Raw genomic sequence first — 212364 nt, 5'->3', positions numbered from 1 at the left:
GATTTTACCAGAGGGGGAAAAAATGAAATCTGTCCTGCAGGAAGGCTCTTTACATTATGTTAACACACTTATTCAAGGTGACACAAACCCCGCAGGGTGGGGTTTGTGTCATTTAGAAAGCAGTAGAAAGGCTGCATAAAGGGAAGACAGCTGCAGATTTTCGGCCTCTAGGTCATATCAATAAATGTGATCTGTGAGGCGGCAGTGAAGGCCAAAGCCACTGATCCGTTGGGAGGAGATTCCTCTGGTCGGTGGAAGCACGCACACACCACCCTGAGCCTTCAGCAGTGTCAGTAAATCACTACTTTCAGCTTCTTCCTGCTTTTTCCTTCTCTCCAAATTTTCATCCTTTTTCTTTTTTTTTTTTGTACAGCACAGTCAGGAATGCTCGCTCTACAGGGTGGCTGCTGCCGCTGTTCACTGGAGCGACTCGCCTCCCATGTCTCACACTCATCCCATGTGTCTCCCATTAGCTACACTCACTCGTGAGAGGGAAGGAGAGGCTGGTGCAGAGGGGGAGGAGTGGGAGGAATTTGATATGCTTTGTGCATAGTGACTTGTATAAAACAAAAGACGGGGCAAAAAGCCCGAATGTATGTGAAACACACACATCAACACTCGGGGAAACTAGCAAAAAAGAGATTATAATTTATTCCCAGACTTTTTTGTTTTTTTTGCCTTCATTTGCATCTTGTTTCACAAGGTAAATTGAAAATAAAAAATTAAAACCGACCGCCATACCATGAAAATGTAAAAAAATAATACAAATAATATGTGTCGTATATATAATTATATCATTATCAACAAACGGACAACATTAATCATAATAACAATACTATCATCATAAACAGAAACACTAAATTGCGGGTCTCATGCATATCGAACGCCCCTCAGATACAAAAGAGGGGAGGATTTACTAAAAAGAGAACCAAGAAGCGCCTAGCTACATGCAACGACATAAAAGAAACTCATGTACACATTCCTTCTGGCATCAAGTATTTTACAACATACTGTACTTCACAATCCTCACCCCTCCCATCTAATATACTGTACAGTGCACAATACAAAACAAGATTAATACAGGGAAACGTTGGGAGTCTGGTGCAGTATGTGCAACATTTTCACACCTTCTCTTTTAATCCTTCAAAATGTTCCCATTTGCGCCACTGGATTCCCTGTCTTTTAGTCCAGCTTTAGTTTAATAAGTTCCATCTTTGTTTTCAGTGCTTTTCTTTTTTTCTTTCTTCAGTCTGTTCTTGCACAGATTCACGTGTTTGTGTTCTTTTTCTTGCCCAAGCCGCTCTTCATCGTGTCCCCTCCCTCACAGGGTCTTATCACTCTCTTTCTTCAGGTGACTGCAAGATAAAATAAGAAAAAATGATCTTAATTTTACATTAACGTAGAGATCAGCATCATATTTGTTGCTGATCATCTTGGGGTTACAGAGTCTCCATTAGAACCATGTATGTATCAACAAGACAGACGCTTGTTTAGGAGGCATATGAGGAAAAATGGTTTCTGTCCCACAATCACAAATGTAAATGTGCAGAAAGTGTATAATTTGCTACATGCTACTGGAACTCTAACAGTACATGTGTGTTTGGGTCAGATGAAACTTAGATTGAACTTTTCTGCAACAAATACATCAGGTTTGGCATGAAACAAAGAACGAATATGTGAAATGCCCACTGTTAAGTATGGTGGAGGATCTGTGATGCTGTGGGCCTGTTTTGCGCTCAAACGTTCTGGGTACTTTGTTAGAGTCCATGGCATCGTGAACTTTTTGACCTATCAGGACATTTCAAACAGAAATCAAATGGCCACTCCCAGCAAACTAAAAAACAGGTCGCTGTTGGGTCATCAGAAGACCAAGGACAATTTTCTGTTTTCCAGTGTGATATTATGTTACAAGATGACACATGACTACAAGGGACTCTGATAATATTGCAGGTGCTGCATATTTACTGGTAATATTTGGATTCAGCCCGACAATCAAATTTTATCTCTGTAGACCGACTAATAAAAAACCATGTTGTGCTCACAAACGATAAGCAATTTAGCAAAGAGACTATTTTAAGAGTGGGTTTTTAGACACAGCAACACCAGCACCTATCTACAATGATCATTTATTCCCACTGCTTGAACTGAATCTGTGAGAAATACCAAAGATGACACAGTTTGGGGGGCAGATAATATGATTTTAGACCCAATAAGGTGTATCCAAAGAACTATTAGTAGAAAACTTGGCTAGAGTACATGCTGATGAAGGATGTTTCTCTTGAGTCAGAGACGTGAACTTCAGAAGTGGATGTAGAGACTCTTGGTCTTTAGTCCTTTACATGACCACTTTATTTATCAGAGATAAAACTACACAACAAGCTGTGATGGTCAGGAACAAGCACTGAATAGAAAATAAGTTAAAAAAAAAAACAGTCAAAGCAAGAAGAAAAACTTTTCAAAAGGACCTAAAAATCTGCTGATTGGGGATTAAAATTTAGGATCTCAGTTTAAGATCTGTGTAGAACTTCACACACCTAAATGTGAAATAAATAATTATACAATTCTGGTTGCTAAAATTGTTTCTTGCATGTGAGATTCTTCTGCAGGTCTTGGTCATTTTTAAAAAAGCCACTGAGTGTACAGACCCACAAGCAAACAGACTACTAATTAATTTAAAAACACTCTGCTTCAGTTGTATTTCTGTAAAGCAAAATCAATAGTGTTGTATGGCAATATGCCCAACAGTGTCTTATGGCAATTATGTTGAAGGGAACCTGTTTTATTAGATTCAAATGGCAAGAATAAGAGTTAAATCATCATTATCAACCACTGTTTAAAATGTTCTTTGTGGATAACAATTTCATTGCATGTTGATATTTTTAAAAGTTGCAGCTGTGCAGACTTGCAAAAATATTCATATCGTTTGGACTTTTTAATGTTTTGTGATGTTCCAGCCGCTAACTTTAATGCATTTTATTGGGATTCTATGCGATAGACCAACACAAAGTAGAGCGTGATTTTGAAGTGGGAGGAAATTAAAACAGAAAAGTGTGGCGTGAATTTATATTCAGCCTTCTATACTCAAACACTCCTAAATACAACTCTGTTTTTTCTCTTTCTAGAAGCTGCATCTAGCCTGGCTCTGTGTTTAGCTGTGGCACCTTTCTGGAGGGGGACATCGACTGAGCTGCTGCTGCCAACAACTTAATGCTCACCTTATACCGATGATACACTTTGACCTGTCTTTCAGTGTTAAAACCTGGCTCTCCTAGACATAGCTACTGGCTGAGCTCCTACTGTGACTAACTGTATGTGCTCTCTTTCATCCTCTAGACTTGAAAACTGGCTTCAAAAACTGAAACTCAGAAACTGAGTTCATCTGCTTAGCTGTCTTTCTCTCCCAGATGAAGCCTCTAAAGGAGCTATAACCATTAATGTTTTACTTTTCTCTACCATAGAAAGGACTCCTGGATCAGTGCTTCTTTGTTCTTTTTGTGTCTTTGCTCTGTTCTCTCAAACCCCCAGTCGGTCGTGGTAGATGGCCGCTCACACTGAGCCTGGTTCTGCTGGAGGTTTCTTCCTGTTAAAAGGGAGTTTTTCCTCTCCACTGTCGCTACATGCATGCTCAGTATGAGGGATTGCTGCAAAGTCAACGCCAGTGACTGTCCACTGTCTCTACATGCTCATCCAGGAGGAGGGAATGCTGCAAGTCACTGATTCGATGCAATCTGCTGGGTTTCCTTAAATAGAAAAACTCTTAATCAATTTGAATAATAAACTGAATCCGACTGCACTGTTTGATAGTTAGGATTAATTGGAATGTATGTACCAGACTTGAAATCTGTATGATTTGATTGAATTGACTTTGTGAAGTGCCTTGAGACGGCATGTGTTGTTAATTGACGCTACATGAATTAAACTAAATTGAATTGAATACAATTCATTGAAATAAACTGAGCTTCAGATGTCACTTTAACCCCAGGATAAATCAAGTTGTTCTCAGAGGTTCGTTAGAGAACATTAGTGAAAAAAACCCCCAGCAAGGGTTAGAAGACAATATCTCAAGCTTTGGACATCTCACAGAACACTGTTTAATCTGTCATCTGAAATCAGATACAAGGCCGTCTACTTAAAATGACAGCCAAACCAAACAGAGCATTAATAGGAGTACCAACCATGTAACCCTGGAGGAGCTGCAGGGATCCACAGCTCAGTTTGAAGAAGCTGTCAACAGAATAACTTTTAATTGTGCACCATACAAATCTGCTCTTTAGTGAAGAGTGGCAAGAAGAATGTAGTCGCTGAAAGAAACTCATAAGAAGTCTTATTTGCAGTTTGCCACAAGCCATGTGGAAGCAAACATGTGGAAGAAGGTGCTCTGGTCAGATAAGACCTAAACTGAACCTTTTGGCCTACATGCAAACCGCTATGCTGTACATCATGCCCTTGTTTAAACATGGTGGTGACAACATCATGCTGTGGGGATGGGTTTCAGCAGGGACAGGGGAGATGGTAGGTGTTGATGGCAGGATGGATAAAGCTAAATAAACAGCAAACTAACTTGGCAGACAAGATGTTAGAAGCTGCAACAGATATAGGACTGGGACAGATGTTCACCTTCCAGCTGGACAACAATCCTAAATATACAGCCAGAGCTACAATGGAATGGTTGAGATTAAAATAAATTAATGTGGTAGAATGGCCTAGGTGTAAATCTAAGTGAGAAACTGTGGCAAGACTTCAAAATTATGTTCACAGATGCTCTCCATCCGATGTGACTGAGCTTGAGCTATTTTGCAAAGACGAATGAGCAGAAATTTAAATCTGTAGATGTCAAAGCTAATAGAGACATACCCTAAAACAACTGCAGCTGTGATGCCTTTGAAACCTGGTTCCAGAAAATATTGACTCGGATTTGTATGGGTAGAAGTTGTAGTGATAATTCTGTTCGAAGCCAAAAACATTTATTACTTGTTGCATTATAACAGAATAGTCACAAAGCCTCTGCACCTGTAATACTCGTCCTGTGTGAGGGAGTGGTGGTGGTGGTGGTGGATCCACTGCTGTTCCAGGGCCAGTCTCTGGATCTGCAGCTCCGCGCTCTGGGCCTGTTGCATGGCCTGGAGCTGGTGGGCTGCAGACATGGGACCCGTGAGGGAGGTCGGCTGTGGCAGGTCACGGAAAGGAGCACCTGTCACCAAAACAAAGAGAAGAAAATGAGGGTCAGTCTTCGCAATCAAGAGAAAAACAGCATCTTCATAAGCTTTTCAGCACTGTGTTGTTTTTAAAGAAGAAAACTGAAGGAGTACATGGACGAGGAGCCTTCTCCTCACCGAACAGCTGCTGGCGGAGAACCTCGCTGTCAGTGAGGGGGTGAGCCAGGATGGGGGTGCCTAGTGTGGCTCCTGGGTAAGGAAGGCGAGTCAAAGGAGACCCCGACGCCAACGGGTCCATCAGGGGGTGAACCCCGCCCGCCGCTGGATGCCAGTGATGTAATAGAAAATACAGGAAATATTTGAAGTGAGTCAAAGCGGGATCTTCAACATGCTTTCAGGACACATTATACAGATATGAGGATATTTGGTTAAAGCTTTAACACAGAAATATTTAGGTCATATTGTTGAAAATGATTCATAACATTTTATCTTACGAGACAACTTTTATATGGTTTAAATATAGCAAACAATTAAACCAACAAGAAAAAAACTGATTCAGGTCATTTCAGAACAACACTAACAGCGTCAAATTAAGAAAATATTGATTAGAAAGCGTCCAGTAATCTTGCTAAATAAAAATGTATGCCACTGTGCAAAAGACTGAAACCACCCCTATTTTTTATGTATATTAAGGCATCATCCTTTGGTTAATCATCTACAGTAAGATTTTACCTAATAACCCTTTGTAAATCACATTTTTGGGGCAAAAATATTATTTTAGACGTGTCAAACTGTCATATAGTGGTATTTGTCATACATTTACTTAAAATAATAACAGGAAATCATGTATTTGTGACAGGCTGTTGGTACCAATGTGCTCAAAATTTCAAATTTAAACTTAAACACCTAAGGGAAACCTAAAAAATTACTGATTGAGTTCAAAGATTACAAGAAAGTCTGTCTTTTTGGAAGGAAAATGTCAGGCAAAGAGAGAATGACTCTGAAGTTTTCTTTCACAAAGTATTCACAGGTTTATGTGCAAAATAATTTACTGAAATATTGAAGGTTAACTAGTGTGCAGTTTACATGAAATTATAATGGCCCTGAAAGCCATTAATTGGGCCTTTAAAGAGAAGTGTGAACCTTTCTTTCCTCGGGGTGAAATGATGATACAACAAACATTTTCAATGACTTTAAAAAACAAGAATTTATTTAAATTTATTGTGGATTTTCCTCAGTTAACACATGATCAAAATGCACTCAAATACCAACATAGACCTACACTAATGTCTGGTTAAATTAGAATGTTGCACCTCAACTACCTGCTGCTTGTAGCTCTTCAAAGGTTTCTGGTGTAATTATAGCTGACTGATTTTCTGACAGATTAAGCCTTTAAACACAGAGAAAATATTTTCAAACGGGTCGAGGGCAGGGCTTTGTGAAGGTTTTTTCAAAAGCTTAATGTTAGCCAGTTTTATACAGTGTTTGGGATCACTGTCCAGTGAAACACCTAATATATCTTTCTCTTTGTAATCAGATTTTGTAAACTCCCAGTTGGAATTACATCAAATCTTAATGCATAAAATTAACTCCACCACTCAGATAAAAAAAAAAACTTGGTTCGGATGTGCACAAGCAACCTAGCAACCAGTGGAAAGTGGATAACAATGGAAAGTGCACTAACACTAATGTCAACAGTTTTACATCAGCATGCAATAAGAGGGTGCCGGCCAAGAACTCTTAAACTAACACATTTATGTTTGCATGAGTCAAGATGAGGCTTTTAAACCTCAAAACACGGTGTCCACAGTGAGGGGTTATTTTGTTGCCAGTAGCACTGACGGATGGAAAAATGAATAAGAACAAAATCTAGATTTTTCTCAAATCCGCTTTTAACTTCAAATCTGGATACAGTTGGTCCAAAAGGACTATGATCTCAACTAACTCATGGCCTTCCTAAACCCTGACATCTATGCTAAAAAGCCTCATCTGTGCCAGGGAACCAACAAGTTAAATTGAACTATATCAATTCTGCAAGCAGATCAGTTAACTGTCCTGCCAGAATGATGCTAGGAGCTTGTTGTTTGCTACAAAAAGCATGTATTCATGGTGCAGCGTGCTAATTGACATTCAATTAAATATTAGCGGGGATGTATGTATATACTCAACCCTATTTAAACTTGTGCACCTGATTCTTGGCTAAAAATAATCACAGACGAAATTAACAGAGCCGTACCTGAAATACCTTCTCATGGTGTCAGGTGAATTATTTCAAACCACATAAATTTAAAAAAGGTGCAAAAAGCTACATTTATGCTAATCATTGTAAAAACACTAAATTGCCCAGCTTTGTTTGTTTCGTAAGGGTTGTTTATGTGCACTTAACCAAAGCTGGTTTTCCTAACCAAAAGATCAGAAAGCTACAAGAACTAACCAGAAATTATATATATATTTTCCAAGAGACTCTGAATAATCATTTACAATCATTCATTGCAAGTAAGAACATAGTTTGATTCTTGGAAGAATTTTTGTTACATTTTTTGATCAAACATCAGCGTCATCTGTTAAGTAATGGGTAAGCAGATCTTTTAAAATAAATTTCTGACTCTAACTCTGTTCATATTGACAGATCTGTGGTTTTTGAAGACTGACTCTGACAATGACAGCATTGGTAATAGCAGTTGGTACCTGTGTCTTGCTGGTGCAAGTGAAGATGTGAGTGGATGTGTGAATGCTGGTGATGATGAGGCGTCACATTCAACATCTGAAGACGCCCCAGATTCTCTCCTCCACTTCCACCCCCTGCTCCACCTCCATTACCCCCTCCTGCTCCTCCGCCTCCCCCACTTCCTCCCCTTTCTCGCTCCCTCTCTCTATCTCGCTCTCTGTCCCCAAAGGCCGGCAAAGCTGCTCTGTCCCGCTCCCTCTCCCGTTCCCTCTCTCCGCTCCTGTCACGCTCATACGAGGCAGGGGAGCACGTGGGAGTTGGATAAGTCTCGGGCGGAGCAGCTGGGGCAGGAGGCGGTGGCACATGAGAGGACAGGGAGTTAGGGAAAGAAGAGTGGGTCACTGGGTGATGAAGTGAGGAAGAGTTGGTAGTTGGTGGAGTAGGCTGTGGAGGAGCCGGTGGAGGTGCGGAAGGGGGAGCTGGGGCTGAGGGGGCAGCTAGTGGAGCAGATGAAGGGTGAGAGGGGAGAGAAGGTGGGAGCAGAGATGAAGGAGGGGGATTAGACAGTGACTGTGGAGCAGAAGGTTGAGGAGGTCGGGTTACTTGTGCCAGGGTTGGGTTTTGAAGGTGCGGAGGTCCAGGTGGACCTGGTGGAGGAGGAGTGCCATAGAGTGATACCTCATTAGCTGCTACTCCTCCTGCAAGGAGCAGGGAGTGAGCATGTGCATGGGCATTGGTGTGGGCATGCGAATGTGAATGAGCAAGAGCAATAGCGGCAGGGTCGGGTATGGACCCCGGTGGATAAACCCGCTCATCACTCTTAAATTCAAATCCCGGCTTTATCCGATCTCGATGAGCTGCCATGGCATGAGGGAAACCCATGCCTCCTAAACCTGCACCTCCAATTCCTCCTGGTACAGGACCTCCTGCCACTCCAGGGTGCCCAGGCACACCGGGACCACCTTCAAAGCTACCACCATACAAAAAGCCCAAGATAGCTGCTGCTGTTGCTGCATCAGTGGGTAGGTGGTGTGGGTGGCTCAAAGCATGGTTTTGCAACTGAGGAAGGAAGAATGAGGGGTGGACATGGGGGTGACCATGGTGAACTTGAGGGTGATGTGCCTGAGCACGACTTGCTGCCCCGAGAGGAGACATGGCATGTGGGCGAGCATATTCGCTCAGAGTTCTCAGCGCTGGTGTGTCAGGTCCTAAATAAGGACCTCCTAAGCCTATCCCTAGGGCTCCCTGAGGGCCACCAACCACTGCGGTAGCCCCACCCATGGTGGGTAAGAGGAGAGAGTGGGGAATAGCGTGGGACAGAGAGGGGTGGAGATGATGTGTAGGTGGAAGGTGGGCATGAGGATGTGAGGGATGATGCTGGTGGTGAGAGGGAGGGTGGGCGACTACATTGCCGGGGGTAGAAGCAGAAGAAGATGAAGGGTCAAGAATGATAGAGGATGAGGGGGGGAAGAAGAGCGAGGAACCCTGGCGTCCCCCTCCGCCAGCACTGACATCCTTCTGGTGCTGAAAGAGAAAACAGAGGGACAGTAAATCACGTGTCTGTGACCTACTTTCCTCCCCTCCCATTAAAAAGATCAATTTAATCTGCTTCGAATCCATTAAATCTGACACTGTACATAATTATCACGCTGAAACGTGCACACCTGTAGATGCCGATCCAGTTCTCTCTCACGCTCTCTTTCTCTTTCCCTTTCCCTTTCTTTCTCTCTCAGGTCTCTGGCCCTCTGCTCAACTTCCCTGCGAGCTCTTTCAATCATCTCGTTCCTCTTTTTCCACAGTTTGGAGCCGTCTAACGGGACAAAGAGGACATCACTGCGGGCACAGGAGCTCCCGCTGCCTCGGTCAAGGACCTTGTGAAACCTAGAATCATTGGACACAGCGTTTACAACCATCAGGAGTCAATTTGACAATCTGAACTAAAAGCACTAAAAAAACCATAGCATGATGATAAAGAGTACCCTGCAAATTATTAACTCCCCTTGAATGTTTTCTCATATTGTCACGTAACATCCACAAACTTCAATGTACTTTATTGGGATTTAAGTTCGGAAACAGTATCTTAAGCTTTGAACATCTTCCCTCTTTCCACATTAACTCTGGATGGACTGCAGAGGCCCAAAGCTCAGGTGGCAGAAGCTGTTGCCAAGAAAACTATTAGTTGTACACAGATTAAAAAAAAATTCAAAGGAGCAGTTTGCCACAAGTAATGCAGGAGAAACGCCAAGCATGTGGTAGAAAGTGCTCTGGTCATGTGAGACTAAAACTGAACTGCTTAACCTATGGCTATAACATGTATAAAAATATAGGTGTTCTGTGAAGGCCTTCAATATTTTATTATATAATAAACACTGTGGTGGCAGCATCATGCCGTGGGATGGTTTTCATCAGCAGGGATAGGGAAGCCGGTAGGCATTGACAGAAAGAAACGACCTGAGACTCGGGCGAATGTTCGCCTTCCAGCTGGAAATAGACTCTACACGTGCAGCCACAATGTCTTACAATGGCTGAGTCCAAAATCTTCAGGGGCAAAATATAAATACATACACCAAAGGACATGCAGGTGTAAGTGCAGAGAAAGGTATTGACTAGGGGGGGCTGAATTTGTATGCATAACCCCATCCCCCACCTCATTTCAATTTTTATTTGTAGAAATAATCACTTTCCTTCCGTTGTGAAATTATGAAGTTCTTTGTGTTGGTCTATCTCATAGTCCCAATAAAATACAATGAAGATTATGGCTGTAATGTGATTTTCAGAGGTATTAATACTTTTGCTAGGTACTGCATCCCAAATTGACTTTACCGTGCTGATTGGCTGGCATGGATAGGAATATCCACATGTTTTGGTTCCGGTGAGGGACTTCTTAATGCCGGAGGAGGGCTTTCGCTTTCTTCCCGATCCTCTGATGGTTCTTCCTTGATGACAGGCGTTGGAGGTAGACCTGAATCTAGATTACCCTCTCCACTAGGAAGTGATGAGCTCAAGGCAGGTATTGAGACATTGCTGTTGTTGTTGGTGGAGTTACTAAGAGTTGACGGCGCCTTTGAGACATTCTGAGGTGAGAGTGCCTGTGAGTTTGTGTTGCTGCTACTACTGACTGCACTACTGTTGCTACTGCTGTTTGCCATGGTGCTGCCGTTGGAGTGATATGCACCACTAAACTGAGGAGGATTGTTCAAAGTGCCATGAAAAGATGAAGGGCGGCATCCAGGTGAACAGTTGGATGGTCCACCTGGTACAGGAAGTTGTGAAGTGGGTGCAGAGGAAGAACCAGGAGGAAAGGATGAGAAGGCTCCCATCTGATTGGTGGACGGGCTCGGTAGAGGAGATAGAGGTGTTGGAGGAGTTTGGACAGAGGACTGATAGTGTGAGGTACGTGAACTGGGTCCTATACTTGATTGGGGTGGCTGGGAATGGGACGATTGAGGAGGGTGTACAGGTGGCTTAGGAGGTGGATGTGGGTATTGTCCATGAAGACTGGAAGAGGAGGAAGGAGAGAGTGCAGGAGGCTGATTAGGGCCTCCACGGCTTTGGTACAGAGCAGATTCTCGCAGGTTTGAATCCCTCTCTCTGTCTTTGGGCCCAGGCTGGTAGTGAGGGTGAGATGGGTGCGGGTGTTGGGTTCCTCCTGTCCCTGGGTAATCGCGTCCCAGGTTTGGAGTCACTCCAGGGGAGCTTAGATACTCTCGATTTGTGCCAGCAGAAGGAGTTGCCCCAGTTGGAAAGTCTTTTCCTCCAGTTGGAGGATACTCTCTGTGAAAGTGGTCTCCTCCAGTTGAAGGCATTTGTGTCTGGTCCATGGGAGGGGGGAAATCCCTGTTTGATGAACCGGGGGGATGAGAATGGGGGTGTGGCGGGAGAGAGGAATGAGAAGGGTGACTAAGGTTGTTTTGGGGTGATGCAGGTGGGTCACGGTTCAGCGTTGGGGTTACTGATAGACCGCTGGTTGAGCTTGGGGGGTTTCCCTGTGGCATGGAGTTGTTGTTAGGGTTGCTGTTGCTCACCTCTCTTGTCTGGCTCCCAAACTCAACCCATCTGCTGCCATCTTTGTCTCTTGGATGCCCCCCTGCGGCTCCAGTTGCACCAAAGTCTCTATTCTGATTTTGATTTGGCAGATTAAAATCTCTTCCTCCTTCCCGTTCCCTTTCACGCTCCCTGTCCCTAAATGTCGGACCAAAGTCTCTTCGATCTGGACCTAAGTTGGGTCCATCTCTCCCAGAACCTTGGTAGTCCCTGTTCTGCCCTACTGACAGCCCCCCAAATTCCATAGCTGGAATACTGTTGGGCCCACTCATCGTGCCACAGCCATTATTACTATTTCCCCCTCCATTGCTGTTGTTACTGTTACCAACGGGAGCAGAAAACTCTCTGTTGATCTCTCTCCCACCACACTCCCCCCTTATTCCCCTCTCTCTTTCTCCTGTGGGACCCCTCTCTCTGTCCCCTCCCCCTCCAGCATACCTGGGAAGGTACTCCCTGTGGGGGTGAGGGTGAGGATGGGGGAGATAAGAGGGGTGAGAAGAGGAGTGGCGGGAAGATGGTGGGTTGTAGACAGAGGGAAGTTGCTGCTGCTGCACGGGGGGCTGGTGCTGTGGGTGGTGGCTGCCAGGATAACGGGAGTAGCCCCAGCTCCCCTGGCAACCAGTTGCTGCCCCGCCCTGCCAACTGGTAGAGCTGTAGTGGTGAGGATGGCTGGAGGGCTGAGTCTGAGGCTGAGACTGGGACATAGGCTGTGGGCCACACTGTGGCAGCAGAGAAGGAGGCGTGGACTGAGCCTTGTCCATGAGTTTCTCTGTTTTTTCAGTTTTGTCTCTTTCTGTCTTAACCTCTGCCGACAGGTTTTGTCCCCCAAGCTCCAATGGCTTCAGAGCAGGTGGAGGAGGAAGAGGAAGGGGTAACGAGTGAGGAATGTTGGGGCTGTTCTGTGAAAAATCTCCTCCAGAGATAGTTGTCTTGTTCACGCACTGTGTGCTGGCTTTGGAAGTCATTCTGCTGCCTTCAACACCTGCTGTTGTGCCATACTCAACTTTACACATCAATTTGGAGTCCAGGGAGAAATATGATTTCCTCCCACTATTGCTGTCATTTGATAAATCTCCTCCTCCACGGAGAGAAGGAGTCAGACCAGAGGAAGAGCAGGGAGTGGTAGGGGGCTTCAGAGATGGGGACTCTTCAATTGTCTCCATGTCTTGTTTTTCACCATCACCACTGGTTTCTTCTCCTCTTCCATCTCTTAACGTTCTCCTATCCTCCCCTGTTGCTTTCCCTGCTCCGCCCTCTTTACCTTTCTCCCGTTCTCCTTGCTTTGGTGAATCAGGCCCATCAGAATCAGAGTCTAGGCTACCCAATGGGGAAGCAGAAAGACTTGGAGATGAGGATCGATTGTCCTGGTCTATATCCCGCCCGCTGCTCAGGCTGCTGCTGCTATTGGCCAGGCTCCCAACGGCTGAACTCCTACTGCCCTGGGACTGGCCATCTTCATTGTCACTCTCCCGTGATTGGCTTGCAGCTGAGGTTGGAGGTGGAACAGTGGAAGGAGTTGAGCTTTCGGTCAAGTGTGTTGATGTTGGAGGGTTTGGGTTAGGCGCCGAATCCTAACAAAAAAAGGGGTAATTTTAGAATGAGGTAATAATGGCTAGAATCAAAAATGTTTGTCTGAGATAGCAAGGTGCAAATTGCTTAATTATGGATCTTTATATAAGAAGCTGACGACATGTAACACAAACCTGAACTTTCTGTCTCTTTGGAGGTGATACAAGTTCCTCCCCCTCACTCTCTGATGAATCATGCCCTTGTGATCTGCGACTGAAGCGATTTCCAGCCAGTTCCTCACCACCACCTCTTTGCTAAAACAACACAAAACTTTGAATTCTGTTGTACTGAATCCATAATAGGCTCATAGCTGTTTTTAGAACAAAGCCTGCAACAGCATGTGCTTAAACACAGAAAAATAGCCTTAAACACAAAGCATCAAACGTTTCAATGTGCTGACAAGAAACAATTCTTAACACTGCAAGGGTATGTCTTCAGCAACCATGCAGATGACCCACACACGTCAAATTCAAAACTTGGAGGCTGTCTTTTTATGTTTCATGACTTTTATCATTTGCATGCATGCATTTTCTTATGGTCAAGACATTGAGAGGAAACAACAAGCCCAAGGAGATGAACTCTAACCGTCTGTCGGTCGGTGCGTTCAGGGCGAGTTGGACTGGTGTGTGGGCGCCTTCCCCTTCTCTCTTCACTCACCCCCCTCCTTCGCCCACTACGCATGGGCATCTGCAAAGTCCACCGTGTTCAATGTTTATGTGTTAGAGAGAAGAAAGAGGGAGAACAAGAGATAATTGAAAGAAAAACAGGAAATACATAGAATGTTGAGGTAACAGAGTTATTTCAAACAAAAAGGGAGGGGGTCAGTTTTGGGCGGCAGTAATAAAGACAAAAATGAGGAAAAGAGGAAAAAAGGGCAGGATCAACAACAAAGAGAGAAATTGATTAACCTGCATCTTTACCAAAACAGATATTTTGAAAAGTAATTCAGTTTTAACTAATTGTTGATTAGAAAGACAAACATTGGGAAATTAGGCAGGTATGCATCATCTAACAATTCTACAAAAAAAGAAATGAAAGCCTTGTGCATACCGATTCTTTGTGCGTTCTTGTTTTCATTATCTTTCCTTTATAACATCCATTTCACAACAGAAGTCATGGCAGGAACAGAACTGGTTCCAGTTGTTTACCAACTCCAAGAGCTACCAAAACCTACAAGAAGCAGAAGTAAAGAAGACATGATTCAGTCTGAATGGAAATTCTGCTCAAATACTCAATGTTTTTGTAAAAAAATACACGACGAAAGGATGAGGTGGTCATTGACGTCATTTACTATCTGCACTCACAGGGGAGTTCAAGAATTGGAGACATGTTTAAAGACATCGGAGCATGTAACTGTAAAGGCAGAATAACAACATTTAAATTCCCTACATGCTTCACACTGTTTTGGCTATTCACTGCACACAAAACAGTCTTCTCTCTGCCCTTAGGTTTCAGCACAGCAAATGAAAAACTACACTCATACAAGGTCCCTCCTCTCCGACTGTCAGAATGCACCACTTGGTAGAGCTTCAACACTGGGATACTGGCATTTTGGAATGTTGTCTGCAGGAAACATACTGGGAACCATCCCACAACAACCCACAGCGACTTGTGGTTAACCCACATGACCTGGTTATGGTCAGAAGAATCACGTGCTTATTTATTCAGCAAGCCATTAGGGGAACGAACAATGTCAAGATTCTTTTTTCCATGTGGTCCTGCTGAACAGTGAACAGTAGGCGCTCATTGGGTTGGTTTAATCCATTCATTCATGTGCCACTATGATGAAAAAAATGGCTCATGAATATTAAATGAGGTTAAAAATAGTGTGCAGGGTTGTAAGAGAAAAGAAAGAACAGCTAGAGTAGAGCCAGAGTGTATGAACATTGTAGGTGAGTCATGTAGCAGCTTTACTACACATGCATTAATCAAATGAAAGGATGCTGCAGTAAGTGTTAAATCAGTAAAGTCCCAAACACTGGAAAAAATTATGTATACTATGAATATGCACTCACTGGCATTTAGGTATTGTTAGGTACATATGTTCAATTGCTTCTTTACATGGCAGCAAATCAATGCATTTAGGCATCTAGACATGATGAAACCATTTTCCGAAGTTTAAACCGAGAACCAGCATAGAGAAAAAAGAAGATTTAAGAGACTCTCTGAACGTGGCATAGTTGTTGGTGTCAGGCGGGCTGGTCTGAGTTTTTAAGGAACTGTTAATCTACTTAAATTGTCAAATACAACCATTTTTCTGGTTTATGCCTGAAAAAGAGAAAATACCAAGTGAGTGGCAGTTGTGTGGACAGAAATGCTGTGCTGAATTCAGACTGGTTTGTGGGGAAAGAAAGGCAATGGCAGCTCAAATAACCAATAAGTCCACACCGGTTGCCATTCCTGTCAGCTAAAAACCTAAAACTAATGCAGGATGACCAGAACTGGACAGTAACACGTCAGAAACAAATTGTCTGGTCTGATGAGTCTCAAATTTAACTGTCACATTCAGTTGGCAGGGTCATAGACAACATGAAAGCGTGAATCTCTCCTGCTTTGTATCAACAATTCAGGCTGGTGAGGGTGGTGAAACCATTCTTCCATCCCTTCTCTTTGCTTAGCGCTGGTGCTGTGAGGGTTCAGGGAAACACCCAGACATCCAGAAAATTACCAAATGAAGGGATCCTGATCAGATGCCCAAACTATCATCTGATAGCTACTTCTAACAAGATAATGCACCATGTCACAAAGCTAAAATCATGTCAAACTGGTTTCTTGAACATGACAATGACTTCAGTGTACTTCAAGGGCCTCCCCAGTCATCTGATCCCAATCAGATATAGCACATTTGGGATGTGGTGGAAACTGGGGTTTGCATCACAGATGTGAATTATGCAAATGTGGACCAAAATCTTGGGGAAATGTTTCACTTGTTGAATCCATGCCACGAAGCATTTCTGAAGTCCAACCTGGTACCACAGAGCACCCCATCCTATCTCTGAGGCTGAATCCAACCACCCAACATAACAGTGTAATAGTGTTGGTTAGATTTTCTTGGTACCCTTTAAGCCCTCTCATGCTTACCTGAGTATTGTTGCTGACCATGTTCATCCCACAGTGTACCACTTTTCATATGAGTAATGCATGCAGGATAATGCTATATATCACACAGCTCAAAACATGTCAAGCTGGTTTCTTGCCACTGTACTCCAGTGGCCTCCACAATCACAAAAGTCCAACCCAATGGATCACCCTTGGGATGTGGATTTGCATCACGGGTATGGAACCAACAAATCTGGAAAACGACATTAAGCTAGTTTGTCAATATGGATGAAAATCTCATCCTAAACCTTGAAAAATCTATGCCACAAAGAATTAAGGCAACTCTGAAGGCAAAAGTGGGTCCAGCCTTGTACTACCCAGATGGTGAACCATCTCATCCTATCTCTGAGTCTGGCCAACCTTAGGTGTGGAGGGTTATTTTATGGCACACTTTGGGCCCCTTGAAACCACTTAAGAATGGTCTAAATGTCCAAGCCTACCTGGGTATTGTTGAACATGGCAATGAAGTCCCTGTACAGTCACCAGATCTCAAAAAAATAGAGCACATTTATGATGAGGCGGAATGGGAGATTTGAATCATCATTGTTCTGCAGACAAATCTGCAGCAACTGAATGAAACTATCCTGTCATGATGGAGCAAAATATCTAAGCAATGTCTATGCAATGACTGATTAAGGCAGGTTAGAAGGCAACGAGGGGGGGCGGCGGTCCAATCAAGCATTAGCGAGGTGTAAGGCACAGTCCCCTAATTTACCCCCATATAAATTTATTAATAAAGCAGAAGAAGCAGCAGCATCCAGTGGGGGGTCTGAACAATGCATATCAGTTACAGGTGGCATCTTTGCTGGCCTGCCAGTGGTCCACCAGTCATCAAACACCAGCAGTGTCACCACCACTCGCAGCACATGCATCATCAACAAACTGGCCTCTTCTCTCTGCATGTGTGTGATGCAAAGCAGCAGCATGCAGTGGCTCTGCTTACATCACCAACAATCGTGCACCACAACGATTCTTTTCTTCCTGCAAAATGTTACTGATACACATGCAGAGGGGACCGAGCATAGCTGCAGACTATATGCTACCCTAGCGGAGCCCCAGCCAGCTCCTCCACGGAGACGTGTTCAGCAGCACATACATGATTTCCCCCAATCAGCACGGATGCATGTGCCGAGACTGCTTTCAAAGCGATGCACATGTTAGAAACGAGAAGAAAGGTGAATCGGAATGGCGATTTGCTTTAGCGCCCCTCAGACCCCATTTTTCTCGCAGGAATGTGGATGCGCCGCGTCGTGCAGCATTTATTCACCGGGACGTAATTTTAGATATATAGCAACGCAGATTGATGATGATGGTGATGATGATTAGCGCACAAAGAGTAGGTAAAAATGGCATGGTGAGAGCAAACGTGACTCACCAGCAGAAGAGTGTAAGAATCCATTTTCTGCTTCTTACCTATAATAATCCAGCGATGCGTTCTCCCACTTTGCTTTTCCCCCCTTGTTTTTTATTTTTTTATGTTTTGCTTTATGTTGCACGCCGACATGCACACCTCAGGGCCCAGGCGTCTGTCAGCAGAGCCTGGCGCTGGCTCATGTTGCAGCGGGATCCGATCATAACAATAACGCAGAAGAAATCTCCTGCTACTCCTTGCAGGGGAAAAAAACAGGGGTGCCAACTGCAGACTGTACAAATTGATGCCTCTTCCCCACCCCCTTTCGGTCCCCCCGTTTTTTCCTATTTTGCGCCCCCCTCTCCTCCCCCCTCTTTCTTTAAGACGACTTGCACTTTTTTGTACCCCCTCTCCAGTCTTACAGTCAAAATATTTAGCGAGAGAAAGAGAGAGAGAGGGAGAGGGACGTACGTCGGGTGAGAGAAAGGGAGAGTGGTGAGGGCGTGATTTGCATAAGGAGAGAAGGGGGGAGACAGGAGGAGGAGGGAGAAAGAGAGGCGCAGAGTGAGGGCCAAAACTCTGAGGAGGGAGGGGATCAAGAGGGAGGGTCTCCTTAGTCCCTACAGAGTCACCTTTACTACATGGAGCGCTTGAATAACTAGGCGCAGTAAACCACAAGGGGGAAAATAAGAAAAAACATGAAATATCTGTTTTTAATAGGCAACTGTGTGCATTAAAAAGATTTCCCCAATGTGTGACTTAACAAAGGAGGCTGGAGCTCGTTTGAAAACAGTTAAATCTGTCTGTCTGGGAAAAGGTTGCAGCGGTGTGTCCAGTCAAGCGGCTCTGCAGACCTCCTCCTCCCTGCTCCTGACGTTCACTCCCTCTCCTCTCCCCTTCTCACAGCCCCCTGTCCCGTCTCCTATTGTGTGGTAACCATGGCAACTCGCCCGGAGACTGTTCGTCGTGCGCCTGCGTGGCTCCAACCTCCCTTCATCATCATCATCATCATCATCGCCACCAGCAGCAAGCAGCCCGAGGAGGAGGAGCAGCGGCTTCGACCAGAGCGGGGCCTCTCTGCTGGCGCGCCCTCTGCTGGTGGGTCGGTGAACTGACAGCGAATGCAAGCCTGGGTCACTGAATGTGACAAATTCTGTTTGGAAATAAGTAGCGATACGCTGGGCAGGCATAATACTGTGACCACCAATTTAATACGCCATTTACTGCAAGGATGCTCTTCCATATATGCACATGCCACAGATGCTCAACTGGATCTGAGATCTTGGGAATTTGGAGGCCAAGTTAACATCTCAAACTCGTTGTGTGCCTTTAACCATTACTGGACCATTTTTGTTTGTTGCAGTATGCGTTATCCTGTCGAAAATGGGCACCCTGACCGATCTGCAGCTATGCAGGCTAATAAACAACAATGTAACTGTTTATTATGACACTACTCTGTGGGAACCAGCATTAAGTTTTTGCAGAAATCGTAACTTTAGTAGCTCATCTATTGGATCAGACTACAGGAGCCAGTCCTGCTCCCCATATGCTTCAATGAGCCTTGCTCATGACGCTGTCACAGTTCACCTCTGCTCTTTCCTTGGTCCAAGTGTGATAGATACAGAGAACTGTGGATGGGGAACTAACAACAGGAGCTGCAGTTTTGGAGCTGCTCTGACCTGGATGTCAAGCCATCATGATTTCACCCTTGTCAACCTCAGCTAAATCCTTAACACTTACCTATTTTTCCTGTTCCAATACACCAACTTTGAGGACAAAATGTTCCCACATTGTCTAATATATCACACCCACTAACAAGTACTACGATGAAGAGACAATCCGTGTTAGTTACTTCAACTGTCAGTGATCATAATAACATGTCTGATCTGTGTATTTAGAATCTCAAGAATCTTTCACATCCCAGTTTGTTCACAGGTGGTATTTTTGAGAAAGAACATACTAGAGAAATTGTTCTGAAACTTTTATTGTATAAGTAATCCCTCAGTAAAAGGTTTTTCAAGCGCCACCATAACTGATATTTGTTAGAGACACATCTCTTAAATGCTTAAAGCTTGTTGTAACCATAAAAAAAAAAGAAATGTACTCTTTCTAAAACTATTTGTTTACTGCATGTTTAAGCGAAGAATTGGGCTTAATTATACATCCTATTTGTGTTCAAAAAGTTGACTTTCCAAGTCAAAACTTGGAAAAATAAGTATGAAGTAATTCTGATTTTGGTTTCTCACCAACCCAGTCCTCAGAACAAGATTGTTGCCACATGTAAATTTGTGCCCATAGAGCTGCAGGAATAAACTGCACATTTGTACTTCTAACAGTCTGTTTTTCATTAAATCACTTGCCATTTCTAGTGCTGTATAAATTGTTGCATTTTATTGGTAGTGATATTTTTCCCACCTGAAAACAACTATCTACAAAGATGTCATTTCCAGATCCAAGTTACACCATAGGAGACAAATGGGATGCCGCAGAAGCAGCACTTGTTCCCAGTTTACTGTCATCCACTCCAGTTTTTACTGGGGCTTCTTAAAACATTCTGCATCTCTTTTGAACAGTTTGTGAAATAGAGTAAAGAACAGTGAGCTTAACCATGAGTCTTGAGGGTTTTTAATGTCACAGCATCTCTGTCTGATTTAAAACTAGACTTTGACTATACCAATACAAAATGTTAATTTTGTGTTTTCGAGCCACGAGGGGAATTTGCGGGTGTGTTTTAAATCATTATCCTGCTGCATGACCCAAAAGAGCTTGAGCTTAAGATTTCCCCAAAGTCTTGGGGATCATCAAGATGTTTTTTTTCTTTTTTTGCAAATGTGAGATGGTTATCTTTAGTTCAGCAGTGATATTGGCCTTGTACTCTCTCATGAATGTAATTATTGAATCAACAAAAGTTGAACTTAACTTAGGCAAATAAGGCCTGCAGTGCTGTAAATGTTGTTCTGGGTTCTCTCGTGACCTCCTGGATGAGTCATTGATGCTTTCTTTGAGTAATTTTGGTAGACCAGTCAATCCTGGGAGGGTTCACCACTGTTCCTATGTTCATTTGTGGGTAATGACTCTCTATGTGGTTGACCAGAGTCTTTAATCCTTAGAGATGGCTTTCTTACTCTTTGCAAAGTGATAAATTTTCCCATAACACTGGGTTGGTTTGGATAGCTTTTCCCAGTCATCAGTGGAGCTTATATTTTTTCTGATTTTAAAATCTGTTTGATGATCTGAAACACTTGAGTGTGACAAAAAACAGGAAATCTGTAAGGAGGCATATACAGGGGTTGGACAATGAAACTGAAACACCTGGTTTTAGACCACAATAATTTATTAGTATGGTGTAGGGCCTCCTTTTGCGGCCAATACAGCATCAATTCGTCTTAGGAATGACATATACAAGTCCTGCACAGTGGTCAGAGGGATTTTAAGCCATTCTTCTTGCAGGATAGTGGCCAGGTCACTACGTGATACTGGTGGAGGAAAACGTTTCCTGACTCGCTCCTCCAAAACACCCCAAAGTGTGTCAATAATATTTAGATCTGGTGACTGTGCAGGCCATGGGAGATGTTCAACTTCACTTTCATGTGGCTGCAGTCTACTGTCGCTCCAGGAACTGTACACCTCCAGGACCCTGAAGCGGGCAGGGAAGATTCTGGCTGATCCCTCCCACCCTGGTCACAGACTCTTTGAGACTCTCCCCTCCTGACCAAAACCTCATGCCACAAGAACAGTTTTTTCCCATCTGCCACCAGCCTGGTTAACAAAGCCCAGAAACCACCCTGACACTCTCCCTTTCCCCCACATCCCTCCTTTTTTGCTGACAGGACACCTGTAAAGTTTTGCAACTCTATGCGTTACATTAATGCTCAGCTTGGACTCCTGCTTTACTTGCACACTGATCATCTGCACTGCTGTACTGCTCTCGCACCCAATACTGCTCTATATTTACTCTCACTCACTTAAAACTGTGCACATATAATTATATTATATTGTAGATATGTTTATACTGTTTAATTTGTACTTTATTGCACCGACTACGCCAAAACAAATTCCTTGTATGTCCAAAAACGTACTTGGCAATAAAGCATTTCTGATTCTGATGTTCATCAAACCAATCTTTCACCAGTCTTGCTGTGTGTATTGGTGCATTGTCATCCTGATACACGGCACCGCCTTCAGGATACAATGTTTGAACCATTGGATGCACATGGTCCTCAAGAATGGTTCGGTAGTCCTTGGCAGTGACGCGCCCATCTAGCACAAGTATTGGGCCAAGGGAATGCCATGATGTGGCAGCCCAAACCATCACTGATCCACCCCCATGCTTCACTCTGGGCATGCAACAGTCTGGGTGGTACGCTTCTTTGGGGCTTCTCCACACCGTAACTCTCCCGGATGTGGGGAAAACAGTAAAGGTGGACTCATCAGAGAACAATACATGTTTCACATTGTCCACAGCCCAAGATTTGCGCTCCTTGCACCATTGAAACCGACGTTTGGCATTGGCATGAGTGACCAAAGGTTTGGCTATAGCAGCCCGGCCGTGTATATTGACCCTGTGGAGCTCCCGACGGACAGTTCTGGTGGAAACAGGAGAGTTGAGGTGCACATTTAATTCTGCCGTGATTTGGGCAGCTGTGGTTTTATGTTTTTTGGATACAATCTGGGTTAGCACCCGAACATCCCTTTCAGAAAGCTTCCTCTTGCGTCCACAGTTAATCCTGTTGGATGTGGTTCGTCCTTCTTGGTGGTATGCTGACATTACCCTGGATACCGTGGCTCTTGATACATCACAAAGACTTGCTGTCTTGGTCACAGATGCGCCAGCAACACAAAGCACCAACAATTTATCCTCTTTTGAACTCTGGTATGTCACCCATAATGTTGTGTGCATTTCAATATTTTGAGCAAAACTGTGCTCTTACCCTGCTAATTGAACCTTCACACTCTGCTCTTACTGGTGCAATGTGCAATCAATGAAGACTGGCTACCAGGCTGGTCCAATTTAGCCATGAAACCTCCCACACTAAAATGACAGGTGCTTCAGTTTCTATGTCCAACCCCTGTACCTTTGCACAGCACCTTAACTCAGAGTCATTTCGTATTTAGTGCATTGTTCCTAAAGACAATTTTATGTCTGGTATGGTTAAGTGGCCCAACAAACAAAAAAAAATAAAAAAAATCATTGCTCTGTAATTGATCAGAGGCTGGACTGAAAATGAGTAAAAATCAGCCAAAGTTCAAAGACAAAACTTTCAAAGACCTTCAGAAAACCTGGAGAAATATTGATCTAAACCACTCAGAAGAAAGTTTGAGTCTTTCGAAGGAAAGTATAGAGAGAATCGATGGATAACCCCAAACTTTTGCACAGAACAACAGCAGAATGATAGGTCAAGAAACCAAGATATCATATACTGATCACTTTATTGTGGGTTTTGACAAAGTACCAGTAAACTGTTGCACTGAAACAGGGATTAGATGAAACAACAGGGCACAAAAGATCAAAACATTTCAGGAGTGGGTGAAAAGCACACAGTATGAAGGAAAAGAACAGGACCACCAGAAGAAGTGTGACTTCACTTGCTGAGGCATTAGATTAACATTGTCACAATGTGTTTTCTAATTATTATAAGACTTATTTATGAGTGATTACGTGTGTTAGGAGCTCCACCGAAACGAGTATTTAATATCATTTGGTTCTTGTGCACTGCTGCTGATAGTTCAAAGGACACTGGGGTTGCGGAAGTTGTGACCAGCAAAATGGGCCTGGTCACCTAGTTCTTCCTCAATCCTGAGAGGAAGACAAAAAACAGAGTAGACAGCAGAGGAGAAGAGTGGATGAGAAAGAGAAGAAAGATAAAACGTAGAGCTCATGATCTTGGAGAACTATTATGTGGACTGGTACACACCTCATGAGCTGGTTGTATTTGGCCAGACGCTCTGATCGACATGGAGCACCAGTCTTGATCTGACAAGGCACAAAAAATATCAATGGTTGACGGCATGTTTGTTTTATTAGCAACAGAAAACAGTTTGATAATTTCTTATTGTCAGATACTGTGGTTAGGTTGCCATTAGTAAATATTTGTTTACTTTTCCTAAGGCTATCAAGTAGCATTTCAATTCTGTGAATACATTTAATGAATAGGTCCAGATTAACCTTATACTCATGATTTCACCTTACGCTTCTTCTCTTTTAATCTAATATTGCTGTTCAAGATTTGTACTAAAATGGATGGATGGATAGACAGGTCTTTTAGACCACAGGTGTCTAACTACAGTCCTCATGGGCCAGTGTCCTGCAATGTTTGTCTCTGCTTCAGCACACCTGAATCACATAATTAGGTCATTATCAGGACTCTGTAGACTGAGGAGGTAACTACAGGTCCTTCTCAAAATATTAGCATATTGTGATAAAGTTCATTATTTTCCATAATGTCATGATGAAAATTTAACATTCATATATTTTAGATTCATTGCACACTAACTGAAATATTTCAGGTCTTTTATTGTCTTAATACGGATGATTTTGGCATACAGCTCATGAAAACCCAAAATTCCTATCTCACAAAATTAGCATATTTCATCCGACCAATAAAAGAAAAGTGTTTTTAATACAAAAAACGTCAACCTTCAAATAATCATGTACAGTTATGCACTCAATACTTGGTCGGGAATCCTTTGGCAGAAATGACTGCTTCAATGCGGCGTGGCATGGAGGCAATCAGCCTGTGGCACTGCTGAGGTCTTATGGAGGCCCAGGATGCTTCGATAGCGGCCTTTAGCTCATCCAGAGTGTTGGGTCTTGAGTCTCTCAACGTTCTCTTCACAATATCCCACAGATTCTCTATGGGGTTCAGGTCAGGAGAGTTGGCAGGCCAATTGAGCACAGTGATACCATAGTCAGTAAATCATTTACCAGTGGTTTTGGCACTGTGAGCAGGTGCCAGGTCGTGCTGAAAAATGAAATCTTCATCTCCATAAAGCTTTTCAGCAGATGGAAGCATGAAGTGCTCCAAAATCTCCTGATAGCTAGCTGCATTGACCCTGCCCTTGATAAAACACAGTGGACCAACACCAGCAGCTGACACGGCACCCCAGACCATCACTGACTGTGGGTACTTGACACTGGACTTCTGGCATTTTGGCATTTCCTTCTCCCCAGTCTTCCTCCAGACTCTGGCACCTTGATTTCCGAATGACATGCAGAATTTGCTTTCATCCGAAAAAAGTACTTTGGACCACTGAGCAACAGTCCAGTGCTGCTTCTCTGTAGCCCAGGTCAGGCGCTTCTGCCGCTGTTTCTGGTTCAAAAGTGGCTTGACCTGGGGAATGCGGCACCTGTAGCCCATTTCCTGCACACGCCTGTGCACGATGGCTCTGGATGTTTCTACTCCAGACTCAGTCTAATGCTTCCGCAGGTCCCCCAAGGTCTGGAATCGGCCCTTCTCCACAATCTTCCTCAGGGTCCGGTCACCTCTTCTCGTTGTGCAGCGTTTTCTGCCACACTTTTTCCTTCCCACAGACTTTCCACTGAGGTGCCTTGATACAGCACTCTGGGAACAGCCTATTCGTTCAGAAATTTCTTTCTGTGTCTTACCCTCTTGCTTGAGGGTGTCAATAGTGGCCTTCTGGACAGCAGTCAGGTCGGCAGTCTTACCCATGATTGGGGTTTTGAGTGATGAACCAGGCTGGGAGTTTTAAAGGCCTCAGGAATCTTTTGCAGGTGTTTAGAGTTAACTCGTTGATTCAGATGATTAGGTTCATAGCTCGTTTAGAGACCCTTTTAATGATATGCTAATTTTGTGAGATATGAATTTTGGGTTTTCATGAGCTGTATGCCAAAATCATCCCTATTAAGACAATAAAAGACCTGAAATATTTCAGTTAGTGTGCAATGAATCTAAAATATATGAATGTTAACTTTTCATCATGACATTATGGAAAATAATTAACTTTATCACAATATGCTAATATTTTGAGAAGGACCTGTAAGTCCTTTTATTCAGGTGTGTTGGACTTGGTACACATCAAGAAGTACCAGGACACCAGCCCCCGAGAACTGAAGTTTGACAGCCCTAGACCATGGGAAAGGAAATAAAATAAAATTTAAATGTTTTTCCTTTTTTGATATACTCTCAGGTACACACAAACACCTGTGAAAACTTACATGCGAAGTACAATGATCAGTGTGGAATTTCACCTTCCACTGGGTTGTGTGTATTACCTGTCCAGTGCAAAGACCAACCACCAGGTCAGCTATGAACGTGTCCTCTGTCTCACCGGAGCGGTGGCTCACCATCACACCCCAGCCATTCTCCTGGGCCAGTTTACACCTGAGAAGCAGCCATGCAGCAAGAGTGTCATTTCCATGCACCTGTGCACATTGCAGGAACATGTATATGAGTTTTTGCATGAGATAAAAATAAACAGAACAGTGGCATACGCTTTGATGGCCTCGGTCACAGATCCAATCTGGTTGACTTTGAGGAGCAGACAGTTGCAGGCTTTTTCCACCACAGCGCGTTGTATCCTGCGGGGGTTTGTCACAGTCAGATCATCTCCAACAACCTGCAGAGAAAAGTCCCAGAAAATATGGAGAAAATTGAGTTTTTCAGTGAATAGACAACTACTTTCTAATCTTGCAACAATACAAAACAGTTATCTCTTTTATATAGCCTCTTGGAACAGCTGTTTATATGCAGGTTTGCACAGGTTTTATTTGGTTAGCTTGCTTAAGTAGCCTAAATGAGTAATATTGATATTATATAAAGGTGCAGTATGTTAGTTTTATTAGTTAGAGAGCATGTTAGCCTCTAATTGCTTGACTATTCCTTGATTAACAATTTTCAGCCTTTGACGTGTTGACTGTTACTACTTAAACCCTATATTTTATATTATTTTTGGAATAATGGCTTCTTCCTTCATAAGTAGCCTTTCTGCTATTGTTGGTACAGGACTTGTTGCTCTGTGGATAATCTTCACGTGGTGTTTTGCTTTTGTTCTAGGTTTGATTTGCACATTTTACATGAAAACACAAACATTTAGGAAGGGGAAAGCACCACTTGTGTCCTTCCTCGATGGTATGATAGCTAGACATTCCCATTCTGTTTATACTTGCATATATTTGTTTGAACAAATGGAGGTGGCACCTTTAAGCATCTACAAAATTTTACCCAAGGATAAACACGACTTGCGAAGGTCTACTATTCTCGTTCTGATATCTTGACTGATTTCATTTGATTTTCCCCTTCTGTCACACAAGGAAGTAGTGTGTTTTAGGTTTTGCCCTAAAATACATTAATAGGTGGGATTTTCCCCCCTGACTTAATGTACTCAAGTTAAAGGTTGGAATTTTATAAAGTTTTTCAATGTAAAATTATGATACAGCAACAAAATATTTATGGATTTTAAGGCTTTTTACACATCTATACCAATATTTCTGGAGGGTATTGTTTTAAAGAAAAATGTACAATAATTGATTTTTGATATTTATATTTTATCAGATGATGAGTTTTGCAAAATCTCTGCAGCTTTATTGAGGTCTGGAGCTGGATTATTTTTAACATATTGGATGAACACCCCAGGGTCAACTGACAACTGATAACAGTCACTTCTTACCTGGATGCCAACTGAAGCTGTAAACTGTGACCAAGCAGGCCAATCATCCTGGTCAAAAGGATCTTCAATTGACACGACTTGAGGGAGGAAATGGACATATAAGTCAAAAATCACATCCTGTTATGATGGAAGCTGCTGTGGGATGTTCCGGTTTAAAGATCCTAATGATGCCATACACCCTTCACGAAGACTCTCCTGTGCAACTAGCTGTATGCATACCAGTGACAGGACAACAAGCCTTCCTGCTCACCAGATTTGCTGTCGCACATAATCAAAACATCCTCCACACACCTATGTGACATGAGGAGACAGCAGACTCTCCAGAGATTTGTTTTTCTCTCTGTCTGCTAGTCCTCTAGCAAGTAAAGGCAGGATTGTGCCACTGGTATCCAAAATAAATGCATTTACTAAGAGCAGTGAAGCAGTAATACCAACACTGTGTGTTTACAGGAGGCTGAGGCTTAGACATCTGCAGAAACCAGAAACTGCGCCATTCGATACACACCCGGGTAGTTGTTAATAAAGCCCTGGTAGATGCTGGCCAGCTCCTCGGCACTGATGTTGCGCGCCGCATTGGGTGGAGACTTGAAGTCCAGGTCATATTTGCCCTCGCTGAAAAACTCAGAGGCGGCCACATCCATCCCTATGACCACTTTGTCTGTGAACCCTGCCTTCTCTATGGCTGTCTTTATCAGCTCCAGGGCTGGCAGCAAACAACAAATGTTTGTCAGTTAATATGGTATATGATCTAATGAAGGATGGCATTTTCAAGTAGGTGCACCTCTCACCTTCACTGTTCTCTTGAATATTAGGGGCGAACCCTCCCTCATCTCCCACATTTGTAGCATCTTGGCCATACTTCTCCTTGATGACGCTTCTCAGAGTCTGGTAAAGCTCCGCTCCCATCCTCAGGGCATCACGGAAAGAGTTTGCACCTACAGGGAGAACCATGAACTCTTGCATGGCCAGTCTGTTACCAGCATGCGAGCCCCCGTTGATAACATTAAAAGCCTGCAAGAGAGGCACACCAGGAAGAAGCATTAACATTTCAATACATCAAAATGGTTTGATCTAAACCATTTCACTGTGGATCTGTTCTTCTGAAAGGTGAACTCCACTCAAGCCTCAACGCTTTTGCAGCCTCTAACAAGTTTTCTTCCAGGACAGCACTGATAGCTTCATTCATTTTCCCATCTACTTTCGCCATCTCCCCTGTCCTTGAGGAATACCCACACCATGATGCTGCCACCACCATATGTAACACACAGTATATTGCATTTTATTTTGGACTTCTCTGACAGGAACACCATCTTTCACATCCTTGCTGTGTCTTCCACATGGATTTTGGCAAACTTGAAATGCAACTTCTTAATGTTTTCTTTACAGGTTAAAGTTTCTTATTTCCACTGGAGTCAATAACTTATTGTTATCCCATTACGACTCATAATTATATCAACAACAGTTTCTCCCACCTGAATTGTGGGGGAAAACTGCAGCTAACTGCAGTTACCATGGACAATTTGGCATCTTCTCCGAGTACTGATCTCCTTGCCTGACCTGTCAAGTTTAGGTGGAGAGCCATCTCTTGCAAGGTTTGCAGTTTTGACATACTCTCTGCTTTCACATGATGGATTGAACAGTGTTTGAGAGATCGTTTTCTTCTCAGCTTTCGCTCTGACCTGTCTGCTTTGTTCCTTGGTCTTCATCTTGCTGTTCGTTCACTAATGTTCTCTAACCTATGAAGGCCTTTACAGAACAGCTGGATTTATACTCAAAATTAAACATAGTTATATTTACAAATTATAATGGCAATTGGTTGCATGGGTTTTTATTGTTGTGTATGAGAGTAAAGAGGGCTGAATACAATGCATACCACACTATTCACTATAATTTTTAAAAAGCCATGTATCATTTTCTTTTCATGTGTTGGTCTATCACATAAAAGCCTTAAAAAAACACTTCAGAATTTGTGGTTGTAACGTAGCAAAATATGGAAAAGTTCAAGGGTGTATCATTTATTTTCCAAGGCACTGAATGTAGACATTACAGTTTTGTACGGCTACAAAAAAACTCACTGGAACTGGAAGAACAAGGTCTCCGTTTCCTGCCAGATCAGCAATGTGACGGTACAAGGGGACACCTTTCTCCGCAGCACCAGCTTTGCATATAGCCAGCGATACTCCAAGAATAGAATTGGCCCCAAACTTGGCTGTGAGGAAACAGAAGAATCCTCATCACACATGGATGCAGCTGATGCAGGCTGGTGCAGCTGCATGTCATTGCAAATATCTCAGTACAAGAAACACGGGCTTACATTTGTTGTCAGTGCCATCCATTTCAATCATCATGTTGTCCAGCTTCTCCTGCTCCAGGACACAGATTCCCTGTTGGGAAAACAGGCTGTCACAAACAGAGAAAACAGATTTTTCATGCTTCTCCTCCTGCTTTTTCAGCAGCTGATACTCACAGACTGCAGGAGAGCAGGCCCGAGGGTGTCATTAATGTGAGCAACAGCCTTGGTAACACCTTAAAGGACAAAAACAAATATCAAGATTTTTCAGGAAGAACCAGAGAGGAGGGACGCATGCGGTCAGTGGTCACCTTTGCCCTTGTAGCGAGTCTTGTCTCCATCTCGGAGCTCCAGAGCCTCATAGATGCCAGTTGATGCTCCACTGGGCACAGCCGCCCTAAACAGACCTAGATTAGGTAAACAGTGGGAGGAAAGAAAGGGTTAAAGGTGTGGAAGACTGTGGGAAGAAAGGAGGACATGATAGGTGCAGAGGCAGTATATTTTTGTCATCTTTTCTGCAACCTTTGGCTGTATGCAGATCCACTTCCACAGTGGGGTTTCCTCTGGAGTCGAGGATCTCCCTGGCGACAATATTCACAATAGACATCCTGCAAAATATATAAGACATTTGCCTCGTCACAATTTTTAGAGAAGATTATAGATAAATAAAAAGATTTGACAGATGGAAATGAGCATGAGAGGTAGTGGTGGTGAAAAATGGAAGTGCACGGAATTGGTTTTCAATAAAAATAATAAGATAAAATGATTAAAATGCATTTCAATACACCCCACAGTCATAAGGAAGAGCCTTTACACTCGCTCCCTCTCATGGACTCACGCTGTGATTTCAGTGATGCAGCCTGATAGATGGACAGCTGTGGAAACTAGGCTCCCTGTGAAGAGGCTCTCACACGCAGTAAGAGCTGGAAACATAAATCAAAAGCCAATAATGCATACCTATTAAAAACCTCCTGCCAACCCGTTTCTGCCCTCGAGCCTGCCCAGTATCTCTATCGCAGGGACTGATCTTATGGACTAATGGAGGGGTGGGACAGAAGAGAACATGCAGGAGGGGATGAGGAAGAGGATGGTAGAAGGAAATAGATCAATCTTTTTTTTTTTACATTACCTGCTGTGTGTTTGATCCTGCTGGAAAGAGTCAGTTGGCGAATGACAGGGGGAGGCAGAGGGATGAGGAGCTGGGAGGAAGAGTGCTGAGAACGTATGACGTGAAAGGGTGAAGGGGGGGGAGTGAGTCATGGGAAGCAGGAGCGAAACGAGAGAAATGAAAGATGGAGTGGCATGGCTGGAGTTGCATGGATTTTTGTCTTAATTAGGATAAAGATAATGCCTTCTTTAAACAAAGTCTCGTTATTTCATCCCAGCCAATCTCTTCACATAAAAAAATATTTCTTGTTGAAGTCAAGTCTAGAAATGACAGCATCCTGCTATAGGTGCAAATTCATAAAGAAAAGGAAACAAACATATCTGCTGTCTCAATGACAGGCAGCAGACATCACAACAAAGTAAATCCTGTAAGACAGATCTTGGTACAAAGTGGGTCATGTTGTCAGAGAACATTGGAGATGTAACCACAGGGATGAAAGGAGACAAGAAGACAGGTAAGACAGGTGACAGGAGCTGCAGCTGCTGGAAGGAGCATTTATAAATAGCCACATAGGTAATTAATGATACAGAGCGCACAGCAGGAGGCAGGCAGTGAGCACACTATGGGTGATTTGTCTGAAAATGACAGCGTTTCTCTTTGGCTGCTCAGTTTGCATACATGTTTCGGATGTCAGATGACGTGCAGACTTGTGCATCGAAGGACGGTTGCACGTCTTTTCGCATCACAACAAATGTTTGTGATCAACCAACACAAAGTAGTGCACAATTGTGCATTTGTACTCATTTACTCTGATCCCACAAAAAAAAAAAAAAAGAAATACAGTGCAGCCAGCTGTCTTCAGAAGCCACACAGATTAAATAAAGTCCACTTATGTATAATTGTTGTATAAAAATGGGTGTTCTGTGAAGGCATCAGACGTTTGATTAGGGGCCGTGGTGAAGAAACATTGCGGCATCATCCTGTCGAACGTTTTCTTAAGTAGTGACAAGGAAGATAGTAAGAGTTAGCAGGAAGATTAATAGAGATACACAGAGCGAAATCTTGGAAGATTCTTAAAAAGACTTGAGACTGGGGTGGAGCTTCACCTGTCAGCACGGCAACGACACTAAACATTCAGTCAGAGCTTCAATTAAATTGTTTTAATCCATCTACTGTATATTGACATGTTAGAATGGCCCAGTCAAAGTCCAAAATAGAATCCAATTACAAATCTGTGGCAGGACTTGAAAACTAATGTTCACATATGAGCTCTATTCAATCTGATTTTTAGGTATTTTAAAAAGAACTATGGGCATAAACGTCAGATTACAAATGTGAAAAGCTGGTAGAGTCGTACCCCAAAAGACTTGCTTCCATGATTTCAGTGAAGAGGGGGGTTCTACAAAGGATCGACTCCGTAGAGCACAATAAAGTTGGGATGTCACATTTTATAGAGTTGTAGTTTTTACATTGGATCACTTTCTTCCGAGTTATACTTGCACTAACTGCTGTTGATCAATCACATTTGGGGCATGACAAAATGAGGACAAGTTCCAGAGTTCTGAATCCTTTTGTTAGGAAACACAAATGAAACATAACATTTAAAAAAAAACACCAACAACTCTCTCCAGATTTACACAATTAAATTCACAAACCCAAAACCTCACGAGAGACACATGTTAATTATCTAACAATGTTTAATGAACTTTTATTTAGTTAGATTAATTAGGTAACAGTATACAATTCAGTTCACAGACACACTAGTGCCCTCACAAACATAAAATGGACTGTACAGCAGAATTACTGAATACTGCAGCAGCGAAGTGCAGTGGGTAAAGACATGTCAAGTTTTGAGAATGAGTACATATTTATATATAAAGTGAGTGTACTTTCACCCATGTTTACACAGGGGTGTCTGTATAGCGCTATGTAACAGTACAGAAGTTGATCTGTAAATGTAGCCATCGAGTGTGTTATATTTTCTTGATCTTGTGTGTGTGTGTAATATGTTGCACATGTTTAGACAGTCCAGTCATATCAAACATTAATGTCGGGCAGCTCCGTCTTCAGTGTGTTTCACAGCATCGGGGGAAGCGCTCCCTCAGTTCCTTCCTTCTGCTTCCTTGCAAAGTGGGACACCTGCAGAGACAGAAAGCCAAGGACACATTACACCAGATCAGGGCTCCTTCCAACACATTTCTAGTTTCAAAATCCCATACTATTCCCGACTTATGCTTCATATACTAGACTTTTTATAAGATACTGGACATTTGAACTCAATAATTGAACTTTAATGCTTGAATAGAAACCGAGTCTAATGTTTGAGCTGCTAGCTTCCAATAACCATGAATCAACACGATGCTGAAACTGGTGTATGATTTTCAGTGTGACGAAGCCTTTCACGGCTTCACTGTAATGTAGACTAAAAAAGATCAGAATGGGCTTGTCATATAAGGGCTAGAGTTTACACTAAATGCTTATTAATTAAAGCACAGTTTTGAACACTTATATATATAAAAGTTAAAAAAAGAATAGCAGTATAAGTTCTTTGTTCAGCATTTTAACCAACCCCAGTCTAAGAACCTGATCCGTTGTCTAGAGCACAGAGTCAAACTAAACAAATACTGATTGGGTAAAATATTAAAATCAAGGTGTGATGTGGCAAATCAAAGATAAGGTAAGATATGACCTTTAGAAAATAGAAGGAAAAAAATCTGGAAATGTAAATATTTTTCATTCTTAATTTTCATTTTTCAAGATCAAAAAGGGCAAATTTCAGACTTTTCCAGACCTTTCAAGAGTTCTCTTGATAAGAACAGTTTTAAAACATTTCTCCAACAAGAGCTGGAAACATCCTGAATTATATTCATTAATCCATTCTGTAAGCAATAAAAAAAGGAATATTTATCAAATATTTTTTGACAAAACACTCCTGTCGTGTGGATGGCAATTCTCTCAAGATATACCGTTTATTGTTACAACGTTTAGCAATACAACAATCAAGTTAAAGATTTAAGACCACTTGGTGCACTTTAGGTAAAGTTCCCAGTAAAAATGCCACAAAGGAAGTAAAAGCAAACCAAAGGTTTCCATAATCCCAGAATCCTCGAGTTGAATTTGCTCCTAACTTCTACCTCGTCTTTCCAGATCTGATATCCGCATTAACTAGCACTATTTGCAAAGAATGGCTCTGTCAAGTTTGCCAATTCTAGCCTCTACAGGTCCTTCTCAAAACATTAGCATATTGTGATAAAGTTCATTATTTTCCATAATGTCATGATGAAAATTTAACATTCATATATTTTAGATTCATTGCACACTAACTGAAATATTTCAGGTCTTTTATTGTCTTAATACGGATGATTTTGGCATACAGCTCATGAAAACCCAAAATTCCTATCTCACAAAATTAGCATATCATTAAAAGGGTCTCTAAACGAGCTATGAACCTAATCATCTGAATCAACGAGTTAACTCTAAACACCTGCAAAAGATTCCTGAGGCCTTTAAAACTCCCAGCCTGGTTCATCACTCAAAACCCCAATCATGGGTAAGACTGCCGACCTGACTGCTGTCCAGAAGGCCACTATTGACACCCTCAAGCAAGAGGGTAAGACACAGAAAGAAATCTCTGAACGAATAGGCTGTTCCCAGAGTGCTGTATCAAGGCACCTCAGTGGGAAGTCTGTGGGAAGGAAAAAGTGTGGCAGAAAACGCTGCACAACGAGAAGAGGTGACCGGACCCTGAGGAAGATTGTGAAGAAGGGCCGATTCCAGACCTTGGGGGACCTGCGGAAGCAGTGGACTGAGTCTGGAGTAGAAACATCCAGAGCCACCGTGCACAGGCGTGTGCAGGAAATGGGCTACAGGTGCCGCATTCCCCAAACCTGGGCTACAGAGAAGCAGCACTGGACTGTTGCTCAGTGGTCCAAAGTACTTTTTTCAGATGAAAGCAAATTCTGCATGTCATTCAGAAATCAAGGTGCCAGAGTCTGGAGGAAGACTGGGGAGAAGGAAATGCCAAAATACCAGAAGTCCAGTGTCAAGTACCCACAGTCAGTGATGGTCTGGGGTGCCGTGTCAGCTGCTGGTGTTGGTCCACTGTGTTTTATCAAGGGCAGGGTCAATGCAGCTAGCTATCAGGAGATTTTGGAGCACTTCATGCTTCCATCTGCTGAAAAGCTTTATGGAGATGAAGATTTCATTTTTCAGCACGACCTGGCACCTGCTCACAGTGCCAAAACCACTGGTAAATGGTTTACTGACCATGGTATCACTGTGCTCAATTGGCCTGCCAACTCTCCTGACCTGAACCCCATAGAGAATCTGTGGGATATTGTGAAGAGAACGTTGAGAGACTCAAGACCCAACACTCTGGATGAGCTAAAGGCCGCTATCGAAGCATCCTGGGCCTCCATAAGAGCTCAGCAGTGCCACAGGCTGATTGCCTCCATGCCACGCCGCATTGAAGCAGTCATTTCTGTCAAAGGATTCCCGACCAAGTATTGAGTGCATAACTGTACATGATTATTTGAAGGTTGACATTTTTTGTATTAAAAACACTTTTCTTTTATTGGTCGGATGAAATATGCTAATTTTGTGAGATAGGAATTTTGGGTTTTCATGAACTGTATGCCACAATCATTTGTATTAAGACAATAAAAGACCTGAAATATTTCAGTTAGTGTGCAATGAATCTAAAATATATGAATGTTAAATTTTCATCATTACATTATAGAAAATAATGAACTTTATCACAATATGCAAATTTTTTGAGAAGGACCTGTATGTTGCCACAGCCTCCCAGCTTTGTTACATTCAAACCAAAGTACTTAATTACCTCACATCAGTTTATTTCTCTTAGTAGCTGATAGAGCTGGATAACACATCGAATCACTGCCGTCATCATTATTTCAATGGGTGCAATATCGCGATTGAAAAGGTCTACTTGGATGTAATATTTGGGAGGGCCTAGATTTTCAGAAGCTCTGCAATCCCATAATATATTTACATATAAGTCACTTCTGCTTTTACTGCTCACAACTAATACAGCTCTTAGTGACCAAGATCATAAAGCTCAGAGAGCGTCTGGGACACTGATGATAAAAAAGTAGAGAACAAAAGAGTACAGAAGAAAATGTGGGTTAGTTGTAATTTAAATCGCCGGTACGAGATTAGATAATTTCTCAATGTCATGTTTGTATAAAGCTTTTCATCTCTTCTTGTTCAAAGTATTTTGATAAATTATGAAGGTACATTTTTATAAAACATTGCTGAAATCTCACATTTAATTTAACGGTATAATATTTTTTATATTTTGAAAACATGAATATTTGAAATATGACACATTCTGATCCCTGTTCAAATCATAATAACTCAGCGACCTCCTGCTTGCAGGCGATATTTGTCGAAATCACGTAACCATGACAAAAAGGATGACAGGACAATGACCTGAAGGACAAAGTCCACATTACAAAGCAGAAGCTTCAGGAGTCTGGACCAATTGATCATCTCTGAAAAAAGAAAAGTCTAGGGCAGGACGCGTAGTGGTAGAGCGCCGCATACAGAGGGCTCAGTCCTCGACGCAGCTGGCCCAGGTTCGGGTCCTGACCCCAGAGACCTATGCTGCGTGTCTTCTCCCTCCCTCCACCCCACTTCCTGAAAAAAAAAATACAGGCCACTGGTGCTGCAAAATAAAACCACATAGGAGTCTACTGAGACTGTGCTTTCAACCTGAGTGAGCTTTAGAGAATCTACAGGGAAGAATACAAAAAAAAAAAACCCAAAGCCAAATCAGGTAGACTAGCAGAGACATACCCAGCAAGAATTAAGGCGGTGATGCTGCCAGAGGCACTTCAACAAAAATTGCTCTGAATACTGATGAAACCCTGAGTTAACCATTTGGCAATAAAAATAAATCTTTCCAATTTTTTCCCTATGGGGTAATAGGTTTCTGTGAGAAAAAAAATATACTGCTTAAAAAATATCAAAAGGTACACTTTTTAATTATAGTTTAATATCAAGTCAGTTAAGTAGTAGAGGGGGTTGTTAATCAGTGTCTGCTGGGGCACTAAAAAGGCAACAATGAGACGACTAAAAAAAAATAGGAACGGTTTTCCAGGTGGAGGCCACAGTTTTCATATCCTCATTTTTTTGACTGCTTTTTAGCAGTTTTGCATTTGACCAGGGTCAGTGTCTCTATTGGTGTCATGAGGTGATGCCTCAACCCTACAGAGGTTGCAGTCTAGCTCCACCAGGAAGCACATCAGTACATGCTATTGCCTGAAGGTGTGCTTTGTCTCCCAACAGTCTCAAGAGCATGATTGAGATTCCAGGAGAGAGGCATATACTCTATGCCTGTCTATGCCTGGAGGCGACTGTGGCTCAGTGAAGGCGAATGTGGCTCAGTAGGAAGAGTAGTCGTCTTGCAATCAGAAGGTTGTGGGTTTGATTCCAGCTTCCTCCTGCCATAGGTCGATGTGCCTACCGATCTGCGTATCGGTGTATGAATGTGTGAGCGTTAGTGAGTGCAATTGGCTCTAGTGTAAAGCGCTTTGAGCGGTCTGTATGACTGGAAAAGCGCTATATAAGTTCAGTCCATTTACCATTTAGTAGAACTGGACAGGGCCGTCAGAGGTCCTTAACCCATCAGGAGGACGGGTATCTGCTCCTTTGTGCAAGGAAGAACAGGAAAAGTTATGCTAGAGCCCTCCAGCAGGCCGCAGGCGTGAATGTCTCTGACTAGACCATTAGAGACTTCCTGAGGGTGGTTCGAGGGCCTTACATCCTCAAGTAGGCCCTGTACTCACTGCCCCGCACCGTGGAGCTTGACTGGTATTTGCCAAACAATACCAGAATTGGCGAATATGGCACTGGCACCCTGTTCTTTTCACAGATAAGAGCAGGTTCACTCTAAGCGCATGTGACAGATGTAAAGGCGTCTGGAGAAGATGCAGTAAATGTTATGCTGCCTGCAACATTGTTCAGCATGATTGGTTTAGTGGTGGGTCAGTGTTGGGTTGGGGAGGAATGTCCATGGAGGGACGCACAGACCTGTACAGGATAAACGATGGTACCCTGACTGCCATTAGGTATCAGGATAAAATCCTTAAGACCCATTGTTAGACCCTTCGCTGGTGCAGTGGGTCCTGGGTTCCTTCTGGTGCATGATAATTCCTAGCCATGTGGCAAGAGTATGCAGGCAGTTTCTGGAGGATGAAGAAATTGATACCACTGACTGTCCTCAATGCTCCCCTCACCTAAATCCAACAGAACATCTCTAGGACATCACATTTTGGTCCATCCAACACCACCAGGTTGTAGCTCAGACTGGCCAGGAGCTCAGTGATGACCTGGTCAGGATCTGGGAGGAGAAATCCCAGTACAACATCCGTCATTTTTATAAGGAGCATGCCCCGATATTGTCAGGCATGCATTTAAGCATGTGGGCAACATACACATTACTGAGTACCATTTTCAGTTGCTGCAGTGACATTTCAGTAGATTGGACCAGCTTGCTTGAGTTTTTCTGCTTACATTTCTCACTGACTTCAGATTAAGCCCTCTGTGGGTTGATCATCTTCATCAAATGATGTGGCATCCTTTTGTTCCTAACACATACCCATTCTATATCAGTATGGAAATGCAGCATGATTTTTTTTTTCAATTGAGATCTGATGCATTAAAAAGTCTTTCTTAGATTTTAAGAATAAGTCTATAGCATAACAGAGTGTGAAAACTCTCTGGTGGCACAGTAAAAATTCAACAAAGGTTAAAACAGACCTGCATATGACATATAAGACAATTTTTCCCTTAGGATCCTAACAGCATAGATATCGTTTTCAACTGCTTGAAAAACAAAAACTAAAATCAATTCTCCCCTACTGTGTATATTTAAACATGAAATAAGATACAGCTACTTTATCACCCTGTTAATAAATATTATCAATAACAGATAAAAGCACAAATCTAAGCAGTAAGCTCCTGAATCAGGGACCATAAATAACTATCATAAGCTGAAAAAAATCGAGAACTATTTGAATAAATTCCTAGTCTGGTTAGGTTGACCTTACCTTCACCAGTCGTAACGTGGACGTGTGTGATGCTGACGATGTCGGGGAGACTCATGTCGATGGGGGGGTGTTGAACTGGAAGGGGCAGGAAGGGCCAGCTGCTGTCCTCCTCCACGTGGATCTTGACCATATTCCAGCCCCCGGGCATGTGGGGGAGCATATCTCCCTGCCTCCCTCCTCCACTCCTCATCAAATGCTGCAGCATCGCCTAACAACAACAAAGGGTTTAACATTTGGTTGGACTACATATGCTTTTATTTACAGTGCATTAGTGCATTGAGTGATTAAAACTGTTACTGTTTGAGCACACTGTTAACAGTCAACATAATTGTCAATACTCACTCTCATCAAGGTTAATGAAGTCTTGCCGTTCTTCTCGATCTCCAGTGCGCCTGTTTCGTGAGCGCTCCATTATGTGTGCTCGTTCTCCAATGTGGTGGCCGATAGCAAGACGCTCCAGGCCGCTCTCGCTGTCCCTCATCGACTGCCGTGTCTCACGGATCTGAGAGAAAAAGTCCCAAGAAAAACAGCTTACAGGGCGACCTGAACTCCGAATGAACCAAGACTCAAATGTTTGTCTGATAACTGAGATTTATACTGCTCAAGATGTCTGTACAGTGAGGGTTTTTTCATGAGTCAGTGAGGCCAGAAGACTATGCTCACGCTTAAATAAACACACCATTACAGCCCTGTGTTCAGCCAGGTGTAAATCAGGCCTTCTTGCATGTTAATATGACACCAGTCTTGAAAAAGATCTCAAAAATGTTAATATATTCCTACCCCGCCAGGGCCTGTTGTTGTTTGACTTGTCTGCTGATAAACTTTAGGAGCTCCTGTGTCTAAGGATGAATATGAGATCACTGTTGAAGATGAAAATGTTTGACAGTTTGGCGATCCGGACATTCTTTCCTATGAAAAAGAAAGGAAAAACACAAAGTAAAGCTTGTACAGTTTTGCCATTATAATAGTGATTGACACCATTCTTTGGAAATGATTGACAGAAATGCATACCATGTTTCCCATCATTTCTCCCATCATGCCAAACATATCCATGAACCCTCCTCCCTGCAAACATCAAAAAAGCTTTGAAATTTGGATTTCCTAACATACAGGGTTTCTGCAGGTTACAGTAAGAAATTCATGATCCTTTTGGGATTATTTCAATTTAAGACCAACTTGAATTGCACAAAATTACTATGTTACATTTACCACCTAACATTCTGACATAACTTCAATTTAACTTACCTAATACCTTATGCAAGTTAGGTTTATTGCTGATTTGTTTCAGCTTGCTTATGAACTCTGCAGTTTCAAGTCAGACCTTGTTAAAAATACACTATTGACCACAGCGAAGGAACTATTCGTAAAAACTTTAATCAACTTTTAAATACAAAGAGATTTGTTTAGTCTGTGACAGTATCACAAAATATTTGAATAATTTCAATGTAATACTAAATTTACCTCCTAAAGTTCTGTAAAGGTTTTTATAGTAAGAGGCACAAAATACAGAACAATTTTTAATCAATGCTTTATAGAGTATATCACAAAATCAGCTACTCACCATTCCCATCATGCCAAAGGGAACAATGGGACCCGCCTAGAAAATAAATCTCACATTAAAATCCCCGAAAATAATTAATACTACACAAAACACTAATTTGGAGATTGAGCAGAAAATAAATTGACACAGCAGCCTCTTACCTGTCTGCGTGCAGCACGGTGTGGCTGAATCTGAGGAGCGAGCGCAAATGGATCCATGGCGAATGGTCCAAACATAGTCCTCATCTGCTGTCTGTGGGCAGCAAATGGATCCCTGAAAGAAAGGAGTTAAATAATTCACTGGGTTTAGCTGCATAAACTGGACTTAAACAGGTAAAATCAACACAAGAAAGAAAGCTGTCAATATCATTAAGTAGTGGATATCTTGTTATGAATTTGAAGGTGTTGCCAAGTAATAATGAGACAACTATCCCAGTTTCAGGTACCTAAGGGCCACACATGGCCCACTGACCCAGGCGTTTCCATTTTCCCTTTGCTGAATAAACCAGCCAAAAGGCTGTTCAGGGATTCTCGTACCTCTGCCAAGGTACACAGACATTTGTGCCTCCGTTAAGTTAAGAGAGGTGTGTCTTACTGGTAAGGTAGAGAGTTTTGTGCCTTTGGAAAGGTAAAGAGAGGTGCCCAATGGCATATTACCAGTAGCTGATATCCTTTCCATTTTGAGGTTTTTCTTTTAAACGCTTTGAAATACCAGCGTACCAGACAACACCAATAGACAGTCTGCACTGGTCAGTATCCTTTCCATATGGGAATTTTGTCATTTTTCCAGACTTCATGCCTCTGGTAAGATGTGAACTTGAGACAACCTTCACCAATGTGACCACTCACCCAGGCTGAGGGTGCCAGCGTAACTGCCCTCTCTACCCACTCATCCGGGTCGGTGTTCAATAAATTTAGCCACACCTGCCTGGACTGTTTAAATCAGAAGAGGGGATTACCATTCCTCAAGGGCTTGTGTCCTTCATGTTTTAGATGTCCCTGCTCCAACACAGACGATTAAATGACCGCCTTAGCAAATCATGGAGTTCTGCAGGAGCCTGATGATGAGCCATTCACTTAAATTGGTATGTTGGGATACATCTAAAAACACACCAAGCACTGGCTACATAGAACTGGGATTGCCCACCCCAGGCTTAAACACCAACTACAAACCTAGTAAAACAAACCCAGCCTACATATGTTAGTGCATGTATTTATTTCAGAGACTCAAATTGAGGACTCTAAATAACAGTAAATAAATTGCAAATCTGCAAATTGCACAACCTGTTTGGGAATTAGATTTAAAGTTTGGCTTTAGGCTCTTTAATTCGTATGCTTTGTGTTCTTTCGATTATATAGCTAATAAAAATACTGGTTCTACTACTTCTCTAAAACAGCTTCAAAATTCTGATCAGATCCAAGGTTTTAAATCTAATGATTCAGCAAATGAAGGTGTTTTTAGCCAGATTAAAGTAAGAAAATGTTCATCTGTGTGACGTGCTGATGTAAATATGCTGGGCCAAGAAATTACTAGAAAAGACTAGAAATGGGCTGCAGTTAGCTCACAAATAGCTTTGGTGATTACAGAGGAAACAACAGGAAATGTAGTATTGATCGGCCCTTGCTACAGCGAGTATTTTAATGCATTACTTTCGGGAACTGGTAGTTCTTGTGTATTTATTTAATTATTTGTTTCGCTTTATTGTCTATCCAATATGGTGGACCGCTACAGGCCCCCACCACAGCTGGCTACAATAACGAAAGGTACGCTACCTTCTACAAGGCGCTGGGAAAATGTCCTTAATGTAGCTTCCCTGCGCTGATATTGCTCAAAAACAACAGACATAACGCCGTCCAAACCAAATGCGTTAAAAGTCAATACTTACAACATAAAAGGATCGTCTTCGGCGTCATTCAAGAAGCGAAACATGCTAAGCGGTTTAACTCAGCTGGCTAATGCTAGCCAGCTAACCTTAGTTAAAGAGACGTTGAAAAAGAGTGACAGTCCAACTTTCAGGTCGGGCTGAAATGTTGGACTTCTGGTCCGGCCGCTTCGCGAAAAAAAACGACACAACAACTATATGTCTTTATCAACGAGGTTTCTAGCTATAACTGTCACCAGACAGTAAATTCCAGAAACCCGAAGCAAACATTGAAAACGGAAGTCCGACCTGTAACAAAGGAAAACACCGCTGCTAACAAGCTAGCATTGAAGCTAACGAGTGTTTCCTTTCCTTTTCAAAATAAGTGATTTCCTAAGGAAATTTCATAATAAACAAAATTATTCATTATTTAAACAATTTTGTATAATTGTAAAAAAATATTGGATCTGCTCTACGAATAAATAAATAAAAAATACTGTGCAAATGCCTTATACAGAGCAAGCTCATCTCAGTTGAATTGTTAGTTACCAGTCCGAAACAATGTAGTAATTTCAGTGCACCTTACTGAAAATGCTAATAATTAAATGCATTTATTGGCATTCCATTCAGTCTCGCTTACCCCCAATACAATATAACCGTATAATTCAAACCTAAACTTACATAAATTCAATCCACATGTACAGCTGAAACTACATACAGGTCCTTCTCAAAATATTAGCATATTGTGATAAAGTTCATTATTTTCCATAATGTAATGATGAAAATTTAACATTCATATATTTTAGATTCATTGCACACTAACTGAAATATTTCAGGTCTTTTATTGTCTTAATATGGATGATTGTGGCATACAGCTCATGAAAACCCAAAATTACTATCTCACAAAATTAGCATATTTCATCCGACCAATAACAGAAAAGTGTTTTTAATACAAAAAACGTCAACCTTCAAATAATCATGAACAGTTATGCACTCAATACTTGGTCGGGAATCCTTTTGCAGAAATGACTGCTTCAATGCGGCGTGGCATGGAGGCAATCAGCCTGTGGCACTGAGGTCTTATGGAGGCCCAGGATGCTTCGATAGCGGCCTTTAGCTCATCCAGAGTGTTGGGTCTTGAGTCTCTCAACGTTCTCTTCACAATATCCCACAGATTCTCTATGGGGTTCAGGTCAGGAGAGTTGGCAGGCCAATTGAGCACAGTGATACCATGGTCAGTAAACCATTTACCAGTGGTTTTGGCACTGTGAGCAGGTGCCAGGTCGTGCTGAAAAATGAAATCTTCATCTCCATAAAGCTTTTCAGCAGATGGAAGCAAGAAGTGCTCCAAAATCTCCTGATAGCTAGCTGCATTGACCCTGCCCTTGATAAAACACAGTGGACCAACACCAGCAGCTGACACGGCACCCCAGACCATCACTGACTGTGGGTACTTGACACTGGACTTCTGGTATTTTGGCATTTCCTTCTCCCCAGTCTTCCTCCAGACTCTGGCATCTTGATTTCCGAATGACATGCAGAATTTGCTTTCATCCGAAAAAAGTACTTTGGACCACTGAGCAACAGTCCAGTGCTGCTTCTCTGTAGCCCAGGTCAGGCGCTTCTGCCGCTGTTTCTGGTTCAAAAGTGGCTTGACCCGGGGAATGCGGCACCTGTAGCCCATTTCCTGCACACGCCTGTGCACGGTGGCTCTGGATGTTTCTACTCCAGACTCAGTCCACTGCTTCCGCAGGTCCCCCAAGGTCTGGAATCGGCCCTTCTCCACAATCTTCCTCAGGGTCCGGTCACCTCTTCTCGTTGTGCAGCGTTTTCTGCCACACTTTTTCCTTCCCACAGACTTCCCACTGAGGTGCCTTGATACAGCACTCTGGGAACAGCCTATTCGTTCAGAAATTTCTTTCTGTGTCTTACCCTCTTGCTTGAGGGTGTCAATAGTGGCCTTCTGGACAGCAGTCAGGTCGGCAGTCTTACCCATGATTGGGGTTTTGAGTGATGAACCAGGCTGGGAGTTTTAAAGGCCTCAGGAATCTTTTGCAGGTGTTTAGAGTTAACTCGTTGATTCAGATGATTAGGTTCATAGCTCGTTTAGAGACCCTTTTAATGATATGCTAATTTTGTGAGATAGGAATTTTGGGTTTTCATGAGCTGTATGCCAAAATCATCCGTATTAAGACAATAAAAGACCTGAAATATTTCAGTTAGTGTGCAATGAATCTAAAATATATGAATGTTAAATTTTCATCATGACATTATGGAAAATAATTAACTTTATCACAATATGCTAATATTTTGAGAAGGACCTGTATTTACAAAAAAACTATAAAAAGACATAACATTCCCTTACTGTCTGACACTAAATCCAACTAAACATTTCCTGTTTTAGATTGGTTACCAATATTTTTTTTTCTATTTGCAAAATAACAGAATAACAAGAGACAAAGTTTTATTACAGGCATACATGGTGATGTATTTTAAGGTACACCTTAAATCAAAAGAAATCAGCAAAGATATCAAGAAGATAATTTTGGCCAATTTTTGGGTACAATTTCCAGATGCCTGAAAGAAACATTTATTAGCGACCCCACTGTTAATAAAACTTTCAAGCAGAACTGAACTTTTAACACTTTTATTCTAAATAAGGCAGAGGAATGGTTACAGAGATCAGCGCTGAGGCTCCTGGATGAAGCAGCCTCGAACGAAGGTCACATGTAGTTTTATATCTGGTATTCCCATGCATGGGACGTACACTCACTGAGTGTTTATCAGTAGACTATGTCTCACCATTCAGGTGTGTATCTGATAGGTTATAGCAGGTGTCGAATCCTTAATCTAATTGTTGCTGGAGCATTCTAATTAACCTTGTTACAGACAGTTCCACAATCTAACCCAATGTACGTCATTTGTCCTTGTAATGTACGTCAATGCGGATTCTAATCCATCTCCTAACAAAAGTAAAAACATTAGAATTTATACTTTATCATTGTGGTGTGTCGGTGAAAGCTTGTCTATAAGTAATAATAAGAAAGGTTATTCCTAACATATGCAAGAATAATCACAGTAGTTACTTCCACGCATCATTGTACAGGAAGGAGACTTGTTCTGTGTTCCAGAGATTTGGTGTGAAATGTGTGTATTATCCCCAGAACAAAAGGAAAAGACCTGGGGAAATGCAGACTGAAGCTAGTAAGAGAATGTCATTACTCACAGTGAAACGAGTTTGGTATCAACAGGAATTAAAAGGCCAACCAGTGAGGAAGTAACATAAAAAGCCAGATTCCACTTTGTAAATAAATGTACTCTGGGACAAAGACGTTAGTTTTTGAGACATTTCCTGTGGTTTGATGAAGCAACAGTTTAAAAGAGTTGGCCAAATTGACAATTGTAAGGAAAAAGGGAGAAGTTTGCAGGTCTGAGAACACCATCCTAGCTGTGAGGTACTAGGCTGGAAGCCACGTGTGCAATTGTTTTGTTGCAAGAGAGACTGCTGCACTTCTCAAAATATGTGGGATCAGAATTAGAATCAGCTTTGTTGGCAGAGATTGTTTTCGCAAAGAAGGAATTTGACTTAGGTTTCACATTAAGTATAAATATATAAACTTTACACAAAAGAAAATAAAGGGTAAAAGGAACAGTATGTACATGTACAGCCATTTCTTTCTTTTTAAATAAAGAAAAGGAAGACAGGTTGTGGTAGTGTAAATATGCTTATTTTATTTCACAGCAGATTAGCTAACTAGTCAGGCTATAATGTGTTCATTGTGTTCATCAGAGAGACAGCTTCGGGGAAGAAACTGTCTCTGTGGCAGCTGGCTTTTCACCGCTCTGTAGCACGGACCTGAAGGTAAAAGTCTGAGCTGTATCCAGCATCTGTGGGTTCTACAGAGCCCAGAAAGGTTACCGACCCTTTTCCTGATCCTAGATCTGTCCTGGATGGAGGAAAGGTCAGCCCTGATAATTCTCATTGCAGATCTAATTGTTTGTTGCAGTTTGGTCTGCAGAGAGGACAATTAGGAAATAACATTATGGGAAAAAATACTTAGACAACATCTTAGGATATCTGTCAGGAAGTTAAAGCTTGGGCCAAAACGGGTGTTCCAATTGGACAATGACCCTAAGGACCAATTGCTTAGGGCCATAATAAAGCCCTGGATTTAACAAGGAACTTGTTACGTCTAACAACCTTCACCGCACAGTTTTTGATGCTGAGTTGCATGTTGACAGAATGTGTTTTTCAAAAATTCAAAAATTATTTGACTCATATGAAATAAATGAATTACTACTAGGATTTTTGTCCTCTGAAATAAGTTGTCTGGATGTAGACCACAACTGTTTCCAGGTATCTCCATATACAGTCATATGAAAAAATTAGCACTCCCTATGACAACCTGTGTGCTTTCCAAACATATTTGGGCATATAGATATTTTTTTAAACAATTTTAACAATAGAGGAAGATTCAGCTAAAATATCTGAACAATTAAAACCAAAGAAACGACTTCAAAACTTTTTCTCAATGTAATAAAAAAAACATTACTGGTGAAGAACAAATTAGAACACCACTACATTTGTTCCCACCTAAAATAGCAAAAGTCCCACACAGGTGCATCACATCTGGCACACATGTTTAGAGCATCATTACTCTGCCATTTGAAGAATGCTTGTCATATTTGAGCCTCAGACATTTAGCTGTGTTTGCTACTGACTGTTGAAGTGAGAGTGAACACGATGGAAAGATCCAAAGAGCTGCCTGGGACCTTCAGAAAGAAGGCAGCAGGAGCTTTAGAGTCTGATAATGTAATTAAAGAATGATTTGATAGCAGCCATTAGACTGAAAATAGTATACAACATGGAACATTCAAAACACTCCCAGGTTTGGCCATCAAAGCAATGCACTTCGAGAGCAGACCTTAAGATGCTAAAAGAAGTCTCTAGAACCCCTAAAAAGTTGCCATGACAATGCCTGCTTTTACAGTCAGAAAGAGTCTGCGCAAGTTTATCTTTCATGGTAGGTCTGCAACAAGGAAACCTTTGATATCTAGGAAAATCATTTAAGAAACCAAATACAGCACTCCAGCTAAAACAGTGAAGCATGGAGGTGAAAAGGTCATGGTTTAGGAATGCTTTGCTGCAGTAGGACCTGGCCAGGTTAGCATCATAGAATCCAGCATCAATTCTATCATTTATCATACCAGTTCACCTTTTAGTAATTACACTTCCAAATGCCAGTCCGTCTTTTCCAGCACACCTGTAATGACTTCTACTTATTATTATTTTTTATGTACTGTTTATGTACTATTTGTTTATATATTATTCTAATTGTAGAAAAAATTATTTGTATTAGTGACACTCAGCATTAAGATGTAAAAAATTCCCTTCCCCTACTGGGGACAAGTGGGAAGTGTTTCTGTTGCTTTTCTTGAGCTATTTCCTGAGTTGTGTGCGGCTGCGCAACAGATAACACAAGTAATAAATCTTTTATGTAAAGTCCATGAGGTGCCCCAAAGTTCAGTCCATAAAGCCAGACATAGCCTGTCTAACCGGTTGAAAGCCAAACAGTAAGTAGAGCTAAAATAATTAAAGAAAAATTATTTAAATGTAATAATGTTGAGTCACCTATAAGGTTGGTAACTGTCTAAGATTAAACACCTTTTTGAATAAAAAAATACTACCAACGTCCTGTAAACATCAACAATGTGATGGTGAGAATGCAGAGAGACGCTACTTAAAGCATTCACTAAGGTCTATAGTGGCAATATAAAACATAATATAATCAAATGTTATGTGATGTGCTCAGAATTAATCAAGAATGAATGAAAAAGGGGTAAAGTTGCAAAAAGTTGAAACTGTATAATAACTTTCAGGGTGAAGAGAGGGTTAGGTCTAAGAATGCACTAGCCCTACGGCACTCACAGAAAGACTGGTGTTTTATGAGAGCAAGAAGATATTATTGTTTCTGAGTGCATCCAGAGATATAAATTTTTTTGTAAAACTTTCCACAACCTTTGATCTAACTTACACACAGTACAAATATTTGTTTGGGGTGGGGGGTATTTTTATGTAATAGACCAAACACATAGTGGAAGGAAAATAATACATGGTTCTTGAATTACTAATGAAAATCTGGAAAAATGTGGTGAGGTACATACACACACATACATTTTGTTGCATTTACCACTGCAAGTCTTTCAGTGTTAATCTCTACCTGCTTTTTATATCAACTGAAAACTTTTGTTGCCCTGCGATGGACTGGCGACCTGTCCAGGGTGTACCCCGCCTCTTGCCCATAGACTGCTGGAGATAGGCACCAGCTCCCCCGCGACCCACTATGGAATAAGCAGTTGAATATGACTGACTGACTGACTGACTGACTGAAAACTTTTATAATTCTTAGCCAAATATCTCTAGATAAGTCAGATTGGATGGAACAGGACTCTGATCATCAGTTTTAAAGTTTTGCTGCAGATTCTGAGTCAGATTTAAGTTTGGACTTTTACTGGGCCTACACATGTAAACACTTTGATCTAAACCATCTAAACCTTGGCTATATGTTTATGGGTTTCTTCAAGCTAGACAGTGACCCTGGACTCAATTCTTTCGCAGCCTATAAAATGTGTTCTTCAAGTTTTGCTCTGAATTCAGCTCTGTTTCTGTTTAAATTTATTCTAACAAGCTCCCCTGTACCTACTGAAAAGACAATTCCCACAGCATGATGGTGCCACTACAAAGTGTAATAATGGAGATGGTGTGGTCAGATTGATGAGCAGTATTGATTTTCTTCCACGTTTAGTGTTTCGCTTGTTAGCCAAAACGTTTTTTTTAGTCTCATCTGACCAAACCAAACTCCCCAGTCCTCAAAGGCTAGTGTCCTGCAATGTGTCTCTGCTTCAGCACACCTGGATCACATAATTAGGTCATTATCAGGGCTTTCTAGAACTTGAATGCATACTGAGGAGGTAATTTATCCATTTGATTCAGGTGTTTTGGAACAAAAACACATCTAAAACTTGCAGGACACCAGCCCTCAGGGACCGGAGTTGCCCTCCCCTGGTTTAGTGGACGGTATAGACGGTCCAGAATCTCTCTCTCTCTGTCTTCACTCCACTGGCTGCCTGTGCGCCAAAGAATTATTATAAAATTCTGCTCTTAGCTTTTAAATGTCTAAATAGCCTTGTCCTCCATACCTCTTTGATTTACTTCAGCATTTCGTTTCACCAAGGCCTCTTAGATCATCTGAACAGCTTCTATTGACTGTACCAAAAACAAGGCAGAAACTCAGAGATCGGGCCTTTTCAGTTATGGTATCAAAATTATTATTATTACTTGCCGTTAAATATCATAGGCCTCTTCTCTTACTGTTTTTAAGTCTCTCTTTAAAACACATCTATTTTCAGTGGCTTTTGACACAGTGTGACTTGGTTTGTTTTTCTTTTATTGCTACAGTTTGTTGTGTTATTTTCCTTTGTTTTTATTTTTGCTTATATTTCATTATTTTTATTAGTTGTATCTGGATTTTACCTTTTAATACTGTACAGCGCTTTGGTTAAAAAAGTTAGTTATAAAATGGATTGGATTGGCTATAGAAAGTATATAGAAGCAGCGACTTGCAGCAGACTGGGTCAATGGATCTAACCTCACAGTGTGGAGAGAAAACAGACCAAAAAAAAAAAACCCAGTTGTTTCCTCTGTAAAAGTGGGTGTTTGTAATTACAGATGCAGACAATAAAATGCGTGGTGGTTGGAGACAGTGCAGCTGAAAAAACCACTTTGCTGCTCACCTACACAGGAACCAATATCCAAGAATATTTGCCAACAGTAAGGAAATTGAATAATGTCTGTCTTAGAATCACTGTTTCCTAAAAATTTTGCTTCACTGTTGAAATAATCTGCTCCCAGACATTGTAATTTCACGTACTTCTTGCTTTTGGATGTTTTCAAAGGTTTTTGACAATTATGCAGTTAACGTGGAGATCGGGGGACAACCCTTTATTCTTACCCCCTTTTAAACAGCGGGTTTTTGTTTTCAAAGGTTTTTGACAATTATGCCGTCACAGTGATGATCGGGGGAGAGCCCTACATGCTGGGCCTCTTTGACACTGCAAGTAAATTATCGCTGGAAAGTTCTGTGTTTTTATACATTTCTGTGACTCAAACCTGAAGAAGACTTCCATGTTGTGTTTGATGCTTTCAGGTCAGGAGGATTACGACAGGCTGCGTCCTGTCAGCTACCCACAGACAGATGTTTTCCTCGTATGCTTCTCTGTTGTCTCCCCATCATCTTTTGAAAACGTCAAAGAGAAGGTCAGTTTTTAAGTATAATCCTACCCTCTTTCTGTCAATTAAACCCGTTATCCAATGGAAGAAATAAAAAAACAGTAGGATATATTAGATGTGAAAAACAAGAAAAAGCTTTGTCCTTTAAGAAGGTTTTATCACCTCTTGTTTTAACTGTAAGTGGGCAGGAACTGAGCAGAAACGTGTCATCTGCAGGGTTTTAGCTGCTGCACCGTTTCAGGAGGTAATTTTAGGGTTATTTTTTTCTCATAGCCAACCAGATGTTGCTACTGTTAAATAGACAAGTTTCTTGTGGGTTTCTCTGTCGTCCACCTAGCATCTGTTGAAAACGTAAAAACAAAGGTCAGTTTTCTAATATAATTTTCCTTAACCATTGAACATTATTAAAATTTGTTGTTGCTGCTGGGGAATAAATGTCATCAGAAACTGTATCACATTAAGGAGACAAGAGAGTAAAACCAAATTTGAAATATTGACTGACATTCAGATAAGACTCTTTGAGAAAGGCTATTCAGGATCGTAAGAACATTCATATCTTGAATATTACTGGCAAAAATATAACAATAAAATTTATCAGGCTGCAGTAGAAAAACATTGTAAAAGACGCAGTAAAAATATCAGAAGTTTTCTTCAAAAGGAAATTCTAACATTACAGAATTCATATTTTTTTATTGTAAAAGCGTTCAAAATATGTGGTTTTAATGAAAGTCAGCTAACAACTAAGGTGTTAATGAGAGTACGTGGCAGTGCATAAAAACACAAATGCAATCAAATACATTTTGCTGGTAATCTTTGACTTCTCCAAAACTAATAACCATGTCAGTTCCATCCTCCTACATATACATTATATGGAAAATAATGTCTATAAAAATTGTTATTGCATAAAAACCTCAACCTTTTTGTGGGGCAAATTTTTTATTAAACATCAAAGGGTAAAAATACTGAAAGAGATTTTAAATGCTTGTTCATTTTGCTGACTTGGAAAACATACCAAAAAATTAAGGTTATCAGAGCGAAAAAATTTATAATTATTTTAGTTCATATGTTTGCCACAAATATTTTTATTGTTTGCAAGAGATGTCACTAGTATATTAACACGTGGGAGAATAAAAGACACTGGATTTAAAACAAATTGCCCCTAGAAAAAGGAGTTCCTTCAAATATACAATGCTGCAGATCTAGAATGATAACCCAACCAAATAGAAAAGCTAAAGAAAAAGTATAAAAATTCCCAAGGGGCGCCTAAGGTGGATAAAATATGTATGTTCATGCACTTTGTTGAAAGTCAAACTGCAAGCAGTGAAAGGATGACTGATCCATTTATATCTGCATGCAAACAAATTGCCGCAGTCCAAAAGAATAAAATAAACACCCGAACAACTTTTTAAAAATCCCCAGGGGGAGAGATAATGCTTTATCTTGGCTCAAAGTTTTAACTGAAAATAAAATTGTTTCCCACAAATAACACCACCAGAGAGTATTCATGTTTCATTGATTTCCCAGGTCATGAGCGACAAAATATTTGTTTTCTTGTTTCCAGTGGGTTCCCGAGATTTCTCACCACTGTCCTCGCACACCTTTCTTGTTAGTGGGCACACAAACAGACCAGCGGGAAAACAGCAGCACTGTTCAGGAGCTGACAAAGAACAAACATCGCCCCATCCGCCATGAGGAAGGTCGGAAACTGGCACGTGAGCTGTAAAATACAGGTCCTTCTCAAAATATTAGCATATTGTGATAAAGTTCATTATTTTCCATAATGTAATGATGAAAATTTAACATTCATATATTTTAGATTCATTGCACACTAACTGAAATATTTCAGGTCTTTCATTGTCTTAATACGGATGATTTTGGCATACAGCTCATGAAAACCCAAAATTCCTATCTCACAAAATTAGCATATCATTAAAAGGGTCTCTAAACGAGCTATGAACCTAATCATCTGAATCAACGAGTTAACTCTAAACACCTGCAAAAGATTCCTGAGGCCTTTAAAACTCCCAGCCTGGTTCATCACTCAAAACCCCAATCATGGGTAAGACTGCCGACCTGACTGCTGTCCAGAAGGCCACTATTGACACCCTCAAGCAAGAGGGTAAGACAGAGAAAGACATTTCTGAACGAATAGGCTGTTCCCAGAGTGCTGTATCAAGGCACCTCAGTGGGAAGTCTGTGGGAAGGAAAAAGTGTGGCAGAAAACCCTGCACAACGAGAAGAGGTGACCGGACCCTGAGGAAGATTGTGGAGAAGGGCCGATTCCAGACCTTGGGGGACCTGCGGAAGCAGTGGACTGAGTCTGGAGTAGAAACATCCAGAGCCACCGTGCACAGGCGTGTGCAGGAAATGGGCTACAGGTGCCGCATTCCCCAGGTCAAGCCACTTTTGAACCAGAAACAGCGGCAGAAGCGCCTGACCTGGGCTACAGAGAAGCAGCACTGGACTGTTGCTCAGTGGTCCAAAGTACTTTTTTCGGATGAAAGCAAATTCTGCATGTCATTCGGAAATCAAGGGGCCAGAGTCTGGAGGAAGACTGGGGAGAAGGAAATGCCAAAATGCCAGAAGTCCAGTGTCAAGTACCCACAGTCAGTGATGGTCTGGGGTGCCGTGTCAGCTGCTGGTGTTGGTCCACTGTGTTTTATCAAGGGCAGGGTCAATGCAGCTAGCTATCAGGAGATTTTGGAGCACTTCATGCTTCCATCTGCTGAAAAGCTTTATGGAGATTAACATTTCATTTTTCAGCACGACCTGGCACCTGCTCACAGTGCCAAAACCACTGGTAAATGGTTTACTGACCATGGTATCACTGTGCTCAATTGGCCTGCCAACTCTCCTGACCTGAACCCCATAGAGAATCTGTGGGATATTGTGAAGAGAACGTTGAGAGACTCAAGACCCAACACTCTGGATGAGCTAAAGGCCGCTATCGAAGCATCCTGGGCCTCCATAAGACCTCAGCAGTGCCACAGGCTGATTGCCTCCATGCCACGCCACATTGAAGCAGTCATTTCTGCAAAAGGATTCCCGACCAAGTATTGAGTGCATAACTGTACATGATTATTTGAAGGTTGACGTTTTTTGTATTAAAAACACTTTTCTTTTATTGGTCGGATGAAATATGCTAATTTTGTGAGATAGGAATTTTGGGTTTTCATGAGCTGTATGCCAAAATCATCCGTATTAAGACAATAAAAGACCTGAAATATTTCAGTTAGTGTGCAATGAATCTAAAATATATGAATGATAAATTTTCATCATGACATTATGGAAAATAATTAACTTTATCACAATATGCTAATATTTTGAGAAGGACCTGTATGTGGAGTGCTCTGTGGTCACGCAGGTATGGAGCACATTTTCCACCACACATTTATTTTGACAAAAGCAGGAAATGTTATTTTTTAACCAGTGATTAGTCATGTTTTCTTCTTCTCTTTGTTCCTTTTCTTTCTCCTTAAAAGGAAGGAGTCAAGACGGTTTTTGATGAGGCTATACTGGCAGTCCTGGGACCTCCTGAGGTCAAATCTAAGAAGCTGTGTGTTCTTCTTTGAAGCCCAACATCATGAGATGTAACGGTATAAGAATTTGGTGGTATTGCTGATTACAGAGTTTATTAAATCCACTTATTAAATATGTAATTATACTACTGTGGCCTGTTAAAATGAATAGGTCATCTTGTGTAGTTGTTTATGGACCCACATGTAGGAAGAACAAAGCAGCCTAATAATGATTAAGGATGATTAACTAAAACACAAATTGACCTACCAAACAAGAGGGGAATGGGTCTAACACTAAATAAGAGAATATACCAAAATGCACCAACAACAGAAAACATGAAATCAGTAAGAAACTAATCACATTCACACTGGTGATTAAGGTATATTACTGGAGAAACTGGAGACCTGGGTACAACACCTGACTGGTCTGAGTCTTACTTGAAGGACAGGGACTTTTTTGTGTTAATAGATAACTTTACATCAAGGACCACAAAAACCATATGTGGGGTTCCCCAAGGTTCCAATCAATGCGTGGATGTGCCATCATTTTCTTCAGTTGAATAAAAACTAAAATGAAGTAATAATTGTGGACCAAAAGAGGAGGGATCAAGACTCAGCACACAGCTTCAGTTTCTACAGCTAGAAACACCTGATCAGACCTGAAATCTGGGCATGGTGATGGACTCAAACCTGGACTTCCAGGGGACATATAGACAATTACAAAGTCGACCTTCTATCACCTAAAGAACATTTCCAGGATTAAAGGACTAATGTCCCAGCAGGATCTTGAAAAACTCATCCATGTGTTTATCTTTAGTTGATTTTTTTTTACTGCAACAGTGTCTTCACAGGTGTGTCTAAAAAGTCAATCAGACAGCTGCAGCTGATCCAGACTACTGCTGCCCAGGTGTACTCTCTTTGTCACTAAAACAAAGAGCGTATAGCACATCACCCCAGTTTTAAAGTCCTTATTGGCTCCCTGCATCTCAGAGAATAGACTTTAAAATACTTCTGTTAGTTTATAAATCGCTGAATGGCTTAGCACCAAAATACATTAAAGACCTGTTGTTGTATCAACCTTCAAGACCACTCGGGTCTTCTAGCTTCAAGTCGGCTCTGCATCCCCAGAACCAGAACCAAACATGGAGAAGCAGCATTCTGTTCCTATGCTCCACTAATCTGGAACAACCTTCCAGAAAACTGCAAAAATGCTGAAACCCTGAGTTCTTTTAAATCAGTGTTAAAAACTCATTTGTTTAGAGTTGACTTTGACAATTTTATTTGATGTAGCCTAATTTGTTTTACTTTCCTTTATTATCCCACTGCAATGTACATTTTATATTTTCTTTTCACATGTTTTTACTGAAATGTGCTATACAAATATACTTGCCTTGACTTACAAATGAATTAATTGATAAAGCAAGACCTCAATATACATAATAAACAACACAGAAATAAACTGTTGATCTTAAATATTTTTGAAAATATGTTTCTATCTATCTGTCTACAGTCATATTCTATAAATCAGAACATGCTCACCGAAGAGGTTCCTTTATCATATTAAAAGGTACCTCTTCAAAATCTGCTATTAAACATACTTTTTAATAAGCCAAAATTTCTACATTAAAAATGTTTTTTATTGGTCTGATGTAATATTCTAATCTTAAATGTTGTTTTTTCATTTACTGTAAGCGAAAAATCATCATGATTAGAAATAAAGGCTCGAAAACATGTCTGTGTGTAATTACTCTATATGTGTTCCACTTAGTGAACTTAATTAATGAAATTAGCTAACTTTTCAATAATATCCTAATTTATTAAATGGGTCTGTATATTGAAACGGCAACAGGCTATATGCAGGTTTTGCATCTGTAGAGAACGTTTATTTAGTTAAGGAGAGAAAGTGGGTCTTTTGGATTTTAATGTTTGCCAAAAAAATGCAAACAAACTCAAGCAGAGACAGCTTTTCACACAATTAAACTGAAAAACATGCATTAAATAGACACATTTTATGTGAATGGTCCTGATAGCCCCCAGTGTTAGGGCCATGTCAACGAGATCTCGCTGAAACTGTTTCACAGTGGCACAGAGGAGGAGGGTTCTATAGGGGTGTTGATCTGCAGTTGGCTGTGTGAAGATGTTGCGTTGAGAACCCAGACAGCTGCAATTGAATCTTCCTGTCTAACAAAGGATAACTTCTCTGTTTTGGATCATCCTGACATTTTCAGTGAGGTCTAAATCTCACTGAAAATGTTTTGGGATGATTAGCAAAAGGGGGTTTACAACAGTGCTTGATTAAACTTTTGATCAACTGATGAACAGTCTGAGTTTTATTGTACCTACTCCATTTGTTTTCTCTCTTGTTGACTGTCATTCTTTTTTAATTTTTCCTTTTGCATTTTGTAGTTATTGCAATGCTTGTAATAAATAAAAGTGTTTCTTCTTTTAAAGATTTCTTCTGCTTTTGCTGTAGTATCTCACTCAGCCATGGGTAATAAGCTACAAATCCACCCTAGCTCTATGTGCAAAAGAAATGGCTCTCTTTGTTAAATCATGAATTTAATTACATTAAGCCCATGTTTGGCCGCTGAGTTCAGTTTTTACTAGGTGAACTCAAACCCATAGTAAACTATGGAGGTGGTGGTGTGATGGTCTGGGTCTGCATTGATGCTTCAGGACTTTCATAAGTTGTTGTAATTATTTGGACCATGAATTCTGCTATGTGCCCAAAACAGAAGAAATCAATAGAAGGGAAAAAACATCTAAACAGTGTATGTATAACTTTGCAACTACCAAACAAAATCCGTGTGACATAATGGTATTATTGGAAAGAAAAAACACATACCCCTGCTGGACATAAGAGCAGAAGTTTTAGTTTCTTCTGTGATGTGCAGCAGCACCACAGATAAAATAAGAAATATTTTTTGAAGTCCATAAACTGAGCACAAAGTTCAAACTTTAAATGGGATTGTAGCCTGTGTCTAACTTGTTGGGGGAAAAAACGGTGAGTAGAGCTGAAAAAACTGTTAGAGACAAAATCATGCAGCATTATATTAAGTTTTTCAGTGAGAAAAGACACTTTTTAAATAAGCTTTTCACTTATTAGTAACCTGTAAATATAATAGCAGTAAGATTACACATTAAGATTCAGATTTATTGTTTCTTAACAGAAATATTCATGTCTTCTCCTTGATGATTCTTTCTCTTTTATGGCTCATATTCAGAAGCTGATTCCTGTTTCCAGTGGGTTCCTGAGATTTCTCACCACTGTCCCGGCATGCCTTTCCAGTTAGTGGGCACACAAACAGACCTTTGAGAAGACAGAACAATTGTTGAAAATCACCCCATCCACCCTGAGGATGGTAAGGAGCCGGCTTGAGAGCTTGGAGCTGTCAAATATGTGGAGTGCTCCATGGTCACACAGGTTAGGTGAAAGTTTTCCTCTGCATATTAAATAATTTAACAGCAAGAAATCCCACTGAATTGAAAGAAGTCATGAAATCTATTCTTCACAACTTTTCCCACTGGGGCCTGTTAAATGTATGCATTAACAGTTTCTGTTTCCATGTGATGAATTTTGAGACATCCAGTCTAAATGTGCCTGATTAAAACTTGCTGTTATAAACTTGTTCAGGTCAATGTTTTCATGAATTTCTATTAGGACAACTTTACAGAAGACCTCTTGAATTTAAAGAAGACCACAAAACTAACTGTTGTGTCATAAAAAGGCCTCTTTTATACATTTTTAATACGTCATTAACTTTTGAATTAATTATTTCTAATTAGTTTATTTTTTTATGTATTTATTGATGAAATCAGAATTTGGAGTCATAATGTTATGACTAGGATACAGTGGCTCTAAATTTTAAATTCCAGGTTTTGACGTTTAAAAAATAGAAACCAATATTAAATGATCACATTTAATTTGACATATGACCTACAGCTTAACTAAAGATCAAGCTATAAATAAACCACAGATCTTGGTAACTTTGTGCACATCAGTGCACACCCTTAAACTAGTTTTGAACTTTGTTGAAGCAGCTTTTTTTAGTGTCAGCATTTACATAATTTTATATGACGGTATCCTACATCTTGACTTGAAGTTTTCTGTTGAAGAAAAAGCTTCTATATTTCAACATTACTCATTTGTCCATACATATGGAGAAACAGGAGAATAATGTAGAAAACTAATTTCTGCAGCTCCTTCAGAGCTGCTGTAGTCCCCTTTGTTCTGAATCCTAAAACTAAAATAAGAAAATAGTTGAAGTTTTGTTGTTGTTGTTGTTGTTTTTTACAATACAACTAAAATATACATACTGCAACATAAAAATGTTGGTTTTAAATACCTCCCCCTGCTGGACACAATGGGAGGTGTTTCTGTGTCTTGTGTCATATGCGCCATAGATAACAAGCAATAAATGTTTATTTTCAGTCTGGACTGCGCACTCAGTTCGAGTCATAAACCCGGGTGTAACCTGTCGGAAACAAAAAGGTGGAAAAACAGTCACAGAAAAAAATATTTTAAAGGTCTAAAATTTAGTACCGCAGCGATATAAAGGTTTTACTGAAATAAAACATGTTTGGATCAAACTAAATCACTTAATAATCGAAGAAAGCTTTTTGATTTCGTAAATATTTGCTATGCAAGCCTAAAAATGTTTTGTTTGCATGCATGGAGTTAAAAATGTAAATATGACGTTAACGTCACCAATGAAAGGCCTAATGTTGGCTTTCATTTTTAAAATATCCTATTTAATTGATCTTATGAAATATTCTTGTTTTCTAAGACACCGAATTTTGGGTTTAATCATCAACATTACAAGAAATAAAGACTTGACATACTTCATTATATGTGTAATGAATCTATGTGATACATGAGTTTCACTTTCTGAAATGTGTGACCAAACAATTGTACTGCAGTTCTCTAATTTTTTTAGCTGTCGTTCTACTGGGCTGTACTTTAAATAAAGTTAAATAAATTAGTAAAGTTTTCAGGCAAACGTTTGTCAGTTTGTCATTATGTGGGTTTGTGTGTAGACTTTAGAGAGAAATAACTTGGAAACAAGGCAAACTCTAAATGCTTATAGGATATACTATATTTATTCTAGTTTAAATTGCTCTCAAATTGTGTATCCCAATGCTTTATTTAACTTTTTATGTGTTGCAAGGTTTTTGAGTTACATTGTGAGCCCAACTATCATGATGTCTGGCTGTGTGCAGGTTGCTGTGAGCATGCAGTGCTATGTTCTCTCTGACTCTCTCCATACAGGGTGCGACTGGCAGGTGCAGCTCCACAGGTGTCTTCCATGAGGACTAATTAGGAGAGTTTTTAAGGACCTGGATCCTAGAGGGAGGCATCAGACCATTAGCTCACCCAAAGTGGTAATCTGGCCTGTGTTTGCTACCTGTTGACTGATCTTTTGTTCCTGAGTCTCTGTTCCTCCTCTTGGAGGATTTTCCTCTGACATTGGCTTCTCCCATGCCCCGGTGCTCTGTGTCTGCTCTATTGGATCTTACTGAAAGCACCTTGGATTGTCAGTTTCCCTTACGCCTCTAGAACCTAAGAATCATTCTCCTTTCCGTTCGCTCACCTGCCAGTCCACCCTCCAATTCATGCTGGAAACACCTTCCGAAAAGGATCCAGGTGACAGAAAGATGCAGTGCTTTTTCCACAGACTCACACTACCTGCCAAACTCGGCCTCAGCGGACAGATTTGCCCTCCCTAGAACTTTCAACTCCAACTCAAGATTATAACTTACGACCAGCCAAACTGTTTTACAAAGCTTTTCAATAAAGACTATTAAACCTGTCATCCTGCTCCATATCTGTGCTCACTGTCAGTCTAACTGCTGAACATTATGACACCGACACTCTTGGACTGTTTGACACAGTAGGTAACAGTCTTTAAAAGTTTCTTTTTCTGTCCTATGTCAGTGTCAAACTCATCTACAACAAAATTATTTCTGTTTTGGTTGATTCTCTCAGGTCAGGAGGATTAGGATAGGCTGCTTCCTCTTAGCTGCCCATATCCAGAACTGTTTTTTTCACTGCTGTCCGCCCAGTATTGTTTGAAAATGCCAAAATAATGGTTGTTCCGCAAATAACATTTTACCGTGTGCATTTAATGTGCAACAGCTGTTTTGATGCATTATTTCCTAGTTCCTAGTCAAATATCACCTTTTTTCCATGTTCTTATTCTGTAGTGGGTTCCTGACATTTCTCATCACTGTCCAGGCACCTCTTTCCTATTAGTGGGCACACAAATAGACCTGCAGGAAGACGGGGCCACCGTCCAGAACCTGACAAAGGCCAAACAGCGGCTGATCTTTGCTGAGAGGGGAGAGAAGTTGGCAGGAATATGTGGAGTGTTCTGCCCTTACACAGGTATGGAGCAAATTTCTACCATTCTTCTTGTATAAAATTAACACCAAACTTTTACTTTTTCATCAGTGATTTCCTTCTGAATCATGATGTTGTTCTTTCTCCCGCCCTGAACAGCAAGGATTTAAGAATGTGTTTGATGAGGCCTTACTGGCAGCCCTGGATGCCCCTAAGCCCAAAAGGAAATATTTGCTTCTTTGTAGAAAAATTAAGAATATTTTGATTGTGTTAAAAAGGAATTGTATAGCTAGAACAATAAATTACTATTGGGTAACGGTGAAATGAAAAACCCTGCTTGCTTATGTTAATTGACCGTGGTTTTCAACCCTGGTCCTCAAAGCACACTACCCTGCATGTTTTAAATGCCGTTCTGCTTTAACACACCTGATTCATGGGACTGCGAACAAGCAAAAGCCTTGATAAAATTAAGATTTCTTTAAACCTTAATATGCCAGGGGAAATAATAACTTTGGGCTTAACTGTATGTATTCAGACCCCTTCACTCTGATACTTGTAAAAAAAATCTGGTGCAATCAATTGCCTTTAGAAGTTACTTAATTGGTAAATAGAGTCCACTTGTGTGTAATTACACTCTGTGTGGCAGAAAACTAACGGCACATTCCCCTGAACACACCATCCCAATGGTTACCTGGTTTACAGCCATCATCACATTGCATCAACATGGCCTCTAATGAAAGAAACTGCTGCTAAAAATATTGGACCTTTAAAGAAAAGTTGACTGAATCCTCAAGAACATCATAATGAGAGGTTTAGGTGCAGATTGGGCCTTGCTTTGTCCAAGATTTTATAGCAAACTCTAAGAAAATCTTTTCCCGAAGTGGCACAACATTGCCACTAGTGCAGAGCTTAATCATGCTTGTTGGTGTGCAGGCATCGGTACACATAAGTTTTGGACAACTTTGGGACAAGGACGGCAAAGCAGCCAATTCTGTTTAAGCATTTAAACATTTAGAAAATACCTAAATCCTGCGGGAAATACAAGGATTACAGAAGACTGGTATTGAAACTGTCCAGGGAGGAAAAGAGGAGCACGACCTAGCAGTAGCCAACAACAAATAGTAGCAACTGAGGTACAATTGGATGATCATCTGAGCATTTGGGGAAAAAAGCTACCCAAACTAACCTGACTCTATTGAGAGAAGTAATTACCCCCCAATGTCTTTGGTGGTTGTCCCACCCTTCGGGGCAAGAACTGTCATCAAACATTTGCCATGTCTGAGAACTGTTTCACAAGGCAACAGGATTACAGTGTGGTTTAAAAATCTCAACAGATCTCAACCACAGTAATAAACTTACTTATCAGATCTCCAAAAAGCAACTGGTTGGACAGAAATAAGCAAGCACAAGAAATATGTAGACAAAACTTCCTGACTTTCGGTCAGGATTTACCCCAGACCTTGATATCCACTGTCACAGTGAACTGCAGAGATTATACGAAAAATACAAAGTTTGCATAAATTTGAATCATTTTCTGAATAATGAAGTATCTTGAAGCATCACAATTCAATAGATAAATAAGTTTGTAAAGAAATATTAAATCTCAATATGTCATACAATAAATAAAGGTCAGTCAGTCAGTCATTTTCTACCGCTTATTCCATAGTGGGTCGCGGGGAAGCTGGTGCCTATCTCCAGCAGTCTATGGGCGAGAGGCGGGGTACACCCTGGACAGGTCGCCAGTCCATCGCAATAAATAAATAAAATGATGTTATAAATGCACAATTGAACAACTAAATATATAAATCAATTGAAACTTAAATTATTTTTAGTTAATAGTCCAAATAATTATTTCTGTGTCAATTTCATTGTTTCATGCATGAATTTCGTTTTATGTCAGCCTCGTCCATCAAAGTCACTTAGCAGGACCAACACTGTTATAGAGAAGGTGGCTGGTTTGCAGTTAAACTGGTGTGCAAGTTCACCAATCAGATGTTAGGATCTATTTGAAGAGCCATACAGAGATTGTTATATTATGGACTGTAGCTGTTGCACAGGAAATATGAAATAATTAGATAAACACTGAACTAATAACAAATGATTTTAAGGCATAATTAACTAAACGCTTAAATAATGTATACATGTAAAAAAACATTTTATGTATAAATTGTTTAAACTTTTTTTTCTATATTTATATAGAAAGATATTTTCCAGATATGTCCAGCAGGAGGCAGTATAGCCGTTTCTCGTGTGGTTTGCGGCTGCGCACAAAGTAATTCCACCTCAAACCCGGATGAAACCAACGCCTAACTTGTCGGTAGGAAAACGGTAAGCTGAAGAATAAAAAAATCCTTAAAATCGGATGTTTATTGGTTGTTACAGTCTGGGATGTTTAAATAAACATCTCCCAGGAATATAAAGCATTTAGAGGGACAGAGTTTGTGTATATTAGCGTTGAAGTTACTGTGTTTGTAAAAGTTTCCTGTAGTTAAGCCTTACTCTGTGGTGCTCATTGTAATGTTAATACTCCTCTCACTTTGGATAAGTTATGACCGCTGTTTTTGTAAACTATATTTTTCACATTAGTTTCTGCTCTGTGGTTGTGTTAAATAGGAGATAGTTACTAAAACGGATCTTTTATATCTAACTATTGTATTTTTCAATGGCTGTGAAGCCGAACTCAGTTTTATTTGCTCCAGCTGTTCAATTTTCATGTGTTTTCTATGATTTGATTTCTAAATGTCGCTTGTTTAGGCTTCAGGTTTTAGCTAGTTTCAGATCTCCGTTCACCGAGCTAGGCTCATTTAGCGGAAGTGTTTGCAGGATCCGTTTCTAAATGACACTGAGCTAATAAGCAGTCTTTTTTTTTTTTTTTTTTTACTGTCTCCCTTTTTTTAACATCTTTGGTATGTAACATATGCGGAAGCCGCTCTCTGACATTAGTAGTATTTGTTCCCGCATGCATTAACAGGCCTAGTCAGGCTGATTAGGCTTATTTTCTCACTGTCACTGATGGAGGAAGTATATCCTTTACTTAAGACAGGACAAAATGAAGGACACAGCTGATAAAACACTTGGAAAACTATCACAAGAGCAAGTATTAGAAGTACGGTAGAAATGAGTACACTGATTATGAAAACCTATGTACTTTTTAGGGTTTTATGTTTTTCTTACGATCAATAGACTAAATTTGGGATAACACTGTACTGGTTTTGTGCTGTGTTTTTTTTCCCCAATATGTTATTTTATACCCAATTTAACTTTAGGGACATGGAGAATATTGAGATATTAAAATCCAGCTCCTCATGTGTTCTGGTGAGAAGCCATACAATGTCCTCTTTATAAGATACACCTGGTCAATTTCTTGTTAACACACATGTTGAATAAGGCAATCACATGACAGGAACTCAATCCATTTAGTCATCTAGACATGTTGAAGGTGACTTGCAAAAATTGAGTGTTGTTGGTGCCAGACGGGCTGGTCTAAGTGAATCAGAAACTGCTGATCTCATGGGATTTTCACACAAAACCATCTCCTGGGTTTACAGAAAATAGTCAAAAAAACTGAAAACATGCAAGGAAAAGGCAGTGTTCATGTCAAAGGAGAATGGTCAGACTGGTTCAAGATGACAGTAGGTCAAATAGCCACTTATTTACAACCAAGTATGTATGTAGTATGTAGGGTACCATCACTGAAAGCATAACATGTCAAACCTTGAAGCAGATGGGCTGCAACACCTGAAGACCACATCAGGTACCACTTCTGTCAGCTGAAAAAAGTGTCACAGATTCACACAAAATTGGACAAGACTGGCTTGGAAAAACATTGGTTGGTCCACTGAGTCTCCATTTCAGCTGCAAAATTCATATAGGAGCATAATTTGATTGCGTGGATCCTGCGTTGTATCAACGGTTCAAGTCGGTGGTAATAGTGTACTGGAGTGGGGAATAGTTTCTTAGTACACCATGGTCCCCTTAGTATCATCTGAGCATCACTTAAACTCCACAGAATACCTTACTATTGTTGCGGACCATGTCCATCCCCTTATGACCACAATATACCCATCTTCTTTTAACCACCTAGCCTGATAATGCTCTAGTTTCTAGCCACAGTTCTCCAATGACCTCCACAGTCACCAGATCTCAGTCCAATAGAGCACCTTTGGGATGTTGTGGAATCGGAGATTCACTTCATAGATCTGCAGCCAACAAATCTGCTGTATCTGCATGATGCTGTCATGTCAATATTGAACAAAACCTTGTTGAATCTACGACACACCGAATTAAGACTGCTCTGAAGGCAAAAGGGGTTCCAACTGATACTTGGAAAGTGTACCTCCCCTACTTGTAATTTTCAGCAGGAGTGTAAAAATGTATTATTTTCATGAAATTATTTGACCCTTTTATAAAATTAGTAAAGAACACGGTATGAGAAAAAAAAAAAGATTTTTAATATCTTCATGTTGTTTTGACGATATTGATTGCAATTAACCCACGTGTCCCTTACTATTCGCCATGTTTTCCTTAATCAGAATGAGCTCGCCATTCTTCTTTATAAGCTTTAACAACTTAGTCAGAATTTGAATGCATGGCACCTTAAATATTATATCCAACCAAATACTGCATCCAGCCTGAATTGAATCCTTTGTAATCATGATGTTGCACACATTGACATTGCAATTATGCAGATATAATGTGCAGCTGAAAAATCAGTATTGCAAAGAGTGTTCAAATTGTGTGATTAGTTGTATCTTTATTTAATATGTAACCATATTTCTTTTTAAACTGGTAAATAGTTATATTATTTTAATCAATAGAACAGTATGTGCATTTTTAATCTACATGGGGTCTAAAATCAGTAAAGCACACGTGTAGAGGAGTAAATAAAATATGAGGATTACATAACTAAGGAGATGGCTGTAATTTGTTTTTCTTATTTTGCACTGGCACTCCAAGACACGATCATCACAAACAATTCTGATAAAGTTTAGAAAAGGCTTAATCATTTTTCAAGTCTGGATTAGCACGGTAAAAAAGAAAGAGGAGTATGAAAAAATGTTTGTGTTTCCAGACTTTATTCCCTTATCATTAAAAAGAAAATCAGGCACTTTTCATTGATTTGTGCTCAGATGACGTCTAGGGCTTCACAATATCAGGAAAAATTTGTAATTGCTATACTCTGACTGAAAATTTACCTTAGCAGGAGACTTGAATTGTAATATCCTACAAAATGTTGCATCCAAGCATTATTTTGCAGTTGTGATTCAGTATATTGTGCAGCTCTGATTATGTTGTTTATCCTTAAATTGCATAATAACAACACACTTGTTACACTTGTTGTTACTTGTTGAGTTACTGACTGACTGAGAACCAATAGATAAATGCACATACATTTAAAATCCAAAATGTGGCATTTTTGCTGCGTTTTTAGCTTCTCGTTTAGAGCCCCTTTAAGTCATACATTTAAACCGGTTCTCTTTACTTGGTTTGGTTTACATGCTAAAATGGCTGCACATTAGGAAATCATGCAGTGTGTGATTAATAATTAGCAAACATATGGGCTGCCTATCCAGCTATTTCCATCTTGGTTACAAAGTTTTATTGACCAAGTTGCTTCAGTCTGATTTACTTTCTGAATCACAATATTGAGACATCCATTCACATTGAGTTATTATATTGGAGCTAGTCACTAATAGATTCAAAAACTAGCCTGTTAGTAATAACACTAATTATCTTTTGATTGCTGAAGTAGCGAGACAAATTCAAAATTTAACAAGTAAACTTTAAACTAAAAGAGAAATGTCGAAGGAAAAATGTGTTAAAAGTACTATTTGGGCTGATAAGTGTCTAAGTTGATCACGGTTGTATCAAATGCTCACTGGGAAATTACATCCAACAGTTTTACCTGACGATAATGTGAGGGAAGATTTTGGAAGAGGAGAAAAAGAGGAAGCCCCTTTGGTCTGTCAGTTTCCACACAGAACCGCCACAAACGGGAGAAGAGAGTGAATACTTGTGGGTCAGACGGCTGTTTATGTTTTGGGTTTCTGCTCCGGTTTCCTATAGATTCGTCCCTCTCTCGGCTGAAGGGATTTTCAGCCTCGGCTCCCACAACTGCTCTATCTGTCCCGGCAGGTCACTCTAAAGCTAGAAGGAACCAGATCTGCTGGAATGATTTTGTTGGGCAGAACCTTTTGGTATTCTGGTTCTGTTGTCTCTGTCTTACCCTCTGACTGCCAGAAGCTGCAACTCACTAAAGTTACCGATTGTGGCATTACCAGGCTCCCATCCCCAAGAGACCTCTGCTTGGGACACATTATCCAGCGACAGACTGAACTTCAACACAAACTTCAGAAACAAAGTCTAAGACGTATATTTAAAAAACAAAAAAAAGAGTATACTCACTGAAATTTAGCGATTTAACTACTAATGAATGGGTTCTGGATCTTCTCTAAAGCTTTTTAACTTGCAGAATAAGAATATTCCCTCCATCTAAATAAATAGTTTCTTGATTCTAACACTTCAGGGTCATGAACAGAGCACGCTTTAACAAATTCAGGAGCATCCTGAAAAAAGATTGCTTCAGCTCCCAATGGAGTCCTTTACAAATGTGAGTGAAACGTGTGCAAATAGTTTGATTCCTGAGGGTTCACATCTCTACAAACCCAGCTTGATAAATGTTTTGTACTTGGAGGTCCAGATACTTAAAACTGCTGAAAAAATCTAGAACTGTGTGTCTGGTAAAGGTAAAAATTGTTAAAGGGAGAACCGTAAGCAATTCAAATATAGCTGTAAGTATTCACACCCAAGGATGGTGGCATCACAGGTGTACTGTTTTACAATTAGTTGATTAGTTAGTTATACTCTTACTGTATTTTAATAGTTCTAATTTTTAAATCTTTTTTGAAGAAAATCTCCATTAACAGTTTTATTTCTCAGAGTTTTGTTACAGAAAGATGTCAGAACTGAACGAGACTCGGTAATTTGTACCTATGGTTCTCAAACTGTCATAAGTTGACTTAGGGAAGTGGTACTTGTTCTTAAAAAATATTAACAACCCCGGATTTAAACAGATTGTTGAATGATCCCCAAAATAATCCACTTATTAAGAAGTACTGTCACTTTTCGTGGTTGAGTGTGAATGTAAATGTGTCCACTTGTACTAGCTGTATATGAGGGCATGCATGCCATGATTAGGCTTATAAAGACAGAACTAAGCGCACTTTCTTTGTGTCTGCCTTTCCATTTGTCGTGAAGTTTTTTGCTGATGCTTTCCCCTAATTTTCTTTGTTTCATTGCAGATGCAGACTATAAAATGTGTAGTTGTAGGAGACGGTGCAGTTGGAAAAACCTGCTTACTGATCTCCTACACAACCAACAAGTTCCCCTCAGAATATGTGCCCACAGTAAGACATTTTAACAATGAGTCATCCTGTAAACTTGGATTTAGAACATATTTCCATAACTTAAACTCGTTAACTCCAGGAATGTGATTTCTCAACCCTTTTTTATGTTTTCAAAGGTTTTTGACAATTATGCCGTCACAGTGATGATCGGGGGAGAGCCCTACACGCTGGGCCTCTTTGACACTGCAGGTAAATTATCACTGGAAAGTTCTGTGTTTTTGTACATTTCTGTGACTCAAACCTGAAGAAGACTTCCATGTTGTGTTTGATGCTCTCAGGTCAAGAGGATTACGACAGGCTGCGTCCTCTCAGCTACCCACAGACAGATGTTTTCCTCGTATGCTTCTCTGTTGTCTCCCCATCATCTTTTGAAAACGTCAAAGAGAAGGTCAGTTTTTAAGTATAATCCTACCCTCTTTCTGTCAATTAAACCCGTTATCCAACAGAAGAAATTTAAAGACAATATATTTTTGATGTGAAAAACAAGAAAAAGCTTCGTCCCTTGAGAAATATTTGCTCATTTTGGATTGAAGTGGAACAGTGGCTTGTTTGCACCCATGTTTTATCACCTTTTGCTTTTACTGTAAGTGGGTAGGAACTGAAATGTGGCAGAAATGTGTCATCTGCAGGGTTTTAGCTGCTGTACCATTTCAGGCGGTCATTTTAAGGGGTATTTTTTTTCTCATAGCAAACTAAATGTTACTAATAGATTATCAGCCTGACTCCCAACAGTGAAACCAGTTGCTGTTGTAAACTGGAAACCATCAGTTGGAAAATCTGCTTTAAATTCATAAAGATGTTTTATATTTATGTTCTAAAATGGGCTCATTGCAACTGAAAGAGGTGGAAAGTTGAGGGATTTTGACATGAAGAATGTGTAGGAACTCGGCATTTACCATGTTCTGGCCTTCCAATGTGCTTTTAAAGTATATGTTACAGTCCCACATTGAAAAAACATCTCACTGTCCCATGTACACTTGTGTGGGCGGTGGAATTAAACTCATAATCATAATAATTGCAAAAAAAACACTCTTGCCCACTGATCCACAAGATTAAATCTACTGTAGCCTGTGTTGATGTTGTGTTTTCATAATTAATCTGGTTCATCTGCAGAGTGAAACAGAAACGTTACAGTTTCACTTTGTTTTCTAACTTAGTGCACCGGCTAACAGGCAGCAGGAAGGACAGCTGTGGACAGAGAGCATCTCTTTTATTACAGTTGATATTAAAAGTCTGCACACCCCTGTTAGCTTGCTGGGCTTTTGTTAACAGAGGAAAATAAGATCAAGATAAATAATTTTAGAACATTTTCGACCTTAAGTGTGGACTATAACCATTATAAAAACAACACTAATCTTTTCTGCAGCAAAATAAACAAATTAAAGTGGTTGCATGACTATGCACAACTTCAAACTAATACATTTGTGTAGCACCTGTTGACTTGAATTCTTATGTATCAATGTTATATGCAAAGATTAATCAGCTGAAATAGATGGAAGTTAGCCTTGCCTTACAATCTGGTGTATTTTTTCATTAGTATGCATTATTTTCAATGAATACATCTGACTTAAATGAAAACACTCAGTCTTTTTGGGTACATGTCTACCAGCAGAGCACGTATTGACTTTGCAATATTTGCCCACTTTTCTTTGTGAATTCGCTTAGAATCTGTTTGATTGTGAGGAGATCTCCTGTGCACAACCCTGTTCAGATCATCATTCAGGTTTTGGCACTGCCTGGGCCATTTCAAAAACTGGAATGTGAAAAATGTTTTGAAGATCTAAAATTATCTTATTTTCTTAGACTCTGCATCTATTTTTTGGTAACTCAATAATTTTCTTGTGCTTTAGAGTATATTTTTGTTAGAGCTGCACAATATATCGAATCACAATCGTCATCATAATATCAGTGAGTGCAACTGCTTGAATGCAACATTTGGTATGTCCAAAGCTACCGCACCCTGTTGGCGGTCAGACGCCTTGGAGCTGCACCGGTCCTTGGACCCCGGAAACAGTCACCACTCTAGCTAAAGACTCTTAAAGGAACGACTCTCAAACAGTTTCTAACTTTTAGCTCTTTTAATCTAAATTAAGGCAGAGGAATGATTACAGAGATCAGTGCTGAGGCTCCCGTCTCGGACCGTCGCCGTCTGTTAGAGGATGACGAAGAGCCCTGAAAGAAGGTCACATGTAGTTTTATATCTGGCAATCCAATGCAATGGATGTTCTCTCCCTCAGACACCATAATGGTGACACATAGTCTACTGATGATCATTATCTGTTAGGTTGTGTAGTAGCGGGTGTCCATCCTTAATCTAAGTGTGCTGTAGCTTTCTAATCAACCCAGTTATACCAACTGCTCCACTATCAACCCCAGTGCCCCAGCTTCACGTCATTTATGACAATCCTTGGGCCATTTATCCTTGTACTGTATGTCTATGAGCTTCTTATCCTATTGTAACAAAAGGGAAACATTAGAACTTGTACTTTACTTCACTATAGTATAAATGGGAAAAACAGCTATGAGCATATTAATAAAGGTTATTCCTAACATCCCCCCTGATGAGGTGTCATTTATGATTAGAAAAGGCCTCAGAATCATACATCCATAACAATCCCCCTGTTGAGGTGGGAAGAACCCACCTCACATCAATCAATGTGTCTAGTGCAAATGGACCTAAGCTAGAATATGGGAGGCAGTTCCTTCCGTCCGTCGCATAACTCCGTCCCCCAAACGGAGTGCCATCTCTCCGGTAACTGCCTGCAGCCCTCAGTGTGTGGACCCACTCTGTTTCCTATAGAACAGTCCTATGCTTATGTGTGTCTGAAATTTAAATGATTAAAACATCGCAAATAGAAAATAATGCCCTGTTGAAAAATTTAAAACAACAAAAATAATAAAAAGCTAGAAGCACATATCATAATTTCTCCAACACTTTGGTTTGGTTCCATGGGATCCACATCATCACTTGTCCTTAAATATTCAGCGGACAACATCAGTGTGTGCTCTGGCACCACATCCATTTGATATTCTGGTGATTTCAAACCTCTGGTATCACTGTAACTAATCGCACGATCAATACACCTGAGGATGAGAGCTCGAATAAACGTTTCACAACAGGATACACAACCTGCGATCACCACAACAGTCAATGACGTGAATATACTCACCAGTAGGTTTCCCCATGTTCCAAACCACGTCTCAAACATTTTTGTGAATTGTTCATCGATTCCTGAGTGCGATTTTAATTCAATGGACAGTGATTGCAAGTCATTTAGGGCCTTCGTTAGAGATCCATCAGGTGGTGTAATTTTTGGGAATAAAAGAACAACAAGCCTCTCTAAAAACATCACACAACCCTCATTTTTTCTTTTGTGCTAGGATCCATAGCTATTGTAATTTGACAAGAAATAATTTCAACATCCCGTTTACACAGCCTTCAGCTGTCTCTCCTGTTTTGCCTTGGTGTCATTTATAAGATTAGAATCGGTTCTAACCGGAAGCAGTTTGTATTCTAGCAGACATATCAAATTCAAAAACACATTTTCTGAAAGGTTCCCCCTGACGAAGTAGGCCAATCGGTCAATCGGTGTCAGGGCATCCTGAATGGAGAGGGTAACCAGGGCACAGCTTTCCTTTCCAGTCAATAGCAATCATTATTAATTATTAAAGCAATTATTCCCCATAAATCATTTCTGTTCAGCAGAAGTAAAAGTTCAAGGCCTTGTATCAAGTTAATTTACAATCTAAGTTACAAACATCATCATCTATAAATAAATAACCCAGAAGCACAAGGGAAGTTATCATTTCTATTCATGAAGTTATTCGAATTGATTAAATAGGTGAACAGTCCTTTAACCCTTCATGCAGTTTATTCCACAATTTTCCACATTCACAGAAAAAAGTTTTTTTTTTTACTTTTTTTTTCATTATTCACAGTTTTACTTTAGAAATCCTTCTCCCCTCCGTGATTTTTGTGACCTTATTTCAAATATACCAGGACATACTCCTTCAAGCTTTAACCCAACAAATATAATTTTTATTGTTTAATCTTTACCACGTTCCCTCTGTTGAAGTAACACAGCCCACTCAAAAATTTATGAAACAGGTTCCACATAATTGTATTTTGTTAGTTGAAAGCAAAAAGATGAGTTAATCTTACCTTTTGACGTTATGGTTTCTGGAATAAATTAATTTAGTTTCACAAGCACATTTTTCATGTGTTAGCTGGAAATTAAATGTTAAGTCAAAAGATATCCAATCGAACCTATTTGTAGGTTCTTCCTCAGGTGCTTTCTGATTTCTCTGAGGTTTCCTTCGGAGGACGGCTCTCCCTTCCTGCTATATGATCTGCTTACCTTAGTTTTGCCCTCATCCAGAGTTTGTTTCTCCCGTTAGTTCTTTGGTTAGAGCCTCCTGTGTGTTATGAGACAAAAACTTCACAGCAGATTAGAATCGCTAAAACATGTCAGTTGCTCTCTCTGTGAATCCAGACTAGGTGCACAACCCGACTGAAGAGAAGAGGTGAAAGGTCAGGGTATGGTTCTTCCTGCCAGCAGCTCATGGGGAGTTAAACCCATGAGCTCAGTGGGTGATGATCTGATGTAAAACATCACCAAGGGCAGCGCATCCAGCCACTTCATTTTTGTATCAGCACAAACTTTAGCCAATCGTTTTTTGATTGTGTGATTATCTCTCTCAGCCGACCTGGTGAAAGTGTCAAGCATATCTCTACATCCTTTCACTCTGTTGTCAGAACCCTTAAAATCAATAACAGTTTCCTTTAGGGCTTGTTGGGAACAGGAAATGTTCCAGTACCTGGTTTCAAGAAAATCTTATATGTAGATAATGTAACAGTCATCTTCTCACCTTTAACCAAAAATCATATTTATATTGTAACCCAGTTAGTTGCTTCTTTATTGTCCGTTAACTAGTAGCCATGATATGTACAAACCGTTACTTTCCATAAAAGTTTTTTTGAAATCATCCCCAGAACAAAGTATTTACATCATTTACTATGAAGGTGTCCAGTGTTTTGGACAACCTACTTTTCAAGCACGTTGATAATTTAATTATATCTACCTAAATTAGGCCTTTACGGTCCTTCCCTGTAACCTCTACCCCCAATACTAGAAAAAAGTTATTTGCATATTCTGTACAACCTTAATCATACCATTATTTAGTTATTCATTCCTGTTAAACATGTGATCACAATAACCAGTCATTTTTTCCCAATATATCCATTTCCATTTTCCATCCTATGATGATTATTATTATTATTTCTTTTAGTTTTCTCTGAAGTCTAAAGGTTAGTCAGACAAACATTTGAGACAAACATTGAAACAGAAATTTAGACAAACACTTAAGACACACAACACATGCCGGCTTCAGCCTCCCCTCTTAAGGAAGACTGGGTGGCCAAATCGTTTACCATCAAATTATTCAACCAGAACCTTATGGCAGAATGACAGGTTCTATTTGGTTCTGTTCCCATCCCAAAGAGAATTTAGATCCAATTTCACCTCAAGAAAATTCATAAGAAATTTGAGTTTTCACCCTCTGAACTAAAACCCAGAAAAGTGTTCCAACCTGCGAGCATCTGAACACATATAGGGAACACCAACATTAGAGAAAAAACAAATAAAAAACAAAACTTGGTGCATTCCAAAACGTCCATTAGTTGTCTGAACACAACTATGAATCAAAACCCAAAACAAAAATGAGCTCACAGAAACTAAAACGTACCATTCGATTCATGAACCTTTCACTCATGTGGCCCACATCATTCATCATTCATACCTTGGGCCTTCATTCACTTCCGTCACACTCTTCTCATCCACACGTTTTCAACCCTCAAACACAATCTTTGGATTCCTATTGTTCCTGAACCCCAGAGATCTTATGTCCTAAATAATAATGTGTCAATGGACCCATTTGTCAAGCTGGTCCCAGCCACCTTTTCAGGCCTTCTTCACCTAGGAGAAAAATACATGTTTAGGGTTATCGCTCACATCATCAGGCAATATAGTGGGACGACTCTTCATCAACCTTTCAAGAGAAATCATGAGTATTGTGACGGACAATACCTGAAAATAAACAGTTTGATCATACAGTCATCCCAGTACAACAAATTAACACAAACAAGAAGTCACAAACTTGGGTAGTGAAATCAGCATTTTTCTTTCTTTTGCCATCTTCATTTCACAACACATAAACATATTTGTAAATTGTTATTTCCATTATTATTATTGTATACAAAGAAGACACAAATAAACGACATTGCAGTCTTGCTGTGTACCAGCTTATTAAGGAGTAAAAGAAGGTAAAAAGCAAATCGATTAGTTATAAACAGAATCATTTTGTTCAAAAAAAGGAAAGTATAGCCTACCTTTGTAGCACCTGGTGGTGTGACACAAAAACTATGGATACTTGGCCTCTTGTTACCCTTTTTGCAGCATCAAGTAGTGAAAGTTGAAAAATTAATCTACTTCTGCCTACCTCAATAAACCTATTCATGCATAAATAATGACTCTGACATCTAAACATTATTAGTTAAGTTTTCAGTCCAACTTTCCTTTCATTTTCTTATCCATCCTTCTATTCTTACCTCTGTTATTTGATTTAGCATCACTGCAATGCCCCTCGTTATGCACAGCCCCCTGAGTGCCTTGTTGCTGAAAAGCTCTATATAAATAAATTTGACTTGACATAAATCGGTATGTACAATTCGCCTGGCATTTTATTGCTTTTAATTCCATCAATTAAATCAACTCTATCATTTAATGCAACTACCACTTTTGGTGAAAACCAAGTTTTAATATATGACATTAATTTTAATCTTGTCAGAAGGCAGTGGTAGATTTATTCTGTTCAAGTTATATAAAGTTAACAGCCTTTTTCTTCCTGCTGAGAGTCTTAAATGAGTGAAAGTTTTTCCAAGTTTAATCACTGCAATTAATTGTTGTAAAGTTTTCAACAAATCATCCTTTGGAGTCAGATAAAATCTGAGTCTAAATGGTTGAATTTAAAATCCTAAATTTAAAATTGTTTGAAAGCCTGTTTGTTGCCTTAAAATTGTCACATTATCGTTCTGAGAAGGTTTTCCCTTCCAGCTCGTAAAAGAGTTTTCCACAACTGGTGCTGCCAATCTAGAACACGCTGATGTTATTTATGGCCATGCCACAGAAACTAATCTTCATCCCCTCAAACTTTGAAATACTGCGTATTTAGAAATACTTAATCCAATTTAATTCACAATATGGCCTGAGAAATACTGATCAGTTATTTTTATGTTTTACACCAAGAATTAGGAAAATGAGACGTTTTACATTTCAGTTTAAAGCTTCATCAGCTTGAATACTTTGCCTCACTTACTTAGCTATATCACTGCTATTCATATTTACTTTATTGTAAAACATCTTTTTCTTGCTTTCAGTAAGAATAAAGGTTCACTTATTCTGGACTTAATCCTCACAGAGATGTGCACAGGAATTCTGTATGTGTATGTTGTCTTATTTTGTGTCTTGTGATGTGTGTCATGCAGTTGCTATGCTGGTGGTTGTGATTTTGGTTGTGTGTGACTATGTGGTTGTGAGAGTCAACGCCAGTGACTGTCCACTGTCGCTACATGCTCATCCAGGAGGAGTGAATGCTGCAAGTCACTGACTGGATGCAATCTGCTGGGTTTCCTTAGATAGAAAAACTTTTTATCCAATATGAATAAATAACTAACTCAAACTGCACTGTTCAATTGTTAGGATTAATTGGAATGTATGAACCTGACTGTTGTGAAGTGCCTTGAGACAACATGTGTTGTGAATTGGCGCTATACAGGTCCTTCTCAAAATATTAGCATATTGTGATAAAGTTCATTATTTTCCATAATGTAATGATGAAAATTTAACATTCATATATTTTAGATTTATTGCACACTAACTGAAATATTTCAGGTCTTTTATTGTCTTAATACGGATGATTTTGGCATACAGCTCATGAAAACCCAAAATTCCTATCTCACAAAATTAGCATATCATTAAAAGGGTCTCTAAACGAGCTATGAACCTAATCATCTGAATCAACGAGTTAACTCTAAACACCTGCAAAAGATTCCTGAGGCCTTTAAAACTCCCAGCCTGGTTCATCACTCAAAACTTCAATTATGGGTAAGACTGCCGACCTGACTGCTGTCCAGAAGGCCACTATTGACACCCTCAAGCAAGAGGGTAAGACACAGAAAGAAATTTCTGAACGAATAGGCTGTTCCCAGAGTGCTGTATCAAGGCACCTCAGTGGGAAGTCTGTGGGAAGGAAAAAGTGTGGCAGAAAACGCTGCACAACGAGAAGAGGTGACCGGACCCTGAGGAAGATTGTGGAGAAGGGCCGATTCCAGACCTTGGGGGACCTGCGGAAGCAGTGGACTGAGTCTGGAGTAGAAACATCCAGAGCCACCGTGCACAGGCGTGTGCAGGAAATGGGCTACAGATGCTGCATTCCCCAGGTCAAGCCACTTTTGAACCAGAAACAGCGGCAGAAGCGCCTGACCTGGGCTACAGAGAAGCAGCACTGGACTGTTGCTCAGTGGTCCAAAGTACTTTTTTCGGATGAAAGCAAATTCTGCATGTCATTCAGAAATCAAGGTGCCAGAGTCTGGAGGAAGACTGGGGAGAAGGAAATGCCAAAATGCCAGAAGTCCAGTGTCAAGTACCCACAGTCAGTGATGGTCTGGGGTGCCGTGTCAGCTGCTGGTGTTGGTCCACTGTGTTTTATCAAGGGCAGGGTCAATGCAGCTAGCTATCAGGAGATTTTGGAGCACTTCATGTTTCTATCTGCTGAAAAGCTTTATGGAGATGAAGATTTCATTTTTCAGCACGACCTGGCACCTGCTCACAGTGCCAAAACCACTGGTAAATGGTTTACTGACCATGGTATCACTGTGCTCAATTGGCCTGCCAACTCTCCTGACCTGAACCCCATAGAGAATCTGTGGGATATTGTGAAGAGAACGTTGAGAGACTCAAGACCCAACACTCTGGATGAGCTAAAGGCCGCTATCGAAGCATCCTGGGCCTCCATAAGACCTCAGCAGTGCCACAGGCTGATTGCCTCCATGCCACGCCGCATTGAAGCAGTCATTTCTGCAAAAGGATTCCCGACCAAGTATTGAGTGCATAACTGTACATGATTATTTGAAGGTTGACGTTTTTTGTATTAAAAACACTTTTCTTTTATTGGTCGGATGAAATATGCTAATTTTGTGAGATAGGAATTTTGGGTTTTCATGAGCTGTATGCCAAAATCATCCGTATTAAGACAATAAAAGACCTGAAATATTTCAGTTAGTGTGCAATGAATCTAAAATATATGAATGTTAAATTTTTATCATGACATTATGGAAAATAATGAACTTTATCACAATATGCTAATATTTTGAGAAGGACCTGTAAAAATAAACTGAATTGAATTGAAAGAGTGTGTGTTTGTGTGCGTGTGTATTCTTGAGAATGTTGTGGGTATTCCTGTGTGATTTTCTTTCTCATATTTGTTTAATTCGTTTTCCAGAACATCTTCTGTTCTGCAAGGACCCTGTCAAAAATTAGATGGTACATTTCAAGGGGTGACCCTTGAAATAATCAGTTGTCAGTGCTGCCAATTATACTTTTTATTTCTTTCCATACATAATATATGCCATGATAGGATAAAATAAAGTCAAAATCAGGTCAAAGGACATTGGGTCTGCTCTACAAATGTTTCTGTTTGGCCCTGATAAAGCTGCTCCCTCGTAATCATCTGGTTCCATAACAATGTTTGTGGTATTCATCAGCAAGATTATAACGGCTCTGAATGTTCTATTCTAATCTAGCTTCATTTAGATCTATCTTTATATTTTTTAATGCAGTAAGTCCTTATTATATTTAAGAATGGTGTCACTAGTTTGTATTAGTTCCTATTCTTCTAATTTGTGCTAATTTCATTAGTTCTAGTGCTTATTTTAATCTCTTTCCATACCTTGATTGGTCTCTTCTTATGTGTAGTGTAGGCATCAAAAAGGATCAGACTATTGTGTTCATTTAATTGTGAATGTAAGTATTAAATCTGAACCATTGATACCATTTTTTAAAAATCTGGTTCAATTACATTTAACTGTAACTGAGTCCTGTGGAAAAAACTCACTCATCCATTTAGAAGGCTTAATGAATTTGATGAACACAAAAATGAAGGACATGTTATGTCTTATAATCTTAGTTTGTTTTACCCAGTTTTATAAACACACTGTACAGTTTCCTTTTCAATCACACTTTGTATTTGTTTCAAGTAACTAAAGTTTGTTTTATTTAGGTAAAGTTTTCTCCATTTAGTCCAGTCCAGTACTTCTGTTAAGGTGCATTTCATCTTGTGTTAAATTTTAGTCTAATTTGATCATTCTGACTGGAAAAAGTCAAACCATCTATTAAAATCATGTTTTGAGGGAAGAGATTTCACCCTTTCTGGTGTTATCATAAAGAACTTACCTAATATTATGCTACTGTTGGATCAGACCTGCTCTTGTAGCCTCTAATTATTATTGTGATACCTTATTTAATAAATAACACTGAGTGTCAGATAGTTTAAATGTTTTTACCTTTCAAGCAGGCGGTCCATGTTTGACTGTTTCTCCAGACCTAAAAACTCAAAATTCCAATTAGTTTCATATCAGAAAACAATTTAAATTAAATGTATCCTGCCACATATACCCTAATTTTTACATAACATGAAACAGACATTCATTTCACAAAAACAGACAGACAAAATGGACGAACATTGGCCACATAAAGATTGATTACCCTGTAAATACAGCATTTTTAAAATGGAACCACTTTGTGTTACTTAATGGTTAAAATTATTTCTTACCCTTTTCTGGTGAGTCGACAATTATTTCCGGGACCCAAACAAGGTTCATCAAACTGTTGTTTTAACTTGTTAAAGCATCTTTGTGGTTGAAACTTGCTAATATATTTCTCCTCCCTGTCTCCAAGCATTGCTCCTACAGAACAAGCACGGAGCTCATTTTCTAGTGACGTCTCAGTCAATCTCTCCCTCACACACACTTTCACACACTCTGGCCAACCAGGCAGCACAGCACCGTTTCCTGGTCCAAATGAGAGCTTATTTTGTTATCTCTCAGACACCAAAGTTTATTCACAATAGAGTTTATTCAGTGAGCTAGGGTCTGTTAGCTTGGCATGTAGCAGTCAAGGTCGTCAGTCTAATGTGTCCCCCGTCACTTCCGTCTGCTCACTGTTATGACTCACACACATCCACATTGGCCAATTGATGTTACACTTTTATCTTCATACAGCTGTTTATTCACAAAGGAGTCAGCGGCTTTTAAATTTTTCTTATGGAAAGATTAGAGAGCTATCGAAACTCAAGACTCCCTCTCGGTGGTGGCTTTCGTGCTCTTTATGAGAGCAAACGGGAACCATAGAAACCTAAACTGAGGATGCGCATTTATCTGTGCGTGTTTTACTCACAAGGAAGTAAGCGGCTTTTAGGACTTTTAAGAAGTCCAAGGAGCTATCGAAACCTAATACTTCCCCCTTGGCGGCGCTTTCGAATTCTGTTAAGCGGAACTCAGGACCCGTTCAAACCTTAGCCAAGTATTGCGTGCCTCATTCAGGAAGCTTTTATGTTGTGTGCGAGGGAAACCGATCTTCCCCTGCATACAACAAAGGAACTCAAAACCTACTTCCTTAGATTTTAGCTGTCTTTTAGAAGAGTGTACAGTTCTTCCCGGGCTGTCACCGTTAAAATTGCATTGCCTATTAACACGTCTTATCACTTATTAATGCGTACGCAACAATTATTCTGAACCATTTCTCTGCCTCCAAGAATTACAAAAACAGCTCACTCAGGACTAACAACACAGCCAGAGTGTTTTCACAGGAAAAACACTGGAGATTTTTAATAGGAAATCTCCCTACCTTTTGGGTTTGCGGCCGCTTCTGTAATGTGTTGTCCTTCCGTGGCAACCCTATGCTATCCAAAAGTGGTTTCCGCTTCCGGGGCGCGGGCGGGAACACCAATTTGTCCAAAGCTACCGCACCCTGTTGGCGGTCAGACCCCTTGGAGCTCCACCGGTCCATGGACCCCGGAAACAGTCACCACTCTATCTAAAGACTCTTAAAGGAACGACTCTCAACCAGTTTCTAACGTTTAACTCTTTTTAATCTAAATTAAGGCAGAGGAATGATTACAGAGATCAGTGCTGAGGCTCCCGTCTCGGACCGTCGCCGTCTGTTAGAGGATGACGAAGAGCCCTGAAAGAAGGTCACATGTAGTTTTATATCTGGCAATCCAATACAATGGATGTGCTCTCCCTCAATGATTATCAGTAGACTATGTGTCACCATTGTGGTGTCTATCTGTTAGATTGTGTAGTAGCGGGTGTCCATCCTTAATCTAAGTGTGCTGTAGCTTTCTAATCAACCCAGTTATACCAACTGCTCCACTATCAACCCCAGTGCCCCAGCTTCAGGTCATTTATGACAATCCTTGGGCCATTTATCCTTGTACTATATGTCTATGAGCTTCTTATCCTATTGTAACAAAAGGGAAACATTAGAACTTATACTTTACTTCACTATAGTATAGATGGGAAAAACAGATATGAGCATATTAATAAAGGTTATTCCTAACAGGTAGAATATTGTATTTCAAGTGTCAGCAATTCACATACACAAATTGATGATACATTATATTTGGCTATTTGGATTGACTATGAGTGCCCTAAATGTCCACATGTGCTGCATGTCTATCATTGCTATGATCTTAGAGGCTAATAACCATGGCAAAACCCCCTATCTGTCTTTGAACTATACGATTGCTTTTAAAACACTTACAAATGGCATCATTATCAAATAATTACCTTAAACAACCATTTGTTTGTAGCACTATTTGCTAATGGTATAATGATTGCTTTCACTTTCACCTATTCTTTTGGATTAGGTTCACAAGTCTATAATTCTCACAAAACAGTACAAATTTGATAAGATCCTATTGTTTTCAATTAAATATGGTATATAATATTTAAGTTTTAGTTAATAAATTGGGAATTATCACCATAGTTGGTAGAACATTTTCCCTAATTCTGCAATGAATTCATGATTATTAGTATTTCCTGACAATTTTTGATAATTGTTTATTTCACTGTTCAAGTAGTGATAATAATAATAATAAAAAAAATCCAATCTAATTGTCTTTGTTTCTGTTTGTTCCCAGTGGGTTCCCGAGATTTCTCACCACTGTCCAAGCACACCTTTCCTGTTAGTGGGAACGCAAGTAGACCTCCGGGAAGACAGCAACACAGTTGATAAGCTGACTAAGAACAAACAGCGCCCCCTGTTCCCTGAGAGCGGGGAGAAGCTGGCACGAGAGCTCAGAGCTGTCAAATATGTCGAGTGCTCTGCACTCACACAGGTACGGAGTCCAGTCTTCCTCCACGTAATTCAACAAGTACCAACATATATCAATCATATCTTGTTTCACTTTATTTTTTGTGCTCTCTCTTGTAAAATAGCGAGGACTGAAGAACGTGTTTGATGAAGCCATACTGGCAGCTCTGGAACCACCTGAGATCAAAACTAAGAGGAAATGTGTTCTCCTATAAAGAAATGCCAACAATGAGAGGTGTTGGAGGTGTAAGAAATCACAGGCAAATTTCAACGGAAACGTCCATGGTTATTTGGGAGGAAGAAAATAAGGACAAACCAAAGAGTGTGGGAAGAACAGTGCCATAGAGATTTTTTCTGACACGTGTTCACTGATTGTACCTTCTGAACCAACTTTTTAAGAGGCCTCCAACATGCCATATTTGTCCTTTTACTGAAAGCTTTTAGAAACTACTGTATTCAGGTGCCCTTGCTCCCCTTTTCCCTTACTGCTAACTGTAATGGTTCAATGCTGTATTTTATTTGTTAATGGAAATATTCATTTATAAAGTCCCCATTGTTCTCATTGTGCTTTACGAAAGCAGGATAGAGACTGAAGCAACATGTTAAGACTTAAATGTTAAGTGGTACTCTTGGAAGTTTTCTTTTCTGCCCTCACTGGATTAGCTAATGCAAATCCAAAGGTTTTATCGTCAATCCAAACAAATCTATCATGTTTCTTTCCCTCACGGCTAAGTGCATTCTCAAATTTTTGTTTTCTTTATCTTGTTTTCTCTGTATGAGTTGTTCGGGGAAATCTTTTAGCCTTTTTGATTTTAAATTTATTTAGTTTCCTGATTATATTTTTAATGGTTAGATGACCAACAGCAAATGATTTGAATAAAAAAAAATAAATAAAATGTGATATTTTTGATAAAACTTGATATAAGATGATAAATCTTTTTAGAAATTTTCAGGGTGTAAGCGATCAGAGAATATTTTTAATAAAATTGTTTATTATCTAAAGTAAATGTTCTGTTTTATGTGTTAAGAAATAATTAATACAAATACAGAGCCTTGTTAAAGTAGCCTATTGAATTTTTCACCTTTTGTCCCATTATGGCCTCAAACATCAATGTATTTTATTTAGGATTTTATGCGGTAGACCAACACAAAATAGTGCATTATTGTGAAGGGGAAGAAAAAAGATGCGTGATTTCCAAAACAATTTAAATAATTAGAGACCTGTGGCATGCGACTATCCAACCTCACCTGAGTGGACACTTTGTAGGGATGCCTTTTGGTGCAATCATAGCTGCAAGTCTTTTGAGGTGTCTCCCCACCAGTTTTGCTCACCTACACATATTTTTGCTCATTTTTTGCAAAATACCTCAGGCTCAGCCAGTTTTTTAAAGTCTTACCAGATATTGTCAATTGGATTTTATGCCTGGACTTTTGACAGTGCCATTCTAACATACGAATATGCTCTTTACAACACGGTTGTAGCTCTGGCTAAATGTTAATGGTTGGTGCCTTAAAGTGTTTTGCAGCCTCTGTTGGGTTTTCTTTCAGCATCTTGCTGAAGAAAAACATCCCCACAGCATGATGCTGCCACCACCATGTGTCACTTGTGTCTGGAGTCGACGTGTCCGGCTTGAACTTCAGTCATATTCACCTCATCCAGATACCTGCCATGGTCAAACACAATTAAACAGATGTATCTAAAGTAGCCGGTAAGTGGATATCAAGATGTGCTGTACAAGATTGACTGCAATAACATTGAAAGTTAATTTGTAGGACATCATCAAGGTAAAAAGACATTAAGAAAAGAGTGTATAACTATAGCTATAAAAAAAAACATTCTCCAACATGCTTCCTTCTTTCAGTGGTGCTGTTTTTAGCAAACATGTTAGTTCAGCATTTGTTAGATCTGCTCTTCAGTTGTAATGGAGAACTGTAGTTTTCTGTCGACGCAGGTTGAATGGCACTGGCATCGCTGGAGGTTTAAGACAGAAAAGTCTCACTGTTGCACAAAACAAGGTTCAGTCTAATTCAACCGGTCTAATGAAACCCTAAACAAATCCTAAAGATCTAAAATGAAACCCATAAAGGGAGATTTACTAATCTAAGCAAAATCACTGCTTACCAATCAATGAGCTCCAACCCTATGTTGCCGGTTTTCATAACAGTCGACAGAGTGATTTTAAACAAGGGAAGGATAAAATTTTGCAGAGTCAATCTTTAAGCCGTCGACTTTGTTTTTAACTTTGCGTGAGGAAAAAGGAATATGAGGCAGTTCAAAACAGAGCAGTGTTTGCATTTAAACCTAGAAATGCTTGAACATTGAGCTCTGTGAATGACTGAACTAATACAGGTCCTTCTCAAAATATTAGCATATTGTGATAAAGTTCATTATTTTCCATAATGTAATGATGAAAATTTAACATTCATATATATTATGCTATTCCATCCGGTTCGCGTTTAGTTGGACCATCATTTATTTTTCAACAAGACAATGACCCCAAACACACCTCCAGGCTGTGTAAGGGCTATTTGACCAAGAAGGAGAGTGATGGGGTGCTGCGCCAGATGACCTGGCCTCCACAGTCACCGGACCTGAACCCAATCGAGATGGTTTGGGGTGAGCTGGACCCCAGAGTGAAGGCAAAAGGGCCAACAAGTGCTAAGCATCTCTGGGAACTCCTTCAAGACTGTTGGAAAACCATTTCAGGTGACTACCTCTTGAAGCTCATCAACAGAATGCCAAGAGTTTGTGGAGCAGTAATCAAAGCAAAAGGTGGCTACTTTGAAGAACCTAGAATATAAGACATATTTTCAGTTGTTTCACACTTTTTTGTTCAGTATATAATTCCACATGTGTTAATTCATAGTTTTGATGCCTTCAATATGAAGCTACAATATTCATAGTCATGAAAATAAAGAAAACTATGAATGAGAAGGTGTGTCCAAACTTTTGGTCTGTACTGTATATATATATATGCACGGTGGCGCAGTTGGTAGCACTGTTGCCTTGCAGCAAGAAGGTCCTGGGTTTGATTCCCGGCCTGGGGTCTTTCTGCATGGAGTTTGCATGTTCTCCCCGTGCATGCATGGGTTCTCACCAGGTACTCCGGCTTCCTCCCACAGTCCAAAGACATGTCTGTTAGGTTAATTGGTAACTCTAAATTGCCCTTAGGTGTATGAATGAGTGTGTGCATGGTTGTTTGTGTGTTGCCCTGCGATGGACTGGCGACCTGTCCAGGGTGTACCCTGCCTCTCGCCCATAGACTGCTGGAGATAGGCACCAGCTCCCCCGCGACCCACTATGGAATAAGCGGTAGAAAATGACTGACTGACTATATATATATATATATATACAGATACAGGGATTGGACAATGAAATTGAAACACCTGGTTTTAGACCACAATAATTTATTAGTATGGTGTAGGGCCTCCTTATGCGGCAAATACAGCGTCAATTCGTCTTCGGAATGACATAAACAGGTCCTTCTCAAAATATTAGCATATTGTGACAAAGTTCATTATTTTCCATAATGTCATGATGAAAGTTTAACATTCATATATTTTAGATTCATTGCACACTAACTGAAATATTTCAGGTCTTTTATTGTCTTAATACGGATGATTTTGGCATACAGCTCATGAAAACCCAAACTTCCTATCTCACAAAATTAGCATATTTCATCCGACCAATAAAAGAAAAGTGTTTTTAATACAAAAAACGTCAACCTTCAAATAATCATGTACAGTTATACACTCAATACTTGGTCGGGAATCCTTTTGCAGAAATGACTGCTTCAATGCGGCGTGGCATGGAGGCAATCAGCCTGTGGCACTGCTGAGGTCTTATGGAGGCCCAGGATGCTTCGATAGCGGCCTTTAGCTCATCCAGAGTGTTGGGTCTTGAGTCTCTCAACGTTCTCTTCACAATATCCCACAGATTCTCTATGGGGTTCAGGTCAGGAGAGTTGGCAGGCCAATTGAGCACAGTGATACCATGGTCAGTAAACCATTTACCAGTGGTTTTGGCACTGTGAGCAGGTGCCAGGTCGTGCTGAAAAATGAAATCTTCATCTCCATAAAGCTTTTCAGCAGATGGAAGCATGAAGTGCTCCAGAATCTCCTGATAGCTAGCTGCATTGACCCTGCCCTTGATAAAACACAGTGGACCAACACCAGCAGCTGACACGGCACCCCAGACCATCACTGACTGTGGGTACTTGACACTGGACTTCTGGCATTTTGGCATTTCCTTCTCCCCAGTCTTCCTCCAGACTCTGGCACCTTGATTTCTGAATGACATGCAGAATTTGCTTTCATCCGAAAAAAGTACTTTGGACCACTGAGCAACAGTCCAGTGCTGCTTCTCTGTAGCCCAGGTCAGGCGCTTCTGCCGCTGTTTCTGGTTCAAAAGTGGCTTGACCTGGGGAATGCGGCACCTGTAGCCCATTTCCTGCACGGTGGCTCTGGATGTTTCTACTCCAGACTCAGTCCACTGCTTCCGCAGGTCCCCCAAGGTCTGGAATCGGCCCTTCTCCACAATCTTCCTCAGGGTCCGGTCACCTCTTCTCGTTGTGCAGCGTTTTCTGCCACATTTTTTCCTTCCCACAGACTTCCCACTGAGGTGCCTTGATACAGCACTCTGGGAACAGCCTATTCGTTCAGAAATGTCTTTCTGTGTCTTACCCTCTTGCTTGAGGGTGTCAATAGTGGCCTTCTGGACAGCAGTCAGGTCGGCAGTCTTACCCATGATTGGGGTTTTGAGTGATGAACCAGGCTGGGAGTTTTAAAGGCCTCAGGAATTTTTTGCAGGTGTTTAGAGTTAACTCGTTGATTCAGATGATTAGGTTCATAGCTCGTTTAGAGACCCTTTTAATGATATGCTAATTTTGTGAGATAGGAATTTTGGGTTTTCATGAGCTGGATGCCAAAATCATCCGTATTAAGACAATAAAATACCTGAAATATTTCAGTTAGTTTGCAATGAATCTAAAATATATGAATGTTAAATTTTCTTCATGACATTATGGAAAATAATGAACTTTATCACAATATGCTAATATTTTGAGAAGGACCTGTACTTAGTTGTAGAAACTGCTGGTTCTGAGAACTGCTTCAAGTCTGTGTTGCATGGACCCTACTAACTTCTGGCACCTATGAATAGGTATTCCAGCCCAGGATGACTGAACTAGATACATCTGTTCCTCTTCATGACTTGGTTTAGAAACATCATGTCTGATGTTGCCCCACAATTTTCCATTGTTCTGTGTAAATGTCCTGGGCTCTCCTCAGGCTGGCCAATACATCACTCCTACAGGTCTAGAATCAAGATGCTGTCCGTTTACTGTGTGTTTGGGGTCGTTGAAACACCCATCTCAAGAACGTTTCCTCTTCAAGTATCTTAATGTATTCAAACATATCCATAGTATGCAATAAATATTATGAGAAACATCCCCATAGCATGATGCCTCAACCACCGTGCTTCACAGTGTACTGTGATTTTAATTCAGTTTTTAGGGTTTGTTCACTCTGCAGACTTTAGACATTAGAAACTTGCCTTCATTGGTCTGTTCCTTGGCAAACTCCAACCTCAACGGCCCATGTCATTTTTTTTAACAGTAGGATTTTCTTAGGGGCTTCTTGACAATACGTTGGCTTTACACAGGCGTCTTCTGTTACAGCACTCGCAGGTAAGAACTTATTTGATCCCCCTCGAGCTGATTATTGGCTGAGTTTTACTATTTTGTGATCTGTTCAATGTATTTCTTTCACGTCTTTCTGGTTTTGATTTGCTTTTTAAAGCATTTGAGATCATTTTAACTGAACAGCCTATCACTTTCTGCACTTATTTAGGTGTTTTCTGCTGTCCAATCAACTTTCTAGTCAACACATGTCTTTCTTCTGACTGCAATGACCCATTTTATTAAGATTTTCAAACAGGAAAGCTCAGTAACCATGCTTTTATTTTGAACATGCCCCTTTTAATTAATGATTCAGTTACACAGAATCAGTAGCCTATATGTCATGACTGTTGGTTCTGTTGGTTTTCTGTTACTCTACTACACCTAGTAAATTATTTGGCACGTAGAAATATAATTCTGACCAAAAACATTGTTTGATCTGCTTAGTGATCTTAAACTGCTATTACCTTGAACACAACTGTAAAAAATAAATAAACCAGGAACAAAAAAAGGAAACATAAATACAGAACACATTCAAAGACCGGCTAGTCTAAGACATAAAATATAAGCATTAAAAACATTTCTGCAGTGTTTCTGTTAGTTTTAGTTAATTTCAGCTTTAAAAGCTTTGTCAGGTGAAGGTTTAAGTAGCTGCTGTGTGTACATGCGCGTCTGTGAATCTGTCCACCTTTGCAGTTTTATTTGGACAATCGTTTTTGAAAGAGAGACCGTGATTACTCCATAATGCTCATCTTCTTTAACATTAGATTGCTGCAGCTTTTAAATCTGAGGAGCCTAGCCAGAAGGTGGATAATTATCTGGAATCAGAAGGTTTTTGGGAAGCATGTAACGTCATTTTGGTGTCAAAGCTGTTGTATTTATTCTGCTCTGTTTTCTGTGGTGCCTTTCTGCTGGCTCAGCTGGGTTTTTAATTGCATTCAATCCGGTCTTGTCTGAGCCATTTCAAACTCTGCAGGTGTGAATGGTGACGGTATTCTTGCACTGCTGACAACGGACTGAGCAGCACCAAGAAAACTTGCAGGAGCAGCGCTGCACCACCTCGGCCCGGCCTGCTCTGTACCCAGGACCACAGCACACCAGCTCACAGCCATCTGGTGCCAGCCGGGACGTCCCTGAGGAGGGTTTTACATAATGGCCACGTTAGTTTGTAATGGTATGATCAAAAGTTTTACTGTTTGAACCGTTGTTTACGTGGATTTACCATTACACCTTCTTCCAGCAGTCCCAGGGATGCCGTTATCTGGGTCATGGTGGCAGAAATCTGGGGAGGGTGCGAGATACACAAGGTCTCTGGCAGCAGGGGGTTTGACATAGGGGTCACGAGGAAGCAAAGCTGGCTTAGACCCAATACGAGTCAATCGGACCTAGAAGGACAAAGTTTCAGTGTAATTTTCTTGGTAGAGAGCTACAACCAATAAGCAGAAAGCGTGCTTCAATACCTCTGTCGCTCCATCAAAGCGTTCCTTGAGCACAGCACCGACCCGTCTGAATGGGGGCATGACTTTCCAGCAGGTTTTTAACTCACAGGAGCCGGAGACGCCGTGGCACTTACACTCTACCTGCATGTTGTGAAGGATGGCCTATGGATAAGGGGGACACAAAGACAAATGTTACTTTGAGCCCCGTGAATTACAAAAATGGGACTTAAAACGGATGTTAGAAATACGAGCCTTTCGACCAGCCTCGTTGTTGTGGAGGTTCATGAGTGGGCGCCCCGCTGACAGCCCCTTGGCCCGCTCAGGTTCGTCCACAAAGGTTTGAGAGAAAGCCACACCATAGGACAGGTTGTCACTGCACCCTGACCACTGGAAGCCTGGGAAGCAACGGACCATGAATTAGGACTTTACAGCCTTAAAGCCTTTCATTTTATGTATCAAAAACAATCCAGAGTAAAACCAAACTTGATAGTGTAGGAAAGAAAGCTAACCCTATTACAGGTTGGATATATTGTGCATAGCAAAAGTACTCATGTCCCTTGAAGTTTTTCACATCAATGTATTTGATTTGGATTTTATGTGTTAGACCAACACATAGTAGTGTATAATTGTGAAGTGGAAAGAAAATGATTCATGGTTTTAAATATTTTTCACTAAAAGTCTAAAGAGTTTACTCTTCTGTTGTAACTCTGGCTATATGTCCAAGGTCATTTTCCTGCTGGAAGGTGGACCTCCTCTGAAGACACAAGTCCTTTGCAGCCTCTAACAGGATTTCTTCCAAGATTACCCTGTATTTGGCTCCACGTATCTTATCGTTAACTCTTACTAGCTTACCTGTCCCTACTGAAGAATATCATCCCCACAGCATGATTCTGCCATTACCTTGTCTTAGAGGGTGGTGTGTTCAGGGGGATGTGCAGTGTTAGTTTTCTACCACACACAGGGATTTGCATGTAGGTCACAAAGTAAAAATTTGGTCTCGTCTGACCAGAGCACCTTCTTCCACATGTTCCCCTACATGGCTCTTGGCAAACTGCAAACAGGACTTCTTATGGGTTTCCTTCAACAATGTAATTCTTATTTCCACTGAGGACAGATTTGTGGTGTGCTCAACTAGTACTTTGCCTGTTAATAGATTCTTCCACCTGAGTTGTGGATCCCTGCAGCTCCCTCAGTGTAAATGTGGGCTTCTCAGCTGCCTCTTTGATTATTACTCTCCTTCTCTGGCCTACTGGTTCAGGTGGGTAGACTTGTGTTGGTTGTGGACATCTTTTTCAGATGATGGATTAAATGGCGCTCTGGAAGATATTCAAAGTTTAGGATATTGCTTCATAACCTAACCCTTCTCCATAATTTCCTTCCTGACCTGTCTGCCCGGCTCCTTAGTCTTCATGATGTTGTTTTATTATTGATGTTCTCTAACAAACCTGAGACCTTCACAGAAAAGCTGTGGTTATACTAAGTTCAATTACACACAGTTGGACTCTATTTACTAATTATGTGACTTCAGTAGGGAAATGTTTGTGCTGGATTGTATTTAGGGGTTTCAGAATAAAGGGGGCTTCATACATATGCACGTCATACCTTTCAGATTTTTCTTTGTAAGGAAAAAACTTGCATCCTGTATTACCGTCCATCCAGTTCACAATTATGGAGTACTTTGAATTGGTCTGTCACAAAACATCCCAATAAAATGCATTAAAGTTTGTGGTTGTTACATCACAAACTGCAGAAAAATTTGAAGGTTATAAATACGTTTGCAATGTGCTGCTACTTATGTCAGTTGATAGCTGCTAACATTAATGATACAAACAGCTGAGGAGCTGCTGTGTGATGCTCTGTCTGACTGAGATCAAACTGGAGATTTGGCTTCAGAGGTCAAGCTCACCTTCAGGGCTGATGCCTCTGACCTTCCTGTCGCAACCACACCTCTCCAGCTCGCCTCGGGTGCAAGCTCGGGTCACAGCCACTGCCACAGCCGCTGAAGATAGAGCGTGCACAAAAGCCGCCTCACGAGTGCCTGGCACCACAACAGCAGCACAATAAGAAATGCAAGTTTTAAAACTTAGTAAGCCTGTGTTTCTCTACGACATCATCTCGGTGAGCGGTGCACCTTGGTTCATGACTCTTCCAAATACATTGATCCCACGTGGCGTGGTGGAGCAGTTCCAGCGGCGATTCCTGAACTGATGCTGGCACTGAGTTAAACAGTGACAAAGTGAGTTTTCTGTCAGGTTCATAAGCTTTGAGACTCACTGATATAGATGCCTGATTTCCATAAACTCTCTTGTACTACCTCTTCTATGACCATTTCTGCTGCTTTGCGTACGGACTCCATAACCTCCCCTCGTGCCCTGCACACCCCCACCTGCCCTGGGGTCAGCCCCCTCAGCCGTGCACATGGAGCAGCACCAGACACGGCCCTGGAGCGAGGCAGCCTCGCCAGGGAGCTGCAACACAGAGCAGATGAAAGTTGCTGTGATTCCTCACGGGTTTGAGTTGCAAAAACAGGGAAGATGCATACTCAAAAAGAGGATTGGGGTTCGAATAAGTGTGGTACAAAAAAAGGTGAGGAGGAAGGCAGAGTGGACAGAGATGACGGCAGAGAAAGAGAAAAGAGAAAAGGTCACCAACACGGAGAGACAAAGAAAGAGAGCAGAGCTCCTGAAAGAGATTTAGAGACATGTCACCATCTTTTCAAAGTTATAGCATGACAAACAAACTCTTTTCCTTTCTTTCTCTTCCTCCCAGTTCACGCTAGACTTACAGCCAGTTGGTTGCCATGGTGGTGTAGGTGGTGCATAGCAGCAGCAGCAACAGGAGGAGGAATGGTGCCGTAAGATTGACAGGTGAGACAGTTGGCATCAGACTGTCTGTCCGTCTGTCCGTCACCGTGCGTCAGGCTGGGTCGTTGGACAGAACACTGTCCGGCTCCACCGTGGAAGTTCTCTGTCCTGTCTGTGCAACTTGGTTTGTTGAAGTGAGGGTTTATGGTTCTGGTCTCGAGTCAGGAAATGATCCTTGCATATCTATTAAAGGGTGATAAATTAGTGTCTTTTTTATTGTAAAATGTGACCAAATTACAGGGTATAGTAATCAATATTTATTTCTCGTTTATATGTAATTTTTGTGTTGCTTTGCTTTCGCTTAGCTTCTTTTACAACAAACTTCTAAACATTTTCAAATATGCTACTACTTCTTTTAGTTGTTACAATCACATCCGTTGGAAATGAAGCCCAGTACTTTTCAAACTATGCTGTTGTTGGAAAACAAGGTGAACATATATGTTTAGGCTGCAGAAAGAAAATTGTATGATTACAAGCTATTTATTTTATTGTTTAAAAGCAATTGTTGTAGTTTGATTTAAACAGGTTTTTTTTTCTGGTTGAAAACTAAATAGAAGTTCTCAATTAATGTTTATGTTTACCCCAAAAAAAGAGAAGAGAAGAATTAGAACCATGATGAAAATGACTGGTATTTTCTTTGAAAAAAAAAAAAGAAATCCAGTTTTACTCACTGGAAACTTTATTTCGACAGGGACATGCATTCAAAAAGCAAAAGTTAATCTGCATCTGTGGATTGCAAAACACAACTTAAAATTCATTCCATTTTTGGATAAATAGTTCACCCTACGGATATAATTGTAAGAAGACCTAAAAAATTATCTTTGCAGGACTTTGAATTTCAGTCAACTAAACTTGTAATCCAACTAAAATCTAATAAGGTTTAGTCAATTCAAAGTCAGCTACACCTAAAACCATTATGGATGGCTAAATTGTGACTGAAGAGAAATTAGATTTTAGTCAAAAGATTATGAATAACTAAACTAAAATTTAAATGTGCTATCACTTTTTAACTTTGTGTTTCAGTATTGGTCATAATTAAAAATACAAATACTGACCCTACAATTCTGTCCAGAGTTTGTTTTTCAATGTCGGCAAACAAGCCCACTTACAGGATTGCTCCAGAAACTGCAAACTCATCCTTTGAAAATACAAAATACGTCCACATGTCCCAGTTTAAATTTCACTTTGGGAAAATGCACCACATATAAGAAACAAAAAATAAATCCACAAGGTTTTGAAGAATAAAGATGGGTTTTCTTGTTGAAAATGAAGATTTAACCCCAAAAAAGGCAATTTTTCAAATGGTTTGTCTGTCTTGTCCCATGAAAACAAATGTGTCCATGCTAAGTTGAGACAGCAGTGATGTGTGAGAGCAAAGGAGATGGGAGTGATTGGTTTTAAAGGACGAAGACAGTAAGGGTGGGAGAAGGAGGGCTGGCGTGATCCATGGTGTGAAGTGATGCCCACGGAGAGAGGAGGAGGCGATTTATGAAAAGAGTAATAATTGTAAGTATTAAAGCTGTAATGTATGCTACTTGCATGTCATGAGACTTGAAATCTGAGCCTATATTTATGGTAAATGAACTGAATCCCACTACAACAGGATTACACATGAATTTCTGTACATGTCTGCAGTCAGAGTTTCTTACAGCATCCTTGCATGTCACTAAATGACCTGTTTGATTTTTTTTACGTTTTCTCACAAAGTCCCATGATCAAAAAATACACCCGGTATTTCTGGTTTTCATACAGTAAATATATACATGTGAGAAAGTGTCTTACCTAATGTTTAATTTTCCCAAACTTTGTTGCTCATTTTACGAGTTTCCCCCTCCTCTTCCTCTGTGTCCCCCACATCTGCCCCCTGGTTCTCCTTCTCTCCCACTCCCCATATTGTCTTAGAAGAAGGGGTGACATTTAGACAAGGTTAGAAAACACAGTGCCGACAAATATTGGAACGGAGGCAAATAAATCACAAGGTAGTGGGGAGCAAGGGCATAAGGAGAGCGCAGATAGACATACCAGGAGTGAAGAAAATGATTAAAAAATAAAATGAGTTTGTCATAAATACATTTGAGAATAAAACATCTTGGTGGAATCAAACATTTCATTTCTGTCTTATCCTATAACACAATGTATTGGTAACTTTTTTTATTCTTTTCAAATATTTGAATTGCAGCAGTTGGTGTAGCTGCACTTCCTTAAAATTTATGCAGTAGTTTCCCCTCTGTCTGTCTGGGCCTGTTTGTACAGACAGGGATGTTCATAAATAAGAAGGTAATAAAACAGACGCTTATGATGACAGAATAATTCTCCCAGAATGTTGTAGATATTGCTGGGAGTTCGAGGTTTTATCTGTAGAAGTTTCTTTGCTCCTGTTAACCAAAAATCCCCAGTTTTATGACACATTTTATGACAATATAAGGCTTTTACTACCTTAATTTCATTATAGTTTAAATGCTTATGGTCTGTTTATTCTGCTGTTGTATTTTCTGTTATACAGTTACACTGCGAACAATCAAATTTCACTAAAATTATTATTTTCTTTTGCTTCTTTGTCACATTAAAATATTTTAGATAATATCAGACAAACATAACCTGAGTAAACACAAAATGTTTCCAAGTTATTATTTCATTTATTAAGGAAAAATAGCTTCCAAACCAACTTGGCCCAATAAGGAGAAGTAATCGTCCCTCATGTTAAACCATGGATTAACTTTGTCTAAAGCGTTGCAGGTCTCACTTACCTCAATTAAAGTCAGTGTTCGTGATTCAATAATGAAAATGACTTGGGGAAAAAATTGCATCAAAGGGAGACTTACAGGACAAAAACCGCTGCTGACTAACAAGAACACACTTTCCCAAAACACGTCTTTATTATCCCCCAGAAAGTATTCGGTAAACTGATGAGACAAAAGTAGGAGGTTTGTGAAAGTGTTTTGTCCTGTTACATCTAAAACAATATTTATGAAGAGGAACTTGTTGACTGGCAGCCAAACATGGTGGTAGTGTAATGGTCTGAGGCTGCGTTGCCTCTGGAGGACCTGCGTGTCTTGCTGTTAATAATGGAACCACGAATATTGCTCTCCAGCAGAAGGAGAATGTCCAGCCAGTAGTTTCTGTCCTCAACCTTAAGCGTATTTATACAGTGGTCCAAAGTATAGCAGCGAGCGTAGTTTCAGAGTGACCTAGTCAAAGTCTGGATTTAAACCTGACTGAGATGCTGTCCCTTAAACACTCTATAGTGTGGCTGAATAAAAACGATTCTGCAAAGAATGGGCCAATGTTCCTCCACAGCGATGTAAGACTCATTGCCAGTCATCACAAGTGCCTTCTCTCATAATAAATGAAATCATTATTTGAAACTGGAAAATATGTTATATATATTTTTTCTTTTACAAAACGAGGCGAAAATTCATATTTAGCCATTGCTGCTCCCTAATAATAAGAAAGAAACAGTGATAAAAATCTACAAAATTTAGACAAAAATGTGCCCTAATAATCAGCAAACATGTTCAAATTTACATGTTAGTAGTTGGAGTAGTTGTCCATCGATGCATTGTGTTTTTTTATAAACTCTAGAAAGGTGAAAAAGCTTTCACCGTTATGCCTGAACTAAGAGGAACATTATTTTCTTTATTTTTAGCTGAATACATTTTATTTGAAATTAACTTTTTATGTGAAATTGCAAAACACTAAACTTGGTTTGTCACACAACACTGTAAATTCATGGTTCCTTTATGTGTTGCTTTGGGTTCCCCAAATTGTTCTGTACACTTTCCCCTGTCTATATCCAATAAGACAGGTCACTTCCAACTCCCTATGCCTTTTTTTTTTTCTGTACTCCTCACGTCGTATTCCTCTTTTGTGTCCCCCATTTCTCCAAGTGACGTCCTCTGTTGTCTCCCACAGCAACACCATGGTGATGAGCTTGGCCACCGTCACTTCCAGTGCCTCTGTTATGCTCATCCCTTCACCCCTGTCTCGTAAATAACTTGCCCTTTTATTTGTCTTTATCTTTACCCCATTTTGTAGACGTTTTATCATTCTGACTTGGTCTGGTAGTGATTGACTGTAGCCAGGATGCAGAGATGCTTGTTAAAGCTTCAGCCATGACATATATGTGGAGGTGACTTGCATTTCCTCCAAATTAAAAGAGAAGCAGAAGACTTTAAGAGTTTCTGCTGTATTGATGGGTCACACATGAACTGATCCCCCTTTCCTGGACTAATGCTTGCATGGAAGGGATGATTGCCCTCATTCAGGTTGCCTCAGGGTGTCTCTGGATTTCATGGGCATATTTCCTCTTGAATATTATTATGAGACAGAAATGTGACCTATCACCTTTAGCTCCTGATTCCCTGCATTACTTCCCTGCACTTGAGGCCCACCTGCCTCAGCAGTTTGAGTGCAGATACAATAATTATATCAGGCGTAGACATGATTGCTGTGCATGAGCACACTCGCATTGCTCAGGCATCCCTGCCAACAAAGGGCTGAATACACTGCTGTGTGTGAATGTGCGTGGTGTGTGTATGAATATTATGGGATGGCGGGCGGTGGTGTTGTCAGGCAAGGAAGTGGGGGTGGCAGAGAGGGAGGCGATCTGTGTGCAAATGGGCCCGGGGGGGGGGGGGGGGGGGGGGGGGGGGGAGAGGGAATGGATGACCCAAGAATGTTATGGAGATATGGTGCTGGGATGGGGGGGGGCTGGGCTTGTGTGAGACAGAAAGATAGCAGTGCACACAGGATAGAGCGAGCAGATAGTGGTATGAGGTGCTAGTGACGGTGTCACACGTGAGCCATGTGCACGCGCACACATGCATGTCTAAGGGGCATTCAAGCAACAGTAACAGACAATAGCCAGACATAAGGCTTTGTTGCTATGCGATCTGCATGCATGGTACCACTGAGAATACTAGTGGTCACTGGAGTGAAGAGAAAGGCCTTCTTTCGCTCAGATCGTCACTGTTACTGCCTGAAAATATGCCTTATTACTTATAAACTGGAAAACAAGCTTATTTTTTAAACACTATAGTCAACTTCTGTTATCTATGAGTGTATTTTTGACATTTAGAGAATAAAGCCATGACTTGGGGGGAAAAAAAAGGTTAGCTGGAGAAACACTTGATTACACATCTCTAGTATCAAGAGTGAAATATGAATGAAGCGGGAATACTGTTGCTGAAAATAACAGCCAAGTCTTTGACAGATTAAAGAGAATATGCCAAATTAAGTTTCAGTGTAAAATACCAAAGTGGTATGAATCATCTGTTGATCTTATCTAAAACTGAAATCCATTTAACCCTAAAAATGTTCATACCCCGGCCTTTATACCCTGGGGTGTGAATTTTGAAAGAAAAATAAGTTTCTGTTTTTAATTAATTTAAAACAATTGTCAATACTCGGCAAAAAAAAAATCTTTATCAGCATTACAGCTATCAAACCTTTCTGGTATTTTGACAAATTTTCTTGGTGATTAGCTCCAAGTCTTTGAGGTTGAAAGGCCTCCTTACCATTATCACAGTGTTTAGAGACTGGCTTGGCAGCTCTAAAATGTTTATATTACTTGCAGTCAGAATAAAAATGTTAATATAAAAAGAGTACTTTAAACCTAATTTTCCACAGATATAACTAATTTTGGGCTTAAACATTGACATTTGTTACAGATGCACTGGTCCACATCATAAAAAAAAAAAATACAGATAGTATAAAATACAGAAAATAATCCAAAAAGCAATATATTTGAACATTTCATACAGATGCATCTTTTATTGTTCCAATGTTTACACAATAGTATATAAACAAAAATCCTCAGTGAGGCATTAAAGGTGGGAACTTTTGGTTTGCTCGTGTTCATCTTGAGAAGATCTGTAATGCATCCTGGGCAGATGGCTACAATTTCCTTTTATAATAACGGCTTAACTGTATTTTTGCCACAAGTGAGTTTTATAAATTGAAGTACAATAGGCTCTAAAAAGAGCTACTTTAAAATAATCTGTGCACCTATACAATTGACATACCAAAATATTAGCATGTGTGTACATCTTGGAACTTATTTTAAAAGCTTATTGAAAAACAAATATATGATGTATACGTCTCCAAATCAGTTATATCTTTTTCATATTTGATTACATTGAAACTACAGGTGTATCTCAGTAAATTAGAATGTCTTTGGAAACCGAATTTATTTTAGCAATTCAATTCAATTTGATCAATTACTCACAGAGTGATATAATTTAAGCATTTATTTCTGTCAATTTAGATGATTGTGGCTTACAGCTAATTTTTCTCTGAAAATTAGAATGTTACATAAGACCAATAAGAAATTGTTTTTGCTTTGTAGATATTGTGGCCTACAGAGTCACGGGGAAGAATGTTCTGACAATCATTGACAGCTTTTACAAGAAGGGTAAACTACAAAAGGTATTTGCTAAAGAATTACGATGAGCACATTGAAGCATATTATTGGAAAGTTGTGTGGAAGGAAAAAGTGTGTTAGAAAACGTCAACAAGCAACAGTGAAGAACGTAGCCTTGAAAGGATTGTGAAGCTATTTAATGCACACAAGAGGTTGTATGGAGTTCACTGAATAATCTTTTTAAAGAGCTGCTGGCTTCAAATTCTGGAAATAGTTTAAGAAAAGTATTAAGTGTTATTGTATTTAACCTTCATACATTTTTCTATTCAGCTTAACTAAGAAACCTTTGGAAACCAAGGACTCTCCTGTCTTATTAATCCATTATGTGTGAAGCACCATATTCTCAAAGCTCACCTTTATACAATAACTCTAATCTTTATATGCAAAATTTGAAAGAATAAATGGGCCCTTCATCTGAGGTAAATGTTATTTTATAAATAATGTGAAGGGATCATTACTAAGCAAAACATTCTGTTGTAGAGTCAATTTAATACCTTATCAGCCCACTAGTTAAACATATCGCATTAAATGCAGAATGCAATAATGATCAAGTATAAGGAGTTTACAAAGTCAGTGGCGAATGGTGAGTTTAACTAGACCTGGGACCCTAAATTAACTGCTTACTGCCTCAATATTAGGCTGGTTCTTTGAACCTGTACACCTATAAGTGCATGTAAACAATGCCTATCTCTTTTTGTGTTGCACAGGAACATTGATATTTGTTTCAAAACCCATACAGCAAGGTAGAAAATTATTATTATTACTCATGATGTGTGGATATCGATGTCTGTTGTGTGATTAGATACTTATGGCCTTATGTTCTCCTCTAAAACGCCTATTTATTTTTTGGTTAGGTTTACCATTAGGATGCTTTATTTTTAAAGATAAGTTCAGCAATAGAGCCGATGCTAATAGTAATGTGCGTACCAGTAATGCATTCAATGGTGGTGAAATACATTTTATCTTAGTCACATTTACAAATGTTATTGATGAGTTTACTTGCTGCACCCTAGGCTGATTGGGACTGTTTGGCTTTGTAAATGTTTTCATGAATCAGTTGACTGCTGAATTGTGTCTATGGTTCTTGATATAACAGATGAGGGACAGATGTGTTGGAACAGCACTGTAACAAGAGGCCTCAGGCCATTACAGGGACCCCTAACAGGGTCACTAATAATTTTCATAGAAGCTAAACTATACCAGAATTATGAAATATAGATGCGCTTCCGCTTTGTTCTTCTGTCAACTTGTTGCACATTAAAGGGCTTTTACTTTGGAAGAATAAACACTGCCAAGATAAACCATTGTTCAGCAGCCCTGTTGGTTTGTTTTATAAAAATAGAAGCCAAAGTTAACATTGTGATGCAACATTAGAACCACAATATGAATGGCTTCTGGCACGAGGTGAATGTGCGACAAGAGGTTGGATAAACGTTTAGAAAATCTTTAAAGATAAACCAAAACTTCCTGTTTAAACAGCTTTGGAATGCTGCCGATTCAAGTGCAGCTTAAGTCTTGTTTACTACTTTACAAACTGAAACTGAAGGCAGCATTTTCTGTGTTTTTATTAGGTGTCTTATAGAATTGCTTTTGCACAACTTCCAACCAACACCAATGTTTTAGTACTTGCACACCTGTTGCCTTCTGATCATATGATTTTCTTGATCAATGAGGCTTATTTGAAACAGACCTAATCGTGATCAAACAGTTGTGACAAAGGGCCTCAGATGACTCCAGGGTCCTGGTATACATTGAACCTCCGGCGGGGTGTTCGACCTCCACACAGCACTGCCGGCATGCGGTCTACCTGTGTGAGGATCACAAAGGAACAAGAGTGAAGGCTTTATGACTTTTGTATTTGCACATTCTTGTTCACTCATCACCAGCTGGATGCCCAGTGAGTATTCTGGTCTGTCACCAGAGGCCCTGAGCTCCTCCAAGGACCATCTGTTTCTTTTACCTTTTTGTCTTTTTAGGTATTGTATATTATGGGATGTGTGCTGCCACTACTGGAGTATTATGGTCTGTCCAGTAGAGCAGGGAGGGGGTGTCACTATGACAACGGGGTTGCTAAGGGGGCTGGGACTTCCAGTGGAAAGGGGAAGAAGTGTGCATGTGCATGAGTATTGTGCATGCATGTCTAGCCCTGAGTGCGTGCGTGCGCGTGCGTGGTGGAGGGGGTGGGGGCAGCCTGAGTATTATGGTCTGTCCGTTGCGAGGTAACTATGCAGAGTCCTGCGTGCGTGTGGGAGGGAGAGGGGGGGATTATTATGGGATGTCTGCCCCCTTTGTGTGTTTGTGAGGATGTTAGCTAAGCGCTGCCTGTAAGGTAGGGGGAAGCAAGAAGTGGGGACTGAGCCGCGTGTTTGGGGTCATTACGAAAAGAAGCAGAAGTATCACTCGGAAAATAATGAGTGCGCACCTTAGGACAACATCTGGAACTGAAGCAGTCTAATTGGTTTTATTTTTCGCTCCGAAAGAGGGAGCACACCTCGAACCGGGACTACCCGCACATTACAGTAAGTTTCCAATAGGTGAAGGCAGGAATTTCAGAGCTTCAACTTTTCTTTGATGCACCCTTCCTTACAGAACACTGCATTCACAGTTTTTTTTATTAACATAAATAAATGTCACCCCTAAGTTGATTCACTCCTTTGTTGGGACCTACCTGCATAATAACTTGTTTGATTTGGCAGGTGGACAATTTAATAGTATATCATTATAATTCCAACTGAGCAGACTTCGAGACAATCAATCAAATGTAATTATTTGTTTTTTTCCAGCACCAAGAGCCCCCCCTACTCACACACTACCCTCCCTTCCTGGACACCCCCGGTCCATTCTCCACCAGTCCCACGTCATTTTCCCTCCTCCCTCGCCGACCGAGGAGCGAGGTTTTACGAGGGATTAATTCACCCCGCAAAGAAATAAAATTACACCGTTCAGAGGGGGAACATGTCGTGTAGCGAAGATGAAAGGGACGACTTTGGAGCGGCAGAGGAGCATTCAATTCTTCACGGTAAGCTCGCTGTATTTTTCCCCTGTCTCTCTCTCTCTCTCTCTCTCCTCCTTTCCCTGTGTAACTTGATCTTCGCCGTGATGCTAGCTGGAGCTAGCCGGGAGTAGTCGGCTCGGGTCACTCGCCATGACAGATTAGTTAGCTAACTTGGGAAGCAAGTGTTCAGAGTTTGGTGTATTTATTTAGTATTTTAAAAAAGAAGCATCGCCAACGGGTAATCAAGAATGTGGGCTGTTAATGTTTTTTTTGTTGGCGTTTGGAAATGAGAGAAGTTTAAACCTGTGCTGTTGTGGCATTCATGGGCATTTATGTGTGTTTGCGCGCGTGCACAACCGTTAGCCAATTCGTGTCCGGTTGGAGCAGCGCGCGTTCATGGTGTTTTCCCCCTCCGGCCTGCAGCCGTATTTTCTCTCTTGAAACTAACAATAATAAAAATAGCAGTAATAATAAGAATGTAAGCATGTCTCCCTTGCAGATGAGGAAGAGCCGGAGGATGTTATCTCCGACCTGGACGAGGTACCCAAGTCGAAGAAGAAGAAGAAAGCTAAGAAGAGCAGCCGAGAGAGCAGGAGCAGCAAGAGGCAAAGACCCATCCGGGAGGTGAGTTTGCTGTCCTGTCATAGTTTGCCTGTTGGATATATATTTCAATTACTACGTCGAATTGTTTGATTATTCAATTTTTCCAAATGTTTTTTTTTGAGAACCACATAATAAAATATAAATGTTTTTCATCCATTTATTCATTTTCTATACCGCTTATTCCATAGTGGGTCACAGGGGGCTGGTGCCTATCTCCAGCAGTCTACAGGCGAGAGGCAGGATACACCCTGGACAGGTTGCCGGTCCATCACAGTGCAACACAGAGACATACAGGACAAACAGCCATGCACACCTCACACACACTCATTCACACCTAAGGGCAATTTAGAGAGACCAGTTTACGTAATAGTTTTGTTTTTGGACTGGAAGAAGCCGGAGTACCCAGAGAGAACCCACGCATGCATGGGGAGAACATGCAAACTGAACATGCAAACTCCATGCAGAAAGACCCCGGGCTGCGCTGCAAGGCAACAGTGCTACCAACTGCGCCACCGTGCAGCCCCCACTTTAAAGTATAATTTGTATTTAGAAATTGCCATATTCATTGTTTTTATATTTATATAGTCTTCATTGTTTATGTATATATATATATATATATATATATATATGCAAATAAAAATTGTAATCTATACATTGTTTAAGAATTGATCTGTTTAAATGTGATCTACTAAGATGTTCACATTATCTATTAATCTTAACGTAAAGAAAAAATAGCTGAATTAATTTAAGCTTCATGCATTAGAAGCTGATGCTTTATCGATTGTGTTATTGGGGCTTGTTAAGAAACCAACAAAGCCTTTGTCTTTACCTAAGTTGAAGTACTCCCACACTGTAGACCACTTTGGCATTTGACAAGTTTGAAAACGTTTTATAACCCAGTTAGTGAGTAAATCGATATCTGTCTTAGAGACTAAGATCAGAAAGCTCAGCGAGAGTAGTTGGGGACATTGTGATGGTGGAAAAGCAGGAGACGACAAAGGAACATATGGCTACATCATAATCGAAATTGTCATTACAGTATTTAGCATTAATATTGTGCAGCCATACCAGCAGTTTTTGAGACACTGGCTTCCAGATGTTGCGTTCTACGAGTATTTTGCAGTTGTCACATTCTTTAGAAGCACTGACATTCATTTAAAGGTCTAAAGAAAAATAAACTACAAAGTGTGTTGGTATGATTAAAGATGATTCTATTTATTGGAAACAGGCTGAGATTCTAACTGGATATAGTTTTGGAAATATTACAATCAGAACATAGCACAGGTGCATGGTAGGTGTGAAAGATTCTCTTTAATATCTGCTTTCTGAAATCAACACGTCCCACCTGGGGTACGACTACAGATATGGTGGGGAAATTTTAAAGATATTTGATCATTTGTTTACAAAATCAACAGCACATTGCTACAGCCTTCCAGGATGAGGGTTTTTTTTTTATTGAACCCTAATAATGATGATCCAGCATTTTTTTAAGTAAAAATATTTAATAAAAAAAATATAAAAATTGTGAAAACTAAGAACAAAACAGAAAAGCTGTAAAATGCAGTTAATGTTAAGCGTTAAACTAAGTCAAATAAGCAGAAGCTAGGGTTTATATCATGCATATAAAATAGTTTTATCATATAGGTCTCAAGCGACTGATTACTTTTACTGTATACAGTATTGTGAAAGATTTGATAAATAAATGGAACCATTAAAACATTTCAGGTCCCTTATAACAAACAAATTGATTGTTTTGTCCAACCAGCAATTAAAACTAGTTTGCAATATTTTCACACTAGCAAAACACCAGAATCTTCCATTTGACACCAGTAAATCTGCCTTAAAGTGTTTTCTTTAAAATGTCTAAAAACAGTACAAATATGCATGTTCTGTTGATTTTCCTATAAAAATAGTGACAAATGAATATAGCTTAATTTGAGGTATGGAAAGAGCCATACTTTGATTGTTTCGTGCATTAACAGGGTAGTAAAAGAGTATCATAATCTCTGTAAGAGACAAATGGAAAAAAAATCTTCCAATTTCTAAAACCTTGTAAGGAGCCGTGTCCTCCTGTAATTAGTAATGAAGATCTTTATCTTGTAGGAACTGCCGGTCAGCTCCCCAGAGCACCTGATGGGAATGGAGGCAGCAGAGAGGGATGCAGATGAGGGAGGTATGCGGTCAGAGAGTGAAGGGAGTGATTATGCCCCTGGGAGAAAAAAGAAGAAACGCTCGAGTTCTGCAAAAGACAAGAAGAAAGGAGGTGGGGCAGGAGAAAAAGGAGGCTCTAAGAGCAAACGCAAAGATCCAGAACCAGAAGAGGATGATGATGATGACGATGATTGCCAGGTAAAGTTTTATAATTACCCCTGTGGAAGGAGTTTACACAGGTCCTGGTGGACTAAGTGTCCTCTGACTGGCTTTGTTTTTGAACTCCTCTGCTCCTACCACAGCCTAAAAGCTCCGCCCAGCTGCTGGAGGCCTGGGGCATGAAAGATATTGATCATGTCTTTACTCAGGAAGACTACAGCTCCCTCACTAACTACAAGGCCTTCAGCCAGTTTGTTAGGTGGGGGGAAAACAACCATTCTTATTGTATTTTTTATTTTGTTTACAATGATAAATGTGTAAATAAACTTAAAAAAAAATGTACAGTAAACCTTGTCCTTTTTAGGCCTTTAATTGCAGCAAAGAACCCCAAAATTCCTGTATCCAAGATGATGACCTTAATGATGGCTAAGTGGAGAGAATTTAGCACAAACAACCCACTAAAGGTATTACAGCTTTAAGTTACTCTCAAATGAATATTTTCTCTTATTTGGAGTCCAGGTGTTTGACATCAGAAAGCAAAAGTCTCGGTCTGTGACCCCCTGTAGGGTTGCGCCACAGCCAATGCAGCACTGGCAGCTGCCAATGTGGCTGCAGCTGTGGAAAACATGGTGGTTGTTGGGACTGACGGAGGTGCAGAGGCTGCCCCTGCTGCCTCCCCTGCAACTACTCCATCTCCTGCCCCTGTCACTTGTGCTGCTCCAACAGCTGCACCACCCCCAGCACCAGCTCCAGCGCCTCCTCTCCGCAAGGCCAAGACCAAAGAGGGAAAAGGTAAAGTAGATTTACAGTACATATACAAACTTAGATATACTTTTTTAAATGTGTGTTTAAAATGCATTTTACTTCTGTTTTTTTTTTTTTAGGTCCAAATGCTCGTAAAAGGTCAAAACCCACACCCAAGCCTCCTAAGCCAAAACCGAAGAAGGTGGCCCCACTCAAAATCAAACTAGGGGGCCTCAACAGCAAGAGAAAGCGCTCCTCTGTAAGATATTTGTTTATTCATTTTCTACTGCTAATTATTATGTTAAGGATATGGGGGGACAGGAACCTCTCTTAGTTGTCACAGCTCACCACGGCATTGGAGGGTAGCGTAAAGACACACATTAACAACTTAGAATCACCAATTAATTTATGCATGTTTGTTAAAAAATAAAGTTAACTGAACAACAGAGTTCCCTCCTAGTATAGAGACAGCTGGAAAAGCATTGAAATTGAATTTATATATTTTTTTGATCCCAGGTAAGTATTGAAAATAGAAAATTGAGTGTGAAAAAGGTTTTAATTTCACAATTTTATTCCCGAGTTCATTATCTACAAATATAAAATTCAGATTTTTGTATATCTAAAAGACCACAAACTGTCATTTAAATGATCTGTTTGAAATATTTTACTCACGGTTATGAAATACGGCTGACCTACATTTAAGCTCGAAATTATTCATACCCCTGCTAGATTTACATCTAAAACAATCTTTTAATGTCAACAATGTTGTAAAAACTGGGGGGAAAGAAGCATGAAAGTTTTAAACTGTGAAATGTGTAGAGGTCCTAATATAGGAATGGTCTTTTTTTTTACTTTCGTGTCTGACCAGAGCGATGAAGACGAGCTTGATGCCGACAGCGACTTTGATGACGGCAGCTTCTCAGTGTCCGATGGCTCCAACCGTAGCAGCCGTCCTAAGAAGAAGTCCAAAAATGCAAAAAAGAAGAAGAAAGGTTTGGAAAATAAATGCTTTGGGAACTTTCATTCTAAATATAAGAAGAAACTTCAGGTGGACATAGGAGGATTTACTTCATCACTAAACCTGAGCTAAGGTGGTGTCATATTTTTCATACTCATTTCAGTGGAGACAGAAGATGGAGATGGCTATGAGACCGACCACCAGGACTACTGCGAAGTGTGCCAGCAGGGAGGAGAGATCATTTTGTGTGACACCTGTCCCAGAGCTTATCACATGGTGTGTCTGGACCCTGACATGGAAAAGGCTCCTGAGGGCAAGTGGAGTTGTCCGCACTGTGTGAGTATAAACTACCCAGATTAGAGCTCTGAGCATTATGTGCTTGGTTTTAAAATGTTGTTCAGTATTTTAGTGACTTTCAGGATTTTTAAAGATAAAATTGACTTTATATCTTCAGCTTTAACCATTTCATTTATTTATTTTTGTTTTTTCTCTACCTAACATTAAATTTCTCTTTCTCTCTTTTTTAATTTCCCTTCTATACATTACGCCCTCCATCTTCTATTTCCTCATCTCCCCACACTCCCCCTCCCTCTTTCTTGACTCTACATGCACACGCATTCAATGCACGCTTCACACCCTGCACCGCTCTCGCTCCTGCATCTTCCCTACCCCTCCCTTTTTCCTTTCATTCCATTCCGCATACCTTCCCTGTCTGTTTGACCCCCCCTCCACTCTGTCTCTCTCTCTCTCTCTCTCTCCTCTTCCTATTCCTATTCCTCTTCTACACACACACACACCACCTCTTCCTCATGTTTTTGATTCCGACACCAAGGAGAAGGAGGGGATCCAGTGGGAGGCGAGAGATGATCTGTCCGAAGCTGAAGGGGAAGATGATGACGACAGGAGAGACGATGGCATGGAGGAGGAAGACGACCACCACATTGAGTTCTGCAGAGTGTGTAAGGATGGTGGAGAGCTGCTCTGCTGTGACACCTGCCCCTCCTCCTACCACATACACTGCCTCAATCCTCCTCTCCCCGAGATCCCCAACGGAGAATGGATCTGCCCCCGTTGCAAGGTGAGCACTGAATCCATATCTGTGCATACTCTCATGGCTCTCGATCTGGATTGCAAATACAGTTTTGTACTGCAGATAATCAGCTGATTCTCCTGATCAGGATAAGTTTACATACCCCTTATTACCTTATTTTTTTACCTGCAGTGAGCTGGACAAGCGTTCAGTCTTGATCTGAGTTTCTTCAGACTTTCTGAAGGTCTTTTAAAATGTTTCTTTGGCTCATTTCTTCACTCATTTACTATGCGGTGCTTGTACCTAACCATGAGAATATGTTGTGTTTAGTGTGCTCAAACAAAGCTGGAAAGTAGAGGATTAGAGGACTAAGGAAGAGGTGTCAGGCCTAAAAAAACAACATAAAAACTGTATGTAAAATCATGTCAGTGAGAAACAAAAAACAATCCAGCAAAGACCTGACATAACACTAGTGATATGCATCATCTGTTAGTTGATCAGATACAGCAGACATGTTGTATGATGTCCTGTACTGACTGATGGTCAATACAAAATCTGAAGTTAAACATGTGTTAATTTTGCACGCAACATGCTAAATATATTGCTTTTATTTGAAAGAAATGGGTTTTATTTTGAAGGCAACTGCTGTAATTCTTCTCTGTGGATAGAAACATAAGCACAGTGCTGTACTAATGTTGACTCAGGCTAAAAAGACAGACTAATACAGAATGTGTTTTTAAAACTATAAATGGACTTCTCTGTAAGAGCTGCTTAATATATAATCATTACAATATCGGTGTGTAAATTAATAATATTGCAGAGGAATGCAATCAATGTTTATTTCCAGTTGTCATGAATAAATAGTATGAATGAGGGAATGAATGAGGGAATGACACAAATGAGGGAGCTCAAGATGTTAAAGGTCATATTTCCAAGAGATTATATCGCAATCCAATTTCCATTGTGCAGCCCTACTATTGGGTTTTAAATTATTGACGTCAACGGTGAAGTGGCTGTATTTAAGGAGGAGAAGGCTGTTCTCAGAGATTACAGCTTGAAAAAACCTTATCAGACTAAACATAAGATAAAATACAAATACTTGCATGTTTTTCAGTGTTATAAAAATAATTTTTTTATTAGATAAGATAATATAAAGTTTTAGTTGTCAGTATGGCATTAAACAGTTTCCTGTTCAGGTGCGGTGATCATTGTTATTTGCAGCCTCTAAAAGTTGTATTTGGTGTCAAAAATATTTTGGGAATAATAGAGTTTAACCAATAAAACATCCCTCAACATCAATCATACCTACACATGTGTAACTTAAAATAATTACTGCCCACCCCTGATCTACAGTATGCCACATTTTCAGATTATATAACGCTTTGACAATCCGTTTGTTGGTTCTAAAATAAGATATTATGTCTATTCTTTTTATGCTAATTAAGCTAAAGAAATCAGAAATAAACTGTCTTTGTAACAAGCTGTGTTTAAATGTGTTTAAATATTAGTATTATGTAGTTGTGTATTTATTGTATCATTATCTGTTTTTATCCATTTGCAAAGACTTTGCTAGAATTGTCAGTTTTTATGCATTGTGTTTTTACCTTTTATTGATCATATTTTTTTGTCTTCCTTAAACACCTTTAAGGTTTAAAAATTGCATGAATGAATTTAAATGAAGCAATAAGTCAGAGCTAAGTAGCTTAATAGACAATTTCTTCTAAAATTATGAGGTACTAGACTGAAAATTAGCTAAAACGTAGCAAGACAAAATAAAACTTTCTGAAAAATGTTAAATGTTAAAGACCAATTTTTAAAATTGAAAGAAGGTCTTTCACCTTGAAAGCAAAATCTAATGAAATAAGGGATGACTCAAGACTAGCAGTACAGTAAAGTACAGTACTTTCTAAATGTTTCTTATTGCCGGCATGATACATTTTTATTAGCGCCCTGATTCACTACATGTCCTCCATTTCTTTGTTCCACCAGTGTCCTCCAATGAAAGGAAAGGTGCAGAAGGTGTTAACATGGCGCTGGGGCGAACCCCCAGCCTCCATGCCTGTCCCCCGGCCTGCTGACCTACCTGCTGATGCTCCTGATCCCCCTCCTCTGGCTGGCCGTCGAGAGAGGGAGTTCTTTGTCAAATGGTGCAATATGTCCTACTGGCACTGCTCCTGGGTGCTGGAGCTGCAGGTACTGATGTTTCCATTGCTATGTGCAAAAACTGTAGATGCAAATTATCTTACCAAATGGAGCAATTCTCCTAAAATTGTAGGAGTTAACTAAGCTTTGTCCCCAACAAATACCAGTACCTTAAACCATTCTGTTGCCTTCCTCCAGCTGGAGCTGAACTGCCAGGTGATGTTCCGTAACTACCAGAGGAAGACTGACATGGATGAACCTCCACCTGTTGACTTTGGGGGCGACGGTGATGATGACAAGAGCACCAAGAGAAAAAACAAAGATCCTCTGTTTGCCCACATGGAAGACGTGTTTTGCCGCTTTGGGGTTAAGCTGGAGTGGCTGATGATCCACCGCGTCCTTAACCACAGGTAGGGTACAAACGTAAAATGGAGACTGAATATAAAACATAAGAAAGAACGATGAAATTGGTTGGGGAAGTGATCCACCTTAATATTAAGTTTATCTTAATTACTTGAAATTAAAAGATACATTTCAAAAAGAAAATTTGCTAGTATAAAAGTCGTAGGATAAAGTTATGATGCACTTTATTGTCACTTAAAGAAACTTGTTTAAAGCAGCAAGCAGCTGTCAAAGCACAGTTACAATATAACTTCAATGTAATAGCAAAACATTCAAAAAAAAATGTAACTCCATGTTTCCTGTGTGTTTTTAAACGTTAGCGTTGATAAGAAGAACAACGTTCATTACTTAATCAAATGGAGAGATCTCCCCTATGACCAGTCAACCTGGGAAAGTGAAGACATGGACATTCCTGAGTATGATACATACAAGCAGATATACTGGAATCACAGGTATGGGGGGTTCATCATATCTATAGAAACATTTTATCCTAAATAGTGCACGGTGTATGTGGAGAGAGGGGGACATTACTCTTACTCTTAACCTTGTCCTTGTTTTTCTGGACTGAATAGAGAGCTGATGATGGGTGAGGAGGGGAGACCAGGCAAGAAACTTAAGAAAACCGTCAAAGTCAAGAAGGCAGAACGGCCACCTGCTAATCCAGTTGTAGACGTAAGTGTCCTTTATCTAACCTTAATGAAATTAATGTTTTGTTTATTTGCAGTATGAAAACCAGCTCACTGAATGTTTTCTCCCTACCAGCCTACCATCAAGTTTGATCGGCAGCCTGACTACCTGGACAGCACAGGAGGCACATTGCATCCCTACCAGCTAGAGGGGTTGAACTGGCTCAGGTTCTCATGGGCTCAGGCCACCGACACCATCCTGGCTGATGAGATGGGTTTAGGCAAAACGGTTCAAACAGCTGTCTTCTTGTACTCTTTGTATAAGGAGGTGAGTCACAATCCTTGTTATTATTTGTGATAAGTAGGGTTTTATACAATTAAACATATATGTTATTCTTGAAACAAGAGCAGTTATATGCCAACAAAATGGCATTTTTTTAAAACTAGATTTTAAATGTGGGGCTCCTTTTCTGTCAAGTCTGCCCTGCTCTATCATTCAGTGATGGTGGTGAGGGTCTCAGACATGCGACACACACTAACTTTGCCAAACAAAGGGGATGAGTTCTAAGTTATAAAACTCTATTCTAAAGGCAGGGCAAGACATATGCAGCCATATATCAATAGTAAAGCTTCGCCGTTGGTTTTAACTTTTAAATGAGTCTAATTCTGTTTTCTGTTGTCACAGGGTCACTCCAAAGGTCCCTTCCTGGTCAGCGCTCCTCTGTCCACCATCATCAACTGGGAGAGAGAGTTCGAGATGTGGGCACCCGATATGTACGTGGTCACCTATATTGGGGACAAAGACAGCAGGGCTGTTATCAGGGAGAATGAGTTCTCCTTCGAAGGAAATGCCATCAGGGGAGGGAAGAAGGCCTCCAAGATGAAGGTAGGGAGGTGATAAAAGAGCGAGAATCATGGGATAGAGCAACTCTTATTAGGGTTTTTCCATATTTTTCTCTATTTGTAAGTATAAATGAAGTCCTTCCCACACCTCCACACCTTACAGAAAGACTCAACAGTGAAGTTCCACGTTCTGCTGACATCCTATGAGCTGATCACCATTGACCAGGCAGTGCTGGGCTCCATCGAATGGGCTTGTCTGGTTGTTGACGAAGCACACAGACTCAAAAACAACCAGTCCAAGGTAATAACAAGTCCTTAATCATCCTTTGCTGACACTGTAACAGTTCTCTTAGAGCTTCTTGTTGATAAACCTCTGCTGGTGGATTTTATCTTCCAGAGTAAGATAACATTGCTTTCAAGCCAGGACATTAACCCATGCTCTTATGATTGCTAATTGGATTATTGGAATTATTTTTTTGTTAGGTGCTACTTTAAAACTCGGTTGTAAGACTATTAGGAACAATAACAAAGAGAGCAGACATGAAACCAGCGTTAATCTCTCTACACTGGTCAGCCTGATTATATCACGATTGGACGTTTTACATGTTTACAAAACTCGTTTAGGTCTTAGTCCATCTGTTTTATCAGAAGTTGTTTTATTGTATGAGCCCTCCAGAATGCTCAGGCCTAGGGATAAAGCATATGTTGAGGTCTCAGTCTATTATGTCAGTCCTTGCCTTTGTAATGGACTTCTTGCAGAGTTTTGCTTAAGCAATTATCTATATTTGGTTTTATTGTATTATTTATTTAATCAATTATTATTATTTATTTTATTTTTACAAATTTTAAACAGTAGATGACTAGATTTTTTATTAGTTTTGTTACCATTAGTTCAGAAATACTTACAAATTGCACAGTATTAGTTAATCAAAAATACTTGATTAATTACTTTTTTAGATAAAGGATAGATAATTGATGGTATTTTTTAACAACAATCAAGCCATCATCAGTTTCACAACTGATTCAATTTTTGGCGCTTATCAACCTCTTTAAACATGTTTTTAACCGCTTTGTTTGTTTATTTGTTTTGCTGGGGTCGTTGTTTTTCTGTTTTGAATCCTGTAAAGGACGTTTCTGTTTCACAACATTGTATGAAAGTTTAAATTATAATAGTTTTTTTCTTATAATATCTGACATTAACTGTTTTGTTTTAGTTCTTCAGAATGTTGAACAACTACTCGCTGCAACACAAGCTGCTGCTGACCGGGACTCCTCTTCAGAACAACCTGGAGGAACTTTTCCACTTGTTGAACTTCTTAACCCCGGAGAGATTCAAGTTAGTAGCTCTGCGGCCGTTGTGATTGTTGCTGTTTTCTTGGCAAAATAAAGAAAAAAAAATCCACCTGCAAAGTGGTAATGATGGATTTATTTTCTGCAGCAACCTTGAAGGGTTTCTGGAGGAATTTGCAGACATTGCCAAAGAGGACCAGATCAAGAAGCTACATGACATGCTGGGACCACACATGCTCAGGAGGTTGAAGGCTGACGTGTTCAAACACATGCCTTCGAAGACGGAGCTTATTGTCCGAGTGGAGCTGAGCCCCATGCAAAAGTGAGCAACAGCTTTAAATACACATCTAAGACTCTAAAAACTTACCAGGAATAAGTCGTTTTTTTTATTTTTTATTTTTTTATTGTTGGAACGCTAAATCCAAACTCTTATCTGTGAATTCTGCTCCTGTACTCTTGTCAAGATATATCTGTTTACTTTTGTTCTTCTTTTTCTCATATGTTATTTTGTTTTTGTTAACCCAGGAAATACTACAAGTTCATTCTGACACGCAACTTTGAGGCGCTGAACACTCGCGGAGGTGGAAACCAAGTGTCTCTGCTCAACGTTGTCATGGACCTTAAAAAGTGTTGCAATCACCCCTACCTCTTTCCAGCTGCTGCAACAGTATGTTTTTACTCACAAATGTAACATTTTTCAATCATTTTTGATCACTGTTGAGAGCAAAATATTTTTCTCTAATCCACAAAATACCAAAACTGTACATGCAGTCTTAAATATCTACACACATCCCTACAAATATTTGGCTTCACTTGTTTTGGTGAGTGGCACCTAGCTCATAGGATATTTGTAGCCAACAACAAGCTACTGGTATATTTCTGGCTGGAAATTTGACCGCTTCTCTTGGCGGAATGGTAGAGGTAATTTGGTTCAGCTGGTTTCTTTGCACTGACTAAACTTTTAAGCATAGTCCATGAGTTTTCAGCAGGTTTGATAGCTGGCCTTTGGAAAGGCCATTCCTGAAGCCTAATTTTAGCCTGCTTTAATGGATGAAAACATTATCGGTTTTAATGATTATCGTGAATTTCTGTTTTAAAAATAAATTATCCATTTAAACAACACTTACTAACTACAATATTTAAAGCTCATAGGTTTTAATGCACCATCTCAGATGCTTAGTAAAGGAGAGATATTCCAACCACCAAGTACTAAATTTAAAATCACCGAGAGGTTTTGTTTTAACTACATGCAGAAAGAAACAACCAAGTAGCCATCTGTCACTAGCTGACAGGCAGATAAGGTAAGGTAACTTTTAGCCAGATTTTTGTGACCTTCAAAATGGTCTGGTTTTACCAGCACTATACCCGAGTGCCTGCATTTATGTGACAGGACTGGCAAAATAAAGTGAGGTGTTTTTACTTAAGTAGTCTGGCAAGTTTCTGCTTTTTCTGGAAAACATCAGATAACCAACAAATGAACAGTAAGAGCCTTAGGCATAAATATTCTCCCCATGAACTTCCAAAAATACATTTTCAAGACCATAAAATAGCTTACAGTAAAAATATGAGTCTAAAGGCTAGGTGAGTTTGGTCTGCGGAGAGTAATTTGTACCCGACGTCATTTACAAAAAGACAATCGTCAAATTCCTTAACCTGCATGTTTTTCTATTACTACTTACCGATCATGACAATGATTTGATCATTTGTGCTGTTTGCTTCAACACCTGTAAATATACTTATTGGGTATATTTTACATATTTTTAACAAAATCATGATAGTACTGATAACTGTGGTTAGTAAAATCCCAATACCCATGGTGGTAAATTTTCTTATAATTTCATCATACGCCTACTTGCATTATTCCTTCCAAACGTTTCAATATTCTGAACCAAACTGTTACGATCCAGTGAACGGAAATTAGTTAAGATGTTTAGAAACAACATAGGAACCAGACTTAAGCCTATCATACACCGAAAGATGCTGTCCCCAGTCTGTTTAGTTTAACCTCAATTTACACAGAGAGGGTACTGACCAGTAAAAAATGCTAGGCTAATGTTAGCCTGTTTACTCCTTGTTTTGATATGACTTGTTGATTATTCAGCTTATAACGTATTTCAGTTGAAGGCAAAGGTAATTCTAGACAAATTAATTATAGACAAAACTGAAAATGTTCTCCTGTTTGATGAACTTTTTGCTTTTTTAATGTCGTGAAATGTGATCACTAGTTTTTCAGCTGATTTCTGTGCAGCTCTTCGCTACGTCATTGGCTGTCTGGGCACAGAGCAGGTCAGGTGACACAGACAGACACAGAGCTGCAGCAGTCAATAGTCTTTTTTTTAGGGCAAAACAGAATAAAAACCCAGACTTGTTACATTGAGAAAAGAATAGGCAGCACATGTAATACAGCCTTGCGCATGAAAATAGACGGTTACTTCTAAATGGCCAACATGTAAACACATGGCTTATTGGCTAAAACCAAAGGCGCATCTGACATCAAAATCCCAAATTATTAAAAACAAAATAAAAATTTGTAAAGAAATATAACCACTTCATAAGTAAAAAATACAAAAAAGTGACAAATAACAGAAAATGTGAGGTAATGTTTTTATTCTTCCAGTTTTTCTATTACTACTTACCGATCATGACAATGATTTGATCATTTGTGCTGTTTGCTTCAACACCTGTAAATATACTTATTGGGTATATTTTACATATTTTTAACAAAATCATGATAGTACTGATAACTGTGGTTAGTAAAATCCCAATACCCATGGTGGTAAATTTTCTTATAATTTCATCATACGCCTACTTGCATTATTCCTTCCAAACGTTTCAATATTCTGAACCAAACTGTTACGATCCAGTGAACGGAAATTAGTTAAGATGTTTAGAAACAACATAGGAACCAGACTTAAGCCTATCATACACCGAAAGATGCTGTCCCCAGTCTGTTTAGTTTAACCTCAATTTACACAGAGAGGGTACTGACCAGTAAAAAAGCCCCTGCTCCAAAATGAACACCTTAAACCTCGACTATAATTTACACCTGTCCACATGGACAAGCCAGAATTATGCCAGTGCCTTGTCATTGGCCAGTAAAAACATGCAGCTTTTTAAACTGACTAAGGGGAATTTATTCAAATTAGTGGGGATTTTGTTATATATTTGAGCCTGTGTGTTTCATTTAAAACCTTTCTGGATTAGAGAAAATCAACAATAAATTTAAACTTGTGCACCCAGTTCTTGTTTGTAAAAATTGTTTAAGAACGGTTCAAATTTATCCATAAAAACTCAAAATTAATGACTTTCAAATCAATGATGAATGAACGAAAACATTTGACTGTAGCAGTATGTAGTGCTATAATTTATCACAAAATGTTTCTTTATTTCAGGAGGCTCCAAAACTTCCAAATGGCATGTATGAAGGCACTGCCCTGACCAAAGCTTCAGGAAAGCTGATGCTTCTTCACAAGATGATGAAGAAGCTGAAAGAGGGAGGCCACAGGGTTCTGGTTTTCTCCCAGATGACCAAGATGCTCGACCTGCTGGAGGACTTCCTGGAGAATGAAGGATACAAATATGAGAGAATTGATGGAGGAGTCACCGGCAACATGAGACAGGAGGCTATTGATCGTTTTAATGGTCAGATGTTTGTTTGCATATCATATTTATCTTTGTCTCTCTTAATAAGAGGATACTTGGTTTTCTAATTCAAAGCCTGCTATTTAAACTAACAGCTCCAGGAGCTCAGCAGTTTGCTTTCCTCCTTTCAACCCGAGCTGGTGGTTTGGGTATTAATCTCGCCTCTGCTGACACAGTCATCATCTACGACTCTGACTGGAACCCCCACAATGACATCCAGGTCTGCCAGCTGCATCTGTAACTTCAATTGTATTTGGATGCTTTTTTTATTTGGACTGTGGTTGACTATCTTATGTGATTTGTAGGCTTTCAGCAGAGCTCATCGTATTGGCCAGAACCGGAAAGTGATGATCTACCGCTTTGTTACAAAAGCATCTGTTGAGGAGAGGATCACACAGGTTTGTCAACAAGGCACAGATTTAAAAAAAAAAAAAAAGAAAATTTTAACTACCTAAAGATGTTTTGGTTGCCTGCTCACTGGCCATTGGTTTTCCTTTTACTGCCAGGTGGCAAAGAAGAAGATGATGCTAACTCACCTGGTGGTGCGGCCCGGACTTGGCTCCAAGACTGGATCCATGTCGAAGCAGGAACTTGATGACATTCTCAAGTTTGGAACCGAAGAGCTGTTCAAGGATGAAGTTGGGGATGGTGAGAAAATTTTTGCCAGAAAAGTCCAGGGTTGTGTGAGGGTCCTGAACAAAGTCTTACATTTGGTCTTAATTCAAACACCTTAAATTTAGACCTTAAGAGTCTTACACGTCAATTTTCTTGAATTACATTTAATTATGTCTTAAAATTGTCTTATTGCTTCTATGTCTTTTTCCTTTTTTTGAGCAATCTTTGTTTGTAGCCTGATTGGTAGTTCTGGCTGTGGAAAAACTACAAACCCCATAAATGTTATAAGCTCTGTTAAAAGCAATTTATCCCTGAACATTGAGTCTTTCCAGCAAAAGTACTGTGCTTCTGAAAATGGCTTATTCTATGAATGTCAAATTAAACTCTAACCATTGATCCACTAATGAGCTCCTTTGTTATGGAGAAGTGCAAATTTAATGATGTTTAGCTTAAAAACACTGATTCCAATAGTTGTCTGAAACCTATAGCCTGTATAAGTTAAATACAATATTATTATTAAATTGAGGTAATTTTTATCATAATATTTTACATTTTTGAATTTAAATTATAAACTTCTTAATTTACATAAACTTCCTGGGAGATTTTGATAAGAGGTTAAGATTAATTGCAAGTGTTTCAGATAACAGATGTCTTATTTCATCTCCTTTTTCCTTGCCTTGTCTTCAGGAGACAACAAGGAGGATGACAGCAGCGTGATCCACTATGACGACCAGGCAATTGAGCGTTTGCTGGACAGGAACCAGGATGCCACAGAGGACACTGAGCTGCAGAGCATGAACGAGTACCTCAGCTCCTTCAAAGTGGCCCAGTATGTGGTCAAAGATGAAGATGATGAGGTAAAGTGTAATATTTTTCTCCAGTGTTGTTGTTTTATCTTTTCGACGTCAAGATATCAAAACTAAATAGATAAGGCATTTATGAGTAGGTTTAGGTATATTCTGTATGTGAGCCACATATGTCTTCTTTTTTTGAGGAGGAGGAGATAGAAAGGGAGGTGATAAAGCAGGAGGAAAGTGTTGATCCCGACTACTGGGAGAAACTGCTTCGGCACCACTATGAGCAGCAACAGGAAGATCTCGCCCGTAATTTGGGCAAAGGCAAACGTACTCGAAAGCCGGTCAACTACAATGACGGCTCGCAGGAGGACCGAGGTATAAGACAGGGTACAGAACAATATATAATGCAACCTCTTCTTTGTGTGTGTTTGTGTTGTTTGTGTCTGTGTGTTGATGTTTAAACATGTTAGGAGAATTAGGCAAAGCTTTGCATAATATTTTATTTTATACAACCTAGGATGATGTAGTATAAAATCATGTTTAGGTGTTTTTTTTTTTTTACAAAAGTGTAAATTAGTGAAATTTATTTATTTAGTCAATCAGATCTAAATTTGATCACTATTGTTGGTTGGAAAGCTAATTTAATTTAAACAGAGTTTAAAGACGTAATTATCTGTATGCTTTATTATGTTTATTCTTTGCATTTTGAAGGTGTGTAATACCAAAACTTTATAAAACATTTAAATCAAAAATAGTTTTTTACCTTCTGGTGGTTTTGACATTTAAAAAAAATAGTTGATTCACGTACAGTGAGGTTGCAACTTAGTTTTCCGTCTGATTAAGTTCATGACTAAGCAGCTGTTTTTGCTTCTGGAGGAGAAGCGGACAGGCATTAACAGACTTTGCGAACTGTAGCAGTTCCTTGCAAACTTTCAAGTTTTCTTCAACTCTGATTTTACACATAAGACAGAGGGTGTGGTTTAAAGGAATAATTAGATTTGGACTGTTCCTGGCTGGTTTTGTTTCCATTTTATTTCTTGAATTTGTTTCAGCTTTGTGTAACGAGGCCCATTCAGCTACCTTCTGATGAAGTGAAGCAGCCTTGACATCAAATCTTACGCATATTCTTGCTCCTGTTAAATGTACCGTATCCATCCCAATCCGATTTATTTAAGATTAGGAATTTGAATCCTAGTTCGATACTGCAGTCTCTCCCGTTTGCTTTTTTTGACAGCAACAGTTATTTTTTGCCAACCAGAGTTTCTGCAGGACAGCTTCAATATGTTGCTACCACAGAGTTAACTAAGGAAAGCTACTGTAATGTTTGGCCAACGAATCCAGCATGCGTAGCTTTTTCATATACTTTTAAACACACTTCTGAAAAAACCCATACAACTACAATCATTGCTAAGCTCATGTCTTGGTGACTTGCTTAAATGCTAGGCTAATGTTAGCCTGTTTACTCCTTGTTTTGATATGACTTGTTGATTATTCAGCTTATAACGTATTTCAGTTGAAGGCAAAGGTAATTCTAGACAAATTAATTATAGACAAAACTGAAAATGTTCTCCTGTTTGATGAACTTTTTGCTTTTTTAATGTCGTGAAATGTGATCACTAGTTTTTCAGCTGATCTCTGTGCAGCTCTTCGCTACGTCATTGGCTGTCTGGGCACAGAGCAGGTCAGGTGACACAGACAGACACAGAGCTGCAGCAGTCAATAGTCTTTTTTTTTAGGGCAAAACAGAATAAAAACCCAGACTTGTTACATTGAGAAAAGAATAGGCAGCACATGTAATACAGCCTTGCGCATGAAAATAGACGGTTACTTCTAAATGGCCAACATGTAAACACATGGCTTATTGGCTAAAACCAAAGGCGCATCTGACATCAAAATCCCAAATTATTAAAAACAAAATAAAAATTTGTAAAGAAATATAACCACTTCATAAGTAAAAAATACAAAAAAGTGACAAATAACAGAAAATGTGAGGTAATGTTTTTAGTCTTCCAGTATTGATTAAATTTATTTTTCTATCGTTTATTGTTGCAACCAGCAATAAAGAATCTAAGAAAATTCAGGATTTATTTTCAACAAAACCGTTTCTCTTTTTGGCAGAAAAAAAGGAGCTTCTAGCTAGTTAGTCCACCTAATTAGCTCGCCATCAATTGCTCAAAGGTTTTGCCTATTTTATCTTCTCGTTCATAATCATTTTTATCTGTTCTGTGTAGACTGGCAGGAGGATCAGTCTGACAACCAGTCTGATTATTCGGTGGCCTCAGAGGAGGGAGACGAGGACTTTGATGAACGCTCTGAAGGTATGCTTCAACATCTGATGGTTGCTGATGTTTAGAGGTGGGTTGTATGTGCCCTTATGTGCTTCCATGAACCAATTTTGCCAAATAGTTTTAACTTTAATGATGGATTGATTGTGAAAATGTTCGATGCAGAGTTTGTTGTAGAGTTATAGGGAAAATCTCCACAACATTCGTGTCTCTCACTAACTTCACCTTCCAACCGCACCCCCTGCAGATGCTTATACAGGTTCAGATGACACCTATGATGTCCTCCTTGACAATCTTAACAACAACTCAGGAAACAACAGTTGTCAGTGCATCATCTGCGTTGAGCGTAGAAAGAGAAGAAAAGATGGAAAGAAAAGAGAGGGAAACATGGATAGGAAACATATAATCAACGGTTTATCAGTCAGCTGAATTGCATCGTATTTTGTGTTTACATCAACTGTTAAATAGTTGTTACAATTCAAGATGTTTCTTATGTTTAAAACAGTTTTATTGATTAATGAATAAATTGTTGCACTTTATTTATTTGCCAGTTTTTAGTGCAAGAACATGTTCATGTTTGTACTGAATGTCATTTTGTTTCAATTATGGCTATTCCAGTTTTGTTAAATAAAACATAACTAAACTGCAACCTGTTGTAAACACTGAAAGTATTAACCGTCCTAAGGCGAAGGAGCAGTTAATGTAAATATTGCCAGAAGTTTTGAAAAGAGACAGCTTCATCAGGATCAGCCTTGAGCCGTAAGTGGAGCATCTTCACAGAGACATTTTCGGGTGATAAGAGTACACATGTTCATTGTTAGCTGTCATTGGCATCGCCTCGTTTGCCTTTTGTGTTCCTTGGAATCAATCCGTCATTTCGAAGACACTAATTCTGTTCTCCCTTCTGTAGCCAACGCCCGCAGACCGAACCGCAAAGGGTTGAGGAACGACAGAGACAAACCTCTGCCGCCTCTGCTGGCCAGGGTGGGGGGCAACATTGAGGTAAGTTCGTGTTCAACTTGTATGCCCTGAAAAGGAAAGAAGAGATCTGAAACGTAATTTGTGATATTTGAATGACTTTATTTAAAAGGTTTGTTTTACCAGCAAATGTTGTTGGGTATAACATGATCTCTGGTATTAGGATCTGGACAGCATTTCCTCTCTCTCTTGCCAAGCAGCTATCTAATTGTTGTCTGAACTTTTGAATAGTGTTTATAAAGTTATTTACAACACAAGCATGGCATGTGTTGTCAGGACTGTAAGAAAATATTGTATATCGTGAATGGCTAAATGACACTGAAATTGGCCTTAGATTGAAATTCACTCAGCTTACAATTTCTGTTAAAAGACCATTTATCTTTTGAAAAACCTTCTGTCATATTTGTGAAAACATGAAAATGTTTTTCTTTGTTGGGAGGGGGCTGTACATATGACTTTCATTGTACTTATCAGCTTTAGTATAGGGCTTTATTGGAGGTTTTTAAGGGCTCTAGACTGCATTTTTACCTCTTTAGTAAATCTCACACACTTAAACTGCCAGTCAGTCAGTCATTTTCTACCACTTATTCCATAGTGGGTCGCGGGGGAGCTGGTGCCTAACTCCAGCAGTCTATGGGCAAGAGGCAGGGTACACCCTGGACAGGTCGCCAGTCCATCGCAGGGCAACACACAAACAACCACGCACACACTCATTCATACACCTAAGGGCAATTTAGAGTTACCAATTAACCTAACAGGCATGTCTTTGGACTGTGGGAGGAAGCCGGAGTACCCGGTGAGAACCCACGCATGCACGGGGAGAACATGCAAACTCCATGCAGAAAGATCCCAGGCCGGGAATCGAACCCAGGACCTTCTTGCTGCAAGGCAACAGTGCTACCAACTGTGCCACCGTGCAGTGTGTGGTGTTTGCAGCAAGATGCTGCATATCTTCTATAAGTCTGTTGTGGAGAGTGTGATCTCTTCTGCCATCATCTGCTGGGGAAGCAGCATCGGAGTCAGGGACTTGAAAAAGCTCAACAAGCTGATAAAAAAGGCTGGTTCTGTTCTGGGGACTCCTCTGGAACCTCTGGAGATCATTGTGGAAAGACGGATTCTTCATAAAATGAAGAACATTATGGAGAACCCTGAGCATCCTCTTCATCAGACTGTCCTACAACAACAGAGTGTCTTCAGTCAGAGGCTTCTTCAGATCTGCTGTAAGACGGAGCGCTACAGGAGATCCTTCCTGCCCACAGCCATCAGCATCTACAACGGCTCTTTGAGGAAACCTACATAATATGAGCTACAACAACATTTAATTTCCCTTTGGGATTAATAAAGTATTTTTGAATTGAAGTAACTAAACAAGCCATTCCCTAAATAATCTCGACTCGTCTTATTCTTATGCACTCACTATCATGAATCAACTTGTACTGGGAGCTGAATGCATCGTTAAACCCAGTACAAATGTGTATTTTGACCTCTTCAATTACCTGTTAGGTGCTGGGCTTCAACGCACGGCAAAGGAAAGCTTTCCTGAACGCAGTTATGCGTTATGGGATGCCACCTCAAGATGCGTTTACCAACCAGTGGTTGGTTCGGGACCTGCGAGGGAAATCTGAGAAAGAATTTAAGTAAGTTTGTTTGGTTCTGTTCAGGTACTGAAAACACTTTATCCCTTCGTTAACAAACATTACAGAAACTGATGATTAGATTTATGATTGAAATGTTCGCAGCCAGTTTTTTTTTTTAATTCATGCCATTTTTCATGACCGCGCCTTGATAAACTACATTATAGGTCAAGGTCATTATTTTGTTGATCGTTCTCATTCATGTTTTCCTAAACAGTCTTAAGAGTTCCTTACCTTTTACACTGATATTTATTTTGAAAAAGAGACTGTTTTGGCAGCTGCAGTCTCCTCTGTGTCAATTACATGTCAGCTGCTCTGTGTGATATGTGAAGACACCTACCTGAGAGTGTAGTGGAAAGCTGGGTCGGGTTCAGCTGAAACACATCTCATTAGATTTTATTGCCTCTTTGATAAAACACTTGAAGGCGCCTTTTTGCTCAACGATTTCTGTTAGTTTTGTCCGCACACAATGAACTAGAATCATGTTAGGTTTCGGACTCACGTTACTTTTGGGGGTGGAACATCCTGATCGGCACATCCAAGATAACTATATTAGAAAATATTCTTAGCTGTATAATGCAAAAAGATTATTACTGTTAACACATTCTCCAGGGCCTACGTGTCTCTGTTTATGCGACACCTTTGTGAGCCGGGAGCTGATGGAGCTGAAACCTTCGCAGACGGCGTCCCACGCGAGGGTCTGTCAAGGCAACACGTGCTGACACGCATTGGTGTGATGTCACTTATAAGGAAAAAGGTATGGTTTAATCAGGTGCGATGGTGCTTACATGCCAAGCCGTCTGTGGCTTGAAGTGTGAAGTGTGACAGACTTATTCACTGTCATGTAAATCTGGCTTAACAGGTTCAGGAGTTTGAACATGTGAATGGTCAGTGGTCAATGCCCTGGATGGCAGAGTTGGAGGAGAATAAAAGAGCTGCAGCTTTGGCTGCAGGTGAAGATCCAAAAACCCCCTCCACCGGCACACCTGCAGACACACAGCCCAACACTCCCATCCCTGGTAAACACACACAACCCACTTGTTTTAATGAGATTTACTTATGTTTATGCCTTTATTTCTTATTTGGCTAACTGCAGTGAATATATGTTATGCTGTTAGACTCAGATTATGTTCTTACACATCTCTAATAAGTGACATGCATTGTCATTTCCTCATTTACTCTGACCTCAACACCGTTTGGCTTACTTGACCTTAATTTTCACTTTTAATAAACACAAAATACATTTTAAACAAAATCTTTAATTCAGTTTGTCTTTAAAAACTTTTCTAAGATTCTGAAAATAATTCTTGGTTTTTCAAAAAAGGATGTGTTCCTCTTTTTTTTTTTTTTTTTGCTAAATTGTGACGTTTTGTCTTGAAAAGCTGCCGCCCTCTAGTGGAAGTAGTTCCACTAAAACTAAATAGAGAAATTCAAACTTTTAGACCGATTAATGTTAAGCAAGGAGGTAAATATTTAAAACATATAATTTGTTGACGTCTTTTCTATTTTCCAGAGGATTTGTCTAAATCGGAGGACAAAGATGAAATGAAGAAAGAAGTAGAAGATAGCAAAGTGGCTAAAAAGGGAGATGACCCAGAGGTACTTGAGTTACTCTATAGTCACATTTGCAGCTTAGTTAACATATTCATCATTTCATGTAATAATTTTAGAACTGACTTGTTGTTTCGCATAGATTATTGAAATCCCAGACGAATCTGAAAAGTCCCCTGCTTCTGAAAAGAAAGAAGACCGTGCAGCAGAGAGGGATGTAAAAGATGAAGGAGATGAAGGGATGGAGAAAGAGGCAGAAAACCTGAGCAAAGAGAAAGAAGAGAAGGCCAAGACTGCAGCTGCAGCTGAGAAGGAAACCTCTGCTAACAGCAAGAGTGAAGGTTCAGACAGCAGGATGGATTCAGAGGACAAGTCAAAAGGTAAGGATGTAAAACATGTTAGAAAAGTACAAAAAATGTATCTACTCCCACACAAGGCAAATTATTATTATACTAAGACTTTGCATTTTTTACCAACAAGATGAAAATAAGTTTGGCAGACTTTTTCCAACTTTTATTTTACCCTCTTTTTTAAATTTTCTTGTTTAACATACACTTTTTTAAACTTTAAATGTAACCAAACAACATATACATGAGCATCTCAAGAAATCAAAATATCTTTACTAATTATAGTTATATATTTTAATGATTATGGCTTATTGCTAATGAAAGATGTCAGTCTACTTATAGTATATCCATGTACTGTGCAGTAAATGGTCAGGGCTCCTTATGCATGATTTTACCTCATCAAGGCAGCGTGGCATGGAGGAGATGGGTGTTAAGGAAGCTCAGGTTGCTTTAATAGCAGCTTTCCATTTGAATTGTTGGTTCTGGTGTCTCCTATCTTCTTCATCTTCAACACAGACTCTCTGTGGGGTTTAGGTTAGGTACAGTTTTAACACGGTCATTAAACATATTTTGGTAAAATTGACAGTGTGGTCAAGTCCTGCCTGAAAATGAAAGCATTTCCATAAAACCTGTCAGCAAAGAGAAGCATAAAATGCTCTAAATCTTAACTGTCAGATGGCTACGTTGACTTTGGACTTGATAAAAGAACAAACAACCCCTGATAATGAGTCCACAAATTATCTCTGACGATGGGAACTTCACACTAGACCTCAGACAACTCAGATTCTGGGCCTCTCCACTCCTCCTCCAGACTGTGGCAACTTGACTTCCATATGAAATGCAAATGTTACTTTAATTCCAAAGGAGGACTTTGTCAAACTGAGCACCGGTCCAGTCCCTGTTCTTAGCCCAGGTTAAACGCCTCTGACATTGTCTCTGCTTCAAGAGTGGCTCAACACAAGGAAAGACATATCATGGATGTGTCTGTAGATGTGGTTTGTAAAATTACCCCGAACTCTTGAATGAGCTTTTTGTCACAATCCCCTCTCGGTTGCTCTTTGTGCACATTTCTCTGCCACACTTTTTCCTTCCGCCTGTCCAGGGTGTACCCTGCCTCTCGCCCATAGACTGCTGGAGATAGGCACCAGCTCCCCCGCAACCCACTATGGAATAAGCGGTAGAAAATGACTGACTGACTGACTTTTTCCTTCCGCTCAATTTTCTATTTATTTGCTTGAATACATCACTCTGTCAACAGTCAGAGGATGTTAATGACTGTTTCCTGAACACATCCCAAGTCAGCAGTCTTCACCATCATAGTGTAAGCCATAACATAAGTTTTCCATATTAATCATTCTTTTTCATTGATCCTGTGAAATATTTAAATCTTGTGAAAAGCAAATTTGGCTTTAAGCCACAATCAAGAACACTATCAGAAATACACGTTTGAAATACGGTGGCTCACTTTGATTGAGATGAAACTATATGATACATGGGTTTACATTGAATTACCAGAATAAATGTACTTTCTAAGTGATATCCTAATTTATTGAGATGGACCTGTGCAATTATAATCTTAAACCTTAACCTAAACTAAAGAAAATTCACACATTCAGTATAATAATCCTGACATAATTTACACATCTATAAAATAATTTTAGAAGAAGCCTTTTAATGCTTTGCTCATCCCCTTATATAAATCAGGGAAAAATAACATTTTCTCTGAGTTTCTCACTTTCATGGTACACCTGGGATGACTGGTTATATGACTATAATGGAACTCAGCTATTCCCCGTAAAAGAGGACCTTTTGCAAAAGCACTGCCTCTCACTGTGACATCCTCTGGAACTGTGTCATTATTTATCAATGCACAGTATTCATAAATTAACCACAGTGCCAGTGTTAGTCATTTCAAAAAGCTGCTGGTTAGGTACAAAATTATCCTTGTAAATTACCAGGAAACACCTGCTTTCTCCACGTACGCATTGTCGGTTTTAATAAACAAAAGTATTCAAATCAGAGGATCACAGTTATCTCAAACATGACAGGTGTATTTGTAACGAATGGAGCTCCAAGTACAGCAGTAGAGTGTGTACATACCCAAATACAGTGACGAGGCAAAATATTTACCCATGTACCTCATGTTGCTCTTATAATATTCTCTTTTACATTTTAAGCTTCTCTTTCTTCTTCTGTTCTTCTAGCTGAAGAAGGCAAAGATGAGAAGATGGACACTACTTCACCAACAGAGGAGAAAAAAGGTTCAGACAAAAATCCTCAAAACTGCTGTTCATTTTGGATGTTCAAATGTACAGGTCCTTCTCAAAATATTAGCATATTGTGATAAAGTTCATTATTTTCCATAATGTAATGATGAAAATTTAACATTCATATATTTTAGATTCATTGCACACTAACTGAAATATTTCAGGTCTTTTATTGTCTTAATACGGATGATTTTGGCATACAGCTCATGAAAACCCAAAATTCCTATCTCACAAAATTAGCATATTTCATCCGACCAATAAAAGAAAAGTGTTTTTAATACAAAAAACGTCAACCTTCAAATAATCATGTACAGTTATGCACTCAATACTTGGTCGGGAATCCTTTTGCAGAAATGACTGCTTCAATGCGGCGTGGCATGGAGGCAATCAGCCTGTGGCACTGCTGAGGTCTTATGGAGGCCCAGGATGCTTCAATAGCGGCCTTTAGCTCATCCAGAGTGTTGGGTCTTGAGTCTCTCAACGTTCTCTTCACAATATCCCACAGATTCTCTATGGGGTTCAGGTCAGGAGAGTTGGCAGGCCAATTGAGCACAGTGATACCATGGTCAGTAAACCATTTACCAGTGGTTTTGGCACTGTGAGCAGGTGCCAGGTCGTGCTGAAAAATGAAATCTTCATCTCCATAAAGCTTTTCAGCAGATGGAAGCATGAAGTGCTCCAAAATCTCCTGATAGCTAGCTGCATTGACCCTGCCCTTGATAAAACACAGTGGACCAACACCAGCAGCTGACACGGCACCCCGGACCATCACTGACTGTGGGTACTTGACACTGGACTTCTGGCATTTTGGCATTTCCTTCTCCCCAGTCTTCCTCCAGACTCTGGCACCTTGATTTCCGAATGACATGCAGAATTTGCTTTCATCCGAAAAAAGTACTTTGGACCACTGAGCAACAGTCCAGTGCTGCTTCTCTGTAGCCCAGGTCAGGCGCTTCTGCCGCTGTTTCTGGTTCAAAAGTGGCTTGACCTGGGGAATGCGGCACCTGTAGCCCATTTCCTGCACACGCCTGTGCACGGTGGCTCTGGGTGTTTCTACTCCAGACTCAGTCCACTGCTTCCGCAGGTCCCCCAAGGTCTGGAATCGGCCCTTCTCCACAATCTTCCTCAGGGTCCGGTCACCTCTTCTCGTTGTGCAGCGTTTTCTGCTACACTTTTTCCTTCCCACAGACTTCCCACTGAGGTGCCTTGATACAGCACTCTGGGAACAGCCTATTCGTTCAGACATTTCTTTCTGTGTCTTACCCTCTTGCTTGAGGGTGTCAATAGTGGCCTTCTGGACAGCAGTCAGGTCGGCAGTCTTACCCATGATTGGGGTTTTGAGTGATGAACCAGGCTGGGAGTTTTAAAGGCCTCAAGAATCTTTTGCAGGTGTTTAGAGTTAACTCGTTGATTCAGATGATTAGGTTCATTGCTCATTTAGAGACCCTTTTAATGATATGCTAATTTTGTGAGATAGGAATTTTGGGTTTTCATGAGCTGTATGCCAAAATCATCCGTATTAAGACAATAAAAGACCTGAAATATTTCAGTTAGTGTGCAATGAATCTAAAAAATATGAATGTTAAATTTTCATCATTACATTATGGAAAATAATGAACTTTATCACAATATGCAAATATTTTGAGAAGGACCTGTACATTTACTTTAGAAGATTTCACCAATGCAGGGCTCCACACTAGCTTTTTGGCATTAGTTGCACTGGTTCTCCTTACTGTGTCAGCTAGGTGCATCAGCAAAACCTTTACAGCTCGTTACCACCGCATGGTTACATCTTTAACTGTCCTTTCTTTTTATTTTACATGGTTTGCTCACTATCTCAAATAGTGCATTTGCTGGGGACAACATGTCCAAACCCACCTGCAACCCTGTGATTCATGTAAACATACCAGAGGTGCCTTAAATTATAAATACTGTCAATCTGGAGAGTATGATCAATTCCAGGCTATTTATAAGAAATTAGGTGATGTCTTATAATTTACATTTCTAATACTTCAATGTTACATTGTCAGAAGCTAATGAAGTAGTAATGTCAGATTTCTCGGACCAGCTGTCTTTGACTTCATGCTGTCCGAACTGGTTGCTATAAGACTAGTTTAATAAATCTGAGCTGGTAGACGGATAAACCAGAGTATAGTAAAGACTTCATTCATTTAAATATTACATAGCAGATTTAGTGGAGGTGGAAGCTGAAGACTTATCCAGTGCTGTGCCCTTTCTGTCTACATGCTCTACAGACAGGAAAGCATTCCTGTCAATGCAGAGGAAAATATTTGAATTGTTGGGGGCATCAGTGCAATCAAAAATAAAAAATGGTTGAGTTTTATGTTGCATGTGCAAGCAGATTGGTTGCACACTGGAACCCTGATATGCTGCCTGTCTTCTTGATCTTTTAAATTCGTTAGAAACTGAAATGTCAAATGAATAACACTGAAGGCTTTTTTCTACTCTGCAGAGCAAAAAGAGGAGAAAGACGGGATAAAAACTAGTGATTCTGGGAAACTGCAGAACGGTGAGAACGGCAAAGAGGAAGGAACGGCTGCTTCTGCGGTTAATATCAGTGAGGAGAAGAAGAAAGCCTCCAAGCAGAGGTTCATGTTCAACATCGCTGACGGCGGATTCACAGGTGGACAAACTTTCCTTCCCCTTCTGTATTTTTTTTTATCCTTTCTGTCTTTGTGACCTTTCTGCCTTCTTTCCCAGAGCTTCACTCCCTGTGGCAGAATGAAGAGCGGGCAGCCACCGTCACCAAAAAGACGTATGAGATCTGGCACCGCCGCCACGACTACTGGCTGTTGGCTGGAATTATACAGCATCCTTTCAAACACATTTATCAGCAAAACAGTTTTTATGTTTTAAATAATTGATAGGTGCATCTAGGGATGCACGATATATCAGCATTGACAACGGTATTGCCCGATATTAGTAATTTTTTAACATATCGGTATTGGTCCAATAAACTGTAAAACTGGGCCGATATTAATAACCGATATTTATTACCATCTTGTTGCTGTTTGTGTTTCTGGAGGGGGTGGGGGTTGGCCATGTGGTATTCGTTTAGGTATGTGATAGTGATGCAGTGCTGGTCAGTAGGGGGGTTAACTGAAGCAGAGACGTGATATCAGCAATGTGGTCATTTATTTCACCGTGTTGAAGAGGTAGTGAGATATGATATATAATATTGGTTATGGGTCTTAACAGCGATATTGATATCGGATATCGATATCGACTGGAATTTTTATATCGGTGCATCTCTAGCTGCAACACTAAACATCTGTAGTTTAGTAGAGATGTGAGAAGACTTTTATTCCATCTTTAATGGGAGGTAATAGGTGTTGAGATGTTCCTTAAAGGTCACATAAAACGTTTTCTCCCACGCTTGTTTTCTGTCCAGAAACAACAGTGTTGTTGTTGCCCTTAACTCTTATGTCTCACAGACATGGTTACGCTCGATGGCAGGATGTGCAGAACGATGTGAGGTTTGCCATCATCAACGAGCCCTTCAAAGGCGAGATGAGCAGAGGGAACTTCCTGGAGATCAAGAACAAGTTTCTTGCTCGAAGGTTCAAGGTGAAACAAGCGTTCTAAGTAACTACAAAGGTTTTCCTGTGTGATCATGCTTGCTGGTGTCACACCTAACTGAGTGTTTTCGGTTTATTTTTCCTAAAGTTACTGGAGCAGGCGTTGGTGATCGAGGAGCAGTTGCGCAGGGCAGCCTACCTGAACATGACGGAGGACCCGGCTCACCCCTCCATGGCCCTCAACACTCGCTTCAGCGAGGTAGAGTGTCTCGCCGAGTCCCATCAGCATCTCAGCAAAGAGTCCATGTCTGGAAACAAGCCTGCTAATGCAGTGCTGCATAAAGGTAAACTTTGCATAGAGTTCTCATGCCCTTCACACTAGAAGAACCTGTATCTGCATCCGGCACAGGCATCCTTATTATTTGACCAAAAAAAAAAAACTACACATTTTACTCTTCTTGCTTAAAAAAACAGGTCAAACTATTATAACTATTATAAGATTTAACAGATGTTCATTGAAACACAGTTTGTGGTCTGAAACATTTATGAAAGATTTAAAAAAGAGGGAATACAATTTATTTTGAAATGTTTTTCACATAGGTGCTGTTTCTCTGGGGCACGCCAGATGTTTTCAGTAAAGAAGGGTCCAATGTGGAAACCAGTAGCCATAAAAATTTCTTAAAGCACACTTTCACACAATTCAAAGGAAATTACTACTGACCAGTACTGGTCCTCAGGACCATTATACCAGATGACATCACATTGTTAGGTACCTTTTTAAAAAAAATAAAAAAAACAAGAAGTATATATGTACAAAATTAAAAAGAATAGAATGAGAAAGAAATTTTGAACTAAAATAAAGGATAAACAAATTTATTTTTTAAATCTTGGAACATTAAAAGCTTTTACTGAAAACCAAATCCCTTGTGCATGACAGAAAAGTGTGAAATAATCCAGTGTAGTAAAATAAGTCCGTTTGCAGCTTTCATTTTGACCAAAACTGAGGCCATGTTGAAAACACTGAAACTTCCCTTTTTGTTTTTTTTTCACCAATACAATAAAAAAAAACACAAGTTGTACTAAATCAAGAATAATCAGTTCAGGTTCAACTACTTTAAGTATTTTGAATTTGCATGGATAAAAAAAAAAATTGTTAAATTCATTTTCCAAAAGTGTGTTTTTTGTTTTTTTTTTCGTGGGTATTTTGCGAAGTCTCAGAGACTTAAGGGTAAAATCCCCAGGTGTATGGACATAAGGTATGATGAAACATCTACTAGACCTGGACTAATTTAATCATTCACTAATCGACAAACCAAAACACTGTTGGTAGATTAGCAGAACCACCAAAATAATCATTCATCCCAAATCTACGTTTTAATGTATTGCGTTGTGATTTTATTCTGTTTTCTTAAAAGGAGTCCAATCAGCTTGTTTTGACAGACGAGTTGTTAAAACATGTGTTTTCTGTTTGTTTCTGTCTGGGCCTCTTGCAAATGCACGTCCACTTATTACCTTCCTATGAATGTACAGTACAGACCAAAGGTTTGGACACACCTTCTCAGTCAAAGAGTTTTCTTTATTTTCATGACTATGAATATTGTAGCTTCACACTGAAGGCATCAAAACTATGAATTAACACATGTGGAATTATATACTGAACAAAAAAGTGTGAAACAACTGAAAATATGTCTTATATTCTAGGTTCCTCAAAGTAGCCACCTTTTGCTTTGATTACTGCTCCGCACACTCTTGGCATTCTGTTAATGAGCTTCAAGAGGTAGTCACCTGAAATGGTTTTCACTTCACAGGTGTGCCCTGTCAGGTTTAATAAGTGGGATTTCAAGCCTTAAAAATGGAATTCCTCATGTGTTAATTCATAGTTTTGATGCCTTCAGTGTGAAGCTACAATATTCATAGTCATGAAAATAAAGAAAACACTTTGAATGAGAAGGTGTGTCCAAACCTTTGGTCTGTACTGTAGATAAAGGAAACTGTCCTTTCAGTCAGGTTTATTTGGCAGGGTATAAACTGCAGAAAGACTCTGCAGGTAAAAAGGACTTCTGCTGTTGTGGAAGAAGCTAATTTAATGAAATCCAACAATGCAGAGGTGTTAAAAGAGAGAAGAGAAGGTTACATGTGATATAATTATTTGCATTACTGATAAATGTCATCCTAAATGTCAGAATAAAGAGAAGAATCCTGACCCAACCTTTCTGATAATAACCTTTATTTCTAACAACAGATTTTCTTACAGAAATGTGTCCACATGTTTATGTTACATGGTGCAAGGCAAAAAAGAAACAACAAAACTTTACATATCAGCAACCTTCATGCTGTGCTTTGCAGCTCCTGGTCATTTACAAATAATTATAAGGGTGTGTCTGTTGTCACAATGATGTCTTGTGATGAAACGTGGGCAGAAATAATTACCAACTTCTCTATTCTCCATGGTTACGTTGGATAAAGTGGAAGAGAAACGATGATGGTACATTTACCTCATGTTTACTGAAAATATTTGAAATAAGGAACCCCTTTAAATGCCAAAAAAAAGCTGTTTCACAAGTAGAGTTGATGGCAGTAAAATGCTGAAGCGAAAAGAGCGTAACAGCACCATGTGTCCAGCTCAGTCTGAGCTTTCAGATACAGCACAGATGTAATGAAGCAGAAACATAAAAAATTAACAAGATTCTTAAAAATCCTCGTCTCAGCATGATGCACTTCTGTGCAACATGTTAATTAATGTTGTTGTAGTGGTGATAAAATATCTGAGACGACACCTTAAGGATTGTCACCGTTGCTTTGGTTTTTCTCCAGTTCTCAAACAGCTGGAGGAGCTTCTGAGCGACATGAAGGCCGACGTCACACGTCTCCCGGCTACCATCGCCAGGATACCCCCTGTGGCTGTACGGCTGCAGATGTCCGAGAGGAACATCCTCAGCCGACTGGCCAGTAGGGGCCCCGAGGTCACAGCTCAGAACCAGTCCCAGACCTCACAGCAAATGCAGGTGCCACGCTGACCAATCACATCACACCCCTATTTTTGCTCATTGACTGAGGCTAGTCACACTCACCTCACCGCCATGTAGCAGATGTCCTTTATTTTACCCACCATGTTCAGCACAGTCAGGTCAGTCCTCCTTGCTCGGCACCTACGACTCATCTCCAGAAGGGCATCAGCTGTGCAGCTGGACTTTGTACGAAAAGGACTGGAAGTGTAAGCACTTGTCTTTCTGGGATCAGATTCATCTCTTCTGTCCTAAGCACCATGCGCAGGCACCTCCTGTTCCACCTGTCCTGACTGCTGGGCCTAACATGCTTGTGTAATATATGTGTCATTAAACATAAGGCGACACATCGGAGCAAAAGCATCGTGTTTGAGGTATCCCGGTTCTTTGTATTAACTTTTAGATCACTGAAGGATTTTAATTGTGTTCATTTTCACCTGTAGGAACTTGTAAAACTACCTTTTTTTTTGTTAGAAGCTGTCAAACTAAAATGTTGCCTCTGAAATGGTACCGGTACGTGTGCGTTTGATGGCTGTAAGTGTGTTTCACGCAGGGCATATATGCGTGCATCTCTACTGCAGAATGCCTCGTCACTGAGAGACCGTTACTGTAACTGATGCCTCAGTCTGTCACATCTGTTACTTCCCCTCGTCTCCGTCCTTCGAGCTGCCCCATCAGGTGAGCTGATCTGGGACCAGTTCTTTGTGCACACACCCCAACCAGAACCATGACATTCCCAACAGCACCACAGATTTGGTCAACTGAGACTTTTTCTGAAACACCAAACAATAAAACCATCTCCACTGCTTTTTGGTACATTGGACAGTTTTGAGAAAGATAGCAATCTTTGGAGTTTATTTAATTTTTCGTATTGTTTATTATTATGTTATACCTTATAAATATTGTTACAACCCTGTTGTTTTTATTGTTGCTGTTTGTTTTTATGATCTACAATAAAAAGTCAAATGTTTCTCATTGTTCCTTATTTTCCTTCATCTCTTTCGTCATCTGAGTGGACAAAAACTAATTTCCTTCACGTCTGTCATCATATCTGTGGTTAAAAACTAATTTAGGAAAAAATGGCATCTGTTTTTCTCAATTAGGTGACAGAGTAAAAGAAAAGTCTTTACATTTCTTGTCAGGTGTTCATCCTCGTAGTCCATGGACTCCGCTCAGAGGACGAACATCATTCAAAAGGTATTTTTTGCATTGTTTGAGTAAAAATGCCCAGCTGGAGGTGTCTTGCGAAAGTATTCATACCCGTTAAACATTTTCACGTGACATTACGATCCGACACTTTGTTGTATTTTCCTCCATACTACAGCTGCGTGGCGTTTAGGGACGGGTACCGAATTCAGTACTTTTATAGGTACCAACCGAATTCTGTAGGTACTATCGAGTACTGATTCACGTGAATTCAAACGGTATGTTTCGGTACCCAAACGCATCATTGTGACACTGAGGAAGTGGAAGAGGGGGCGATTTTCTATGCCGGACTTAAACACAGCATTGCACACTCATGAGCGTAATGATGTCAGTAGCCGCCGGTACCGTCTACAAAGTATGTCTGATAGGAAGCGCTGGAAAGTATGGCTCCAATTTTCAAAATGCGATGCAGATTACGCTTGCTGCAGTACTTGTGACGCAAAGGCCAAGCAGCAGAAATACTTCTAATCTGAGGAAGCACCTGGCAAAGCACAAGATTTTTCTCAAGGCTGAAGAGTGCAGAATTCTCATCAGGTTCAGATATACGGCTACAACTCCTGCATTCGGCACCGTCAGCGTGTCTGCATTCGTTAGCGACTCCTTGTCTGCAGCCAGCAACATGGGAGAAGAAATGTTTGAAAAAACTGAGATGTTAAAACACAAACAGCTGGATGTTGTTTTGATATATTCTCTAAAGTTCATTCATACATTCATCTATACAGCTTACTCCATAGTTGGTCGCGGGGAAGCTGGTGCCTATCTCCAGCAGTCTACAGGCGAGAGGCAGGGTACACCCTAGACAGGTCGCCAGTCCATCGCAGGGCAACACAGAGACATACAGGACAAACAACCACGCACACACTCAGTCACGCCTAAGGGCAATTTAGAGAGACCAGTTTACCTAACAGTCATGTTTTTGGACTGTGGGAGGAAGCCGGAGTACCCGGTGAGAACCCACGCATGCACAAATAATAAATAAATAAAAGTTAAAATATTGAGAAATAAATATGTTAAATTGAAAAATGTTGATTTTTATTAAACGAATTAACATTTATTACCACATAAACACACAAAAATACCGAAAACTGGTACCGCTGAGCACCGAAACCGATTCCCAGGTACTAGGCATCGGCAATGTACCAGTTAAATGTGAAAAGTACCCATCCTTAGTGGGGTTATTAAAAGGTAAATACTTTGTGTTGTATCCAACATGCTCCCTTGTAAGAAGATTTTAATTGGTCTGTAATTATATTGTGTGTTTTGGGTCATTGAGCAGCTGGAAGGTGAACCTCCAACCTAGTTTCAACCCTTAAACAGCCCCTAACAGGTTTTCTTGTCCTTAATTAAGCTCCATTAATCTTCCCATCAACTATGACCAGCTTTCCTATTCTTGCTAAGGAAAAATATCGCCACCATGATGCTGCCACCACCATGTTTCACAGTGGGGATGGTGTGTTCAGAGTTATGTGCATTAGCACTTTCTCTCCAAACATAGTGTTTTGCATGTAGGCATAAAAGTAAAATTTTAGTCTCATCTCCATCCACAGGTTTGCTGTGGAAATGTAAACTGAGCTAATTATGGCTTTCTTCTTGCTACTCTTCTTTAAAGGTCAGATTTAGCAGCAAATAGTTGCCCTGGTAATAGATTCCCCCAGTTAAGCTGAGGATCTCTGCAGCTCCTCCATAGCTACCATGGTCCTCTTGGTGGCTTCTCTGATTAGTATTCTTCCTCGGTTTGGTGGTTGGCCATGCCTTTTTATATTTGCAGTTGAGCCACTCGCTTCCATTTTCAGATGATGGATTGAACAGTGAAGTTGTTCAGAGTTTACGATATTCTTTTATAACCTAAACCTGCTTAAAACGTTTCCACAACGACCTCCCTGACCTGTCTGTGGTGTTCCTTGGTCTTCGTGATGCTGTTTGTTCTCCAATGTTCTCTAACAAACCTCTGAGGCCTTCACAGAACAGCTGGATTTATGCTGAGATTAAATTACACACAAATGAGCTCTATTTAATAATTAGACAACTTCGTCTGGCAAGTGGTTGCACTGGATTTTTGTTTTGGTTTATTACATACATGCTTAAACTGGGTTTAAAAGTCATTTATTGTCAAGTTTTTCCTTTTATTTGACATCCTTGCCCATGTGCGTCATTAATCTGATCCTATTAGCTCAGGTAGATGCCAACGTTCTTCTGTTTGAACACTGAGTGAGAAGAGCTTGTCATTGTGTGCAGGCCAAGAAAGATGAGGTGGAATTTACATGGAGGCAAATGTGGAGATAAAAGCGTGGAGATAAAAGCAGTAGAGCTCTTCCTCGTTGAGCTGGTTGGGAGATGAGGATCTGGGGGAAAGTGGACAGGAAGAGACACATTTTCCTCCAGCAGATAGTGCAATAATTAGGAGGAATTAGGGAAAATTACAGGGTGTGAGGAGTTCCTGGGCGTTGATAACTTACCATAAAAAGAGTCGTAGGTTTAAGTCAGGCTCATTGTTAAAGGGTCACCAGAAAATGAAGACAGGAACAAGGGGTGGAAAATGTGGTGGAAATAAGTTGTAAACGGAAAAACCCCTGACACAGCTTTGCTTACTTCATACTGGGACAACTGGATTATACCCATCACTTCCTGATCAGGACAAGTCCAACCTTGCGTAGAAACTGAGAGGAGTCCAAACAATGTCTTGTGGGTGAGTATTTTATGTTTTACCTACTATTCATTTGTCGACAAGATGTTGTGAATTTTTCTCAACGTTTTCACTTTCCAAGATCTTTTCCTGTATTGCCCTTTCCCATTGCTCCTTCTTTCTTTCTGTTGTTGATCTTTAATTTGGTGCTTTGTCTGCATATTGGTAAATTATCTCAGCAATCTGCGACTTATTTAATAAAAGCTGGAAAAAAGTGCTTCAAACATGCAAAATCCAAAACAAAAATTTAGATTTTTCAAGCATTTTCTCCTCTTTCCTTTTATCTTTCCTTCTTTTCCACCTGTCCTTCCTTCCTTCCTTCCTTCCTTCCTTTCTTTGCTAGCATTATCCCCCCCCCCCCAATCCATTTTTCTGGTTTTAAAGCCTTACCACTTCAACATTTCTTGCTATAGATTTATAGTGAATATATGTATTTTAAAATGGGAATAACTGAATGAAACTTTGGAAATGTGATTGTTAAAATGTGCTCCCTAGAAACATGAAAAATTGGAAGAAACTAGAGGTGGCCGATATGGAGTTTTGGAAGTTTTTTACAATATTTTGTGGTACTATTGTGATGACGATAGAAGTGATGATAAAAAATCTATTTATAACACACAAGAAAGACTTTATGATAAATTATATGATAAATGCCCACCCCTAGTGGGAATCCTGTAAAATTGCAGAAGGTCTTCAGTTACGTTTATTTTATAGGGAATATTTGATGTTTAACTTATTGTATCTCTGGGGAGAGGTTGTACAAAAACAATTATTTATTAAATGTGGTATATTTTACCTCTATTAGATTAAGGTTGTTTTTTAAGTCAAACTTTACTACCTTGATTAAAAAATATTTTTTACTTTTTGCACGTCTTTACCAGGGCTGCCAAGAACTGTGGAAGGTGCTACATGTTCAAGAAGCAGAAAGTAGTGATGGGGTTAAATAATTATATTGTATCAGACTTTGTTTAGATCAATCTTTGGTTATAGATAAATGTGGGATTATTCCAACTGTAGTGTTAGTATTAAAGATAAATTGTGGTCCATTGGTTTATCTGTTGGATAAACCAATGGAAAGAGGAACATAATTTAGGTTTTGTATAGCTGTAAATGTACATTACACTATGAACATTTCTACAAAGAAACAAAACTGCAAATGCATTAAAATCCTCTGAGCAGCAACAGTCTGATGCTCTGCAACAGTGTGATGTGTTGCAACAGTCGGGAGAATTGACCGAGCAATCGGGGGGGGGGGGGGGGGGACATCGCTGCTGTCACTCTGCGGCTATGACAAAAACTCAACCAGTATGGGAGTTTTGCACGTGTGTCATGGAGAAGGGAAGAGAAGTCAAACCAACTCTATAACTGTTGCATAGCGCGACAATCACAGAGGAATAAAATGCAAGCTGCTAACGTTAACCACGACGACACCTGCAGGGCTGCATGTGTGTTTAGATGTGTTGGTGTGTGTTAGTTAGTGTGTGCATGTTGGGGGCAGGGTGGAGCTCCTTTGTGTGACATATGTATTGTAGTTTTCTCAGCTTTTTTCTCCACAATTCCTTTACATTCTTACTCTTGCAACTTTTAAAGTTAGCCGCCTGTCGGCTTGTAGGAACTAGTTTCACGTAAACGTAAATTCACTTTGTTCTAACAAAAATCATTTGCAAATTAAATGCAGATTATCCGTAAGAGTTGTGTTTGCAGAGTAACCAAATCATTGTTGTGATGCACATGTTCTGCAGTAAGAGGAAGTAGATCTCTTGCCTTAGTTGTGACTAGATTATTTGCTTTGTGTTGGTACTTTCCAGCTGGTTTAGAGTTTAGCCTACCTAAATTTGATGAAAAGTTTACCACTGCAAATATTTTAGCAGCTGAAACACACCCACAGAGTCACATTTTGCAAGGGGAGGGGGAGGGGGGGTCAGATTGTAAATGAGGAAGTGATCTGTGACTCTGACCTTTGTGTGTTACAAGCACACAGTCATACACACCTGGAAGTAAAGGATAAACAGCAGTAGTGGCAGACAGGTGGGAAGGTTCAGAGAAGATTGTTTTGTTTCCTTTCTCATATTTATACTTCTGCCAAGCATGATGTAGTAGCTGCTTGCTGTCGATTCGCTAGTGAATGGAGCTGTCTGAGCTGCTCCTATTGCTGCTGTTTGCACTGAGGTCTGAACAGGAAACTTCAGTGATGGATTCTCTGCTCTCAGATTCAACGAGGTCTTGTGGTCATCAATAAATACAACAAAAAGACAGAGTGGAGAGGAAATAAAAAATAGCAGCATCTCTATCTGCGGGAGGAATTCCGGCCTGTCAGCTATTTTTGTGCCTGTCTTGCTTTCACTATTTTGTGAAAGGAGACGTAAAAAGGAAGGAAGAGAGCGAACGACGCAGAAGGGGGAAGAGACAGACGTATACTGTGTGAACGTCCTGGCGAGTGACAGTTGTTTTCAGGAGCAGCTGAGACGAGTAAGTGTTTACCTGCTTTTGTTTAGCGAACGGTGGCGACGGGCCGAGGTAGAAAGAGGTCAGAGTGCAGGAAAGGGTTGAGAAGGGGAAGCATGATTGGTGTTATGAGAATGTGTTGCGATAAACGAGAGATGGATGTGATTGTTTTGATATTAGATGGAAATATGTCTGTGTCAGAGGTCTGGTTGGTGTCTGGGAGCAAATGCAACAAAAAGACAGCGAGTCACTAATTCAAGGAGGAAGTAGATAAAAATTAACCGTTTTTGCTCTTTGGTGAGATTAATGATCTAAAAAGAAAAAGAAAAGACTTGTACGTTTGAGTCTGCGCGTGTTGCACAGGTACAAGTGATTCTTCTTCTCTTTCATCCCAGAAAAAGTGAGGAGACGACATGGTTCGGTGAGTCAAAGCCTCTCCGCTCCGTTACTCACCTCTGGTCGTGTCTCTTTGTGTGCTTGATGACAACTTCTCTGTTTCCATTCCTCCTTCTCTTGTCTTTTGCCAACCGTTCACTCATTCTGCTCTGTTCCTCTATTATGTGATTTCTCAAGCCTTGTGTGCTAAACGGTCTCTGTTTCAGTCAAGGTAGCATGTCAAAAAGAAAGCTTTAAAGTTAGTTAGACTTCTGTTTGTATGCCCTCCAGATTCAAGCTGTTTAGTCTTATGCTGTCCCTGCTCTGTTTCTGTGAATGTTTTCCTGTGTAAAAGCAAATTCAAACGTTTAAATTATATAATCTGTGTATTAATGTTGCTGTCAAGGTGTTTAAACGCAGAATTGAATATTAATTTGCAGCTTTGCTGTTAAGAAGCAGGATTATCTGACACATTCACTTGAAAAACATCTTTTAGGAGTCAATATCTGTTAAAACAAATCAGCCGTCTGAGCTGCAGGTATCTGGCTAAAATGTTGCCTAACTGAACTTTAAGAGAGCGGCTGGGTGAATTTCTTTTTACTTTCTACTGGCTCATTCAAACCACAAGCCAAGACAGAAGCCTTTTACGTAAGCTTTAGATTAGTAAATAATATTTCTTCATTATGCTCCATTACCCATGGATATGGCTGTGTAGATGTGAAGTCTAATGGATTACCTTAATTCTCTCATAACATGGTTTGTAATGTTTTATAGTGAAAGGTATTTCTGCTCCAAAATTAGCAGAAAGAATTAAACAGGCTCCACGACGGCTTCTACGACGAGGACGGTTTCTGTTGGAGGAGATGCTGACTGACGCATTATTTGTCTGAATACACAACAAAACAGCAAAACAGAAAATCTGATTGTAATGATTTAAGTTTCTTACATTAAGAATTTTATTTCCAGCTCTGATTCATGTTTAATGTTGACCTTGAGCTGCCTGTGGGACTGTAATTTAATCTCTTGGCGTGATCCTGTGGTGAAGCTGTAATATAGCGCTCCGAGTCTTATCTGTTTAAAGGTGAACCTGTTCGTGCTTATCACAGATAAATATTATGTTTTTACCATCTCACTGTGCATGTGATGCAGGTGGTTCCACAGAGACATCTCTGGTCTGGAGGCTGAGGAGATCCTGAAGTCTCGAGGCATCCATGGCAGCTTTTTGGCTCGGCCCAGCAAGAAAAATGTTGGTGATTTCTCCTTGTCTGTCAGGTAATAACTGGACTAAATAAACTCTGCTGCTCCCTGAGCTGATCCATTCCAACCTGTGTGGATCCTTCAACTCAACAAAAGCTGATTTTACATTTGCAGCTTTTTTATTTACTTCCTCAAGTCCTTTGCAGACTTTAAATATCATTGAATACAATAGAGCTGAAGATAATTACTAAACATGTGGACACCATGTGATGGTGAGGTATTTCTACATAAAATGCTTGAAAGTCTAAAAATAGGATGGTTACCGGGAACGCCTCTACAGACTTCTAAAATGGGATAAAAGCTGCTGATTGCATATCAGATATGGCGAGACATTTGCTCTGTAGATTTAACTGATGTTGTGTGTGAGATTCACTGATCGTAAAACCAGCCTCTGTGTAACGGCGTTAGTCTTCCCTAAGTGCTTCAGACGTTTCTGTAGATATGCATTTCCTCTACTCGAGTTATCACAGTCCAGTTTCATCAAAACGGCACAAACATTTATGCTCATTAAAAAAAACAGCTTTTGGGTTTTTTATGTTGCATTAATTGCAAGAGTTTTATTCAATAATTTACAAGTGTTTGAGGCTTTCGTTCTTCTGGCTGCAGGGGTAAACTGAGTCATTTATTATCTCCATTGTCGTTGGTTTGATCTGTGGGGGCTTTTTTCATATCGAGGAACATTTGAGCTCAAATGTAAACCCACGTAGTAATTCGTGTCGCATAAATATTTAAACCAGGGATTTCTGCGTGGTCAACCATTCTATTGTTGACTCGGATTTTATGTTTAAGCCAACCTAAGGCGCCCGTTTAATAATAAATTATTAGTATTCAAAGATAACAATTCAGTTTATTAAAGGCGAGAAATCCCAGGCCTAACCCTGACAAGATTAAAAGGTTTAAGTCAAGAAAAACCTTTTGTCAGTTGATTCTGTGAGGCCTGACCGTTTCCTTTTGCTTCAGGGTGGGTGATCTTGTCACCCACATCCGCATCCAAAACACAGGAGACTTCTACGACCTGTACGGCGGGGAGAAGTTCGCCACCCTGTCGGAGCTGGTGGAGTACTACACTGCAGAGAACGGCATCCTTCAGGACAAGGACGGGACGGTCATCGAGCTCAAATATCCTGTTAACTGCTCCGACCCCACCACAGAGCGGTATGTATATATATATATATATATATATATATAGTTAAAACAAGCATCCCCAAGTCATGATACCGCCGCCTTTGTGATTTTTTTCTATACATTTTATCTTCCTCCGGACTATATTTGGCTACCTCATCTGCAACATTTCTGCAACAACGTTTCTTACTTTTATAGTTAGAACAAAGCTGGCTTCACATTGCATACAACAATATGTTACTGTGCATAGATCCTAATATTTTTTCCACACTTTCTTGTAAGTGGATTTTTAGGAGCTTTGTTGTTGAAAAGTCATTTTGTTGAAAGTTGATCGGGATCTTTGCTGGGGGGAAAAAAGGAAATATCCCAGCCCAGGAAAGTGGATCAGGCGGCACCTATGATGTCCAGCTCCCAGCAGCAGCGGCAGGCTTTCTTGTCCCTTTGTCTCAGTGTTCTAAATGGGATCTCCACCTTCCCTTTTGGGGTTACAACATTGGTTTGGTGGTGGAGTTAAAAATAGTCATCTGTGACCAACTGCATTTCCTCTCAATTATGTTGCAGGCATATTAAGTGCTATTTGTCTATTTAATGTTTAATTCATCTTTTCCTCTGGGGGATAAGGCCCATTTGAAGAAATTCGAGGTGTTGCAGCATCATTGTTCGTCACAGTGTGAGCCAGTAAAAATACGCCCACCTTTTTGTGCCGCTAAGCCTTCATTTCTGGCTCTGTTTGCTGGATTAGAGGAAATAAGTGATAACAGATGGCATAGTTCACCTGAAACACAGCTGCATCCTACTCAGGTACATCTCAATACATTTGAATGTTATCCAAAAGGTAAATGATTTCAGATATTCAGTTTAAAAAATGAAGCTCACTTTATAATAGATTTTATCGAACACAGTGACATATTTGCAGTTTGTATCTCTGTTAATGTTGTTGATTGTGGCCGACAGCTAATAAAAACCCAAAATAAGAATATTTCAGTTTAATTTTTTTATTTTAGAACAATAGAAAATATTTTCATAAAGAAATATTGGCTAGTTGAAAAGTATGTCCATGTACTGTACAGAGACATAATCAGTTCTTGGTTGTGGTTACTTTTGCATGAATTACTGCATCAGTGCAGAAACTCAGATTGCTTTAATAGTGGCCTTCAGCTCATCTGCATTGTTTATTTTGGTCTCTCCCATCTTACTCTTGATAATCCTCCATAGGTTCTCTATGAGGTTCAGGTCAGGCCAGTTGGGCCAATCAAGAACAGGAACACCATGGTCATTAGACCAGCTTTTGCTACCTTTGGTAGTGGGGGCAGGTGCCAAGTCCTGCTGGAAATTTTTATCAGCATCTCCATAAAGCTTGTCAGCACTTGGAAGCATGAACTGTCTAAACTTTCCTGGTAGTGGACCAAAACCAGCTGATGACATGAACCCCAAATCATTTCTGACTGTGGAAACTTCCCACTGGACTGCAAGCAACATGGATTTTGTGCCTCTCTTCTCTTCCTCCAGATTCTGGAACCTTGATTTCCAAATGAAATGTAAATTTTACTTCCATCTGAAAAGTTAATCTGAAAAGACTTTGTACCACTGACCAACAGTCCAGCTTCTGACATCGTCTCTAGTTCAGCAGTTTTATCCAAGTAATGTGATGGCTGTCGCCCATCTTTTGGATACCTGTGTGGGTTGTTTCTTGAAACGCTGAGTCTAGCTGTAGTCCACGCCTCGTGAATCTCTTCCAGTTTCTTAAATGGGCTTTGCATCACAATCCTCCCATGCACTTTGTTTTCTACCTCACTTTTTCCTTCCACTCAACTTGTCACATCAATCCTCCCCAATATGAGACAATAACAAGGCAATAACATAACATTTCTGGCCTTTTTTATTGGTCTGATGTAATTTCCAGAGAAACTAAATTTTGGTTTTCATTACCTGTTAACCATTATTGTCATAATTAAGAGAAATAAACACTTAAACTCTAACTGCGTGTAACAAAGATATGAGTTTATTTTAATTAAATTACTAAAATAAATAGTTTTCAGTAACATTGTAATTCATTAAGATTTACCTGTATTTCCTATATATAAATTATATCTACATCTAGACTTTCTCCTGCTGTCCTACAGAGGTTATTCATTTTTTAAAGTTTTTTCTCTATAGATCCTCTGTACCTCTTAAGGTGTATAATACACTGATATCTAAAAATAACAAAAAAATAAATCTGACATGTTTTCCACTCCAAAAAATCTAAATTGTACCTACATCTGGTCTTATTCCCACAGTTCCACAGATTTAAATTACATTTTTGTTCAGGTTTTTAATAAAGATCCTCAGTAGGAACTTGTTTTTGGTCTGTGCAGCACTACCATCTTAAATAAACAACACAAATCTGACAAGTTTTTTCTCAAAAGAATCAAATGTTATCCACTTTGTTACATTTTCCTGCAGTTCTACCAATTTAAATTACTTTTTGTTCAGGTTATAACTAAAAACGTTATAACTTCAATAAAACACTTCCATCTAAAAACCAAATAGGAATTTGAATTATTTTCTAAAAAAGGTTAAATAACACCTATATCTGGCTTCATTCTTGGATCTCAGTAAAGATCAGAAACTTGATTTTGCAACACGTTTCGGAACCTTGTCTGTCGGCGCTAAGGTTTTGTGAAATTTAATCATCTTTGTCACATTTCTGATTGAGTTTGACCAAATCCTGTCGTTATGTTAAAAAAAAGCTGTTATAAGAGTTTTTAATTTCAGGTTAAAAGTTCAGTAATGTCTTCCTTCTCTCGTTCCGTCTTGAAAACATCACCATTGATGGTGAAATATTGGTGACGTGAAATAAAATTTGTTTTTTCAGTCAGGAGAACGTGAACTGGTTAGAGCAAATTAAGAAAATGCATATGAAGAAAGTAAAGCATCTAATTTGTTTAAGATCAGAGACAGCAGCAATCTTCTCTTTGTTAATTAAAATGTTAGCTAAAATATTATTCTGCCTAAATTATGTCATACGAGTGAAAGTTTTTACGACTTTTCTATTACCAAATTACATTTGTCTACCTTTTCATACATCAATTATGTATAAAAAGAATCGCAAACAGATGGAAATAGTATATGAAATCATGACAGCAGAAAGTTATAATTAGACTATTATCAGTCGCCAATCGCCCCTGTGGCTTCAATATGTCCTCTATGTATTTTTAAGTTTTCTAGTTTTTACCAGTAACAGTAAATCGCATCATCCCAGCACTGAGAATTGGTTAAAAATGGTCAAAGATCTTGTCTTTTAAAATGTTTGAATTAAAATTCATTTCAGTCATTAAATTTTAGAGAACTCCATAAAAGCTAATGTTTTGTATTTTGAATAGTTCACATTAATGTAACAAAAACCAGGAAGGTTTTACACAAATGCTGCAGCAGTATTTTTCTTCTTCATTTACAAGCTGCAACATTAAGATTGATAACATTGTTTTCTGGAATCAACTTTAGTGCTTTTCTCTAGGTTGGGGTTTTGTATTTAAATTGAACAAAGCAAATATTACAACAAGTTTTTTTAAATATACACAATAAAGTCTTTTTCTTGATTATTTGCTGAGACGAATCATTGAACTGTACATTAAGTATTTAATTTGATCTGATCTGTGAAAAAAAGTAATTATTAGTCATTTTTTTAGAAATTTGAAGAAAACGTCTTTGAAATGAAAACTTTATGAGGGGATCTCACATAATTTGAGTAGTTGTAGAAAGCAATAATATTTACATGCCTCCAGGGTTTCTGCAGGGTGTTAGGTCTTAGTTTAGGTCTTAGATGAACCCAGATTTTACATACGAAGTCTTTGATGGGGTCTTAAATCTGTATATTTGGTCCTTATTTTCTTCTAATAGTTTTTTTTTTAGTTTTAAGAGGTTTTGGTAGCACTGTCAGACCTGTGAGTATGTATTTAAATCTCCTTCCTAAAATGGGCTATTATAGTTTCTTTAGGAAAATAAGGTCTAAATATTAAATATAGTTATTTACAACCAGGTCATTTGTCTTGAAAAAAAAAAGTGTATTTTAACAAAGTTTGGCCTGAAATCACCTGTAACAACCGAGATGAAGCCTCTTGTTTGATGTGCTTGAAGGGCGTTGAAGCGAGTTAAGTAATAGTTGTGAAAGCACAAAGGTTACACGCAAAGCTAAAAAAAAACACTAGCTTCAGTGGATAAAGTTCTTTTCTGACTGCCTAAATTAAAGCAAGTCATTAAGTTAACCAACCTGTTAATGTGTTATTCGCATATGTCTAAAATTAAAGAGTATTTAAAAAGACCTAAATTGAGCTCAACAAAACCTAGTTATACAGTAAAACTTTCAGGTTGTGTCCTTTTTCAGATGTTTTATTATTGGAGCGTATTCATTAGCACCTGGTTGGTTGCCTATTATAGCCTCTAGATGATGCAGATAATTTGCCTCCGCATCCATGCTAGAAAATTATTCCTTCTGCAGCAGCAACACATCAAAAATGCTAATTTTAAGGCCTTTTAAACTAAAAAATCACATACACACCATGTGTATGAAGTCCATGACATTGCAGCTGGAGGTGAAGGTTTTCCTTCCAGCTGGAAACATTGAGCTGCTCTGTAGGCCGATCAAAGCCTGCTGATGTCCAACTAAGTTCACAACAGCTCTGAGTGAAGGACACAAGTTTCTGTGAGACTGAACTTCAGCCTGAAAGCTGTACCCTCTAAACCCCCCATACTTCTCTCTCTCTCTTTCTGACAGTTGTCTAACTTCCCTTTTGTTGCTGCGGTTGGAAACTTTAAGTTTTGACACTTTTAAAAGCAATGGCCAGACCCTGCTTGCTTGTCTTCCTCTATTGCACTCCATCATGTTATTGCTTACTCGTTATCTTCCTCATCTAACACAAACTCTCTGTTGTCTGAGAAAAGTGTGACTGCATGCATCTCCTCGAATTACCTAGTGGTGCACTTGTCCTGATATCAGTTCCAGAATAACATGCGATCTGATTAAGAAAGATTTGAATTTGGCCACTAACGTGAGAGATCGTCATCAGACTAATTTGCAGCTTCTGCTAAACTGCAACGTTTTTTCTAGTACTGCACCCTTCTTGAAATTTATGTTGTCTGGATGTAGAAGCAAATCGAATAATAGCTTTGCACATAATTCATTAAGAAACGAGAAGCAGTTTAATTTACTGCAGAAGGTAGGAAAAGGGAGGGGTATTAGTGGATGTAGCATATTGAAAGGGGGTAGGCTATAAATACTCTGTCCTGTTCAGCCACGAAATCTGTCATCAGAAATTTTCCGACCGCAACGCAGGAAGTTTAGAAAAAGAAATCGAGAACTGTGCCTAAAATTAAGTCAGACTCAAGTTGCATTTATACATTCATGGACACACAAAAACAGCATAATGGTGGGCAAAAATAAATCAGTCCTGGTTATAGCAGCAGCATCTGCACATATTTTAGTTGGGATGCTCTTTTTGTAGTTGAATTTTTAAGTGCTTTAGATTTATGTTGTTGTAGCTCATAATGCAGAGCCGTGAACGAACCAATGACTGACCCAGTTACGTCCTCTATGGTTTCACACCCTGTACCGAGTCTGTGGGGGTCCAGGAAAATGACCACTTGTTGATTTCTCTGGTGGCTAATCCATTAGAAGTCAAAATGTTTTCTTGCAGAAAGTATGCAGAATGAAAATACAGGCAGGTGTCAGAGCCTGCACTTAAATATATCCTGCCAAACAATGTGGTATTCATTTTGCATAACCTATCAGTAAACAAATATATCATTTAATTTCACAGTGCAGTTTGTGGGAATGGTATTTACATAACAGACTTTGTGAAACAAAGAATGTGGTTTACCCTACCTGCAAAAGATGAAATCAAATGTAGGTACATCCTGCATCAGTTGTAGGATGAATAAATGATGTAACCTTAGACAATTTTTAAAAATTATTTAACTAATCTCAAGCGCACAAAACAGCATGCCATAGATTGGCATGACTAAGCAAAGATGTAGCCAAAATAAAGTACACTCTAGCGTAACATATGTGCAAAATGCATAAAACCCTAGGATTTCCAGGGGGTGTACTTTCTTTTTTACTATGGCTGCATCAGTGTAACTCAGGAATGATTTCATTAATTCTTTTCAATTAGAAATTGCACAATTAATTTTATTTTTATTGATGTTTAGTGACTGATATTAGCCAATCAGATGGTAAACTCAGTTTCTTTTATTAAAAGAGACATCAATATCAGATCACTACTTTCTTTACTATAGTAAAATCATTAAATCAATTTTATTACTTTTTGTCCATAAGGCAGAAAAATGAATGTAGGGTGTTTTCCATGCAGTTGTAATAAGTTTTGGACCTGAGCATAGGAATGCAGGTAAATATTATGTCAAGTCTCAGATAAGGCATGTAAGTTCACGTCAGTGCGGTGCAACAGAGGAATTATTTGTTCACATTGGTGCAAACATTATGTTATGATAGGATGTCCCCTTGACCCTGTGCAGGTGGTGGGAGAGAGAAGAACCCTGGCAAAAATAACATCACTGCTATACCTATGCAGTTATTTTATTAACTGCTCTGATGTTATATGACACCTCAGCAAAAAAAGAAAAAAAATGTAGGTTGCTATTCGACAAGATGGAGGTCACTGAAAAAAAGCTTTTAGCCTCTGAAATGGAAATCTTTTTAGACAGCTGTGGCTGAGGTCAGGATCCCTCAGGCTGTTATACAGTTTTGCTGCATGAATTTGGGCTGTGTGTGTATGTGTGTGTGGGGGGTTAATTAAATTCATGAGCAGCATGTTAGGAGGTTATAGCGGTCAGTCCTGTCGTAGAAGGCAAGGGTTTTCTTGATCAGATTGTTTTGCACAGAATGATCAGTGCTGATTTGTCCTTCCAAGACTTGTCCTGATGGAGTTGTACCAAAGGGGAACCCGATACAGTAAAGAATTTCAGGTTTTGCATGTGTCTTTTAGTTCGTCATACATCTTTATTTTGCTGTTGCTAAAAATCTGAGAGAACTGTAATGTCAACACTTGATTGTTTGTATGACACAGTTAGCCAGTACATGCACGGTTTCATCAACTGGAACAAAAAACCTTTTCTATGATCAGTTCTGCACCCAAATCTCCTCAACCTTTTGATTAATGAGGCCCGATATGCTTTATAGAAACAAGAATCTCTGACCTTTTGCAGACTGAAAATGTGTCCTAATCCTTCATAATGTAATATCACACACCTTGTCTTATTAAAACTTTATTTGCTGAAGGTATGATATGTTATTGTTTTTGTGGATTTGTTTTTATGGTTTAGAGAGCATTTGATGAGTCATTTTGTTTACATTATCTGTATAACATCAAAAAAGTTGTCTAATTCTACTAAAACCCGCCTGCTCAGAGGCTGATTGGTCAGTTTTTGTTGTGGAAGTATGCAATTGGTTTCCTTCTTTTTAAAATTTTGTCTCAGTTACACTTCCTCTTTTAAAATGTCAGTCAGTCATTTTCTACCGCTTATTCCATAGTGGGTCACGGGGGAGCTGGTGCCTATCTCCAGCAGTCTATGGGCAAGAGGCGGGGTACACCCTGGACAGGTTGCCAGTCCATCGCAGGGCACCACACATACAACCATACACACACTCATTCATACACCTACGGACAATTTAGAGTTACCAATTAACCTAACAGGCATGTTTTTGGACTGTGGGAGGAAGCCGGAGTACCCGGTGAGAACCCACGCATGCACGGGGAGAACATGCAAACTCCATGCAGAAAGACCCCAGGCTGGGAATCGAACCCAGGACCTTCTTGCTGCAAGGCAACAGTGCTACCAACTGCGCCACCGTGCAGCCATTGGTTGACTTTTTAAATTCTTGATGATGGTCACAAGCTCATGAAATGCATAGCTGTTTTCTCAACATTGCGGGAGCTGCTGGAGTCGTTATCTGCTCGCTCAGTGATCACAAATATGTCTAGCTGACAGCCTTCAAACATGAATCATCAGTCTGCCTCTCTCCCTCAGGTGGTACCACGGTCACCTGTCCGGCCCAAACGCAGAGAAGCTGCTCACCGTCCGAGACGAGCCGGGGACCTTCCTGGTCAGGGAGTCTCTGTCCAAACCTGGAGACTTCGTCCTCTCTGTTCTGACAGATGAAATAAGCAAAAGCGGATCAAAGAGGGTCTCCCACATCAAGATAATGTGCCAGGTGTGTAGTTTTGTTAGTCTTTTTTTCTTCTCCTGTGAATAAACAGAAAGGAGGGCCTAAAACAGACTCAAATCGTGTAGCGATACTGTGGGTTATTTCCAGAGTTGTGCAGTGAAGTCTAAAATAAAATCTCATTTCCCTGTCTTATGCAATAATAGACTTTTGCTCACAGTTCAACTGGCAGGTGTTTACCATCTGTTTACTTTGGCTTCTAAAGCATTAAACATAATTTTTTACAACAAAGAAAAAAAAGACCAGAGAAGAAAATCCTTTCCTGACCTCATTAGGTGTTGAAGTCTCTAAGCAGATGTATACCATGATGTCAGTGGCGAGTAGTTTGTGAATAAAACGCTCTCATCACTTAATAAGTCATGGTCGGGGCTGTTCCATTTTTATTTTTAGCTCACTGAATGCACTAGTCAGCCTTTTATTTAAATTGAGTGCATTGTTCCTGCGGATCTCTTAAGGCTCTTAAAGGTCTTTTTCAGTAAGCTTGCAGCTCAGATCAGGTGCAGTTTCACCGTTGCACTGTGCTCTAATCCCCTCTGCGATTGCTTCTGCTGAAAGCAACAGATGAGCGTGACTGTGTTACCATGAATTTACAGGGTATTGCAAAAAAGTATTTCTACCTCTAAAACATTTCCACATTTTTTCTTGCTATAACCACAAACTTTTATGTGTTTTATTTGGATTTTCTGTGATAGACCAACACAAAGTAGTGCATAATTGTAATGTGGAAAGAAAACGAGATGATATTTAAATTTTGTTTTACGATGAAAATCTAGAAACTGTGATCTGCATTTTTATTCAGCCCCCCTGTAGGTCTGTTTGGATATTTTAAGCTTTATACATCTACAGACTGAAATTTGTGTCCATTCTTGTTTGCAAAATAACCCAATCTCAGTCACATTAGATGTAGAGCATCTGTGAACAACAATTTTCACCTCAGATTCTCAATTGGATTTAGGTCTGACTTTGACTGGGCCATTCTAAAACATGAACATACTATGACCTAAGCTACTCTTTAGTAGCTCTGGCTGTATGTTTAGGGTTGTTGTCCTGCTAAAAGGTGAACCCCTCTACCAGTCTCAAGTGTTTTGCAGCCTCTAACAGGTTTTCTTCCAGAATTGCCCTCCGTTTAGCCCTATGCATTTTACCTTAAACCCATGATGCTGCCACCACTATGTTTCACCATGTGACGTGCAGTGTTATTTTTGGCCACACAGCAATTTGCATGTTGGACACGACGTTAGATTTTGGTCTCATCTGACCAGAGCACCTTTCTCCACATGTTTGCTATGTCCCCTACATTGGCTTGGGGGCAAATTTAAAACAAAACTCCCATGACTTTGTTTTAACAATGGCTTTCTTGCTACCCCTCTCCTAATGGTCAGGTTCTCCTATCTGAGCTTTGGATCTCTGCAACTGTGTTCAGAACAAGATTAATTTACTTACTGGTGTATCTTGTTAAGATGGCTTCTAAAAGGAGTTGGTTGTACTGGATTTTAATTTAGGGGTACCGTAGTAAAGAGTGTTGAAAATACACGAATGTCACACCCTTTAGAGTTTAAACTATGTATTAACTTCACTTCAAGGTATGGTCTACATTGTGTTAGTCTGTTACATAAAAGCTTAAATACAACAAAGTTTGTGGTTGTAATGAGAAAAAAATTTTGTTTAAGGGTCTTGTGAATCAAAAAATTTTTTTTTTATAAATGTAGGTCAATAAAATCTCCTTATAAAGTTTTTTATTTTTGATATTTTGACATTTTTATCATATCACTTCTATATTAATCCTTTTTTCCAACGTTATGAGTTATATTTCTTACATGTTCGATCAAATTGATATGATTGTAAGTGTAATTGTGTTTTTGCGTGTTTTGCAGAATGACCGCTACACGGTGGGAGGCTCAGACTTGTTTGACACGCTAACAGAACTGGTTGAGTTTTACAAGCGCAAAGGCATCGAGGAGATCTCTGGAAACTGGGTCTATCTTAGACAGGTCTGAGTTAATCATGAAACTGTTGACAAGCTTTGTGTTATGAGTTCAAAACAGCAGCAGCTCGGCCACACAGATCGGAAAAATTAACTCACACATTTGCATTTGGCCTCTTTGGGGTTTTGGTGTAATGCTCTCATTAGCGTTTCTTTCATCTCATCTCCTTTATCTTTTTCCTGCAGCCATATTTCTCCACCAGGGTGAACGCTGCAGACATCGACAGCAGGGTGAAGCAGCTGGACCTCACCTTGAACAAGCCGTCCGAGGGTGAAGGGGAGAAGACCAAAGCGGGCTTTTGGGAAGAATTTGACGTAAGATTTAACCTGGCCTTAGTTAATTTATATCGCTGCTTAGGGTGCTTTGTCTTTGACGGAAGGAAGAACAGGAACATCTTGAAGTGGGCCAAATTAAAATAAACATCAGTCGTCTCTTTAGAAACTTTCCATCAGCGTTTCAGCTTTCACTTTATTGAGGCAGAAACTAGCGTAGAGCTGGTGTGCTGCCATCTGCTGGGGTTCATTTACAAAATGGGCCTGAAAAATAAAATTTAACAAAACTATATAACAGTTTGTGGCACTTGACAGTAATATGATGCTAGTTATATATCATCAGAATAGACAGCAAGGGTTTGTAATTGAGTGTTATTTTTCCCTGACTAAACGTTATCTGACCAGCTAGCGTTGCAAAAACTCAAACCTGAATCAGTTTATGAAACATAAACACACAAATGGGAAACTAATATAAGGATGTTTCATGTTACCCAGCAACCACAGGCCATTAAAAAATGTATTACTGTTATTTCACAATAAAAGAGGAGGACATATTCAAATGCATTAGTTAAATAACATGTCATTAAAATATATCAGCTTTAAATGCAAAATATTACATACAAAGTGCCTCTTTAGACTTTAATATGTAATATTTTTGGTGGTATCGTCTTCCTCACCTTTTTCATACTTTGCTTCCAAGGATTCAGACTTTTTCCGTCTTTCAAGTAGTCTGATGACTATTTCTCCACTCTGGAAGTATTTTAGAAGATTATTTTAATGCTATCAAGCCACAAGTTTACAACAAGAACTACACGCAACAGTCAACTCAACATACAGCCCATCTTGGTTGGATCTTTTGGCACCTTTGTTCCAAGCATCCTCTGGGTCTCAAAAACCCAGAGATCGTTGCTACTACCTTTTAGTGCAACGATGGTTAAGAAAAATCTGCAGTTGCTGAATGACCTCAGGCGTCGTTCAGATCCTGTGTTGAAAGCTTACAGGATTTCTTTATGTTTCATAAGATCAGTCCTTTCAGATGCTGTTTGTCTCACTTTTTGGCCTCACACTTCTTCTTTTGTCTGCCTCTTGTTAGGCTTCCTCATTTTTTGACAAACTGCACACTATGCTATAGTATTATAACATCCAAAGTAAAACAAACATCTGTGTGAAACGCTGGGAAATCTGGAGAAATCCTGAGTAACTAAAGGGCACAGGATTATTTGACCTTTTTAGGCCAACATTTAGGCAAAATTGAGTCATTTAAACAGAAATATATATCGTTACTGTATGACTAAAGCTGAATCTGGCTAATTTGACTTCACATGTATCTGAGAGTTGATTAATTATATTAATGAAATATATTTATTCACTTTATTGTATTATTTATTTTCAATAAAACATAAAAAACCTGAACAACTATCAAAGGCTGCTTTATCCATTGTCTTTAAAGTGGGTTAAAAATCCTTTAATCTAATTACCGGTAAGTCTATTTGAAAAAGTTGCACATCTAATTATGAAGTAGCATAAAACAGAAATAATCAAAGTTTTAGTCCCGGTAGTTAATTACTTTCCACCCAGCCAATTCTCTTGATCTTGCTTGAAATCTGGCGGCCTCCTAATTGATCATATGAGGACACACTTCTTTGTTTTGTTTCTTTTTTGCAGAAATTGGTACTGTTCACATTTTTCTGTTATGTGCAATTTTTATATTTAATTTAGTGACTCAGCAATAATCTTTCTCTGCTGATAGGCTCTCCAAAAGCTGGAGGCAAAGGTTAAAAAGAGCAGAGAGGAAGGCCAAAGACCAGAAAATAAGAGCAAGAACAGATACAAGAACATTCTTCCCTGTGAGTTTGATTCTGTAAATAAAATCTACTCATTCTGGTGCCAGCCGTGACCATTTCATCACTTTATCTGTGTGTTTTCTCTCACAAGTCAATGACACCAGAGTCATCCTGCAGAATGCTGATCCCGAAGTTGTCGGCTCAGATTACATCAATGCCAACTATGTGAAAGTAAGTTTATGAAGACCTGATCCTTGCAGCAGCACAAACAGCACCAGGCATGTTGGTTTGTTTGTGTGCTGATTCTCTGGTCCGTCTTTGCAGGACAAACTCTGGGAGTCTGGAGAACAGAAAGTTTACATCGCCACTCAGGGTTGCCTGGCAACAACTGTGGACGATTTCTGGCAGATGGTGTGGCAGGAGAAGACGCACGTGATCGTAATGACGACACGAGAGGTTGAGAAAGGCCGGGTGGGTATCAAAATATATCCCACACATATCATCAAGCACCTTTAAAGTAATTTGAACTGAGAAAACAAAGAAATTATTGATTAGAAGTAAAAGCTTATTATAGTTTAGGTCTTTATAACAAAGATTAAATGTCAGATTCCAGGTTCACAGTATGGAACGAGCTGCAGAGAACCATAAATACAGCGCTCTGCAGAAGTATTCACACTCCTTAAGCTTTTCCACTTTTTTCCCCCCTTTACTTTGAAATCCAGTGCAATAAATTTGCTTCCCAAGTCACCTTGTAATTGGACAGAGACCTCCTGTGTGCAGTTTAATTTTAGTATAATAAAGCTACTTTTAGAGAGCCTCAAGAGTTTTATACAACTGTGGCATGAAGAAAGCCACTGTTTAAAGAAAGCCATAAGAAGCCCTGCTTGTAGTTTTAGGAGCACAGCAAACATGTGGAAGAAGATGCTCTGGTCAGATGAGATCAGACTTTTAGATTTTAGGCCTATATGCAAAGTATGTGACACAAACCTAACACAGCACATCACCCTGAATACATCACAGTGAAACACGGTGATGGCAACATCATGCTGTGGGAATGTGTTTCTTCAGCAGGAACAGAGAAGTTGGTTGAGATTTGATGGAAAGTTGATGGAAAGATAGATTGAGCTAAATCCATGGCAATCCTGGAAGAGAACGTGTTAAAGGAAATACTTAAGACGAGGGAAAAAGTTTCCCCTCCAGCGGAACAACGATCCTAAACATACAGTCAGAGCTATCGTCCCACACTTTTAAAGTTTTCATTTGTAATTTTCCTTCTACTTCACAAGTATTCACTACTTTGTGTTAGTCTGTTACATAAAATCCCAATAAAATAGATTGTTTGTGGTTGTAATGTGACCAGATGGGGAAAAATGTTCTGTGGTAGTGAATACTTTTGCAAGTCCATGAGTGAAAACCAGAAATATGCTAAAATATAAAAAATAACGTCAAGAGATTCAAGGGGCGCAGCGGTGGCTCAGAGGTTAAACATGCGACCCATGTTCGGAGGCCTTGGCCCTCGACGCAGGCCGTCACGGGTTCGAGTCCTAGCCCGTTGACCTTTGCTGCAGGTATTCCCCCTCTCTCAACCCGTTTCCTGTCAACTCATTGTCAAAAAATAAGAAATTAAAGGTCACTAGTGCTTCAAAAACACAGTAAAAAAAGAGATTCAAGGACAATCTTAAGCTGCAAAAGTGCAGAAAAAACATAAAACTTTGAGAAATGTGAGTTTGTGTTTTTTTTTATGTTATGCAGAATAAATGTGTGCCGTACTGGCCTGAACAAAAAACCTCCAAGGAGTTCGGCAAATACGCGGTTTCCTGTGAGTCGGAGATGGAAGCTACGGATTACAAAGTCCGACTTTTAAAGATCGCTCCTGTGAACCAGGTGACTTCTAACCTCTGACTTCACCATTGCTTACCTCTATGCACATTTATGTGAACGTATATTCGGGCCTTTTTAATATTTCAAATTTTTTTTAATTATCCCCAGGCCAAACTTTCCCATCCCATTTGGCACTACCAGTACCTCAGCTGGCCTGATCACGGCGTCCCTCAGGAGCCCGGTGGAGTCCTCAGCTTCCTCACACAAGTCAACACTAAACAGGCTGAATATCCGGACGCCGGTCCCATGATCATCCACTGCAGGTACTCAGCAGCTAAACCCCTAAAGTCTAATGTTACTATTCATGACTTCATGGAGTGTAGTGTGTTTTGTTACAAAGCATATCCTTCACGATTGAGATTAAAAAGAAGATATTTACAGGATTATGATTAGTACCAATGTAAGTCTTGGAGTTTTTCTATGGGATTTAAGGCCAGTTTCATTATACAGCACCATTTATACACAAGTACGGAGAAAATGTGTTTATTAAATGAATTACATTAAGATTATAGCTGCACAATAGAAAGAAAACATTTGATAATCTTTGTGAATTTCGCAAGAACAGTATGACTTGCAATAAATAAACAAAGGGTGATCATGTTTTTTTGCTTTGGGTTCATAGCAACATAGACCCCAGATAATGAGCTGTCTATTCAGCTACTGGGGAAATGCATAATATTCATCTCCACAGCAAGTTTTTATGGAAAAGAATATTCTGTTTTACTTCTGTGAAAGTTGTGATAATAATTCTACATTCTTGTCAGTATTTATAATATGTAAGAGTGTTAGCACAGCCTTATAGCGCTAACATGGGTTCACATACCTGCTCACACACAGTGGGTTTTGTTCCAAAAGCAGCAGGTTAAATGCTTTTTCACCTGAAATGCTCAATAAGCACGGTTGTTAAATCTGGGAAAGTAAAAACTCTGAAAATATTTATCAGTCACTCCTGATCCTAACTTTTTAACCAACAATTAATATTACAGTTAAACGGTAGGCTGATCACAGGGTTTCTATGCAGCCTGGAAAAGCACAAAGTTTGATATATTTTCCTGGATATGAATAAAACATAGAATATGTCAAGTCCGTCCGTCCATACATACATACATACCTGTCTGTTGTTTTTCAAGGCTCCATATATAAAGTCCAAAAGGTCACAAGGTCTCAATGTTACTTTATTTGTACCTCTAGGTAATTTGTTTTGCAGGGTTGAAAAATACAGTTACACCCACACTGGAAATAAAACATTGTAACGTAACCAGAACCATAAAATACAGGAGTACTCAAAAACCTCAAGACTTCAGAAATCAAATCAAAGGACCCAGAAGAGGAGAGCAAGGCTTAATAATCAAGACAAATAAATAAATATATAATCAGATATGCAGGGAATAAAACCAAATAAAGCCAAAATCAAACTAAAATAAAAGTGGGCAGAAAGTCAAAATACAACACAGTTAAGGTTTTTATGTACATCTTAAAAACAGATCAAGAAGAACCGAGGACCCTGGAAATTCAACCATTTTGACCGATCTAAATTCAACGACATACATTGCAGTTTGATTCTAGTTATTGTCCCATCATGTACTTAAGCTCATACCAGCTTGGTAAAAGGTTATCTGTTTCAGACATCACAATGCCATTTAACATGTTATCAGATCAGTAATGGTTTACTGGCTTTTCAGCTGCATTCACGTTTCATTTAGTTTTTCTCTGTCAATCTGTGCAGTGCTGGAATCGGTCGGACGGGTACCATCTTGGTGATTGATATGATTATCGAGACCATTGATACTCTAGGTAAGAAAACTAAAAAGTACTTAAAATGTACAGAAGCCTTGTTTCTATTGCTGTTTTATCTCACTGCCTTTCTGATTGACTTCTGTGTTTAACTGCAGGTCTGGACTGTGATATAGACATCTCAAAATACATACAGATGGTGCGAGAACAACGCTCTGGTATGGTGCAGACCGAGGTTCAGTATAAATTCATCTACCTGGCTGTTTCCGAGTACATACAGACCACTAAAGCCAAGGAGAACGCATCAAAGGTGAGAAAACTGAACAGAAGAGGCTATTTGCACCTCTTCATAATAATTTTTTTAATGTGTGTTCTGCAGAGCAGGGAAGTATTGTTTCAATGCCAGCATAGCGATACACAATCAGAGCATCTTGTAAAAGCTGAACGTTGACCCACTGAGACAAAACAATCGACCACAAAGTCTAAACCCGCAGTTCTGCCTATCTGTTTGACTAATTCTGTAACAGCCGTGTGTGAAACACCCCTCTTTGTGTCTTCCTCAGGAAACCGACACAGAGTATGGAAACCTTCAGCTCAAACACCAGCCAGCCAGCAGAAAGGTGTCAAAGTGAGTGAAGCAAATGGCTTTGAGACATTCACAACAGTCCTCTAAATGTCACACTGCTGCCCCATTTTCTTCAAAAACATGCGCAAATGTGTTTAGGCTGGGGTGTGCAGCCTGTAGGAGGAGTTGAGGTTGAACCTGCTGTGGCTGCAGCTGGACTTTGATACGGTCTCTTTTTCTTTAAAGAACCACAGTGCAGCAGATTTTAATGTCAGACACAATGTTTGTAGTCCAATTTAAAGAACATAATTGTGATTCAATCAAAAATGTTCCTTTTTTAAAATAGATCTGTGATTGGAGAAAGAGGATAATTTTAAAAACTTAACGGTGATAGGAAGTTTACAGAAAGAGGTTTAGAGCTGCCGTGAGTGTGTGAAAGACAATGTGGCGTTTATATGGTGTGTGCTTTAAATCAATAGGTCAATAATACATAGACGCCCAGTCTTTGCTCTTCAGTTTGTTCAGATTATAACCAGAAAACTTTCAAAAGTGACACAAACAGCAGAATATACCAACACAACAGACTTCAAAATGCAGCGCAAACCTCAGCCACGACCAGGTTGGGGATTAACTAACCACTTGCTTTTATTTTGGTGGGGAAAAACATTAATCAGTTTATCCTATAATCTGTTAAAGATTATTACAAAAATAATTTCATTTTGCAAACACTTTCTGAATACATGCACATATATATAATCTTCAAAGTTTACAGTGGAACCCACATATTTTCAAACATTGAATAAAATGTTTTTTTCTACCTATCTCATATTAAAAGAGTGTAAACCTTTCCTGTTTTACTCCGTTATTCCACAAGTTTCCATACACTCAATTTGGGAAAGGACAGATGGTGATGATCACTTTGTGAGCTTCTGATAGGTTAATTTACAAACACGCTGCTTCCTTGTGAATTCAAGGAAAAATTAAAAGAAATCAGGCAAGATGTCATGAAGAGAAGTGTCCAGTTCAACCAGTCCAGTTTCTCCTTGGGGGACAATTTCTAGATGTCTGAAGGTGCAGCGTTCATCTGTTCAAACCATCAGACGACAGGAATCTCCAGCCATCACATCTGTGTCCCAGAAATGAAGCGGTTTCCAAAACAGCTGCCGTCATCCACACATTTTAATAGTTTCATCGTCAGAAAAGAAAATGTTTGGTAAAAAATGTTCATTTAGATTATCTTTGTAACTGAAGTCACTTTTAACCTTTTTGTCACCATAAAAATCAACGGTTTTTCTTCACCCTTTAAAACGGAAACGTACAGTAATTTGAAAAACAGACAAAAACTGAAAGCTGAGCTCGTCTAGAATGAAAGCACAAACTCACTGCACATTTCTTTCTAGTCAACTCACCTCAGTGCTCCTCTTTGATAAAATCCTACTTCAGTTGAGTCACATTAGCTGTAAAAACCTTCGATTTTGTTAAAAAAACAAAAACAACATCCCTATTATTGTTTCAGTTACTTACCTGCAGGATGGTCGGAGAGAGAAGTTTAAACCACTTTGCTCCAATTCAAAACACAAAGCTGAACCTTCTCAGCTGCCAGCACACACAGACACTCAGCAGCTCCTTCTCACTGAAATACAGCGCAAGTCCTTCATTCGCCCCCAGAGTGCCGATATAAGACGTCAAAATGAGCTGTGTTACCCTCAGGTTCCCCATTTCCAAAACTGCATTGTTCTCAAAAATGTCAGCTCCACTCAGGAATGCGTTCATTTGAACATTTCAAGTATATGTCATGATTTTTACAACTTTTCGTTTTCATGTAAAAGAGGGTCAAAGACAAAACAAACAAACAAGAATTAAAGATATATGGGGTAATTCATCCAGTGAGGAGAGAGAAGTCAGGAGAAATGTCAGAGCAGCAGCTTGGAGACTTAAAGAACCGGCACCCTATACGGGGGGCAATAAAGTGCCCCATCTTGAGCTTAGTGTGCCTGTAAGTCACTACAGTAATGAGTGGTAGCTTGTGACAAAATCTGCAGTGGCCTCTGTGTGGTCTGGCTGTTGACTCCGTGCTGTGATGAACTGTTCTGGCTATTGGGTCCTCATCCCTGAGGTTTGGGTTATTCTTTCCCTTAAACACAACATTGTAAGTGTCTAATAATCCTTAGGGCAAAACGTTATTCCAGCTGATGGATAAGAAGATATCAGTTGTCCCAACCTGTGTTTCTTCTACAGAGCTCATCCAAATTTCCTGATTAGATCATCCTTTTTCTGTCTGGATCTTTTTGTCAAGAAAACAATCAGTTCTCTGTTTACAGCAGTATAGACTACCATGTTTCAAGATGGTGCCATTACGGAGGCAGCATTGTTATCCAAGTATGGTACCAACTTCCTGTTTTAGTGAACATAAAAACAAAGGCTCCTTATGTCTTAAAAAGTTCTTATTAAAATGTTGTATTGATTTTAAAATGTAAATGTAAATTTAAATTTAATTAAGTATACTTTAAATATTTTTATTTTTTCTAGCTCTATAATATGATGACATGCCTTCAACTTGTATATATTAAAAACTAATGAAATTCAGACATAACGTCTGAACAAAGTTTCCTAAGACAAAGTTTCCCCACTGGAAAGTAAATCAGTCAAGTTAGCTTGTCTACATTTCAGAATATTTAACCATGCAACAATTAGGTTTAACAAACTGTCCTGGTTTGCTTCAGCTTTTCCCACAATGCATTGCTTCTTAAGTGAAAAGGGAAGATGAACTGGTTTAGCATGATATGATTCCGTTTAGAGGCATCTGTCTGTATCAAAATAAAATAAATAAACTGACTGCAACGACCACAACTGTATTTCCATTTCGGAGCAGAAGTTAAGTTGGTAGTTTGGGCAATAAGGTAAATGTGCAGCTTCCTCTACAATTATTGGAACACTATTTAGCATTCAACGATCAACACCTCAAAAACGTACAAATTTAGAGAGAGGTCATGTTTGATTATTTAGAGAACAGAGCTGCCTGTTGTGTACATATTTAGTTATTTTAGCCTTGCAAAAACAACTAAACAATAGAATAAAAGGAGTTTCTTTTACTGGTGTAGGACAGCCATGCTGGGAGAAAATTCAAGCCAAAGATTTCACATCAAAAATCCAGGAACTTCATAAAATACTGTCTGACTGTTACGGATCATTCGCTACTGTAACGACAGCAATACTAACCAATCCATTCAGGCGCCACTCATTTTTGCACCAAAATCGTCTTTTGACCATGAGCATGAGCTCGTTAAGAGGAAACAGATTTCTCAACAAAGCGATGGTATCAAGATAAGAAAAGCACATGAAAACTAATAACTGCTTTTAATTGCATATCTTTGTATTTTGTTTGCAGCACCTGCAACCTATCACCTGCTTTGCATTAACTCCAACAAAACCTTGCAATAGAATAATAAATTTTTTATTTAAACAATTATTACCCATTGATTAAAATGGAAAAATAAATAAGGGTCCATGCAAATAAAACAGTCTCCAATTTAAAAGATTAAATTTTAAGCAGGCAGTTTTTGCACAGGAATGTGCAATGCAGTAAGATGAGGGCTGAAGCCTCTCTATACATGGGCCACACGCTCTACCTCTGCACCAGCGCCACGCCTGTCCTTATATTTTTAATTCTTATTGCAGTAAATTATAAACAGAGCCACCTACTAGGTTGCTGCATGCATCATATTGCACTAGCATGACTATTTCAGTTAATATTCTTCAGCCAAAAACTAGGACGGTGCCTATTTTTTTAAGGCAAAAAAAGCAGTCAGTACTTTTACTTCCTCTGATCTGTCGCTGCTGTTCCTGTGAACTGAGAGAACCAGAAGTTAAAGAAAGCTGCATCAGTTTACAGTCAGTCTAAAAGTGTTAGCCGTGTTGGTGAGAAGTCAAGGTCACCCATTAGCCTTAAATGGATTTAAGTTTTGCACACAATATCCTCATTACTTTATAATAAATACATGTGCTGCATTTGATAAAATGAGTCAAATTAATCCTTGCTAATCCTGCTTTTGTTTTTAGCGCTGCAGCCAATACAGGGTAATGACAGTGTGGATTTCTCTTGTTTTTTTTTAAGCCTAAACAAGCTTAAATATGTCTTTAGTTTGGTGTCATTTGCAGTCTCTGCTTGTTAATATACAATTATTATTAAACATGTTGAGAAATGCACGTTATTATTCCATTCACACAGGTTTAAAGGCTAAGAGTGAAACTTTTGATTACCTGTTCAACAGGTGAAAGTATTTACACTTCTATTTAGATGTTTCCATCATTTTCTGATATTAATTTAGGCCTTTTAATGATTTATTTTAACCATTCTATATTTATAGTGGAATGATCATCTGAGAAACAACGTCAATGATTTTTAAAAAGAATAACTGTGTGAGGAAGTTTGATTTTTTTTTCTTTCTGGGTTTTCTCTCTTCCACAAAGGATAAAATGATTTTACAGCAAAACTGCTTTGATATGATTAGGGTCGGCTAACTTTGACGCCCTGACATCAGTCAAATTTGTAAACCGTATTTAAAAATTGGGTCTGTGCCAGGAACCCACCTAGTTTAAATGATCCAACCAGTTCTGCAAAGAAGAGGGGACAGTTATCCAGTCAGAATCACACCAGATTGATTTGGTGGCTTTTAGTTAAGGTGCAACTTGCTACGAGACATTTAGCCAGATATTTGCACATTGATAAATTTGAGCCTGGCATCAGCCCCCCTGCAACCGTCACAAGGATATGTGTCTATAGACGATGGACGGACGGACGATGTTGACTCTGTTTCAATAAGAGAAAATCAACTATGAGTTCAAACTTGTGCTCCCAGTCCTTGTTAGTTAACAAAACTAATTGCAGTTGTATGCTATATAATCATTTCACCCTGGAAAAATAACAGGACAAATAAATCATTAAACGGCTAAAATTAATATCAATTTCATGCCTATGAGGAGTGTAAACAAACCTTTCAGCAGAACTGCACATAATCGTTTTAGATGTGTGCTTTTACTGTGTTATTATATTTACTGTAAGCTGTACTTTTAGACCCCTTAATAGTGTCCAAAGCTGCAGTGACTCAGTTTGTTATTTATACCTTGACACAGTGCAGCTCTCTTTTATAGCTGCATTTATGTTTTATAGAGGCAGATTTTAAACAAACAGAAAAAAAATCAACACTAGATGCAGAGTTAGTAGCTATACGTCCTTAATTAACGTGTAATAACACTAAATCCTACATTTCTCGCAATACAGACATGTTTTAGTGCACCTCTTCCTTAAGGGCTCAGTTGTTTTCAGAACATTAAACAGATTCTAGTTAAACCAATCTTAAGTAACATTTTTTAAATGTTTTTTATCCAGTAATTGATTCGATCTATTGATGAGTCAAAGTTGAGTGGAAGCTTAATGGGTTGCAAACAATTTTTTTGCTGTACAAATAAACCAGACACCCTGTTTGTTCTATTGACTGAAAGGGGTTTTGTGACCTCAACCTTTTCATAAGCAAATGAGCAAAGTTCCAATTATCCAATTATAAACACACACTCAACAGTTCAAGTCGAAAGCCCAACCACACTGACCCAGTTGGAGCTCTCAGTAGTTGGCCGGCAGATTTAATTGATTCTTCTCATGGATGGTTTGATGTTCCTGCCCCTCTCTGTTTAATAGCTCAAGAAATCAATATTTATCTCTGTTTTTTCCAGGAACAAGGAGGACGTCTACGAGAATCTGTCGAAAGGAAAGAAAGATATGAAAAAATCAAAGTTTGAGAAGAAAACTGGCTCGGTGAAGAAAAAATAGATGACACTGCAAGGTTTCTTTGTGTCATATTTATGCAGGCGCTGTTTTGTTAAGTGCAGAGACCACTGAACATAAATTAACTGTTAAAAATAAAAACCAAATGTGTTGACATTTTATAAACCATATGGTGGTTGGATTATGTGTTTGTTGGAAATAAAGGCAGAATATGTGAAACATGCGGCACCTTTCCTGATGTCTGTTTATAAGACTGCATTGTTGGAATTATGAATCTGAGAATATTATTTAATATTAATATTTTACCAAATAATATTTCGGTCTGTTAAGGGTTGTCCTGTGAATACCAGCCCAGTAAGGCGATGGTATTGGGACAAAATGGAAAGGTGTGAGACGGAATATTTTGGAAAAGAGCCAAATCTTTCTGGAGAAATGGGGCTTAATGGTGTTTACTTAGTTATCAAATCTACTAAATGATGTTCAGGGACTATTATTCAATAGCTTGAAAACTAACAACCTTTCTGTTAAATACTCTTTAGTAGCAAGCACGTGTTCTTACCGGTTAGCATTTGAGCTAACAAAAGAAGCTAATAACTTAGCACCAGAATCAAACACACACCTTTAAAATACCTCAGTTAATATAAGGGTTAAAATGCATAAGGGCGGACGGCGCGTTATGAGCAAACTTCTGTGTTTAAAATCACCCTTTAAATAAAGTTTGTCTTAACTTTAAAAACATACAAAGAACACTAAGATAGCCGAGTTTCACACAAACAAAACTTCATAAAATGAAAAACGTTTAGATCATTTCATCCTAACTGTTAATCTGCCCAAACACTTAACCTCATGAATTGTGGTGAGGAATGTTGTCCAAGCGACAATGAAGTTTGAAGAAGGTATCCACAGTGAACGAAGGTTTAGCTCCGGAGCTGTAGCTGGGCGGCCCGTCCTGTCGGCTGTGGTCTCTGCGGTCTTCCTTCCATACTGGGAGACCGCGTCTTTGCAGGGGGCTTCTCTCGAACACCGTTTGCTTCTGCAGGGCTCGGAAGGAAAGTCAAGCAATGCTTGTACCTTAATTACCCCCCGTTCATGAATGAAAATACCGGATACACAGACAGTATTTCATTCGTACTTATCTTTGCATATGATCGATGATCGTATGACACTCTTGGATCCAGTTTGAAGAGTTTATGTCTGTTTGCCAACAAAGAGACATCAGGGAGCTTGACTCCCCTGTCCGGTCTCCTTCGAAGGACGCGTAGAAGAGGGCGGATGTAGCAACAGCTGTGATTTTATTTGGGTAGTGGCATCACAGGAAGTCCGCAGTTATCCCGTTTCCTGGCTGTGCCGCAAGAAGGTTAATGCACTTTATTTTGAAAAGTTCCAGAAGAGTTCGTACCGGAGTTTAATGTTGAAATCCATGGCTGTGGGTCCCAACACCATGATCTTTGTGACGAACAGCCTGTAATAGGAGTTACCTTTTATCAGTCAGTTACTGATGGTGGAGTTTACAAACATGTTGATTATGAAAAAATCACTGTAAAAACCCTTAATAATTTCGGGGTTTAATTATTTTTACATACTGTTTTCTGAAAGTCCCACCAAGGCATTTCAATCAGGCTGAATTCTAGAATAAACAACTGTGACCCTTTAATTTTTTTGTCATTCTCATGTGTATTTGTGATAGATGTCCTGCTGATGACCCAGGCTCAACTAAAATTCAGACATATTACCTCACATTAGACCCTAAAATACGTTTGTATCCTGACTTCATGATTGGTTCAATGACTGCAGGTTACCCAGCTCCTGAAGCTGCAAAGCATCACCAATCCACCACTATGCTTAACAGTTGAAATAAGGCATTTTTTACTGTTACTCTGTGTTCTGTTTTTGCCAAACGTTTGCCAAATGGAGACATCTATTCTTTGTTTCATTTTCCAGAGAATATTATTCCAGAATTTTGTGGTTTTAGATTTGCATACCAAAGTCATGCTGCCATATTTGTTTTAAAGAGATGAGACTTCACTCCGGATGACCTTTCCATACAAGCCCTGCATGTTACGTTTTTTTTTCTTCTAATTTGACTGTCATTAAAAGTGACCTTTAAAATGCTGAGTGAAGCCTATAGAGTCTGAGATGGAGCTCTGGAGCTCCTTTTTGTCTGATTTTTGGGATAAATCTGGTCCGCAGCATGACTGCAACAACCATATAAGATCTGCAGAAACAAGTGGTTCATTCTTAATGTTTTTCCACCTTGTTATTGTTTGATTTCTTTCTCCAAATTCAGAAGTTTACATACCTTAAGTTACTTTGCTTTTAAACCTTTTGGTGTAAAATGTGTGATTCAATCAAGACCTTGTGAAGATCCTTGTGAAGAGAGAAAGAAGAAATCACTCCAGAAGCAACATAAAACCCCAGGTTACAGTTTAAAAAAGCACTCGAGGACAATGATCATAGTCATTCACTATATTTGTCTGTCTACTATTACATGTACATGAACTTTGATGAAATCCTATTAATCTATAAGGTCCAATTTGTTGATGGACCCATCGTTGCCAGCAAAAGCAACTTTAAATGTTCTCTAAACATCTTCCCCAAGGTTTACGAATGTGTTCATAGTTAGACGAGTAAACTAGAATTGCAGCCTCTGCTCTAATTCATCCCAAGCTGTTCAAGAAAGTTGAGGTCAGGACTTTGTTCCGGCCAGTCAAGGAAACTTGCAAGCCTAAGAGCACAACGCCAACTCTGAAGTACGGAGGTGGCACGATTGTTTTGTGTAGTGGACAACATTAATGTTGAAGAGACATCTCAAGATGTCAGCAAAGACGTTAACGCTTGTGTGCCAGTTGGTCCTCCAAATGAACAGTGACACTAGGCATGCAGCCAAATTAAGTAGAAAGTGGATTAAAGAACAACAGTCCTGATCTCAACCCCATAAACATTTGTGAGCAGACCTAAAAAGGTGTGTGCGAGTGAGGTGGGCTACAAGCCTGAGCCAGTTACACCAATTCTGTCAGGGGAAATGGACTAAAACTGGTTCTTAAATGTTGCAAGTGCTAAACAGTCCATTGTGCACCAATGTGCTTGGATAATATTTATATGTTGTTATGTTTAGGTCACTTAGGCCATACATCACCAGGTGAGTGTGTCCTATGTGGCAGCCATCTTGTATTTACAGGTAAAGAGGAAGGATGTGAACTGGCCATAGTAGGAGTTTAACTGGTGGAACACTTGTAGAAATCCAAATTAAGAGAAATGTGAAATGACATACTTAGTGTATGTGTATGCAAGGCATGTTTGCTTTATAGTTCCTTACTGAGAAATAATTGATATGGTTGTCTGCTTTTTGTATCATTATCACTTGTTGCAAAAATGTTGCTTTGTGCGTGAAATTCCTGAGGATAATCAACTCAACTACTGTTTTAACCACAGTCCAGTATTTCCAGTTCTTTGCAAAGTATTCAAACTCCTTGATCCTTTATGCCATAAACTAACACAAAGTAGTGCATAACTGTGGAGTGGAAACAAAAGGGTGATTACATGATTTTCAGAATTTTCATACCTTTCACTGGAGTTACAGCTTTAGGTCTTTTGAATGTATATCTGCCAGATTTCCACATTTCCTAACTACATTTCCCCCCCAGTTTTTCTGCAAAATAGCTCAAGCTCGAACAGGATAGAGAGCATCTGTGAACATCTGTTTTTAAACACTGGTACATGCTTCCCTCTAGAGCATTCCATTGTAGCTCTGTGTTGAGGATAATCTTTACAGTCGCTTAACAGGTTTTATTCCATGGTTGCATTATGTTCAGGCCATCTTCTCACAAGCCATCAAGGCTCAACTCTGACCAGCTTTTTAGTCAGATCATAGTTTAACTTTGGTCTTATCTGACGAGCGCCCATTCTAACACATGTTTGTTATGTCCCCTACATGACCTTCAGCAAACTTTAAACAAGGCTTTTCTGGCTTTCTTCATCTCCACAGCAAGATGCTACCACCACCATAGTTCACCCTGGGGAATAAAGTTTTATTTGTTCAAAGCAGGTAGAGACATAACCCAACGTACCTGCAGCTGTGATACACATGTACATCTAACATTTCAGATTTTGATTTTCAACAAACACTAAAGACCATCTAGATTTTTTCTTCTACTTCATGTTTGTGTTGGTCTATCACTTAAATTCACAATAAAATAACTTGACATTTACGAAGCACTGCCCAGCATCAGAAAAGAAGAGAAAGACTTAAACCAAACACTTCTTAACCCTCGGTAGAAACTCTTGTTTCCTTGTAAATAATTGTATGAGTTAATCTCTGTTCCTGGAAGCATGATGTGATAGGCCAATTATGTATATATATTAGGGGTCATTGTCCATTTGGAAGGCTAGTAAGAGAAACTCTGCTGCTGCGCTAAGTTCCCACACATTTGTTTAACCATTAATCATCCGTATCATTATTTTATAGCTATAATTGTTGACAGACTTCCATCTCGCGAGAATCCACTTCCCTGAAATAATTAAACACATTTAATGTGTATGTTAAATTTAAAAGAAGAATCAGCTTCTGGATTATTAACATCTGGAATAACTGTGATAAAGATCTGTAGCCTGCAGCTTAGAAAACAGACACCATATTGTTCCTCTTCATTAGGTGAAAATGAGTTTATGCTACACCGCCAAGGTGCGATACAGTTGAACTCGGGCGACGGAAGAACTGGGCACCTTTATAGGAAAAGTAGATTAAAGGATCATTTAATTTGTTTAATTTCTGTCCTCAAGTCGCATCTCTGCCTCGTTTAGAGGCGACTGGGAAAAGATTTCAGTTTCTGAGTCTGAATTCCGGACAATCGACACCAGCTGCAACGTCAAAATCCACCAACCGTGTCCCGCTTGAGTAAATGCAAGCACGCAGTTTATTTGTTCACATGCTTCCTGTCAAAGGACAATGTTTATGTGCTACAACAGAGAGTTTCTATAAGCCTTTAGGTAAATACAAGCAACCCGTTTGTGAAGGAGTTCCAATTTCCGAGTTCACCTGAACGCAGCACCATCCCTGCGGGGACAGCTTTAGTTACAAAGGGGGAATGAACCTCCCTTTGCATGCAGAGCTGCAGATAAGTCCCTGCTGAAACTCCCGGAGTTGCTCCAACTCTTTAACTTTGGATCATCTCAGAGCACAATTGCGTCTTGAAATTGCGCTCAACTGGAGAAAAAGTTTCATTTCTACGCACAAACGCTTTCTTCTACGAAAAGAAAAAAAAAGTTACGCGAGAGAAACTGATATCTACCCGAGAGGCTCGATTGGAGAAAAAAACGGGAACATAGAAAGACACAGATTTAAGTTTCAGAAGAAGCAGCAGAAAACATGTCTAAACCTAATTACACTGGGACTTATCATATGGCGGAGCAGGATAATATGGACTCCTTTCTGGAAGCTTTAGGTATGTATTTCTTTATACTTTTACACACATCAGGGACAAAAGAAACCGTATCCTACAACATTGTTGTTGCTGCTGTGATTATAATCAGCTCTGTGTGTTTGTTACATGTTGCATATGAGATAATCTATTAGGGTAATGTTTTAAGGCTGATTTAGTGATGTGGACCATCTTCATTCACAGACAGCAGCACATTAGTGGGATGAAATCACCATCTTGTCCTCTACATGACCCCAAACTCACACTCACTCTCACACTGTGTGTTCGTTTCCTGCACTGACAAATCGCTTCTTTAACAACAGCCATGCAGGTATAATTTAAATTTAAATCCTCTCATCTCTGTCCTCTCATCAGATATTAATTTCGCCCTGAGGAAGATCGTGTGTCTGCTAAAGCCCACTAAGGAGATCACCCACGACCCGGCCACGGGTGACATGAGGATCCGCACCCTCACCACTTTCAAGAACTTTAACATGGACTTCACCATCGGGGAGGAATTCACTGAGGACCTGGGACCTGTGGACGGACGCACCTGCCAGGTGTGGCTCTGGGCATGCTCTTTGTGCCAATATCACTTGTTGCAGAAATTTATCTTTGTGTGTGAAATTCCTGAGGATAATCAACCCACCTGCTGTTTTAACCACAGTCTGGTATTTCCAGTTCTTTGAAAAGTATTCAAACTCCTTGATCTTTTATTTGATAGACCAACACAAAGTAGCGCATAACCGTGGAGTGGAAACAAAAAGATGATTACATGATTTTCAGAATTTTCTTACGTACCTTACCTTTCTCTGGAATTACAGCTCTAGGTCTTTTGTAGATGGTAAATGGCCTGCATATAGAATATAGTCCCCAGAGACCCCAAAGCGCTTTACGCCACAATCACTCATCCACCCATTCATGCACTGACAGTGGTAGACTACATTGTCTACCATTGTCTGGGGCAGACTGACAGAAGTGAAGCTGCAATACAGAGGCACCACCAAGCCCTCTGACCACCATCAGCAGGCAAGGCGGGTGAAGTCTCTTGCCCAAGGACACAACGACTGAGACAAACAGTGCAGGGTTTCGCACCGGCAACCCAAAGGTTACATGAGGAACACCTACCACTGTCGCCACCGTCACCCCGTGTTTGTATGTATATCTGCCAGATTTCCACATATCCCGACAGAATTTTTTTGCCATTCTTCTTTGCAAAATAGCTCAAGCTGAGACAAATTGGATAGAGAGCATCTGTGAACATCCATTTTCAAGTGATCCAACTGATTTGCAGTTGAGTTAAGGGCTGTACTTCGACTAGGCCATTGAACAAGTGTATGCTTCACTAGAGCATTCCATTGTAGCTTTGTGCGTTCGGGGCAATCTTTACAGTGTCTTAACAGGTTTTCTTCCAGGGTTGCATTGTATTATGTTCAAGCCATCTTCTCATCAACTCAGACCAGCCTTTTTGTCCTTGCAGCAGAAAATCAACCCCACAGCATGATGCTACCACCGCCACATTTCACAATGTGTGTGGTGTATTCCGGGTGATACACACAACATTTTTCAGGTCAAAGAGTTTTTTTTGGGGAAAATGTTTTATATGTTCAAAGCAGGGGGAGACGTAACCCAACATACCTGCAGCTGTAATACATATGTACATCAATCTTTTCAGATTTTGATTTGCAACAAACACTGAAAACAATCTATAATTTTCCTTCTGCGTCACGTTTGTGTTGGTCTATCACTTAACATGCCAATAAAATACATTGACATTTGCAAAGCACTGCCCAGCTTCAGAAAGGAGGAGAAAGAATTGAACCAAACACTTCTCAAACCTCAGTAGAAACTCTTGTTTCTTTGGAAATAATTTCATGACTTTCTTTAATAACGTTCTCTAACTTGTGTGCTGTTTGCAGACTACAGTGAGCTGGGAAGGAGACAAACTTGTCTGTGTACAGAAAGGGGAGAAAGAGGGACGAGGCTGGACCCACTGGCTGGAAGGCAACAAGCTCCATTTGGTGAGGATGTTTAGCTGAAGAGATGGGGGAGGGATGGAGGAAGGAGGGAGACGGAACAAGGAAAGTTAAAACTTAAACGGGACAAATGATGCTGCAATTGATATGCTTAATGAGGAGGGACATGCAAATGAAGGGAGGTATTCATTGCCTCGTTGTGCATCCGTCTTTGCCGCACAATGGTTCCTTACAGAACTTCTTTCTCTAAATAGATGAAAATCTTCTGAAGAATTTAAAACAATCAGCATTGTTCTGCTAATACATGTGTTGCGGTGAGGACAAAACAGCGTGTTGTTGACGCTAAACTCATGCAGAGAGTTGGGAAAGAAATGCCGGTGAGGATCAAGATTTAAGTTGCTGGGTTTCAGAGGTCAAACTAGCAGGAGAAATAACAGCGTGGGGCTGACGACTGTTTAGAAAAATGAGGGAGGGGGAGGGTGGAAAAGATGAAGTGCGAGGTGGAGGACAGGGTGACGGATTCAGAAAATAAAGGGACTCAGTGGAGAGAAAGGAACTTTTTGGAAGTTTGTGTGGCATTTCACTCATATAACTCTTCTTTAATGTGCCAAACTGTCTTTTTGCCTCCCACCCCCACCTTGTTTTCCATCTGTTTTTGCAGGAAATGAGAGTTCAAGGCATCATTGCCAAGCAAGTCTTCAAGAAGGCCGAATGAAGTTGCTGCAAATGCGTTGCAGCACAGCCTGGTTTTAAAGTAGTCGGTACAAGAACTGAATCATGGTTATAGGATTTTTATTACAATTATAAAACTGTTCAATGATCATAAAAACCCTATAAAACACTGATGAACATACGTTCAGTGTGATGGTAATTTCTTAGATAGTAGCAGAGCAGAAAAAATGATTGTGTAAACATTCCCAAGTTGTTTCCTCTTAGTGCACGATGTTTTAAACAAATCTTACATGAGTCATGGTTTTCTTCTGCATCTGCGTTATACTTCAAGATAATTAACAGAATAAATTACCCTGTGAAACTATTACCGCATATCTGTACACTTTAACAATTTATAAAAAATTAACATGTGTGGTTGAAATTGCCAAAATCTGCATAGCAAGGTACAATGATGTCAATGACCTAACGAAAAAACAATGAGAGTTCAACCAAACATTGTTAAAAAATAAATACCACTCTGCCTCCAAAGTTTGGGCATCGTGTAAAAATGCTAAACTTTTCAACAGAGAAATAGTATCAAGACAACATGTTGAATGTTAAAACAAACACATTAATCCTCATTTTCCCCTTAGAAATTATTTTTAAAATGGGAGAGATGAAGGATCAACACACATTTACTGTTCTTGTAACTAATTAGATTAATTACTGCAGTGATAATTCAGGATTTTAGAAGCAAGGTTTTATTAAAAGGTTATAATGAGTTAATATCTTACCTGCTGCAGTTAATTCTCTTCTTCATTCAGTATAAATCCAGATTAGTTGGACCCGAACCCTGACGTTAATATCCGTTCTAAGCGAGCCGAGACCAAAGCAGATTTCTAGCTTCTTAAAAACAACAAAAATCTCGAAAAAGTCTCTGCAAACATTGTTTTATGAACATTTAGACCATAGCATGTTTCCATGTAGCGGTTATTTACACAGAAGTCGATGATTATTTATGCAGAAAATGGTGTCAGGTGAGTGCGCTCTCTAATGAGATACATATATATGTATGTATATATATGTGTATATATATATATATATACACACACACATACATATGTATATATATAAATATATATATATATATACACACATATATATACACATATATATACATATATATACATATATATATACATGTACATATATATATATATATGTACATGTATATATATATATGTACATATGTATATATACATGTACATATATATATATATATGTACATGTATATATATATATGTGTATATATATATATACACACATATATATACACATATATATACATATATATATATACATGTACATATATATATATATATATGTATATATACAGGGGTTGGACAATGAAACTGAAACACCTGTCATTTTAGTGTGAGAGGTTTCATGGCTAAATTGGATCAGCCTGGTAGCCAGTCTTCATTGATTGCACATTGCACCAGTAAGAGCAGAGTGTGAAGGTTCAATTAGCAGGGTAAGAGCACAGTTTTGCTCAAAATATTGAAATACACACAACATTATGGGTGACATACCAGAGTTCAAAAGAGGACAAATTGTTGGTGCACGTCTTGCTGGCGCATCTGTGACCAAGACAGCAAGTCTTTATGATGTATCAAGAGCCACGGTATCCAGGGTAATGTCAGCATACCACCAAGAAGGACGAACCACATCCAACAAGATTAACTCTGGACGCAAGAGGAAGCTGTCTGAAAGGGATGTTCGGGTGCTAACCCGGATTGTATCCAAAAAACATAAAACCACGGCTGCCCAAATCACGGCAGAATTAAATGTGCACCTCAACTCTCCTGTTTCCACCAGAACTGTCTGTCGGGAGCTCCACAGGGTCAATATACACGGCCGGGCTGCTATAGCCAAACCTTTGGTCACTCATGCCAATGCCAAACGTCGGTTTCTATGGTGCAAGGAGCGCAAATCTTGGGCTGTGGACAATGTGAACCTTTACCGTTTTCCCCACATCCGGGAGAGTTACGGTGTGGAGAAGCCCCAAAGAAGCGTACCACCCAGACTGTTGCATGCCCAGAGTGAAGCATGGGGGTGGATCAGTGATGGTTTGGGCTGCCATATCATGGCATTCCCTTGGCCCAATACTTGTGCTAGGTGGGCGTGTCACTGCCAAGGACTACCGAACCATTCTTGAGGACCATATGCATCCAATGGTTCAAACATTGTATCCTGAAGGCGGTGCCGTGTATCAGGGTGACAATGCATCAATAAACACAGCAAGACTGGTGAAAGATTGGTTTGATGAACATGAAAGTGAAGTTGAACATCTCCCAGGGCCTGCACAGTCACCAGATCTAAATATTATTGAGCCACTTTGGGGTGTTTTGGAGGAGCGAGTCAGGAAACGTTTTTCTCCACCAGGATCACGTAGTGACCTGGCCACTATCCTGCAAGAAGAATGGCTTACAATCCCTCTGACCACTGTGCAGGACTTGTATATGTCATTCCCAAGACGAATTGATGCTGTATTCGCTGCAAAAGGAGGCCCTACACCATACTAATAAATGATTGTGGTCTAAAACCAGGTGTTTCAGTTTCATTGTCGAACCCCTGTATATATATATATATATATATATGTATATATATATGTGTATATATATATACAGTACAGACCAAACGTTTGGACACACCTTCTCATTCAAAGAGTTTTCTTTATTTTCATGACTATGAATATTGTAGCTTCACACTGAAAGCATCAAAACTATGAATTAACACATGTGGAATTATATACTGAACAAAAAAATGTGAAACAACTGAAAATATGTCTTATATTCTAGGTTCTTCAAAGTAGCCACCTTTTGCTTTGATTACTGCTCCGCAAACTCTTGGCATTCTGTTGATGAGCCTCAAGAGGTAGTCACCTGAAATGGTTTTCCAACAGTCTTGAAGGAGTTCCCAGAGATGCTTAGCACTTGTTGGCCCTTTTGCCTTCACTCTGCGATCCAGCTCACCCCAAACGATCTCGATTGGGTTCAGGTCCGGTGACTGTGGAGGCCAGGTCATCTGGCGCAGCACCCCATCACTCTCCTTCTTGGTCAAATAGCCCTTACACAGCCTGGAGGTGTGTTTGGGGTCATTGTCCTGTTGAAAAATAAATGATGGTCCAACTAAACGCGAACCGGATGGAATAGCATGCCGCTGCAAGATGCTGTGGTAGCCATGCTGGTTCAGTATGCCTTCAATTTTGAATAAATCTGAAACAGTGTCACCAGCAAAGCACCCCCACACCATCACACCTCCTCCTCCGTGCTTCACGGTGGGAACCAGGCATGTAGAGTCCACCCGTTCACCTCTTCTGCGCCGCACAAAGACACGGTGGTTGGAACCAAAGATCTCAAACTTGGACTCATCAGACCAAAGCACAGATTTCCACTGGTCTAATGTCCATTCCTTGTGTTCTTTAGCCCAAACAAGTCTCTTCTGCTTGTTGCCTGTCCTCAGCAGTGGTTTCCTAGCAGCTATTTTACCATGAAGGCCTGATTCACACAGTCTCCTCTTAACAGTTGTTCTAGAGATGTGTCTGCTGCTAGAACTCTGTGTGGCATTGACCTGTTCTCTAATCTGAGCTGCTGTTAACCTGCGATTTCTGAGGCTGGTGACTCGGATGAACTTATCGTCCGCAGCAGAGGGGACTCTTGGTCTTCCTTTCCTGGGGCGGTCCTCATGTGGGCCAGTTTCTTTGTAGCGCTTGATGGTTTTTGCGACTGTACTTGGGGACACTTTCGAAGTTTTCCCAATTGTTCAGACTGACTGATCTTCATTTCTTAAAGTAATGATGGCCACTCGTTTTTCTTTACTTAGCTACTTTTTTCTTGCCATAATACAAATTCTAAGTCTATTCAGTAGGACTATCAGCTGTGTACTGTATCCACCTCCTGCTCAACACAACTGATGGTCCCAACCCCATTTATAAGGCTTGAAATCCCACTTATTAAACCTGACAGGGCACACCTGTGAAGTGGAAACTTTCAGGTGACTACCTCTTGAAGCTCATCAACAGAATGCCAAGAGAGTGCGTAGCAGTAATCAGAATCAGAATCAGAAAAGTTTTATTACCAAGTACGTTTTTGGACCTACAAGGAATTTGTTTTGGCGTAGTCGGTGCAATACAGTACAAATTAAACAGTATAAACATATCTACAATATAATATACATATATGTGCACAGTTTTAAGTGAGTGAGAGTAAATATAGAGCAGTATTGGGTGCGAGAGCAGTACAACAGTGCAGATGATCAGTGTGCAAGTATGGCAGTGCAAGTAAAGCAGGAGTCCAAGCTGAGCGTTAATGTAACGCATAGAGTTGCAGGTTACAAGTGTCCTGTCAGCAAAAAAGGGGGGGTGTGGGGGAAAGGGAGAGTGTCAGGGTGGTTTCCGGGCTTTGTTAACCAGGCTGGTGGCAGATGGGAAAAAACTGTTCTTGTGGCGTGAGGTTTTGGTCCGGATGGACCGCAGCCTCCTGCCAGAGGGGAGAGTCTCAAAGAGTCTGTGACCAGGGTGGGAGGGATCAGCCAGAATCTTCCCTGCCCACTTCAGGGTCCTGGAGGTGTACAGTTCCTGGAGCGACAGTAGACTGCAGCCAATCACCTTCTCAGCAGACCGTATGACACGCTGCAGCCTACCCTTGTCCTTGGCTGTAGCAGCGGCGTACCAGATGGTGATGGAGGAGGTGAGGATGGACTCAATGATGGCTGTGTAGAAGTGCACCATCATAGTCTTTGGCAGGTTGGATTTCTTCAGCTGCCGCAGGAAGAACATCCTCTGCTGGGCTTTCTTGATGAGGGAGCTGATGTTTGGCTCCCACTTGAGATCCTGGGAGATGATGGTTCCCAGGAAGCGGAAAGATTCCACAGTGTCAATTGTGGAGTCACAGAGGGTGATGGGGACAGGCGGGGATGGGTTCTGCCTGAAGTCCACAACCATCTCCACTGTCTTTAGAGCGTTGAGCTCAAGGTTGTTCTGGCTGCACCAGTCCAACAGATGGTCCACCTCCCATCTGTATGCAGACTCGTCACCATCAGAGATGAGTCCGATCAGGGTGGTGTCGTCCGCAAACTTCAGAAGCTTGACAGACTGGTGACTGGAGGTGCAGCTGTTGGTGTACAGGGAGAAGAGCAGAGGAGAGAGAACACAGCCTTGGGGGGGAACCGGTGCTGATGGTCAGGGAGTCAGAGACGTGCTTCCCCAGCCTCACGCGCTGCTTCCTGTCAGACAGGAAGTCAGTGATCCACCTACAGGTGGAGTCGGGCACAGTTGGGAGAGCTTCTCCTGGAGCAGAGCTGGGACGATGGTGTTGAAGGCAGAGCTGAAATCCACAAACAGGATCCTGGCGTAGGTTCCTGTGGAGTCCAGGTGCCGGAGGATGAAGTGAAGGGCTAGGTTGACTGCATCATCTACAGACCTGTTGGCTCTGTAGGCAAACTGCAGGGGGTCCAGGAGGGGGTCGGTGATGTCTTTTAGGTGTGAGAGCACAAGGCGCTCAAAGGACTTCATCACCACAGAGGTCAGGGCGACGGGTCTGAAGTCATTAAGCCCTGTGGTCCTTGGCTTCTTGGGAACAGGGACGATCGTGGAGGACTTGAAGCAGGCTGGCACATGACATGTCTCCAGTGAGGTGTTAAAAATGTCTGTGAAGACTGGAGACAGCTGATCAGCGCAGTGCTTCAGGCTGGCTGGTGAGACAGAATCCGGACCAGCAGCTTTCCGGGGGTTCTGTCTCCTGAAGAGTTTGTTGACGTCCCTCTCCTGGATGGAAAGAGCCGTCCTCGGCGTGGGTAGGGGGCTGGTGGGGGGGAACTTCAGGGTGGGGGTTGAAGGTGCCAAGGCCCCTCTTGAGGTTGGGGAGGTGGGGGTGGTGGATTGTGGCTGCAGCTGTTGGGGGGTGTTGTGGGGATGGTTGCAGGACTGTCCCTTTGTCTTTCAAAGCGGCAGTAGAACTCGTTCAGGTCGTTGGCGAGGCGTCGGTCGTTGATGGAGTGGGGTCTTTCGGCTTGTCGTTGGTGATCTGCCTGAGCCCTTTCCAGACAGACGCAGAGTCGTTGGCTGAGAACTGGTTTTGGAGCTTCTCAGAGTACAGTCGTTTGGCCTCTTTCACTGCCTTGCCAAACTTGTACTTCGCCTCTCTGTATATGTCTTTGTCCCCACTCCTGAAGGCCTCTTCCTTATCCAGTCTTAACCTTCTGAGTTTGGCTGTGAAACAGGGTTTGTCGTTGTTGTAACTCACCCTGGTGCATGATGGTACACAGCTGTCCTCACAGAAGCTGATGTAGGAAGTCACAGCCTCTGTGTACTCGTCCAGACTGTTGGTAGTAGTCCTGAACACATCCCAGTCTGTACAGCCTAAACACGCCTGGAGATTCTCCACAGCCTCACTGCTCCACTTCCTTGTCGTCCTCACAACAGGTTTGCAGAGCTTTAGTTTCTGCCTGTATGCAGGAATCAGGTGGACCATGATGTGGTCGGATTGGCCCAGTGCAGCATGTGGGACGGCGTGATAAGCGTCTCTGATGGTGGTGTAACAGTGATCCAGAATGTTGTCCTCTCTGGTCGGACATTTAATAAAATGTCTATATTTGGGGAGTTCGTGGGTCAGATTACCTTTTTTAAAGTTGCCAACGACGATTACTAAGGAGTCCGGGTTGGTCCGCTCCACACTCAGTATCTGGTCGGCGAGCATGCGCTGTGCGACCTGCACGTTAGCTTGCGGCGGGATGTAAACACCGACCAGGATGAACGAAGCGAACTCACGGGGGGAATAGAAAGGCTTACAGTTTAAGATGAAGGATTCCAGGTCTGGAGAACAGTGCTGTTGAATCACTGTCACGTCGTTGCACCAACCACTGTTGAGGTAAAAACAGATTCCTCCACCTTTCGCTTTGCCGGAGAGTTCCGTGTCTCTGTCCGCTCTGTAGAGCTGGAATCCTGCCAGCTGCAGCGCAGAGTCCGGTATTAATCCACACAGCCACGTCTCCGTGAAGCACAAAATTGCTGATGAATAAAAGTCCCTGTTTTTCCCCAACAGCAGTTGTAGTTCCTCCATTTTGTTGGGAAGTGAGCGCACGTTAGAGATAAATATTCCAGGTAACGGTGTTCGTAGTCCACGCTGGCGAAGACGTACCAGCACCCCAGCCCGTTTCCCTCTCTTCCGGTGTTTCACCGCGTGAGCAAAGGTGAGCGGAACCTTTGACCAGAATGTCCAAACATTCCGGAGCAGTAGGCAGAAATGTTGGAAATAACTCCTCTGGTGTAGTAGCCCTGATGTTCATGAGTTCTTCTCTAGTGAGAGAGCTCCGGGTACCATCACAGAAGACCGTTTTAAAGCAAAAAACAAAACAAAACAATGCGCACCAACACGCCGAGGCGACCATCTTCGGCGTAATCAAAGCAAATGGTGGCTACTTTGAAGAACCTAGAATATAAGACATATTTTCAGTTGTTTCACACTTTTTTGTTCAGTATATAATTCCACATGTGTTCATTCATAGTTTTGATGTCTTCAGTGTGAAGCTACAATATTCATAGTCATGAAAATAAAGAAAACTCTTTGAATGAGGTGTGTCCAAACTTTTGGTCTGTACTATATACATATACTAATTGGGGCTGCACGGTGGCGCAGTTGGTAGCAGCAAGAAGGTCCTGGGCTCGACTCCTGGCCGGGGTCCTTTCTGCATGGAGTTTGCATGTTCTCCCGGTGCATGTGTGGGTTTTCCCTGGGTACTCCGGCTTCCTCCCACAGTCCAAAGACATGCCTGTTCGGTTCAGTGGTTTCTCTAAATTGCCCTTGTGTGAATGAGTGTGTGCATGGTTGTTTGTCCGTTGCCCTGCAATGGACTGACGACCTGTCCAGGGTGTACCCCCCCTGTCGCCCATAGACTGCTGGACGTTAGAGATGACCTTTGTATATATATATATATATATATATATATATATATATATATATATATATATATATACACACACTCTGGATTTTATGCAGCTAGAGCAGAATAGAAGATTAGATTCATAGATTTGTTTTATTTCTCTAAATCTAAAAAAGGCATCACATTCAACATGTAGCTTTAGTACTGTTTTCTATTAATTACAATATTAAGATGACTTGTGAATAATCCCATTTCAACAGTTTCACAGAATCTTTGAAACTGTCTTTGAGGGATTTTTGAACAAAATATTATAAAATTATTATAATAAAATATTATTCCAGTTACAAATCATAGGTCAAGTAAAACAAATTTCATTCAGTGCCTCATCCACATCCTCACATCTGTTTTTCACTTAGGGATTGTTTGACGGTAACAAAGGAGCATGTTGCCTGGCATTTGAAGAACAAGGGAAGTCCACGACAAAGACCTTTATAATTTATACAAGGCAGTGTTTTTACTATAAGCATTTTGCTTTTTCCTGTTATGTGGAGGTGAATCTCTCTTAAGCCACAGATTCTGCTGTTTTCACTTACTATCAGCTTTTAGGGTAAATATTTCTTTACACAATCTGAAGTTTTCACCAAAGTCCTGCAGGTGGCAGCAAACTATCAGCCACACTAAACTCTACTGTCAGTGAAATCTTCTCCAGGCTTAAGAACAGCAGTTGCAATATCTCTGAGCCAGGAATGGCTCCATCAGTGTCCTGCTCTTGGTCGTCACTATGTCCCACACCACTCATCCTCCTGGGGCTCCGAGTACGACCTGAAGAATTTGCTGGTGCAGTATCCTGAGCTGTCGTTGGTGCGATTGCATTCAGCAAAAGAGACTGAGACTTTCAGCGGCGTTATGGGAAGGCTGCTGCCCAAGCTGTCCTCTATACTGCGGATGATCTGAGTATCATCTGAGGAGGACGACAGAATCAATAATGAGAGTGGACACCCTTTAAAGAAAACACGCCCTGCACTGCATTAACCAGGATTTATGGCACACTTAATGCAACTAAAAGCAAAGTGGAAATGTCTGGAGAAGGTTAATTTAAACCAAGGGTAGAGGAACTAACAGCAAAAAGCTCCACATACAGTCATCTTCAATAAATTAGAATATTATTGTAAGGTGATTTAATTTCACTAACTGAATTCCCTAAGTGAAACACCTTATATAGATTAATTACACACAAGTGGATGTTTTCCAGCCTTCATTTCTGTTATTTATGATGATTTCCACTTAAAGTGAATGAAAACTCGACATTTATATTAGAATATCACATGAGACTGATAAAAAAGCATTTTTAATACAGAAATGTGGGCTTGATTAAAGGTATGTTTAATACCTGCTTAAAGGTTGTTATTTTCAAAAAGTACTTTTGTTCTGGAGAAAAAGCCTTGGACACACTGCTATATATTAAAAGCCCAATCATAACTATAACAATAGTAATAATGTTATTTAAACAATATTAAATTCTACCTTCATACTTTATGTAGAAACATCTGGATATTCTATATTTAAAAATCAGGATTTTGGCTTTTATTTGTTCCCTGCTTATAAAGCTAAAATGTAAAAATACCAAAAACTACCAAATAAAATAAAATAAATTTATAATTGTATTTAGTTTAAAATTAATATTGCTATTTATTCTTAACTATTATTAACTTCAAAATATGGAAACATAGATTATTAAGGTAATTCTGTAAGCAGATTAACAAATAAACAGAAATGTGTGAGCCTTTCTAGGTAAGCAGACACTTGGAAAGAACCAACTTTTGTTTGATTTGCTTTCAAATTTCTGTTCAGTTCAAAACCAACTCATCAGAAGTTTGCTTCTTTAAGGACTTTTCTTTCAATGTCTGGGTTCTTAGATTTTCTGGGTCCCCCCTGTCTAAACAGTCTTTCTTTCCTCATTGATTTTATCTAACTGATCTGCTAACAGTAGAAAGTGCTGCATCCTGCAGTAAATTATTAGCCTGATAAAGGGGCTGTGGCCTTTGAACAGGCAGCTGGTTTGTAAGCAAAGAGCAAACATTAGAGGACCAGGAATTGCCTCATCGTTTCACAAAAAGGTTGTTTACTGAACAGAAACGTTCAACTGCAGGAATATAAGACTTTTACATAAATATAACTCAATGCACCATGAAGGTGTAGCTGGAAATATGTTGCGAATCATGTCGATATGGGCCACAGTCTCTGAGTAATGTTCCCGACATACTGTAGAGCATGTCCTGAAGAACTGTAGCAGTGCTGAAGGAGGTCCAATCATACATATATAGTATATATACATATATATATACTAATTGGGGCTGCACAGTGGGGCAGTTGGTAGCAGCAAGAAGGTCCTGGGCTCGACTCCTGGCCGGGGTTCTTTCTGCATGGAGTTTGCATGTTCTCCCGGTGCATGTGTGGGTTCTCCCTGGGTACTCCGGCTTCCTCCCACAGTCCGAAGACGTGCCTGTTCGGTTCATTGGTTTCTCTAAATTGCCCTTAGGTGTTATTTCTGTATTAAAAATGTTTTTTTATTGGTTTCATTTAATATTCTGATGTTAAATGTGGTTTCTTAGCTGTAAGCAGACAATTCATCATAATTAACAGAAAAAAAGTGTTGAAAACGTCAGTAAAAGCGACATAATGTGTTTCACTTAGTGGGTTGAGTTTAAATGAATTAATTCTAATTTATTGAATGGTTCTATATATGTTGTAAATGTATATGTAACTTTTTGTTTTTACCTGAAGGACAAAATGGTAATTTGCAGCTCTCTTGGCAGTGAGACGGCAGCTCTGGTGGAGGAATGAGTGGTTTGGGAACAATCTCCACCACGGTAACGGGAACACTGGTTCTACCTGTAACAACATTCACAAATCAGAAAATTCTGCCTCAAACATGTCTATAATAATCACATCAAACAGTTAACATTAACTGCCCTGCAGCTGATCTCCATAAAACAAGGAATGCACCCTAGGTGGCCCTATATGTCCAGAACTGAGCTCTGCAGCACATTAGTCATTTAGCTCCATTTATTAAACCTGCAGATTAACAATAATGTTCACATGTTTGTCCACACGGAACAAATGAGACACAGATGTGACAGAGCTCATGTTAGGTTGATGCAGTTATGACTTTCCATTGAAAGCGATCTAACTTTCTTCACATATTATTGTCTTTAACCAAACAATGCACCGCTTTTAAATTTATCCAGTCGCAGCTTTAATTCCAGCAGCTGTGAAACATAAATCACTGTTTTAACACAGGACCTGTATAAATAACATTTAAAACATTTTAGACTCATGAACAGGAAGTCAAAATCACACTCTACATGCAGCTCATTTTAACCAAAAACTATGCAAACAAAGACATTAAAATCTACTATTATGGATTTGGGTTTTCTACAACTTTTTATAGAAACAGAATCAGACACATGGGTGGGTTTACTGATTGTGTCTTTTGATCACTGTGGGGAAACTGGTTCTGAACATTTACAGGAACTGCACCCCTCACTTTCAGTTTGTGAGGCTTACAGGGGCATACATCCGGTGGCGAACCCCCTGAAGTTACAGGCAACAAGTCTCCTGTTAACTGTCGATAGGGAAACATGTATACAGACATCCTGTGTCGAATTTCTTTCTTGTTTGTTGCTGCAGAGGCTTTTCTTTACAGTTCAATCTACAAGACGTGTTTGCTGATTTGTTCTGTAACTTTTTCAAAAAGTCCTGAGGATGGTAAACAAATGATTAAATTGATATTTGACTTCCCCTTTTTTATGTTCATCCCCACACACAGATTCAGTCAGCTCTGAGCATCACAACCTTAGCTGTTGAAGAAATAATTATTTTAAGAACTTTTAAGTTCAACCATTTACTTTGGAAACAACTTGCGCCTACGTAACTCATTCATGATTTTCTCCAGAGATATGAACCTACTCAAAGCTGGGACTTTGTTTTATTTCCTTTGGTTACATTGACGCACATGCCCTGAAACTTGTTACACCTTCCTCCTAATAATGGTTTAGAGTGTGCATAACCATCAAAGAGAAAAAAGCACCTGTTTGAAATGTGCTGTAGGGTTTTCATTAACAAACATATAGTATATAAAGGTAACTCAGCTTCCGATGACTCAATATTAAACCGATACTACACTCTTTAGATAGTGTTTTCCGAAAATCCTCCTCTTTGCTTTTCCTAAACACAGACTTGTATTTCTGAGGTTTCTTTTTTCAGGAAGGATGCTGTCACGTTTGCCTCAAAACACCAGCCTCGCAGACTCACGTGGAAAAATCACAACACTGATATGAAATAAAGTGCTTACAGTAACAGTAAAAGAAGCATGTCTTTAACAAGCCTACCGCTGTCTGCTACATAGCTAAGCACAGATATTTTTATGTACTATCTGGTTTCAATGTGGGAAACCACTGAGAAAAGGATTTGATTTACAACCCAACCTGCTAATTGTTGTCAGTTTGCTAAAATGATTCATTTCATAAACTTCATATACTGTAACGATAAGGCTGTCCATGGTTATTGACACTCCAAGCTTTAAAATAAGTTAATATATAATTACAGCAGAATTATCTCTCACTGAAAAATTTTGAAAAACCGAACCATTGGTTGGAGTTCACTTAAACAACCCCAATTACAATGAAGTTGGGACGTTGTCTGAAACGTAAATTAAAACAGAATACAATGATGTCCAAATCCTGTTCAACCTATATGCAATTGAATACACTACAAAGACAACATATTTAATGTTCAAACTGATTAACTTTGTTTTTGTTTTGCAAATATTAACTCATTTGAAATTTGCAACATGTCCCAATAAAGCTGGGACAGGAGCCACAAAGGGAAAGTTGAGGAATGCTCCAAAAACACCTGCTTGGAACATTCCTCAGGTAAAAAGGTTAATTGGAGATAGGTGAGTGTCATGATTCAGTGTAAAAGGAGTATCCCAGAAAGGGTGAGTGGTTCACAAGCACGGATGGGGTGAGGTTCAACACTTTGTGAACAACTGCATGAGTAAATAGTCCAACAGTTTAAGAACAGTTCTCAACAATTGCAAGAAATTTGGGGATTTTATCATCTAAAGTCCATAATATCATGAAAAGATTCATGATATTCTCTGAACGTAAGCAGCAAGGCCGAAAACTAGCATTGAATGTTCATGACCTTTGATCCCTCAGGAGGCACTGCATTAAAACCAACATCATTCTGTGTCAGATATTAACACGTGGGCTCGGAACACTTCAGAAACTTTGACAACGCCCAGAAACGCTGCTGGCTTCTCTGGGTCTGGGCTCATCTGAGATGGACTGACACAAAGTGGAAAAGGGTGCTGTGGTCTGACGAGTCCACATTTCAGATATGTTTTGGAAATCATTGACGTCATGTCCCCCGGGCCATAGAGGAAAACGATTATCTGGACTGTTATTGGTGCAAAGTTCAAAAGCCAGCATCTGTGATGTTATGGGGGTGTGTTAGTGTCCATGGCATGGGTGACTTGCACATCTGTGAAGGAACCATTAATGCTGAAAGGTACATCCAGGTTTTGGATAACTCATGCTGCCATCAAAGCAATGTCTTTTTCAGGGACGTCCCTGCTTCAGAAAGACAATGCCAAATCACATTCTGCACGTCTTACAACAGCGTGGCTTCGTAGTAAAAGAGTGCGGCTACTAGTCTAGGTCAGTCTCAGCCAGCTTGCAGTCCAGACCTGTTTCCTATTGAAAATGTGTGGCGCATTATAAAGGGCAAAATCTGAGAACTGAAGTTTACATGAATATTTGCACAAAAAAAAAGTGTATGAGTTTAAACATTAAATATTTTGTCCTTGTAGTGTATTCAATGACATATAGGTTGAAGAGGATTTTCAAATCATTATATTCTGTTTTTTTAAGTTTTACTTCATTGGAACTGGGGTTGTTCAAGAAACAAAGAGTCCCAAGTTGTGAAATAATTATTTTGACAAGATCACCAGTGCTGCAATTACTCATCCCAAAAAGGTCCTAAAAAATTTAAAGCTTTTTTTTGTGTATATGACATAGGCCCATTCTATTAGTCACAAGATGGGGAAGACAAGAGAACATGCTGTTCAAGTCAAGCTTCATAAATCAGGTAATGGCTGTAAGAAAATAGCTACTTGCCTAAACTTGTCCATATCTTCAGTCAGAGCAATAATTAAAAGGTTTATTATAACTGGAACTTGGACAATCGAGGCAGGTCAAGGACCAGTGTTTATTTTTCCACAATACACAGTGTGGATTATGGTAAGGAAGGTGAAAATAATCTCTAAAGCTCATTGATGCAAAAAGGGAATAACCAGTAGGATACTGGAATCACTAAATCTCACAAAAAATGGTCTATTTTAGGCTTTTAAGTACATCCTTACTGGATAATTATAGTGGGTGACATTTTGTAAAATTACACTATATTTGTAACATTTCTTTCCATGGAGAGAGGTGGGGTACACCCTGGACAGCTTGTCAGTCCAAGATGAATTTATTCCAAGAATTTTAACACATCTTCATCAGGGGTGGCAATGACGGTCAAATCTGTATTTTAAAGAAATTATATTCCTGAGGTTGGCCTTATATTTCAGTGACCAAAAATGTTGTTACATGAAATGAGACAGTTTGAAAATAAACAAAAATGAGAAATGATTTATTGAAACCACTCTTCTTGTTGTCTTTATCTATTGTTACCAAATTACTGTGCAGCAGATTGTTTAGTATTGGAGCATATTTCTTAGTTCCCCCTAATTTACTGTATGCAAAAAGGCATAAGAATGTTCCTTATACAGTCTATACTTATAACTTAATTACATTGATGCATTTAATACATTTTGAGCTCATATACATTTTCTTTTTTATTTATTTTTTATTTGCACATCAAAATTTAAAAGAAACTAAGCAAATTTTAGAGCTAACTCTTGTATCTCATTATAATAATAATTTACATTTTCAATACAATTTCAAAACTGTGGACTAATCTCGCTCTGCAAACACAAAGCAACACATGATACTTTTAAAGTTAAACGAGCTTGCACATAAAAATATTCATGTTTAAAACGTTAAACCCTCGCACTGTTTTCCATTGTTTCCCAGGATGCATAGTTGTCAAATCTTTTTTCAATTCTTTCTTCTTTTTCTAAGAAACACAAATATTTCAGTTTACTTCCTGGAAAATTCTTCCTTGGTAAACAGAAATTTTCTGAATCTCCTGGAGTTAAACTGGAACTGATGTGACACTAAAGTAAGGAGGAAATTTTGTATTTCTGCAAATTCTCTTGAAATAAGCCTTTGAAGATATCTACAGACACACATGTTGAATCATGTGGACAACATAGACATGCAGAGATAAAAAAAAACATGAAGTGTGAATCTTATCAGTAGGCGTACTTTAAGCATTTGATAAGAAAAGTGATATCTAACACTTTGGTATAAAACACAAAAGTCTCACGTTAATTTTTCATGCCTCTTCCAGTATGAACACAAAGATCGTATGGAAAATAAGCAAATGTAAATTGAAATTTGGTGTCAGCCAAAAATAATAGGTAACACCAGAGCGCCACATGCGTAGGACTGACTTCTCAGTATGAGTTGGCTGCCTGTGAAGTGTGCGTCACATCACACCAAAGAATTGTGTCAAGCTAAAACTGTACAGGATGTGGCTTCCCCACTGAGTTCGTCATCCTCGTTTAAGCTTTTCTATTGAACACATCTTGGTTCAACTATATCTGCTGCTGGATCTGCTGCTTCTATGCAACATCGAACAGAACATAACTTAGACATTAAAGTCTTGTTGATGTAAGAAAATCAGTGATTAAAATGTTAACCACAGAACTTAGGACATGAACCATGACCTTCAACTGTTTGACTTCAAAGCAAATCAATCTCATGTTTTTCACAGTTGTTACTGCAAATGTGTGGGTCGCCGCTTCGTGAAAACTCTTAATTTATTTTGAACCAGTGTGTGAACATAAGCAAGGGGGAGAAAAATAATAATAAACCTCACCCACACGTGGCGTGTTGTGCACACCTGCTCTGTAGGATCTGCGCTTTCTTCTCCAGAAGATGAAAGCAGCCAGGACCACTACAGTCAACACAAGTCCAGCCCACAGGCCTGCAGGCAGTATCCAGGAACAATCTGATGCACATAGACAGAAACAGAGAGAGAGGAAGCACATTCATGTTAGTGACGCTGGTGAAGGTCACGCAAGAATTTACATCAGAAAGTTGTTCAACTTCAGGGAAAGAAGATGTAGGAGTGACAGAGAGCTGTCGTACTGTCATTATTTGACATTTTACAGAATTGATCACCAGTTACATATGTTGAATGTCTTCTAACAACACAAAGTACAACTAGAACAAGAAAAAAACAAAGAACCTACAAAGCTCTCCACAACTGCTACCATGTCTTAACGTAAAGATGTGTTAACAGCCTAAAATACCTTTATTTTTTACTCCTGTTGCATGATCTCCCACTACAATGGAGAAAAATCAAACCTTTATTTTGAGGAAATGAATTCAGTTTAAAAAAAACAAAAAAACAAACCCATGCTGGGAAAAAAAAACTTTTTTTTTTGTTTTTTATTAATGTAATACTTTACTTTCTAAGAAGACTTGTGTCATTTGTATAAAAAAAAATGAGGAGATTGTTTTTTTGTTGTTGCTTACTCGTTTTAAAATTAAAGAGTAAATGACGAGAAAAATGTTGAAACAACAAAAGTGAAAATAATGAGAAAAAAGATGAAATTATAAGAAAAAGGTCAAAATGCTGAGAAAAAAGATGAAATTAGGAGAAAACAGGTCAAAATTATGAGAAAACTGAAAATGTACATTAGCAATGAAGTTAAAATGATGAGAAAATGTGGAAATTATTAAGAAAAAAGCTGAAATTATGAAAAAAAAGACAAAATTGCAAGAAGTATAACAGTATATCAACAAAAAAGCTCAAATATTGAGGAAAAAAGTAAAAATGTATAAAAGGTAAAGCAAAAGTACATGAACAATAAAGTTGAAATGGCACTGGCACAAAGCCCTGTGACAACCTTGTTTTGTGTAAATGAGCTGCAAAATTTATACTTTGTATTAAGATTTAATAACAAAAAAATTTCTTTTTAGGTGATAAACATCTTGGATATCAACCCTGTTAGAGAAGAGCCCAGCAGTTTTAGCTTCCACCTTTTCTTCCAGATATTATTTGCACTGTTTTCTCAACACTTCAACTTTTTTCCATAATGGAAAATAAAAAAATAATGCACCATTGCTTTTACTCCAAGTGACCCTAATGCACCTTCATAGCTTTGTCTTAGCCACTCTACAAAATGGGAAAAACAAAAGAACATGGCATTCGAGTATGGCAGACGTGCGCTGATCTTCATAGCTGAGGAAATGACTATGAGAAAATTACAAGAAACTGCAAGAAACCTGTCAACATCTACCCACACCCAAAAAGCATTAAGCATGTTTAACTGCAACAAGCAACAAAGCAAATGATGAAAAGAGGTGATAAATGAACCCTGAGGACCTGCTGGTAGAGAAATGCAGTAAAGAACGGCACACTGTGGTCATCATGTCTAGCAAACAACAACCTATTTAAGGTATTTTTGTACATACATATTGGTACTAGGGGTACCAAAACTGTAGAGAGCTCTTTTTAAAGTAAAGCCATTATATTTGTAACGTTTCTCAGTGTTTCCATACATTTAGCTGCTTTGTGAACCAGGATAAATTGGAACAGCAGTGTGGAATGCTACAGCAAGCAGAAATCTTGAATGACAACTAGGTTCTGCAGATAACCGGTAGTTTGAATAGAGGTTGTAGTTCTGGGCTAAAAGCCAAACGGAAAACAGAGCCCTACTCTATTTGCAGAACTAACTATTCTTCTCATTAAACAAAAGAAGTTGCATGTTTTAATGTTTAATTGCCCATAAATTCTTGAATATTTGCAATTCCCTCCCAAAGAACTGTGTGAAAATTCAACTGTTTGTTTATGGGAAATACAGATCATCCATGAAACTACATTTTAAAACAACTTATAAAAGTAAATACATACATTGGAGGCTAGAAAACACAAAGCCCCCTGGACCAGAGGTTTTTAAATGTCTTAGCTCCTGATCTACAAAATAAAAAAGCAGCAGAACAGACTCATTAAACAGGGGTACAATAAACAGCATCAGCTTTTGTAGATAAAACACTTTTGTAGACCGTCTAACATCTAACAGGAAGTCAAGCATTTTGAATTTAATGTGCCATGTATTTTCGGGTATTTTCAAGCGTTTCCTTCAGCATCATAATGTTCACTTTATCTAAACTACACAACATCTTAATATTAAATAGCGAACCAGGTGAACCTTTTAGATTTTCCATTAAGAAGCTGTTTTATCCTGTAAAAGCAGGTTGGATGCTGCAGAAACATCCCATGCTGTGACAGCAGGTTGTTGCTGTTCACACGTTTAGATGTTTCACTTGCAAGTTTCAGGTATATTTATAAGGCCACTTAGGGCTTTTATGTCTATATTATTAATTAACTGCTTCCTGAAAGTTGACCACAGACACCTAAAACAGCCACTGACAATTCAATCAAAATATATTTTAAACTAAATGCTTCAAAAGACAATTTATTTTGTTTCCCAGAAAGCATTACAAGAAGCTGTTCAGACCTTAGGGATGGTAAACAGCTTTTACAACTTTTGGACCTGTTACTTAATGTTTTTTGTTTTCCAGAAACAAATTTGTCTGTGTTTTCTATCCACTTTGACAACTGATGATTTAAAAATATCTTATTTAGTCTACTTCTGGTCTGCTGCAGTGGCATGTGGTTATGTGACTCCAGTTTTTAATATCTATCAACAGGAAGCTGCTGTGAGTTACTTTGGTCTGATCACAAGTTACAATCTGTCATTTTGTAAGAGTCAAAAGTCCCACACAGGGACCTGAAATCACAATCATTGGAAAAATGACATCTTTGGAAAATAATCTACAGTTAACTGAAATTATTGGTGAGATCTGGGTAATTTTATGATTATTGATCTCTATAATTTATCAAAATACTTAAGTAGCAAGTGACATACAGTACAGACAAAAAGTTTGGACACATCTTCTCATTCAAAGAGTTTTCTTTATTTTCATGACTATGAATATTGTAGCTTCACACTGAAGGAATCAAAACTATGAATTAACACATGTGGAATTATATACTGAACAAAAAAGTGTGAAACAACTGAAGATATGTCTTATGGCAAGAAAAAAGTAGCTAAGTAAAGAAAAACGAGTGGCCATCATTACTTTAAGAAATGAAGGTCAGTCAGTCTGAACAATTGGGAAAACTTTGAAAGTGTCCCCAAGTACGGTCGCAAAAACCATCAAGCGCTACAAAGAAACTGGCTCACATGAGGACCGACCCAGGAAAGGAAGACCAAGAGTCACCTCTGCTGCGGACGATAAGTTCATCTGAGTCACCAGCCTCAGAAATCGCAAGTTAACAGCAGCTCATATTAGAGAACAGGTCAATGCCACATAGAGTTCTAGCAGCAGACACATCTCTAGAACAACTGTTAAGAGGAGACTGTGTGAATCAGGCCTTCATGGTAAAATAGCTGCTAGGAAACCACTGCTGAGGACAGGCAACAAGCAGAAGAGACTTGTTTGGGCTAAAGAACACAAGGAATGGACATTAGACCAGTGGAAATCTGTGCTTTGGTCTGATGAGTCCAAGTTTGAGATCTTTGGTTCATACCACCGTGTCTTTGTGCGGCGCAGAAGAGGTGGACAGATGGACTCTACATGCCTGGTTCCCACCGTGAAGCATGGAGGAGGAGGTGTGATGGTGTGGGGGTGCTTTGCTGGTGACATTGTTGGGGATTTATTCAAAATTGAAGGCATACTGAACCAGCATGACTACCACAGCATCTTGCAGCGGCATGCTATTCCATCCAGTTTGTGTTTAGTTGGACCATCATTTATTTTTCAACAAGACAATGACCCCAAACACACCTCCAGGCTGTGTAAGGGCTATTTGACCAAGAAGGAGAGTGATGGGGTGCTGCGCCAGATGACCTGGCCTCCACAGTCATTGGACCTGAACCCAATCGAGATGGTTTGGGGTGAGCTGGACCGCAGAGTGAATGCAAAAGGGCCAATAAGTGCTAAGCATCTCTGGGAACTCCTTCAAGACTGTTGGAAAACCATTTCAGGTGACTAACTCTTGAAGCTCATCAACAGAATGCCAAGAGTTTGTGGAGCAGTAATCAAAGCAAAAGGTGGCTACTTTGAAGAACCTAGAATATAAGACATATCTTCAGTTGTTTCACACTTTTTTGTTCAGTATATAATTCCACATGTGTTAATTCATAGTTTTGATGCCTTCAGTGTGAAGCTACAATATTCATAGTCATGAAAATAAAGAAAACTCTTTGACTGAGAAGGTGTGTCCAAACGTTTGGTCTGTACTGTAAATGGATACACAAAGATTATAAGTATAGGTTCAATATATTTTGTTTACACCAGCAGAAAGGATTGAAATGGCGAAAACCTGAAAAGACCTGAAACAAAAAGATCTAATATTAGTCATATGACTCATATGCAAATGCCTTTTCTTAGACTATCCCTTTATATCCTCACATAAGTCTCATCAGCAACCGGAACTAATATTTTGGGTTAGCAGAGCACTTCTCTCTGACAACCAAAGAACCAATCATGCTTGAAGCGTGGTAATGAAAATTTGAACTCAGCATTGGAACAACTCTAAAAAGGTTCTCCTAAACCTTTTATTCTGCAGATTTTCAGAAAATCATTCGAAAAGAAGTAAATAAAAATTTTATGCAGTATCTCAAATACCCATAAAAAAATGTTTATAATAAAAATATTATTTATGCAATTTTCTTAATCTCTGAATGCGATTTCACACTTTTTAGCCTAGTCTAATAAAAACTACAGGCCATCATCTCCTGCAAGAGACAAACAAACAGCAACCGCTGCATAAAATGGTTTCCCTTCTGTGCCACTTCCACTTCCTCTCCTAATTCAAGTTCAGTCGCATGGCTAAGCCCCACAACATAATATTTAAGATTTGCAAGTCAAAGATAATGGACAGAATGCTTAAATCTAAAGAATTGGACCCACAAGATTTAAAGTTTTGGCAGATGGCATCAGTTGTAGAGGTTCCTGGAGTTTTTAGCTGAAGTCCATAGTCCTCACATCTGAAAGCGATAGAAAATAATTTAATGATTTATTACCAGAGTGGATGAAATATGACAGTTTTGAGTTTGTAACCTAAAGATTTACTCCTGCTGTACTGCTATGTCTAATTCACTAGGTTTTTATTAATAAACATTCAGCTGCATTAACATGAGAAACAAAAAGGAACTCAGACTTGCCTGAAATGCAGTTTACAGGATGAGGAATAATCTGTGATGTTACTGTAAGTCCCATTTCCACACGGAGCGCAGACTGTGTTTGTTGTTGGAGTAGCTGCAGAAAGAAGTCGAATGCAGAGCCCATTTTTTGTTGTTATTATACACCACAATGAGAATTGCAAAAGAGCAAGCTGATCTGTTTTGAAACTTACGTTGAATTTTAACTCCTTCACCCACAGGGCACAGGGTCCAGGGCTCGCAGTGGTTGCACTTTTCCTCACTACAGTAGAAACCTTCCTTACACTTACAAACTGTGTTCGTCTTAGTTGTGCAGTGTCTCTCCTTCAAACTGTTTTTAACTGTAAGGTTGAAAAAGGTGTTTTTTTTTGTTAACTTGTTATTTGAAAGTGGTTGTTTTAATTTTGTTTGGCACTAGTGGCCTTTTTTGAGCAGTAGTTTCACAGGAAAGAGGGTAAAGAGAGAAGGGAAAGACATGCAGCAAACAGCCAGAGTTTGGGAATCAAACCCAGGAAAATTATGTCAAGGACTATTGCCTCTTCACACGGTGCGCCTGCTCTACCAACTGAGCCACCCAGCTCCCCCAATTTGAAAGTGCTTAACGCGAGTCTACATACGTGTGTGTGGGTGGTTGGTTTACAGTTGAAACTGTCTGCACTCCTTCCCAAATGAAACAACTAAAACTTTTCACCAGTCAGCTTCCTCCTTATATTTTTACACTGTAGATTCTTTCAAATTAGCATAAGCAGAAGATGTTCTGCTGTAGTTTTGAAAACAAGCATTTTTAAATACATTGCTGTGAAAAACTACTTGCAACCTTACCGATTTCTTCTGTCTTTTGGTTTTTTTTTGTCAGGTTTAAATGTTTCAGATCATTTAACAAACTAACCTGAGTAAATAAAAAAGTGATTGTCAAATCATTATCAAAGAAAGAAGGTATCCAAACCAACATGGAATTAGATTTAACTTGCCACATCCAGGCCTGATCACTGCAACCCCCGTAGAATCAACAAATCACTTAAATAAAACCTGTCAGGTTTCAAAAGGCAACACACAATGCTTCGCTCTGAAGAAAAACAGATTTAAGAACAGACTAGAAACATTCATTCACATTAACCAGCCTGGAAAGGGATACAAAGCCATTTCTAAAACTATGGTAACCACAATGAGAGCCACTATGAGAAAACCTGGAACAGTGGTGAACCTTCCCAAGAGTAGCCAACCTACATAAATTAGTCCAAGATAGAATCAGCGACCCAACCAGGAGATTAAAAATAATCCTGGAACAACATCTGAAGAACTGCAAGTCTCATTTGCCTTACTTAAGGTCAGAGTTCATGATTCAACAATAAGAAAGAAACTGGGCAAAAAATGGCATCCTCAGGAGAGTTCCAAGGTGAAAAGCACTGCTGACCAAAAAGAACATAAAGATTTTGATGAAATATTGGGACAAAGGTGGAAGTGTGCGTCCTGTAACATCTGTAAACTTAACACAGCCTTTCAGAAAAAGATCATACCAGCAGCCAAACATGGTGGTGGTAGTCTGATGGTCTTGGGCTGCTTGCCTTAAATGGTAAAATCATGAATTCCACTCCAAGCAAAAAAATCCTGAGGGAGACAGTCCATCCATTACCTTTAGCTCAAGCTCACCTGGGCTATCCAGCAGTACAATGATCCAAACCTAACCAGAACGTCCACCTCCGAATAACCCAAAAAGCCAATAATAGAAAAAAATAAATGAATGAAGGCATGGTCTAATCAAAGTTTGGACTTAAACTGAATTGAGATGCTGTGGTTTGACCTTCAATAAACACAAAAACCCTCCAATGGGTCTGAATAAAAACAATTCTCCAAAGAAGAGTGGGTCAAAATTCCTCCACAGCCATTTTCTTTATCTATATTAGTTTTGTCTGACATTAGAAGAAATCTATAAGGGGCCAAACATGTTTTTTCCAACACAGTAACTGGGCTGAGCTGGCTGTAGTTACGCAGGGTTATAAATAAAAAAGAGCAGTGGGAACAGAGGAGAAAAATAATGCACCCATCCACCGTACAGTTTCTGAATGTGTATGACTTACTGCAGGTTTGACAGGGAATACATTTTTTCAGGTAGTTCAGCTCGTCTGTGAACGACCCTGATGGACAATCACTACACTTTGTCGTATTTGTGGCATTGCAATCTTCTTCTACGAACTTTCCTGATCAAAGTTGAAAGAAGCAGAGGTGTAACAGCATAAAAGATCATATAGTTTTTAAATGTCCTATAGAGCAGTTAAACAAAAAATAGAAAATTTGAGATGTTTACTGACCTGCGGGACAGCGGTCACAGCACCTTCCATCTTTAATTGAATTTTGCTTATCTGTGCAATTCATATTTGCCATTAGTAGCACATTTGATCACAGTCCTCCGTTTGTGTGTAGAAGTTGAAATCGTTGGTTTCCCTTCACACTCTGGTTAATCTCTACCTCACTCACGCTTTTCTCTCTGTGATGTATGATCTGGCTTCGGCAGCAGATTTCTTTTCCCTCCGCACTTTTTCTGATCCTACACAATGGAAAGCCCCATTGACCCTCATCTGCCGTTTTCCCCTCCGTCTCCACGTCTCTCTGAGTCTGTCCTCGTTTCCTTCCTGTCCTAGCTCACTCTCTGGCGGCGTCAACTCTGCGTATATTTCCGCAGCTGTAAAACCAAAGACACAATCTGCTCAATGCTGTGTGACACAATGAGACATTTCCTCTCTCACTATACACCTATTCCTTTTTGCTTGGTCTCTATTGTTTTAAATTAACCTTTGTCCAGGGAGAGCTGGAACGCTGAAAAGGCAAAACCTCAAGGCCAGTATTTAGTTCAGCTTGTTTTCCTATCACCCCATTTGCTTGCCTTACAAACATTTCTGCCTCATTACAGCAGAAATACAGTGCATTGGAAATTGTATTTGCCTCCTTACAGATTTCTTCTGTTTTTTGTCACAAACAAATTTTAACGTCAGACAAAGATAACCAGACCAAACACAGAAAGCAGTTTTCATATGACAATTTAATTTACTAAGGGAAAAATATATCCAAGCCAAGACCTACAGCATGCGCTGTGAAGCGGCTGGGATGAAGATCAGATCCTCCAAGTCCGAGGCCATGGTTCTCGACCGGAAAAGGGTGGCTTGTCCTCTTCAGGTTGGAGGGGAGTTCCTGCCTCAATTCAATTCAATTAAATTCAAAGATACTTTATTGATCCCCGAGGAGTTAAAGTATCTCGGGGTCTTGTTCACAAGTGAGGGAAGAATGGAGCGGGAGATCGACAGACGGATCGGTGCGGCTGCCGCAGTAATGGGGACACTGTGCCGGTCCATTGTGGTGAAGAGAGAGCTGAGCCGAAAAGCGAAGCTCTCGATTTACCGGTCGGTCTACGTTCCTACCCTCACCTATGGCCATGAACTTTGGGTCATCACCGAAAGAACGAGAACGAAATACAAGCGGCTGAAATGAGCTTCCTCCGTAGGGTGGCCGGGCACTCCCTTAGAGATAGGGTGAGGAGCTCAGCCATCCGGGAGGGGCTCGGAGTAGAGCTACTGCTCCTCGAAATCAAGAGGAGCCAGTTGAGGTGGCTCGGGCATCTATACCGGATGCCTCCTGGACGCCTTCCTCGGGAGGTGTTCCAGGCACATCCCACCAGGAGGAGGCCCAGGGGACGGCCCAGGACACGCTGAAGGGACTATGTCTCTCGGCTGGCCTGGGAACGCCTTGGGCTCCCCCTGGAGGAGCTGGAGGAGGTGTCTGGGGAGAGGGACGTCTGGGTGTCTCTGCTGAGTCTGCTGCCCCCGCGACCCGGTCCCGGATAAAGCGGAAGACGACGACGAACGAAAAAGCTATCCAAACCAACTTGGCCCTATTTGAAAAAGTAATTACCACCTAAACAACAACAACGCTTTTGCTGATGAGTCTCTTACATCGCTGTGGGGAAACTTTATCCGACTCTTCTATGAGAAATTATTCTAATTTAACCACAGTGGAGGGTTTCCATGCATACACTACCTAGTTAAGGGCATAAACAGCATCTTGATTTAATTTAAGTTCAGACTTTGACTAGGCCACTCCAAAACCTTTTTTTTTTTCAGCCATTCAAAGATAGACTTGCTGGTGTGTTTTGGACGCACAACCCAAGTGTGCTTCATCTTAAGGTCATGCATTGATTGCTGGACAGTTGTCTTCAGGATTTTCTGCAGGTTCTAAAGAAGCAAAGCAAACCAGATTTTCACCCCACCACCACCATGGTTGAAAATCTTCGTATTGAATCATGAACATGAACATTTTCAAATACCTTGTTTGTGTGCACAAACTTGGCGAATAAAGCTGATTCTGAGTTCAATAGAGGGATTTCTGCAAACAAAAATGCTTTTAGTACTGAATTAAAAGAACCAACAGTTTCTGCATCTCGGGTTTTTATGTTTTTGTTTCCACGAGGAGCATAGAAACTAAATGCTGCCTTTCCTTGTTTAGTTCTGGTCCTGGAAACACAAAGTATGCAGGTCTTTGATTCATTTTTTACGAGTCCTGTAAAGATGCCTTAAAGGCATTTTAATCTGGCAATGTTTTTGAGGATGATAGTAAGCTGATTTAGTACCAGACTTTATGTGGTTGTCAAAATTTAGATCCCAGTCCAAAACTACATCCAGGTTCCTCACATGCTCTGTAGTCATAGGTTGGTGTGTGCATGGTTGTTTGTCGTGTGTCTCATGTTGCCGTGTGATGGACTGGCGACCTGTTCAGGGTGTACCCTGCCTCCCAGTAACTGCTGGAGTTGGGCACCGGCACACCCATGACCCTGCAGGGGCAAGCGGGCGTCAACAATGGATGGATGGATGAGTAATTTTGTTAGGTCTGAAAATGTTCACTATTGTCACATGTTTTCTCTATCTTTGAAACTCTTTCTAGGCTGATAGATGTCAGTGACTGTATTCCTCGTCTTTTCTTGAAATTCTTTAGATCATGTCATGAAGTATTGCTTTTTGAGATCTTTTTGCCTGCTTCATGTTGCCAAGCAGGTTCTACTTGTTTCTGTAGGTTTGGTAGAAATCAGGCCTAGGGGTGAAAGGAAGGAATTCTTTTCCACAGCACTGTACACACGCAGCTATACACAAATAGATTCGTAAATGCTTACGGGTGCAACTTATAACTGAGAGAGGAAGAGGGAAACAGGAGGGGGGCAAGAAAAGAGTAAATTAATGGCAAAAAAGAGGGAAGGAGAAATGCAGTTCATATGAGGAAAGATTTGATCGGGTAACAATGTTGAGATTAAGGTGGGATTGAATTTTTGAATTTTATAAGTGCAATCAGTTTAATGTGCTTCTCAGCAGTTTAATTCTATACTTTGGTGTCTTTTTTTCTCTGTCAGATTATATATGAGTAATGAAAGTGTGATGCTAAAACACTCTTTTATTGCTTGATTTTGAGTTTTCAGCACTGAGTCATAATTTTGTTAATGAGTTTATTGCTTGCTACAAAAATTGTGTTAATGCGCAGTGATCATGGGGGCCATTATGAGTGTCTGCTGTGATAGTTAACCATTTTAGTTGTGTAAATGTGTATATTGTTGTCTTGAAAGGTGCACCTTTAGTAAATGCTATCCATTTACTAAAGACTGCCTATATGCTACATTTTCTAAGTAAATGTAGCATATAGGCTGTCTGGATCATAAGGCTTTGCGTTTCCAATGAACAAACTTTTTTGGCTTAAAGAATAGTGATTCATCATAGAGGACATTGTTCCATTGATATGTTGTCAACTTTGCATTATATTTGCATTAATTTATAGATAAACAATAACAGGAAAAAAAAACGTGGAATGGTCTGCCCTTCCATTTTATCCAGCTTCACTGAGCTCTCAGTAGACTGTGTTTTGTTGATACATGTACATGCAATCTCTTTGCAGCTTTACTTCTTCTTTTTCTTTTAAAGTGTGTTTTCAAGCTTTGTGGTGTTTGTTACTAAGCTTCAGTTTATCACTTCCCATAATTTACTTTTTCTTTGACTACCATGTCAACATGACATTCAACACAGTTCCTCTTGAATTGCTCAACTTTAAAGCAAAGACGAAAGATCCTGCATTTTGATAGTGATCAGAATTGTTCAGAAAAATACATCCAGTCAAATAATCACCAAACATCAGCAGTTTGCAAGCTATTTTGGAATTATTCTAAGCCTCTCCTAATATCTTTACACAGTGAAACCTAATTTACTTCATTAAACAGGTCATTTGTATCTTGAAAAATTTGCATGTGGAAGCATGCATAACAGAACCATTATGCCTACATATTGTTGGAATTATGATTATTGATTAATTAATTTTTATCAATAAATATAATTAAAAATCATAATTTGACAAAATGAAATTCTTAACCAAAATCCTCATTTATGAATTGAGACCAGAGATGTCATCTGGTGTTGTAATTGTGGCTCAACGCCTTTGATAATCACAACCGTTAAATACTCAGTAATAATTAATAACTATTACCAGAGATGTCTTTGTTTAATCAACCGTTTCTACCGAAACGTGTGGAACTTTCAACCTTATCTTGACTGACGAATCACTCTTGCACAAAATAAACACAAAACGCCTTCTCTTTATCTATGTGAATATTTATTAAATCACGGCCTGATACAATCCGTTCTTCCGATTTAATAATCTTCACCTACTCAATATTCAAAGTTCTACACAAAAGGGGTAAAATATCTAACTAAACAAAAATAAAGCAAAACAGCAGTATGGGATCAAATCAGCAGTTATGGCAAAAATGATAATATGAAAAAAGGGGTGTGGTGGTGAGGATGTTGGGGTGCAGCTCCAACTGTAACTCAGTTATACTCAGCCATAAAACTTCCCCCAACTCTGCGAGGTGAGCAGACAAAGAGTTATAAAACTTTTGGCGGCAAGCAACAGTGAAGTAATCATTTTGGGAGATTTTAACATTAACCGGATGGACAATAAATTGAAAAAACCACTTAAAGAACTGACAGCAAAATTAGATTTTCATCAATTAATCAATAGTCCCTCCTGTATCACCAAAAACAGTCAAACATTAATAGATTTAATTTTTTCAAATAAACCTGGTCGAATCATAAAAGCCTATAACTTAGTGTGCGGCTTATCCGACCATAATATCACTCTCATTGGAAGAAAATTACCCCGAAATCGTTTTGTCAGTCGTTATAATACACAGAAACAGATTGTAATACAAATTCCAAGAAAGGATGTACCCAAATTTGAGGCCGAATTGGCAAGGGTTAAGTGGGATGACGTCTTAAACCAGAATCAGGTAAATGATTGCTGCAATACATATATTCTCAAAGTTTGTAATTCTATGAATAAGTTTCTTAAAACTCAAAAAAAGGGACGAAGAAAGATACAGCTACCTTGGGTATCGGATGACATTCGGAAGTTAATGAAAAAGAGAGACTATGCCCTAAAATCTTTTCTTAAAAACAAAAGGACCACAGATTGGCTGCTTTTTAAAAGTCTGAGGAACAGAGTAGTTACAGAAATGTTCAAATCTAAAGCTAAATATTACATAAATGTTTTGTTAGAAGCAGGAGGGAATGGTAAGATAATTTGGAAACAATTAAACAGTCTACTGAATCCCAATGCATGCACTAAGCACAAATATGAACTTGCAGTAGCAGGGAAAAATCATAACTGATCCTGCTCAGCTAGCAACAATGTTTAATGATTTTTTCCTCTCTTCAGTTAAAGACTTGGCATCAAAGTTCTTACCACCTCCAATGGATATACATGGCACAAAACAAACAAAAAAGTGTTCCGATTTGTTTGAAATAAAGGAAATTCATTATTCTGATGTTCACAAAGCTATCAATAGCTTAAGCAATTCTTATGCAAAGGATATGTATAATTGAGACGCTATGTTCTTAAACAAATACAGTAATATTCTAGTAGAACCTTTAACTCACATAATTAATATTTCCATCAGAACAGGGCAATTCTCCAATGCATGGAAAAAAGCTTTGGTGAAACCGATTTTTAAATCAGGAAGTCCCCAGGAAATCAGCAACTACAGGCCAATAAGTTTCGTTCCGGTCATGTCAAAAGTGCTGGAGAAAATTATTCTAGAACAACTATTATTGTATTTAGAAAGTAAGAATCTTTTGCATCCTCTTCAGTTTGGCTTCAGACATAATCATTCAACAGAGACGGTCATAAGTCTACTGCTTGAAAAGGTTAAACAATCACTTGACAGGGGACAAATTACTGGTGCAGTTTTCCTTGACCTGAAAAAGGCTTTTGATACGGTGAATCATAATTTACTGATCTCAAGGCTTTCATTATTTAATTTCTCAGAACGCTCATTGTCTTGGTTTCAATCATATTTGAACGATCGTGAACAATGTGTTGTCATTAATAATAGTAAATCTGTCTTTTGTAAAATAGTAACAGGGATTCCACAAGGAACTATCCTAGGACCAGTCCTTTTTAGTCTGTATGTTAACAGTCTTCCTGAAATTTGTCCTGAAGTTAACCTGCAAATGTATGCTGATGACACCTTTGTTTACACACCGGACAAGAGCAGTATTGTAGTTAGTGAAAAACTTCAGGACAGCCTGCAGAGATTATCATCATGGCTAAATGACTCTTGTTTAACTCTCAATACAAAGAAAACAAAGTGTATTTGCTTTTCAATCAAGAAAACATCTTTACAGTCCTTGAATATCCAGATCAATGGGGATCCTATCGAGCAAGTATCACAAGAAAAGTATTTAGGAATAATTCTGGATGCTCAGCTAAACTTTAGGAGACATGTTGATAAAATCAGCAAAACTGTTAGATCAAATATAAACTGTTATAAAATTATTAGAAATTGTTTAACACTTCACTGTGCAGAGATGTTTTTGAACTCAATGATTCTCTCACATTTTTCATATGGAGCCACTGTCTGGTCTCAGATTGGTCAAACTATACTCAAACCATTAGCAAGTCTCTATAATCGGGCTTTAAAGGTTTTATATTAAAAGCCAATCAGATTCCATCATTGTCACATTTTGGCCATATTCGGCATTTTAGACTTTACTAATTTTATAAATTATAATCTTTTAAAATTGATTTTTAAGTGTTTACATGGATATGCACCTACACCATTAAGCGATTGCATACAGAGACTGCAGGGCAATAGCAGATCTACCAGAGCGGCTTCAGATGGAAATTGTAAGGTCCCCTTTCGAAGAACCACTTTCGCTCAAAGTGCTCTGTCCGTGAGAGGAACTGCAGTTTGGAACTCACTTCCTGTTGATTTAAAGTCTGTAACCAGTTTTAGTACGTTCAAAAAACAAACAAAACTCTGGTTATGTCAAAAACAGAATTGTACCCATTTTTGATGTTTTATGTTTCACTGTTTGTTTGTTTGTAGATGTTGTCAACATTATGTTGTGCTATTTTAAACGATTATTACTTTAATTTTTAGAGGTACTTTAAAAAAAAAAAAAAAAGCCCATCTAGGGACAAGTGCTGCGAATTAGCTGTTGCTATTGCACTATGACGCAAACATGGGACTGCTGTTTTGTTCAGTTGGTCTATGTCAATGTATGTCTGTCCCTATCAAATAAACTTAAATAAATAAATAAGCTAGCAAGCAGTGAGGTTGAAGACAAAGAAAATGGGGAATTTCACCATGAGGTTATTTTAACAGTCCAGTCTCACAGCGCACCTGCGCTTGCTCTCAGGTGTTCAGTAACCCCGCAAAACACACACAAAGATGGGTAGCGCAGCGGCTTCCCGACATCCGGCACGGCACATCACAAGTTTAAACAACAAGGTTACATGCACATATCATTCAGAACACATTAGATTAAATAGCGAATCTCATCGCACTAAAACCTCCTGTACCCTGCCCAGGCTTTCTAAGAAATAAATAAAAATAAAGGATGGGTTTTACTTGTTGAAGCCTTCTTTCTCAGCGGAGTTGAGGGGAATGGATGGAGGGGTTGGAAGTTACTGTGCGTCCACAGTTAACTTCAGGAAAAGCGGTCAATCTTCGTCCTCTGGCCTCCTTGGCGAAAGGGAAAAATATGATCTGACCATCAACGTTGACTAGGACCAAAACACGGTGGCGGTTCGTCTCCTCGAAACTCCGTGTTTTTTTTAGTTACGTGTTAAACTCACGTCTTCGATCGGCAAAGTGAAATTTCTGGCCTTCTTATTCCAGAAACCTCTTTTATGAATTCTTCGTTGCCCAACGAGAGAGAATAAATGAGATCCACTCGGGACTCTTCTCCAGGTGATGCTTCAGATGTTGGTAACCGGACACGGTCTCCAGCTGAAGGCGAATGGTCAAAATGGGTGCCTTCCTATATAGCGTCCTGTGACGTCAGACTGGGGCGCCCCGTCATATCAGTCGCAATGTCCTGGATACAAAATGGCCAAAAACGCCAGGAGGCCTGGTGGCGTCCAGCAACGTGCGAATGGTCCAATATCCAGCAAACAAGTGGTCCAACAATATTAACCTTGCTAGAAACATTAGAATGCCCTGTATTAATAAAAGAGAAATGATAAAGGCACCTAAATCACCTTGTCAGAGCTAAAATACTATTTTACGTGTCTCAAATTAAGTTAACTTTGATATTTTTACAGATTCAGCTTAGGAAATAGAAATCGGTTCAACCCTCAAGTTCAGAAGCCTCCATGTCTGAATTATTCATTGGTCAGGGTATCCCGAACTACGATCCAGCATAAAAACAGCAAAAGACCAAAGTAAAACATTAAAAAGATTTTCCATCTAGAGAAATACTGACCAAGAGCACTGTGGAAGCAAGGAATGAATGAAGACTATGGGGCAATAATATGATGTATACACATGATAACTTGTGATAAACTCGTGTTTTGAAATAACAGCTCTTTTGTTTTTCATCTGTTTCTCATATATTTCAAAACTAAGATTTAGCCTTTTGTAAAAATTGCATAAATATATTTAAATACATTCTTTCAGTCTCCTTCTTCTTCTGTTGCCCTGCTCCTCATATTCCATGCTGTTGGGATGGGTGGAGTCTCCTGGATATCCCATGAGATATTTGCCTCATGCCAGTTTAAACTGGAGCAGGTGCGCCCCCAAAGGTCAAACCATCTCCATCAGACTGATCCACCTGGACTTGGAGAACAGCCAAGACTGTGAAAATGATGCAGTGAAGGTCAGGCTTCATAACATATGCCTCTGTATGTTATTGCAGCAAGCTGGTGTAAATCCTAAATATATTTTATCTCCCATGTTTACACCCAGATCTTATCAAATGGGAACCGGATAGCTGTTTTGTGTGGGAAAAAGGAATATGAGGAGCTTCAGGACACAGTAAATCCATTGCTGTTCTCTTCCCCCGGTGGCTGCCTCACACTTTTGTTTAACTCAGACTACTCCAACACCAAGAGACACACTGGTTTCAAAGGGTTTTATACGCTTCAAGGTGAGAGGCTAATAAGAAGGGTAAGAAATTGACTTTATTTTACAAGGGTGAATTTGAGCCGACTCTATAGTTCCACATTCAGCAGAAGTTTTCAGCTTGTTTCATGTCCAGCTCAGACAACCTTTTGTATTTCAGGACAAAAGGTCATATTTATTTTTCGACAAGTTACGAATGAAGTGAATAGCTGTCGAAGCTGAATTCTGTACAGTCTTTTTATTTATGTCACCCCAGTTTTTCAATTTCAGCATGCATGTACTGTTTTTCCCTCACAACAATGCAGGGAATGACAGTTTACATCTTCCATTTTAAATTTCAATACTTTTCCAGACTTAGATTTTTGCAGGACAGGATGTTTGCTTAATTAAAAGTATGTTTAATACCCGCCTAGAGGTTATTTCCAAACGGTACTTTTGGTTGGACAAACATCCATCATCCATACATGTTCTAATTTATTAAATATGACAGCATATGTTTCAGCTCATTAAACAAATTGTAATATCAAAGGTAACCTGAGTAAATACAAAAAGCAGTTTTCAAATAATGATTTTATTTACTAGGGACAAAACATATCCAAACCAAAATGGCCTTGTGTGAAAAATGCGTTTGCGATAACTGACACAAGTGTTTTACATTGTGGAGGAATTTTGGCCCACTGTTCTTTGCAGAATCGTTTTACATTGGAGGGTGTTTCAAGCATTAAAGTCCTCTTTAAGTTCATATCCAATCCAATTGGATTTGAGTCCAAACTTTGATTAACCCATTCCAAAACCCAGATTTTATTTGTTTTGAGATGTTCATAGGTGGACTGGCTGGTGTGTTTTGGATCATTATCCTGCTGGATAGCCCGTTTAATGTCATGAACTGATGGTCTGGACATTCTCCTTCAGGATTTTCAGCTAGAATGAAGAATTCATGACTCCATCAATTACAGAAAGTTGTCAAGACCCTAAACAATCAAAGCATCCCCAGACCATCACTCTGCCACCACCGATCATGCATTCTGAATGGGATTCCAAAAAGTTCCACTTTTCTTGTCGTCAATCCACAGAATATTTTCCCAAAAGTCTTAAGGATCATCAAGGTATTTTTTAAAAATGTGAGATGGCCTTTGAGTTCTTTTTGGTCAGCAGTAGTTTTCTCCTTGCAACTCCCACATGGATGCCATTTTTGGCCAGGCGTTGTCCTATTGGTTACTTGTGAACACTGATCTTAAATGAGGCAAGTGATTTCTGCAGTGCTATAGATGTCCTGGTTGGGTCATTGATGCACTCTTGGAGTCATTTTGGTAGGCTGGCCATTCTTGGGAACCTTCACCACTGTTACATGTTTTCACTATTTGTGGATAATGGTTCTCAGTGTAGTTCAGTGGAGTCCTAAAGCCTTAGAAATGGCTTTGTCACCCTTTCCAGACTAATAAATGCCAGTGATTTTATTTTTCAATTGTTCTTGAATTTTTTTAAATTTGATCATGATGTGTTGCTTTTAGAGATCCTTTAGCCTACGTCATGTTGCCTGACAGGTACTATGTCGGTGATTTCTTGATTCTACAGGTCAGGCAGAAGTTATGTCTTGGTGTCTAGTTAAACTGAACCAAACAAATGTAGTTAATTATGGATAATTCATGATTTAATAAGGGTGGCAGTTTCCTTTTTCACATAGCACCAGATTGGTTTGGAAAGCTTTTTTTCTTAATAAATGAAATAATTATTTGGAACCACATTTTGTATTTACTCAGGCTATTTTGTCTGATAATAAAATGTTCTTGATGAGTTGAAACATTTAATACGTTGTAGTATTCAGCATACTGACGTTCACATGGAGAAATTCTTTGCAACATCTTTAAGAAATCGTTCTAAAGCTTCTTTACATTCCTTTTCTTCAACAGAGAAAAACAATTTTAGCAAAGGGAGGAGTTTTTTAAAAATGTTTTTGCATTGGTCAGACATTTCAATGCAAAACATTAACCTGGACAAGGCTTGTGCAGAAGTCGGGTCTTATTATCCGTATGTATTGCAAATCAAGAAACAAAGAGGTTGAAGTTGGCTCCAGATTTGGCTGTGTGATAAAGGGTTATTTTACTGCTTTTTGACATCTGAATAACTTGTTTTTAAATATATAAAACTGTTAAATTAGCTTAGCCATGCTAATGCTACCTGCTCTTTAAATTAAAAACAAACAGAGAAATAGCATTTACTTTGTATTGCATCAAAACCGGGCACAGTTTAAGAAACACAGGTCCAGTTTAAAAAAGCTACAATGGCTTTATTTTTGAGTTTTGCATGAGCATAAAATAATCAGTGGATTCTCAGTCAGTCATCGGAAAACCAAAATACTGAAGGCTAAAATGTTAAACTCAAGGAGTGGAGCAGCAAATCAAAGATAGAAGAAATAAATGAATGAAAAAGCTGAATTTTTAGAAATCCAGATTATTATATTTTAGAAAATGGGAGGACGAATAATGCCCGGAAACATTTTTTTCATACAATATTCTCCTTTTTCTATACACATCCAAACACAGAAAATAGTAAAAGTACATTTCATAGTGTTTTGGTCTTTAAGAAAAAGTAGAGAAATGGGCTGTGATTTTATTTTTATCTAAACTGTGATAAAGAAAAATTTATTTTGGGCCCTTTCCACTTTAATTTGCATTTCACCAAAATATCATAGCCAGAGCAAAAAGGTTGGAGATAACATAAAGCACCAGAAAGTTTAGTACAACAGTAGATCTAGTTTTGGCAGTCGAAGAGATAATCAAAATAAATTTAATAAAAATCTTTAGTTAATAGTTAAACAAAAGTCTTAAGCTGTTTTGTATGACATGATGTTTAGGGTCTTTCTTACTTCGTAGACTTTAATGAGTGTGAGGACGACCTAAACAATGAATGCACCCAGTTTTGCCACAACTTCATCGGAGGATACCGCTGCTCCTGTCGCCATGGTTACCACCTGGCCCAGGACAAACACACTTGTACAGGTACGGATAAAGTTTTCTAAGTCTTTGGCAGCAAACACATGAAAAATGACTAATCAGGGAGGGAAAAACTGAAACATGAAGTGAAAACTGGGAATAAGGGAAGCAGAAGTAGTCAGTCAGGAAGAAAAGGGAGCTGATTTTGTAATTATTTTTTTTTATCGTGCTACTAAAATGATGAGAAAGTTACTGATAAACTCATCTCATCCTACATACAGTGAACTGTGCTAAGGATCTGTCTGGGCTGAAGAGAGGTGACATATCCAGTCCTTCCTGGCCTGGGACATATGCAGAACATGCCAACTGTAAATACACCCTGTCTGTGGAGGAGAACCTTCAGCTGGAGCTACACTTCTCTGAGGGTTTTGATGTGGAGCAACGCCCTGATGGTCACTGCATAGATGAGTTGCGAGTAAGAAATGAGTCAAAGTAGTAAAAAATCTCATGATGGGGCTTTTCTTTAAAACTCCCATCTCTGTGCAACAAAAATAAGAAAACAGGAAGTTGAGACTGAAGTGTTGAAAACTTGGGTTAAACAACCAAAAGACATCCTCTTTTAAGAATATTACATTCTATGTGTTTGACTTCTTTTCTGTAACTAGTCTCACTGTCTTAAAGATTTATATATATTTTCTTTGTCTTATCTCTGATTTACATTTGGAAATCTCCACCACTTACAGTGTTTTATATATAGGCGACACAGTTCAGTTTTGGTCTCAGAGGACCAGAGTCACATACTCAGTTTGTGACCAACGGAAAATATACATTTTTATGGGTGTCTGTCAACAATAACTTTCTTCTGGCCACTCACCCATTTACACTAGATTTGTGTAAAGCACGAAAAATAGACATCAAATTGGATACTGTTTATGCGACTTCTTATGGCAAATTTAAGGGTAAAAAACATTTCTTTAATTTTTTTCCACTTCACAGCATTGCACTACTTTGTGTTTTTCTAGCACATAAAATCCTAAAGGAAGACATTAAAGTTTGAAGCTTTTGCAATCCGCCGTATTTAAACTAAGTAAACCAACCTAAATCCAGTACTTTTTAGATGAACATATTTTAGTTTCACACAGTTGAAACTTTTTTAGTTAGTTTCCTACTATAAACACATACAATTTTGAAAATATATAGACTAATGTAGTGAGCCAACAAAGTGTAAACAACACAAAACATGTTTCCTTCCATTGCTATGATTATAACATTTGCCAGTGCAGAATGTTATTTCTTCACCTTGTTGTTAAAACTATTTCTAACCATTTGAGTTTTGGCACAATTGTTCTTCTGAACAGGCAACTGCTTGAAATGATGTGTCAGAGTAGGATATTGTGGTTTTGCTATGATGGTAAAGTGTTGTGTTAAAATCTGAAAGACAAAAAAAACCCTGCTTACCAGCAAAGACCCCCATATCTTCACACCTACAACTCCATGTCTTACACAGACAACCACATATTCATGTACCATCAGTTCACCCTCAGTGTATCTTATAAAATCATGAAGGCTGACACTTTGACATGTCAGACCAAAGTCCAAATTTAAGTCCAGAGCTTTATTTTTATATATTTATATATATATATATATATATATATATATATAAATTATATATATATATATATATATATATATATATATATATATATATTCTGTTTTCTGTGCAGCAGCTCAGTCATGAAGAACTTCACCATTTCGTTTCGTTTAGAGCAGTGAGGCTGCTGAAATGAGGTCACTGATGTTGCATTAACCAGTGGTGCAACTTTAATGCACCTCTCTTTTGCATCTAAACAAAGTTTGTTTAAGTAAAGTGAACAGAGTGCAAAGCTGTTACAAAGACAAGCTGTGTTTACTTAAGAAAACACAATGTAAGTAATATTTTGCTTTGTTTATAGTTTTTCTCACTAAACAAAAATCACATTTGCAATACTTTACAGGTGATATGGCTTCAGTTTTAAAGAATTACTCTTGATTTACTTTTTTATAGTGTTTTATATCTGCATTGTGTTTGACAGATTGAGACTCACTCGGAGACTTTGGGTCCATTCTGTGGTAACAAACCTCCGCCTTCTCCTCTTCTGACGTACTCAAGCCGCGTCCAAATACACTTCACCTCTGATGGGTTCGGGACTAACAAGGGCTTTAACCTCAACTTTAAGACCAGAGGTAATGTAGTCCCTTTTTAAACAGTACGTAAAAGATATTTTTAACATCGTTTTTGGAGACTGATTAGAATCACTGTTCTCCCCTGCAGATAAGGTCTGTCGATCAGCGGTGTCCTCAAACTCAAAAGTGACTCCTCTAAAACAGGAATATCACCGGGGAGAATCAGTGAATGTTACTTGTGATCTTGGGTATGAAGTAAATTCAGTGAGTACTTAAAAATGTTTCTATGAAATTGAGCAAAATCTGAGCGGACATTGAGTTCATTAAATTCTCCTTTTGCAAATCAGGAAGAAACTGAGGCCGTTTTAACACAGTATGAGACAACTTGCCAGAGCACTGGGGTATGGGCTCCCAGCTACCGCTGTGAAAGTAAGTGTGACTAAAATAAAGGTTTTTTTCCTCTGAAAATGTTTAATCAATTATGATTTTACAGCCTTTTTAATTGTTTATTGTTGTTTTTCACTCTAGTTGTGGATTGTGGTTTGCCGTATATTGGAGCTGACAGCATCCTACAGGTGGTGGATGGCCAAAACACCAAGTATAACAGCCAGATCAAGTTTTATTGCAGTTCAGAATACTACACACTGGAGGGAAATGGTGATTACATGAATCTCAAACTCTCTGCTATGACTGGTGTTGTAGGTTTTTAACAATGTGTTTCCTTAAATCTTTCAGACACATACATTTGTAATGCCAGTGGTGAGTGGACATCAGTGGACGGGAACACAGGGATGCCAAAATGCAATGAAGGTAGGGTAATGCTTGCTTGACTTTCTACGTATTAAATCGCTTATTTTAGTTAACGGATTACATTTCTTCATTTCAGTTTGTGGAATGCCTGAAACAGACCCGTCAAGCACAGGCAGAATTTTGGGAGGAAGCAAGGCAAAGCTGGGAGAAATACCGTGGCAGCTTCTCATAAAATCTCCAAAGAGAGGAGGGGCATCACTGATAAATGATCAGTGGGCCGTCACAGCTGCACACGTTGTGGAGGGGTTCAGGGCAGATGTTTTTGAACTCTATGGTGGACTGATAGATGGACAAAGTGCTAACATATCTCCCATTCGAATTACAAAAATCATAATGCATCCCAGCTACAGCACAGTGCCTCCCTCTAAAGAACAAACAAATTTTGATAATGATATTGCTCTGATAAAATTCACATCCAAAGTGAAGCTTGGCCCAAACCTTCTTCCTATTTGCCTGCCAGAGGTAAACAGGGGCGTGTCAGAAAATGAACAGGGCACAGTGTCTGGCTGGGGGGCTGCAATGGTAAATGACAGAAAGATAATCAAAACAAAATTCTTACATTACGTTCACATTCCTGTTTACCCCCTTGCTGAATGTATGAACACACCTTACACGGACTCTAACGAAGCCATGCCGTTTACTAACAACATGTTCTGCGCTGGAGGACAAGGGATGGACAGCTGCCATGGAGACAGTGGAGGTCCATTTGTTTCACCCTTTCTGTCTTCAGGCGGCCCTCATTATCTGATTGGCATTGTGTCCTGGGGATCTAACTGTCAGAATGATGGTGGAATGGGTAAAAAAAAGGGCTATTACACCAAGGTGGAGAATTATGTAAACTGGATTAAAGAGACAATCAATAAAAATTGAGTGCAGTGAAAAAAAAAAAGCTTTTCTCAATCACAATCCCAATCAAAAACTAGCAGAACTGATTCAATTATTGAAACTAACAAATCTTTATAAACTCTTGAAATCAAATATTCAAACATAATCAGAAAATCCTTAACCAAAGATTGTAACATATACCGTGTTTCATATTTTTATCAAAGGAAGTGTTCACAACTCATCTGCAAATTTTATGCAAATGCTAACATGTTTTACCAATGTGTGAAAGTGTGCAGTATATACATATATATATATATATGAATAATGTAACAGTGGATTCAGTGCAGCAATATATAATCTGAACTTTCTCTATCATTTATATTGCATATATCATAATAGCACAATATATATATATATATATATATATATATATATATATATATATACATTAAAGTAAAATACTCATTTGAAAAAATAATCATGACAATACTTTGTAATATGTGTCATTGTTACATTTTTTATTAAGAGAAGTAAATAAATGCTATGAAACAATGATATTCATGTTGTTCTTTTTAGTAATAAATTATTGATGTTTTTATTATCACTACCTAAGCATGGTGCTAGTTACCGGTTCTGAGGTAAAATGAGGTTCTAAACATTACTGTGTTGCAACCAGCTAAAATGTTCTGCCACACTGTTCCTATTTTTTTTAAGTCCTTTTATGGGATGCCAGAACTCTTGGAAAAACAGACTGGAGTTACTAGAGGCTGAATGGAGCATATTAACATCCTGAAATAATGCTGCACACTGTCTGTCAGGTTGAAAGAAAGCTACCACTGTTTTCAATGTTTACAAGACAAATTCAGCTGTTTGGAATATTTGGAATATTTTCATTCAAAGAAACCCAGACAATAATAGTGTGGAGCAGCATGGCAAAAATATATATTTTGCACATTAAGTACAGTTACTTACATCGAGAGGAGCCAGTTGAGGTGGCTCGGGCATCTATACCGGATGCCTCCTGGACGCCTTCCTTGGGAGGTGTTCCAGGCACGTCCCACCTGGAGGAGGCCCAGGGGACGGCCCAGGACACGCTGGAGGGACTATGTCTCTCGGTTGG

The 212364-nt window shown here is 39.6% G+C and overlaps 11 protein-coding genes across 21 annotated transcripts; 6 read left to right on the top strand and 5 right to left on the bottom strand.

Moving 5' to 3' along the window:
• Positions 1–625: 625 nt before the first annotated feature.
• atn1 (atrophin 1) lies at positions 626–18213 on the bottom strand. The gene is made up of 10 exons (XM_047360822.1): positions 17950–18213; positions 14488–14607; positions 14023–14124; positions 13572–13691; positions 10648–13439; positions 9489–9705; positions 7845–9348; positions 5310–5477; positions 5011–5191; positions 626–1355 (listed from the first exon to the last, which is right to left on the bottom strand). Exons 2-10 carry the CDS (start codon positions 14512–14514, stop codon positions 1322–1324), a joined length of 5145 nt encoding a protein of 1714 aa, XP_047216778.1. The 5' UTR covers positions 14515–14607; positions 17950–18213; the 3' UTR covers positions 626–1321.
• Positions 18214–23300: 5087 nt separating this feature from the next.
• On the bottom strand, positions 23301–31083 carry LOC124863627 (gamma-enolase-like). 3 transcript variants are annotated; one of them, XM_047358068.1, is made up of 13 exons: positions 30934–31083; positions 30327–30412; positions 30116–30211; positions 29982–30040; positions 29829–29898; positions 29590–29723; positions 28303–28525; positions 28020–28217; positions 27515–27591; positions 26340–26464; positions 26121–26229; positions 23803–23861; positions 23301–23684 (listed from the first exon to the last, which is right to left on the bottom strand). In XM_047358068.1, the coding sequence occupies exons 1-13, from the start codon at positions 31062–31064 to the stop codon at positions 23615–23617; spliced, it is 1437 nt and encodes a 478-aa protein (XP_047214024.1). In that variant the 5' UTR covers positions 31065–31083; the 3' UTR covers positions 23301–23614. The 3 variants fall into 3 exon arrangements, with proteins under 3 accessions (XP_047214024.1, XP_047214026.1, XP_047214025.1); XM_047358070.1 differs by lacking the exon at positions 30934–31083 and adding an exon at positions 30762–30825; XM_047358069.1 differs by lacking the exon at positions 30934–31083 and adding an exon at positions 30643–30778.
• A 1508-nt stretch (positions 31084–32591) lies between these two features.
• mlf2 (myeloid leukemia factor 2) lies at positions 32592–42730 on the bottom strand. 4 transcript variants are annotated; one of them, XR_007037801.1, is made up of 10 exons: positions 42410–42730; positions 40686–40797; positions 40546–40581; positions 39996–40049; positions 39765–39893; positions 39327–39486; positions 38985–39192; positions 38384–38522; positions 38172–38275; positions 32592–33051 (listed from the first exon to the last, which is right to left on the bottom strand). XR_007037801.1 is itself a non-coding variant. In XM_047362191.1 (8 exons), the coding sequence occupies exons 1-7, from the start codon at positions 42451–42453 to the stop codon at positions 38987–38989; spliced, it is 741 nt and encodes a 246-aa protein (XP_047218147.1). In that variant the 5' UTR covers positions 42454–42729; the 3' UTR covers positions 32592–33051; positions 38985–38986. The 4 variants fall into 4 exon arrangements, 1 of the variants encoding a protein (XP_047218147.1); XR_007037800.1 differs by having other exon boundaries at positions 38449–38522; XR_007037799.1 differs by lacking the exon at positions 38384–38522.
• A 5160-nt stretch (positions 42731–47890) lies between these two features.
• On the top strand, positions 47891–55924 carry LOC124865608 (cell division control protein 42 homolog). The gene is made up of 8 exons (XM_047360844.1): positions 47891–47959; positions 50115–50216; positions 50431–50503; positions 50593–50702; positions 52237–52394; positions 53030–53033; positions 54004–54039; positions 54158–55924. The coding sequence occupies exons 2-8, from the start codon at positions 50115–50117 to the stop codon at positions 54245–54247; spliced, it is 573 nt and encodes a 190-aa protein (XP_047216800.1). The 5' UTR covers positions 47891–47959; the 3' UTR covers positions 54248–55924.
• Positions 55925–62726: 6802 nt separating this feature from the next.
• Positions 62727–82371, top strand: LOC124865607 (cell division control protein 42 homolog). The gene is made up of 6 exons (XM_047360843.1): positions 62727–62861; positions 67835–67939; positions 68056–68128; positions 68218–68327; positions 81197–81394; positions 81495–82371. The coding sequence occupies exons 2-6, from the start codon at positions 67835–67837 to the stop codon at positions 81582–81584; spliced, it is 576 nt and encodes a 191-aa protein (XP_047216799.1). The 5' UTR covers positions 62727–62861; the 3' UTR covers positions 81585–82371.
• Positions 82372–87325: 4954 nt separating this feature from the next.
• On the bottom strand, positions 87326–92706 carry wnt4b (wingless-type MMTV integration site family, member 4b). Its single transcript, XM_047361495.1, has 9 exons — positions 92460–92706; positions 91272–91533; positions 90801–90954; positions 90618–90702; positions 90393–90524; positions 88739–88881; positions 88508–88648; positions 88270–88432; positions 87326–88180 (listed from the first exon to the last, which is right to left on the bottom strand). Exons 2-9 carry the CDS (start codon positions 91367–91369, stop codon positions 88011–88013), a joined length of 1086 nt encoding a protein of 361 aa, XP_047217451.1. The 5' UTR covers positions 91370–91533; positions 92460–92706; the 3' UTR covers positions 87326–88010.
• A 7371-nt stretch (positions 92707–100077) lies between these two features.
• On the top strand, positions 100078–133344 carry chd4b (chromodomain helicase DNA binding protein 4b). Of its 5 annotated transcripts, none has more exons than XM_047360841.1 (40): positions 100078–100290; positions 100555–100790; positions 101266–101390; positions 103473–103718; positions 103823–103938; positions 104044–104143; positions 104246–104471; positions 104564–104682; positions 105292–105415; positions 105545–105717; positions 106214–106459; positions 108401–108604; positions 108752–108963; positions 109276–109407; positions 109528–109627; positions 109718–109909; positions 110267–110467; positions 110588–110725; positions 111639–111760; positions 111863–112036; positions 112240–112381; positions 115107–115356; positions 115452–115576; positions 115662–115754; positions 115863–116004; positions 116659–116828; positions 116969–117143; positions 119000–119086; positions 119964–120055; positions 121535–121668; positions 122278–122422; positions 122528–122684; positions 123179–123264; positions 123359–123596; positions 125768–125824; positions 128304–128474; positions 128552–128660; positions 129286–129418; positions 129518–129713; positions 132184–133344. In XM_047360841.1, exons 2-40 carry the CDS (start codon positions 100727–100729, stop codon positions 132384–132386), a joined length of 5919 nt encoding a protein of 1972 aa, XP_047216797.1. In that variant the 5' UTR covers positions 100078–100290; positions 100555–100726; the 3' UTR covers positions 132387–133344. The 5 variants fall into 5 exon arrangements, with proteins under 5 accessions (XP_047216797.1, XP_047216795.1, XP_047216796.1 ...); XM_047360839.1 differs by having other exon boundaries at positions 116969–117155; XM_047360840.1 differs by having other exon boundaries at positions 116966–117143.
• Positions 133345–138270: 4926 nt separating this feature from the next.
• Positions 138271–163909, top strand: ptpn6 (protein tyrosine phosphatase non-receptor type 6). The gene is made up of 16 exons (XM_047361945.1): positions 138271–138732; positions 139104–139129; positions 140233–140355; positions 141301–141495; positions 149488–149671; positions 151558–151674; positions 151854–151982; positions 153691–153787; positions 153876–153955; positions 154049–154195; positions 155477–155608; positions 155714–155868; positions 157332–157399; positions 157498–157649; positions 157903–157967; positions 163635–163909. Exons 2-16 carry the CDS (start codon positions 139122–139124, stop codon positions 163729–163731), a joined length of 1749 nt encoding a protein of 582 aa, XP_047217901.1. The 5' UTR covers positions 138271–138732; positions 139104–139121; the 3' UTR covers positions 163732–163909.
• Positions 163910–168768: 4859 nt separating this feature from the next.
• rbp5 (retinol binding protein 1a, cellular) lies at positions 168769–172115 on the top strand. The gene is made up of 4 exons (XM_047361413.1): positions 168769–169127; positions 169479–169663; positions 171023–171124; positions 171741–172115. Exons 1-4 carry the CDS (start codon positions 169052–169054, stop codon positions 171792–171794), a joined length of 417 nt encoding a protein of 138 aa, XP_047217369.1. The 5' UTR covers positions 168769–169051; the 3' UTR covers positions 171795–172115.
• A 7690-nt stretch (positions 172116–179805) lies between these two features.
• On the bottom strand, positions 179806–195781 carry LOC124863216 (tumor necrosis factor receptor superfamily member 5). Of its 2 annotated transcripts, none has more exons than XM_047357523.1 (8): positions 195395–195781; positions 195164–195283; positions 193280–193426; positions 193089–193182; positions 192835–192911; positions 187748–187855; positions 182450–182563; positions 179806–180632 (listed from the first exon to the last, which is right to left on the bottom strand). In XM_047357523.1, the coding sequence occupies exons 1-8, from the start codon at positions 195465–195467 to the stop codon at positions 180451–180453; spliced, it is 915 nt and encodes a 304-aa protein (XP_047213479.1). In that variant the 5' UTR covers positions 195468–195781; the 3' UTR covers positions 179806–180450. The 2 variants fall into 2 exon arrangements, with proteins under 2 accessions (XP_047213479.1, XP_047213472.1); XM_047357516.1 differs by having other exon boundaries at positions 187724–187855; positions 195395–195779.
• A 2463-nt stretch (positions 195782–198244) lies between these two features.
• LOC124866330 (complement C1s subcomponent-like) lies at positions 198245–211799 on the top strand. Its single transcript, XM_047362077.1, has 11 exons — positions 198245–198379; positions 204070–204268; positions 204358–204538; positions 207387–207512; positions 207728–207921; positions 209519–209669; positions 209758–209873; positions 209957–210038; positions 210138–210266; positions 210345–210419; positions 210496–211799. Exons 1-11 carry the CDS (start codon positions 198366–198368, stop codon positions 211287–211289), a joined length of 2061 nt encoding a protein of 686 aa, XP_047218033.1. The 5' UTR covers positions 198245–198365; the 3' UTR covers positions 211290–211799.
• The last annotated feature ends 565 nt before the right edge of the window (positions 211800–212364 follow it).

This window comes from Girardinichthys multiradiatus, chromosome 3 (assembly GCF_021462225.1).
Source record: "Girardinichthys multiradiatus isolate DD_20200921_A chromosome 3, DD_fGirMul_XY1, whole genome shotgun sequence".
In the NCBI taxonomy this organism is placed as follows: Eukaryota; Metazoa; Chordata; class Actinopteri; order Cyprinodontiformes; family Goodeidae; genus Girardinichthys; species Girardinichthys multiradiatus.
The sequence above is the reverse complement of the archived record's forward strand: the minus strand, read 5'-3'. Positions and strand labels throughout refer to the sequence as shown.

Coding starts and splice junctions, on each gene's coding strand:
- wnt4b (XM_047361495.1), bottom strand. CDS start 91,369: ATGCCAACTGTCTCACCTGTCAATCTTACGGCACCATTCCTCCTCCTG. Junction 90,703..90,800: donor CAGAAATGGTCATAGAAGAG/GTAGTACAAGAG, acceptor TGTTTAACTCAG/TGCCAGCATCAGTTCAGGAA. Junction 88,181..88,269: donor TGCTGGAAGAAGGTGTAATG/GTAAATCCACGT, acceptor AACCCTCCTCAG/GGACGTCCCGGCTGGCACCA.
- chd4b (XM_047360838.1), top strand. CDS start 100,727: ATGTCGTGTAGCGAAGATGAAAGGGACGACTTTGGAGCGGCAGAGGAG. Junction 104,683..105,291: donor GCAAGAGAAAGCGCTCCTCT/GTAAGATATTTG, acceptor GTGTCTGACCAG/AGCGATGAAGACGAGCTTGA. Junction 123,265..123,358: donor AAAAGGGAGATGACCCAGAG/GTACTTGAGTTA, acceptor TGTTTCGCATAG/ATTATTGAAATCCCAGACGA.
- ptpn6 (XM_047361945.1), top strand. Junction 157,650..157,902: donor CCAAGGAGAACGCATCAAAG/GTGAGAAAACTG, acceptor TGTCTTCCTCAG/GAAACCGACACAGAGTATGG. Junction 157,968..163,634: donor GCCAGCAGAAAGGTGTCAAA/GTGAGTGAAGCA, acceptor TGTTTTTTCCAG/GAACAAGGAGGACGTCTACG.
- atn1 (XM_047360822.1), bottom strand. CDS start 14,514: ATGAAAACAAGAACGCACAAAGAATCG. Junction 9,349..9,488: donor AACTGGATCGGCATCTACAG/GTGTGCACGTTT, acceptor TTTCTCTTTCAG/CACCAGAAGGATGTCAGTGC. Junction 5,478..7,844: donor CTTGCACCAGCAAGACACAG/GTACCAACTGCT, acceptor ACTGGCATCCAG/CGGCGGGCGGGGTTCACCCC.
- LOC124863627 (XM_047358068.1), bottom strand. CDS start 31,064: ATGACTCACTCCCCCCCCTTCACCCTTTCACGTCATACGTTCTCAGCA. Junction 30,212..30,326: donor GGATCTGCATACAGCCAAAG/GTTGCAGAAAAG, acceptor TACCTAATCTAG/GTCTGTTTAGGGCGGCTGTG. Junction 23,862..26,120: donor TTGGTCTTTGCACTGGACAG/GTAATACACACA, acceptor GTGCCTTGTCAG/ATCAAGACTGGTGCTCCATG.
- LOC124865607 (XM_047360843.1), top strand. CDS start 67,835: ATGCAGACTATAAAATGTGTAGTTGTAGGAGACGGTGCAGTTGGAAAA. Junction 68,129..68,217: donor GGGCCTCTTTGACACTGCAG/GTAAATTATCAC, acceptor TGATGCTCTCAG/GTCAAGAGGATTACGACAGG. Junction 68,328..81,196: donor TTGAAAACGTCAAAGAGAAG/GTCAGTTTTTAA, acceptor GTTTGTTCCCAG/TGGGTTCCCGAGATTTCTCA.
- rbp5 (XM_047361413.1), top strand. CDS start 169,052: ATGTCTAAACCTAATTACACTGGGACTTATCATATGGCGGAGCAGGAT. Junction 169,128..169,478: donor CTCCTTTCTGGAAGCTTTAG/GTATGTATTTCT, acceptor TCCTCTCATCAG/ATATTAATTTCGCCCTGAGG. Junction 169,664..171,022: donor TGGACGGACGCACCTGCCAG/GTGTGGCTCTGG, acceptor TGCTGTTTGCAG/ACTACAGTGAGCTGGGAAGG.
- mlf2 (XM_047362191.1), bottom strand. CDS start 42,453: ATGTTTCGCTTCTTGAATGACGCCGAAGACGATCCTTTTATGTT. Junction 40,798..42,409: donor GAAGACGATCCTTTTATGTT/GTAAGTATTGAC, acceptor CCTTTCTTTCAG/GGATCCATTTGCTGCCCACA. Junction 39,894..39,995: donor GAGAAATGATGGGAAACATG/GTATGCATTTCT, acceptor TCTTTTTCATAG/GAAAGAATGTCCGGATCGCC.
- LOC124866330 (XM_047362077.1), top strand. Junction 204,539..207,386: donor AGGGTTTTATACGCTTCAAG/GTGAGAGGCTAA, acceptor CTTACTTCGTAG/ACTTTAATGAGTGTGAGGAC. Junction 210,039..210,137: donor TCCCAGCTACCGCTGTGAAA/GTAAGTGTGACT, acceptor TTTTCACTCTAG/TTGTGGATTGTGGTTTGCCG.
- LOC124863216 (XM_047357516.1), bottom strand. CDS start 195,467: ATGGCAAATATGAATTGCACAGATAAGCAAAATTCAATTAAAGATGGA. Junction 192,912..193,088: donor TCCTGTAAACTGCATTTCAG/GCAAGTCTGAGT, acceptor TATCGCTTTCAG/ATGTGAGGACTATGGACTTC. Junction 180,633..182,449: donor ATTACCATTTTGTCCTTCAG/GTAAAAACAAAA, acceptor CGTCCTCCTCAG/ATGATACTCAGATCATCCGC.
- LOC124865608 (XM_047360844.1), top strand. CDS start 50,115: ATGCAGACAATAAAATGCGTGGTGGTTGGAGACAGTGCAGCTGAAAAA. Junction 50,217..50,430: donor TCCAAGAATATTTGCCAACA/GTAAGGAAATTG, acceptor TTGTTTTCAAAG/GTTTTTGACAATTATGCCGT. Junction 54,040..54,157: donor AGTGCTCTGTGGTCACGCAG/GTATGGAGCACA, acceptor TCTCCTTAAAAG/GAAGGAGTCAAGACGGTTTT.